This window comes from Macaca nemestrina, chromosome 4 (assembly GCF_043159975.1).
Source record: "Macaca nemestrina isolate mMacNem1 chromosome 4, mMacNem.hap1, whole genome shotgun sequence".
NCBI lineage: Eukaryota > Metazoa > Chordata > Mammalia > Primates > Cercopithecidae > Macaca > Macaca nemestrina.
In genome coordinates, this window is record NC_092128.1 from 20,970,494 (window position 1) to 21,258,851 (window position 288,358).

Consider the following 288,358-nt stretch of genomic DNA (forward strand, 5'->3'; position numbering starts at 1 on the left):
GTAGAGTTGGTCAAACCCAATGGAAAAAGACCAAAACAGTGACAAAAACAGAAACAAACAAAAAACAGTTAGCAACAGAAGCAATTGCATAATTCATACAATAACTGAATGCTCTAATGGTAAGGAAAAATTAAGATCAGCTGGTTGGTAATGTTAACTTTAGTCATTAAGGAGAATTTCCAAGACAAAACCCGAATTCAGCTACTTATCTAGGAATGGGGCCCAGACTGAAGACTGCTCTCTACCATCTTAGAAGCAGGAAAAATCTCAAACATGCCTTCCCTGTAGGAAGTGAGCTGAAACTCCAGGAAGGAACTGCCTGCTGTCCAACGTCATGGAAGCAAAACAGCTGGCCTTCTTGTTGGAAGTGAGTAAAACTCCAGAAAAAGGAGCTTTACATCAAAATAAACCTTAAATCTCAACCAAATTTGGGGAGATCAAGGATCCACTGGAGGGGAGTAGCTCCCAGACCTCAGCAAAATGTCCTATCGGTTTGAGCGTTAAAGATATTCATTCAATCCCAGCACTTTGGGAGGCCGAGACGGGCGGATCACGGGGTCAGGAGATCGAGACCATCCTGGCTAACTCGGTGAAACCCCGTCTCTACTAAAAATACAAAAAAAATTAGCCGGGCGCGGTGGCGGGCGTCTGTAGTCCCAGCTACACCGGAGGCTGAGGCAGGAGAATGGCGTGAACCCGGGAGGCGGAGCTTGCAGTGAGTGGAGATCCAGCCACTGCACTCTAGCCTGGACGACAGAGCGAGACTCTGTCTCAAAAAAAAAAAAAAAGATATTCATTCAAGCTGGTACCTTACCTTTCACAGGAGATTTGTCAAAGGTAAGGGACACCTCCACTCAGAGCCCCTTACCTGGGTTGCCAATTTATAAACCAAAAAGTATCCAAGAGAGGTCTCAATAGATTAGAAGTTTATTTTGCCAAAGTGAAGGATGTGTGCCTGGGAGACAGGCCTATTTCTTTCTCCAAAGATTATTCTGAGGGCTTCAGTACTTAAAGGGGAAAAGTAGGCTGGAGGAGAAAGAGGGAGGATTTGCTCACATTACTGAATCCACATGTTGTAAGAGAAAAAAGTAGGTAGGGGAATAGTCAATTATGTATTCATCCTGTGCTCACTATATCATAAGGCGACCACAGAATAGCTACTTGTGGAGATACTTAACTTACCTGTAGCTTGCTGCTTAGTAACAAAATGGAAAGTAGCTTCTTGCATGACTCAGTTTTCAGGTTGATTTTATTTCTTTTGGCAGAGTGAGTTGGGGTCCCAACTTTTCACTTTCCTTTCACAGATCATATATTTAAATGTGAAAAGTAAAAATATAAAGCTGTTTGGGGCTCAGAAACCAATACCTCCAAGTATGGCATTTTGACTTGCTGAACTGAAAAGACCTACGATCTCTTTAACCTTCCCCTATCCTCCACTGTCTCTCCCAAAGAAGCCGAAGTTCCTTTATCTGCCTAGGATCTGGACCCAGCAAGGAGGACAGTTGTTCTTTCTTCTGCTCCCTGTTATCTCATTATCTATTGCAGAAAAGAAGACCCAGCCGTGACCATACCTGAGAAGACAGTATAATGACTGTCTCCAAGGATCATTTAAATTCCAAAGAAAACGATTTGCAAGTTGATCTCTGCTCCCCAGTCCAGTCATTCTTCCTATCAATTATTTATTGCCCCTCAATGGAATTCCTCTTCTACCTGCTCCCATAATCTATATTACCAGGGTACAAGCCCCCATTTTTTTTTCATAACTTTAAGATAATATAGAAATTTCTATAACTCGAAAAGTTTCTATTACTCACTGGGAAGCTGGGTCTTCATTCTGAAGGCTCCTATGTAGACACATTGAATTAATTTGTATGTCTTTTCTCCTCTTGATCAGTCTGCTTCATGCCAGTGATTTTTCAATGAACCTTTAGTGGGTGAATGGCCATAGCCCCCACAGTATGGCAGTGTGAGCAGGATGGTCAAAGCCATGCTTCTCTCCTGCAAGCTGCACTGAAGACAAAACAGGAACCTGGGTAGAACCTTTTTCAGCAAAGAGGTAAGAATTTCTTACCAGCCAGGGGGCCTCTCTCCCTCTGTGCACTCCAGCTGATGAGATGGTAAAAATCACTGCTTGTCTCCTCTACACGGTTTTGATCAATGGGAAAAAAGAATTTGTGTGACAAGTCTTGGGTTGTAGTGACTCTGGTGTACACTTGGTACTTGTGGTATGAATATTCATACTGTTTGACCCACTTCCCCATTTCCTCTCAGAAATAGCTTTTTCTGTTGCTCTTTTCCTTTGTCTTTTTCTTTCTGTGTTTTTCTGTCATTAAGAGGGGTACCGTAGGGGAGAACATGAGCCTTTAAACCCACTGTTCAAGGCCCTGCAGACTGATCAGTTTTCACAGTTCTATGTTGGCATCTGTAAAGACAAACTTTGCTGTAGGTTTCAGAAATAAAAATCAGATGAGAGTCCCCTCTCATCTTGTTTTATGGCCTTGAGAGCTTTACCTTGTGACTAGATGGGGATACCCTCTCTTTGTCTCTGCCATTTGGAATGCGTGAATTTTTTTTTAATTTTAACTTTTATTTTTGACACAAGATCTCATTCTGTCAACCAGGCTGGAGTGCAGTGGTGTGGTCATGACTCACTGCAGCTTTGACCTCATCGGTTCAAGTGAGCCTTCCACCTCAGCTCCCCAAGTAGTTTCAACTACGGGCACATCCACAATGCCTGGTTAATTTTTTTGATTTTTGGTGGAGATGGTATCTCATTATGTGGCCCAGGCTGGTCTTGAACTCCTGGGCTCAATGTTGGAGGTGGGGCCTCATGGGAGGTGATTGGATCCTGCCTCAGCCTCCCACAGTGCTGGGATTACAGGCATTACACTGTGCCCAGGAGGAGGGCATGAATTTTTGGGTTCATATCAGGGGACTAGTCTGAAAGGATTGGGAGTCCAAGACATGTAATATTTTAAGCAGCATACTCTTCACCTCAAGTGTCTCAAGCTCTTAGGGGAGTTTTGTCTTGAAAGGTTCCGTCTCTATGGGGCTTCTGTTGTATAAAACAAAAAGTATCTGAGATAGGTCTCAATCAATTTAGAAGTTTATTTTGCCAAGGTTAAGGACATCCTTGGAAGAAATAAACATAAAATCACAGAAAGAGTCTGTGATCTGTGCCTTTCTCTAACTGTGAGTTTGAGGGCTTCAGTTTTTAAAAGGGAAAAGTGGGCTGGAGGGGAAAAAGGGAGGGTATGGTAATCCACATGTTGCAAGAGAAAAGGAGCAGGTAGGGGAATTTATGTATTCAATTTATGTATACAATTATGTATTTATCTCATGATCAGTAAATCAGCACTTTACATAAGATAAGGTGAACATAGAGTAGCTGCCTGTGGAGATGATTAACGTTTTATCTGCAGCTATCTGCTTAGGAGCAAAAAAGGCAAGGCAACCTCTTACATGACTCAGCTTTCAGGATAATGTTTTTCTTTTGGCATAATGAATTAGGGCCCCAAGTATTTATTCTCCTTTCACACTGTCTTTTGTTATTTTAAGTCTATTTCTGAGAGTAAGTTTTTGATGATCATGGGGACTGCCTCCTCGAAGCCCTCTCCAGGAATACCTCTTGCTTATGTAGAAAGAAACCTGGAAAATTACTACCTGGGCTTTCAAGAGGCTTTTGCATTGAGTTACTATCGGAACTAAGTACACCATTGAAAATAAAAAACATTTTATACATTTCTTATTCTAAATAATTAATGGGAAAAACAGAAATTTTAAAAGGACATATACTAGTATCATGGCTAGCCTTAGAAATTCTCTTGATAGCTGGGCGCGGTGGCTCAAGCCTGTAATCCCAGCACTTTGGGAGGCCAAGACGGGTGGATCACAAGGTCAGGAGATGGAGACCATCCTGGCTAACCTGGCGAAACCCCGTCTCTACTAAAAAAATACAAAAAACTAGCTGGGCGAGGTGGTGGGCGCCTGTAGTCCCAGCTACTCGGGAGGCTGAGGCAGGAGAATGGCGTGAACCTGGGAGGCGGAGCTTGCAGTGAGCTGAGATCTGGCCGCTGCACTCCAGCCTGGGTGACAAAGCAAGACTCCGTCTAAAAGAAAAAAAAAAAAAAAAAAAAAAAAAAAATTCTCTTGATAAAATTAAAAGACTGAAAAAAAAAGTTTTGACCTAAAAGTTAAAATCATTTGCAAGTTCAAAACTGCCTGCTCTAGATTCCTTCCAGGAAGATCAGTGGAGATCACTTGATATGGTTTGGGTATTTGTCCTCTCAAATCGCATGTTGAATGTGATTCTCAATGTTGGAGGTGGGATCTGGTGGGGGGTGATTGGATTATAGGAGCAGATCCCTCATGAATAGTTTAGCACCATTCCCTTGGTGATAAGTGAGTTCTTAGTTTATGTAAGATCTGGTTGTTTAAGAGTCTAGGACCTCTTTTCTTTCTCTCTCTCTCTCTCTCTCTCACTCTTGGCATGTGACATGGCCAAGAGAAGGCTCCCTATCACTTTTTATCATCATTGTAAGTTTCCTGAGGCCTAACCAGAAGTAGATGCCAGCACGATGCTTCTTTTAAAGCCCGCAGAGCCATGAGCCAATCAAACCTCTTTTCTTTATAAATTACCCAGGCTCAGGTATTTCTTTATAGCAACGCAAATACAGGTTAACACACCACCCCATGCTATAGTACAGTAGCTAAGTTTCTCCCATTTGACTAATGCTGCATGGGTTCAATACCCAGCCAGGGAATTAGTCTTTTCTGGTTTGATATTTCTGTGGCTTTCGCCATTTATTGATCTTTTTTCCTTCCATGGACAGTTTCTGATTTCTTGTCCTGCGTTTTCCTTTCTCTGAGCTATCTTTAGGGTGATTCTGGGTCGTGTAAAAATTGTTTGCCACCTCTTTGGAGATGACTCGTGCACCCATGATTAAGTCATAATTTTGGTTGAGACGCTTAGAAAGATACCTTTGGTAAAGAAACTCAAAAGCCAAAAATATCAGCTGTTGTCCTGGCTAAAATCTGGTAACAGGAGACTTGAAAGAATTGTTTTTTTAAAGAGCTCTGTGGCTAAAAATCAGCTTAATTAAAAGCTGATATTCAAGTGTTCTCTCTCTCTCTCTGTCTCTCTTTCTCTATAAACATATACACATATATATACACGTGTGTGTGTGTATTTAAAAGGCCTTATACTTTTCTTCCCTTTTTTTTAAATTCTATTTTTGGGAATTTTTTTTTTCAGATGACTGGAACCTTTTTAAAGAACCTATGTGTTTGGTTTCTATGTTCACTTCTTTTTTTTAAGAATTGTTCTTCAAGTTAGTTTTATTTCACCCTTTTCTTCATATATTGTAAATTCTAACAGTCCAAGAACCCTTAAGAAAAACATAAAAAGGTGCCACAGACTCCTTTTCGGGAGCAGCTGCTTTTTTTCCTCAGGGAATCCCAAGCTGTAAATGGACATAGTCCTCTCAGATCTAAAACTGTTCTTTCTGGATTGTGTTATGTGGTCTTTTTGGCTTTTGGGGGGTACCAGAAATTACTTTGCATGATGCAAAAATAACCTTGGTGTGTGTAATAGTTAAGTAAGAGATGCACTCTTAGAGATGGCTCGTGGTAGTTACTTATAGTGAATGGTTATTACTCCAAGGTGCTACTTATTTTGTGGCACACTTGGAGGGGAAAAAAGGTGCTTTTGGGTGTTTAAAAGCTATGTAAACACCCTCACTCTCCAATAAGGGATAAGACTCCTGTGGGGGATGGGCTGATCAGAGTGGGCTGATTAGTGTTGAGTTGTCCACCAATCTTGGGAGAATGTCCCTGCAGTGAAGTGTATTATAAAAGCATTGCACGTTCACATTCCACTGTACTCCCCTCTTTTTGGGGACCCGAGATTCAATGTAAAATGGGATCCTTGATTTTGGGGCATCTGTGTTCTGCTTTCCAGCTTTGCCTACTTGTTACGTATTTAAACATTAAAGCTGCATGCTTTCCTGGCCCTTTCCTTACCGAAAACCAGTTATCTACATAGGGAATAAGTTAAGTTAAAAAGCCAAAATAGAGGCAGAGCACAGTGGCTCACATCTGTAATCCCAGCACTTTAGGAGGTCAAGGTGGGAGAATCACATGAAGCCAGATGTTTGAGACCACCCTGGGCAACATAGTGAGACCCCACCTTTAGCAAAAAAAAATTAAAAATAACTGGGCTTGGTGGCATGCCCTGTAGTCTTATAACCAAAATGGAGGCTCAGCTGCTCACTGCCAACATAGTCCATTTAATAAGGGTGAGGTCTGGTATAAAGAAAGCGATATTTTATTCCGAAGCTAGCTTAGGGGAAGAAGTCATAAGACTTCTTGCCTAAGGGTACCACTTTTCTTTTGGATCAGAAAGCAAGCACTTTTAAAGGGGGCTTAGCATTAATGGCACAAGGGGTGGGGGGAAGTGAGCAGGTGAGGGGTTGGCAATGTTAGCTTAGTGCCCTATCTACCAGGTGATCAAGCCAGTGACTGTTGGTGTCTCCATGGGCAGGCATACTTTGGGTTGTAAATTGACTGTTATCTCTCCAAGCAACCTCCTGGTGGGTGAGGTTTCCTTTCCGGAGCTCCTAAGCATATAGTTAGGTGAATTTGCCCTGTAGGGAATGTCTGGTGAAGGAGGGGTAAAAGGCTATTCAAATTTAGAAATTTGCATTTCTAAAGGACTAAGTAAAAAGTGGGGACAAGGAGGAAAAAGAGAAGAAGAGAGGAAAAAATAATTAAACTATTTCTTAGGAAAATGGGAGTACTTGATTACAGTTCCCCACTGCCAAGTTCCCTTCCATCTCTGTGAAATTGGGGTACTGTATTTATTCTGGCTACTTCCTGCTGAAAGACGGTGTAGTTATTGGGTGTTGGTATGGAATTGATCTGTTTGGATTTGGAAATATTTACGAATACCTGGACTTTGCAGATGATATTTGTTGGACCATTATGGTGCAAGGTCTGGAAAGTCTCTGGGGAAAGTCCGTCTTGCATTCCCATACGGAGGGTGCAGCAGCATTGAACTGCACAACAGAGGGACATGCTTATCCTTGAAATCAGGGCCAATGTTACAGCCAGCTTTTGCTACCAGGATGGTACTGATCTGAGTCAGGACAATAATCACTGGTCTAGTGACAATGTGGAGTCAGACATAGCTTTGATTTGTTGGGATGTGTCTTGCAGGGCTATCTGAGACATTTCCCAAATTTACTGGGATGTGTACACAGCAGTTAGTCTTAACTATCATATAGGTTGCCCACTGCCCGTCATAATTGGATATAATGACAGGTTGGCTAAATATGTATTTAACAGGTTCCAGGAAGAGCTATGAATACTCATGAACCTAGTCATAAGCACTGTCTAGTTCTTGAGAATGGATCAGGTTAGTTAAATAGTTGCGTCCCATCCCGGAGGTGGCATTGCAGATGGGCTAGGCCTCTACATGTGATGAAGGCAAACAGATTATTAATAAGAGGCATTTCTATGGAGACAGAAGAAAAACAAAGGTTAACACTGAGCACAATTTATTCAGATGTTAGACTCAAAGCATCTTTAGTTACAGAGGAGGAAGGCTGTGGTAGTCTGACATGTCTTTCTCATCTCTATTACAAGGAATAATGCAGTAGTAATTTCATTGATTCCAAGCCAGAAAAATCTGAAAGCAATAATTTGGGACTTGAAGGCTGGATGGAATTCAGGATTCAGTCCAAATTGCAGAAAATAAAAACTCACAAACAGTGAACACAACTAGACTCTAACAACAGGTGTACTATGGGTTTTTTTCTAAAACATATATTTTTCTCTCTAATTATTCTTACTAAAGACAAGTCATTGTAGAACCAATTTATTTGCATAATAAATTTCAGTCTTATATGTGGCCTGAATATTTGCATAAAGTATAACAAGAATAATTACTTGCCACGTAGACTCTTTCTAAAATTGGCTTCGCTGGTAGTGTTTGATTCCTTTATTCCATAAGGAATCTCAGATTAGATTTTTAAAGCCTTGAGCCCAGTCATGGAGTTATCTGTACCTGCAAATACCTATATGAGTTGGGGGAATTCCTCTCCTTAAGACCTCAAGATAATTTGGGGCTCCTGGACCTGTCAGAAGGTGACATTCTTTACTTACCACAGGTGAGGACTCTATACAAGGACTGTGTAGACAAGGTATGAGGCCAATTTTCCCAAGGGGCTTTTATTGGCTCTGTAAGTCAACTTTGATTCCTTAAAGCAGTTTGTTTATACCTGAAAGTATGCCACTCTAGTCAAAACCTTGGTAAAATAACCAGGGTCTCCAATGGTGTCTTGTTACAACAGAAAAAAGATTCTTATTGAACTTGTGCAAACAACTATACTGCCATAAATTAAGTATACTTACAAATCGTTTTCAAATTCTAAGGAAACCAGGTAGAGAGAAAGAAATATGCTCTAAATTTTGCTCACAAGAGTGTACTTTACCCAATTGTTAAAAGCTGCAAACAGTACAAAAGACAAAAAGTTTTCTGAACTCTGTAAAACAAAAGAAGTAGCATGTTTCAAACAAAAAGTCATAAAAAGACTATTTTGGTCTTCCATGTAATTAACTCCTGTTCTGCTTGACATTTATGAACACATTAACTCTCCATGGGAGTCTTGGAAGTTTTTCCCTCTATTCTAATTTCACAATTTTCAAAGTTATCAGAAACCTAGATTCCAGGGCACTTTTCAGAGTCCTACAGCTGATTATAAAACTGCCTTTGAAAAGAATCAGAGTGAAATAACAATTGGCAACTGCATACAGAGGGGTTTGAGCCTCCCTTTCCTCTGGGGATTGCCAGCTCTCTCCCTGAGCCTAACAAATAACTTGGCTCACTGCCACTCAGGCCTGCAAAGTGAGTGCCAGGCCACCAGGTCCTGAAGAGTACTGGGGCAAGGGGGCTGCTCATGGCAGGGTCAGGGGAGGGGCTGCCCAGGCCAGGTGAGGGGCTAAAGGCTCAGAACAGCTATGGTTAAAGTCTGATCACCTTATGGCACAAAATAATTTAACTTAACAATTATAATTGTTACTGATAATATATAGACATATCAGAATTATAGGACATATCAGAATTATGGGAATCTTATACAATTTTGGAACACAAGCTAATAATATATTTATATGAATATAACCCAAAGAAAGTTTAAACACCATTTTATATTTGGTAATGTTTTTTGTATGGTTTTAATATGCCAAATAAGCCAAATATGTCCCTTTTGGACTTTAGGCTACCTAATATCTAAAAGGGTTAGCCAGATCAAAGAAAAAGCTTAGAATTTGATTTCGGAAAGTTTGTTAAATATCAAAGGTTTAAACACTTGCTATTACAAAATAGAATCCCAGGTCACTATAAGTCATTTAGTTAGCCAAAATGATATCCCTCCTTCTCAGGATGAAGATATATTCCTATCTTATAAAAGCATTCAAGTAACACCCTGGACGTTTTCATGTTACGCTCTTTTTTAGTACCTCATGATTGGCTTTGGTTAGATTTTCTATTTTAACCAATGCTTCTTCCTGTTCTTTCATTTTTAGCTTCTCTTTCAGTTTCTCTGCTTTGAACAGTTAGGTACAGTCATTAAACAGCTTTTGGTTCATCTCCATGAAGAGCTTCAGGATGCTGGATATCAAGCCATGTATTGTCTTGTTCCAATGGGTCTTTGAATTGCAGTACAAGGATGGAAACGTGATGAGCAGAATCTTTGCTGCGTTGTTACTGATCAAGCTCATAAGGTATTCATTATTCCAGTAATAGAGTGCTTGCTCTGCCACCTGCCACCTGGAAGTGTGAGCTGGAGACACATTTGGCTAGCTGCCAGAAGAGAGGCTCCATGATCTTCCAAATTCCAATGGTTCAATTACATCTAAAATTTCTTCTAATTTGTTTAAGAACATTACTTCTTTTGGACTGTAAGGCTTTGGCCCATATTTGAGAAGTGTCTTCACCACTGATTCAGTGAGGGTGCTATCCTTTTCTAAAAACTGTACTACATGATATGCCAGCTGCGGATGGTAGACACTCAGAGGTTTCACTTTGTGCAAAGGTATAGCACCTTGAATAAGAAAATCTGTGCTCTTCTTTTAGTGGTAAAACAAATCCATTAATTATACTTCCCAATATATCTAGTAACTCTGCTATACCATCGTGAAGCTGTTTCATAAATAAACCTATGAAATGTAATATTTATCTGTTTTCTTATGTAAGCTCTCAAGCCTAAGAATTTCCCATAGATTCTGCAAAGGCTTGTTTAAGGAAAAGCTCTTTCCCAGGTCAGGCACATGGCTTACACCTGTAATCGCAGCACTTTGGGAGAGTGAGGTGGGTAGATCACTTGAGGCCAAGTGTTCAAGATCAGCCTGAGCAACATGGTGAAACCCCATCTCTATAAAAAATACAAAGATTAGCCAGGTGTGGTGGCACATGCCTTGTAGTCCCAGCTACTCAGGAGGCTGAGGTGGGAGAATTGCTTGAACCTGGGTAGCAGAGGTTGCAGTCAGTGAACTGTAATTGTGCCACTGCACTCCAGCCTGGGTGAGAGAGCAAAATTCTGTCTCAAAACAAACAAAGAAAAAACTAAACAACAACAAAAAACTCTTCCCTTAGCATCTTCACTGTCAAAGCACTCTAAAAGCTGCAGTGCAAACTTCTGACCAATATATTACTTTGCTGTATTAGGTTGGAAACCTGGAGACTCTAAAAATCTTTTTTTTTTTTTTTGAGACGGAGTCTCGCTCTGTGGCTCAGGCTGGACTGCAGTAGTGTAATCTCGGCTCACTGCAAGCTCCGCCTCCCGGGTTCATGCCATTCTCCTGCCTCAGCCTCCCGAGTAGCTGGGACTACAGGTTCCCACCACCATGCCTGGCTAATTTTTTGTATTTTTAGTAGAGACGAGGTTTCACCGTGTTAGCCAGGATGGTTTCGATCTCCTGACCTCGTGATCCACCTGCCTCAGACTCCCAAAGTGCTGGGATTACAGGCATGAGCCACAGTGCCCGGCCTCTAAAAATCTTAAGAAATATTCATAAACAAACTGTAAATGAGGCCAGGTTGCTTCTGACATTGGTTTGTTTTTCTCTGGGCCAAATTCAGCTTCTGGACACTAGAAGGTGGTAATGTTTGAAACATGTCAACTTCAAACATATGGACTACCTCTGGGTAAACAGGTTCTGTGATCCAATTCCAATGATGGGTGATAAATTCTTCCGTTTCACTTAAAGTAGCTCATTGTACTTCCTTCCACTTTAGGTCATTTTGTGGATCAGAAACAAAGTCAAAGAGGACACAACACTGATGTAACTTCCAAATGAAAAGTGTCTCTGGATCAGCAGGAGGAACATCGTTTAAAGATGGTAGTGTTTGAGTTCTTTATTATTGCTCACGCTAAACCTTGACGAATTTTGCTGTTTGTCTTTCTTCACTATGGGCTGACAGATTGGTACATTTATTTTAGCAGATACTGTAGATGGGACAGCAACAAGGCTATTTTTCCTGAAGGAAATTTGCTCTGATCTTACTGTGTCTTGTCCTTCTTTTAAACTTTTTCCACTTTTCCCTGCTTTTGATGATTCTTTTTATTCACGTGCTGCCCCCAACACCCCGCCCTGGCCCCACCCCAAACACACCACCCCACCATTGCCTACTCTTCGAAGCTGCAGTGCCCCCACCTCGTCATCATGCCTCCCTGGCCACAACCACCACCACTGCCATGGGGGACTGAGTCATTCACTGTTCTCATTCCCCTTTTCTAGGCACCCAAAGGCTGCAGTAGCTGTGGTGGCAGCTCAGACATTTTTTAAAAAGCAAAAATGTTACTTGTTGATTGAGAGTAAACTCAACTTTCCATACAAGACCCAATAAAGACAGCATGAGGCTAACCCGAATCTGACTTTTCTCTCTCTCCCTTCCCTCTTTTTTTTTTTTTTTTTGGTTGTTTATTTAAAAGGAAAAAAAAATCTTTCATTATCTTTTAGTAAATGCATGAAAGTGTTGTTCAAAAGCAAAAGTGAAATTTCATCTTTGCATTAGTGTACTATTCTTAATAAAAGGCCAGGGGTGGTGACTCCTGTTATCCCAGCACTTTGGGAGGCTGAGGTGTGAATTGCTTGAGCCCAGGAGTTCAAGACCAGCCTGGGCAACATGATGAAATACAAAAAATACAACCAAAAAAAAACAACTAGCCAAGCATGGTGGTGCATGCCTGTGGTCCAGCTACTTGGGAGGTTGAGGTGGGAGGATCACCTAAGCCTGGGTAGTTGAAGTTGCAGTGAGCTGTGATTTCACCACTGCACTCAGCCTAGGCAAAAGAGGGAGACCCCGTCTCAAAGGAAAAAAAAAAAGGAGGCCCAGTGTGGTGGCTCATGTCTGTAATCCCAGCACTTTGGGAGATTGAGGTGGGTGGATTTCTTGAGCTCAGCAGTTTGAGACCCATCTGGGCAAACGTGGTGAAGTCCCATCTCCACCAAAAACTACAAAAATTAGGTGGGTGTGGTGGCTTGTGCCTTTAGTCCCAGCTATTCAGGAGGCTGAGGTGGGAGGATTGCTTGAGCTCAGGAGGCGGAGATTGCAGTGATCCAAGCTTGTGTCGCTGCACTCCAGCCTGGGTGACAGGCTGTCCTGCAGAATTGAAGGAAATGATATAGGAGAAGACAGTACAATGGTTTCACTGGTGCCTTTCACTTCAAGGGCATTCTCCAGAGGCCGATGGGCAAACCAAAGTCAATCAGCCCATTTTATAATCGACCCATCCCCCATTCCATGCCTTTTAGGTGCCAATAGAGCATGCTTTTCTTCCTATTTAAATGCAAGAAAGAAGTACCAGCCTGTAGTAATGCCTACACACTGTAAGCAACTGCCATTAACCATCCCTAGAAATATATTTGTTACCTAGCTATTACGCACCAAGGCTAAAAGTTCTACTGTAATGCAAAGTAATTTCTGATGCCCCTAAAAGTCAAAAAGGTCGGGTAACACAATGCAAAACAGAACAGAGCCTTAGATTTTGATAGGGATCTTTCTACTCACAATTCTTGGAGTTCCATGAGGAAAACAGAGGTTTCTCCTGAAATGGTGTCTGCAGTGCCTTCTCTGTTTCTCCCAAGGAGTTCCAGGATATCAGAAATTACCTTAGGCCCTCTCATGTGAGCGTTGAGGGTAGCATGAAGACAGACAGAATTCAGTTGACTGGATATATGTATATATCTATCATATATAAATTATTATATCATATAAACATATATTAAAATTATATATGTTGTATATTATGATTATATATTATATATACTTATATAATATGTATATAATACATATCAGCATTTAGTTGGGCTGACTTTTAATGATAGAGCTTTTTTTTCTAAAAAAAACAAAAAACAAAAATCTTTTAAAATCTCTTATTACCAGATTCTAGCTGGGAAAAACAGCTGACACCTCTGGCCTTTAAGTTTTGTTTTGTTTTGTTTTGTTTTCCCCCAAAAGTATTCTCCCAAGTGAAACCAATAAGCTTTAATGAAGGTTATGACTTAACCATGGATGTATGAGGTATCTCCAAAAAGATAGCAAGCAGTTTTCACAAGATCTAGAATTCCCAGTAGGGTGGCTCAGAGAAAAGAAAATTCAAGAGAGGAAATCAGAAGCTGTCCATGGAGAAGAAAAAGAATCAACAAATTGTAAGTCCCATGACTACCATGGAAGTAACCAGAAAGGACTTACTTCCAAAGCCAGGAGTTGAACCTAGGCTGCCAATGTGAAAGAGCAAAGCCTTAGCCACTGAGTTAGCACAAGGTGGTTGCTGTTGCTTTTTCCAGGAGTCTAGAGCAGTTACTATTGAGCTTGCAAAGGATTTTTAACTATTCAAGAGACTTGAGGCTAGACATGACATTATCATGTGCCCTTTTTAGATGTAAGGAGTCAAAGCCCTATGACTTAACGGCAGAAGTACTTTAAAGGCAATACAGAAAGTTACATGGATGCAATAACCTTTTCAAATCCATAATTTGAATAAACTTTTAGATAACTTTTGAATTAGATGAAAGTATTCTTTTTCTCAATAAGAACACATCTTCTTTGGCACATTTGATATAAACCTGGGAAGTAATAAATCCTGAACTGCCTGTCAGATACTAGCATTTTATAGATGCAATATTAGCATTTTATAGTTCACAATTTTGGAACATATTTCCCATATAATCATTTCTTAATTGGAAATGATCCAAATATTCAATAAGCATCCAAAATAGGCTAGGCACAGTGGCTCACGCCTGTCATCCCAGCACTTTGGGAGGCCAAGGCAGACAGATTGCTTGAGCTCAGGAGTTCAAGACCAGCCTGGGCAACATGGCAAGACCTTGTCTCTTCCAAAAATACAAAGGAAAAAAAAAAAGCAGGATATGGTGATATGCACCTGTGGTTTCAGCTACTTGCGAGGCTGAGGCAGAAGAATCACTTGAGCTCGGGAAACAGATGTTGCAGTGAACAGAAATCACTCCACTGTACCCCAGCCTAGGTGACAGAGCAAGGCTCTGTCTCAAAAAAAAAAAAAAAAAAACAGATTTAAGATTTTAAATTATACAAAAAGTTTATTTTTTCTAAGCATTTGTCTCATTTATTTTCTCATTTTTAACCATTTTCTCATTTTTAACCATTTTCTCATTTTTAAACATTTATTTAGATTACTTCTGAAAACTAGGTTATGACACAAAGGTGGTCATTATTTAAAGTTATTTCTCTATTAACCACTTTTAAAGCTTGTGAACATCAGTTGTTTATTTAAGTAAGAACCTTATAGTCAAATACATGGACATTTTGTTGATAACTTAGAACAGGGGTCCCCAACCCTCAGGCTATGGACTATGGACCAGTCCATAGCCTGTTGGGAGCCATACTGCACACCAGGAGGTAAGCAGGCAAGCAAGTGAAACTTCATTTGTATTTACAGCCACTCCCCATTGCTTGCATTACTGCCTGAGCTCTGCCTCCCGTCAGAGCAGCAGTGGCATTAGAGTCTCATAGGAGTATGCACCCTATTGTGAACTGTGCACGAGAGGGATCGAGGGTGTGTGCTTCTTTTAAGACTCTAATGCCTAATGATCTGTCACTATCTTCCATCATCCCCAGATGGGACAGTCTAGTTACAGGAAAGCAAGCCCAGGGCTCCCACTGATTCTACATTGTGGTGAGTTGTAGAATTATTTCATTATATATACAATGTAATAATAATAGAAATAAAGGGCACAATATATGCAATGTGCTTGAATCATCCCCAAACCATTACCTTCTTCACGGGGTCCATGGAAAAATTGTCTTCCACGAAACCAGCCCCTGGTGCCAAGAAGGTTGAGGAGTGCTGACTTAGAAGATTTAGCTGTTCCTGTTAAACAATATTAAATGTCCTATTTGTCAGGCCTCTGAGCCCAAGCTAAGCCATCATATCCCCAGCGACCTGCACGTATACATCCAGACGGCCTGAAGCAACTGAAGATCCACAGAAGTGAAAATAGCTTAACTGATGACATTCCACCATTGTGATTTGCTTCTGCCCCACCCTCACAGATAGATGTACTTTGTAATTTCCCCCAACCGTAGGAAGTTTCTTTGTAATTCTCCCCACCCTTGAGAATGTACTTGGTGAGCTTCACCCCCTGCCCCCAAAACATTGCTCTTAACTTCACCGCCTATCCCAAAACCTATAAGAACCAATGATAATCCCACCACCCTTTGCTGGCTCCTTTTTCGGACTCAGTCCGCCTGTGCCCAGGTGAAATAAACAGCCGTGTTGCTCACAAAAAGCCTGTTTGGTGATCTCTTCACACAGACACGTGAAATATTTGGTGCCGAAGACCCGGGTCAGCGGGACTCCTTCGGGAGACCAATCTGCTGTCCTCATCCTCACTCCGTGAAGAGACCCACCTACGACCTCGGGTCCTCAGACCAACCAGCCCAAGGAACATCTCACCGATTTTAAATCCGGTAAGCGACCTCTTTTTACTCTCTTCTTCTCCAACCTCAGCTATCCCTCAACCTCTTTCTCCTTTCAATCTTGGCGCCACCCTTCAATCTCTCCCTTCTCTTAATTTCAATTCCTTTCATTTTCTGGTAGAGACAAAGGAGACATGTTTTATCCGTGGACCCAAAATGCTGGTCACGGACTCAGGAAGGCAGCCTTCCCCTGGTGTTTAATCATTGCGGGGACGCCTCTCTGATTATTCACCCACGTTCCATTGGTGTCTGTTCTCTGCGGGGACGTCTGCCTTGATCATTCACCCATGTTCCCTTGGTGGCAAGTCAATTGCGGGGACACCTGCTTTGGCTGCTCACCCATGTTGCAGTCCAGGGCTGCTCCCCACCCCCTTCTCTATGTCTCTACCCTTCTCTTTAAACTTGCCTCCTTCACCGTGGGCAACCTTCCACCCTCCATTCCTCCTTCTTCTCCCTTACCCTGTGTTCTTAAGAACTTAAAACCTCTTCAACTCTTACCTGACCTAAAATCTAAGCATCTTATTTTCTTCTGCAATACCACTTGGCCCCAATACAAACTCGACAGTAGTTCCAAATAGCCAGAAAACGGCACTTTCAATTTTTCCATCCTACAAGATCTAAATAATTCTTGTCATAAAATGGGCAAACGATCTGAGGTGCCTGACGTCCAAGCATTCTTTTACACATTGGTCCCTCCCTAGTCTCTGTTCCCAATGCAACTTGTCCCAAATTCTCCTTCTTTCCCTCCCGCCTGTCCCCTCAGTCCCAACCCCAAGTATCGCTGAGTCTTTCTAATTTTCCTTTTCTACAGACCCATCTGACCTCTCCCCTCCTCGCCAGGCCAAGCTAGGTCCCAATTTTTCCTCAGCCTCCGCTCCCTCACCCTATAATCCTTTTATCTCCCCTCCTTACACCCAGTCTGGCTTACAGTTTCGTTCCTTGACTAGCCCTCCCCCACTTGCCCAGCAATTTCCTCTTTAAAAAGTGGCTAGAGCTAAAGGCACAGTCAAGGTTAATGCTCCTTTTTCTCTATCAGACCTTTCCCAAATCAGCCAGCGTTTAGGCTCTTTCTCAATCAGACCCCACTAAATATATACAGGACTTCCATCCTACAATTTAACCTGGAGTGACTTAAATGTCATCCTAACTTCTACCCTCTCCCCAGATGAACGGGAAAGAGTTTTTTCTCTAGCCCAATCTCACACCAATAACCGCCGGCTTCATGAGCCAGACCTCCAGGAAGGTATTAGAGCAGCTCCCCGAGAGGATCCCCAACGGAACTATCAGGCAGATTCCCCACGTATAGCTAGGCGAGATTACATGGTTTCCTGCCTAGTTGAAGGGCTTAAAAAGTCAGCTTACAAAGCTGTTAATTACAACAAACTTAAAGAAACTACCCCAGGTAAAGACGAAAACCCAGCCCAGTTCATGGCCCACTTAGCAGCAACCCTTAGACGCTTCACCACCCTAGACCCAGAGGAACCAGAAGGCCGCCTTATTCTTAATATGCATTTTATCACCCAGTCAGCTCCCGACATTAGAAAAAGCTCCAAAAATTAGATTCCGGCCCTCAAACCCCACAACAGGACTTAATTAACCTCACCTTCAAGGTGTACAATAATAGAGAAGAGTTGCAATTACTTGCCTCCGCTGTGAGAGAAACCCCAGCCATATCTCCAGCACACAAGAACTTCAAAACGCCTAAGCCACAGGGGTCAAGCGTTCCTTCAGGACTTCCTCCCCCAGGATCTTGCTTCAAGTGCTGGAAATCTGGCCACTGGGCCAAGGCATGCCCGCAGCCCCGGAATCCTCCTAAGCTGTGTCCCATCTGTGCGGGACCCCACTGGAAACTGGACTGTTCCAACTGGCCCAAGGCTCTGACTGACTCCTTCCCAGATCTTCTCGGCTTAGCGGCTGAAGACTGACACTGCCCGATCGCCTAGGAAGCCTACAGGACCATCACAGGCGCTTTTGGTAACTCTTACAGTGGAAGGTAAGTCCGTCCTCTTCTTAATTAATATGGAGGCTACCAACTCCACATTACCTTCTTTCCAAGGGTCTGTTTCCCTTGCCTCCATAACTGTTGCATCAATATTTATACTGACTCTAAATATGCCTTCCATATCCTGCACCACCATGCTGTTTTATGGGCTGAAAGGTTTCCTCACTAAGCAAGGGTCCTCCATCATTAATGCCTCTTTAATACAAAACTCTTCTCCAGGCTGCTTTACTTCCAAAGGAAGCTGGAGTCAGATACTGCAAGGGCCATCAAAAGGCATCAGATCCCATCGCTCAGGGCAATGCTTATGCTGATAAGGTAGCTAAAAAAGCAGCTAGCTTTCCAACTTCTATCCCTCATGGCAGTTTTTCTCATCATCTGGCCACTCCCACCTACTCCCCCGCTGAAACTTCCACCTATCTCTTCCGACACAAGGCAAAGGGTTCTTGGACCAAGGAAAATACCTCCTTCCATTCTGTTCTATCATCATTTCATAACCTCTTCCATGTAGGTTACAAGCCGCTAGCTCATCTCTTAGAACCTCTCATTTCCTTTCCATCGTGGAAATCTGTCCTCAAGGAAATCACTTATCAGTTGTTCCATCTGCTATTCTAGTATTCCTCAGGGATTGTTCAGGCCCCCTCCCTTCCCTACACATCAAGCTCGGGGATTTGCCCCTGCCCGGGACTGGCAAATTGACTTTATTCACATGCCCCGAGTCAGAAAACTAAAATATCTCTTAGTCTGGGTAGACACTTTCACTGGATGGGTAGAGGCCTTTCCCACAGGGCCTGAGAAGGCCACTGCGGTCATTTCTTCCTTTCTGTCAGACATAATTCCTCGGTTTGGCCTTCCAACCTCTATACAGTCTGATAACAGACCAGCCTTTAATAGTGAAATCACCCAAGCAGTTTCTCAGGCTCTTGGTATTCAGTGACACCTTTATATCCTTTACCGTCCTCAATCTTCAGGAAAGGCAGAATGGACTAATGGTCTTTTAAAAACACACCTCACCAAGCTCAGTCACCAACTTAAAAAGGACTAGACAATACCTTTACCACTTGCCCTTCTCACAATTCAGGCCTGTCCTCGGAATGCTACAGGGTACAGCCCATTTGAGCTCCTGTGTGGACACTCCTTTTTATTAAGTCCCAGTCTCATTCCAGACACCAGACCAACTTGGACTGGACCCCAAAAAACTTGTCATCCCTACTGTCTTCTGTCTAGTCATACTCCTATTCACCGTCCGTTCTCAACTACTCATGAATGCCCTGCTCGTGTTTACACTGCCGGTTTACACTGTTTCTCCAAGCCATCACAGCTCATATCTCCTGGTGCTATCCCAAACCGCCACTCTAAATTCCCTCTTAAAGTAAATAAATAATCTTTGCTGGCAAGGCTATGCTGAACCTCCTTGGGCACTCTAATTAGATGTCCTAGGTCCTCCCAATTCTTAGTCCTTCAATACCTGTTTTTTTCTCCTTCTCTTACTCAGACCTTTTATCTTCTGTTTAGTTTTTCAATTCATACAAAACCGCATCCAGGCCATCACCAATCATTCTATACGACAAATGTTTCTTCTAACAAACCGACAATATCACCCCTTACCACAAAATCTTCCTTCAGCTTAATCTCTCCCACTCTAGGTTCCCACACCGCCCCTAATCCCGCTTTAAGCAGCCCTGAGAAACATCCCCCATTATCTCTCCATACCACCCCTCAAAAATTTTCACTGCCCCAACACTATTTTGTTTTATTTTTCTTATTAATATAAGAAGGCAGGAATGTCAGGCCTCTGAGCCCAAGCCAAGCCATTGCATCCCCTGTGACCTTCATGTATTCGCCCAGATGGCCTGAAGTAACTGAAGAATCACAAAATAAGAGAAAATGCCCTGCCCCTGACTTAACTGATGACATTCCACCACAAAAGAAGTGAAAATGCCGGTCCTTGCCTTAAGTGATGACATTACCTTGTGAAATTCCCTTTCCTGGCTCAAAAAGCTCCCCCACTGAGCACCTTGTGACTCTCACTCCTGCCCACCAAGAGAACAACGCCCCTGTGACTGTAATTTTCCTTTACCTACCCAAATCCTATAAAACGGCCCCACCCTTATCTCCCTTGGCTGACTCTCTTTTTCTCCCGCCTGCACCCAGGTGATTACAAAGCTTTATTGCTCACACAAAGCCTGTTTGGTGGTCTCTTCACATGGACGTGCATGACACTATTTATCAAAAATTACACAAACAGGCCGGGCGTGGTGGCTCAAGCCTGTAATCCCAGCACTTTGGGAGGCCGAGGCGGGTGGATCACGAGGTCAGGAGATCGAGACCATCCTGGCTAACATGGTGAAACCCTGTCTCTACTAAAAATACAAAAAACTAGCCGGGCACGGTGGCGGGCGCCTGTAGTCCCAGCTACTCGGAGGCTGAGGCAGGAGAATGGCGTGAACCCGGGAGGCGGAGCTTGCAGTGAGCCGAGATCGCGCCACTGCACTCCAGCCTGGGTGACAGAGTGAGACTCCGTCTCAAAAAAAAAAAAAAAATTACACAAACAAAGATCATTCTTTTTGGGGCTAGGTTTACAGTTTTATAACTTTTATGCCAAATTTTGATGCCTTATAATATCTGGCAGAGATAAATATGAAACCACTTGATCAATAAATCTGAACAAAAATGTATATTGACAATTCATAAGACATTTCTAATATTATTTCACCAATAATTTTAAAGCCAACTTATTTATTGAAGATTTTACTTAAGTCTCATGAGTCCTCCTTAACTTTAAGTGAATTTGGTACCTTGTAGCAGCAACATATAACAAAATACATGTGTGTACACATAAACACACATATACATACTCATATAAACAAAGATCCTATAGCTTTTGTTTTTGAACTCTAGCCAAGAGATATCAATGCAGACTCATCCGTTTATTAAAAAACAGTTGAATCCAAATGGTCGTTTTTATCTTAACACCAGTATAACAGCAGATTTAAAGCAGGCAGAAAAGCAAATAGAGGAATATATAGTCTGGCCAGCCTCTGCATAGGAGCCAGGTTTTACAAGCAGGGCATGAGAGAGAGAGAGGAGAAGGAAATAAAAAGAACAGTAAAGTGATAGAAAGGGAGCTCAAGAGCTTCCAGTCACTTACACGGCACAGGGTTGATACTCCCATCACCCTTGTTTATCTCCCATTCAGGAGAGACTCAGACCCAGGGTCCACATGATATGGGATGGGACCCTCCCACCTTCACAAGTAACTGGTCAAGATGAGCTCTTTCAGTCATAGAGAGATAGGGGAGCCTGCAGTTGAGAGGACTAAGGCTGTAGGTGGCTCTCTGAAGATAGAAGAGTGAGATTGGAAGTAGAGAGGAAAGAAAGAAATCAGGGCCCATTCACAAAGTGCTTGCAAACAAACAGCATACTTCCAAACGAGTCTCCAATCAAGGAGGCTGAGTGAGGTCCTGAATGCCCCTCCCCAGGTCCAAATGGTTCCATAGGCCCAGCAAAGCTCCTATGGTGCTGCACTTACAAATAGAAATACCTAAAAGGCTCAGATGCTGTCACTAGCAGCCAAGTCTGAGGTAGAACAGGGCCCCAGTGACACCCCAAAAGAAGCAGAGGGTGATCGGGTGCACTTCCAGCTAACTCAGCCACTTTCAAAGTTTGCCAGGTTTTACAGAGGTCACTTTCTTTGTACCAGCAGAGAGTTGAAGGCAGGTGTGCCGTGAGGCACAAGGGAGGCTCCCCCAAAACAAAAGCATTTTTGGCAGCTGCTGAGAAGTTCCCAGATGTTCCTGTCATGAGATCTGCTAGCCACGAGCAGCTGGTGCTCACAGGTGACCCCACACCTTGCCTGGTAGCAAAACCTGGCTGTCAGGCACAGACTCACCCAGAGCACGCAGCACTTTCCCTATATGCGCCACCAAAATTGTAACCAAAATGCAGGTTCAGCTATTTGCTGCTTGCAGAGTCCAACTAAGGTCTGGTATAAAGAAAGTGATTTTTTTTTTTTTAAATTCCAAAGCTAGATGAGGGGAACAAGTACAGGCTTCCTGCCTAAAATATAACTTTGCTTTTGGAGCAGAAAGTGCGCACTTTTAAAGGGGGCTTAACATGAATGGCACATGGGGTGGGGGGAAGTAAGCAAGTGGGACTTCTACATGTTAGCTTGGTACCTTATCTACTAGGTGGTCAAGGCGGTGACTGCCTGTTTCTTTGTGGGCACGTGTACTTTGGGCTGTGAATTGACTGTTATCTCTCAAGGCAACCTCCTGGTGGGTGAGATTTCCTTTCTGGAGCTCCTAAGCAGATAGTTAAATGAACTTGCCCTGTGGGGAATGTCTGGTGAAGGGGAGGTAAAAGGCTATACTTGCATTTCTAAAGGACTAACTAGAAAGTGGGAAAAGGAGGAAAGATAAAAGAAGATAGAAAAAATAAATAAATTTTCTCTTACAAAAAATGGGAAAGTTGGTTACAGTCCCAGCTACTTGGGAAGCTGAAGCAGGAGGATTGCTTGAGCCTGGGAGGTCAAGGCTGCAGTGAACCATGATCACACCACTGCATTCCAGCCTGGGTGACAGAGTGAGACCCTCTCTCAAAAATGAAAAGTGATATGGTTTTGCTCTGTGTCCCCACCCAAATCTTATCTCGAATTGTAATTCCCATGCACTGAGGAAGGGACCTGTAGTCCCCACGTGTCGAGAAAGGGAGATAATCGGATCATGGGGGCAGTTTCCTCCATGCTGTTCTCGTGATAGTGAGTGAGTTCTCATGAGATCTGATGGTTTTATAAGTGTTTGGAAGTTCTTCCTTCTCTTTTTTCTGTCCCTCTCACCTCTGCCATGTGAGACATGTCTGCTTCCCCTTCCACCATAATTGTGTTTCCTGAGGCCTGCCAGCCATGCACAACTGTGAGCTGATTAAACCTCTTTCCTTCATAAATTACCCAATCTCAGGTATTTCTTTACAGCAGTGCGAAAACAAACTAATACAAAAAGAAAGAAAGAGAGAGAGAGAGAAGCAGAGAGACAGAAAGAGCAAGTAAGCAAGCAAACTTTTCCTGGCCATCTTAACTGAACTTTTACTTATACCATTTTGTCCTTGGTTTGAGCAAATGATGGTACAATATATAGGACTAATGTCTTAGCTCTGTGCTTTTGAAATAAACGTTTTCTATCTCATTTCACCTAAGAATGGTCCCTTTATAAAGACAAATATAGGGTTACCTAGATAATAATTGCCTAGGGCAATAAAATAGGCAATTGGAAGAGTGTATGGGGAAAAAAAAACCTATTTAAAAACTGGCTAATGAGACTCGTGTAAACCTTTAAGATCTGCTTCTATCTATGTATCTGTGTCATGTGTATGATGTTTCACTACCAAAATATATAATAGAGCTCCAACTGAGAGGAGCTGGGCACATTCCTCAGCCCCGGGCTCAAAACGAACAAGCCCAATACAAACACATCCCATCCTCCCATCCCACCACATATCGCCATATATCTCTCAAACTTCCTGAGCCCAGTACAAACACATCCCATCCTCCCATCCCACCACATATCGCCATATGTCTCTCAAACTTCCTGAGCCCAGTACAAACACCACCTGGAAAAGTCTCCGATAAGGAGGCAGCCGTTCAAAGTTTTACTGAAAGCACGGGAACCAAAAGAATTCCTTTGTTCCCCTGTAACTTTCGGGCTATAAAAAGCAAACACTCGCATTGTTCGGGGCCCTCTTGTATGCTGTGTAATGGAGGGACCAAGTTCGAACTTGTCATAAAGATCCTTGCCGCTTGGCTTTGACTCTGGACTCTGGTGGTCTTCTTTGGGGAATAGAGGGTCTGGGCATAACATCTGGGGGCTCGTCCGGGATTCCCCCAAGCCCACCAGACCCCTGGTCAACGGATATACTAGGATCGATCTACTGATAGGTGAGCCGGCTCGTCTCCGTTTGTCTGTCTGTGTCTGTTCTGAATCTGAATCTGCGACTCGCGAGGTCTGAAACTGGAGCTGGCACAGTCCTGGCGGACGCGCTATAGGACGGCCAGCGGAGACCGGTGGGAGACGTCCCCTGGCGCTTGTCTGATCTAGCTAACGATCTGAACTGCCCCGACCGCCGGTTTGGGGTTTGGGCAGTAGCTGTCTCTGACCTGAACTGCCCCGAGCGCGTCTGCGGTTTGGGCAGTAACTGTCTCTGATCTGCACTGCCCCGACCGCCGGTTTGGGGTTTGGGCAGTAGCTGTCTCTGATCTGAACTGCCCCGACCGCCGGTTTGCCCCGAGCGCCAGTTTGGGGTTTGGGCAGTAGCTGTCTCTGATCTGAACTGCCCCGACCGCCGGTTTGCCCCTAGTGCCGGTTTGGGGTTTGGGCAGTAGCTGTTTCTGATCTGAACTGCCCCGAGCGCCGGTTTGGGGTTTGGGCAGTAGCTGTTTCTGATCTGAACTGCCCCGAGCGCCGGTTTGGGGTTTGGGCAGTAGCTGTTTCTGATCTGAACTGCCCCGAGCGCGTTTGCGGTTTGGGCAGTAACTGTCTGTGATCTGCACTGCCCCGACCGCCGGTTTGGGGTTTGGGCAGTAGCTGTCTCTGACCTGAACTGCCCCGAGCGCCGGTTTGAGGTTTGGGCAGTAACTGTCTCTGATCTGCACTGCCCCGACCGCCGGTTTGGGGTTTGGGCAGTAGCTGTCTCTGACCTGAACTGCCCCGAGCGCCGGTTTGAGGTTTTGGCAGTAGCTGTCTCTGATCTGAACTGCCCCGACCGCCGGTTTGCCCCTAGTGCCGGTTTGGGGTTTGGGCAGTAGCTGTTTCTGATCTGAACTGCCCCGAGCGCCGGTTTGGGGTTTGGGCAGTAGCTGTTTCTGATCTGAACTGCCCCGAGCGCGTTTGCGGTTTGGGCAGTAACTGTCTGTGATCTGCACTGCCCCGACCGCCGGTTTGGGGTTTGGGCAGTAGCTGTCTCTGACCTGAACTGCCCCGAGCGCCGGTTTGAGGTTTGGGCAGTAACTGTCTCTGATCTGCACTGCCCCGACTGCCGGTTTGGGGTTTGGGCAGTAGCTGTCTCTGACCTGAACTGCTCCGAGCGCCGGTTTGAGGTTTGGGCAGTAGCTGTCTCTGAGCGCCGGTTTGAGGTTTGGGCAGTAGCTGTCTCTGATCTGAACTGCCCCGACCGCCAGTTTGCCCTGAGCGCCGGTTTGGGGTTTGGGCAGTAGCTGTCTCTGATCTGAACTGCCCCGACCGCCGGTTTGCCCCGAGCGCCGGTTTGGGGTTTGGGCAGTAGCTGTTTCTGATCTGAACTGCCCCGACCGCCGGTTTGGGGTTTGGGCAGTAGCTGTTTCTGATCTGAACTGCCCCGACCGCCGGTTTGGGGTTTGGGCAGTAGCTGTCTCTGATCTGCACTGCCCCAAGCGCCGGTTTGGGGTTTGGGCAGTAGCTGTCTCTGACCTGAACTGCCCCGAGCGCCGGTCTGCGGTTTGGGCAGTAACTGTCTCTGATCTGGGCTGTCGGAGCACGATCGCGACTAAATATCATTAATAAGTCAGATCAGATTTCCTTTGCAGGGATTCAAACCCACATTCCTTTACAGGAAGGGACTACAAATTATTACAGGATGGGTAATACCCAGAGCACTCCTCTATCTCTCTTTACAAATAATTTCAAAGAAGTAAGAGCAAGGGGCCATGATCTTGGTATGGAAATCAGGAAAGGTAAGCTAATTACTCTGTGTCGCTCCGAATGGCCTGCCTTTGATGTAGGGTGGCCACCCGAAGGGACCTTCCGACTTGCGGTCATCACTAGGGTAAAGTCCAAGATTTTCCTACCTGGGCGTGCGGCCACTTAGATCAAATCCCATATATCCTCATATGGCAGGACCTTGTTGAGAACCCGCCTCCTTGGCTGTCCCCTTTCCAATTAGCCTCTGAACCCTGTAAGACACTGGTTGCTCGACCACTAAAATCCAAGCAACCAACTGCCCCCCCCATCCTGTTCTACCTGATAGCGGGGACCCACTGTTCACAGAACCCCCTCCGTACCTCTCTGGGCCCCAGGCCCCGACCCCCCGGGCTGAGTCGCGGGAGGGAGCAGGCGGAGGGGAGGCGGCCGGCACACATGGGCCCGCTGACAGGGAAGGTAACTTTGAAGGGCCAGCGGGGTGGACGCGAGGGCGCACTTCGCGGGCTAGCCCCCCCCAGCCGCCTGACTCCACGGTGGCTTTACCCCTTCGGGAAATAGGACCCCCAGATGACACAGGAATCCCCAGGCTCCAGTACTGGCCATTCTCCACCAGTGATCTGTATAACTGGAAAACTCAGAGTGCTCGGTTTTCAGACAACCCCAAAGATTTACTGGCTTTACTGGATAGTGGCATGTTCACCCACCAGCCCACTTGGGATGATTGCCAGCAGCTCCTCCGAATCTTGTTTACCACGGAAGAGCGAGAGAGAATACAGGTAGAAGCTAGAAAGCTGGTCCCGGGGGACAACGGTCAACCGACTGCCAACCCCGACCTCATAAACGCGACCTTTCCTCTGACCAGGCCAGCGTGGAACTACAACACGGCAGAAGGTAGGGGACGGCTACACCTTTATCGCCAGACTCTAATGGCAGGTCTCCGGGCAGCTGCTCGCAAGCCCACTAATTTGGCTAAAGTATATTCTATTCTGCAGGGAAAGACAGAGAGCCCAGCCACCTACTTAGAAAGATTAATGGAAGCTTTTAGACAGTACACCCCCATAGATCCAGAGGCTCCAGGAAGTCAGGCAGCTGTTGTAATGTCTTTCGTAAATCAGGCAGCCCCAGATATTAAAAAAAAACTCCAGAAATTAGAAGACTTAGAAGGAAAGCGGATCCAAGACCTCCTTCAGATAGCCCAGCGGGTTTACAATAACAGAGATACTCCAGAGGAAAGGCAATTTAAGGCCACTGAAAAAATGACCAAGGTCCTGGCAGCAGTGGTACAGAAAGAGCATCTACAGCCAGAGTACACCCAACCTAGGCGGCCCCCCAGGCATGATAACCTGAGAAAAGACCAATGTGCCTACTGCAAGGAGGCTGGCCACTGGGTAAGAGACTGCCCCAAAAAGAAACAACGAGGACAGGGACCCCCTAGGTCTACACCCGTACTAGTCACTCAAGATGAAGACTAGGGAAGACGGGGTTCGGATCCCCTCCCCGAACCTAGGGTAACTTTGCAAGTGGAGGGGTCCCCAGTCCAGTTCTTGGTCGATACGGGAGCACAGCACTCAGTCTTAGTTAAAACTAATGGGAAATTGTCCTCCAAGTCCTCGTGGGTACAAGGGGCCACAGGAGTTAAAAAATACCCATGGACAACACAAAGGACAGTAAACCTCGGAGCCAAGAATGTAACCCATTCTTTCCTGGTCATCCCTGAGAGCCCCTGTCCCCTATTAGGGAGAGACCTGCTAACTAAAATGGGAGCACAGATCCATTTCCTCCCTGAAGGGCCGGTCGTGACCAACTCCCACAATCGGCCTGTGTCTGTCCTGACTATAACCCTAGAAGATGAGTACCGGTTCCACCAGGAGCGAGCGGCCCCTGACCAGGACATAGCAACCTGGCTCCAGCAATATCCAGAAGCTTGGGCGGAAACGGGGGGCTTAGGACTAGCAAAACACCGTCCTGCCTTGTTTGTTGAACTTAAGCCTGGGACAGACCCCGTGCGGGTATGCCAATACCCGATGCCCCTAGAGGCCAAGAAAGGAATTGCCCCGCATATCCGCCGGCTCCTTGACCAAGGGGTCCTTCGCCCATGTCACTCGCCCTGGAATACTCCATTGTTGCCAGTACGAAAACCTAATAGTGGAGAATACAGACCTGTACAAGACTTAAGAGAAATCAATAAGAGGGTTGTGGACATACATCCAACTGTGCCTAACCCGTATACCCTCCTGAGTACCTTAAACCCTAAACATCAATGGTACACTGTTTTAGGTTTGAAAGATGCTTTCTTCAGTTTGCCTTTAGCCCCTCAGAGCCAAAAGCTCTTCGCCTTCGAGTGGAATGACCCTGATAGGGGCATAAGTGGCCAATTGACATGGACCAGGCTGCCGCAGGGATTTAAAAACTCTCCTACCCTGTTCGATGAGGCCCTCCATGAAGACCTGGGTGAGTACCGACGCAAACACCCTGAAATAACTTTACTACAGTATGTTGATGACCTCCTAATTGCTGCTGAGACCCAAGAAGCTTGCATCCAAGGGACCAAGGGTCTCTTACAAGCTCTGGGGAATCTGGGCTACCGAGCCTCGGCAAAGAAAGCTCAAATCTGTAAGCCAGAGGTAACATATCTAGGGTACCTGCTTAAAGAAGGGCAGCGCTGGTTAACAGACGCCCGGAAACAAACTGTTCTGCAGATCCCCAGGCCACAATCCACCCGACAAGTGAGGGAATTCCTGGGGTCGGCGGGATTTTGCAGACTATGGATACCTGGGTTCGCAGAACTGGCTAAACCCTTGTATCAGGCAACCCGGGGGCAGCAGCCATTTAATTGGACAGACGAAGCCGAGTCGGCTTTCCAACAGATTAAAACCGCCTTACTCTCTGCGCCTGCACTGGGGCTACCTGATGTTACCAAGCCCTTCCACCTATATGTGGATGAGAATACGGGTGTCGCCAAGGCGGTAATAACTCAGAACTTAGGCCCCTGGCGGAGGCCAGTTGCCTACCTGTCAAAGAAGTTAGACCCAGTGGCTGCCGGGTGGCCTCCTTGTCTCCGAATGATTGCGGCCATGGCTCTGATGGTGCAAGATGCTGATAAACTTGTCATGGGACAAGAATTGCGGGTCGTTACTCCACATGCCATCGAAGGTGTACTCAAACAGCCACCTAATCGATGGATGAGTAACGCCCGGCTCACCCACTACCAAGGACTACTACTAAATCCTCTCAGGATAACTTTCCTGCCCCCAACGACCTTAAACCCTGCCTCGCTGCTGCCCAACCCGGACCTGGACGCCCCACTCCACGATTGCACCGAGATACTAGCTCAGGTGCACGGAGTTCGAGAAGACCTGCAGGACTGCCCACTTCCTGACACCGACCTCGTCTGGTTCACTGATGGGAGCAGCTTCATGCATCAAGGCCAGAGGTACGCTGGAGCGGCAGTGACTTCAGAGACTGAGGTAATCTGGGCGGAACCCCTGCCCCCGGGGACATCGGCCCAGAAGGCCGAACTGATTGTGCTCACCCAAGCTCTTACCTTAGGGGCGGGGAAGAAGCTGACAGTATATACAGACAGCCGATATGCTTTTGCAACGGCGCATATACATGGGGCCATTTACAGGGAGCGAGGGTTACTGACGGCTGAAGGAAAAGAGATAAAAAACAAGCAAGAGATCCTAGCCCTGCTAACAGCCCTATGGAGGCCAGAAAAGTTAGCCATTGTGCATTGCCCAGAGCATCAGAAACCAACTACTCCAACTGCTCAAGGCAACTTTCTGGCAGACCAAACTGCAAGGAATGTGGCAAAGGCTCCCAGCCAACTCCTTACACTCCAGCTCCCTGACCCGGGCCCCCGGGACTTGCCAAATTTCCCTGAATATTCAGAACAAGATCTCCAGTGGATTGACAAACTTCCCCTGAAACAAGTCCAGAATGGGTGGTGGACTGATACTAATGACCAAACCATCCTACCAGAAAAATTAGGACAACAGGTGTTAGAACACATCCACCGAACCACCCACCTGGGGGCCCGGCGGATGATAGACCTGATCAGACGCTCCAAGCTCAAAATCAGATATATAGCTGAGACGGCCAGCAGTATCGTGACAAGTTGCAAAGTCTGCCAGCTTAACAACGCATACCCCCAATCTCAAGCTGCAACAGGAACAAGGCTCAGGGGAACCAGGCCCGGTATCTACTGGGAAGTAGATTTTACTGAAATAAAGCCAGGAAAGTACGGGTACCGGTACTTACTTGTCTTTGTAGATACTTTTTCAGGGTGGACTGAAGCATTCCCAACCAAAAGAGAAACTGCTCAGGTCGTAGCAAAGAAAATTCTGGAAGAGATCCTTCCCAGCCCTGCAGAAAATTCATCAAGAAATCTGGCCCAAGCTGAAGGAACTATATGAGACCGGTCCCCCGCCGACACCCCATCCGTACCAGCCGGGAGACTGGGTCCTGGTCAAGCGACACCGACAAGAGACCCTAGAACCCAGGTGGAAAGGACCACTCCTGGTACTCCTAACCACACCCACCGCCCTAAAGGTAGAAGGCATCGCGTCGTGGATCCACTACACCCACGTCAAGCCGGTGGACCCAACCTCTGACCTCCTGGGACCAATCACGGCGGCGGCTGAAGCACCGGACACGTGGACTGTGGACAGAGCTAAGAACAACCCCTTAAAACTCACCCTGCGCCGAGAGCATAGCTCACTGCAAACATGCAGTTAGGTAGTCTGACTCTAACGTTGGTCGCCCTAGTGGCCGCTGGGGAAAACATAAAGCCAGCTCCTAATCCCTTTGTCTGGAGATTCTGGCTTTATGAAAACCAAACCCACCCTGGGCAACCTCATAAGCCCGGGAAATTAGTGGCCAGTGCAGATTGCCCCTCCTCAGGGTGCAATAGCCCAATTTTACTAAATTTTACCGATTTCCCAATAGCCAAACCAGTGGCACCAATGATATGCTTCGAGTATGATCAGACTCAATACAACTGTAAGCACTATTGGTGGCACCAAAGTGCCGGCTGCCCTTATAACTATTGTATTGTCCATAAATACCAATGGTGGGGTGGAAAAGAACAGATAGATCCCACATGGCCCTTCCATCGTAGACGAGATGGAGACCTTTCATATACATGGATAGTTAGAGGCCCCTGGAACTCCCGCTGGACCACGCCTCAACACGGGGCTGTATACTACTCCTCCGCCTCCACATGGCCTAGCAGTCACCTCTATCTGTGGCGGGGTCTAGTGCAGGTACGGCCCCTGGTCCATGGAAATATCCAGCGACAAGAAAACCGCCTGACACAAGATTTACGTCCTTTTTCCTGGTTAAAATTATTGCAAGAAGGATTAGAACTTGCTAACCTTACAGGACTTCACAGCCTGTCTGGCTGCTGTGTGCCACTCTAGGGCGTCCACCGCTAACCGCTGTCCCCCTGCCGTGGGGATCCTCTACCTCTGCCCAAGCTAACAACCACCGAAACCTCTCATATGCCCCTATCCCTAACGTGCCACTATACCTAAACCCCAGTCAAGAAAAGTTTCCCTACTGTTTCTCAGGAACTAATTCCAGCCTCTGCAGCATCACTGCAACGCCCCCTAATATCACCTTAAGGGCTCTGTCAGGCATATTCTTCTGGTGTAACGGAACATTATCTAAAAACCTATCAAGCCCCTCTGTTACCAACCTACTGTGTCTTCCTGTCACATTAGTTCCCCGGTTGACTCTACTTACTGCCGGAGAGTTCCTAGGGTATACCGGTAACTGGACTAGTGCTGTTATTCACCCAGTCCCTAGACCGAGACCTGCACGAGCCATATTTCTCCCCCTCATTGCAGGAATCTCCCTCACCACATCCTTCATGGCAGCCGGACTGGCGGGGGGAGCCTTAGGTCACACCCTCATAGAAAGTAACAAGCTGTACCAACAATTTGCCATTGCTATGGAGGAGTCAGCTGAGTCCCTTGCCTCCCTCCAGCGGCAGCTCACGTCCCTAGCACAGGTAACCTTGCAGAACCGGAGGGCCTTAGACCTACTCACTGCTGAAAAAGGGGGTACGTGTATGTTCCTAAAGGAAGACTGTTGTTTCTACATAAATGAATCAGGACTTGTGGAGGACCGGGTCCAACAGTTACGCAAGTTAAGCACAGAAGTAAGAACACGGCAGTTTGCTTCAGCTGCAGACCAATGGTGGAACTCATCTATGTTTTCTCTGTTAGCCCCCTTCCTTGGACCCCTGCTGAGTCTACTATTTCTGCTTACCGTAGGACCTTGTGTTGTTAACAGAATTTTGCGGTTCGTTAGAGAAAGATTTGACACTATACAACTCATGGTCCTCAGAGCCCAATACCAACCTGTAGATGCTGAAACAGAATCAGACTTGTAAGACCCAAGATTGGCTCTAGAGATACCTGAAAAGAAGGGGGGGATGAGAGGAGCCGGGCACATTCCTCAGCCCCGGGCTCAAAACAAACAAGCCCAATACAAACACATCCCATCCTCCCATCCCACCACATATCACCATATGTCTCTCAAACTTCCTGAGCCCAGTACAAACACCACCTGGAAAAGTCTCCGATAAGGAGGCAGCCGTTCAAAGTTTTACTGAAAGCACGGGAACCAAAAGAATTCCTTTGTTCCCCTGTAACTTTCGGGCTATAAAAAGCAAACACTCGCATTGTTCGGGGCCCTCTTGTATGCTGTGTAATGGAGGGACCAAGTTCGAACTTGTCATAAAGATCCTTGCCGCTTGGCTTTGACTCTGGACTCTGGTGGTCTTCTTTGGGGAATAGAGGGTCTGGGCATAACACCAACTAATTGGCTTAAAGAAAAAAAGTAAGTGCTTAAATCAAATACTTTATCAGAAAAACAGAAACTTTAACTCAAATATCTTTTCGTTCACATGACCTTAATAATCTTTTGTAAATAAAGATAATTTTATAATTACTGGTGAAATAAAATAGAATCATCTTCAGAATTTAATGTAGACATTTGATCTGAATTAGGTAGGTCAGATGCTATCTTTGCTAGATGTTTTAAGGTTATAAACTGCTTCTGGAATATTTTTGATGCTTGTTTGACTTGCCTGTGTTAGCACCTTTAGATTCTAGGCTCTAAAAGGTGGCATGGTAGGGCCTGGGGACATGTGGAATTCTCTCTGGCCCAACTATGCCTCCACACCGTGGTAGGAAGGGTCATGTATTATCTGCAGCTCTCTCCTTTTGTCCTGGGCTACATATCTGACACATAAATTGCTTACCTCCTAGGTTTTTTGTTTAAAAATTATGAAGAGTTAACATTGTAACTAATATATGTGATTAAAACCACTAGATAGAAGAGAAAAATTCTATATGTAAAGTATATAAGGAAAGTAGCATGTGTTTTTGGTAAAAGGTCAGAGAAATGTAGTTTTTATTTTTGTTTTTGTTTTTAAAGGGAAAGTGATTTTTCCTAGCTTAGAGGGTTTTTAAGTTGTTTTAAATGGAAGGAAAAATTATAGATAAAATGAAATGGATATAGAAAATTGGAAAAGTAAATTTTTGTCCTAAGATAAAATGATAGGATAAAAGTGAAGCTTTAAGTAAGATTTGCGATGAATTGATCTTATGAAAGGAATTTTTTTGTGTGATCAAGTTGGCTACAATTTAAAGGGTATTATTTAGTTTTTCTGTAAATTAAACATTAATATCAAGAGCACACTGATGCAGGGCCAGAGTCAGATACCCTGTGTTGGAATAAAAGGGTTTTCTTAGAGCACTGATCTGTTTTTACTAGAAAATTCTAAAAGATTTACAGATATCTTACCTTATGGTCAAAGTGATTGAGATTAAATGGATTTGTTTATAAGATTTTATTAAAAATTAACTTCAGTGTTAGTAATATACTATGCAAGGGCCAAATTTGGCTTTCTCTTTTAAACAAGATTTTCATGTAATAATTAAGAAACAGTAAAATTTGTTTGCTTACTTTTTGAGTAAACTGCCAAAAAAAAGGAAAAAAGAGGAAAGTAAAGAGACAGATTCAGTTGGCTGCATGCTGTCTTTATTAGGTCTTATTGTTTGGGAAACCGAGTCTCTTCTCTATCAAAGAGCAAAGATTTTTTTTTCTTTTTGGCAATATTTGAGTTATCACTTTTGGCTAAATGAATAACCTGTGATCCTATTTTGTGATCTCAAGTGTTTTCAACTTTTGAAATTTGACAAACTTTCCAAAATCAAAATTTCAGGTTTGAAATTTAGTCTTTTTGACCTCATTAACTTTTTTAAATATTAGGATCCCTGAAGTCCAAAAGAGATTTTGGACTTACTTGCCTTATTTGGTGTGTTAAAATCATAAAGGAAGCATTGTCAAATATCAAATGTTTATTTAACTTTGAGTTAAATGAATATTAGTATGTGTTCCAAAATCGTATGAGATTCCTGTAATCCTGATATGTCTTAGTATATATTATATTATCAGTAGTAATTATGATTCTGATGTAAATTGCATGTCATAGAAATAAGCAAATTTTCTTGCCAATTGTACCTTCAACCATGACTGTCCTAAGACTTTTTTGTTTTTTAGATAGGAGTCTCACTCTGTCACCCAGGCTGAAGGGCAGTGGCATGATCTCGGCTCACTGAGCAACCTCTGCTTCCCAGGCTCAAGTGATCCACCCACCTCAGCACCCCTGTAGTTGGGACTACAGCCTCATGCCACCACACCCAGCTAATTACTTTATTTTTTGTACAGATAGGATCTCCCTGTGTTGTCCAGGCTGATCTTGAGCTCCTGGACTCAAGTGATCCACCTGCTCAGCCTCCTAAAATGCTGCGATGACAGGTATGAGCCACTGCAGCTGGCCTGTCCTAAGACAGGACTGTCATCCATGGACAGTTATTGTTTTACTTTGATTCATCTCAAAAAGTAGTTTATGATCAGCTACAGTTCAAAAGTTACTTCTTCTTTAGGGAAGTTCATGGAAAGGACTCTGACGGGCGCTCTTGAATGCAGGTTGCTAGTAAGTTTGGAGGCTGTGTCATTGGACTAGAGAGAAAATTGCCAGATCTTTCATTGAAGAGCTAATATGTTCATGAGGATTATTGTCCCAATCTTGGACAGAACAAAGATTAATTACATAGAACTAAACTAATATATAACTGAAATAATTTTTTATGCCTTTTTTGTTTGGAACATTGCTGATACTATTTTGTTTTTCAGAGTCAAGAAAACTTTTTTTCTTTTCCTTTTTTGAAGGGTGGGTTCTTGCTCTGTTGCCCAGGCTGCAGTGTAGTGGCATGATCTCAGCTCACAGAAACCTCGACTACCCAGGTTCAAGCAATCCTCCCACCTCAGCCTCTCGAGTAACTGGGACTACAGGTGTGCACCACCACACCGAGATAATTTTTTTGTATTATTATTTGTAGAGATGAGGTCTCACTATGTTTCCCTGGCTGGTCTTGAACAACTAGGCTCAAGCTACTTTCCCACCCTAACCTCCCAAAGTACTGGGATTACAGGCATGAGCCACTGTGCCCAGCTGAAAACTTTTTGAGTTATTTGTAGCTTTTAACAATTGAGTATACTCTTGTGAGTAAAATTTCTCTCTACCTGATTTCTCCAGAATTTGGAAACCATTTGAGTATTCTTAATTTATGGCAGTACAGTTATTTGCATAGGTTCAATAAGAATCTGTTTTTGTTTTTGTTTAGTAACAGGTCACAAGTGGAGACACTGGGTATTTTACCAAGGCTTTAACTGGAATGGCATATTTTCAGATATAAGAAGACTGCTTTGAGTAATTGAGATTGACTTTATAGAGCTCATAGCCTGTCGGAAAAACTGGCATGGTGGTGTGCCTGTAGTCCCACCTACTCAGGAGACTGAAGTGGGAGGATTGCTTGAGCCAGGGAGATCGAGGCTGCAGTGAGCCATGATCCCACCACTGCACTCCAGTCTCGGTGACACAGTGACAGCCTGTCTCAAAAACAACAACAATAAACTCCACAGACCAAAGTACAAATACAGTTGATCTTTATTTACGGATTCTGTGTTTGAGAATTTGCCTACTTGCTAATATTTATTTGTCACCCTAAAATACTCATGGTATTCTTATGGTCCATATTTTGGACCTGCACAGAACAGTGAAAAATTTGAATCTTCTGGTGTGCCCCACTGCACCCCAAATTTGAGTTATCCCAGTGAGGTAAAACAAGACCAAGTTCTGCCTTCTTGTTCTGGCTGTCATACGGTAAAACAAGTGTCATTTTTGTGGTCAATTTAGTGCTAAGCATAGCATTAAATTCATTTGTGTGCTGCTTTGTTGCTGATTTTGCTGTTTAAAATGGCCCCAAGCATAGGGGTAAAGTGCTGTCTAATGTTCCTAAGTGCAAGAAGGCTGTGAGGTGTTTTTTTGGGTAAAAGACACATAGATAAGTTTTGTTCAGTCATGAATTACAGTGCTGTTGGCCATGAGTTCAACGTTAATGAGTCACCAATACATATTTAACAAGGTGTCTTTAAACAGAAATACACATAAAACCAGGTTATTTGCTTTTATTTTGTTTCTGCATATTTATCAGTTGATACACGTTAAACATAGATTGATACATTTGTCTCTTTATATGTACTGATTGCCTGATGAAATTGTCATGAGCAGAGTCTCCTAGGAACCTAAACCCTGTTTTCCCTATGAGCAATGGTTTAGTATTTGTTGATTCAGCGTCTGTGGTGATTTTATAGAACAGAGCTACTGCAAATAACGGGAATAGGCTGTACTTGCAACAGCATGGACCCAGCTCACAGACACGTGAGTCAGACAAGGAGTATGTGCCGCAAAATTCTATTTGCATCATGCTCAAGACCAGGCAAATCTGATCTATGGAAGCCAGAAAGGCAATGACCTCAGGAGGCGCACTGACTAGCAGACAGCGTGAGGGCACTCTTTGGGTTGATGGAAATGTTCTCTATCTTCACCTGAGGGTTGCAAATTAATCTGGACTGTGAGATGTGGTTTTATTTTACCACTGCTGGGGCCGGGAGTGGCCGCTCACACCTATAATCACAGCACTCTGGGAGTCCGAGGCAGGAGGTTCTCTTGAACCCAGGAACTCGAAACCAGCCTGGGCAACATAATGAGATTCTGTCTCTACTGAAAATAAAAAAAATTAGCCAGGTGTGGTGGTTTTACTTACCACAGCCCAGCTCTTACAATCTTTCCCTTTGGGTTTGCTAGTTGCATTGTTCCTGTACAGCCACTTGGTGGCAGTGTTGGAGAAGTGACCAAAACGGCTGCAATTGAAGTTCCGGTCCTTTCTAGTTCAACTAAAGGGCTGTTTCGCTTCTGGCTGTGTCCTCCGTCCTCCTTTAAGGGAACTCTTGCCTCCCCCAACCTCTCTTGTGACACGGTGCCAACAGTGTCCTAAAGGGAACGCCCTGCAGGGGTCGGAGGAAAAATTGTGGTGAAGCAGTGTCAATCTTTGAGCCTCTCTATCCCTGCGGCCTAACCATCCCGCAGGCCCTTCACACCATTTCATGCCTGATCCCTTTCTCTGTTCCTCTCCTGCCCTCCTAGCCCCGCTCCTTGGGCACTGGGTGTGCCCTTAGGCTGTCAAATTCAACACCCTGAGGCCGTGTGCGGTGGCTCACGCCTGTAATCCCAGCACTGTGGGAGGCTGAGGCGGGTGGATCACGAGGTCAGGAGTTCTAGACCAGCCTGACCAACATGGTGAAACCTCATCGCTACTAAAAATACAAAAATTAGCCGGGCCTGGTGGCGTACGCCTGTAATCCCAGCTACTCAGGAGGCTGAGGCAGAATTCCTTGAATCCAGTAGGTGGAGGTTGCAGTGAGCTGAGATGGTGCCACTGCACTCCAGCCTAGATGACAGCCAGACTCTGTCTCCAAAAAAAAAAAAAAAATTCAACACCCTAAGCCTGATCTTCCATCACTGGGAGAAGGTCACATACCGGGAAATTCAGTTGTGCAAAGTGTATGATCCCCATGTCACACAATTGATGTTTCTAGAAGTAAAACCTGTTTATCAACAGGGAATGAAAAATGCTTCATCCTTTTCCAGTCAGCTGCTAACAAGAATGAATTAAATCCACACTGGAGAACTGGGGGTATTTTCAAGATCTCTTATTAAGCCGTAAGAGCAAAATACAGAGAAATGAGCAAAATAAAACAATGACCAAACTTCTCTCTGTCTCCGTGTATTTGTATATGATTATATGAGCATAAAGGAAGTATGGAACGATACGTACCAGGCTGTTACCACTGTGTTCTTGGGATGGGACGGCCATGAGCAGATAAACAATGGGGGAAGAAAAAAAAACCTTCACTGCAAAATGACTCATGCGAACGGCAACATGTATAACATTTTAATCTCTTTTATTTAATTACAAGTTAGATGTATTATCTCTGTATAGCTATGTGTGTGCATACATAGACACACAGACACATATACTTATGTATAAATTAAAGCTGTTTTTTTCCTATTTATTTTCTGCCTTTTACATTATGCCTAGACCTTGGTCACACCAAAATTAAAATTATAAAAGCATTTTATCTCTGGTTTCTCTGGATAGCTTTGTTTTATTTTACACTAATATCCTTAGTCCATCTGAAGCTTTTTTTCATATAAGTTGTAAGGTAGGGGTTTAATATAATAAGGTTTTATTTTCAAATTTTCTACAATCTTTAAAGCTGTAGTGCATTAGCAGGCACCACACAGTGGCAAGTTAGTACGAGTATAGATTCAGCATGTAATTGTGAAGCTGAGGGGGCGTGGCCCTGGGAGGGTGGAGTCCAAGATCTCCTGAGATCAGTAGAGGTAGAGAAGGACCAATGTATGTGACTCTGGCTACTCGTATCTGTAGCTCTTCCTGTTGTCCCGGGGACTTTGGCCATTTCTGAATTTGCCAAGACGGGAAAAGGTCTGTTTCCAAGGGTAGCCTGCTTTGTAGGTTTTCAGAGTGCCCCCACCCCTTTCAGAAACCGAGAGGCAAACAGACGTGTTTCCTTGACTTCAGGCAGGAAGGTTCCATCCAGGACCCCCATCAGGGGCTATTCTCTATCAATAAGCAATATGCAGCCAATTGAAGCCAAGGCACCTGTGTCGCCCCTTTCCAGCTTATTTTCTACCCCAGGTGGACTTCTCAGCGGTGGGGAGCAGCTGTCCTTCTCCCCTCCTTCTGTCTGACTCTTTATCCCAGTACTCCAAGTCCTCATTACCAATTTACTTCACATTCCTGAGGCCTATCTTGATTTCCTGGATTTCCTAGAAAGGTATTAGATTCTTGCAGATATCTTCTCTCCTGTTTGTGCTATATACACTAAAGAGGCCAGGTGCAATGGCTCACACCTGTAATCCCAGCACTTTGGGAAGCTGAGGTGGGAGGATAGCTTGAGCCCAGGAGTTCGAGACCAGCCTGGGCAACAAAGCAGGAAACCCGTCTCTATACAAAATAAAAGATTAGCTGGACATGGTGGCCTACACCCGTAGTACCAGCTGCTCAGGCAGCTGAGGTGGGAGATTCACTTGAGACTGGGAGGTTGAGGCTGCAGTGAACCATGATCATACCACTGCACTCCAGCCTGGGTTATAGAGCAAGACCCTGTCTCCAAATAAATAAATAAATAAGAAATAGAAATTGAAAGAAAATCCTCAAAGCTGGGACATTTCTATTATACTGAACACTGTTAGAACAGGAAGAATTAAACAAACGAAGGCCAGAGGGTGATAAAAGTTTGCTCCCATTCCAAATTGGAATAGAATGATAGAACACGTTAAAATAAAAAGAAAAATCTCAACAGATGGTAGAAAGTCAAAAGTGCAGAGGAGCAAAATTAATACATCTTCAGAATTTATTAAAACAATGTCAGAGATGAAATGGGCAGGATTCCGTGGTTTGTTATACTGTTTAAAAAAAAGAAAACTGCCCATGAGGAATGAGATGATCTTAAAAATGCAGCTCTGATTGAGTAATCCCAAATGGTTTCAGTAAGGATGGCAAGGGGGCTGTACTTGGAGAACTCAGTGTGTTGGTTTGGAAAGGGCTGAGATGAGCTCTTGAATGGACAGGTACAAAGGAAAGAGAGGAGACAGAGAACATTAGAGGGCAACATATACCTTGGAGAGTCACTGCTGTTATTTAGAGCCTCCCAGGCTGTGGTACTTTGTGATGGCAGCCTTGGGAAACCAATAGAGTATGCCTTCCTCTCCCCTTCACATAATCCTCACCATTCGGTGAGGGAGACCTTGATAAGCCAACTGCTGTCTACCCCACACACATTCTTTGGCCGACAATTTCACTTGAGAAGACCGAGTCTTCACAGCTTGTGTCATGTGTGGGTGTCAGGATGTGGCACCAGGGATGCCTTTGCACAGCCTTTTCACACTGGCTTAGGCAGACTTTCCCAGGCTGGAGGGCAGTGGGGTAGTTATAGCTTGCTGCAGCTTTGACCTCCTCGGCTCAACCCATCCTCCCGCCTCAGCCTCCCAAATAACTGGGACTAAAAGCGTGTGCCACCACATCCAGCTAAGTTTTAAAATTTGTTTGTAGAGACAGCTTGCTATATCATCCAGGCTGGTCTCAAACTCCTGGCTTCAAGCAGTCCTCCCACCTCGGCCTCCCAAAGTGCTGGGATTACAGGAATGAGACACCATGCCTGGCCCCATTTCTTTTTTTTAAGGGAGTTTTAAACCTGGAAAAATTTATATGCAATGGTGTCTGGAATTTAGCAGGTAGTTAACAGTTATCCCTGTGAATAAACTGAAAAAGTACCGGACACGAAAAAGGAAAATTCAATAGATTAATTTTTGTTGAGTAGTCAAAGAAAAAGCATGCTGATGAATGGGGCCATGAGAACTTGGCAGGTGGATTCTATTTTCATGATGTGGGGGATCTGTCAAGTGCCCAATTCTAGATACAATTTGTCTTAATAATTGAGATGAAGGTATAGAAAGCACATAGAACAAATTTGTAAATAGATTGACACGTGGAAAGATAGCAAATAATATCAGAAAAAAGAAACAGAAATGTCTTGTTGGCTAATGTATCTGATTTTCATTTTGGGAAAGTATGACTTCCAGTCATGCAAGTGCCATCAATCTATTAATAACAGAGACAGGACAACAAGGATGCCAGAGAAGCTGGAAGGAGAGTCAACTACATTACTAAGTTCTAAGAAGGAGAAGAAAAGGGAAATAATTTAGTTTTGAAAATGCAAAACAGGAAGACAGACTGGTAAGAAGTTGTGTGTACATTTAACAGAGAAGTATACGTGAAACAAAGGAGGCTGGAGAAACTCACCATGAGGGATTGTGATGTTATTAATAGATTACAGGTAAGTTTAACAAAACTATTGAGGGTGCCAATGATCATAATACATATTTTACAAAGGAAAAACCTAGTGGCTTAAAACAACATACATTTATTACCTGACAGGTCAAGAAGTTGAGCGTGGCTTAGCTGGGTCCTCTGGCTTAGGGGCTCTCACAAGGCTGCAGTCAAAGTCTTGGCTGGATCTGTGGACATATGAAGGCTCGCCTGGGGAAGGACCCACTTCTGTGTTCACTTGCATGTTTATTAGCGGAATTCAGTTGCTCATAGGTTGTTGGACTGAGGGCCTCAGATCCTTACTGGCTGTTGGCTGGACACATCCTTGCTACATTGGCCTTTTCATATTACAGTTCATGGCATGGCAGCTGGCTTCTCTTAGAGCAGGCAAGCAAGAGAGGAAGAGGAAAAAAGCAAGTCAGGAGCCATAATCTTTTTGACATCCTCTCATTTTTGGCATATTCTTTCTTTTAGAAGAAAGTCCTCAGGTCTAGCCCAGACTCAAGAGGAGGAATTACACAAGAGTATGAGCACCAGGAAGTGGGATCACTAGATGCCATCTTGGAAACTGGCTACTACATGGGGGCATAAGCAGGATTAGACTTTGTCAAAAGCAGAAATGCTTCACAGATAAATGTTTGTATTCCTACATTAAGGAAGATGTACAGATGGTTCCTGACTTATGACTTATGGTTTTCTGACTTTATGATGGTGTGAAAGAGATATGCATTCAGTAGAAGCTGTACTTTGAGTTTTGAATTTTGATCTTTTCCCAGGCTAGCAATACGCGATATTGTATTCTCTTTTGGTGCAAGAGAGCCATAGCTCCCAGTCAGCCACACAATCATGACAGTAAACTAGTACTGTGTTGCCAGATGATTTGGTCCAACTGTAGGCTCATATAAGTGTTCTGAGCACATGTAGGGTAGACTAGGCTAAGCTATAATGTTTGATAGGTTAGGTATATTAGATGCATTTTTGACTTATGATATTTTCGATTTATGATGGGTTTATGTGGATGTAATCCCATTGTACATTGAGTGCCAGATTAAGAAAATAAAAAAGGCCTCTAAAAATAGAAAGAGCGATCTATGGAAAGAATGTGGTGAAGGGGATACCTGGCTGGAAAAGAAAAACCAAGAACCTAAGAGAAAAATGAGAAAACTATTATATAAGGAAGGTGTGTGCCCATAAACTAGAGCTTCTATTTAAGCATTAAAATAATCTCAAAAGCTGGGTGTGGTGGCTCATGCCTTAAATCTCAGCACTTTGGGAGACTCAGGAAAGAGGACTGCTTGAGCCCAGGAGTTTGAGGCCACCCCGGGCAACAACGTGAGATCTTGTCTCCACAAAAAATTAAAAAATTAGCCAGGTGTGGTGGTGCACATCTGTGGTCCAAGCTACACGGGAGGCTGAGGCAGAACTGCTTGAGCCCAGGAGGTGGAGACTGCAGTGAACTGAGATCGTGCCACTGCACTCTAGCCTGGGTGACTGAGTGAGACTGTCTCAAAAAAAAAAAAAAAAAAAAATCTCGAAAGACCCCAGAAGATAGGACCAGCCAGACAAATGAAATAGTTTATATGATAAACTGCTGCTTTAAAGACAACATAGAGTTCAAAGACTTTTGTCCCCAACAGCCAAAAAATACTTGCCGAGGAGACAACACAATAGCTAATACCTGAATGTGCCATTGTAAGAAACTTCTAGAGCTAACTGGCAAAGACCTACTTTTATATTTAACATAGGTAAACTATATTTTCAAGGGCTTCTTTTTTTTTTTTTTTTTTGAATTAAAAAGGAGGAAGAATCACAGTGTTGGGGGAATTCCTTTAGAACAGGCCATCTCTTCCTTATTCTAGGAGGTGGACCTGGTGCTCTGGCCCTGGCTCACCTTTCCGGCCTTTCCCACCCCTCCCTGCCAAGCACCTCTGCTGCAGCCACACTGGCCTCCCCAGCAGTCATGGGAACACCAGCTTCTCCCGAAATCTCATTTCCTTTAGGAAGAACTTCCCTGATCAGCACGTAAAATAGCATCGATCTTGACACATCCTGTTTTCCTGCTTTTATTTTTCATTATAGCAATTTCCACTTTCTGCATTTAAATGTTTATTTCTTTGTTTATTGCCTGACTCCTCTGAGATAAAAGCTCTATGAATTCAAGGACTGGGCTCACTTCTGTAGGACCTGGAAAAGCATGCCATTGACTCTTACCAAGCAGATGAAAGAAAAAAATACAGTAAGTGAAGTCCATAAAAAATAGAAGAACCCAGCAGAAAATGGGCGAAAAAGGTGAAGAACAATGACAATTTGCTAGAGCTGCACTAACATAAATTTATGTGCATGAGGAATATTTGGATTTTTGTATAATATGTAATCCATTAAAAGAATTCCGAGAGATCCAAATGAACTAAAGTACCTGAAAATGTGTAAGTCCCCCGCGCAGCAACTCTCGCGCCCCCTGTCGGCGCGCTGGCTAATTTCTGAGGATTCTCAGCAAGACTAAGCTCACCCTCCCCGTTTTACAAAATGTATTCTTGTCGCTATTTCATTGGCTGTACCTTTCAGATGCCCTTTTCCCATTAGTCAAGCCTCCAGTCCATCACTTCCGAACCCAAGCCCTCTATTGGTCCGCTGTAGGCGACAGCCGTCAGCGGGCTGCGCTCAGGCAGGAGGAGTTCCTCGGTGACGTCACAGACACTCCCTGGCTACTTTCCAAGGCGTGGGCGGAGACTTCCCGCGGCCTCTGCCTTTGGGGGGCGGGACAAGACCGAGAGTGAGACTTCTGATTGGGTCTGTTGGGCAAGACGGATATCCGATTGGTCAAGCCTGGGAGGGAGGTGCGGCCGCAGCTGGGTCCTGGAGCGGAGCCTAGGAGCCCTGGGGTGTCTCAAAGTTTGTGTCTGGAGCTGTAGCGGCAAGTGGGTTTGCGGCGAAGGGATTTTCCTGGGATGAGAGTGGGTCTCCTGCCTTCATTTTGGATGCACATCCCGCTTTAGCCCCGGCAGCCTTTGGTCCGGCCCGTGTCCCTGGGGATTCTCGGATCTCCGAGGACACTGGACGGGAGCGCTTGGCCATCCTCTCTCCGGCAGAAGAGCAGACGTTTGCCTTCCAAGTGCAAAACTACACACACGCGCGCGCACACACGCACGCACACGCGGAAAGAGAGGAACCTCGCCGGTCCGAGGCAGCTCTGCGCGTCCCCTCTGCGCTTAGCATCCTCGGCCCAGCGCGGCCCGCACCGCCATGGAGGTGCTGGAGAGCGGGGAGCAGGGCGTGCTGCAGTGGGACCGCAAGCTGAGCGAGCTGTCAGAGCCCGGGGACGGCGAGGCCCTCATGTACCACACGGTGAGGACCCGGCGGGCGGGGCAGGAGGGCTTTCAAAGCGGGGAAGTGTTGTCACGCGAGGAGCAGCTGGAGTACTGGGACCGGGAAGGCAGGGTTTGGGGCAGGGCATGGCCAGAGTCAAGAGGTCCTGGGCGAGGTGTACTTTAATGTCTGAGCAGATGAAGGAGGGCAACTGGCCCCTTTGCACTTCTTGTGAGAGTAATGCCACTTTGTATTCCTTTAACAATTCATGCTTTTTTTCCCTGAGGCTTTTTCCATCTGTAACATCATTTGCTGTTGCTAACAGTACTGTAATGCGGGAGGACTGTGTGTTTTGAGAATAACATGCCTCCGCCTATTGATTTTTTTTTTTTTTTTGAGGTTTTCAAAAACTGGACAAGATTAAGTAGCATTTCCTTTTCATCTGTCTCGTATTCTCTCTCCCTCCTTCTTCTTTCATATTTATGTTTTAAAAAGTACACGTGTGTGTGTGTGTGTGTGTGTGTGTGTGTGTGTGTGTGTGTTGAAAGGGCTCCCCTACGTTAAGGAGAAAGGCGGCTTTATTTGCCTTCTTAAACTGTACGACCAAGAAGTCTCCTTCCTCCCTCTTCAGAGGAAAAACCAGCAGAGGAGTATGGAAAATCTGAGACAGTTGCATATTTAAGACAGGCTCTGGGGAAGGTGGGACAGCTCACCACTTGCTTGTTCACTCTTCTACTAATGCCTCAGAGATCTCTTTGGGGGATAAGCTGTCCCAGAGCACGCACATTTCTTTTAGAGTTTTTAATGTTAACTTTTTGGTATTAAGTTTGCAAAATGGTATTTTGTTTCCAATGGCCAGTACTGATCATAGAACTTTATACGAGATCTCTTTGTTTGATTCTTATCCATGCAGACGTTTGTAATGGTGGTGGGGCTGGGGTGAGGGGGAACACTAATGAGAAAACCACTAGAGGCTTGGCTGCTTCCCCTTCACGCTTTTTTAATGGGGTCAGTACCAGGATATTTGAAACTTCTGCAAAATGGCCTGCAGGCTCCACCTCTTTGGCCTTTGCCTCTGGCTGACGTTATTTTGGGACAAGGAATGAGGGCCTCCCTGCTGATTCCCACCAAAGTATTTGTGGCGGCTGAGAGTGGCTCGTTTAAAAAAAAATGCAGAGTGCAGGGCTGAGAGGGAGTGGTAGTTCATGCTGGGGCAAAAGCCAGATGTTCAGTGTGATCTTCTGGGCTTTGCTTGCTGAGCCTGTCCTGGGGACACCATGCGGGCAGCATGGGGGTTGGGGTCCCAGATGTGCTTCCTGTCCTCAGTAAAGGACTTGGAGTATGTTGGTCCTCAAATATGTTTTGATGATTGGGTGCTCCAGGAGTTTCTGCTGACAGGCTACATTTTATCCATATGCAGAGGGGCAGCCCTTCTCTTTTGTTCTTAAAGTATCAATCTTTTGCTGTGACAGTGTCTCATCCAACAGCTGCAATGCTACAGTTAGGGGGTTGTCTTTCAGCTGGTGGGATGAATTACGCACAGGCATCTACCTTGCTGTTGTTTGACCCCGTAGCTTGCATTTGTGAGTTCACAGGGAAGGGTGCGAGATGCTACCTGTGACTGTGGCATTCACTCCAGGAAGAACTGCTTGGACTGGCTCTGACTAACATCTTTATGCACAGTTTCAGGGAGTAGAGACCTTACATTTGCTTTGATATTAACAGCCCAGTTTTTCTGTCATTGTGATAAAGCAGGAATGTGTGATTAGTTTTCTTTTAATTCTATTTTTTAAAAATGCTTATTATGTCCTCCACTTAGGTACATGTCTGTTGTGAACAGCTCATTCCTATAAAATGCTGCTTATCATTGCTGCAAGTCAGTGCAACAAACTGTGCATATGAATTACTGTTGAAAGAGGTATTGGTTTAGCAGTACAGATGATTGGGTTATATTTCTCTCAAACTAAGGGATGTTTGGAAGAGGTGGGGAGATAGATAACTTTCCCATCTGTTTCCTGAACTCTGTTCGATATCCAGGGGCAGAGCTGTTTGTTACTCCAGCTGAATCTTTATGTGGAAAAAGGATGGCCTGATTATGCATTCAGTCAAAGAGATATTTGTTCTTTCGATTAGTATTTGTGGAATATATAAAGCACTTGGGAACATGAGTGAACAGAAGCAGACAGAAATCCCTGACCTCTAGAAGCTCATATTCACGTGTGTGTGTGTGTGTGTGTGTGTGTGTAGGGGAACATAAACAATAAACATAATAAAGAAGTGATTATATTGGATGAAATAAATGCTATGGAAAACGTATAAGCAGAACAAGGTGAGGGGGATAGAGAACACAGGGTGGAAGAAGAGCAAAGTATGGGATTGAACTGAGTGATCAGAGCAAGCTTCCCGTAGAAAATGGACCTGAACAAAGATTGGAAGGAGGTAAGAGTGTTAGCTGAGCAGGATGAAAAACCAGAGCAAAGGCCTAAGGTAGGTGTGCATTTTCATGAGCCTGTGTTAATATCATGTATTTTAGATTACTCATTTTGGTGAGTTACTTGTCTTATAAACTCCAGGTGCTTCTGAGACACCAGTGCCTGTTTTTGGAATGATTTAGTAAAACTTTCCAAGTGGAGGAGAGCCTGAGGGGAGGGTGGGGTGTGAGGGTGGTAAGAGATGATGACAGCTACCATCTATTGAGTGTTTATCATCTGAAAGGCAGGGCTGACCACATGGCCTGCCACCCATGCAGTGCCATGGGGTCCACACTTGGTTTGATGCTCTGCTGTCACCATCTTGAAAATCCGAATTCTTTTTGAACAGGGGAACTTACATTTTCATTTTGCACTGGGTTTCACACATTCCGTAGCTGGTCCTGCTGAAAGACATTGTGTCTAGTGCTTTACAAAGATTATGCCATTTAACCCTTGTAATGACCCAATGAAATGAGCCATTTTTATTACTTTTATTTTACATATGAGAAAAATGAGGCTTAGTGAGTTTAAGCACTTGGTTCAGTTCCCACAGCTATTTAGTGATAGAACCCGGATTCAAACCCATTGTCTGCCTGCCTCCAAGTACTTGCCCATCAGGCTGTCTGAATGAAGAATCCTGACTTAAAGAGAAGGAACTGAGTAAGAGGTTGGAAGAGAATGATTGGAATATAGGAACTGCTGAGCCTGAAAGCAGCTAATGTTTAAACGAGGCTGACAGTGGCAGCCAGCAAGCCTTCCTAGTGAGATCACTTTTGTTGCTCTTACTAGGGATTTAATTACTACATGCATGATTGCTAATGCTCTGTTTTAGCAAACCTGTCACATACTTGATTTAAACAATTTAGAATGTTCAAGTTTGTTGCCCAAGGCTGAGATTATAATGTTTCTCAGGAGCCTTCTGTTAGCCATTAGGAGCAGTGTTTTGTTTTGTTTTGTTTTGTTTTCCATTTGGTTAGTTATGAAGACATCTTGGTCTACAAGGACAAAGGCAGACAGGTTCAAAGTGTACAAAATAATGAAGCATATGGATAGGGCAAAGGTGGATTGATCATTAGATCCTGAATTGCTAAAACTCTGGGCTTCCTCTTGAAGCTTAAAAAATTGTTTCCATACAGATGATGACATGTTATTTTAATTCAGTGAGTACTGATTTTAGGAAAGCTGTTGCTTCAAGATGGAATACAGGCTAAAATTGGTTCAGAAAAGATGGCAGATGTAAAAATCAGGAGAATATCTCTTGGGGTTTGGTACCACCGTCAGAAGAAACCTTGCCTCTTTCCCCAAACCTGCCTGTATGTTGGACATTTCTGCCATTTGTATTGTATTCCTGTAAGATTCTCTGAAAATTACTTTCTGGGAATTATCTGTGTTTTTGTAGTTTATTTTTTACTTTTATTTTATTTTATTTTATTTTCGAGATGGGTCTTTTTCTGTCACCCAGACTAGAGTGCAGTTGCTCAGTCATGGCTCACTGCAGGCTTAACCTTCCAGGCTCTAGTGATCCTCTCACCTCAGCCTCCAGAGTAGCTGGGAGTATCAGTGTGTGCCACCATGCCTAGCTAATTTTTTTTTCTTTTTTGGTAGAAACGGGATCTCAGTTTTTTGCCCAGGTTGGTCTCCAACTCCTGGGTTTAAGGGACCCTCTTGCCTTGGCCTCCCAAAGTGCTGGGATTACAGGTGTGAGCCACTGTGCTCAGCCCCCTTTTGCCATTTAAAGAGCAAAATAATCTATAAATTTTAAAATGTATTTTATATGTGTATGAACTGTATCTGGAAGGATGCTCAAGAAATGGATAATTTTTGGGAAAGCAGCTTGGGGAAGTGGAAGTCAAGAGATGAAGGGAAGCATGTCTACGTACTACACCCGTTGGTACTATTCAAATTTTTATCTCCTGACTATGTCTAGAAAATGGAAGAAGTACAACTTGTGGGCACCATGTAAAACTGAACTAGAGGTAATTTTCAACCAAGTGTTCTTCTGGGGAAAAGGGAGCTTCAGTATGTAGAATATATACTTCAGTATATAGCTTGAGTATATAGAAACTCAGTGCCACTCAAGGTCGGTGGAGGCCTTGGATGAAGAACAGGAGAAGTGGGAAGGCCCTGTGGAAAGAGGCTTTAGGGGGAGAGGTCGGCAGGGGGTTTGCCTATGATAAATGTCAAGATCTTGATAATGTTCTGTCTTTCTTCTATCTCAGTTTAGCCATCTGGAAAATAAAACAATTTTTGCAATTTTTGCCATGATTATATCCTTTTAAAAAAGTGTATAATAAAAACTAAGTTTTTGTGAAAGTAACAACAGAAGTTCTGCTTGTTTAAAATGCAGAATTCCTATAAAGCCAAGTTATTTGTAAAATCATTTGCTGGTTATGCTACTACAGCTTTATATCTGTTTGGTTCTTCAAGTGAAACTACTGGTTCCAGACAGTGGTAGGTAGGGAGTTGGGGGAATATCTGACCTGCCTGGTCCAGATGGAAAGGCCATCTGGCTTCCATGTCTTACTGAGTGCTGAAAAGGACTTGGCTGATCTCACAGACTGTGTGGTTTCCTCTTCCTCCTGCCTGGCCCGGAGAGTGATATGATTTCAATGTGATCTTGAAGCTTTTGGTTTGATGTTCCACTTTGGAGTCACCTCCTAGGCTTGGCCCCACACCAGGTTCTGTAGGGGGACCCGGGTCCTTGTTGGCTGAGAATGGCATTACTTATGATCACATGACCTCCCCAAGCTGAATAAATGTAATGAGTTCTAACGGGAGACAGAATTGGGAAGTAAGTATAATTTTTCCAGACCCTTGGGGTACCTTTCAACATGCTCACCCCTTTTGTGTTCCCCTCCTTTCTCAGACATCAAGTGTTCACTGTAATGTTCTCTTTCCAATTTCCTCTCTTCAAATTTTGCTGTCAGGAAAGATTTGATAAGCTTACACTAGAAATTTAAGTATTAGTAAGATTTAACATGTTACCCCGAAATGGGCATTTATATTTAACAATAATTACTTCAGGTCAAAAGGGTGAATCTCTACTTGGAGAACCTAGGGCGATAGCTAGGTAGTAGTGGGGGACTATTTGGGGAATGGGAGAGGAACCCTCACTGCCCCTCCATTATTTCATAATGTGGCTCTTATTCATAAGGCAGCCTTGTTTATATGTTGCTAATTTGTCTGTGATCTAAAGGATTTCCATTGGCTTAGCAAAAAATCTTTAACCGATGATTTTATTGTCTCTGAAATTGTTCTCATGGTAGTAACATTGGTTGGGAGGCAGTAGACATAGGCACAGTCCTGAAAGATGAGAGGGCAGTACAGAGTTTTATATTTGCCCTCCTTCTCGAAAGATCCCTGAGTTATAGTGTTCAGTGGAAATAGGGATCTGTGATGTGACATTGCTTTTGAAGGAGTTATAAGGTATAGAATCTAGATTAATAATTGAATTCATTACAATGTTTGCAGCTGGAAATAACTGAAAATGGATTCAGATTGGCTCATATAGTAAGTAAATTATCTCATGTTGCAAGAGGTTTTTAAATAGAGCCCCTGGCCGGGCGCGGTGGCTGACACCTGTAATCCCAGAACTTTAAGAGGCTGAGGCAGGTGGATCACAAGGTCAGGAGTTCAAGACCAGCCATGCCAAGATGGTGAAACCCTGTCTCTACTAAAAATACAAAAATTAGCCAGGCGCTGTGGCAGGCACCTGTAATCCCAGCTACTCGGGAGGCTGAGGCAGGAGAATCTCTTGAACTTGGAGGGGAGGTTGCGGTGAGCTAAGATCATGTCACTGCACTCCAGCCTAGGTGACAGAGTGAGACTCTGTCTCAAAAACAAAACAAAACAAAACAAACAAAAAACCAAAAACAAATAGAGCTCCTTGTCTGGCTGATTCAGCAGTTCCTCAGTGTCCCCATGGACCTTGGTTCCACGCATGTGCAGCTTTCATCCTCAGGTTGGATGTGTGATGGACACAGGAGTTATAGGTGTTATGTTCAAAATGACAACCTCCAGAGGAAGAAGAGAAGTTGTCTCTTTTCTTGTGTCCCTTTTTTAGAATGGAAGAAACTTTTCTTAGTAGCCCACTAGCTTCTTTTTCTTAAAGCTTTATTGGTAAGGATTGGGCCACATGACCATTCTTAAGCCAATGGCTGGAAAGGAGAATGGGATTTATGTAATCAGCTTAGATTAATCATATGGGGGTGGAAGAGATATTGGAGACTCAACCAGCATGACCATTGGGATCATTAGTAAAACAGTCTGAGTTAACAGTTCTTTCCTTAGTCAAAAGGTATGTTTCTTTTCTCATGAACCTGGGCTAGCAACTAGAAAATTTAAAATTCACAGTAATTTGCCCTGGGCGTAAAACAGTAAACCCAAGTACTGGGCCATTTGCAAAGTTCTTTTGTTTTTTGTTTTTAAATAGAGACAGGGTCTCCTTCTTTTGCCTAGGCTGGTCTTGAACTCCTGGGCTCAAGGGATCCTCTGCCTCGGCCTCCCAAAGTGCTAGGATTATAGGCATGAGCTATCATGTCCGGCCCAGCAAAGTTCTAAGAATGTTACTTAGCTATGCTACCAGTGCCCAGTGAAGGAAGACTATAAATGTAGAAATAGCCTCTTGAAAGTCCAGGCAAAGGCTATTCAGGGTGGGGTGGGAGCCCAGAGGAGATTATGGCTACGTCTTGACTCACTAACTAGGAGATGCAGAATTAACTGCATTATCTGGACTCTTGGCAGCAGAGTAGAATACCAGGGCTGGAGGTAGCTAGCTGAGCCTGTAATCATGCTTACCATGCAGGACAAGAATGGTTTGTTCTGTTTGGGATCGACAGCAGGTAGAAAGCTAAATGCCATTTTTCAAATAAGCTATTTTTCCAGTTGCATATGGTTGTTCAAATATTGATGAGGCCACATGTGCCTCTCTGCAGCTGAAACTGCTGGCCTCAGCCTGACATGGCTCCAGCCTGTCTGGTGACTCTCTTGGGGCAAAGAGCCTTAAGCCTTAGCTGGGCATTTGGTAGGGTTGAGGCCTATGGTTGCAGGGCATCTGAATTGTTCAAGTGAGTGAGCTCATGAATGAGGGAGTGCTGCCCATGTTTTCTGCCCCTGTGGAATCAGGATGGAAAGGAAATGATGAGACCCATTGTCTCTGGATCAACCTTGAGCCTATTTCTCCTTTTCCCTGCTCAGTAGATGCTCTCTGGCCCTTCCCGATGAAGTGCTAAGGGATCTTGATTTTTCCCTGAATCGAATTGTATAGGTTATTCATGAGGCACATGGGAGAAGACGGGCCATTTTATCTATGGGGAATGTGAGACATAGAGCAGTGGAGAGATTTGCTCAGCACAAGTTCCTTGAGGACAGGAGACATCACTGTCTCTTCTATACCCTCATGGTCCTTAGTCAAGTGCAGGATGCCCAATCGTAAGTGCTTGATGCATAGTCAAGTAGAGTGAGGCAGTCCTGGAAAATGGATAAGCTGGGTGGCTCTGGCCTCTTTTTATATATTTTAAAAACTCTGGGCAGGACGTGGTGACCCATGCTTGTAATCCTAGCACTTTCAGAGGCTGAGGCAGGAGGATCGCTTGAGCCCAGGAGGTTGAGTTTACAGTGAGCTGTGATCACGCCACTACACTCCGGATTGGGCAACAGAGCGAGACCCTGTCTCAAAATAAATAAATAAATGAACAAACAAATAAATTTTGGATTCTTGTAAATGGTTTTGCAAATGTGAAAATTCAGTATAATAGTGACTTGGGTAATTCAGTGTTGATATCTTTTCTTGTTTTGATTAGAGAACAAGATGGGCATGGGGTGATTGAGTGACAGCCCCTGTTTCCAGTGGGAGTCGAGTTGATGGCATAGTGGAAAGGGTGGGCTCTCAAGGCAGACCATTTTGGTGTCGAGGGACATAGGCTCTCTGGTGACCTTGGGTACATTACTTCACCTATGTGGATTTCAGTTTCTTTGCATGTCACTGCCTGACCCGTAATAGAAGTACTTTTCCAACCTATCCCCTAAGTCACATGTCTTCTCTTTGGGAACGAAGTGTCCCAACCTTGGGAGTCTGACATCATTCAGAAAGTGGAGAGAGCCTGTCATTGTTCTCTCTCATGCATCTTTATTTCCCCTCCTCTTCTGCTGTAAACACAGGCCTCTGCCTTGAACACATGTTTGCCAGATGCTCCCTCTTACTCATTTCTTTTCTCTTGTTTACTGCCAGGTTTTCTCAAGTGCGTGGTCACCAGCTATGGCCTCCATTTCCTTAGTCTCTACCCTGTATCCTCTGCCCCCTGGGTCCTACTGCTCAACCTTTCCCTAGCTGCTAAATCCAATAGTCATTTCTCTGTCCTTACCTGCAGGGCCTCATGGGATTATTTGGCAATACTGACCACAGGATTGCCTCATAACTCGTTTTTGCTTTGGCTTCCATGACACTCTGGCAAGCTTAGTTCTTCCTCCTCTGGCTTCCATACCACCTGTTAAATGTGAGTGTTTGGTACTTGGCCTTCTCTTCTCTCTTTATGTTCCCCTGGCCTCCGCTATAAACTTCGGTGCAACTGGTTCTCAGTTTTTTATACTTGCTATTTGTCTTTTGATGAAAAGCAGATCTTTGGAGTCTGACTCAAACCTGCTAGGTCCACATGAACAGCAGCACAGCTCTGGCTGGGTAACCCTTGAATTTTCGTATGTTTCTTGATGTGTTTCAAAGAAGAGCTGGGACGTTGATCCTTCTTATCGCTGCACCCATTTATCTCAGGGAATGTTTAGTGACTCAGCTCTCTTGCAGTGTAAACCCAAGAGGAGCTCATGGGTCATTCCTGGGAATCAGCTGCTTCTACAGTCAGTGTCACTCATTAGAGACAGGCTGTGTTTTGCTTGTACTTTGGCTTGGGAAACCCTCTGTGGCATCCTGTGGGGGTAGGTCTAATCTTTTCGACTGTGTGGAAGGCCAATTCAAAAGTGAGACATAACTTTTTAGATCACGTACCATATTTTCCTCTTGTGTGTACAACAGCTCTGGGGCTCAGCTACAGTTGCCTCATGTTGAATTGCCTGCTTTTGAGTTGCTCTATTCTGGTGTAGGTGTCTGATATTACTTTGGAGATTTTTTTTTTAAAGAATTGAGATGGGTTATTCTGAACCATCCATATTTTAATGCCTGGTTTTTGTTAGAATTATCAATGGTAGTTCTTGGAAGAGAGTTTTTCTTTGGAGGATAAAGCCTTTTTTTTTTTTTTTTTGAGACAAGAGCCTCGCTCTATTGCCCAGGCTAAAGTGCAGTGGCATGATCTTGGCTCACTGCAACCTCCACGTCCCGGGTTCAAGCAATTCTTGTGCCTTAGCCTCCCGAGTAGCTGGGATTACAGGTGCCCACCACCACGCCTGGCTAATTTTTTGTGTTTTTAGTAAAGGCAGAGTTTCGCCATGTTGGCTAGGCTGGTCTGAAACTCCTAGCCTCAAGTGATCCACCCACCTTGGCCTCCCAAAATGCTGGGATTCCAGGCGTGAGCCACTGCGCTTGGCCATGCCTTTTGATGTATGAACTCATCACAGTACAATTTACTTCATATCTTTGATGATCACTTTGTAAATTCTACATTTTTGTTACATGATCTCAAAATCCCACAGATATTACCTGTGTTATGCCCCTACCACTGAAGATTCTTTAAAAAATAAGCTATTTAAGGCCGGGCGTGGTGGCTCACGCCTGTAATCCCAGCACTTCGGGAGGCTGGGGCTGGCGGATCACGAGGTCAGGAGATCGAGACCATCCTGGCTGACATGGTGAAACCCTGTGTCTACTGAAAATACAAAAAAAAAAAAAATTAGCTGAGCGTGGTAGCGGGCGCCTGTAGTTCCAGCTACTCAAGAGGCTGAGGGAAGAGAATGGCATGAACCCGGGAGGCGGAGCTTGCCATGAGCCAAGATCGCGCCACTGCATTCTAGCCTGGGAGACAGCGAGTCTCCGTCTCAAAAAAACAAAACAAAAAAAAGCAAAAACAAAAACAAACAAACAAACAGAAAGCTATTTAAAACAACAACAGCGACGACGACAGCAGCACCAGCAGCATTTGGTGGATTGTGTATTTCATTTGGGCAATTCAACGGGCAGGTGTAGTTTTGCATTTTGTGGTCTCTGTTTTCTGACTTAAAACTTTGTTTAAGTGAAACCCAGACAAAATAAAGAATGGAAAAACAGAGAGACACAGAGGTAGGAAACTTTTTTTTAACATTAGAAAATCTCTTCAGACTCCTTGGCAAATAAAAGGAGTCAGGGGAAAAAAAAATTTGCAAACAGTTTCCTAGTTGTCTGAGTGGAAAATCCTGGTTTTTCACATTTCATATCTTGGAAATGTCTGAACAGTTTTTGTTTAAAGGGAAATTCCTTTTGGCTGAGAAAGAGCTTGCAGGATTCAAACTGATAGGGTGACGTTTTTAGAAAACTTGGAGGAAATAGGATTTGTGATGAAAATGCTTTCTCAGTGGCCAATTGTGTTAAAACGAAATTTAAATCCAAGGTTACCAATCACAGAGTTTTAAAGGTTCAGCCATTAACTCCTTCCTTCCCCTCGCATCCTGTCTGCGTGCATCCTGGGGAAACCTCTCACAGAGCTGGTCCTTCCTCCAATTCGAGGAACTTAATGAGCTGCTTGTCTAAACATGTGCATGTTCTAGGCAGGGGATAAGCATTCTTGACCTGTGGCTTTCCAAGTAGAGTAGGAAGGAAGATGTGTAAACACATCATTGAATTATAAGTCATTAAATGCCTGATATATGTTTTGCATGAGAGCTGTGTTCAAAGTATATCTGTAGCAAAGAGGATAGAATGACAAATCTGAAGGGGGTGAAGAGTTGGGGAGCACTTCATGGAGGAGAAAGTGATATTTACAAAGGGTTCTGAAGTATGCATAGGAGTTCAGCAGGCAGTGGGAACAGCAGGTACAGAATAGGAACGTGTAAAAAGTCATGACTGATCCTGGGAATCTGAAGTCATTTTATGTAGTTTGAGAGTAGGGTGCTCTATGGGGAGTCTTGGGAGATATCACAAGATCATGAGAGGTTTGCGTGCTTGGCAAATGACTTGGACATTCTTTTGTAAGCAGGAAGGTGAGAGGCTTTTAACAAGAGAGACCGGACAGGAGCAGAAATGTATTTTAGAAAGGATGGACTGGACGGCAGAATTGATAGTGGCAAGTTGATGTTCTGGCTGGCTATTTCATCCATGAAGTAGAACAGGATGCCATGAGGGCCTGAACCCAACAGGGAGGAGTAGATGAATTCAAGAGAGGATAGGGGAGGCTAGACTGGAGATGTGATTACAGGGCATGAGGGCTATGGGAGACTTCTTGTTTTCTGGCTTGGCAGGCTGAGTTGACGGTGTTGCCATTGACCTCGAATGGGAATATTTGGAGGGAGGATGAGTTTGGCAGGGAAGATAATGAGTTCACTTTCAGGCACAGTAATTCTGATGTACTTGCAGAACATTCACAGAAGCGACACCTAAAAGGCATTTGGAAACTTGGGTCTGGAGTTCTGGAGAAATGTCTGGACTGGAGATGTAGATTTGGGCGTTAGGATCCTGGTGAGGGATTAGTGAAGCCAATAATCCATATAAGATAGTCCAGAAAGGTTAGAGTGAGAGGGAGGAGTGTTAGAGAAGGGCTGAGTGTGGAACCCTGGGGGCACCGGAAGGATTGGCCAGGGAGAAGACCCTACAGATAGAACCCAGAAAGAATAATAATAATAAAAAGAAGTGGAGAAAAGCCAGGAAAATTCCATCATAGGCTCCAAAATAGGGGAGAGTTGCTACAGAGTGGTCAGTACAAATAAAGGTTGAGTGTGCTATTCAGCTGACCGCTGAGTCCCCCAAGGACTTACTAGCATGTTAGCTCAGGGTGGTGTCTGTGTCTCCGCAGCCACAGGTCTTCTCTGTGGCAGACCTGTGTGCATGGGATGTGGCATTCTGCTGGGAAGGAGAGGCCTGGTTTCCAGGTGACAGCACGAACTGCAGGCCAGGAGGTCAGAGTGAATGGACAAAGTGTAGAACACAGCACTGCCTTTTTTGATTTTTTTGGAACAAGATTAATATCAGTCTTCAAAATTGGCATTGGGGACCATCACTGGTTCATTGGTGCCTGTGTAGTTTTATGAGGGTCCTTTCTTTCTCTCTTTCTTTTTTTCTTTCTTTCTTTCCCCCTTCCCTTCCATTCCCTTCCCTTCTTCCTTCCTTCCTTTTTTTCCTTTCTTCCTTCTTCTCTCTCTGTTTCTCTTGCTTTCTTGCTGTGTTGCCCAGGCTGATCTCGAACTCCTGAGCTCAAGCCTGCTCCTTCCACCTCTCAAAGTGTTGGGATTATGGGCATGAGCCACTGAGCCTGGCCTCTGAGGGTCCTTTCTTCATTCTTCTCTCCAGATAAGTCCATTTATCTCTGGATGTCCTTCCCATCGGCTGGATGGAGTTGGTGCCTGTGTCTGTTTTGTGACTGTGTCATTTGCAGTTCTCAGTTTTGGGGCTTTGCAAAAGGGTAGCCTTCGTTCTCATTACACCTGCTCAAGAGTGTTGGGATTCACCACAGGACTCCAAGGTGTGAGTCTTTTCCTCTCTTTATTCTTCTGCCTCTTCCACCAAGGAAGTATCAGGTGGATCCACTGAATGCCGAAGATGAGTTTGATCACAGAGGCATCAACAATACTCAAGTGGTAGAAACATAGAAACAAGCCCTAATTGGTTCCATTTTTGTATGACATAATAATAAGGACAGGTGAGGACAAATGGCTTTGTAATAAGAATATGAGCCTGTAAAAAGGAACATTAAGTAAATAATTGTAGCTTCAAAGAAAATGAGCAGCTGCTAGCAATGCCCAGGTTTCAGGACCCGCAAAGGTGCTCTGGCTGGACACATCCCTGCTCCCTTCCTGTGTCTCCCATGTGCCATGGCTGGATTCTGGATTCTGCCTTTGCACTCTGCTTCACTGAATCTCTGTTCCTGTCATGGCCCTCGGGCCTCCCAGGGACACGAGGAACAGGGGTGGGAGGAGGAAGCCCTTCAGCTGGGCCTGAGGTCGGGCATGTGAGTACTGAAGACAGAGGTGGGTGGAGAGGAGGGAGAATTCTGCCTTGGACTGCACAGGGAGGAAAGGGCCACCCTTCACAGCCCAGAGCAGAGCAGGCTCTTGGAAGGAGACACAGAGTTTAGGATTCACTCCACAGTTTAGCTCTGTGGTGAATTAAGTGGGTTTCTGAGGCCTGAGTGGGAAACAGATGATTTTTTAAATCAGATTATGTCAATGAGAAAATGTCTTGTGAGTTTGAACCACCTGTGTTAAAAACTTTTAACAAAAGATGGAGAAAGGTATGGTGGCTTACGCCTATAGTCCCAGCTACTTGCAGGAGACTGGGGTGGGAGGATCGCCTGAGCCCAGGAGGTTGAGGCTGCAGTGAGCCATGATTGTGCCACCGTATACCACCCTGGACAACAGAGCCAGATCCTGTCTCTCCAAAAACAGAAAGCATTTTAGAGCAGTTTTATGTTCACAGCAAAATTGAGCAGAAATACAAAAAGTTCCCATATATCTCTTGTGCCCCTCAACACACAAAACCTGTCCCACCATCCACATCCTGCTATTACAGACTTTTGGCATATGAATTCATAAGCTGGGGTCACCTGGGGCAGCTTTTGATTTTAACTTAATTTTTTAAGATTAGTCACCGATAAGCCTCCCTTTGTAGTCTAGCAAGAAGCCAGATTGGCCACAAGAGCCTTGAACACCAAAGGTTGTATCCTGTTTTTTGTTTTTCGCTACTGAAAACTTATTCAAACGACTAGGCACATACCTATAGATTTCAGTACCATTAAAAAGTCAAACTATGGTGCCGCATTTCCCTCCCTCTCTCCATTTACAGATGATTTAGGCAGTAGATGTTGTTCTTTGGAAAGAGATGGGATCTAGTGAGGAAACAGTATATATTTTTTGTAACCAAAGAACCTGACTCCGATCTTCTTCGTAGTTTTGATTTTTAACTTCCTATCCCTGAATGGTATTCGTTTCTGAGGCACTGCCAGGAATTGTTTTTCTGGTTCTGCTCTGGGTTTGCAAGCTTGCACTCCAGGCTCTCCTGCAGCCCATGACCCACGTTGGAGCCGCTGGGAGAGCTGGGGCAGTGGGCTGAGGAGGCCAAGGCCCAAACCAGCTGCAGGCGAACAACTGCTGCACAGCTGTCATGATATCTGCATGGTGCAGTGTGGTCGCCCTTGGGCTCGGGGCATCATGTTCTAACGAAGGCACCCAGTGACCCTGGCAATCTTCACAGACACATTTTCTTGTGTGGTAAGAGAGGGGCAGAAACGGAGCTGCCAAAAAAACCATTTGGTTTCTCAGCTGTGTTTACAAGCTGAGGAACATGAGGCACGTCGAAACCCAGTGTTTCATTTTGACTGAAATACAGACTTCTAGGAAGACACTGAAAGGAGGGTGGGATGGCTGGGTGGATGGAGCATGAGGAAGTTTCAGCTTCTTATTCCTACCCTCCCAGTTTCAGTGGTGGGGTTCTGAATGTCTTTGTGTTTGCAGATTGCTCAACCTCTGGAAAAGTCAGCTGGTAGGAGGAGCAAGGATTTTGCAGTCAGCACAACTGCACAGCCCTTATCACCACTGGCAAATGATTTCTTTAGTGCCCCCGAGCTGTGCTGACATGGCACTCATGGAAAATGATGATATGTGCATGGTGCTGTGTGTCAGAGTAACGGATGAGGCTAATCATCGTGGGTGGAATCCATCTCAGGGGTGCAGTCGCTCCAGCCTCTGCTGCTCTCTTGCCCTCCTTCCCAGTCCCATGGAGTAGGGCACTCCCTGGTATACGCGTTGGGAAGCCCTGATAAGTGTGCTTGTCTGTTTTCTCCTTTAATAAAATGGAAACACCATGAAAGCAGAGACTTTGTTTTATGCACTGCTGTTTATCCCCAGCTAACAGAACAGTGCTGGGCGCATGGTAGGTGTCCAGTAAAATGTTTGGTGAATGAATGGATGAACAAGCGAATGAGTCTAGGCTTACAATCTGGTTCTGGCTCTCCCTACAGTGAGCACCTTTCTGAGACTGTTTCACAAGGCCATGGTGGAGGAAGATAAATGACATGACATAAGTAAAGTGTCACTATGTCTGGTGTGTGGCCACTAGATGGGTGATATTAGGTTCCTTTCCTCCTTTTTTTTTTTTTGCTCCAATAATTTCTGAGAGGCCTAGGAAGAAGAAAATGTTTGCTGCATTCTGAACTCATGGAGAACATGAATAAATAGAATAAGACCTCTGAATTGTGGCCTAATTGTGAAAAGGTATTTAGGGAAAAAGACCTGAAATATTTCTTCAATTCTTACCTGAGTCCTCTTAGGTTCAATGCCTGGTATTTATTTGCATGACTGAATTAACACTTCAAATTTTCAGGCACCTGCTTCTGAGGAACTGAAATTTTTTTGGTCAGTTTTGAGGGGGTGGGTTGGCGGCAGGTGTTAGCACTCTTTGAGTTACAAGAAGGAAGACAAGAAGGGGACAGCTTGTTCCATGCCCCTGCCATTTCCTGAAACACCATCTATCACTGGACATTGAGGTCACTTACATTATTTTTTCCGAATGAAAATAGTTTTTCTGAGGCTGATTGTGACCTGTTTAGGGGTCTGTTAACAGCAGGAAGGTGAGTAAGGGGCAGCAGGATGGCACTGAGCAGCCCTGGCGGGGCTGCTGCCTGTAGCATCAGGGACCAGCTGAAGTGCTCTCCATCCACGAGGCCTGGGGCTTCCTGGCAGAGCACCTTTGGAGTGCTGTTGATACGCTGCAGCAAAGGCATTTAAGCCACATGCTCCCTCCAACCCCTGGCCTGAACTGCATCTAGCCTTGGCTGTTCCCAAGCAGTTGATGTGTATATTGTTGAGTGAGAGAACCTCTCTGAGTCCTGCTTTCTTGGGAATCAGGTTCTAAGTTGCTCTCCCGTGCCTTCCTTTTATCTGGACCAACCAGCATTTTATCAAACAGAGGTTATATGGAGATTCTGACATGTGAATGGGCCCCCTTCCTCCTTTTCATAATGTCTTATTATTACTTTGGCAATTTCGGTAGGTCTTTGAAGAGGGAGCTGACCAAAACCTGTGCCCAAATCTCAATCTCTCTTGGAAGTTAAGTTACACATTTGTATTTTAAGCAAAAGCAAAAGAAAACAAACAAAACCCCCAACTCCCCACAGAACTCATTGCTGATAATGGAGTTCAATGAGAAAGAAAGAAAATCTTAGCTATTGAGGCCAACAAGCTTTAATGAGGTACCTGATGGTTCTTCCCTATTGGGCTATGTTACTATAAAAGAGTTTGCAATTTGGGAGACTTCGAGACCTTTGATCTTTCATGAAACGTAGACTCCTTTCATGGAGAAGTTTGTTCTTTGGTATTTGCCAACTGAAAGAAAAATATCCTGGTAGGTAGATGTTTTCTTCCCCCCATAGCTTTTTTTGAGAACTATTACTTGAGCCAAGTTTGCTTTTAGAAAAACCAAACAAAAAGCTGCAGCAGCAACAAAATGACAAGAATAAAAGTATGAAGATGACAAGCTTATCTGTCCCTTGGCTTTAGCATTTGGTAATTTAAACATGTAAGGGCCTATTTATCTCGTGGACCGAACAGTCCTGAGCTAGGCCCTCCAGGGCTAGTGTAGTGCTTGATCAGGGCCAACGGGGCCCCTCCGTGAGGCTGTTTGTCACCTTTGTCCTCATGACTACAAGATGACTGCTTCACTTCCAGCCTGTCATCAGCCTCACTGGTGGAAGAAAGTGGCGGGGCAAAGCAGAAAGGGTAGTACCTATATTAGCACAAGCCGGGGCTTTCTCTGAGGCCTCCAGCAGAATTCCCTTAGATTTCACTGGCCATCTCTAGCTGCAGAAGAGGCCAGGAAGGTGTGAGTGTGTTAGCTTAATACTTGCCACCCTGAAGAAAATTGGTCTGATAGTAAGGAGGATGGGTAGGATGGATATTGAATGGTCAAGCAGTAGTGTCCACCACATCCCAAAATAACATTTTCCCAAATTTATAGAATGCAGGGTCTGGTCGGGACCTGTGAGATGGCTGAGAATGACGCCTGCATCTCACAGATAAAGGAACTACTTTATTTCCTTCTACTTCTACTCAGCGTGCCAAAAACCTCAGTGGCACTTTTTGGCACTTCTGGGTGTGGCTGCTCTTCCCCTGATCCCTAAACTGTGCCTGGATTGTGAATGGGCCGAGAAGTTCCTTCACTGGAGAGCAGAGTGGCTGGGAGCAGGCAGTGTGCGTGTGGGAATCAAAAGGCCTGATTGTGCTTTCTCAGGAAAAGCAGCCGGCCAACAATAATGACTGGGCCGCCCCTGAGTGCAGAACCTGGAATCCAGCCTTCTGGAATGAAAAAGCCATACAAGACTCAGTCCCTGCCCCTGAGGAGTGAAGGCCTAGCGGGGCGGACAGAACAACCACAGGGGAGAGATGAAGCAGAGAGGTATGCGAACAATGAAGAAAGCCCATAGCAAATGGAGTGACCAGGCCGGGAAGGTGGCTTGGAGGAGCTGGCATTGACTCGGGATTTGTAAAGGTCTATTATTTGGTGGCTCACAATGGTGTATAAAAATACTAATTGAGAGTCAGCAGCTTTGCCTGGTTGGAGCAATTTAACAACACCTGCCTGAAGCCTGCTGTGTTTTCTTTAGAAGAACAGCCTGAGTCAATAGTGCTTACGGACTCCTTGATGGATGTAGAGGGAGTATTAAGTTAGCCAGATTTATTGGAACATGTCTAAAAGACCGCTAGCTCTGTACCAGCGTTTCCTCTGAACTTTCAATCTCCATCCTCTCTTCCCTTCCCCACTGCCTGGTAGCTCTGATGTTGCATTTCTGCCCTTGCTTCTGCTGTTTAAGATTTCTTCTTCGAGGGCCCAGCCAGTCTCCTCTGTCCTGGGGCTGTGTGGTAGATAGTCCTCTGGAAGGCATTCACCGCCTTGTCATGTGGTTGGTGGAGGGGGCAGAAATGGGGGGACTAGTGTTTTAGAGGCTCTTATGGCACACATGGGAACAGGTAGACTGTATTTTGGCATTGAGAGCATCTGGGCATATTAGTCTGCTCAGACTGCTATAACAGAATACTACAGATGGGTGACTTAAACAACAGGCATTTATTTCTTATAGTTCTGGAGACTGGGAAGTCCAGGATCAAGGTGCTGGCTCATTCTGTTCCTGGTTAGGGCTCTCTTCCTGGCTTGCAGATGGCCACCTTCTCACTATGTCCTCATGTGGTAGAGACAGCATCTTCTTTCTTCCTTTTTGCTATGTCCTCTTCCGATGAAGTTGCTAATCCCACCATGAGGGCACCATCCTTTCAGCCCATTTAACCCTCAGGCCCAGTCTCCAGATACTGTCACGTTGGTGGTTAGGGCTTCAGCATATGAATTTGCAGGTATATTAGTCCGTTCTTATGCTGCTAATAAAGACACACCGAGGACTGGGTGATTTATAAAGGAAAGAGGTTTAATTGACTCACAGTTCCATATGACTGGGGAGTCCTCACAGTCTTGGTGGAAGGCAAAAGGCACATCTTACATGGTGGCAGGCAAGAGAAGCTTGTGCAAGGGAACTCCTCTTTATACAACCATCAGATCTCATGAGACTTATTCACTATCATGAGAATGATACAGGAAAGACCCATCCCTGTGATTCAATGACTTCCCACCGGGTCCCTCCCATGACACATGGGAACTGTGGGAGCCACAATTCAAGATGAGATTTGGGTGGGGACACAGCCAAATCACATTAGCAGGGGACACAATTCAACCCATAGCACTGGGGGTTAACTAGAGTTTCATAAGGTTTCCAAGGACTCGTGGTGGTGACCAGAGCAGTGTGTTTCCTACTGAAAGAAACCTGTGAGAGTTGAAACCTACAGACTGAAGGTTCTTAAGCTGAGTTCATGGCCTCAAGAGGGTCTGAGAATTTCCAGAAATGCCCTTCAGGGTATCGTATGTGTAGTGCATATGTGCATCTGTCATCACGTTTTCAAAAGGTTTGCTGATCTGACAGTGGTAAAAGCTACTGTCCCAGAGACTGTACCTCTAAAGTAGAGGCTGCGAGGGAACAGGTCTGTGCAGTGATGTCCACCACCAGCATCACGTGTGCACTGGCCAGGACCCCCACCTCATCGTGCAGTCCCATCCCCCCGGAGCATTCCAGAGAAGCTCTGTTCCCTCTTGCTGCTAGACACTAATTAGACCTTGACTGCTGGCAGGTGAGCTTACTGCCCAAGAACTAAAGAGAGAGAGCTCTTCCTCCAAAAGCTACCCTGTGCCTCTGTACTCGAAACCTAACCCTTTGTTGACTTCTTTTACTCTTTATTTTTGGAGCAAACTCTATTTTTGGAGAATACATGAAACGAGTGGCTGTCTGACATCATAAACCAGAAAAACCACTGTGCTTATTAAAGACATTTCACAGTATTCTCAAGATTCGGATTCAAAGCAGACAACAGTAGAAGCTGGCTTTTCTGCCTCTCAGTGGAGGGCTCTGGCCCCCACATTCATTCATCCCTGCTTGAGCTCAACCACTGCCTGCCTGGCTAACTGATCTCAAGAGCAGGGCTGGGACTCATGGGCATACATTTTTTGTCTGTGACTTTTTTCCTAGTTAATTTCTGTGGGATCTGGACTGTTTTCTAGCCCCATACTTATTTTTTTTCTCATTCTCTACTTCCTGGTTCTCCCACATGACTAATCCTTCTCTACACCCATGTTGAATTTTATTTGACCTCATTTGATATGTTTTCTCTAAGTCACTTCATTCCTTTTTAAAACTTGGTAAACATGAATCCATTTTACAAGCACAGGCCCTCAGAGAATCTGGGTTTATCCTCAGGCTAGGTCACTGCTACCCCTGACCCCAAAGGACGCTGGAGGCCTTTGCCAATGCTCCACCTTCCCATTCTCCACCCAGGCTCCCTTTTCCTCCTCTCCTTTCTCTCCTTCTCTTTCCCTTTTTGTCTCCTTTGCTCTCCTCTTTCTTTTGTTCATGCAGGTCTTCCCCTCCTCCTCTGGGCTTTAACTCTGCCAGTGTTCCTAGAGCTTTGCTCAGTCCTGATAGATGTGAGGACCTGAACTCAGGGCTTGGGATCTTGTGTCAGGTTCTCCTAGACCTTATTGCAAGGACTCGGAGCCTTCAGCAGACCGTGCCATTCTGGATGGTGTCACATTATTTGTGTGCATCATTAAGAGTCTTTGGAGGGGATTTCTATCTGGCATTTGGAAATTGCAGAATTGACTTTGTAAATGTCTGGAGTAGCTGGCGACCAAGGGGGGTCACATTGTGGAGGAACAGGGACCAGTGCATCAATAAAGAGCAGGAGACGCGAAGAGAGGAGCTGGTCACTCTTAGAGATTAATGAGGAATTTTGTTGGTGGCCAGTGGAAAATTGTTTCCTAGTTTGCCCTTCCCACCTCCTCCCTCTCAGTAGAAATCCTGAGGACCTTCAGCCTATAGCTCTAGTAGCTTTGGAGCCTATACCGAGAAATCCCATGTCATGTATTTTAGGAGCCTGGACCACTGGTCGGGGAAGTCTGAAAGCAGGCCTGCTTTTTACCGGTGTCTGCAATGCTTGGGGTAAGCCCTGGGCACCAGCAAGTGCCTCCCCCTTTCTCTGGTTGTGTTTTTCCAGACCTGGGGTTGCTGCCCACCAGTTTGGAACCTTTTTAACTGAGCCTGTGGTCACCTGCGCAACTCAGCCTGGGTGACCACTCCCCTGAGCTGCCCCAGGCCAGGTGAACCCAATGGAACGATGAAGCTCCGGCTCTGCCCATCCCCACGGTCTAAAGCAAAGAGTCTCAGTCTTGGCTGCACATCACACTTACCTGGGAGCCTAAACAATTTTCATGCCTGGCTCCCAACCCAAGAGATTCTGATTTAATTGGTTCTGGGATGTGGCCTGGGCATCAGGCATTTTAAAAGCTTTCCTAGTGCTTCCAAAGTGAAACCAAGGTTGAGAACCACTGGCTTGGAGCGTGACTACTCAAAGCGTGGTCCATGGTCTGGCAGCATTCATCTCCTGGGGGTTTGTCACAAATTCAGAATCTCAGGCCCTCCTCTAGACTTCCTGAATTATAATCTGAAGATCACCACATGATCCATGTGCATGTAAAATTTGAGAACTGCTGGCTAGAATATTCTGCTGCCCCTCCTGTGAGGCTGATTGGACTCACCCATCATCCGCAGGTACAGTACCACCAGGTACTGATGCCAGATCAAGCTAGATGGAGCCCAAGAAACTGACGTGGCCTCCCCAGGATCCCTTCTTGGGGGTCCATTCTATATCTGAGTTAGGCTCCCTGCTCTCTCCATTTCTGACTGATCCCTTTTATACCTGCCCACTCAGAAGTCCCAGCGTGTCTCAAGGCCGGGGATTGAAAGAGCCAGGCAGTGTTCTTTTGTTTGTTTGTTTGTTTGAGATGGAGTCTCACTTTGTCACCCAGGTTGGAGTGCAGTGGCGCCATCTCGGTTCACTGCAGGCTCCGCCTCCCAGGTTCACGCCATTCTCCTGCCTCAGCCTCCCGAGTAGCTGGGACTACAGGCACCCGCCACCACACCTGGCTAATTTTTTTGTATTTTTAGTAGAGACAGGATTTCACCATGTTAGCCAGGATGGTCTCGATCTCCTGACCTCGTGATCCGCCCGTCTCCACCTCCCAAAGTGCTGGGATTGCAGGTGTGAGCCACCACGCCCGGCCGGCAGTGTTCTTATTTTAAAATAAGGACTGGTAGGACCAGTTGCAGCCTGTGCTTTTTGATGTCTTGGCCTCATGACCCATCCTTGCTGTGCTTTACTTAGTCAGCCTGGCAGAGCCTGCCATCCTGACCCTGGAGGGTAGGAACAGGAAAATCAGGCTAAAAGGAAACGTTTCATGAAAGAAAATGGGTACAATACACTAGAGCTGGGATCTATTAGAACAGAGATGACAGGCACAAAGCTCTGGTGTTCTTCCCTCCCCGTGTGTCCTGAACATGCTTATTTTCAACACAGATCTTTCCCCTCCTGAGCTCAGACTTGATGCTAGTTCCTCTGTCAATAGGGCACACCAGGCAGACATATTCAATTACTTACGATGCAACTATTTTGAAATTTCTTTTTCCCAGAGTAGCATCATTTACCGCTCTCGTTGTGAGTCTTGAGTTTTGTCCCACAGCTTCCAAGTTCTCAGATCACATCTTTAAGATGCCGTCAGACCTTCGCCTCATCCCATCATGCATGCGGCCACTCTAGGCCCTCACAGGCAGTTGGTGAAAAGAGTATGTGTTTCTCGTTGAGGTTTTCATCCACGGCTCTCTTCCACAGATGTTTCCTGAGCAGCTCTGTGCCCAGTGCTGCAGTGGGCTATGTGTTGGAAGAACACAGACTTAGTGGAGACCCAGCTGCCTGCCTCAGCTGCGTCACTTACTGCCCGAGTCAGGACAGCCCCAGTCGTCTCATTTCTCATCCCCCAGGGGGAATGACAGCACACTGAGTCACTCAGCTTCTTGACCCCTGTGTCACTGCCTGACCAGTGTCTTACGTTCTTTTCCCACTCACCACTATTTGAAAACAATATGACATGACTTCCTAACCTTTACATCATACCAGGCCTGCCATTGCCACCTTCCAGAACCACCTCAAATCACCGTCTCGGTTGATTTGAGCTCAGGAGTCAGGCACATGAAGGAGTGGAGCTGGTCAGGGACATCATAGGGAGGAGGAGGGACGGAGGGGATAGGAAAGTTCAGGACCTGCTTAAAGGAAGCAGCTGCCACTCAGCTCCAACGGACCCTTACCATTTTTAATTTGGACCCAGTGTTTTCAGATGATCTGACTTCAAAAGATGTTAGAAATACAGATTTTATATGTGTGTAAAATCTCTTGCTTTATATGTAGAAACAGATTATCTCTTGAGAGATATAGAGTTATCTCTGTATATAGAGATATGTATAGAAATAATCTCTCTATATAAATAAAGTATAAACTTGCATGCATTAATCTTGCAGTTTATTTTCTCATTGTGTATGAATATATCGCTTTTCTCTACAGCATAATTCCTCTTTGATAATGCCCTTTAGGGCACAACTAGTTATCGGTAACTGAGTGTATCTTAATCATTATGGCTGCTTCTGTTTTTTCATTGAATAAAGGTTATTCAAATGTTATCATATAGTTTCTTTGCACCCACTATTTATTTCTGAATCATTTGTCACGAGAGAGTGTGCTGATGAAATTCTAAGTGTGTGTATTTAAACATTTTTTTTTTTTTGAGCGAGGGGAGAAAAAGCTATATGCATTTCATTGCCGTCTACAAGTTTCTTTCAGGTTATGTTCATCGGTTTGTGTATATACAATATGAAGAATGATCTGAAGTAATTGTGCTGTATTTGTGCTGTATTTATGTTTATCCACCAATCTTTGATTAAATGTATATATTAATATATATAAACATATATAGTATATATTATGTGTAAATATATATTTTATGTATTTATATAGAGAGAGAGAATAAGAGAGAGAGAGAGAGATTGTTGCCCTGGCTGGTCTTGAACTCCTTGGCTCAAGTGATCCTCCTGCCTTGGCCTCCCAAAGTGCTGGGATTATAGGTATGAACCACCATGCCTGGCCAAATCTCTTGCTTTTAAAAAGTTGCCCACTATATTCTGCCAACAAATGCAGGAAAAAAAAAAAACTACAAAAAACATAAAGTAGGTGTCTTACGGGCCACTCAGAGATAAATTGTGGACTTTCCCAAAATTCAGACAGATTTAACAGATACTCACCTGTGTAAACTGCACTGAGATAATCTAGGTCTAGGCATGCACTGTATTTTACCTGTGTTTCATCAACAGACAGCTATTTCTGCAACCCTCTGAAATGCCTGTGGAATTAGACCTGGGACATTCTGTTTTCTTTTTTTCTGCTTTTCAAGCTCATCTTTTCTATCATAAAGTCTATTTTAAGAGTGATTATTCTATATGGCCTTGACTTCAAGTTTTCTTAAAATGCTTTGAGATTAGAAGAAGTTGTCCAGAAGTCAAGATACTTGCATTTTTGGGTTCCTTGTACTCCATGGTCTCTGATTTGTTTTTATTTATCTTGGTCTCTTCTGCTTCATTTGTAAGGTGAAATGATAATACCTATTGATTTCACAAAGCTGATATGATTACTAAGATTGTGAGGAATCTCTTCAAAAAAGGCTAATTGTAAGGCATCAAGTTTGAACTATAAGGCAGTGTTGGAAACTGCTTCTACATTTCTTTTTTTTTTTTTTTTTGAGACAGTCTTGCTTTCTCACCCAGGCTGAAGGGCAGTGGCATGATCTTGGTTCACTGTAACCTCCACCTCCCAGGTTCAAACAATTCTCATGCCTCAGCCTCCCAAGTAACTGGGACTACAGGTGTGCACCACCACGCCCAGCTAATTTTTCTATTTTTAGTAGAGTCAGGGTTTCCCCATGTTGACCAGGCTGGCCTCAAACTCCTGACCTCAAGTGATCCACCCGCCTCAGCCTCCCAAAGTGCTGGGATTACAGGTGTGAGCCACTGTGCCCAGCCCTACATTTCTTTTTAAACAAAACAAGATTTGTCGTTACATATGGTTATCTGTCTGTCTTTCTTTCTATCTATCTATCTATAATTTATTGCCTTCAAAATGAAATTAATTTTCCAGGTCTTTTGGAAATGGCTACTAATGATGTAGTTAGATGCCCAGTGGGTTATACCAAGATTCTTTCCTGAGTCATTATTTGTCATTCCTTTTTCCAAGCCCCTGTAAGTATTAACTGTCCCCACAGTCTTATTTTGTAATCGTTGTGTTGTTGCATAACCATTTCACTTGTGTGCTCTGGGTCTCTTAGAGGACAGAAGTGGAGATGCTGCTTACCAGTAGCTTCTGCCACCTTGGCACTTTGGTTTTGAACTGTCTGGACTAGAAAATCTAGGCAAGGTTTATTGCTAATCCCACTTGTTTCCTTTTGCTGGATTTTGAGAAGCCCTGCGACCCCATTTCCATGCAGGCTTCCACTGTATTTGGGAGGCAGAATAATGGGGGAGGAACCTGGGAAGGATGGTTGGAGGTGCAGGTGCAGGGGCAGGGGCCGTGTTTCAGTGTGGAAGCTCAGGGGGTGTCTGTCTTTAGACCTGAATTTCCCCTTCTGCAACCTCATTTCTAAAGGAATGAAGGGAATTTTCTCTTTCCACCTCCCACCCCATTCCTTGGCCTTTGCTTCATTTGTCGATGGTTGGTGTCGTGTGTGGGCGCGTAAGTGCAAGAAGATGGCAGGCTGCTGGCTGCGTACCCTGTATAGCTTATGGTGTTCCTCAGGCTCCACCCACTGGCCTCTCCCACCCTCTCTGGGCAGGGCTCATGGGAGGCAGAAGCATTCTCCCCTATTCCTTGGGTTGCACATTTGAATTACTTGGGGAGATTTAAAAAAAAATACTAATGCCTGAGCCCCACTCAAAACTGACTAAATTAAAATTTCTGGAGATGGGGCGTAAAATTTTTAAAAATAATCTCCAGATGGGATTTGTATTTATACTGAGGTCTGCCATTTACTCTGTAATGCATAAGAAATAAAGTGGGGTAATGGATGAATATATCAATGGGTAGGTTTGTGATAAGCAGGAACAATGAAATATTAATGGTGTTATTTAGGAGGTAGGCATATGGTATTCATTATAAAATTCTTTCAACTTTGCTGCAATTTGCATATTTTAAATTAGAATGCTGGGAAAAAACCAAACATAACCACTTCTCCAGATGATTGTAATATGCAGCCAGGTTTGAGGATCACTGGACGAAAGGATAAAATAGCGAGTGGCCACTGCATTGAGGTGCTCAGGGCAGGAAATCTGGGGCTGATGCCACCCAAGGCTTGAGTGTGGAGATCAGTGGAGAGAGACTACATTAGTTCTCTGGGTAAGGGGTGTCGAGTAAGCAGATTTTGGCACATGCCTGGTGGCTGGGTTGCCATATATTTAGGAAAGGGACCCAAGGATGCCCAACCGGGAAAGTAGGTAAGAGCAGACTCCTGGCTGATAAAATATCCATGTTGAACCCAATACTTGGTTAATCAGAGTTCTGAGGGCCATTGGGCCACATTATTAGCAAAGAGAAAGAGTTGTTTTTGGAAGATGCTGATTCCCTAATTGGAGATGATGTGTGCGGAACATCTGGTTCCCACTTATGGGATCAGACTCTTGGAGCAGAGAAACACTGAGGGTCATCTGGCTCAGCCTCCCACTCAGTGTCTTTCCCAGTGGCCTGAGCTGAATTGTATTGGATTTATGCAGCTGGATGGAATGATTCTAAGGTCAACCTTTTAAGGGCAAACCTACTTTGAATTCCAGAGAATGACTATAGTTTAAACCCATTTTCCCAAAAGAAAAATAAAAGTTGTTTTTTGCAAAGCTTGACTGTCTCTCTCTTTCCTGCTGTTTAATTAATTTATTTACTTCTTTTCTTTTTTAATTTTTAAATTTAGTTTTGGGCTCTAACTGAATCTTTCCTGCTGTTTTAAAATTGGATGTTGAGGTGCTGGAAGACGCAGAGAGCGTCTAGAAGTGTGTCGTGTGCTACTTGTGTGTTACTTCCTGTGGAGTCGTGGGTCCTGGTCCTCCCCGAAGTGTGCAGAATGAAGTCTCTTTCTAATGCTTTTAAGAAGTACAGAAGCAAAGGCTCTTCTGTCCTGCCTGTGAGGCTGGGGAACAAAGGACAAAGGCCCTTTAAAAAAGAGAGAAGGGGCAAGAGTCCTGCAGATGTGAGGTTGCAGTGTGTGTCAGCCCGCCTGGGAGCTGCAGCCAACTGATTGCAGAGGCCCAAATATGGGACTCATTTGTGGGTTCTGCAAGAAGAAATAGCCTGCTGGTTATGAGTAACCCTAAGTCCCCTTCTGAGAGCCTCTTGGGCTCACAGCAAATTTAATCTGTTCTCCTGGACTTTTGGAGCTTTGATACGGATTAAACTCCTCATGAGTTCTATACAACTGATGGCCTTGTTGAGCTTGATCTATAGCTTTTAATGTCAGATAAATACTAATTTCCATGCCCTTTCATCTTTTAGAGTAACCAATATTTTTATAATGCTTTACAGTTTATAAAACATATTCATATACCTTATCTTCCTTGATTCATGCAACTTCCTAAAAGGTCTGAGTATTTCAAGGCTTGATGCTGAAATGTCATCTCTTCTCATCCTGTAACTTTTTCTTGGGCAGCACTTCAGTTGGCATCTCTATCATGATGGGCCCATAATTTTTATCGTTAGCCTGCATCTCTCTCCAAGACTGGATTATCCAGTTGCCACCTTGTCTCTCCACTGGACTATCTTAAAGGTTCCTCAACTTTCACAGGCTCTACCCCAAACCTGTTCCCTATCTCCAGCAAATGGTGCAGTCAAACATTCACTGGGGCAGACCTGGCACCTAGGAGCCATCCTTGATGTCATTCTTTCTCTCCTAACTTGTATCCCATCTGTCACTCAGTCCTGTGGCTCTTCCCTCTTGAATAGCTTGACTCCATTCACTTCTTTCCATCTCCTTGGTCACCTCATTAGGACTGAGCTATCCCTGTCTTTTGCCAGGACTATTGCAGTAGCCTATTAACAACTTCCCTCATATCCATTCTCCCTTCTCTCTCTTTCCTGTCATCCCCAAGTTTAGGAGAAATCTTTTCAAAATGCAAATCTGACTATGTCACTGTCATTCCTTAAACCCATCAATGGCTTTATATTGTAGTTATGATAAAAGCACAATTCCTAATAAGGCCTTCACCTCCCTCTATGGTGTGACTCTTATAGCTCGTCCCTGACAATCTGTGTTCCATCCATGAGTCTCCTTCCCGTTTTTTTTTTTTTTGAGACAGAGTCTCGCTCTGTCGCCCAGGCTGGAGTGCAGTGGCGCAATCTCGGCTCACTGCAACTTCCGCCGCCTGGGTTCACGCCATTCTCCTGCCTCAGCCTCCCAAGTAGCTGTGACTACAGGTGCCCGCCATCACGCCCGGCTAATTTTTTATGTTTTTAGTAGGGACGGGGTTTCACCATGTCAGCCAGGATGGTCTCGATCTCCTAACCTCGTGATCCACCTGTCTCGGCCTCCCAAAGTGCTGGGATTACAGGCGTGAGGCACCGCGCCCAGCGTCCTTCCCCTTTTTAAGATCTTTAAATACATTTCTTCCTGCCATGGGGCCTTCGTACCTCCAGTTGGTCCTGACTGGAACACTCTTTTCACCCTTTTCCCTTTGCCTGGTGCTTAGCCTTCAGTTTGTGCTCAAGCCATAAGGAAACTCTTCCTGCTTTTAGAGATCTATGTTCCTTTATTTCAGAGGGTTTATAATGTTTCATATCGTTGATTCATTATTTTGATTGTTTCGCCTCTTCTCTCCCATTACTGTAAGTTCCAGTAGAGCAAGAGTCTATTTGCTATTCATCACCATCGTACCTCAGTACCCAGCTCTCAGGAATATTTGTTCAGTGAATGAAACCAATGGGGTAGGTAGGACAAGTATTTTTATTCATTTTCTTTTTACACACGGAGATTGATTTTTTTTAAAGAGCAGATGCTTGGCATTATTTTATTTCTAATTTTATAGTATGGATATTTCTGCCTCTGATAGGTTCTCTGTGCCACCATTTCTCGGTGTTGGCTCGTTCCAGATTCACTACAGCAGAGACAATGATGAGCAGTGATTGGTTTGGAAATACTCCCCAGAACGTGCAATGCCAGCTCATAAAATGTTTTCAGGTTGTTGGAAACCTTGTGAAAACGTGCATACTTAACTACTGGAGAATTTAACTGTGAAGATGAATGGGGGAGCCATTCATCAGAAGCCCTGTCGGGATAATTGATTAAACAATGCCAGGAGGTTTGTGAGAGGAGGAGGATTTGGAGACTGAGTTGTAAACCTGTGGCTGACTAAGGTCCTTCTGTCCAGTCTGACTTTTTTGCCTTGTGGCATTAGGCATTAGTGTCTCAGATCCATCATATTAAGTCTCTGGGCTTACTCACTGATCTCGTGTTGGATGGGCCCTGGGCTGCTACCTTCTTGACTTTAGGACATCTCTTGTTACCTTTTTGCTGCTTACTCCCACCGAGGAGCACAGTAGACTCCAACTCACTCTAGGTGAGTTTTCCTCTAGCTCCCGAGGGTCATGTGCCTTTCCATTGTGTTCAAGGAGAATAGGCACTGGTGGGCTATTGTCTGGGAAACTGTGTTCCTTGGTGCAGTACTAAACCTATTTAGTTAAAGTTCATCAACTTTAGCACACCCTCATCATGAGTGTATGGATTCCCCTTAGCACCTAAGTCTTCTACACAAGGCAAATAAGTTGGAATAGGGATCTCTGTGATTAAGGTCATCATTAGTTGAAGAATTTCAAACCATTTTAGTTTTTCATGATATGCTATTTCTTCAGTTTTCTCATGTGGATTTGGGGTGTGTGTGTCTGTGTTCTCTCATGTGTAAATATTTTCATAGAGGCCCTGAAGCTTCTTTCCTATATCGGGATTTGGGGACATTCCCCCAAACAAGAGGAGTTTGTTACCAGGGTGTCCATCTGGGGCCTTGCTGGTATGAAAATGCTCCCTGGGTTGATCCACAGTGTATTTATTCATGCATGTTACAGACGCCTTAGAGTTTAGCTCCCTTAGGTGACTGTGGAATTTAAAATAAGAAATCAACCTGTATCCTAGGTTTATTATTTTTCTTTTCTATATATAAGATATATATATATATATATATATATATATATTTTTTTTTTTTTTTTTTAGAGACAGGGATCTCACTGCATTGCTCAGGCTGGTCTCAAACTCCTGGCCTCAAACTATCCTCCTATCTCAGCTTCCCAAATAGCTGGGATTACAGATGTGAGCCACCAGACCTGGCTTCCTTTTACTTATTAAGAAAAAAATACTGTTCTTATCGTTCATTACAAAAAGAGTATTACCTCATTAAGGAAACTAAAGAACAAGCAAAAAAGACAGCGCTCTCTTTTTTTGTTTGAGATAGAGTCTTGCTCTGTTGCCCAGGCTGGAATGCAGTGGCATGATCTTGGCTCACTGCAGTCTCCACCTCCTGGGTTCAAGCAATTCTCCTGCCTCAGCCTCCCAAGTAGCTGGGATTACAGGCGTGCACCCCACTCCCGGCTAAGTTTTGTATTTTCAGTAGAGCCGGGTTTCACCATGTTGGCCAAGCTGGTCTCAAACTCCCGACCTTGTGATCCGCCTACCTCAACTTCCCAAAGTGTTGGGATTACAGGCATGAGCCACTGTGCCCAGCCAAGACATCTGTCAAAAGCTCATTATGCACTCCCCAAACTGCTGTTAATGTCTCTTGTGTTAGAGTTCAGATTTTTGTTTATGAATACTTCTTTTACATAGCTATTAATATAACTTATATTCATATAACTATTGTGACATGCTCCTTTGTATTTAATAATGGACATTTTCCTATTTTAATACTTAACCATTACTTTTTTTTTTAAGAAAGTAAATAAATGAACGAATGGCTACTCCATAGACAGAGCAGCCTATCCATCACTTTTTAATGGCTGTGTATTATTCATTGAGTGTATGTTTTGTAGGTTCTTAAGTGACATTCAGTTGTTAGGATTTTAGGTTATTTCCCATTTTTCCCTCTTTTAAATAGGTTGGCTTAATGTTTAATAGTTTTAGAAAAATGGAAAGAGCAAGAATATACATTAGAAACAGTCCATGGCTTTTTTGTTTTTGGACCATCCAGAGAAGTTAATGATTAAGGTAAGAACATATGATAAAGTTCTTTACAATGGGGAAGGAGATCCAGGGGATTAGGGTTGCAGGGAGTAAGGACCGATGTTTTGTGCGCTCTCGCACATCACAGCATAGCCGCAAAAAGATCGAGTTCTGCGGTGTCTGCAGCATGCCTTAGTGTCCTTCATAACAACTTGTATGTCTCCCTGGATCCTTTTTTTTTTTTTTTTTTTTTTTTTTTTGAGACAGAGTCTCGCTCTGTCGCCCAGGCTGGAGTGCAGTGGTGCGATCTCAGCTCACTGCAAGCTCCGCCTCCCGGGTTCACGCCATTCTCCTGCCTCAGCCTCCCGAGTAGCTGGGACTACAGGCACCCGCCACCACGCCTGGCTAATTTTTTGTATTTTTAGTAGAGACGGGGTTTCACCGTGTTAACCAGGATGGTCTCCATCTCCTGAACTCGTGATCTGCCCATCTCGGCCTCCCAAAGTGCTGGGATTACAGGCGTGAGCCACTGCGCCCGGCCCCAATTTTTTTTTTAAACATAATTCTGACTCTGGAAATAAGTAGGCACCTTTAAGCTCTGTGTAGACATGATTTTGTTTTTTCTTTAAGTTTGTGTGTATCTCTTAATATGTGTGCTAACTTTATTTAGGGACTAGGTTCATCCTGATGTTGGAAGCATGCCATTCTCCAGGCTTTTTAAAAATAGGGATATTCTTAAGTATCTCACACTGAGGCACCCAGCTATAAAGTAACTGTAGTGTGGGTAGGTGCACACTGCATAACACTTCTTCTGTAAGCTGGAGAAGTAGCTGGAGGAGAAATCTGTTCTTCGAACAAGGCACATGCTGTTGGTTCCAGACATTCTTTTTGCTGGAGGATACAAAAGTGTGTTTAACGGTTGCTGGCCCCATGCCCGCTCTCCAGCCCTATGGAATGTGCTCTGTCTGGGCCACACTCCCAGTCATCAAGGCAGTTACTGTGGAAAGGAAGAAGCCAGCTCTTCAGTTCCTTGACCTGAGCTTTTCCTGCCAAAAGAAGGAATCTGTTTTGAAGATTGGGTTTCCCACCTGGACCCTGCCCACCCCACCCACCCCCTTCTGTGAACTCTCTGGCTTATTGAAGAAGATCCATTTCTTCTTACAGTTGCTGTTTCTTCATTGCAAGTGATTCGCCCTGAACGTAAAGTTAAGAAACAGAGTTTATAAGAAACTTTATTTGGTAGAGAAATGCCACCCCATTCTCTCGTTAAAAGATACGATATCTGGATTGATTCCAGTATGTGTGGTTTTTGGCACACACCATCTTTCTGAAATTGCTTCTCTGTGTTTTATGTAAGAGGAAGAAAGAAAAAGAAAGTTCTAAAATGAAATGGTCAGCTTATTCTTTGGAATTCTATTTGGGCAGTTTTAGTGAGGATAGTACTATACATCCTGTCTTTTCTCATATCAATAATAATAATAACTTCTGTGACTTACTACATTTAACTCTCATAATCAACCCTTTGTATTCCATACCATTTTGGGCACCATTTTACAGATGAGGAGACTGAGGCTTGAAGAGGTTAAGAAACTTGCTCTTTATATGGTATCCCAGTGTAGGCAGCCTGACTCCAGAGCTGGATGATCTTCTAACCCCCCATAGCAGTGCTTTCAAGTCAGTTGGAAGAACTTATTATGCAAATTAAAATACCCTGGGCCTCTGGGAAACATTTGCTTCTTAGACTGTGGCTACATTGTAATTTCTTTTCTTTTTTATTTTGAAAAAGTTCAAACCTGAGAAAAGTTGTAAAAATAATATAGTCAAGACATATATCCTTTGACTAAATTCATCAATTGCTGGTATTTTACCATATTAACTTATTTTTCTGTCTTTCTGCATATGTGTATGTTGTGTATGTGTGTGTATATATATGTGTGTGTGTTTGATGACCCTTGAAAGTTAGTCGAGACATTATGGCATTTCATCTCTAAATACTTTAGCTGGTATCTTGGAAGAAAAAAGACATTCTGCTAAACAACCTCAATGAAAATCATAATGCTCAAAAAAATTTTACATTAATACAGTGCTGTTATCTAAGGCATTCATGTTCAAATTGCCCTAGTTGTCCCCAAAATGTCCTTTATAGCCTTGTCTTTTTCTGATCCAATTTATTAAAAAGCAAACTTTGCTTTTATGATTTGTAATCTTGATATCATTACACACATTCTCTTCTCAGACTAGGAACAGTTTTCTTTGGCTTAACTAGGAGACCAGGGATCTTGCTAGAGTTCCAGATTTGAGCTCTCTGCCCCTCCTGACTAAGCAGCCCCACAGTGTCCTTACTTGACACATGCTGTTTTATGGGGTGCCACATCTTCGTTCCTTCTCTCTTCTCTGATCCACTTTTTTCCTTGACCCTCTTCTTCTCCTTCCTTTCTCTTTTTTCTTCCTAATTTTCTTTTTGCCCCTTCTCACCTTTCTTCTTTTCTCCGACCCCCTAGGACACACACAAGACTTGTTCTTATGTGCTATAATTGGAAATTGGAAATCGATGGGGTTGTAGATGGGACCTCCCAAATTGGATTCATTTATGGATTGGGACAGAGACTTGGTGGTGGGCCTGAGCTGGTGCTGTACTAGGGACTGATCCAGCTGTACACCCCATTGGAGGAGGTTCAGCTGGCTTGAAACAGTGTGAGGTTGAGAGGATATAAGAGTGGCCAGCTCCACTATTCACAATAGCAAAGACTTGGAACCAACCCAAATGTCCATCAGTGATAGACTGGATTAAGAAAATGTGGCACATATACACCATGGAATACTATGCAGCCATATAAAAGGATGAGTTCATGTCCTTTGCAGGGACATGCATGAAACTGGAAACCATCATTCTCAATAAAATATCACAAGAACAGAAAACCAAACACCGCATGTTCTCACTCATAAGTGGGAGTTGAACATTGAGAACACATAGACAAAGGGAGAAGAACATCACATACCGGGGCCTGGTGGGGAGTGGAGGGCTGGGGGACGGATAGCGTTAGGAGAAATACCTAAAGTAAATGACAAGTTGATGGGTGCAGCAAACCAACATGGCACCTGTATACCTATGTAACAAAGCTGCATGTTGTGCACATGTACCCGAGAACTTAAAGTATAATAATAATAAGAAAAAAAAAGAGTGGCCAGCTCCAGTCCAGGGCAACATCAGCTGTGGAGGACAAGGAAGGGATGGGGTGTGCCAAAATGGGGTAGAAATGACACTGTGTTGTATTGGAAAGAAAATAGGCTTTAAAGCCAGACAGAAAGGTGAACATAGCAAACTTTTACTGACTGGCTGTGTGATCTTGGGAAAGTTATTTAACTCTCTAAGTCTTGTGTGCTTCAGCTGCAAATGGGACGAGTATTACCTACCTTGCAGCATTGTGTTGAGGATTAGGGATAATGCGTATTAAAGCAGAGATTCTGGCACACGGTGGTGCTCAGTCAACAGTAGCTGTTAGGTATTTACACGGTGTCCCAGCAAGTGGATGGGGCATCACAGCGAGGGGAGGTGATGGTTGGAAGTTCATGCAGGTGGCCAACATGAGGCTGAGCTGCCAGTGGTTAGAAGGATCTTAGGAATGCAGTGCAGGGCAGGCTTCCTGTTCCTGGGAGGGAAACTCATGAGTCAGTTTCCAGTGATCAGGAGCAGAGGCCACAGGAACACTCCAGTTCAAAGGCATGGGACTTGGTGTCTGAGAAAGAGTCGAAGAGCCAGAACCATACTGTCCGATCAAGTTCAAATCAATAGCAAGGGCACTTGTGGCTGAGTCATCTGGAGTATCTCTTGTTTTGGGTTAGCATTAGGGAGAAGCTAGGGTTGGGGGAGTGACTGTGGGAGGAGGGCTGGGACTCAAGCTAAGCCTGGTGTTTGTTCTTTGAGATCCGCTAGTAGTGTGGTGACCGTGATAACATTCCAGAGGCTCTTTTCTTCCTGAGTCCTTGGCCCAAAGTTAGATGAATTGTCTCTAGGTAGATAATGATGTCCTGATTATGAGCTCAGAGTCCAAGCTGCTGGGCTGATCGAGATTCACTCCCCTTTTGCCTTGGTCTGCTCAGGCTGCCTTAACAAAGTACCATAGACTGGGTGGCTTAAACAGCAGACGTTTATTTCTTACAGCTCTGGAGACTGAAAGTCTGAGATCAGTGTGCCAGCATAGTTGAGCTCTGGTGAGCGGCCGCTTCCTGACTTGCAGACAGCTGCCTTCTTTCTGTATCCTCACAGGGCAAAAGAGTGGGGAGGGAGAGGAAGGGAGAACGAGAGAAGACTGAGAGAGAGAGAAGAGGGGGGAGAGAGAGAGCTCTCTGGGCTGTTCTTATAAGGGCACTAATCCCATCATGGGAACCCCACCTCATGACCTCATGTAAACCTCCCGGAGGCCCCATCTCCAAATACTATCACATTGGGGGTTAGGGATTCAATATATGAATTTTGCGGGGACACACTTTCAGTTCATAACACCCTCCTTCCATGCCCTGATTCCCAGACACTTGAGAATCCGTATGTAATGAGAGTGTTACCTTGAGGAGGATGCGGTTCCTGCGTATTATATGGAGGCAGAGACAGGATTCAGAAGCACAGTTTTACAGCTTGTCAGTAAGCCACTGCAGGGGAGCTTTGATGAACTCTCATATGGCATAGGTCCTTCCTTTCTACCTACAATTTTTCTTTTTATAATTTCCTTATTATAAACAGGCATGAAAATGAGGCCAAATATGTTATTTCTTGTTCTCTGTAAAATCTCCAAATTGAGCTGTCTGTAGTCACAAGTGAGGTAGTCTTCTTCTTTTATCCAAAAGAGTAACTTATTCTGAGCTTTCCTTCTATCTGAGTTGTGGCTAGGATCACCATATACTTCTTAAATATTCCAATTCCGTATCAAGGACAGCGCTCCTCCTTCTCCCTGAACCACTGGAGGGAGGGCCAATGCATTAACAGTTTTCTTTGCTGACTGAATTTGCTTTTTTTCACCTGCTTTCTGAAAGTGCATCACATTACAATCCAAATTTAGTGGACATAATTTTTAAAAGTACATAAGCAAGTAACATATAATCTGTTTTACAAATTATGCAGTAAGACATAGTTGGATATAATTTAAGAAGATGCAACTCATCCTTATTTTTCCACTTTCTGGAAGAATTTCATGACTTTTCACATGTTTGCACCTCCTGTCTCTGATCTGTATCTTCTTTGGCTCCTCTGTCTTGATGCCCCTCCCAACTTCTGTTCCCCTAAGTCCTTGACGCCATCAGTGAACATCAGATTCCTTCCTCGGAGACCAGTGGTTCTCAGAGTGAGCTTTATGGACCAGCTGAGCGTACGAGAACTTGTTATAAAGACATATTCTTGGGTCTGCAGACCTACTGAATTAGAAACTCTAGGGTGAGATGCACCCATCTGTGTTTTAATAAACTCTCCAGGTAATTGTGATACACCCTCAGGTTTAAGCATTCCTGCTCTAGATGAGGAGACTGAATTCAGTGGGTGTTTCTCCCAATTGCCCATTTTTGCATAAATAATAGCACTTCGTTTTGCTCCTCCTCAGGCGTACAATCCCATAGTTTTAAGTGGAGTGGGATTTTGAGTGGATATCACCCTGGTCAACTCACTTTACCATAGAAGAGAGAGCTTTGCAGATAGTTGCAGTGTTTGGCTGGAGAACTCAGGGCTTTCTGTCTCCTTGCTTATAACATGGGCTGTGTCACTTCCCTGAGACTTTAATCAGTACTTCCTGAGAACAGGGTGCTTTGTAAAATAACTTAAGGAAATATTCCAGAAGAACCAATAGCATTGGTCTAATCACCTGTGGGTTCTCTTAACATTTTAATATTAACAATATTCTGATATTTCAGATGTAGATTGCAAAGCTTCACAATCAAGGGACTTTTGTCATTGGTTTGATTTGATTATCCTAAGGGAGAAAATGAAATGCTTAAACTAACAAAAGTTCACGTTTCTGTCTTTTTGGCCATGTTTTCCTCGATGAGTGTAAATATATTTGTGCACATGTGTGTTGATACTACATGTTTGAAAGACAGAAGGAGACAGACTAAATTTCTGTTTATAGAAAAATTGTAAGTAATCTGAGGAAGGAGTAATTACTGGAGTTGGCAACAGTTTGAGCACTATCCTGTCCCTTGATATAACTCTGGGTTTAGAGATAGCTGAATTTAGAATGTTACCTTATGGGCAGTTTCTTTATCTTTTGTTTCCCCTATCGAATAATCTCTGTAGTCACTATGTGTATTAGTCTGTTCTCATGCTGCTGATAAAGACTTACCTGAGTCTGGGTAATATATAAAGAAAAAGAGGTTCCATGGACTCACAGTTCCATGTGGTTGGGGAGGCCTCACGATCATGGCGGAAGGCGAAAGGCACATCTTACATGGTGGCAGATGAGAGAATTGAGAGCCAAGCAAAAGAGGTTTCCCCTTATAAAACCATCAGATCTGATGAGATGTATTCACTACCATGAGAACAGTATGGGGGAAAACGCCTCCATGATTCAATGATCTCCTTCCATGTTCCTCTCACAACATGTGGGAATTATGGGAGCTACAGTTCAAGGTGAGATTTGGGTGGAAACACAACCAAACCATATCACTACTGGATTATGACTCTTTATAATTTGAAAAGAATAGTAGAATTTGAAGAATTTGAAAGCAGTCTGTTTGTCCGGATTGTTCAATATCCGATTACCTTGCATATCACACTTGTCCCCTCCCCATCTTTGTGGAAGTGCAGGGGACACAAAGAAAGCCTTTAACTCAATGATCTGGTTTTTCTAGATGACTTAACATTTTTGTATTTGATGGGTCAATAGCCTTGGGTGCTTTAGTCTAGATGCCAGTGCTCAAAAGGCTAAACACGTGAGGAAAACATTCCCCTATTGAAATACATGATTGATTTGGTAGTGACAAGTGTTTTGGGAGCCACAGACATGCTGGTGGGTTAAGCAAGGGTTTTTCTTTGTTTGTTTGTTTTGTTTTGTTTGTTTTGAGACGAAGTCTCGCTCTTGTCCCCCAGGCTGGAGTGCAATGGCATGATCTTGGCTCACTGCAACCTCCGTCTCCTGGGTTCAAGTGATTCTCCTGCCTCAGCCTCCTGAATAGCTGGGATTGTAGGCTCCTGCCACCACGCCCGGCTAATTTTTTAATTTTTAACAGAGACAGGGTTTCACCATGTTGGCCAGGCTGGCCTACGAACTCCTGACCTCAGGTGATCCGCCCACCTTGACCTCCCAAAATGCTGAGATTACAGGTGTGAGCCGCCGCGCCCGGCCACAAGGGTTTCTTTAACATGGCCATCTTAAATGGGATAAAGGATCTTCTAGGAATTTATGTCAGCTGAAAACAGATTGTGATACGTTCTTACTTTGGTGTTGTCATCATTTGTTCATTTCTATTTTTTCTTTCTTTCCTCAACAGATATGTCAAATACTATACTAACATTGAACAAAATAAGTTGTTGTTGTTTTTTTTTTAAAGAAACACCAAAATAAAAAGGGCAATAACTATTTTTAAGCTTATAAAAACAAATCAAGCAATGGCTGGACATAATTATCCCTGCTTTGGCAATTTAGGGAAGAGGATTTCAAGATTTCAAAAGATCCTGGGGGAAAATTAGGTAAGCTGTGTGACCAGAGACTCTAATATAAATATAGTTTGTGAAGGAGGAAGTTAGAAAAACATTTAAATTTAATCCATTAAAAATGAACAATAAAAACAAAGATGGGAGGGGTGGATCATGATACCAGAGTGACTAGAGACTCTTCTGTTAAGCTCAGAATTTAAAATAATATATTCAGAAGATAGAGAGATTGATGTTTACCTTAGGATAAATATAAAATGGCATGAATTAGAAATCAGTTTAAGGACTAACAAAGTCAAGTATGAGGTGCCTGAAAACTAGAAAGAAGTGAATACTGTACTGGTTTTTGAAAAGGGAAAAGCTTGACATTAATACCTGGAAAACTGGTAGAGCTGGTTATTAAACAGATCCTTTGTGAATAGGAAGAAAGCAGTGCTGACTAAGTGGGAACATGGATTTGCCTAAGAGGTCCTGAGAAGCAGGTAAATTCTGGCTTAGAGCCTCTGGAGAGGGGGATCTTTAAACTTGCTCTGTTTGCTCAGCCTTCTTATCAGCATATCTGAGGATGACATAGACCATAACCCTTATCTAGACTTTCAGGGAGTTGCAGGCTTGGGATCCGGAAGGAACGTGAAGGAGGGGGGCTGGTGTGAATGAGATGAAGAGGGAGGGAGACACCTTTATGAAGATCCAAGGGCCCCAAAGCTGAGAGGAACTGCTGGGATGTCAGATGTCAGATCAGTATCCAAAATCACCTTGCTGTTTAGGAAAGCTGGATATGCAGGCCAGTGAATGCAGAGAGAAAGCAAAGAGGTTTGTGTGTGCTGAGGGATGAGTGCGAGGATGGAAGGGAGTGGGAATTAATTTATTGATATATACGTGCAGAGCACTGCACCCACGCTGTGCCAGGTACTGTGTTCTGGGTGCTATTGGAGCAATGAATCAAGTAGAAAAACATTCAGCCCCCATGAAGCTCATGTGTAGTGCAGGAGATCGGAAACAAACATACATGTAATTTCTTAGGGGGTGATTCATGTTATGGAGAACAATAAACCACCATGGGGTAAGAGAATGCTGGTGGGGGGCGGGAGGCTGTGACTGGCTTACACAGGGTTGTGGGGAGTCCTGCCTGATGTTGTGGTATTTAAGCCTGAGGGCAGTGAAGGTGCAGTCAGCCCAGATGGCTGGGAAAAGTGGTTCCCCAGCTTGTGTGCTAGAGCTGGGAGAGGCAAGTGTGCCTGCAGCAGAGAGCCCTCAGGGAAGGGGAAGGAGGATGGTGCCGGAAGAAGCTCCAGGTGAGAGGGCAGAGAAAGGGGGCCTAGAAACCCGCTGTTCATCCTGATGAGATTCAGGATTTGAGTAGAGGAGGGACAAGATCTGGGAGTACACACTTAGGATCCTTCTTGATGACAGCCTTCCAATGCTTAGAGAGAACAGTTCCAAAGTCAGAGCCATGGCCATCTAGTGAAAGCTACCAAGAGACAGCTTTTAGTTCAGTGAATGGCAGCTTTAGAATTCAAGTTGCCCAAGCAATGGTCTGTGCTGCTTCATGAGTTTAGCGTGGGTTTGAGCTTAAAAACCACCGGGTCCGTTTCAATGTGAACATTCACTGAGTCTTCCACCTTGGAGAACAGGTGTTTCCTGACATTGGTCCTGACTTTGGTGGGGTCATAGATGGGGAAGAGCAGAGCAGGCGCGTGGAGGTGCAGGGGATGCTAGGAGGGAAGTGGAGGCTGGGTTCATGGAGACACAGGGGAGCCATGTGAGTTCCTAGAACTTCCTAGAATTTCCCATGGTTCAGAAAAGCGAGGGGCCCTGCCACAGAGAGACTGAGCAGTGGGCATGAAGAGGGCATGGGTCCTGAGATCATGGAGGAGAGGCCTGGGGTAGGCTAGAGGTCTTTCAGGAAGCAGCAGAGGATGAATGGAAGAGTTGCCAGGGACAGAGCTTCGAGCTGAGTGACCAAGGTGATAATCAGAGGCTTGTGAGGTGTGCCCCTGGGTGGGAAAAGGAAAGCTTTTGTTTCGTAGGGATCACAGGTACCTGCGTGAAAGACAGAAGACTGTCTGGCGTAGAAATGGGGAGGGGAGGGCAAGAGATGCCACAGGGGAGGGACCCCCAAGATGACAGGAAGAGTTGAGGCCTAGAGGTTGGATCCACAGAAGATGCATTCTGTCTGTATCCCGTGATGGCAAAGGTGGGATAAAGGGCCTCTGCCTGAGAGGGTGACATAGGAGAAAGCCTGAGATTATTCCAGGTTTGGGTTGCCTGGGTGTGGGGAGCAACAGCTGACCCAAGCAGAGAGAGCCTGATTCAGCCTGTGTTTTGGCTGTGCAGGGGGAGGGCCCCCATGTTCCTTCCCCAATTTCAATTCAGAGACATACGCACTGTCCTCCAAACTGCCACTTAATTATATGCTGGTCTGATTGCAAGGACACTGAGCGAATTCATTTAAATTGAGAAAATTGGGCACAAATGAAAAATTTTAATATTCTCATCTCCTCCACCCCCCACCCCCCAGTTTATAATTTGGAGGAAGGAAGTAAATTTAATGCAGAATGTAAACATTTAACAATTTAAGCTTCTTCCTAAAATAATAGATTGACTTTTTAAGCCTACATTTCTTTCTGAGTAAAAGAAATAATTCTTGGAGGCCGAGGTCTTTGCCTGAGGTTGGGAGTTCGAGACCAGCCTGGCCAACATAGTGAAACCCCGTCTCTACTAACAATACAAAAAAGTAGCTGGGTGTGGTAGCATGCACCTCTAATCCCAGCTACTCGGGAGGCTGAGGTAGGAGAATAGCTTGAAACCGGGAGGTGGAGGTTGCAGTGAGCTGAGATCGTGCCATCGCACTCCAGCCTGGGCTACAAGAGCTAAACTCTATCTCAAAAAAAAAAAAAAAAAAAAAAGGAAATTATTTAGTTTTAAGTTTAAAATAATTGATAAATAAGATTATGTTTATTTGTTAATTTAAATGAAATAAAACACATGCTTCTGTAGTGGTTATATTATGGGAAAACTGTTCACAATATGCACAGTTAATTATTTGAATTTCAGATGGTTCCCCTGTGGATGTCTTTACATGTGTATGCTTTAGAGCCAGAGGTAATTGATCCAATGTTGTCTTTTATTAGATATTTCCAGGCTAATATGCCACTGACCCTAACTGTTATATATTCCTGATTCTCTCTCTAAGCCTTGGAAAGGTTTTGGACAAAATCACTAATATTCTAACTCTTTTGGTGGAATTTCAGTTTTCACAATTACTTTTTTCTGTCTTTTATTTTCTCTCCCCCCTCCGCCGTGTGTGTGTGCATGTGTATGTGTATAAATACACACATATGTATTTATTTTGCATTTACTTATAGTCACTGTATTTTAAGCTTGCATTCTCGTGGAAAGTCTATGTTATGAACTTAGCACTTATTCCTCAGAGGCGGTTTAGATAATGGAAAATTCATGAGCTGTGTAACCAGACAGATGGTGGCTTAAATTCTAGCTCCAGCACATTCAAACCGCATGTTCTTGGCAAGTTACTTCACCTCTCTGAGCCTTGGTTTACTGCCCTATAAAATGGGTCTAATTATTACTTATCTAATGGAATAGTTATGAGAATTCACTATATAATGAGAATTATATATTTTTTACTAGGTGTTAAAAGCACCTAGTAAAATCTCTCCATTAGTGGACAGTACTGCTGCTTCTGTTTTTGCTAGAGGACTACAATGGGGATATGAAGCAATGAGAATTCTAAAAACTAGGGAATGGGAATGTGGAAAGTAGACCTCTGAGAAATAAAGGGAAGAGAGTGAAAGTGAAAAGTTACTGAGGTAAGTAAGTATTTTATCACTCAACTTTCTGTTGTACTGGTGAACCAGTAATTAAATTACCTTACATTTTCTAAATATTGCATGTACTTTCCTCACTGGATGGCAAAAGATGCAGTTTACTTAGGGTAATTTAATTTGGTTATTACACTTTGATTCTCATCATGCTTTCTTTCACCCTGGTTTGTAGAATATTTGAGAAATCATTGATCGGGCTCCCTGTCTTCACGAAGTTGAATGTCATTTCAACATATGGTCATGTCTTGTCTCCCAGAACGTTTTTGGGAATGGTGTTCGAGGTTTTGCTACATAACAAATCACCATACAACTTAGTGGCTTAAAACCACCATCATTTATTTAGCCTGCAATTCTGTGAACCAGCAATTTGGACTGGGCTCAGGTGGACTCTTCTTCTGCTGGTCTCAGCTGGGTTCACCTGTGAGTCTGTGGTCAGGTGCTGGTCAGCCAGCTCTGCTTCTAGGGGATGGGTGGCGATCAGCTGGGGTGATAGAGAAAGGGAATGGTGGGGAATATGGACCTTGGGGTTCACTCATTACCCAGAGACTAGTCCTGTCTTGTTCAGATGGCAGCTCAAGTTGCCAAAGACTCTTGGGGCCCAGTTTCAGAACTTGGACAATTATACTTCCACTTCATTGTGTTGGCCAAAGCAACTCGAAACGCCATTGCAGAATCAAAGAGCAGAGGAACAGACATCACCTTTTCCTGGGAGGGCCTGCCAAGCACTGAGGCCATTTTCACAATCCTCCTTAGGTGGGGTCTCTACAGTCCTCATTAACAAGTCAATTCTGGTCTCTTGGAGTCAATAGGTTCCTTCTCAGATGTGAGACAGACTACACACATACTGTAGTAACTTCTGCTTTAATGTTAGTCTCTTAAAAAATGACTTGGCATTTTGGAGACTGAAAAGAAGTACTTAAGTTTTTACATCCCTTATGTTGCAGACAGATTGCAAGTGTGTGAAGTGTTGGCACCAGAGGATTGACCCTGACCACACTGGGCCTTCCTTGGATTTAATCCTGACCAGATCCACTCACCCGTGTCTAAGCAGTGGTCAGGCAGAATGAGGAAGTGTCAGCTGGTGACCTCACTAGAGGCTCTTCAGGTGGCACTGGATCAAGAGCAGCTTATTCATTGTCTTTGATGCAGAAAGTGAGACATAGGAGAAAGGGCCACCCCTTAACTCACTGGATTTCTTGAAACATTTAAACATTGCATTGTACCAAATGCCAAGCAGATAAGTGAGTTCCTCAAATGCAGCTTTTTAAAACTCTTGTCACCCATCAGATGATCTCAAGCTGTTTGGCTTGTTTGAAGCAGCCAAGGATTTCTTTTCTTTCTTTCTTTCTTCTTTTTTAAACAGGCAGGGTCTCACTCTGTTTCCCAGGCTGGTCTTGAACTCCTGAGCTAAATTGATCCTCCTGCCTTGCTTCCCAGAGTATTGGGATACAGGTGTGAACCACTGTCCCTGTCCAAAGTTTTATTTTCTGATCATTGTGGGGAAAAGTAAATTCCAAGATTTTTCCCAAGACAGTAGACTTAGGATCTTAGTGGTTTGTCTCCAAGTCACAAACTTAAGGGGTTCTTTTTTTACGTGAATTTTACCTGAGTTCTAACTTGTGTTGGGCCATCACATTTGTTATGCAGAGCCTTGGGCTTGTGTGCCTTGGGTAATGTGAACTGTTTGAATTGACTTCTGGCCTGTAAACTCTACTCTCTTCCCACTGAGGACTGACCCCAGGGAATTGCATGAGTCAGGGAGCTGCGTGTTTCTCTTGGTGACCATGGAAATTAGGAACAGTGATGACCTGGGTTTAGGGGAAAACTGGAAAGTGACTGATTCAGTTGAACAGCTCCTGGGACTTCAGTGGGCCAGGCCTGGGACAGAACACGCCAGACACAATGTTCCTGTCTTCTGGGAGGAGGTCCTATATTGTAGCCATTGTTCCCTTGGGATCAAACAGCCTTCCACCCTGTGATACAGCAAAAATTAGTAAGAACGCATCTGAAGTGTTTTTGCTTATTGATGAATTAATACCGTGGCAGAGGAAAGAGATCAATGTCATTGCATTTACCACTCTTCTTATACACCCAGCTTTCTTACAGGTGCGTTCTTTGAAGAAAACTTGTGAAGCCTGTAAATTGAATGGAAGGAGTAGGAATTATTTGGGTTATTAAAATATTCTTCGCTTTCTAAAAATGAAGAAAAATTATCCATCTTCTCAAGTTTAAGAGTTCTATACTAGTTGAGGGGCTGGGCCTAGTTGCTGAGGTTGGAGTTACTGTATTTTTCTCTGATGCGAAGTAGTCTGGGCCCAGTGGAGATTCCAGGGTGAAGGAGGACTTGGGATTGTATAATTAGGCATCCCTGTGGACGGTCAGGATGCTGTACAGATGGTGGGGAAAGCAATGAGGTTGTGACATTAATGGATTTCCCAAGTGTTTATTTGGCTTCTGTTATGTCTAGGCATTGTAGATTCCTGTAGTCACATCCTTGAAGAGAGAGAAATAAGTAAAAAAAAAAAAAAAAAAAATGCAAAAAGTAAGTGGTAAATGTGTTAAGAGAAGGAAATCTTTGGGTGCATTTTGGGTGCCTAGTGACATGACTTCCTGGGTGAGTGGAAGAAGGCTAGTTTGTGGAAGTAGCAGTTTTCCAGGTGGAGAAGGGAGGGAAGTGGTATTCCCAGGCTGTAGGAACCTGTGTTCAAGACGGGGAGGAGTGATGAGCACTGTGTGTTCAGGGAACTCCATGTCATCGTTACATCTGACTAGACCAGAGTGGGAACCGAGTGGAGAGGCAGAAGAAGAAAAGACAAAACATTTTATGAATTTTAATATTCACTGGGGGGTGGGGGGCATTGGATTAAATCCACACACACTGCTTTTTAAAAAGGCCTCTGTTTGACAAAATGAAATGCTGTTCAGCTCTAAAAGTAGCTCTTCACTACTGGGTTAATTGAATTTGGCTACTTTCCTGTAAGTGACAAATCCCTTTTTCTAGAAAAAGGTGAACAGATTCACCTAGCTCAGTGCGGAATGTTGTTTCACCTGTCTGAATGGTCTCTTTTAGGTGGGGCCTTATGCTGTAGGCTAGCAATCTCAAATCTTTGCCCAACTCGAAGAATTCAGAACCTGGATTGTGAAATACAAGTAAAAGTAAAATAACTATCATTGTTATTTTCTACTGTTTCAATATGGCTCATCTGGGCTGTGGCTTCTTGAGAAATATTTGGCACGAAAGGACAAATATTTACAGGACCCGAAAGATGGAAGGTAGAGAGTGCAATGGCAGTTTGAGAGCAGCTCAGGTGGGCTTCGGAGCTTTTGTGAATAAGAGAGAGCTCAGGTTTGATTTAGTGGAAATTGATTTAAAAATTAATTCTATTACTGGAAACTTGCACTGGGGGGGGTGGAAACCTGGGTATTACTGTGCACTGCTAACACTGCGAAACGATTTTCTTCTGGCAGGAGTGGTAGTTGGAATTTAAACCAGACACTGACCTGAGATGCTCTCTAAAGTAAATTGACTAAACACTTATTTGCAAATGCTCTATAATGAAAATGTTCAATTAGACTGAAATTGTATTCTACTCCTTATAGCTTATTCATCTCACTTGGTGAGTGCTTTTTAATTTTATATCCACTTATAAGTGGGAAACAACTGTTTATAAATAATTAGAAGGCCTTTGGGTCTTCTCTGATTCAAAGTCTTACATTCCTGAGGCAAACTGATGGTTCTCTCTTGCCACCAAATACCTGGTGCCTGGTAACACAAGCGGCAGCAAAATCTGAGACCTGAAATCAAGTGCCTTAGCTAGTGTTTTAAACATCAAAGTATGAGTGATTTCAATTGGATTGAAAAGTACCCAGTGAGAGAAATTTTACTTGCAGCAAGGAAGACTAGGATTTGAATGTGTCCAATGACTGTCCCCATATATCCTGGGGGAAGTTATTTAACCCATTAATGCCTTAGGTTGCAATTTTTTGAATTTTTGCATGAATGAAAAATCAGACCTTGGCGATGACCTTGAGTGGTAGGATATAAATAACTCCCACATGCTTAGCGTTCCAATAATGGAACACTAGGCATATTAATCTTTCCAAGCTTCAGTTTCTGCCTTTATAAAAAGGAGATGACAGTGCTCAGATCTGCCTCTTTGAGGTGGGTTTTAATTTTATTGGTAATATTTCAGTTCTTTTTCAAAAATTTGAGGCCAAGATCGCAGATTTACATTTGAAAAGTGTAGGTGGTGGATTTCAGGGGTACCTGTTAAATTATTTTCTGAGTTATGTTTGTTTCAGATTGTTTTCCAATTAGACCAAAAATTTAATCACAAATTAGAAGTGAAAATGCCAAGTGCCCTCACACCTATTTCTAGACTCCATGAGTATTTTTGAACCGGACGCGTATGTTTGGCTTGTGGGGATTAAGGCGAGAGCAGTGAGGTGACAGTGCTGAAGAACTAATCATAAGACTGCCATCTTCACCCTCCCCCATTCTGTGGTGCTTCCCAAACCAGGATGCGACCAGCTGCAATCCACCCGGGCTTTGCTGCTTGCTCCAGAAACTGTCTGTGAACACGTGCTTTTTCTATACCTGTTGAATGGGTTCTTGCTGTACTCATTGAAGATGGAAAAAATGGGCAAGGATTTCTGATAGAGTAGTAGTGTATCTGTAACCACTTACGAAAGGTCAGCCTGGTGAGAATTAGGGGTCAGGAGAGGGATCGGTTTATCATGATCATTCATTGTTTACTTCTAAATGTAGGTTAACGTGGTCGAAGAATGGTGTCTCTACCAGTGGCTCTGTCCGGGGAACTTTAGAGTTTTATGTTAAATAAGAACCCAGACTCTGGCAGTTATAGGGCCTGGTTTCTTGGATCTGGGTTTTCAATCACTGGGAGTCTTGAGTGACTGATTACCCTAGCGCTTAGGCAATATTTGTCGTCTTCTTTCTATTCCTTTATAGGTTGGGCAGTTGTTCCGGCTTCTCTGGGACTGAGAGGTATCCCAAGATGTGGAACTTTACAACCAGAAAAGTCTGAGGCAACTGGGGCAGCTGGTCTTCCTACTTTCTAGCCTCCATGCCTTCCTCTTCTCCTCTTGCCTGCCTCCTCTCTCATGGCCAGACAATTCCATGAGCATTCCAAACTCTTTAGGCTGTTTGTGACAGATAAACTTTACATGTGGTGGACCTGGGGAGTTTGGCAACACAAAGTGATTCATTTTAAAAAATAGGAGTGTTCTTAGGGTAGTTTGGATGCAAGCATGACCTGCCTTTATAGAGGTTACATGTGTGCTGCCTGCAGTGCTCCTGATGATTTCTTTGCAGTTCTTTCCCTTTTGCTGAAAGTGTTCTGAAAATAGAGAGCCGTGGCCATTATAGTTAGAACAGGGAGCAAACAGACACCTCTGAGATGATCCCTAGCCCCCTGCGCCCTGCCTGGGTCCACCCCTACTTCTAGGTAGCTATCTGCTGTCACCACCTGCAAGAGCAGGAGTGTTTGTAAGCTGTGGATTATGTTCCTAGGATTACTAGTTTTTCTTTTTCAGGAAAAATAATACACAATTCAAGCCAAATGTAAACAAGCACTAAGATCCTACACTTTTGTTCCCGGTAATCATTAAATGCTGTGGGTCATTTCACAATTTCAGTTGTCATTTCAGTTATCCCTCATACGTAGACAGGACAGGTCCAACCTGTATCTCAAGGTCAAAGGGCTGGACTCTACTTATGTGTGTGGAACTTCAGAATACCAGGCAGAAACCCATGCAGAGAGGTTGCCTCTCAAGATTTTGATCTTGTCTCCTCCGTGAAGAATGACACGAAGAATTTCTCTTTCCTTATGATTCATCAGGAGAGTGCCGTTTATTCTTCCAGGTTTCCAGCTCACACACCCCTGCTACTTTTTCCTCCTGGAGAGGTTGCAGGACCTTGTGATCTTACTGGGCTGTGTGAAAACCCCATGATGATGCCTTTCTGTTCTGCAGGTCTTTGACCGTCTGTTTTAAGTGCTCTTTTTTCTCTTGGTTATCTAGCTGCCAGCTGTTTACAAACTAGTTTGCATCAAGTGGTTGCCTAGAAACCGTTATGAAAACAGGATTAGGCAAAGCATTTTTTCTATATTACAGCTGCTTTCTGATGAAGGCTTGGCATTAGAAAGAGCTCAGTGTGTACCCCTTCCCAGCCTTAAAACACAATGCAAGTGAAACAAGGACTTTCCAACAGAGATGACATGATTTCTCTATAGTCACATTTCGAGACAGTCATCACCCACCCAACTCTCCCCTCCTCTGCAAACCCACATACCCTTCCCTTTCAGGAGAGCCATGTGTGGGGGATGGTTGACCCTTTTTAAAGAACATTTAACATAAACCAACAGCAGGTCTCAGATACTGTTATTTACCCATCCATTCTTCGGGCCTTAGCTAGACTGGAGTGGTGCAGAGAAGTTAGAAGGCTCTGGCAGTAATTTGGTCATAAAGAAGGAATGTGTTATGTGGAGTAGAAGTTAATCAACTAAGCGGTAAGCAGGTTTTCAGTGAAACACCACCGGGAGCTAATCCCACTTAACATCAACTACAGTGACTTAGAGGGAACAAGCTCTCTAACCCTGAGCTCTCTTCTTTCCCAGGAAATAAATCAGGATGAAGTCAAGAGACATCAAGGAGTTTACATTAAAAGGTCTTAGTAAGTGATTGAAATATTCTTAAACTGGCTGGGCGCAGCGGCTCATACCTGTAATCCCAGTACTTTGGAAGGCTGAGGCAGGCAGATCACTTGAGGTCAGGAGTTCGAGACCAGCCTGGCCAACATGGTGAAACCCTGTCTCTTCTAAAAATACAAAAATTAGCCAGGCGTGGTGGCAGGCATCTGTAATCCCAGCTGAGGCAGGCGGATCGCTGGAACCCTGGAGGCGGAGGTTGTAGTAAGCCAAGATCACACCACTGCACTCCAGCCTGGTTGACAGAGTGAGAGAGTGAGACCCTATCTGAAAAAGAAAGAAAGAAAGAAAGATTCTTAAGCTCCTCCTGGAATAGGATAGATAGGTAAATAAGTGATTATGTCTGGATTTGGGGTCAAAGGAGAAAGAGGAATCAGGAAAAACTTAGTAAGTCAGCAAATACTGAGCACTTGCAGATATGGTAGAGTGGGGTGGGGTAGTAGGGTGTCAGTCAAACACTGAGCAAGACAGACAGTCTCTGTATATTCTAGTGCAAAGGTGGGGAAGCAGGGGCCACATGATAAAAACTGGAACAGATAAATCGGTAAGCTAATTTCAGATACTGGCAAATGCAGTGAAGATGACAAAATGGGACCTGTGGCTCCTGTAGGGGACACGGACACTGCTTTTCTAAGGTGACATTTGAGTTGAAAGACTAAGAGCCTGAGGGCTGGGTGGGGATATCCTCTCAGCCGTGGGGAGGATGGGAAGGAGGCTGAGTATATGGAAGAGATAGTTAATAGAAATCAAACACAACGAGAACCTTCAATGTTAGATGACAAATCAGGTCCATACTAGGAAGATCTTTTCCAGGTTTCCCAGAAAAGTAAATCAAACCTCACCAGGCCTCCAGATGGTTTTAATTACCTTTTCGTAGGGCTGCCGAACAGGGTATTAGTCATAGACTTGACAATAAGGACTTGTGGGTTTTTCTCAGAGATATTAATGGATGGGAGTAATTTTGCATTTGAAACTTTATTTTTAAACTACGAAAATAACATATTACCGAAGTTAGAGAAATCAGAAAAATCTCTTATGTTCCCACTATCCTAACAGCCCTGTTATCTATTTTGTATATTTCTTTTTCTTTCTTTCTTTTTTTTTTTTTGAAGACTAGGTCTCGCTCTGTCACCCAGGTTGTAGTGCAGTGGCGTGATCCTGACTCACTAGAGCCTCCACCTCCTGGGCTTAAGGGATCCTCCCACCTCAGCCTCCTAAGTAGCTGGGACTGCAGCTGTGCACCACCACACTCAGCTAATTAAAACATTTGTTTTTGTTAGAGACAGAGGCTCCCTATGTTGCCTAGACTGGTCTCGAACTCCTGGGTTCAAGCAGTCCTTGGGCCTCACCTCCCAGAGTGCTAGGATTGCAGGCATGAGCCACCACGTCTGGCCTGTTTTGTGTATTTCTTACAGTCTTTTTCATGTATATGATTTTAGATAGTTAATATATTGCCCTTTGAATGCATAACAGGCATTTCCCCAATACTTCCTTAAGCTTATATACCATACTTATACATTTTAGTAAGTACAATCAATTCTTGTTATTTGCAGTGGTTAGGGTCTGTTAAGTCACTGTGAACACTGAACTAGCAAATACTAAACCATTGCTGCTAAGGGAAATAGAGGATTAGGTTCCTGCGGTGTCTGATTACATTTTTATCACTAACCAGTATATAACCTTGTTTTATGTGTGCTTCTGTTTAAGGACACCATACTTAATGTATTAGTATATTGTTGGTTTATTAACATTGAACTACGGCCAAGAGTGCTATCACCCATACCTGAACAAAGCTTATTGAACACGTGGATTTTTTTCTGTGAGGCACATCACAGCCGTCTTGTACTTAGGACACTAGAGAGCACTTAGCACTGTGCTTGGGAGGTGTGTTAGACAGCAGCGTCACCAACAAAAAGCACAAAGATGTGAAAAACAACATGGCACTAAATAGACCATGAAAAGGACCCTGCGTAACAGCCTGAGAGCTAGATCAAGAAGGCAGAGCGTGCCCTGCTTCAACCTTAGCTGGGCATATGCATGTCAGTGACTCAAATTTTTTGCCACACTACGTGGATTCTCAAATGACCATGAAAGTGCCACATGTATTGATTTTTGAGGTTACAAATCAATTTTATCAATTAGCCACAATTCATAAATATGGAATCTGTGAATAATGAGGATCAGTGTATTATTCTTCAGACTGTACCATGGCTGTACCATGAAACTAGGGATCCTGAAACTAGAGAGAACCTCCCCAAGCCTTTGAATTACTAGAGTGGAGAAATAAAAAGGTTCCTTTCTCCCGATAATTTTGTAATTAAATGAGAATATGTGAGTCCTTTATAAAGTGTGTTTTGAGATCTAGGTTACACCTTACAATGACACGGTTTCTGACATGTCCTTTTTGTTTGTTTGTTTGTTTTGCCATGAAACTGAATCATAAATGGCTCACCTTCAGATGTGTACACAGACACACTGCTACTCCGGTGTTTGTGGAGCCTTTGTAATACCTCCTCACTCCCTACCCCAAACAAACCAAATTCCTGAAGAAAGCACTACTACGGAGTAGCTCAGAAGCATGGGGTAGGGGAGAAACAGCCCTCTGTGTCTCAGAAGGGAACGGTGGTGATAATATCACCTTACATTTATGAGGGGCTTTAGCATTTGTGAGCTTCTTTGATGTGGTCTAGTTTCCCCAGAAAAAGACATAAATGTGAACTGATGGTAATCATATCTGACCTTACCGGAAATGACTATCAGACATTTTGCCCCCCGGAGAAATCCAGGGTGTGAGTCTTGATCCTTTCTTTAACCAGCGCCTGTTTGGTGAGAATAGCTATCCCATTGGAAAACACAGTACCCCTCATATGACCCACAATTCCATGACAAAACCACTCACATTTTCACCATCAAAGATCAAGAAGCATGTGGTGTAGTGGAAAGCGTGTGGCTTTTGCAGTCAAGAGGAACTGATTTTGATTTCCTAGTTCTACCCCTTCCTTAGCTGTGCAACTTTGGGCAAGTTGTAAAGCCTCTCAGAGCTTGCATTTTCTCGTTGGGCTAATGGGATAATAATGACCCCACTCGTGTCTGTTGTGAAGATTAAATAAAATAATATACTTAGCCACTTTCCTTATTATACTTCTGATAGTACCTCTCTTGACAAGGAGCTTATCAATAGATCCTTAGAGAAAATCAGTGAGTCATCTTGACGGTGACCTTTGTTTCCCAGCAACTCGACCTGAAGTTGATCATTCTCAATAACACCATTATCAAATAACCAGTGTGGACTGGGTTTTGCATCCATGAGTGTCTAAGCAAATGTCACTATTTAATTTTATTCTTCCAAAACATGTTATTTTTTCCCTGGTGTGAGAAACACAAATGTTCCAAAGTAAACATTCATGAAATATTCCTTAGATTTTTTTTTCTAATCTTGATTGGGGTGTTGACAAGCTTTATGTCTGTGTTAGCTGTTGAATAAAGCCATAGAAGAGACTTGCTGAATATAACAGACCCAGGTCAAAGGGGTGTGGGAAGAGGCTACTGCAACACTGGTGCCTATTTAATCCATGGGAAAAGCGAAATATAAGGAAGTAACTTGCACAGAAGGATCTTGAAACCAGGGAAAGCTTCCCCAAGCCTTTGAATTACTGGAGAAACAAAAAGATTCCCTCTCTCCTGATAATTTTGCAATTAAATGAGAATATGTGAGCCCTTTATAAAGTGTGTTTTGAGATTAGCTTCCACTTTACAATGACATCGTTTCTGACCTGTCCTTTTTTAAACATCTGTGGGAAGTTAGCAAGTGAATCCCAACTGCTGGATTGCCCATCACGGGTCAGTATCAGCCTCACTATGGCAGAGATGATAGGGTCAGCAGTCTGAATGCTGAACTCCAGGTCCAAGTGGCTATTTCCTTTTGCACTTTGATAGCTGGCATTTGCCTAAGAGAAAATGATACTTCTTTGGACTGACTTGGCCTTTGAGATTGCCCTGAGACCAGTGATCTCTGTACCCTGATGTGAGGTATAGACTTATTTCTCAACTAGGAAGAGGTACACCTTCATGTAAACATGTTTGGAACTTTGTTCCATTCTTGTGTGAATGTCCTGTATATTTCTGTTGACTCCTGTGGTGTAAGTTGGTAACAGACAGCCATCCTTAAGCCTGGGATCGTCACAAAACTGATGATCCTGTCATCACTAAAACTCATTTGAATGGCCAGTTGTTCATTATGTTGTGCAGGTCACAGAACAAGGACAACAAAATGCATCTGATATACCTTCTTGGAGTTTGCAGTCTATAACAGATAACTGGATAGGAATGGTCAATTCGTTTTCATGAGGCTATTCTTTAGTTATGTACTAATACTCATGCTGTGGATTCAGTAGGAAAATTGAAACTAGAGAAGTCTTGTGGTGAGCCCAGCACACTTTTGAGTAGCCAGGACGATCCTCTTAAATGTTAATATTTACCTTGGCCCAGGTAAATCAGTGTCCTGTTTCCTTCTGTTAACTTGCAGTGGATATCTGCAAGTAAGTAAACAGTCTAATAGTGAGAAATTTAGTAGGGACATGGAACTGAGACACCAAAATTCCAATATATTTGCTTTATTCCAACTTTGTAGAGTTGGAGAGTTGGAGGAGATAGAGAAGCTACAGGTAAGTTTTGGTCCCTACCGTAATGTTCCCCTGGCTACTAGCAAGATGAAGCTTGGGCACTAGTTGAGAAAAACAGTTTAATCGTGAATTGAGTTTCAGCATGATGTAATACCAGCTTCAATAATGAACTAGTGAGCATGTTTTAGGTAGTCCTAGTAGACTTTGAGCTGCAAGACAGCATGTTTGCATCTCCAGAATTTAGCACAGTTGACTGACACATCATGAATTCTGAATATGTCTTAGCTGAATTGAAGCCAAGGTGGTCAGAGAACAAGGGTAAGACACAAGAGCGAAGAGGCCTGGAGACAGGGAGTCATGGGAAAGCACTGTCTTGTGAGGTCCTCACTATTAGATCCAGGGGAGGAATTGTTGAGGTCAGGTATGGAAGTACCTCGTTTATCCAGGGAGCCAGAAACAGAGCAGGAGGAGTTGGTGGGGTAGCTGCAGAGTGGCAGGGCCTGGGGCTCCAGGCTAGTGAGGGAGCCAACTCAAATGAAGGTCGGGCTGGAGGAGGCCTGGCACAGCTATAAACCTCCTGCAGAGACAGGGCAGGGGAAGGAAGTGAATGTGGAGGTGGATATTCCAGGCGTGACACCAGCCAAGCCAGGCTGTGACTGGTCTTCAGTTAAGAAATGTGTCTTATGTAAATGTGTCTACTTTGAGCATTTCAAAAATTCCTCTTCCTCCCTCCCCTCAGTTTTCCTGTAAAAGTTTCTTTAAAAAACTCAACTTGTTCTTGGCTAGACCATCAGGAAAAAAGAGATTTACCTAAACCTAGGCCAGGGCAGAACAACTGACCTGTGATCTGGGAGCCCACGTATGAAGTCGCGGGTGCCATCTTAGTCTGACTTCCTTCTCTAAAGGAGTGAGCTGAGGGGGGCAAATGGCGGGATCAAGACACAGGTGTGGAGAGGCTCAGGGGAGCCCAGAGGGCACAGACCAGGGCCACACCCCCAGTTTGAGGCTGCCTGAAAGTGTCACAGGTTCTCCAGCTCTCACATTTCTCTTCAGGATTCATTTTTCCTCCTCATGAATGTCTTCAGATAGTAGACACAGAGAAACGAGGGTGTAGGCGAGGGAGTGGACAGAGATGTAGCCAGTCAGTGGGTGTATTAGTTTTCTCTTGCTACAGGTATTGATCGGGTGTGGCTGCCATAACAAAATACCACAACCGGGAGACTTAAACGACAGAAATGTATGTCTCATGATTCTGGAGGCTGGGAAGTCTGAGATCAGGGTGCCAGCATGGTTGGTTTCTGGTGAGGGCTGTCTTCCTGACTTGTAAATAGCCACCTTCTTGCTGTGTCCTTACTGGGTAGAGGGAAGAGAGAGAGAGAGGGAGCTAGGGCTTCAACATTTAGATTTTGGGGGGGACACAGTTCAATCCAGAGCACTACACCTAACAAATTACCACAAACATTGTGGCTTAAAACAACCACATTTATTATCTCATATTTTCCACGGGTCAGGAGTCTGGGCATGGCTTCACTGGGTCCTGTCCTCAGTGGCTCACCAACCTGCAGTTAGGTGTCAACTGGAGCTGCAGTCTCATTTGAGGCTCGAGGTCCTCGTTCAGGATCACATGGTTGGAGACAGAATTCAGGGTTTTTATTTGTTTTTGTTTTTGTTTTTTTAATACATCTTCTAGTGGTTTGCCTCTTCCAGGCCAGCAGGAGGAAAATTTTTCTCATTTCTAGACCTTCTTTTAAAGGGATTGCCTTATTAGGTCAGACGCACTCAGGATAATCTCTATTTTGATGAACTCAGAGTCAACTGAATTGGAACCTTAATGACACCTACAAAATTGCCTTCACCATTGTAACCCGGCACTCACAGGACGGCCATCTGTCATAATCACAGGTTGTACAGGCCACACTCAGGGGAAGGGGGTTATACCAAGCATGTTACAGCAGGGAGCAGGAATCTTGGGGGTCATCTTAGAATTTCAGCCTACTACAGTGGGCAGGAGAGAGTGTGTGGCCAGTACCTGTTTATTCTTTCCATAAAAGCAGAGGGATTTAACAGACTGTAATTTGGGGGAGGGTGCATTTGCACAGCAGGATCAAAAATATTATTTTAAGTATTTGTGGCTGGTAGCTCAAGTCATGAGAGAGAACAGAAGTGGCCACTAAATGCAATCTAAAGATAAAAGCTTAATTGTAGTGGCTCAGGGTGGAAATTTGGATTTATGAAAGGAAAAGTGTTTTGATAGGACAATTTGTTGGGAGTCATTTCGGAACCCACCCTCGTAAGGAGGGGAGTGAATGAAGAGGAGCTCCTTTCTAGCATTTAAGGTTCTAATACAAAACCTGTGCGTTCACCTGTAGGTAGCCATGCTTGTCGGAGACAGGCCCAGTTATTCTTAGTCCAGATTGCTGTCAACATGGAGGGCAAAATTAGAGAGCAGATTTCTGTCTATGTGACATTTAAAGTGTCAGAGGAAAAAGTATCTGTGATTTGGGGTATTATTGTCCTGCAGAAAAGTCTGTCTTTTAGGCCTGTGCCTGCCAATGGGTTTGCTTGTTTATTTTTTAACATGCGTAAAATATAGAGTATCTATCTTTTGGGCAGAAAATGTTGTCTCTAGTCAGTTGTCTTCCCTGGTTTTTGTTCCCTGAGGACTATTTAAACCAGGTCTCACTTAATTCAGTTAAACAGAGTCTGTTTTGAAAAAACAAATGCTTTCTTCCTCCCATTGTAAACTAGAGGTCTTCGTTGTCAGAAATATAGATAAGAATAAAAAGACCCTGTTAGCACTACCCAGAAGTGCGTCAACATTTTGCTAAAAGGCTGTCCATAGATTTTTATATTCTAGCACTTATAATTTATACTTTCAATTAAAAGTTATAAATTCTAAAAGTATAAATTTATGAAATAGATAAAAATACATTAATGTATAAAGTATGTAACAAAAATGTATACATATATAAAGACAATTATAAATTAGGGAATTCAGTTTTCACAATATATTTCATTTAGATATATGGTATGGACATTTCTGTATATTAACAGATAGTTTTCTACAATAGCAATTTGTTTTCAGTAACCACTTAGACATACCTTAATTTATTTAAATACTCTTACATGGGCTATTTTAAGTTTTACAGATCGATGGATCACGATTCAGGGACATCTACCTTTGATCAGTAAGCTGTTCTTTCTGATTGTGATCTTGTTGCCTTCACTCAAATGGTCTAATGTTCATTGATTCAGTGCTTGCTGCTTGCAAAGGCAAAACTTGTGCTTTAGGTTTACTTTTTCCATGGTTGGTTCCCAAGGCTACATGCAGAGTTTTAAAATACCTCTTTTGTGAGCTAGAAGACCTAATAAACAAACCACTTTGTTGAGACTGGGAATATTAGCACTGGCACAATTTCTTAATTTTACTGTGCGTTTGCAGACATCATTAGGCAGAGAGGTGGTCCAGCTGCACCTTCGTTCCACGCACGGACTCTGTGTACAGCTTTGTGAATTGCTATTTTTCTTTCCTTTCTAAATGGGCTGCTGGTGGCAAAAATCTATTTAAATAAAGGTAAGCAAAAGATCAGTTTAAAGCCCAAACTTCAAAAGTTAGAGGTTTAACCTATTAGACACCCAGACTTTGCAAATGTGAAGAGTATTCGGATTAATGGGGAAAGGGGCTCTTGGATATTGGTGGGTCTTTAGACAGTGAAGAGAATACAGTTTCATGCCAGAGACAGTCGTGAAGAGAAGTTTCTGACACAGTGCTGCATTTTGCATGAATGCTGAAAACAGACCCTTGGAAAGAACCTAAATCAACGTTATCAATCCCTCTTAGTTCGGTCTACATTTTGAAAGCTCCTTTTTTGACTTTTGGAAATAATATGGTGGCAGTTTTGGTTGTTATCACAATGGGAAGGGGGATGTTACTAGCACTGTGTGCCCAGGGACCCTGGAATGTGCAGGAAAATCTTGATCAATGAAGAATCATCCTATCGACAATATCAACATGGCCTGGTTGAACATCTCTAACCACTTCAGAAACTGTTAGTTTCTTCTGAGGAATGGGGCAGAAAACATGAAACTATGGCCCTGAATTTTTTTTCTAGGCTTCCCAGAAATTGTCTAGTGCCATTTCCCTCCCCCATTTCTCATGGAGGTTCTGCATAACTGAGGCTAGAAGATATTGGTAGATGGAAAGAGGTTTGGTTCAGGGGAAAGTAGTACTGTAGTTTTAAGTCTGATACTGCTCTCCATCTATGCTTGGTCTCCACAAGTTGAGTCATTTTTTCTGATAAAGCCTGTCTGGTTGTTTGTCTCAGAGACCAGCTGTTGAAAGGGCGGAAATCATCCAGTACTGCCCAGCTGTTAGCTCAACCATCCTCAAGGGAACCCATTCTTTGCCAAAAGGAGTCTCAGAAAAGGCCAGAGAGGGGGAGTTGCAGGGAACATTGACTCAGGCTTAAGATTTATTTTCAGGCTGTTTTACTCCTTTAGGTGTGAGGGGAAGCAGAAGCTACCTACATCATAGATGGTCTCAGAATACCAGAGCTGCAGGGGTCTGGGAGACCGCCTGGTCCCACCTCTTATTTTATTTCCTAAGAAATAAGAGACCCAGAGGGATTCAGTGACTTGTCCGAGGTCACAGAACCAAGTAGTGACAGAGCTAGGTCTAAAACCCAAGCGTTTTGATTCCAAACAAGGCATTCTTTCTGCTATGCCAGCAACTACCCCTTTGACTTCTTACTTCTTAATGAAGCTGTGCTGACTTTCTTTCTAGAATATCTCCCCACTGCCCCCCACCCTGAGGCATTGCATCATTATTACATTCAAACCTTGTGTACTTTCTGATACCATTGGCTTTATAGGTAACAGAAAATGATCTTTTGTGACTAGATGGCAAATGTGTCCTATTCATGATCCAATAAGCAGGTATCCACCATTGTTCAGTCATGAAAAAATATTCAGAAGCATTGCTCTACCTCGTCTTTTGGGAGAAAAATATTCAAACTGTTTGGGAATAACTTTTAACATATGGTGGTTGCATGTGTTTTCCAGCAGGACTGCAGACTATCTCTGTTTGCTTGTTCTCATAATAACCTGCTGAGATCACTAGATTCTATTTATGGTCTTTCTTAGAAAGAGAATATTATGGCGTCGTGGGTTTTTTCCCCCCCTTCTTAGAAATTCTTCGACTCTACCAAGTTGAAGAATTGAAGCTCCATTGTTTTCAATAAAGAACCTGAAGTTAAGGTACACTAAACCACTACCACTACCCCCAAAGAAGCAGAGTTTGATGTTTCCCTATTCATTGAGAATGGTTCCTTTCTATTCCAAAAGGTATGACAGGACTGTGGCTCAGTGACGGGGGAGATCCGCCTGAGGGCAGAAGGATTTAGAGGGACACTTTTAGGAGAACCTGGACCCCACTTCCAGAGAAAGATTTGAGAACCTGAAAATATTCGTCTGATTTTCAGCAGTGCCACCAAAGCAGGAACTTGATAGTGCAGTTCAGCTTTAAACAGTTCCTTCATAAAAGTTTGAATGAGAGGTTTGCCTAAAAATTATAATTGCTGGTTAAGATGAAAGGGCGCTAAAGAAGCATATGGATGTGAGCACAGTGTGGCTGGTGATCTGTGGAGAAATTGCAGGGAATGAGAGAGATGCTTTGAGACTAGAGATATGGGCCTAGTTTTCAAAAAACGAGAAAGGAAGATCGATCAGTTATGAATTGATGAACTGAAAATGAGCCCCCTGGTAAGCAAATGGGCAAACTAGAATCTACTGAGTTCACTAAAGAAAAATGGTGTTTTATGACCCTCATCATTTTTTATGGTGTTAATAGACTGATAAGTCAGAGAAATGCTTAAGAATTTTGTCCCGGTTTTAGCGAGGCATGTAATACAAACAACAACAAAACAGCTAACATTTATTAAGCTCTTATGTGAAAGTAACTCTTCTAAATGAATAGAGAAACATCAAACTCGGCTTCTTTGGGGTAGTGGTTTAGTGTACCTTAACGTCAGGTTCTTCATTTAAAATAATGGAGCTTTCCTTTCTGATCTGTCTTGTTTCTAGAAATGTGGTTGGAATGAATAACCTGGCTGGGGCTAGCAATGTGGGATAACAGAGAGCCAACCGGAGCCCTTTAATTCCCACTGCTCCAAGATAGTCTGTCCTGAGCAGGCCTTAAAGCTCTTGGATTCTGGTAGCACTTAGAGATAGAAGAGGGTTCATTGCCTCAGCTGATTGAGGTTCTTGAGAGGAAGGAACATGCAGAAGCAGACAGCCATTGGCTGCTGCGCTCCCAATAACTGCTGTTGCTAACTGGCTGGCCACGATGGAGATAAGAAATAACTCTGTGGATGTCTGGGAAGTCACTTTCGTGTTCATAGCCTGCACATGGTTTTCTTGGCCAGTTTTCACTTACCATAATATAGCACCATCTTGTATCTGGATTAGACTTGTATCGATGAATTCATTTTTATCTTCACTACAGGTTTGGAAGGCAGATTGGATTTCTCATTTTCTAGTGGTGTAGAGAGCGTGAGTGATTTGACCCAAGGTTCCTGCTAGGATCTACAGAGTTGATGTAGACTATATGCCTTCTGTCTCATGAGTCCAGTGCATAACACAAGGGCTCCAAAGGCTAAGATCCCCTGGTATATTTCAACACGTGTCATTCCAGAGAGGTGGGGCATACATGTGAGGTCTCACAGAGCAGGAGCCAAAGTGGCTAGAAGCCAGAACCTTCCTGGTCTCCCATTTGCTGACCTGCGGGATTCCCTTAGCTCTTATCTTGTGGTAGAGGGGTACGTCCTGGCAGAGTCATGCCTGAGAATTTAAGCAACACAGATAGTACTTTCTACCTCTCAGGCACTTTTCCTTTACCCCAGTGTGGTCCTCTAGGGATGAGATTATCTCAGTAATGCTTATGACATATTTGGCTCATAAATAAAGCATAGGTTTCTAGGAAGTATGCATACCGTTCGTTTTTTCCCACAAACTTCATCACCCCGTTAGTGCTTCATACCTGATGTTTTTGGCATTGGATCTTGACTTGGAATTGGAATTGTTCCATTGCAACATGCACGTTCTGTTCAGAGAATTCGGTGGGGGTTGTCTGTGGAAGCCTTTTCAGTCACCCATTTGGGGATCTTTATGTGTGGTCACCGTTTCTCTTGTTAGAGAGTCTGTAGTGTAGATTTCAATTCTCAACTCTTTGATTTCATGTGCCATTTTGGACCTCAGTTTTCTCAAATTAGAGTGACCAGGTCAGGCCAGATGATATCCAGTGTTGTCTCAAGCTTCATAAGTCTGTGATTCGGAGCCTGCTGTAAACCAAAGTTTTTCTGGAATGAATGGCAAAGTACCAGATTGTATTATTTTAGGGTAGGACGCAAGAGCGTAGGAATAGTAAATACCTTAGCTTGTGCCTTCACTGAAGGATATGAGGGGATGCCCTGGGTGTTCCCTGGCGAGGTAAAGACTGAATTGTTGCAGATGGAAGGTGTATACTGTGGGAGAGGGAATGGGGATGGCTTCTGTTTAAGAGAGTGGAAGATACCAGAGAGGAGAAGCTTATGACTACAGAGAGGGCAAGAACCTCATTAGAACAGTCTGACCAAAAAACCCTCCAAATTTCCTTATATAATGAGCATGTAAAAGGGTTGAAAACTGCAAATTGAAGGATAAGGGACAGAAGGAGGAATATCAACAAGGAATAGAACATCAATTAGGAAGAGTATCTAGAGAATTTAACTGGGTAGTAAGAAATTTAAGTCTACTTTAACTCTCACGCCGGGTGAGGTGGCTCAAGCCTGTAATCCCAGCACTTTGGGAGGCCGAGACGGGCGGATCACGAGGTCAGGAGATCGAGACCATCCTGGCTAACACGGTGAAACCCCGTCTCTACTAAAAAATACCAAAAAAAACTAGCCGGGCGAGGTGGCGGGCGCCTGTAGTCCCGGCTACTCGGGAGGCTGAGGCAGGAGAATGGCGGGAACCCGGGAGGCGGAGCTTGCAGTGAGCTGAGATCCGGCCACAGCACTCCAGCCTGGGTGACAGAGCGAGACTCCGTCTCAAAAAATAAAAAATAAAAAAAAAATAACTCTCACTGTGGGGAATTTGGACATAGATTGAGTTATGTGGGAGGCTCTTAAGTGTGGGAGGGTTAAAAGCAAATATTTTTTGGCCTTGGCATGTGGGATAGACCAGGCAAAAAGCCCTGCTGGGCCTCCAGCACTCCCGTCCAAGAGTGCGGTGTAGAGTCTAGACTCAGGGATAGAAGTGGGGAAAAGGGGGAGGGAAGAATTGGTGGTCCTGATGGCAGCTGCTCTCAGCATCCCAGTTTCCGTGGCTTCCCCACCACAGATGATGAGAACAGAATCACAGGTTCTGTACTGCCTCAGCCTTGAACAGTTGGCTTGATCATGGCTTTGATGGTCTTTCACTTGTTGGTGAGATTCAGCTGTCTGTTGTGGCAGAAGGAAGGGGCAAGAGGACTCAGGGATGGTTTGAGTTTCTTGAAGCAAATCAGAGGACTTCTCCACCTGATACGGGTATTTCTGGAACAGCTCTGCGTGCTCTAAAAGGATCCTGAGGGTTTCCTCCATTAACATGAGGAGACTGCCCTTTTCTCAGGCCCAAGTTACAATTTAAAAAGCATTTTTGGGGAACAATTAGAAATCTGAGCTCCGAGTTCTCTGTGTTAGTGATTGGGAGACAGCAGGGACTATGCTGAACGTGCCTGGGAAGGGGAGAGCAAAAAGGAGTCCTGCCCTACTCCAGGCTGCCCCACTGTCTCCACCCTCGGGATAATTCTCCATCTTGTGAGGATCACATACAGTCACAGTGTGCAAGTGTTTTGTTGTATGTAAATACTATGCATTGAACATGGAAGGTGCCATTATTATTATATTTTCTTCGCAGTATTTTTATTCGTGTTGGTACTTGTTGGATACTCTTGGGCCTTGGAAGGACAGGTCCTACCAGGCTAGAGGCTAGTTTGGGTTCAGAAAGAATGAAGAAGTGCATTTTGGGGGCATTTGCGGCTATATGTGTAAATAAGCCAAGAAGGAAGCAGATTGAATTTTTGTGTGCTAGCTAATTCTGAATCTTGCAGCTCTCCTTGGTTATCAGGAGCCACCTATGGGATATTTCTGCCTTCATCTCATTAACTGATTTATTTGTATTGTGGGCAGATGCTCTTAAAATGAAACAGTGGATTTTTTTTTCCATATCAAATTCTAATAACTGCTATAGGCCATTCAGGATTGGCATGCATTTGGGAAAGTGGATCATTACTTGTTTTAATGATGAACAACTATGTAGTTTAAAAGGAATTAGTGTGGTGCATGACCCTTGAAGCAAATATCATATGTAAAAATTCATTTTTACATAACATATACATCAGGAATGAGTTTTAAAAAATAAACCATTTCTGGCCGGGCACGGTGGCTCATGCCTGTAATCCCAGTACTTTGGGATGCCGAGGCGGGCAGATCACAAGGTCAGGAGTTCGAGACCAGACTGACCAACATGGTGAAACCCTGTCTCTACTAAAAATACCAAAATTAGCTGGGTGTGGTGGCGCACTCCTGTAATCCCAGCTACTCAGAAGGCTGAGGCAAGATAATCGCTTGAACCCGGTAGGCGGAGGTGGCAGTGAGTCGAGATCACACTGCTGCATCCCCCGCCTAGGCAACAGAGTGATCCTCTGTCCCCAAAAAAACAAACTCCCATTTCTGAGAGCAGTTTGAGGTTCAGAGCAAAATCGAGCGGAAGGTACAAAGATTTCCCATATGCCCTCTGCCCCACGCATTCATAGCCTCCCCATTGTCAGCATCTACCATCATATTGGTAGACATGATGGTAGATACATTGACACATTGTTATCACTCAAAGTCCATTGTTCACATTAGGGTTCACTCTCATGTACATTCTGTAGATTTGGACAAATGTACAAAAACGTGTCTCCACCATTATAATGTCCGTGTCAGAGTTTCACTGCCCTAAAAATCATCTGTGGTCCACTTATTTATTCCTTCTTCTCCCAGGATGACTCCTTTTACAAAATATCGAATATACCCTACCAATGGTATACCAATATACCCTACCAATTGATTTATAATAGGTTTCCTTTAAATATCATCTCTCAATGCCTTTATTGCTTAATCTGTTTCACATACTCCATTTATTCCTCTGGATACTACCAAGCAAGGTGTTTATTTATTTATTTACTTATTGTAATAAGGCCCTTTAAATTTAACACAGCTTTTGTTACTGCTAGTGAAATTTTGGTAAAGGAAATATCACTTCAGAACAAAACAACCCTCCCTAAAATAACCCCTGCCACAAACCTCCAAACCTCTGGTGTAATAAAGAGTTCCAAACTCAGCCCCCATTTTTTAAAATTTAAAGAAATAATGTAATATGCCTACATTTTTCTACTAGAAAAGAATTGGGTATCCTTGAAATTTTACTGTCGTGGGGTTTGACTTGTGAGCCATTTTTTTTCTTGGGATTTTGACAAGGTCACCTTTTTACTCCTGGTTGGCATCTGGCCCTTTTCTGTGTGTTGTGTGCAGGGTACTTGTGTGAGAGCCACTCAGGTCTATGGTGCACTGGTTTTGAAGGCAGTTCCCTTCTCTCCCTGCAAGGGGAGGAGGGAGGGTGGCCTAGGGGATGCCAGGAGCCCAGGGCAGCTCCTCCCTGCCTGAGCAATACAGTCAAACTGTGTTTTGCTGCAAGGGGGCCTTGGTTTCTAATGTGAATTTGAGGTGTGTCCTCTGAATCATTTATGGAGAGGGTCAGCTTGCTCCCGCCACACTCACTACTTCTATGGCTCCAGTCTTTGGGAGGCATTCTGTGCTCTAGGCAAGGCTCCTAGCCACGATTTTTAAGTACAAGGCTTCTTCTGCCTGCCTGAGAACTGTCTTTTCAGCCAGAGACTGGCTGCAAAGCATCCCTGTTTCCCAGGGGGCAGGGCTGGGAATTGCATGCTTGGGGAGCTCAGACGGAGCCCAGGCAGGCCTTGGGCCTCTTGCTGCCAGCCCAGCTTCTGCTTTCTGAATCCTATTACCTGCCGTGCCTACCTGCTTCACTGCCCCTGGGCAGGTGTTACAGGGGCAAATCTAAACAAACCCGTGAGGCAGAAAGAGGGTGTTCTCCGTCCTCCTTTTCCCAAGTTGAAAAACCTTTGTAGCTCCATTTTATGTTGCCTGCAACATTTTAGAAAATGATAGGGTAGTAGAGCTGAATAGGTTGTTAGCAATGACCTATAAATATCCCTCTGTTATTACTGCTTTCGCTGCTGGCAGGGTTTAACCCGGGATCCATGGAATCCCCCTGCTGTCTGCAGACAGACTTCAGGGGCGGGTCAACCTCCTGAAATACTGGGCTGTGTTTGTGTGTATGTGACTGTGAGCATTTCTCAGGCAGGACTGTCATTAGATTCCCAAAAGGAACATTAGATTCTCAGGCAGGAGCATTCATTAGATTCCCAAAAGGGTCCAAGAAATTTAAAAAAGGTGAGAAAAGATGACCAACTACTGAGCAGGTTTAAAACCCCAGTACCCATACACTCACACACTCACACACACACACACACACACACACACAGAGGTTTACAGATAAGGAAACTGAATCTAGAAGAGGCAGAGTGACTACCAGGGAAGTGCAAGGCTGGGACTAGAACTCCTGTCCCTAACTGGTCCGGTGCAGCACTGTTCTGTTAGCCTGTGCACAGAAGAGGCCTGTTGGGCTGACTATGGGATGGCAAAACTGCTTTAGAACACGCTCTACAAGTTCTCTGGAACATACATTCTGGATAACTCATTTTGCAGCTTGGGACAATTCTCTCTTTATAAGACCTTTATTCATCTTTCTGCCCATGCTCCCACTGTATTTGTTGAGTGGGTGAACCTCAGTGGAGAGTGCTGTATGGAAGACAGGTTGGTAGCTTTACGTAGCCAGTTATTTGAACTAAAGAATCATGAATCCTTCCTTTTCCTCCCACCTTGTTCCCCTTTCCTCACCCTCGTGACCTCAGATCTTAGGGCAGTTGTTAGCAGCAGGAGGTGACCCAGATCATAAACCACTCCATCCTTGCAAGCTACTTTGGCAGTTCATTAGTGACCCGAAAACTCAAAGCGTAAATGCTTCAGAGCCAAGGTAATTTTTTATAAAATAAGTAATTCTTGTAAGGGTAAAAATTTCTCCTAATTTATCTGATTTTCAAATTTGGATATACATTTTAAATGTTTGAAGACACTTATTTTTAACTGTTGGGAGATCTAGCCCTAATTTGGATTTATCTTCTATTTCGTTAAGATGTTATAGAATGATAGTAGATCCAGATGAGATAGTTGTTGAATGCAGCAACTATCTACGATCTATGATCTCTGATCTGGGCTAGGTCCAGAGAGAGGGGTGGGTAAACGGTTTATATCTGGACCATAGAGTTTGGAAGTCCTACTGATAAGATATTTAAGTAACTTGGCAATGAAAGGAACATCAAAGAAAAGGAAAAAATGTGTCAAATTAAGAGATACTTAAAGGACTTTACTTGTTTAGCGAAATGAAAGATCAATTCAAGGTGTATCTGTCTAGGGATGACTTTCTAAAAGAAGTACATTTGTTCTGTCTTAGGTAGTTTACTGATTGGTAAAGATGAAAATGAAAGCATATTCTAGGAAGAACAATGCAAGAAGCTGGTGTACAAGTAGAAAATGCCAACATTTTATTGTTTTAATTATGCTAGTTTTTCAAAGGAGCTTTTTTAAAGATTGCTATGCAGTGGAGTGTTAGGTGTATTACATGCATTATTTAGTTTAATTCTCATGACACAAGGCCGGAACTATTGTCAACTTCACTTTACCGGCATTATTGTTAACTTCATAAACCAAGGTTTGGAGTATGGAAATATCTTGCTCAGGCTTGCACAGCCAGGGTTCAAATTCAGGGCTGACTGACTCCAAAGCTCTATTGCCACAATGCCATACACTGACCATTAGGAATGGAATGAAGGTGTTGTGTTTATAAGAATAAAGGGAGACAAAACTTTCTGGGATAGTTGGAGGATGTTTAATGCAGACTCTTTAGATAATGGGGAGATAAAACCTGACACAAATGGGGCAGATAAAACTTGACACAATTTTTAAGGGAAGTTGCCATGTATATTCTCTGAACTGGGTGAAGAACATTTATGTTGTGAGGCAGGGGTTCGATCCTTTTAGGAGATTTCTTTCAACTCTGAGATTCTGTGATGTTACCTGAACCCTTTGGCAGAAATATCCTTTAAGTCCGAATAACTATCTCCATCCTTATTGCTGATGTATCACAGCAAGTGATACCAGGAGCCTGTCCTTCTAACAAACTCTTGGCATGTTTCTACAGGTTTAGTGCAGGAGACCGTGTGTTCATAGTGGATGACCGTCTGCGAGCCTATCTTTATCTAGCTTTAGAGGCTGATGCAAATGAGGCAGCATGCTATAGTAGAAAGTGCCTGGGATTTGGAACTGGCTGAACATGGGATGGAATGTCAGTTTCACCTTTCATCAGCTGTGCATCTCAGGGCAAAATAGCTAAGTATCCTGAGCCCCAGTTTTCTCATCTGTAAATGGGCACATGTTTACCTTATATTAGGAAAACACCCAGCTCATTTTCTGAAAATCTAATATGTCAAGTACTTAGTCCATCAGACAAGTCTAGCACCTAATCCTGTCAACATCATCATCCATGATCATCACCATGATGGTTTTACACTTGTTACAACCTCTCCATACAGTTGGATTGTGAGGCTCAAATACCTCTTTCCTAGGATAAACAAGAAGGAAAAAATTCAGTGAATTTGAAATAAGAGTACCCTAGTTCAAGGTCTCTCAGTAGGGGACAGAGATCTTGGACAATGGACTAAAAGCCAATTTACAGGATTGTCATGAGTACTGAGTGAGGAAAAGGCTATGAAATTACTTTGTAAACCCATAAGGTTTGATTCAAATATTAGACAGAATGGTAAAATGTTGTTATGCCATTGCGTTTTGAAGGAATTAAACTAAAATCCCATAACCCTTGGGTTCACATGAGTAGTACTTTGCTAAAGCGTTTGCAGGATCCAGAAAGGCTTCCTCTTTGAGGCTCACTTTGCTCCTCTCTCTGGTTTTTGGCCTTCAGGACCATAAGGCCCCTCTCCAACTGGCTGGCATTAAAGATGGGCCCACTCTGGCCCGATCCTGGCACCAGCAATGGGATGTTGACCTGTCTGTTGAGTCTTGGAGCCCACCACTGCTAAGGAGACCCAGCTGGAGCTAATTTGCTGGGCTGAGTCATAGCATGTGGTTGGAACCGGTTTCTTTTCCATCACAAGGATCTCCCTGAGCCTACTGAGAGCTCACCACTTTGCTAAATTCCTGGGTGTGGGTGGGTGTTTAGGCACAGTTAGGCTTCTGAGGAGGATCCTTTTCCAGAGGGGAGGTTATGATACACTTGATAACAACTGCGAACGCTTCAAAACTGTCTATCATTAGGGCTAAATGGTTTGTAATATGAGAATTACTGCATAATCCAAAGTGGGGGGAGTTCAGGGAAAGTTAGCAGAGTTAGAGAACATTTATTATTGGTTATCCAGGGGATGTTCATGAAAACATTCATTAGTGCTGCTCAGAAGAAAGAAAACAGAGTGTCAGCAGAGCGGGCCAACCTGGGCAACTTCCATGGGAAAGCCTGGCCAATCAAAGAGAGCCTTGCCTCGGGATAGAATGGGATTCCAGAGCTTTAGTGGCCAGCACAGCAGATCGGGACTTGACCTTGTAGTTCAGGGAACAAAACTGTAGCTTGGAAATACAGGGACTGTGGGTTTACCTCTTGCATTTGCATGTTGCATTCGGTTATTTATTTCTCTTTTTGTTAACTTAGTTTTGTCTTGAAAGGATCTCTGTCAAACAGTTGCAGAGTAGTCACCATCAGGCAACCAGGAAATTTGTCCTTGGGGAGCTAGTTAGGCAATCAAATGCTGACTTAGATTGTTGTATAATCAGGAAGTCTGGTTCTAATCTTAGCCTTGCCACTGCTCTGCGCCTTGCTGCCCAGAGTGTGGTCTGTGGAGTCACAGCTTTACCTGGGAGCTGATTAAAAATGCAGAATCTTGGGCCTGCTTAGACCTGTGAATCAGAAGCGATGGCTTAGGAGCCCCAGGTAATTCACCTGCACATAAAACTTTGAGCATTGACCTAAGTGGTAAACTCTGGTAGGGCATGGGCATTTTCTAGTTTCTTATTTATTATTTTGTATCTCCAGTGTCTATCTGAAGTTTAACACACAGTAGCTGCAAAATCCTTGAATCTTCCTCTTACCTTGGGCATATTTGAACTTCTAGGATCTTTGTAAGCTTCTAGGGACTTAACTGTAAAGTGGCGTAGGGAGAGGAGTGTTGAGTGGAAAAGGAGCCAGTGATTGAGAAACTGAGGTGACCATAGAAGGACTGGTGTTGTGAGTTTTGTTGTTGTTGTTATTTTTTGTAGAGATGGGGTCTTGCTATGTTGTCCAGGCTGACCTTGAACTCCTAGGCTCAAGCCATTTGCCTACCTCTACCTCCCAAAGTGTGGGAATTACAGGTGTAAGCCACCGCACCTGGCCTAGGTGGTAGTTTTAATATAGATGTTTTTAACCTACTAAGTCAAAGTCTATGAGGGTGACTCATCAAATTTGTATGTTTTTATTTATTTATGCCTTTAAACCACATTCTGAAAGCAAAACTTTTGTGTTTTTGTTGTTGTTGTTGTTTTTTTTTTTTTTTTTTTTTTTTTGAGACGGAGTCTCGCTGTGTCGCCCAGGCTGGAGTGCAGTGGCCGGATCTCAGCTCACTGCAAGCTCTGCCTCCCAGGTTTTTACGCCATTCTCCTGCCTCAGCCTCCCGAGTAGCCGGGACTACAGGCGCCCGCCACCTCGCCCGGCTAGTTTTTTTTTGTATTTTTTAGTAGAGACGGGGTTTCACCTTGTTAGCCAGGATGGTCTCGAACTCCTGACCTTGTGATCCGCCCGTCTCGGCCTCCCAAAGTGCTGGGATTACAGGCTTGAGCCACCGTGCCCGGAACTTTTGTGTTTTTGAAAGTTCCTTTCATGTTAAGGAATATTTTTTACAATATTACATATAGTAAAGAAAATGTAAGAGTTCCTCAAGAGGAAATGGATAAATACAATGGAGTAGAATTCAGATGTTTAAATCAATGAAACAGGGCTACATGTATAGACATAAATAAGTCTAAAAAATTTTTTTCAATAAAAGAAAATTGCAGAGGATATATGAGATATGGTACCATTTACTTAACGTTTTAAAGAAGCCTATGTTTAACAGATACGTGCATATGTAGTAAAAGGATAAAGACCTGGATGGGAAAGATAAACACTAACTCTGGCTAATGGTTAACTTTGAGACCGATGAAGGGAATAATGGGAGCTTTAACAGTCCTTCATGTTTTATTTTTTGAGAAAAAGAAAAAGCAAAAAAAAAGATTACAGCAGCAAACATGTAAAAATAAGATTTTTAAATTTTGTATTTAAATTTTTAAAAATTGTATTTATTTATTTTTAAGACAGAGTCTCACTCTGTTACCTAGGCTGGAGTGCAGTGGTGTGATCTCGGCTCACTGCAACCTCTGCCTTCTAGGTTCAAGTGATTCTCCTGCCTCAGCCTCCTGAGTAGCTCGGACTATAGGTGTGCACCACCGGCTAATTTTTGTATTTTTAGTAGAGATGGAGTTTCACCATGTTGGCCAGGCCAGCCTCAAACTCCTGACCTCAGGTGATCCGCCTTCCTTGGCCTCCCAAAGTGCTGGGATTACCGGCAGGAGCCACCAAGCAAGCCTGGCCAATTTTTTTTTTTTTTTTTTTTTTTTTTTTTTTTTTTTGAGACGGAGTCTGGCTCTGTCACCCGGGCTGGAGTGCAGTGGCCAGATCTCAGCTCACTGCAAGCTCCGCCCCCCGGGTTCCCGCCATTCTCCTGCCTCAGCCTCCTGAGTATCTGGGGACTACAGGCGCCTGCCACCACACCCAGCTAATTTTTTGTATTTTTAGCAGAGATGGGGTTTCACCATGTTAGCCAGGATGGTCTCAATCTCCTGACCTCGCAATCCGCCCGTCTCGGCCTCCCAATGTACTGGGATTACAGGCGTGAGCCACCATGCCTGGCCTTTTCTTTAAAGACAGGTTCTCACTCCATCGCCTGGGCTGGAGTGCAGTGGTACAATCATGGTTCACTACAGTCTTGACCTACTGGTCTCAAGGAATCTTCCTGCCTCACCCTCTCGAGTAGTGAGGACTACAGGCATGCACCACCATGCCTGGCTAATTTTTGTATTTTTTTGTAAAGACTGTGTCTCATTATGTTGCCCAGGCTGGTTTCAAATTCCTGGGCTCAAGTGATCCTCTTGCCTCAGCCTCCCAAAGTACTGAGATTACAGGCATGAGCCACCTAGCCCTGCCCAGTTTTTTGTTGTTTTTTTTTTTCAAAGGAATGACTACATAATTGTTCATAATATGTATAATCTTTCTGAATGCTTAAAATATTTCATTATGAAATGACTAACCCAAATTTCCCTGGTAATCGTGATACAGGCAGTTGGCAAGTGGCCTCAAATACTCCTAAGGACCTTCCAGTTTGAAATGTATTTGTACTCAGACACCTCTCTCCCTGATCCTCTCTCTTGTTCTCATAGACAATCATGACTATTAGGACATACCCAAGTCCTGTAGCTTCCCTGCATTCTGTCCTGATGAAATGCCATGTCCCGTGTTTGTGATGTCAGTGAATTTCACTGTTCTGACTCTTTAGGGACCTAGCCTGCAGGGGCCTTCTCTCTGCTGTTCACTTTGCTTCTTTATTTTTTTATTTTTATTTTTTTTGAGACTGAGTCTCGCTCTGTCGCCCAGGCTGGAGTGCAGTGGCGCGATCTCGGCTCGCTGCAAGCTCCACCTCCCGGGTTCTCGCCATTCTCCTGCCTCAGCCTCCCTAGTAGCTGGGATTACAGGCAGCTGCCACCACGCCCAGCTATTTCTTTTTTTGTATATTTAGTAGAGACGGGGTTTCACTATGTTGGCCAGGCTGGACTCAAACTCCTGACCTTGTGATCTGCCCACCTTGGCCTCCCAAAGTGCTGGGATTACAGGCATGAGCCACCACACCTGGCCCTATTTTATATTGTTATTATTATTTCTAATATAGTCAATAGCAATGATTCTAAACCAGGGGTGACTTTTTCACCTACAGACATTTGGGCAGTGTCTGGAAATATTTTTGATTTCACAACTGGGGGAGTGCTACTGGCATCTAGTGGGTGGAGACTGAGAATGCTACTAAATATCCTGCAATGCACAAAACAATGCCCACTCCTGCCCTTCACAACGAATAATCCAGTCCAAAATGTTATTAGTGCCAAGGTTGAGAAACCCTGCTCGGAAGATCCTCATACCATGAATATAGACCCATCAAGGAGGGAGAGTGGACGGGACTGCAGCTCCTTTAGAGTGGGACAGTGTCACAGCGGGTATGGGAATCCCAGGGAATTTATATGGGCTAGTTCTATATTATGTCCAAAGCATGATGGGGACTGGAAAGTTCATGGTATTAGAGATGAAGGATGGGAGGATATTAAGGAAAAACCAGAGAGGAACAAAGTCCAGGCCATGGGGAGACTAGAGAGAAGCCACCTCTAATATTTTTGGGCATGGCACCTTAGTGTAAACTGCACTTTCCTGCTATAGAAATAGAGGATTGCTTATTTAAACATATTAATATTATCAGTGCAAAATGTGGTAGGTCATGACAGCAAGGACCCCCAGTGAATCATGCCCCCCGCACCGTCCACACTCATCTGCATTGTGACTCTGCCATTCCTCTCATCAAGCAGTGGAGTCTGTTTTCCTGCCCCATGGGCGTGAGCTGGCCTTGTCCCTTGCCTTGACCAAAAGAATGTGGAGGGTGTAATGGTACGTGATGTCTGGGGCCACTCAGCTTTGGTTTTTCTCCCTCATGGAAGATTTCTGCCATCATGGGAAGAAGTCCAGCCTGATCTTCCCTTTTGAGAAAGAGGCCCAGGTGTCCAGGGGTCCCAGCCCAGCGCATTCGCAGCCAGCCTTCCCACTAATGTGCTGTGTCAGGGAACCCAGATGAAATCAGCTCACCCATCCAGCCTAACCCACTGAGGAGTGAGAAGTAATATATTAATATTATGGTTACCTTCAGCCACTAAACATTGGGGTGGTTTGCTACACAGCATGTGCTAACTGGACATTGTGTGTGTAGAAGGGACTTCATATCGAGCATGGACGAGGTAATTTGCCTTAGAATATGTGTGTAGGGTAACTATCACATCATGGTTAAGAGAAACTGAGTTCTTCCTCCTTTGTTTCTTGTAGCACTTCTCAGAACTTCTGGATGAGTTTTCCCAGAACGTCTTGGGTCAGCTCCTGAATGACCCTTTCCTCTCAGAGAAGAGTGTGTCAATGGAGGTGGAACCTTCCCCGACGTCCCCGGCGCCTCTCATCCAGGCTGAGCACAGCTACTCCCTGTGCGAGGAGCCTCGGGCCCAGTCGCCCTTCACCCACGTTACCACCAGTGACAGCTTCAATGACGGTAAACTCAGAGGAGGAGGAAGACCTGGACCTTAGCCCCTTTGGTTCTGAGCTCTTGAGGGTGCTGAGTGTGTATTATCTTAAAGAGGGTGTCAGCACCCTTGTTAGTGAGATACCTACAGTGTGTAAGGCCTTGTGCTTGGGCTGTGGGGAAAAGCAAAGAGGCACAGGACCCATTTCTCTACACTGCTCAGGTCCCCTGGGGACTTGCCGTAGCTGAAGGATAGTCATTACTCTCTCGTCCTGTGGCTTCAGCAGCAGAACAGCCTTTTGCAAATCAGCCCGGCCTATCTGGCTGGTCATTCCTGCCAGTACAGTAAGTCCATTGTTTCAAGGGGTCATGCCTTTTTTTTTTTTTTTTTTTTTTTTTTTTATGAAAAAGAACCATTCCTCTATAGAAGCTTCTTGGGCATCCTCCTAACCCACTTCCATCATGTTCTATTGACCCCATGTCCCCCACCCCAGATCTTAGTGGACATTCCTAGACTTTCTTGTTGGTTACCCTTTCATGCCCATCATCAATGCCATGAGTGTGGTATTTGTTGAAGGTCTAGTTTTTCTGACCTTGGAGATATTAAGATGTTTTCACCATTACTCTACACCCCATAATTGGTAAAAACTGTATCTTGTTCCAAACTCTCCAAGGCATATATATATCTTTTAAGTGTAATTTTCTTCTCTTCTTTTCTTTCTTCTTCTTTTTCTCTGTCCCTTCCTCCTTGCCTCCCTCTTCCTCCCTCCCTGCCTCCCTTCCCTTCCTCCCTTCCTTCTTTTCTTTTCTTTCTTCTTCTTTTTCTCTCTCCGTTCCTCCTTCCCTCCCCCTCGCTCCCTCCCTGTCTCCCTTCCCCTCCCACCCTTCCTTCCTTCTTCCTTTCCTTTCCTTTCCTTTCCTTTCCTTTCCTTTCCTTTCCTTTCCTTTCCTCTCCTCTCCTCTCCTCTCCTCTCCTCTCCTCTCCTCTCTTCTTCTCTCCTCTCCTTTCCTTTCTTTTCCCTCCCTTCTTTATTTATTTTCTCTCCTTCCTCACTTTCCTTCCTTCCTCTCTTCCTTCTTTCCTTCTTTCTTTTTTACACAGGGTCTTACTCTGTCATCCAGGCTAGAGTGCAGTGGTATGATCTCAGTTCACTGTAGCCTTGACTTCCCGGGCTCTCATGTAGTCATTCGGCCTCAGCCTCCCAAGTAGCTGGGGCTACAGGCATGTGCCACCACACATGGCTAATTTTTTTATTTTTTATTTTTTTGTAGAAATGGGGGTCTCACTATGTTGCCCAGGCTGGTTTCAAACTCCTGGGCTAAAGTGATTTTTCCTCCACAGCCTCCCCAAGTACTGGGATTACAGGCATGAGCCACCATGCCCAGCTTTAAATTTAATTTTCTATGTTTTGTTTTCTTAGAGGGATAACCAGCTATTTTAGTACTGTAAATTTTTAAAACTACATTTCCTACTGCCAGTCCAGCATATGCCTTCTTCTTTACAGGAGGATGACATGGTGAGGAATACTCACTAACTTGACCTTCTTGATGTTAGTGTTGACCTCTTGTTCTTATACCACTGTACATATGGCAGCATCTTTTGAAGATGGCTGCACCTATCAACCCATCCTCTAGGGATCTGTGCTAATGCTGTCCCTCCCCTTGCTCCCCACCCCCCGACAGGGTCTGGTGTGTGATGTTCCCCTCCCTGTGTCCATGTGTTCTCATTGTTCAACTCCCACTTATGAGTGAGAACATCTGGTTCCTGTTCTGTTCCTGTGTTAGTTTGCTGAGGATGATGGTTTTCAACGTCATCCATGTCCCTGCAAAGGACATGAACTCATTCTTTTTTATGGCTGTGTAGTATTCTGTGGTGTATATGTGTTACGTTTTCTTTATCCAATCTAGCATTGATAGGCATTTGGGTTGGTTCCAAGTCTTTGCTATTGTAAATAGTGCTGCAGTAAACATACATGTGCATGTGTCTTTATAGTAGAATGATTTATAATCCTGTGGGTACATACCCACTAATGGGATTGCAGGTCAAATGGTATTTCTGGTTTTAGATCCTTGAGGAATCGCCACACTATCTTCCACAATGGTTGAACTAATTTACACTCCCACCAACAGTGTAAAAGTGTTCCCGTTTCTCTGCATCCTCACCAGCATCTGTTGTTTCCTGACTTTTTAATGATCGCCATTCTAAATGGCATGAGATGGCCTTTTATTGTGAGGCCAAAGCATTCACCATTCAGTTCCCCCAGCTGGGGCTTTGTTTTCTTTATAGCCCTTAGGCTGTGACAGGCCATGCTGGTAATTTGCTGAGAACAGGCACCGTGGGTCAGATGTATTTTACAAAGGGTTTCTGATCCACAGTTCATCTTTTTTGAAGTACCAATGTCTTCCCTGAGTAAAAGTCACTTTCCTAGACCAGCAAAAGCACTTTTCTGAGACAGCAAACACGGGATACACTTTGGGAGGCCAAGATGGGCGGATCATGAGGTCAGGAGATTGAGACCATCCTGGCTAACATGGTGAAACCCTGTCTCTAATAAAAATACAAAAGAAATTAGCTGGGCATGGTGGCAGGTGCCTGTAGTCCTAGCTACTCAGGAGGCTTTTTTTGGTCACCAACTTTTTTGTGAGGATACTAGTCATTTAAGATGTGTGAAATCAGAGTGAAGCAGTGTGGATGAGTGGATGGGGAACTTGCCCAGCAAAGCTTTGTCTGGATCTATTTTTCTGAGTTGTGTGGATGGGCAGATGTTTGGGAACATAATTATTTTATTCATGTGAACCCCAGTTTGCATCCCCCTTAAGGTGGCGATCCGTGGGGTGGGGGAATCAATCCACGAGTATTTCTCCCAAATCCAAGTGCTCTGTTAGAGCAGATAACACCCTGATGGAGAAGGATGGTTTTTTTTAGGCAATACATAAATATGTAGCATGTATAGACAGCTGTATACCTTAAATTTAATATTCTTTGTCTGCTGTATGGGGATAATAGCTTAAGCAAAACTAGGAGTCCTTGTGTTCAGTGATGGATGGGGAATTAATATTTCATTATACCTGGGAAAACCAATGATTCAGCTCTCCCTGTCCAGTTGTACTTAGATTAAATACAGTTCTTCTGCAATTGCTTCTAAGCCTGGAAAAAGAGTGATGACACACAGTTAAGTGGAAACTCCTTCCTAATTTATTAGAGTTTTTCTTCTTTTTTCTCCCTCTGCCTCCTGCTTCCCCTCTCTCCGTCTCCTTCCCACTAGAACTCTTCTCTTTCCCTCTTCCTCCTTTGCCCTTTTTCTCCTAACCTTCCCTTCCTCCCTCCATCCTCCACCTGAACCCCAGGGCAACTAAAAAGGGCACGCGCAGATGTTCTTATCCTATCATTCTATCACGGACCTCAGATGGACTGTGGACCCCTAAAACTGTATATAAAAATTTGGGCTATCTATATTTGTAAATTTTTTGAGAGTTATTGCATCTTTTCTTAGATTCTCTAAAGAGTTTGTGACCAAAAAAGTTAAAAATAACTGTTCCAAGATTCCACAGGAGTCATCTATCTCAGGGGGACTTTGAGTGTGGACTTCTGAAACACTAGAGCTAAGGAACTTCACGTGGCCCAGCAACCACAGGAGCCAACCCTAGAAATGTAGGTGCAGGCTTCAAAACCAGCAGAAAGACATCCTACATCCAACTCAGCCATTTCTCCCTGTGATTAAGGCTGTGAACCAGACGCTAAGCAGGGTTTTCTGTTCTACAAAAAAGGCAACAACAACAACGAAACACCAAAAAAAAAAGGAAGAAAGAAAAAGAAAAAAACGTGTAATGAGGTTAAGGGAAAAAAAGCAGAAGCATCCAAGCAAAATATTTGTGATACTTTTATGCTTTGAGAAACAAAAGCTTACATTTGAATGACCAAGTCTTGTACCTCACCACATGGAGGTTGTCTTTATGAGTTACTGTATTTCAGTCATGTTCCTTTGTGTAATTCAATTGGGATGCTAGGTATGCATTTGCATTGTCCTTTAATATTGGTGTTCTTCCTAAAGAAGAAACTCTGTGGTGCTGGATGAGGGCTGTTCAGAGAGAACCAGACATGGCCCCTATCCTCTAAGATGATACAAGAACAGAGCTAAAGATTATATAGACTATCAACAGACCTTAGCATAAAATATGCTAATACAGAAGTGGTGTAATACTACCTTTGCATCACAAATGTAGTTAAGGGTGGAACGAAGGATCGTTAACTATGGCTGTCCCAGGTCTACAGGGACATGGATAAGAATCATCTTCCTCCTGATGAATTTAGTAGGGCTCTCAGTGGCAAGGGTTGGCTGGATAGGCTGGTTCACTATGATACCTTAAATTTATGGAGCTGTGTTCTCAGGTGAGAATGAACACAGTAGTCTGTGAGGTAAAGGTGAGCGGACATTGCTGGGGCAAAGTCACATGGGGTAAGTGAGACAGCCTGGAGGAGGGCAAGGACTAGGGTTTGATCTCTGCCTGATGGGAAGCAGGGACTGAGAAACATAGGATGACGTTTTCTGGAGCTTAGAAGAAACACAAAAGATCTCATGGCTGCCATGTGAGAACAGGGAAGGTGTGCACAGATACAGTTATCCAGGGAGAAGAGGAAGGGTATATGTAACGTGATGGCAAAGAAAAAATGGGTTTTGAAATGATTTGATGAAACCTGCAGCAGGAAAAGCACAGGATCGAATATGCTGAGGAAGGGGCAGAGGTGAGTCAGAGATGACTTAGGTTTTTGCTTTGCAGTGTTGAAGAGATCTTGATGTTGACATGGTCCATGGAAGCGAGACTTGAAAATCACAAAAATGAGGTGCATAGCGGTGTCTTCATCACATGTAGTGTGAGCTGATGACAAGAACATCAGTCTGAATCATCGTAGAGTAGCCAGACTCAGGGGTAGAAGAGGAAGGTGTGTGTATCTACCGAGAGAGTCACCGGGTCCTCTGTCCTGCACGGCCAAAGAGAGAACCTGACAGTGACTGGGGAGGACAGGCAGAGGACCAGTTGACCTCTTCCGTCTGAAGCTTGGGTTTGTAATACACGCTATTTTGCCGTTCCTCCCCGTTTTTGGTGGTACCTTTTACTTTTTTCCAAACAGATAAAAACAATAATGATGTTTCCCCTTTTTATTTTTTGAAAAATAGTAAAATAATGACTTCTCTACCTAGCCATTGCCATGCTAGATTAGTATAAGAAAGCAATGTTCACATTAATCTAGCCATTACAGTTACTTTGGATATTCATGAATGAGAGTCATAACTTCTTCAATGAAGAAGAAAGGATGTAGTAAATATTTTCTATTTTTACTATTATCACCACCTCTTCATGCCATTCAATAGTGAAAGTTATTTCAGGGTTAAGATACTCAGGAACGGGGCCAGGGGGAGATAGTCCTCTAACTTCCATTGGAGCATGTAGTGGGCTGTAGTCTAATATGATTCTGACACATTTAACTGAATTCTTGCCCCTTTCCCCAGCTTCCAGAGCCCAGCCATTATATTTTTCCTTTAAGAGAATTTTACATTAAAAAATTGGTCAAGATGTGCCAACTCCTTTGAAAATTTTCAAAGGGCAAACAAATGAAATGCTAAAGGATTTAGATGAGGCATATTTATTTAATTTAAACAATTTTCTTTTCACTTTAGATATGTTATGTAAATAGTAAATGGACGTACAGTCAGCCCTCACTGTTCTTGGGTTTTGCATCCTATGAATACTGTATTTTCAATCAATGTGTGTTTAAAAAAAATCTGCTTGTGAGTGGACCCGCACGGTTCAAACCTGTGTTGTTCAAGGACCAACTGCGTATGTGTTTTTCTCATGTAAGTGGTAGTACGTCATCTGATTTCTCTTTTTAAGAATAAATGCCCATTCTCTCTATGTTCACATGTATATAAGTGTGTGTGTGTGTGTGTGTGTGTGTGTATTGTAAACCGAAAAGTATCTGATACAGGTCTCAATCAATTTAGGAGTTTACTTTGCCAAGGTTAAAGACATACCCAGAACAAATAAACACAGAATCACAGAAATAATCTGTGGTCTGTGCCTTTCTGCAAAGATGACTTTGAGGACTTCAGTATTTAAAGGAAAAGTGGCTGAACAGGAAAGAGGGAGAGTGTGGTAATCCACATGTTGCAAGAGAGAAAAGGAGCAGGTGGGGAATAGTCCATTACGCATTCATCTCGTGCTCAGTAAATCAACACTTTTCATTAAGATAAGATGAATGTTAAGCTGGGTGCTCATGACTGTGATCCTAGCACTTTGGGTGGCCGAAGCAGGAGGATTACTGGAGCCCAGGAGTTTGAGACCAGCCTGTGCAGCAACACAGTGAGACCTCTTCTCTACAAAAAATAAATTAAAAAAAAATTAGCTGGACGTGGTGACGTATGCCTGTAGTCCCAGCTACTTGGGAGGCTGAGGTGACAGGATCCCTTGGGCCTGGGTGGTCAAGGCTGCAGTGACAGAGCAAGACTGTCTGAAAAAAAGAAAAAAAAAAGGTCAACATGGAGTGTCTACTTGTGGAGATCTTTAACCTTTTATCTATAATTGTGCTTAGGAATAAAAGGAAAGGTAGTTTCTTGCATGACTCAGCTTTCAGCTTGATTTTTCCCTTTGGCATAGTGGATTGGGGTCCTGAGTTTTTATTTTCCTTTCATTATATATCAAGATAATGCCAACTCCCAATTTAGGGTTTTTGGTTGGTTTGTTTGTTTTTTCCTTTCTTTCCTAGGAACCTGTATCCGTTCGTGCTTATCTACGTGGCACATATGGAAAGGATGGAACACCTGCATTTTGGTGTTGCTGTTACCTTGGCTTTGAGTTCGTGTCTTTTTCAGTCTCTTTGTCCATCTCGATGATTTGATAACTTGGCATCTAGCCCCATTGATCATGGCTGCTCCGTTTTGTCTTTGGATGTAAAGGACTTGCTTCTCACCACGATGGTGGCTTGTTTTTATTTTCTTGGCGACAGCTAAGTGGTGAAGCTGAGGAAATGTGCCAGTTTGACCTTTGACAGGAAGCTGTTTGAATCAGCTGATATGGGGGGGCGGGGGTTGTTCTTATTCTTCACACTGTGGACTGCTAAACTTTACCAGGGATGTTTTTCATCTGAAATGACACTTAAAAGACGTATAAACACAATGCAGAAAGAACATTTTTATTTTTTCCACTCGGTATCTCAGCTTCAAGTTTTAGAAATTAGAGGGTGTACAGTGTCTACTGACTCTTACGTTTGTAGTTTAGCCAATAACTAAGACATCCAAGGATAATTCCAGTTCTAAGCCAGGGTAGCCCTACTGTTCTTTTTGCCAATAAAGTAAAACTACAAAAATAAGGTCACGGAGAAACATTGTGTTACATATTCTGCTCCTTCTCCTAGACTCTGTCCTTCCTTAACCCTTACTTCATAGATTACATTTGTCATTTTGTTTTCTGTGATTTGGTATTTATTTCCATTGAGTAAGAAAGTACAAGCCAACCTCCAGTAGTTCAGAATAAAAGCTCTTTTCTTTCATTTCAGCTACCACTGGAATGCTGTTCTCACCAAACTACTTACTGGCTGACTTTCTTCATATGAAGTCATTTCATATTTTATGATGTAACTAGTAGGTCCGATCAGCCAGTCTACAAATATTTATTGATATGATCCATAGTTGATGGTTCAGAGGAATTATTTTGGAAATGAATGTAGTAATTTTATTGTAATAGATTCTAATGTAATGGGTTTCATTTATTTTTCATACATTCGGCTATATTGTATCGGCCAGCTCTGTTGCGGCATAACAAACCACCCCCAAACGCAGTCACTCAGTCATTTATTATGGTAATCCACGTGTCTGTTTCTGCGTGGGGGTCAGCAGAGTTGTTCTGCGAGTTTCAGCTAGATTCACTGGCATCTCTGAGGTCAGCTGACAGTTGGCTAGTCTTGGCTCAGCTCCTCTGGGGGTGACTGTTCTCTGTGGCTGTCATCTTTCTCCTGAGATAACTAGATTATCCCAGCTCATTCTTCTCATGCTGATGGCAAAACTGCAGCAACCTTAGTTCCATCCTGCAAGCACATTCCAAAACTCTGCTTGTATTAAAAAGCTCACATACTATTGGTACATCAAGCCACAGAACCAAGCTGTAGGTGGGGATCAGCCCACGGTAGGAGGGCACTGCAAAATTCTAAGACAAAAGACCTGGAAGGAGGGAGGAGGAAGACCTGGAGCCAGGAATGCAACGTGTTTACATAATAAGGGACTCATTGACTCTTACTGAGTCAAGGGCTTCTAAATGGCCCCTTGGGCAATTGGAGCCTCTATCCAATAATTACCATCCTAAGCCATGAAGTAGAGCAGGCCATGTCCCTGTGTGTTCATCCAAAGACAATAGTGTCCCAAGATTGGAAATCCAGAAGTACTGTAAAATTTAAAGAAAAAGTCATGCATGTTCTGAGCGATTATCCAGAGATGCTTACTATTTGACATATTTCTTTTGATTCTTCTCTGTCACTTTCTTCTTTAATAGTATATAAATTTATATAGAGAGTTTTTGTCTTAATATTTTATCATGTCTTTCCTTTGTAATTAAAAAGGCTGTATACATGTAATATTAATGTCTGCGTAAATATTCCATTGTATGGATGCACCATAATTGACTTAACCTTTCTCTTGCTTTTTAATGTTTTGGTTATTTTCAGTTTTTGGCATTATACACAATGCCGCAGTGAGCATTATTTATGCATAATCTTTATCCACATAGAAAGTTTTCGGGTTAATGGGAAGATTACTGGCCAGAGTGCAGAGATCTGGGTTCTGCCACTAATTTGCCATGTGACCTAGGCCCAGGTGTCATTTTCCTCATCTAGAAATGATAGGCTGGACGTGGTGGTTCATACCTGTAATCCCAGCACTTTGGGAGGCTGAGGCGGGTGGGTCACCTGAGGTCAGGATTTCGAGACCAGCCTAGCCAACATGGTGAAACCCCATCTCTACTAAAAATACAAAAAATACAAAAATTAGCCAGGCATGGTGGCACACACCTGTAATCTCAGCTACTTGGGAGGCTGAGGCAGGAGAACTGCTTGAACCCAGGAGGCAGAGATTGCAGTGAGCTGAGATCGCGCCACTGCACTGCAGCCTGCGTGACACAGCAAGACTCTATCTAAAAAAAAAAAAAAAAAAAAAAAAAAGATATTTGAGCTCGATGGCCTTAAATCTCTCTATAACTCAGGATCAAGGACTAAATTGCTATACTGGAGTGGAAGCACGAAAGCAGCGCCAGTTGTTTGTCCTCAAACAAGCTCAGGGGAGAAGAGGCCACTGCTTTGGGCTTCTCTCTTGGAAATGTAGTTGTCCTTGAGAGAGAAAGTTTCCTTTTACAGTTCAGGTACCATCGCTTGCCCTGCGGTTTCCATTCCCTGAGGCAACACTGATGATATTTGCACATTTGTAAGGAAGGCTATAGGACACTGGGCATTAAGAATATAAATGGTCTTGACTTGTTTTATGAATGTGCATGCTTTGAGAATGGCTTCGCTAGATTGGAAGAACTGATTCTATCAACCATCTTCATTTTGTCTTATAATTTTTTGTATTCTTTTTTTTTTTTTTTTTTTTTTTAAACTTTTGCCTCTTCTTTTGTTTGCCTTGTGAATTAAGTTTCATCACAGTTGCCTTCACTGCACAGTCAAGGGACCTGGGCTTATCTCACAATTTCCTTGTAATTGTGTGCGACCTTTTCCTCAGGGTTGCTTCCTTACCATCCATTTCAGCCTGTACTGAGGCTATATTTCATCTTACCGTCTTTCTTCCAGCCTCTGCCAGGGATAAATATTGCTCAATGTGGGCAGGCTTTAAGTGTTGACTTCAAAAAGCAAAAGCATGGCTATGCAGGGTGGCTGACACCTGTAATCCCAGCACTTTGGGAGGCCGATCACCTGAGGTCAGGAGTTCAAGACCAGCCTGACCAACATGGCAAAATCCCATCTCTACTAAAAATACAAAAATTAGCTGGGTGTCGTGGTGCACACCTGTAATTCCAGCTATTCAGGAGGCTGAGGCAGGAGAATCTCCTGAATCTGGGAGGCGGAGCTTGCAGCGAGCCAAGATGGCGCCACTGCACTCCAGCCTGGGTGACAGAGCAAGAATGTCTCCAAACAAAACAAAACAAAAAAAGCAAAAGCATCACCATGTCATTGCTGAATGGAAAAAATGAAATCTCTGCTGTCTCTGGCTCCCCAACCCTTCTCTGACTGTCCTAAGTGGGTGTTCTTTGCAGCAGACAGTGTCTTCTAGCTCCTAAACTCCTTTGGGGAGAGTCAACAGAATCTTTTGGCTGGTGGTCCAGTTGCTGCTTCTCTGGGCTGAGCTGGGGCACGGTCTGAGTCCGGTACAGAGTGGTCTCCCTCCTCTGGCCGCCATCAGAAGGCCCTTTGTTCCCCCTCCCTCCCCTTCCACCACGATATGGCCCACACCCCATGAAGGATGGAAATCCCCGTCACACCATAGCACTCAGCAGCGCCACTCTAAAAGCAAAACGTCATCCTCCACCAGAAGGCCTGCCCATCCCGTCTTTATTTCACCTCGGGAAATAAATTGAGGCTGGGATAATTTATCAATTATAAGCTGGATTTAGGGGGGAAATAATTTTCCTCAAATATGAACCTGTTTTTGCACTTGAAGGAAGTTGCTTATGAAACACAAGTTTAATAATCTTAGATTTTAGTTCTTAGTTTCTGCATCTACCCTTCCCTTCCTGCTAGCGGTTCTGAATGATTGTACCATTTCATAAGAAAACTGGAGTCACATTCTTAAATGTAAAATAAATTTATAATGTGAACGACTTGGCTCTCCTAGCAGTCATGGGTCACTAAGTATGTGAAATGTGGTGTATGTGTTTAAGCATTTTGGTAAAGGAGCATGTCTTTGCTTAATTTTAGCCTCATTTTAGTAAAACTGGTATCAGCTAAGGAATGTGGCCTTTAGCTTGCTTTGTCTTGTTCTGTGGCTGTTTCCAACCCTCTCGTCTTTCCCTTTCCTTCCCTCCTCCCTGCTTTTCCAGGCAGTGCTGAGGCGCTAGCCCCAAAGTAATTTGTTAAGAAATACAGGGTACCTCTTAGACTCTGAGAAGAGTGTGCATTAAGTGGCGGAGGCACTCTGTCTGTTCTCTAGTCTTGTCTCTCGGTTGTTAGCTATCTCCAGGCCTGGTGATGATCAGGAAAGACCAGACAAGACCCAGACTCACCAAGATGCAGCTGTTTTCTCTGGAAGAGTATTTAGTCCATTTCAGCAAAGGGTAGATGGTTATTGCAAACCAAAGTCTCCCAAAGGGCTGAGCAAAGTCTCTGGAAGTCTAAGTTAAGGTTTAAGGCCTAGGTGGGATCACAGTGAAAACAGAAGGGAACAAAAACAAACAAAAAAAATGGAGTGAGAAGAAAAAATATGAAAAAAAACAAATATCTTCCCTTTGGGCAGAAGGAGAGAGAGACCTACTCACCATGCTCTCCCATCGTCTCCCCTTGGTTGCCAACCATTTGCTTGCTTCTCTCTCTCTCTCTCTTACTCACTGGCTTGCTCTCACTCTCACCCTCGCTCTTTTTCCCTCCCCCCCTCTCTCTCTCCCTCTCCCTCCCTCTCCCTTCCCTTTTTCTCTCTCTCTTTCTTGACAGGGTCTCACTCTGTTGCCCAGGCTCTGGAGTACACTGACGTGATCATGGCTCACTGAAGCCTGGCCTTCCTGGCTTAAGCAATCCTCCTGCCTCAGCTTCCCAAGTAGCTGGGACCACAGATGCTCACCCCTGCACCTAGCTAATTAAAAAAAATTTTTTTTTTGTAGAGACAGGGTCTTGCATTGTAGCCCAGGCTGGTGTTGAACTCATGGGCTCAAGCAATTCTCTTGCCTTGGCTTCCCAAAGTGCTGGGATTATTTGTGTGAGCCACTGTGCCCAGCTGCTTCTTTCTTTAATGTTTTTAAATTTGCTTATTTATCTGTTTTTGATTAGATAACACATTTACATGATTTGACAACTGAAAAGAGTAGCTCATTACATATTCAAAATCCTCCCTTCTATTCTATTCCCCATCAACCCAGGCTTCTTCCTGAGAAACGCAGTTTCTCTTTTCTATGGATTCCTTCCAGAGTTTCTTTAGGCACACTCACATGCAAGTGAATACAAGTATCGATTCTTACTTTACTGTTTACATCTATCGATCTTTTCTCTCACATACTTCATTTTCTTTTATTCCACTCTCAGTAATCCTTCACTGAGCTTTTTTGGGGAGAAAAACCAGTGGTTGTTTGTTTTGCTTATGCCTGATGCCCTGAACAAGTTCACATGTGTGCTTGTCTTTTTCCTGCAGATGAGGTGGAAAGTGAGAAATGGTACCTGTCTACAGACTTCCCTTCAACAACCATCAAGACAGAGCCAATTACAGACGAACCACCCCCAGGACTCGTTCCGTCTGTCACTCTGACGATCACAGCCATCTCCACCCCGTATGAAAAGGAGGAACCTCCTCTGGAAATGAATACTGGGGTATGCTCAGTTTTCTTCTGTATAAACAGGTTGGATTAAAAGATACAGGTAGATCATTCTCCAATAAGGTGTTTAATCTTTTTGGAGTTAGTGGCTGTGTACATTTAAGGACATGCAACTTTGTATGTGTGTATATACATATGTATACATTTAATAAGGGTATGTTGATTTGGTGCCAGCTTCCTTTAAAGCCATTGTTTGGAAAAAGATAGTAGGTAAGCTGATTTCAGTCTGTCTTTGATTACTGTTACAAAATAAAAAACACAGAAAATATCTATGGTAAAAAAAAATTCTCTATGGCACTGATTTTTAAGCAGTGGAAAGGGAGTGATTGAGGTGATGACACAATCTGTGGCTTACAGTGCGTGGCTCCTGGGAATGTGAGCTCCTGTGTAGTATTTTACTTTCCTAGTGAGATGCTGAGTTGTCCTTACTCAAGTCCGGAACCTCCCACCTATTGATTCATATAATAATATGAATATAATAACAATATTAATAACATTATAATAATATTAATAGTAATAATAACACTTATTATTATGTTACCCGTGGAGAGCATAAGAAATCAGGATTTTTTCCTTACTGGATTCCATGCCTACTGCAAATAGAATTTAATTCTACTCTACCTTCTTTCTGGGTATGTCCAGTGTCCGGCCATGGACCAGCATCATATTTGTACATCTTCTTGCAAGTGTTGGAAGCCTGTCTTAGCTTCCCTTAAGTTCAAAGCCTCGGGTTATAAACAACAACTTCATTAACATTCCTTAAGTCAGATTTCTTTTTTTTTTTTTTTTTGAGACGGAGTCTTGCTCTGTCGCCCAGGCTGGAGTGCAGTGGCCTGATCTCAGCTCACGGCAAGCTCCGCCTCCCGGGATCACACCATTCTCCTGCCTCAGCCTCCCGAGTAGCTGGGACTACAGGCGCCCGCCACCTCGCCTGGCTAGTTTTTTGTATTTTTTAGTAGAGATGGGTTTTCACCGTGTTGGCCAGGATGGTCTCGATCTCCTGACCTCGTGATCCGCCCGTCTCGGCCTCCCAAAGTGCTGGGATTACAGGCTTGAGCCACCGCGCCCGGCCTATTTCTTATGAGCAAGATAGAGTGTCTACCTGCAGCTGGGCATGGTGACTCATGCCTACAATCCCAGCACTTTGGGAGGCGGAAGCTGCAGTGAGCCGAGATTGCACCACTGCACTCCAGCCTGGGCGACAGAGGAAGACTTGTCTCAAAAAAAAAAAAAAAAAGAAAAAAAGATACAATGTCTGCCTCTTCAGAATAAGATAACACTGAATCAGTAGACTCATAAAATGTCACTGCATATTCACTTGTTAGTCCATCTGTGTAAATGATGAAGGGTTATAGACAGAGGCCTCTGCAAGTGTGCTAGGATTCCTTTCTCAGTAACTACCTGAGTCTCTTTATTAGACTAGGCTGTCTGGGTCTCTATTAGTCTCCTTGCTCCACAGGATTTTAGTTATTTTATTTATTACTTTTTTTTTTTTTTTTTTTTTTTTTTGAGACAGAAGTCTCACTCTGTCGCCCAAGCTGGAGTGCAGTGGCACGATCTCAGCTCACTGCAACCTTCGCCTCCCGGGTTCAGCGATTCTTGTGCCTCAGCCTCCCGAGTAGCTGGGATTACAGGCACCTGCCACCACCTCTGGCTAATTTTTGTATTTTTAGTAGAGATGGGGTTTTACCATGTTGGCCAGGTTGGTCTCGAACTCCTGACCTCAAGTGATCTGCCCACTTCGGCCTCCCAAAGTGTTGGGATTACAGGCGTGAGCCACACGCCTGGGCTAGTTGAATTATTGTAAAGCATGTAACTAGCAAAGCTCGGAGGCATGGCCTTGCTCCCGTGTATGGGCCAGGTAACTTTTCTCCTTTCCCTACCAGGCATTTCATGATTAGATATAATCAGTCATTAAGAAGCCTTAATAATAACATTAATTATTAATATTAATTATATATTATAAACATTATTAATAATCAATATTCATAAAGTTATATAAGAGAAAGGATGTAGTTTGGTGCACAGTCCCTACCCCAGGGCAAGCTGGTGGACGCCTGTGACTTTTTAAAATTTAGTTCCCGTTTTCCATGGTGATTGACTCGATTTAAGTGCATTGTAGCTATATGTAATTTACAGGCTGCTTTACATTGCAGGCAGGGAAAACTCCCAGGCTGGTGTGAGGCTGAACTGGGATAACAGACCCCCTGGCCCCTCCTCATTCTGCTAAGGTCACCACCTCTTAGAAGGTCTCTTATTTTCTTTCAGAGATCAAATGCACAGTTAGGCTCTACAGCTAAATTCTGCGGTCTTGGGAATCCTGACCCGTATCAACTATTAGTCGCTTTTTAAAGCCCCAAAGTGGAGTGAGGATAGAGGGAGTGGAAGCAATGTTTGGTTCTTCCTTAACCCAAACTGTGTATAAAGAATAAAGTTAGCAGAATGATGCCACACAAAAAAAGTACCAGAATATTTTGTAATAAAATGCCTTTACAGTACTACAAAAACTTAGAAAAGAATATTGATATAGTCTTGGGCTTGAGCATTTAACTTTCAACTTTAGAGTTCTGAGCGTTCTTTTCTTTTTCTTTTTTTTTTTTTTTTTGAGATAGGATCTCATTCTGTTACCTAGGCTGGAGTGCAATGGTATGATCACAGCTCACTGCAGCCTCAAATTCCCGGGCTCAAGTGATTCTCCTGCCTCAGCCTCCCAAGTAGCTGGAACTACAGGTGCACGCCATCACGACTGGCTAATTTTTATATTTTTGGGGGAGATGGTGTCTCACTATGTTACCCAGGGTGGTCTCAAGTAAGTTCGGAGGGTCCTGTCAGCTGTAATGCCCAGTTTGGCGATGAGAAAAAGGTTAAGAACTAAAATGACTCCCTGTCAGGGAAGCTGCGTACACTCAGCTATTCTCCAGGATAGGCAGGGCTGTCCCGAGAGGAAGACACAGGTGACAAATAGCTCTGCTGCGTGTGTCTTCAAGGCTGTGATTGGTTTTTAAAACTTGTGTTTGAAATTCTTCCTCCAGGTTGATTCCTCGTGCCAGACCATTATTCCTAAAATTAAGCTGGAGCCTCATGAAGTGGATCAGTTTCTAAACTTCTCTCCTAAAGAAGGTCTGTCTGCCCTCCCTATTTCCCTTTGGGTGTGGAGATGGTCTCTGAGTCTACAGAGAGGGAATATGGTGAGAGAGCTGGGATGAGTTTGTACCACAGATGTAGCTGACTTTATGAAATAGCTCTGTTCTTAAAAAATAAAAATTTTGCTTCCAAATAAAAATTTTGCAAGCTAAATATTATTTTCCCATATATGCACTTAATTAAGTTTCGGCTAAGTGTTACCATATTTTACTTCTAGCCAGGGTGATATTTTTCAAAACCTTTATGGACTGCTACTACAAACACTATCAAACAAGAGAACTGCAGCTCTTACTCATCCAGGTGTGAACCCTGTAGAACCCCACAAATCAACAACCATCTACAAAGGCACCTTGCTTATTTTAAACAACTCTAGTTTCAACTCTTTGTGAAGTAAATTCACAATTAATTATGTGGCCAATTCATTGTTTGTAAACATTGACTTTGGATGACAGCCATTGCAAGGAGCCCCCTCTCTATTTGGTCATGTTCATAGTTTACAGTTGTGCATCTTTTTGGGCTTCTTGACATCCATCCATCTAGAATTAACACATCCTTGAGAGGTGGTCATACTTTTTTCTTTTTTTTGAGACAGAGTCTCACTCTGTTACCCAGGCTGGAGTGCAATGGCACCATTTCGGCTCACTGCAACCTCTGCCTCCCAGGTTCAAGCGATTCCTGTGCCTCAGCCTCCTGAGAAGCTGGGATTACAGGTGTGCGCCACCACACCCAGCTAATTTTGGTATTTTTAGTAGAGACGAGGTTTTGCCACGTTGGTCAGGCTAGTCTTGAACTCCCAGCCTTAGGCAATCTGCTTGCCTCGGCCTCCCAAAGTCCTGGTATTACAGGCATAAGCCACCACGTCTGGCCAAGGTTGTTATATGTCTATATTTCTCTTTCTCTATGTCAGTTTCTTTCTGAGTTTCTCTCTCTTTGTTCTCCTGTGAAGCCCATAGCTAGGAACGGATGCAGACCCCTGAGCCTCATAAAGTCTAATGAAACTTTCTCTGCCACCTTGTTTATACAGATTCTCCTGTATAGGTCCTGCTCTTCTCACTTCTGTGCCTTCGGTCATGCCCTCACTTCCCTTTTCATTCCTACTTTTTATTTATTTATTTTTTCTGTGAAACAGGGTCTCATTCTGTTGTCCAGGCTGGAGTGCAGTAGTGCAGTCCTGGCTCGCGGCAACCTCAACCTCATGGGCTCAAGCGATTCTCCCACCTCGGCCTCCCAAGTAGCTGGGACTACAGGCATGCACCACCATGCCAAGCTGAATTTTGTATTTTCTTTAGAGACAGAGTTTCACCGTGTTACCCAGGCTGGTCTGAAACTCCTGAGCTCAAGTGACCCTCCCACCTTGGCCCACCAAAGTGACAGGATTATAGGCATGTGGCACCTCATCTGGTCCCATTCATACTTTCAGTACAAATTTTGAAGTACAGTTCATTACTTTGGTCAACAAATAAGAAATTGGCTTATACAGTTGTCACCAAAAAGGTATATGTGCTACAGTGTATAAACGTGAGGATATTTACATATGAGCACTTCTCATGAAAATATCAGCTATCTTCTTTCCATTAGAAACTAACTCAGGATTTGGTTTGTAACAATGTAGTCAGGGCTGGCCCTTTATTTGCCTTTATTATCAATAAAGACATGATTAAATTTTAAAAGTTAACAATACTGAGTAGAATCCATATCGAGACACTATTTCTTTGCACTGAGTGACAGACAGTAGTGCCTTGCAGCTTCATATACTGCTTCAAAGTAATTGCTTTCATTTGTATAACACTAGTTATTACTATCAAATGCATCTTACTCTTTTAATTTTATGCTTCGATGTGGTTCAGAAGTGTCATCACCATAACAATGAATCCCATAGTGGCTTCTGAATCCAGGGTTATTGGAGGAGAAATGTTTCAAGAATAAAGTAAAGGACAGCCCTTCCTTATTATCCTGGATAAACAGAGATAAGGAAATTCTATATCCTTGACTGCAGCAATTTCTAGGCAAAGTAGCTTGTTGTCCCCAGACCTTGCAGTAACCCAAAAGCGGCATTTCAAATGATATTTAGAAATCTGATCCTGAGGTGCCTCTGGCCAGCCCTGTAGCTCTTTCATAGGTAGGAAAGACAAGATTTAAGTTGCTTCACTTGCTTTTCTCATCATTCTCTTTCTGTCTTTTGTGAAGGGCCCTCTGCTTAGACGGGAGAACAGTATTAGAATAATTTGGCCCCTACCAAGTGAAAGGGACAGGGTGGCTTTAGGTACTTTAGGTACATTCTTGGGAATGTAACAGCACAGAGCCCCTATTAGGTTCGTCTGCTTCCTGTTTTGTTTTGTTTTTAAACTATGAAGTGCCATAATATTCATGGCATTCAAGAAACCTTGATTAACACGCTTAGGACTCCTCCTTCTTAGCCAAGCACCTGCATATTTAAGGCATGTGGTTCCCTTCCTGGGCTGCCTGCACCCGTGGCAGGAGTAGTGGGAATAGTGTGACAAGGATTATTTTAGCATATTCTTTAGCTGTAAGAGTGCCCACAGAGACTAAAAACCCCAGGGACCTCTTTGGCAAGACTGGCAGAGAAAAAGGGAAAGAGGAAACATCTAGAGAAAAGCTATATGTGGCAGAAAGAGAAAGAAAGAGTGGGAGAGAGACAGGGAATGGCAATGAGAGAGAGAGAAGAAAAAATAGCATGCCGGGGCCGGGGGACCAGGCATCGCCTGCTGTGGCCTCGGCTATTCAGGTATTCCTATAGGAGAGAGCTGCTGATTGCTGCTCATCCTCTCTGAGGGCAGTGTATTAGTCCGTTTTCATGCTGCTGATAAAGTACCTGAGACTGGGCAATTTATAAAGAAAAAGAGGTGTAATGGACTCACAGTTCCACATGGATAGGGAGGCCTCACAATCATGGCGGAAAGCGAAAGGCACATTTTACAAGGCGGCAGGCGAGAGAGAAAATGAGAACCAAGTAAAAGGGGTTTCCCCTTATAAAACCATCAGCTCTCATGAGGCTTATTCACTACCACAAGAACAGCATGGGGGAAACTGCCGCCATGATTCAGTGATCTCCCACTGGGTCCCTCCCACCACACAGTGGAGTTGTGGGAGCTACAATTCAAGATGAGATTTGGGTGGGGACACAGCCATACTGTATCAGGCAGCTATGAATGAGGTCATCTTTCTTGGGTCAGTTGTTGTGTCTCAGGAGGGCCCTTCCCGTCCATAGTACGTTGGGTAGTCTCCATTGGAAGAAGGGACGAGGAGGTGATGCGCTGAGGCTTCTCATGGCCTTCAGCAGTTAGTTCCCTGGCCGAGCAGACCCAGCTCTGTGGGCCATGCCCACCGTGGGGCTGCCGTACAGAGGACTCATTGTCCTGGAGGCTCCAGGAATGAAGTGTTTACCTGCAGTTATCTCCCTTGGCTCAGTAGCAGTGGCTGGTACAACAGAAATATGCACTGTTCAGAAAGAACAGTGAGAACCAAGAGTGCTTTCATTTCAAGGAATCCTGGTTGGATTCCTCCTTCAGAAGCCCATCTCTGCTGCCCTGGAGATGCCTGATGGACACTGGCCAAGGCTCCATAGGCCCTGGCAGAGAGGGTGTTGTGCCTCCCTGAGGAAGGGCGGAGACTTTACAGGAGAAAGTCTCCCCACTGAACTCTCACTTACTTTTCCTGTGCCCACTCCCCCATCTGAAGATGGGTTTCATGTTTTCTGAATGAAGAATGCCTGGCGTCTTGCCTGCGGGCATGACCACGCACATTGCTCCAGAAACAAACTGGCTTTTTTCAAAGCAGCCACTGACTTTTTGAGATGGAGTCTCGCTCTGTCACCCAGGCTGGAGTGCAGTGGCGTGATCTTGCCTGGGTTCAAGCAATTCTCCTGCCTCAGCCTCCCAAGTAGCTGGGACTACAGGCTTGTGCCACCACACTCAACTAATTTTTGTACTTTTAGTAGAGATGGAGTTTCACCATGTTGGTCAGGCTGGTCACAAACTCCTGACCTCATTTGATCTGCCCACCCGAGCCTCACAAAGTGCTGGGATTATAGCCATGAGCCACTTCGCCTGGCCCCTGGTTGCACGTTTATTGGTTTCTTGTATACACTTCCAGTGTTTCTTTTTGCCAATACAAGCAAATATGGGGTCCATATCCTCTTTGTCTCTGTTTTCATGCAAAAGGAGGACTCCTGTATCCAGCCTCTGCACTTTGGAGATCTGTCCGTGTCAGCTCATGGAGGCCCCTTGTGCTTTAGTTCACTGTCCCACAGATCAGTTGTATCCTGATTTGTGGCTCTGGGATGGATGAGATGTGCTTCCTTTTTTGCAGCCCCAGTGGACCACCTGCATTTACCGCCCACCCCCCCGAGCAGTCACGGCAGTGACTCAGAGGGCAGCCTGAGTCCCAACCCACGCCTGCACCCCTTCAGTCTGCCTCAGACCCACAGCCCCTCCAGAGCTGCACCCCGGGCCCCCTCCGCCCTCTCCAGCTCCCCTCTTCTCACGGCTCCTCATGTAAGTATGCAGCGGGCGTTCCTGGACCAAAAGGAACCTTCTCCATTCATTCCCATGGGGCTGTATCTAGAGCAGGACCACTCAAGGCTGTTTGTTTTTCACTTTTGTCAAGAAGTTTCTGTTTAATGGCCAAAGCGGAGTGATGTCAACCCTAAAGAACACTTTCCAAGAACTGCCCGCACACCTCACCTTTTACTACCACAATTCTCTTCCTTTTCACATGCACACTTCCGGTTTTTATTCGTATGTTTATTTTACAGAGCTATAGGCATGAGGAATAAAGATTTGGGGTTTTTCTCCTCAAAGTTCTATCATAAATATTTGTGTTAATGATCCTCGTGACCTATGTCATAGGAAATACCTTTTATATTTTAAATAAGCAATTTTTGGTGAACTTAAAAATTACTATGAGATTAATGTCTTTGATGCCTAAAGGTCAAAAACAGTTTAAGCCTTTTCTGTGTGTCATATGACTCTTAACCCAGAAACTCAGATCAGACATCAAGACCCATCGTTCATCCCTCACATACATGAGGACACCATAATGAAGAATAGATCATTAACTTCTTATTGTTCTAGGAGTGAATTGATTTCTATGAAATTGTAAAAATTATAATCAGCTATTTTGAATTTACAGTATCACAACTAGAAAATTTAAATGAAATGAGATGTTTAAAAATTCTGTAAGAACCATCCATCCATTAATTAACATAACTTTGAAAGTTTGTATTGATTCCATCCCTGAAAGTTCTTGATCTGTAACCACATTCTTATATTTCACTGTTACTGAGGACAAGGGAATTCACCTTTCCACTCTTTCTTCACCTTTTCAACTGGAATCTGACTTCACTCCTTGGATTAGTAGAATAGCTTGTATCCTATATACCTGTGTGTACTACTGTGATCTGTCCATTCTACATGTTGATGGAGGAACTCTTCCCCATGTCAGATGCTTGCCCAACAACTATGTTGTGTTTCCCTATCATCTATTGGCACCAAGCCGTGACACCTTTACTCATTATCAGGTGTCCAACCCTCCGCTGCTTCAAGAACTCCTTACCCACACTAGGCAGAGTGGCTTCTTCAGTGACTTTTCAAAATACTGCCTTTTGCTTAGAATGCACTCCTCTCTCTTATGTAAATCATCCCCTTTCTTTCAGAAGGCCCAATTCAAATCTCATCTCCTGCCCTAAACCTTTCCTGATTACACAGCTCATAGCACTGTTCTCTTACTTCAAATTTTTAGTGCACCTTTAGCTAATGTATTATTTCATTTTCATGCTGCTGATAAAGACATACCCGAGACTGGGCAATTTACAAAAGAAAGAGGTTTAATTGGACTTACAGTTCCATGTGGCTAGAGAAGCCTCACCATCATGGTGGAAGGCAAAGAGGAGCAAGTCAGGTCTTACATGGATGGCAGCAGGGAAAGAGAGAGCTTATACAGTGCAATTCCGGTTTTTTAAAACCATCAGATCTTGTGAGAGTCATTCACTCTCACAAGAACAGCACGGGAAAGACTCACCCCATAATTCAGTCATCTCCCACTGGGTCCCTCCCACAACACGTGGGAATTATGGGAGCAATAAAATGAGATTTGGGTGGGGACACAGAGCCAAACCATATCCGCTAAGAGTACAGTTTAGCATTTAATTACTCTTATCCTTTCATGGGTATCAATTCAGTCTCACAGTCTTGATCACAAGCTACTTGAGAGATAGTCCTCCATGGCATTTAGTATGGAGCTAAAATGCAATAGGGACTCTGATTAATTATAAACACGCCATTCTACTGTGGGGTCCATGAGATGGGCTACTGTTCTTGTCTTCATTGCTGATGGACAGTCTGAGACTGCTAAAGCCAGAGGCTTCTATGGAAAGAGTCTGCAGGTGTGTCCCTGGGTGCTCTGCACCCTTAGCTAAAAGTGGAGAAGTGACTCCTGGTGTGTAGAGAGCACCTTATAAAATTGCATTTTCAGAAGGAGAACAACAAAACTGTTGTACAAAGCAGGGCTGCAAATGAATCCTTCATCACTCCAAGGCCAGGAAATCTCTAGGGATGTGGGAAATGATTTCTCTACTTTTTCTTTTCATGTTTTAGCGAGCGGGGTGCTTCCTGGGAAACAATGGGTGGAGGTTTCTTTATTCTTTTCCTTGAATTATAACCCCTAGGTTATAACACTCACATGGGAGTGTCTTCCCCATCTTCCCATGCCCTTCAAAATACCCATCTATCATCCAAAGCAGGTGGGGCATCCTTGTCCCAGAGCCTTCTGTAAGACATTGTAACAGATTCTCATCACCCCATCGGGAGGCTATTCTTCAGTGGTCCCAGTTCTTTTTCTTTGACCCTTTTCTGCTCCTTGGTCTGCACAGAAACTGCAGGGATCAGGCCCTCTGGTCCTGACAGAGGAGGAAAAGAGGACCCTGATCGCTGAGGGCTATCCCATCCCCACCAAATTGCCCCTGTCAAAATCAGAGGAGAAGGCCCTGAAGAAAATTCGGCGGAAGATCAAGAATAAGGTGAGCCTTTCAAATCTAGGCACTTCTAGAGCAGAGACACGAGCAGAATCGAGTCAGCATCCCCTTCCCTGCCTTCCCAATGACCAGCACTACCCCATCCCATGGCAGAGACCAAGGCCAAGCCCCTCCCTTCCCTAGGCCCTGGGAGGAGCATCCTCACCACGTGCCCCTCTCTTCCTCTAGCCCATCCCATCCCTCTTGAGGCCAGCAGACTCCCAAATCAGTGTCTACCTCCTTGGTGCCCACGATGATACATTCAGGGGTGGGAGGAAGCTATTAGAATTTCCATGTAGTTTTTCTTTAAAATCTCAGCCTTTTAAATTTTGGGCTTATGATATATACAATAGTTTCCTCTAGTAGACATATATATGTATTATATATATTATATATGTATTATATATGTTATATATTATATATTATATATGTATTATATATTATATATGTATTATATGTTATATATTATATATGTATTACATATTATATATGTATTATATATGTATTGTATATATACATGTATTATATATTATATATGTATTATATGTATTACATATTATATATGTATTATATATTATATATGTATTATATATATAAAAATACAGCATATATGTATATTGTATATATAATACAGATACATTGAGAGTGCTTGGTTAATTTTTTTTTTCTTGTAGGGTTTAGTGATTACAAAACTTCTGCAGTTTGCTGGTCTGTATTTGGACTCAGTAGTGTCCTACCCCTGGGCCACTCAGTGCTGAGCAGGGCTGATGAAAACCAGGGGGATGGCTGAGGCACAGGCCTACCGGGAGGGTGGGGGCAAAGAGGGAAGGAAGACAAGAGCTTAGTGTCACTCTATCCATGCGCAGAACCAGCAGCAAGTTGATGTATGACCAAGCCCCAGCTGTCTTATTTTATAGATGTAGTTCAGCCAGCAGAGGTCCGGGAGTTAAACTCACTTAAACTCACTTATCTGAGACCACACTGATGGTTTGTGAGCTACATGTTCTGGCCTGGCTCCTTACTCAGTGTCCATTTTTTTCTCTTCTCTTCTTTTCTTTTCTTTCTTTCTTTCTTTTTTTTTTTTTTTTTTGATACAGAGTCTCACTCTGTCACCCAGGCTGGAGTGTAGTGACGTGATCTCAGCTCACTGCAACCTCTGCCTCGCAGGTTCAAGTGATTCTTCTACCTCAGTTTCCCAAGCAGCTGGAACCACAGATGTGCGCCACCATGCCTGGCTAATTTTTTTGTTTTTGTTTTTTGTTTTGAGACGGAGTCTCACTCTGTCACCTAGGCTGGAGTGCAATGGCACAATCTCGGCTCTGTGCAACGTCTGCCTCCCGGGCTCAAGGGATTCTCTTGCCTCAGCCTCCCAAGTAGCTGGGATTACAAGCATGCACCACCGCGCCCAGCTAAATTTTGTATTTTTAGTAGAGATGAGTTTTACCATGTTGCCCAGACTGGTCTTAAACTCCTGACCTCAGGTGATCTACCCGCCTTGGCCTCCCAAAGTGCTGGGATTACAGGCGTGAGCCATTGCGCCCAGCCATTTTTTTGTATTTTTAATGGAGACGGCGTTTCACCATATTGGCCAGGCTGGTCTCGAACTCCTGACCTCAAGTGATGCACCCACCTCAGCCTCCCAAACTGTTGGGATTACAGGCGTGAACCACCGTGCCTGGCCACTCAGTGTCCATTTTACTGGGGGCCTACTTTGTAGGAAAGTAGGTGTGAGTTTGGCAGCTGGAAACCCAGGAGGACAGAATAGGTGACTAGTTGATGAACCAGCAGCTTAAACAAATGGCAAGCAGCTTGCAGAAGTGAGTGGGGCTTTAGTGACTTCTACACTAACCACCTCCTGTCTTAACTGGTTTACTCACAGAGCTGGAAGTTAATCATTCTCCTCCCACCCCTCTCTCTCAGATTTCTGCCCAAGAAAGTAGGAGAAAGAAGAAAGAATACATGGACAGCCTGGAGAAAAAGTAAGCCTGCTGGCAAACTGTTGTGTTCATCGGGCAGTACGGGCAATATGCACTGAGAAATGTGGGTGTGTGGTGAATCGGGGAGAAGCAGTTCAATTCCTCTTTCTGGCCACCTTGGAAACCCGGTGGTTTATCAGCTATATTTTGCCTGCCACCTAGTGGTTATTTGGAGGAGATGTCTATAATAAAGCAAGAAAGAAGTAAAAGCACCTTAGTAGGTGTTTGAATCACACCACAGCCAGCCAGGACCCCGGAGTCCTCAGAGACTTCCTTTCTAACACGTACAAATATTAACATTCCTGCACATTCCTGAAACTCCTAGCAGGAGAAACCCTGTTTTAGCCGAAAGGAGCAGTGCTACTTAATCAGCCCGCATTGGCCAAATTCCCTCACGCTCTAGAGAGGGCACGCAGGGAAAGAAAGATGTCAGGTTGGCGGCCTTTATTTTCCAGCCACTACAATTCATGTTTTTTTGCAAAAACACTTGAAGGCAATCTTTGTTCTTTTAAAAAGTCTATAACATCAGGCGGGCTGTTAGAAAAAGAGGAATTAAATACAGTTTTGTCTTAGCCCTAGAAGTTAGTTCTTCAGCTAACAAACTTAAGACCTTTTTAAGATGGGCATGAGGCCCCAGACCCAGGAATGAACTTCATGTGGATCTGGGGAAGGGAGTGGCTGGTGGTTCCTGGCTGTTTCTCGAAGTTACTATTTAAAGTCTAGTGCTTCTATCACCTGACTTAAGTACTGGTAATGTAGCATTAAGCATAGTCAGCGCTCCATATCTGGGGGTTCCGCGTCCTCAGATTCAACCAACCATGGGTCTAAAATATTCAGAAAAAAACCTCAATAGGCTGGGTGTGATGACTCATTCTTGTAATCCCAGTGCTTTGGGAAGCCAAGGTGAGAGGATTGCTTGAGTTCAGGAGTTCAAGACCAGCCTGGGCAATGTAGCCAGACCCCCTAAAAAATAAAAAAAAAATTAGCCAGGCATGGTGGTGCACATCTGTGGTCCCAGCTACTCAGGAGGCTGAGAGGGGAGAATCACTTGAGCCCAGGAAGTTGAGGCTGCAGTGAGCTGTGATTGTGCCACTGCACTGTAGCCTTGATGATAGAGTGAGACTCTGTCTCAAAAAACCAAAACCAAACAACTCAATAATAATAAAAAAAAAAAACACTTCAACAAAAATTAATACAACTATAAATGCAAGATAACACATATTTACATAGTATTTATATTGTGTTTGGTATTATAAATAACCTAGAGATGATTAACATATACTGGAGGATATGTAAAGGTTATATACAAATACTACACCATTGTATATCAAGGACTTGAGCATTGGAGATTTTGATATCTATGGGGAGTTCTGGAACTAATCCCCCCCGAATACAATGGGATGACTGTAGTTCCATGCTGTCCCCCGTTTTCTATGGGCATCCAGGGTTAAGATGTTTCTATGAAAATCTCTTTACTGTCTCTTTTGGGCATGTGTGCCCCAGCACCGGGATTCCTTGTCCTGGGCTCTTGTCCTCCCTCTTGTCCTGCCCTTTGCTTAAGTCTCTTCACTTCTTATCAGTCCTGGTAAGAGTGTAGCCGGGAGTGTCCAGATCATTGTAGTATAGAGGGAGAAGTATGATGGGCATTGAGAACACTAGGGAGGAGGTGAGAGGAAAGAGGGTTGTAACACCCTAAAAGAGGGTCATATTTTATACCGTCCCTATTCATCTTGCATTATTCAGGCACTTGTCACTCAGCTCCCTCTTTTTTTTTTTTTTTTTGAGACGGAGTCTCACTCTGTGGCCCAGGTTGGAGTACAGTGGCATGATCTTGGCTCACTGCAATCTGCCTCCCAGGTTCAAGTGATTCTTCTGCCTCAGTCTTCCAAGTAGCTGGGATTACAGGCACATACCACCATGCCCAGCTAATTTTTGCATTTTTAGTGAGATGGGATTTCACCATGTTGGCCAGGCTGGTCTTGAGTGATCTGCCTGCCTCAGCTTCCCAAAGTGCTGAGATTACAGGCATGAGCCACTATGCCTGGCCCCAGCTCCTTTTCTTCTTTCTTTTCTTTCTCTCTCTCTCTCTCTCTCTCTCTCCTTCCTTTCCCTCCCTCCCTCCCTCCCTCCCTCCCTCCCTCCCTTCCTTCCTTCCTCTTTCTTTCCTTTCTTTCTTGTCTCTCTCTGTCACCAGGCTGGAGTGCAGTGGCTATCTTGCCTCACTGCAACCTCCGACTCCCAGGTTCAAGCGATTCTCCTGCCTTAGCCTCCCGAGTAGCTGGGCATGCCACCATGCCCAGCTAATTTTTGTATTTTTAGTAGAGACAGGGTTTCACCGTGTTGGCCAGGATGGTCTTGATCTCCTGACCTCATGATCCGCCTGCCTCAGCCTCCCAAAGTGCTGGGATTATAGGCGTGAGCCACCACACCCGGCCAATTTTTTTTTTTCTTAAGTCTCTTCGTCCTTCTTTCCATACTTTCCCACACTTCCATGGAGTAGCAGATCCCCCCAACCCTCATTTTCCTCATCCCCACCTACCCTAGCTCCTGGCTTAGTGTTTGCTCTATGGATAATAATTTTCTTCTTTCTCCCTCTTTTGTAGAGTGGAGTCTTGTTCAACTGAGAACTTGGAGCTTCGGAAGAAGGTAGAGGTTTTAGAGAACACTAACAGGTAAGTGTCACTGGGCTGAGAGCTGATCGTGCTGCCAAATGGAAGGTGGGGAAGAAAGAGGATAGAATCCAGAACCAGGGATGGAAGAAAAGTAAAGGAGGTCACAGTGAAAGTGCAGATGTGCTGAGATGCTCAGCATGGCCAAACTCTACCCACCCGCTCCTGCTACACACACACATATGCACACACGCATGCACACGTGCTACTCTCTCACACACAAACACATATGCACACATGCTGTCATATTCACATCCTCAATACACATGGACATACTCTCATATGCACACACATGCACACACATGTACACATACATGCATATTCTTTTCCTAAATGATATAGCATTGAAGAAGAAGGTGATCATGACAAGGACTATTACTAGGGGGTTAAAAAAGAGGCTTAGAGGAGAATAAGATCAACAAGCCTGATTCTCCTGAAAATGACATCAAAATTTAGAGGTGAACAAGGAGGCACTGGCCACTTCGTTATAATCCAATTTTAGTAGCAAATGATACTTACTAGTTTAAAAAAAGAGAAAATCATTGGTGTTTTTTTTTCTTTGTTTTGAGATGGAGTCTTGCTCTGTCACCCAGGCTAGAGTGCAGTGGCATGATCTCGGCTCACTGCAAGCTCTGCCTCCCGGGTTCAAGTGATTCTCCTGCCTCAGCCTCCCAAGCAGCTGGGACTACAGGCATGTGCTACCACGACCGGCTAATTTTTGTATTTTTTTTAGTAGAGATGGGGTTTCACCATGTTGGCCAGGATGGTCTCAATCTCCTGACCTCATGATCCACCCCCCTTGGCCTCCCAAAATGCTGGAATTACATGTCAGAGCCACTGTGCCCAGCTGAAAATTGTTTTTTAAATTTGTTTTTAAAAATTAACTAGTTTGTTAATTAATTGCATTTCAAACCCATTTTACAAAAATTATAATGGTACCAAGTTGATAAATTCCTCTGGCACTTACTGTGCCAAGTGCTGTTTTAAGCACTTTACAGCTATGAACTCATTTAGCCCTATGAGGTGCCATTATTATCATCCTCACTATATAGAGGAGGTAACTGAAACTCAGAAAGTTTAGGTGATTTGTCCAAGGTCACACAGTAAATGCTAAAGCTGCATTTGAACCCAGGTGGTCTGGCTCTGGAGTCTCAGTATAGGAGGAGTATATGGAGGTTTATGTCTGGGTCATACGCAAGAGGAAGGGGTGAAAGTGCAGGGTTAAGAAACTGGCTTTTGGGGAGTTTCATCCAGAATGTATGTGTTCATGTGCACACGTGATACGTACCTGTGCTGTGACAATTATTTCTTAGTCAGAGACTCCTGTCACCCTGAGTGTTAGAGATCCAACAAATTAAGCAGAGAAAAATGAACTTACTGGGTAAACAAAAATTTAATCAGATTAAGGGTCAGCATTAATGCCCAGTAACAGTTGTGCAAATATTAAGGGATCAGTTTAAATCTCTTTTCATGTTATTTGATAATAACAAATGAATTTAATTCCCATTTCCTGATTCTTTATGGTTTGTTGCTCAAAAAGCTGGCTAATATAGACATAAGCTAAAACTACCATCAGTGGGATCCCCCTGAAATTTTCTCTGCATTTCTGGGAACGTGTGCTCAGAGAGCAGTCAGGGACAGTTCACCGCAAGTGCTCTGTAAGACAGACTGCCCGAAGGGAGGAAGCGCCACCAACTTAGCTTGGCATTACCTTGATCTCAGGAGGCAAGGGAGCTGGTTTCACTGCTTGCCTTTGGCCGTTGGTCTCCTGGAGCTTCCTCTCTTTTTATCTCCACTTCCTCTCCCCTGGGGGGATTGCCTGAGGCGGCTCTGGTTCTCTGGATCCTGCCCAGCCAGCATCTGTATCCAAGTTTTTAGCATTCTGAGCAGATATCCCGGCACCCATCCTGGCACTTGCTCCTGCAGCAGTCCCATGTTCCTAAGTGGGTGGGACAAATCCCGGCCAGGAATTCGTGAAAAGGGAAGAGCAATCTGTCAAAGACCTCCTTGGAGTTCGCGTTCAGGTTTCGTCCTCTACAGCCTCAGTGTCAGCTCTTCCCTCGGCCACATGGGGGCAGCAGAGGCACAGCAGGGATGTGCTGGGGGCAAAGTCGGGCTGTGTGAGGGAGAAGGACCGATCCACCACCTTGCCTGGGCAGTCTCTCCTCTCCTCTGCAGGTGGACTGTGCTGCTTGTTCGTTCGTCCCTCCCTCCCTCCCTCCCTCCCTTCCTTCCCTTCCTTCCCTCCTCTTTTCTTTCTCTTTCTTTTTTCTTTTTCTTTTTTCTTCTTTTTCTTCATTTCTTCCTTCCCTTCCTTCCTTTCTTTTTTCCTTCCTTTCCTTTCCTTTCTCTTTCCTTCCTCCCTTCATCCCCCCTCCCTCCTTTCCTCCCTCCTTGCACATTTTCATTTTTGTTTGCTTGTTTGAGTCAGATATCCAAATAAGGGCCATGTGTTCAAACTGTTTGATCCGTCCATTATATCTTTTTGTCTGTACGTTCTCTTGAATGTCTTTGCTGTTATCTAGTAAAGGCCGAGTCAGTTGTCCTATAGAGTCTTCCGTGGTCTTCGTTTACTTGTAGTATCCTTGCGGTGTCTGTTAGCATAGTCCTACGCCCACTACAGACTCTACTTTGTTTGGTTTCAGTTTTCGGTAAGAATTCGTCATAGGTTCCACTACACGCCTCTATCAGAAGGAACATAAAATTTGCGTATTTGGTTCTCAACAATGTACACTTATTAACTAGAGAGATCAATACATTAGGGGTTTGAAAGTAGCCTTGTAGAATTCTATCGTTTCTCCTCCAGTTATTAGCAGAATATTTTTGTAAAGCGAGACTCTTCATCATTAACGAACATGGGTGCACAGGTAACTCTATAAGATGCTGATTTCATTGTCTTTGGGTATATACCAGCAGAGGGATTGCTGGCTTATATGCGAGTTCTGTTTTTAATATTTTGAGGAACCTCTACACTGTTTTTCATAATGGTTTTACTAATTTACATTACCACCAGCAGTGTGGAAGGGTCCTTTTCTCCACACCCTTTCCAACACTGGTCACGCCTTGTCTTTTTTATAATGATTGTACTAACAGATGTGAAGTGATATCATGTAAGGTTTTGATTTGTGTTTCTCTGACGACTAGTGTCAGTGAGCACCTTTTCATATACCAGTTGACCATTTTTATGTTTTCTTTAGAGACGTGTCTATTCAGGTTCTTTGCCCATTTTTAAAAATTGGGTTTTGTTTTTGTTTTTGCTGTTGAGTTGTATGAATTCCTTATATATTTTTAATATTAACCCCTCATGGTTTATATGGTTTGCAAACATTTTCTCCCAATCTGTGGGGTGCCTTTTCATTTTGTTAATTGTTTTTTGTTGTTGTTGTACAGAAGCTTCTTAGTTTGATATAGTTTTACTTGTTTATCATATGTTTCAGACTTAAGGAAGATGCATACATAATATGTGCTCCTTGTAAAAATAATGTAGAAAAAAATAGAATCCTTTCACTCAGAACTGTCTTTATGTTTTGGAATATTTTATGTGTACGTATTTATATTGTGCATACTTCTTTGTTAAGAACTATTTCCACATAACAAAACACTGGACATATTCTCATACATTTCTACAGGATCTTTGACTCACCATTAAAAATAATCTACCTTGGTCAGGTGCAGTGGCTCACCACTGTAATCCCAGCAGTTTGGGAGGCCAAGGCAGGTGGATCACCTGTTGGTCAGAGATCCAACATGGTGAAACCCCATCTTTACTAAAAATACAAAAATTATCCAGGCATGGTGGCAGATGCCTATAATCCCAGCTACTCGGGAGACCGAGGCAGGAGAATCACTTGAACCTGGGAGGCAGAGGTTGCAGTGAGCCGAGATTGTGCCATTGCACTCCAGTCTGGGTGACAGAGCAAGACTCCATCTCAAATAATAATAATAATAATAACCTGCTTCATGCTATTGGGATCTTTAGCCTTCCCTGATAGGCTGCTGTAACTAAATGTGACCAGGGCTAGTTTAGCCACCTGTTAAAGCAGGGAAAGTTTTTTGTTTGTTTATGTGTTGTCAGTGTTATTAAGGTATAATTGACAAAATTGCATATTTTTACAGTATACAATGTAACGAGTTGATGTATGTGTATATTGTGAAATGATTATCACAATCAGGCTAATTAACACATCCATCACTTCACATAGTTACCTTTCTTTTTTCTTTTTGGTGCAAATGCTTAAGAGCTACTCTCTTAGCACATTTCAAGTATATGATATGGCATTTTTAATTCTAGTCACCATGCTGTACAGTAGATCCTCAGAATGTATTTACCTTATAACTGAAACTTTGTACTCTTTGACCAGTTCTCCCACTCCCAGCCCCTGGTGACCACCTTTCTATTCTCTTGTTTCTGTGAGTTTGACTTATTTTTTTTTTTTTAGGTGTAAGTGATACTATACAGTATTTGTCTTTGTCTGGCTTACTTTACTTACAAAGCAGGACAAGTGTGTTGATGTTCCTCTTCCCCTTGGCCTCCTTCCCTGTACTCTGTGCCTTCCCTTGACTCTAGGAGTGCAGTGGCTCCGTTTGGCTTCTTCTCCCATTTCTACCTCTTCAAGACTCACCTCTCCTCGTGGACAAAACTTTTATGGTAGTAATGGCTGGCAATGGATTCATCTGTGATCTTCCCACAGATAATTGTAGCAGGGACCTCCTAAGGTCATATAAGACCAGTAGCTTTTAAGGCTGGGCGCGGTGGCTCACGCCTGTAATCCCAGCATTTTGGGAGGCTATGGCTGGTGGATCACCTGAGGTTGGGAGTTCAAGACCAGCCTGATCAACATGGAGAAACCCCGTATCTACTAAAGATACAAAATTAGCTGGGCATAGTGGCGTGTGCCTGTAATCCCAGCTACTCAGGAGGCTGAGGCGGGAGAATCACTTGAACCTGGGAGGCGGAGGTTGCGGTGAGCTGAGATTGCGCCATTGCACTCTAGCCTGGGCAACAAGAGCAAAACTCCATCTCAAAACAAACAGACAAACAAAATCAGTAGCTTTTAATGTATTTTGGCTCGAGAGGGAAGTAAATAAAAGCAGGGCTGCCTCACTCAAACAGGGGGAATGGACCTAGACTTCCTCTGACTGCTCTTCCCCCTTTCTCTTTGTTTTCTGCCAAGGGCCTCTGTGGTACTCAGAGAACACCACGCTAACCAGAATGACTGATGTAAGCATTGGCAATGCCCTGCCCTAGAGCCAGCCATGGGGAACTGGTGATTGGGGCGCTGGGCAAGGGAAGACGTCGGGACCCCTTTACTCACATCGCCCCATGCAGGTGACCGGTGTTTGAGCTGTGTGCAGGGCTGGGCTGGGGGATGCACACCTGTGTGTGTGTTCCTGTTGGTGCTTCTCATATTATCATCCTTCAGAGGCAGCTGGATGGAAGTAGAACAACTTTGATAAGTGAACAGGATCCTGGGTCACCAGAAATGGGGAGTGGAGAGGCCTTGGGGGCCATTGTTTCATGTGGCGTGGCATGGCATGGCAGGGAAGGGGAGTGGCTGTTTCATCACTGACCAAATGGAAGAAAATGATACCTCTTTACTTTTTTTCCACTCCTATACAATACCCCACAGGGGACTTTCCCATCTACCCAGATGAAAATTTGTGCTCCAATTATGAGTCAATCCTGAGTTAGTTTTTCTTTCTTTCTTTTTTTTTGTACTGGACTCAGCGGCAGCCACCTAGCCTATTACTGATTTCTAGGTGAAAAGACCTTTTATCTGAGCCATGGGAACTGGAAGAGGACAGGGCTGGGAGAGATGAGGAAGTCCTCTTCATCTTTCTTCGGTGTTTCTCTGGGAGCCTCTCGGAACAGAGCTGAAGTGTGTGAAAGCACCTTCACACTTCCTTTGCTGAGGTGATCCGCTAATTGCATGCTATCAGGAAATGTGTAAGATGGGAGTGAGATGGTTTCCCAGGGGGCCCTCCTTCCTGTGCTCCATCAAGAAATACATTTTCACTTGCCAGTGTCTGGGCAGTGCCCGTGTGTGGCTGCTAGAGAATCCTTCTGGCTTTTCTAAGTGAATGCACCTCTCTAAGCTGCAAGCTCTCTGGATGGCCCCACCCTGGTCTCATCCCTAAGAAATCTTGTCATTTTTTCCCACTGGTATAGTTTTCTTCTGCACAAGTGATGCACATACACTGGCCGGCCCATCACTTGTAGGCGTTTGTGGCTCAGTTTGCTCCATTTATTACTTATTTTGTTATCAGGCTTCTTCAGGGCTGTGAGCCGCAGCCTCTCTCCTTGAGCATGGATTTGTAGAATTGTAGGAGCTTAGACTTGATTTACACCTTAGACATCATTGTATTGAACTGCTAATCACTTTATTTTACAGAAGGAGAAACTGAGGCCTGGTGGGGTTAAAGTCATCTAAACATTTAGAGCTAGAAGGGGGTGAGAACTTGGTCACTTAACTTTTGAACTGGCCCTACTTCGGTTTCTCTTGCTGCTGTGCCTCTTGCTCCTTCAAGGACCTTGCCCCAGCAAGAGCCAACTTTAGACCTAGACACAAGGGCCCTTGATTTGGACTCAGTGTTCTAGAGGGCCCTGTGCTGGCTGTCCTTTAGCCATGTCCCCCTCCATGGGATGCGTAGTTGGCAGGAACAAAGGGATGCGTCCATCTGGAGTTCTCACCCTAGCCCTCTAGAACTTACCCTACTACCTAGGATCTTGGAATTCCCTGTCCAAAGGTCTTAGCTCATTTCCAGGGCCTATGTGGACTTCTACTCCAAATCTGTTCTCTGAAGGGCAAACCTGGGGACCAGCGGGCACCAATGAAGCCAGTGGGGTAGACAGAGACAGCTCTTTGTGAGGGCTGCATATAGAGTTTGAACCAGGGCTCGTGTGTGCATGATATCCTTCACAATATGTCAGCTCTGGGATTCAATTTAGCCTTATTTGTAGAAGACATGCGATTCCTGGGTCAGAGACAAAGGACTGTATTGCTCAGCAGGCAGTATGAGCGTAAGCGTATATGTATCAGTTCTCCTTGCCCCCAGGAGCCAGGACAGATCCGGGTGGATGCTGTGCTCTCAGTGGGGATTGTGTCACAGCTAAGGAAGCCTGAGCTTGGAGAATCCACTGCTTTTATAGCAAGCAATCAATAAGCCTGCTTCTTGCCCAGAGAGAGACATTACCTCATCTGTTCAGGTTACCAGCTTCATAACAACCTTGAGAGGTGGCCCATCATAAAAGAGCAGTGAGAGCCTTTCCATCTTGGCATCCCCAGCAGAATGTATAGGAACACAAGAAGACCCAAGAGACTGTCTCTCTCCAATGGAGTGGAGCAGGCTGAGGCCTGGGGTAGTTCTGCTTATACTACCACATTTTGGCAAGCAGCCCTGGGAAGTCCAAGAATTCTAGTTCAAACCTGGCCATAGAGGGAGCCGGAAGGAGCAGGTGTTGGGTTGTTTGGCTTGGAGTAAGGCAAGGAGAAACCTTAAGATGTGTGGCATGGGGACTTCATTTGTACACTTTCCTCGGACCTCACAAGTAAGGGACATGCTTGCCTGACATTTATCTCTATTGTTATCAGAAATAAGAATTCTTTAATCTTTCTCTTTGATCTTCCTCTTAGCTATAGTCTTTAACTCTACTTTTCTTGTTCTTGAAAATCTCTATATGGTTCCTGTTAAAGGTCTTTCCAGCCAAGTTTACTGGGCTTTGACTGGATTCTGGCTCTCCTGGTCTGTTTGTTTAGCCCACACAGCTGTGTCTGTTTGCACTAATTTTGTGTATTTGTTCCCTACACACTATTACGGTTTTCTGTGTGTGGGTTCATCTCTTCTCTCTTAGACTGACAATAACTGGCTGAACCCACCCCCAGCTGCACACAGAGAAGCTATTTGAGGACTGATAAATGACCCAAGTTCCTCTACTATACACTTTTACCTTGGTTTTAATTCACTTTTCGTTTCTCCATTATCTCTAATTTCTGGTTGTGCGAAGAGTATGAACTTTCTTTTCACGTGGAAATATTTCAAACTTCAAAGGATTATTGGGCACTAAACTATGTTCCCCAGAGAGATGAGAAAGGCGTTTTAGTGTAATTTAGTGTAAAGTTCAAAATTCCACAGCCTCAGGTTTTGTTCCTCGGCCAGTGTTTGTTCCTGGGTCGGGAGGTAATCTAGCATTTCAGAAATGCCCTCTGCTTCCTGCAAAATCAAGGAGCCTCTTGTAATGTAGCAATTAACACAGGAAGAAAAAGGAGAAAATTTATACCCCCTTTTTTTTCTTTTAGGCCAGAGCCCCATGAACAGCCTTCAAAACTTAAGTAAAAGACTGTAAACATAGGTATTTACTCAAGGTTTAGGAGTCTGAGCTGATATGGTTGTCTTTTGTGTATGACACACTTTAGTATTTAAAAGTCTTTGAGATTGTTCATGATTTTCCTTACATATCCTTATGAAATGTGTAGAACTTGTAATTATTAACATTGTATCCGGCCACCTCCCTGCCGTCCATCCCGGGACTTTGAGGTAGAGGTTTCAGCTGTTGGACACGCCCTCCTCACCTCAGAATCTCCCAGGCACTAACTCTACATGTGACTCAAGTGGGGTGGGAAGGGATTCAGGGGGGATTTTGCCTCAGAAGGACATGGATGCTCACCTCTTCCATCATTAGGCCACCTGATCGTCGCTTGAGTTTTGTCTTTTTTTGAGATGGAGTCTCACTCTGTCACTCAGGCTGGAGTGCAGTGGCATCATCTTGGCCCACTGCAACCTCCGCCTTCCGGGTTCAAGCGATTCTTGTTCCTCAGACTCCCAGGTAGCTGGGACTACAGGCACACACCACCACGCCTGGCTAATTTTTGTATTTTAGTAGAGACGGGATTTTGCCATGTTGGCCAGGCTGGTCTCGAATGCCTGACCTCAAGTGATCCGCTCACCTCAGCCTCCCAAAGTGCTGGGATTACAGGCATGAGCCACCATGCCTGGCCAAGTTCTGTGGTTTTTTTTTGTTTGTTTGTTTGTTTTTTTATTGTGTGCTCTAGATAAGTGACACTCAAGCTTTTTGGATTGTACAATTATTTTAGTTTATGCAGTGTCAGTGGCACACCAGACATACCACACGAACATGTGCGTATACACATACACCTCACTAATATGAATGCTGCACAAATCGATAGTTCTTTACGGCATACAGTGCCCTCTGATATTGTGTATTCTGTTTGATTCCATTTCATTAAAAACATATACCAGTCACAACCCAATTGATTTCACAAACTCACGAATGGTTCATGGTTTGGAATTTGGAAGTTATTGCTCTAGGTGCTTCCATAAGGCTGTGAAAAAGTTCCTTCATCTCAGAAGGTGGGTGATATACCCAGGGAATAGTTTACAATATGTGCACCTGCACACACCACTTCCCAGAGAGTTCCATTTCTAAGCTGTGTTACAAGATTTGATGAAAGTATATCTACAGAGAGGGCCTAAGTTGAAGCTCCCAACACAGCAAATAATTGGGAACCACCACTTTTTGTTTTTTTCCCCTGGTCCTGGTTTCTGACTCCAGTGAGAAATTAGGTTCCTGAATGTTCAAAGTCCAACATTCAATACCTGTATGACTGTTCTCATTCTTTCTTTCGCAAATAAGGAAACACATACAAAAAGCAAAATTAAACCAAAGACAAAGAAAACACGAGACTGTTGATGCATTTCCCAGTTATTGTAAGATTGTGTCTCCCACTCTTGGATGCTTCTGAATGTTTTGCCCCATTTCCTTTGATGCCTCCCAAGATATAGGGTGATGGTTTATTTTGGGCAAGGCTGGCAGCTGCTTTCGACTGCTCTTTTGCAAGGAACTGCATGAGGATAGCCACTGAGTTTATTTTTACATCTCACCACAGGACAGAATCCACATTTTCAATCAAGTGTTGGACACTCCAATTTAACAAGTTGTGAAAAATCTGTTGGCCCAGATAAACGTATGCTAAGAGTATTCCTTTCTCTAAATTAAGATTTTGTTCCCGGAAGCCCAAGAATTCATTAAGGCCATAATTAGGCATGATCACTGATGATTTAAAATACAATAATAAAGAGGAAGTTTATGCTGAGCTTCGTAGGCACCATTGGATCTGTCCTGCGGTTGACTTTTTATAGCTGTAGTTTAAAAATAACTTTTCCATTTCATCTGCTGGCTGCCTTTTCTCCACCCAGCCCTTCATGTAAGTAGGGTGGGGGTTGTCATCCAAGCTCCCATTGCCGCAGGCAATGACATCTGTTTCAGTGACATCAGAGAAAGTGCCACATCATCTCAAACCAACATATCAGTTATGAGGTCACAGGCTTTCCCATAAAAAGGGCTGGCCTCATCTGTCATCAGTGAAAAGAGACAGCAAGCACCCTTCAAAGATGTATCTGCTTCAGCAAACCCGGAGTTACCCTGGGAGCATACTCTCATGATTCCATTAGCTGATGTGGTCAAGGGAATTCATCTGAGTAGCTGCCGAAGCTTAGAACTTAACTTGATTAAAGGCACATATCTGTCGTCCTCTGATTGAAACTCAGGTGTCTTTGCTTTAGAGCCAATCCTCCTGTTTTGATCTATATGCATCAGCTTAGCAATTCTAAAGCCATCTCATCAGCTTTTTTGGTGCTTGACAGAGGGACAGATTTTATATTTTCCATTTTTCTAAATAAAGCCCAGGCTTGTCTTCCTGACACCTTAACTAGGCAAGGAGTACCCTTGATTCTTTTATCTATTATCTGCATTTTATCTTTGGTGTACCCAGAGAAAATACCACACAATAGTCATTTGCCTTGATGGGTTCTGTGTCGTTGTTACTGAAATTTTGTTAGTATGCGTCTTCTTGCCATTGGAATGGGTTTTATTGTGGCTCTTCCATCTAAGGCTTAGTCTCTTTTAATAGTAATATTTTCATATTTAATGGTGGACATATCTGCCAGTTGGGCTGGTGTCAATATAATGTCACTGGAGTTAAGAAAAATATACTTAAGATATGCTTTATTATTAATTTGAGTAGGTTATTGATTAGGGTACCATGCTGTGCCACGTTGGAATGTACACAAGCTATGGGGTCAGATAGGTTTTGGTTTACATCTTAGGTCCTCTACTTATTAGTTACGTGACTTTGAGATGATTATTTAATATTTTAGTGTATGTAGTTCCTGGAACTCAAGTAGTAGGCACTCAGTACTCTGTCATTGTTCATTTTCTTTTTTATGATGAAAAGGAGTGTTTCTGTTGTATGGATGTGTATGAATTTCCCAAACTTTATTGGATCATCGAAGTCTGTTTGGATTTTGGTTGAATCCAAAATCCAACACTGCATGAAATGCCTCAGTGTTGCTGATTGACGGGGCCTTGCGCATGTTGTCATTTCCACCATCAGTTCCTTTTACTTTCTCCAGCACCAGTAGGAGAACCAATGGCAAACAGTACATTATTAGTCACTGTCGCGCTTTCCACCAACATTTCGCACTAAAAATGTGTATTTTAAACTACATGTTTGCTCATCTTAAAGAGTTAGATTATAAACTGTTAGAAATCAGGGACTATTAAACAACCATTTTCATTTGCAGTGGATTCAGAATATAATCATCTGGAGTTGGGAAAGGATGTGTCTGCGAATGCCCGTGAATGCCAACCAAAGTGCTGTGCAGTCAGGAAACACCAGCCCTCCCTGCTCTCTCCAGCCCGTCTTAAAGGGTCCTTCTTCCCAACTTGTAGCACTTCACACCTGTAACTGGGAAAAGGGGGATTCCAATTTGAGCCTAAGATATTCTTTCAGGGGGCTTTGGATATATCTGGCCTGCTGCAAGTCTGTTTTCAGGAGGTACTGGGGAGCCTCCTGGGAGACTGTTCTTCTTAGGGGAAGGGGTACCAGGCCCAGAGATCTCAACCAGAAATTGGAAGGCAGGACTGATTCCAAGTATTGTGTGGATTTTTTTTAAAGCTATTCATGCTCTAAGGACCAGGCAAGGGGTAGGGGATGGGTAGGGAGGAAGTATGGGCTGGCCGCAGGTCAATAGGGATTGTTGGTAAAAAATGGAGTGGTCCTTCCCCTTTCAGAACAGCTTAAGACTTTAGAGCAAAAGTAACGTGCTTCGGTACCATCTGGAAAGGTACTGACTGAAGCCTGGATGGAGAAACGTTAACCCACTCATGCCCAGAGCATAGCTAAACTTCAGCACCTTGAGGCCACCAGCTTACGGGCAGCAGGAGTGCCCAGTGGAAAACTGAGGTGCCAGGAAAAGTGGCAGCCATCACTTAAAGAAGGAGCTCTTGAGCAGGCCAGGGGAACAGGAGACCGCTTTTCATAGCTTAGCAGGAAGGAGAGACCCGCTCCTACGATGGAGAGTGGCCAGCAGTAAGAGGACAGGGTTTGTGCCGTGTGGTCTTATCTGTGGGCTTACCTGTAAATTTACCCGAGGACTTGAAGAGATATCAGCAGGGAGCACCCAGCGAGGGCTTTGGGGCTGGCATTACAGGTGGTAGACGGTCAAATATATGCTCCGACCAGTGAAATCTCACTGTGAGAATGAATGCACACTCGGGCAGTGGCTGTGCAGAAGGAAAAGGCAACTGTGCTGTTGGGTAGAAAGGGAATTTTCTGGGGAAGTCCTGGGAGAACAGAGAAAACGCTTCATAAAGAAGGAAAGGTGCTGCATCGTAGAACCATTTAGCTCAAACTTTCTTTAAGTAGAATTTAAAGTAATTATGCTGTTGAGTATTTCTCAGCATTAAGTAAACATACAAAATGCTTTTAAAGAAAATGGTGCTGGGCGCAAGTGGCTCGTGCCTGTAATTCCAGCACTTTGGGAGGCAGAGGTGAGAGGATCTTTTGAGCTCAGAAGTTCCAGACGAGCTGGGCAACAAAGTGAGACCTGTCTCTACAAAAAATAAAAAATACAAAAACTTAGCTGGGCATGATGACTCATGCCTGTATTCCCTCCCGGCTACTCAGGAGTCTGAGGCAGGAGGATTGCTAGAGCCCATGAGGTTGAGGCTGCAGTGAGCTGTGATCACTCCGCTGTACTTCAGCCTGTGTGACAGAGCAAGACTTTATCTCCAGAAAAAAAAAAAAGAAACAAAAATTGTACCTGAATACATTTAAATATAAACCAGTTCTAAACTACATTCAGTCATGCTTCTATATAATCAGAAACAAACAAAAATGTACAATTAAGTACAAAAAAAATCTTCACATTAAATAGAACTTAATTTAGTGATATTAACTCATAGAATGAATGATCTTTTTGTTGCTTAAATTAAAATCACTATACCTGGGAAAAATGTCATGTAGATGGAACCGTATAGGAGTGGTTTTTTTTTTTTTTTTTTTTTTTTGAGATGGAGTCTCGCACTGTTGCCTGGGCTGGAGTGCAATGATGCAATCCCAGCTCACTACAGCCTCTGCCTCCTGAGTTCAAGTGATTCTGCCTCAGCTTTCCGAGTAACTGGGATTATAGATGCCTGCCACCATGCCCAGCTAATTTTTTGTATTTTTAGTAGAGATGGGGTTTCACTATGTTGGCCAGGCTGGTCTTGAACTCCTGACCTCGTGATCTGGCCAACTTCGGCCTCCCAAAGTGCTGGGATTACAAGCGTGAGCCACAGCGCCTGTCCCGCAAAGGCGTTTTGAGTCCAGAAAGCTTCTACTCCGTGTGCTGAGGGTTGCTCCAATTCACCCACTACTACTAGCCATTTGAACTGCTGAAAGCAAAACCATTCTTGTGGCCAACCTGTCCTTAATTTGCTTGAATTGGGAGAACTTGTTTCATTGGTACTAGCTGGGGGCGAAGATGCAAGCCCAGGAAAAATCTGCTTGTCCTTCTAGCACCTGAATGCTATTCGGGGGTAGACTGTGATGAGAAGCAAGTTATCTGTGAAAGCCCACAGTGTTCTGTGAATAAATGATTTGATGATGTTTTCCAATGAACTTATGTGGCTGTCTAACATTGTTACATCACAGCATGCATTTTCTGAAAATCCTTGAGACCCAAGAGAGAGCATCTGCTCATCATATCTTTCCACTTTGCCATATGCACTGGGTTTGGGGGTGGGGGATGAGGGTAAGGAGGAGCTTCAACTCTTTACACCACTCACACGGAACTCATCCCGGGTGCTGTAACTCAGGAGGGTGTGTTGTCAGATCCTTTTCTACGCCTTGCAGTGTTCAGAATTTGCAAAGAATTTTACCATCTGCTCTTTCTGTGTGCTGATGTCACACAGAGCAGAGTATATAAGACTGTTCTTATCCCTCAAACTTTGCCTTTTAAGGAGAGGCACAGTTGTCCAATTTTAGGGATAAAATGTCTCCTTTTTTTTTCCTACTCTTGCTCTCTTGTCTTTTTCCTGGAGAAAGGCTAGAGTCTGTTTCAAAGGATGGTTTTAAAGACCCCTGGCTCTGGGCATGAGGGTCCAGTTGAGCAGGCATCTCTGTTCTTTCATATGTTGGCTTCTTTTCTGACTCTGGAGTTGCTGTGAGCCTTTAAGAACCATAGGCTTGAGCTGCAGGTGGCTGTTTGCCTCTCTGCCCTAAATAGAGCTGTGCTTGTTTTTCCTCTCCTTTCTCTCTCTCTTCCAACCTGCCTCTGAATGCCTCTTACTCTGAATTGGCATTTCCAATTACAGCCCCCCACCCCTGGCCACTCCTTCTGTTATTCTCTGCTGGTCATTTTTTATTTTTCCTTCTCTTTGCCTTTGTCCCTTTTTTATGTTTTTGTCAATGTTTCTCATCTCTTGGTTAAATGAGTTCTTCTTTTAGTCAACATTTTCTTAGTCTGTTCAGGTTGCTATAACAAAATATCATAAACGAGTCACTTATAAACAACAGAAATTGATCTCTTACAGTTCTGGAGGCTGGGAAGTCCAAGATAAAAGTGTTGGGAGATTCAGTGTTGGGCGAGGGCCTGCTTTCTGGTTCACAGGAGGCAGCTTCTTGCTGTGTCCTCGCATAGTGGAAGGGAAGCACTCTAGTCTTTTCAGCTCCTTATAAGGGCACAAATCCCATCAATGAGGCCTCCACTTATAACTTAATCATCTCCCAAAGGTGCTGTGTCCTAATACCATCACATAGGGGACTGGGTTTCAGCATAGGGATTTAGGAGAGACATAACCATTCAGACTTCAGCCACCAGCCAATCAGAGTGTTCCTTTTCCTTTGTTCTCAATCGCTGAGAAACAAGCCACAGCCTGTCAGGGGTAATGTGGAGGCAGCTACTTCTAACTCAGGGCAGTGCAAGGACAGGACCTTCAAGTGTGAAGGCTGATTCTGAGCCCCAGTGAGCTCTGTGACAACAGTGCTAGAAGGCACTGGTGTTCGTGTCTTCTTCCAGAGGAAACTGTCCCTTGGGGCTCTGTTGAAATGCAGGCATGAAGCCACGGCAACCTTTCTGGGTCACATGGGGAGATCAAAAAGCATCTCTTCTCTGTCAGACTCCCCTCACGGCTGTTGTTATCATTGGCAGGACTCTCCTTCAGCAACTCCAGAAGCTTCAGACTTTGGTGGTGGGCAAGGTTTCTCGAACCTGCAAGTTAGCCGGCACGCAGACTGGCACCTGCCTCATGGTGAGCTTCCCAGCAGGGTGGTGCCGTGACCGCCCCTGGCCTGGCCCCTGTCTCCCCTCTCCCTCTGCTTACCAAGGCCAAGTGCTGTGCAGCAGGAGAAACCACACGGAGGAACTCCACTCTGAGGCTGTTCCTCGGTGAGGCCTTCCGGTGATGTCACCCGTGGGTGCAGTCCACCGGCCTGAAGAGGAACGTCTGTGTCCCTGGCTCTCCCAGGGTATAAAGCTGTGCTGTCCAGGGCCTGGAGTCTGCAGCCCCTTGTGTTCTCTCTCTCCCCACAGGTTGTGGTGCTGTGCTTTGCTGTTGCATTCGGCAGCTTCTTTCAAGGCTATGGGCCCTATCCTTCTGCCACCAAGATGGCTCTGCCCAGCCAGCATTCCCTGCAGGAGCCCTACACAGCCTCCGTGGGTAAGACAGCACGTGGCAACTTGGGCAGGGTCTTGTTTTATTTCCCTGGAGCTGGGTTTCTCAGCCTTCCAAAAGGAATCTTCTGTGAAAGTTCAGTGTTTAAAAAGTGGTAAAAGTGGAGCTTCTCCCTTAGAAGAAGCAAGTGGGGGTTCCCCTGGGGCCCCTCATCCGCTGGACTGAGGCATCACTGGGAATTTTCTAGAGCTGGACAGAGCACAGTTTGCAAACTACTGTTCTAGACTGTGCTCCCTGATCCATTCTGACATCTAATTTTTGAGTTCTGATAAGGGAGAGGGAAGTACATGAGGGACAGAGTCTGTTGCTTTCTGTGACGTTTTAAGAGAACTGCTGTGTTTCTGCCTCCACTGAGGGGGATTGTATGAGTAATGTAATGTAATGTATATGGTAAGGGCTTGTAAAGTGAAGTTAAAGAATCAGCAAGGTCAGGGCCAGGCGTGGTGGCTCACGCCTGTAATCCCAGCACTTTGGGAGGCTGAGGCGGGAAGATCATGAGGTCAGGAGACCAAGACCATCCTAGCTAACATGGTGAAACCCTGCCTCTATTAAAAAATACAAAAAATTAGCCGGGCATGGTGGCGGGTGCCTGTAGTCCCAGCTACTGGGGAGGCTGAGGCAGGAGAATGGTGTGAACCTGGGAGGTAGAGCTTGCAGTGAGCCAAGATTGCACCACTGCACTCCAGCCTGGATGACAGAGCAAGACTCCATCTAAAAAAAAAAAAAAAAAAAAAAAAAAAAAAGAATCAGCAAGGTCAGGAGTTCAAGACCAACCTGACCAATATGCTGAAACCCCGTCTCTACTAAAAATACAAAAATTAACTGGGCGTGGTGGCGCACGCACCTATAGTCCCAGCTGCTTGGGAGGCTGAGGCAGGAGAATCACTTGAACCCGAGAGACGGAGGTTGCAGTGAGCAGAGATTGCACCACTACACTCCAGCCTGGGCGACAGAGCAAGACTCCATCTCAAACAAAAATAATCAGCCTGCCTTACAAAACCTTAGGCCCAAGATCTAGAGAATTTGGGGACTCAGGTGTCAGATAAGAAGTGTATGGTGTTCTCATCTGGAAATAAAGGGATGGTGAGTAAGGAATACACACACAAATTCATACATACACCTATAGGAAGAAGCGTGGGGTTAGGTGGTACAGTAGGAGGTTTTGCATTCTAAGGTTTCAGTTATCTGTAGCCAGTGAACATACCTGCAGTTCCCTTAAAATAGCTGAATACACTATAATAAGAAACGCTACCTGCAGCCAATAAAAATACCTGCGGTTCCCTTAAAATAGCTGAATACACTAAATAAGAAACATTACCTGCAGTCAATGAAAATACCTGCAGTTATGTGAAAATAGCTGACTACACCACAATAAGAAATTTTGAGAAAGAGAGGCCACATTCATGTAACTTTTATTGGAAGATATGGTTAGAGTTGTTCTATTTTATTTTTATTGTTGTTAATTGCTTACTGGGCCTAATTTCTAAATCAAACTTTATCATAGGTACATATGTATAGGAAAAGGCATATAAACCCTATATGCTGTATGCCCATATATAAACCCAATATGGCTTTTCCTGTAATATATACCTTATACCATATACATAGGGTTCAGTTCTATCTTCGGTTTCAACCATCCACTGGGGTTCTTGAAACGTATACCCCATGGATAAGGGACTACTGTATTATATTTGGGATAGGGAAAATTTTGCCATTTTGAAACATCTGTGGCCTTCACCAGGCAGATGCATCTCTGCCAGGTATGACAGAAGTGCTGGCATTCCAATTAAATAATTTCAGTGGCCTGTTGGGAATTTTTCCCCCTAAGGAACTCTCTCTCTAAATTTAATTGGAAGCATAGTTTCTATGTCGTGGAAAATTGCTACAGAGCCATCTAGCTGTGTGACTGTCCTACAAAACAAAGGAGATTGTCTGTCCTTTGATGTATGGCTTTGGCTTTGTGTCTCTTCTTCACTTTCTAAATGAAATGCCCTGTACCTCATCCCCCTGCCAGACCTACTCACTGGGGATGCTTCTTCTTTTAGCTGGGTCTGGACATCTGCAAGTATTCCATTCCCATTCTCCACGAATCATGTTCCCTAGATGGTTATGGCTGGCAAGGAGGGGAGTTTTATATTTTCAAAGCAGTGGGGGTGGTAGTTTGCCTTGTGTTTATTTGCTTTTCTATTGTTCTTCCAGTACCGTATAATTGGTATAATTTTTCAACGCACAAACTCCAAAGCTCTAAAGTCTTTAGAGAAAGCCAAATCCTGTTGGCACCCATAGTGCTGAGCAACAAGAACCCACACGTTGTCATCTGCCACCAGCCCTTAGTACCTGGTGTGAGGAGATGTGTTGGACCCCTGTAGTCTTTTGCTAACACCTTGTTATTCTGCTCTGTCCTCAGTGAGATCCAGGAACCTGCTGATCTATGAGGAACATTCTCCCCAAGAAGAGCTGTCCAGCCCAGGCTCAGCTGGGGAGCTGGGGGGCTGGGACAGAGGTTCCTCCCTGCTCAGGGTGTCAACGCTGGAGTCCAGGCCGGATGTGGATCTTCCCCATTTCATTATCTCGAATGAGACCAGCCTGGAGAAGTCAGTGCTCTTGGAGCTGCAGCAGCACCTGTGAGTCATAGAGACACAGAGCCAACTCCTCTAGTGCACTGATGGTGGGTTATGAGTCACCAACCTGGAATGTGAGGTCAAGACTCTCCATAGGCCTGGTTCAGTCCCTCAGCTCTCTCAGGACCTATTTCCAGGACCTGGGACTGCGGAGAGTCTGTTGCTGGCCAACAGCTGCCCTGAGTAGAGATGGGGAAAAAACCCAGCATGAGCTCCCCTATGTCTGCTGCATCAGTGGGTAGCTGGCGTGATGGCATCAAGAAGTGGAGGAAGGGCTTGAATCCCTTCCCCCACTGTCTCCACCCTCCCTTCCAAGCCACACAAGTGAATGCACAGCCCAGGTAACCACAATGTGTTTACTGTGCAAATCCAACTTTAAGACATGTTCTGTGGCTTCAACTAGGGAGTAGATATATATTGGGCTATATGTCAATATATGTTTATGATTTATATGTAAATATACATATAATTTAAAGCTATATGTATATTTGTTATATGTGTTAAAGCTATAGCTATTATAGTTTTATACTTATAAATGTATGTTGAGGTACCATTTAAGAGGCGCTGGACATGCATTTCCACATTGAAAACAACCTCTATTTGGCTCCAATTCTACATGAGTTGTTTCTCTTAGGTAGTTTCTGGGAAAAATCCCTTTGTAAACATAAAGGCTTATGCGACGACAAGGTATTGTTATTGTGGTAGGGGAGGTCCCTGGGCTTGCACGCACGCTCCTGGTTACGTGTGGCATGGTTGGTGATTTAGCTGAACTCTGCTCCTGTGCTTCCCAGAAATGAGGCCATTCCAATGTAAATGTGAAAGATTTTGTTTCAGATTCTTCAGCTTTCATCCCCTAATTCTGCAGGGGATGGTTTATAATTAAGTACTTTTATGTGTGTACATTATACATACATATTTAACATTTACTAGCACTTACTATTTTAAGCACTTTACAGATGTGAGGCAGGTTGAGTATCCCTTCTCTGAAATGCCTGGGACCAGCAGTGTTGTAGATTTCAGATTTTGGAATATTTGCATTATACTTAACAGTTAAGCATCCCTGATCCAAAAATCCAAAATGCTTCAGTGAGCATTTCTTTTGAGCATCATGTCAATGCTCAAAAATGTCTAGATTTTAGAGAATTTTAGATTTTAGATTTTTGGATGAGGGCTAACAGTATCATACAAATCCTTTTAGCTATCCCAGGTGGTAAGGCATCATTATTATTCCCGTCATAGAGAAACTTCCCAATGTAGCCACCGCTGGGCTCTCTAGAAGACCCAATTGCCTTCTTACTTGGCTCTGGACACAGTTTCTCTCCTCTTAGCTAAGCTGTTCAAGGCCCCATTCAAATCCCATTTGTTCTGTGATGTCTCCTAGATAACAGAGCCTCCTTGCCTCCTCTGAATGCCTACAGATTTTCCATGTCGTTACACAGTTTAATAATGTATTGATTTTCTGTTATGGATTTATTATTATTTCAAATAGCTCATTGTTAAAAATCTTTGTCTGGATTATTAACTCTTCTAGGCCAAGGATCGGCTCTTATTTTATTTTCTCCTTCCCTGAGTTTAGCATAGGGCTAAACATCCTAAGTAAATAGAATAATTTAATGCATCTCATAACAGGTGATTATCAAGCCACCATGCTTATCCTTAGTAGGACTGGGATGCCTTGGGTGGGGATAAAGGCAAGAATGTGGACCAGTGGAGAGGCTGGTAGCAGGGGACTTTGGAAATAGAGAATTGCTACTAGGAGAGAAGAGGACAAGAAACATCTCACCAAGTTACAACCCCTGAATGATTGCATCACACTACAAAGCATGAGAATTGTAGCTAACAGCTGGTGACTAATACTTCTTTTTCCTTTTAATGCCTTCACAGGGTCAGCGCCAAACTGGAGGGAAATGAAACACTAAAAGTTGTAGAACTCGACAGAAGAGTGAACACCACTTTCTAAAGAGGCTGCCTGCACCCCGTCCTTTCCCTTAACTCTACTTTTACATCCCCAAACCACCTTTGTCATCAGCTTTTCCTCTTTGCCACCGGATCTTCATGAAGACATGGGCAAGCATTAGTGGCTTCAGATGGGAGGCCAGCCTGGGACTTCCCCTGCAGTGAGAGAGCATCTCCCCCTGGTCCATGCCCCTCCTGTGCAGAAGGAAGCCTGCATCCCTCCCTTCCTTTCTCTTACTGCCATAGGAAATTATTTTAGGGGCTGGAAGTGGGACAAGCAGGCTTGTTTCCACCAACAGTGCCAAAAAGATACTGCCTAATGTGCACCTGTGAGGCGTGATCCGCTCCCACTTTGGAGACGAGATGGCTCTTGTTCAGTCAAGACCCCAGACTCTGGCCACAAAAATGCCATGATGCCTGTTGGTATTTGGCAAAGCACTGACCCCTGTCCTCCCTTGCTCGCACTGGGGTCTCCCGTGTGAACGCACCCGATGGCAGCCCTCCACCCACTCTGCCCTCTGGGAGCCCTCGCTGGATTGTCTCCTGCACCAGCACTGGCAGACGAGGGCTCCCGTTCATATTCTCAGGCCGCAAGTGCAATGCCTGAGGGGATCAGGCTTTTCTACTCCAGGCAAACCTGCCCCATCTTGTCGCTTTTAGGACCTCCCACAACCTGGTTCCCCACACATCCATAGTTCTGCCTCCCCGGCTTCTCCTCCCCACTTGTAAATAGTATTTATTAGCTTGCCGAGGCTTCCTGCTAGCAACCACACTGAAGAGATCAGTGCCTCCTTTCAAGCTAGCCAAGTTTTCTGCTAGCCTTCAGAGCGAGGAGGGCACCTTAGGCTCTGGGATCCCCTGTCTTTTCCAGACAATGTTTTGTTTCCTTTCCTTTTTTTTTTTTTTTTCTTTTAACTGGAATAATAACCAATGAAAAAGAAGTTCCCTTAAGTATGTATATGTCTGCCTCCAGGATGAGCTCAGAGCGAGAGATGGCACCATGCCTCGCTCAGGCCCGGGGCTCCCTGGCCACAAGCTTTTTCTATCCTGTTTTCGTGACAGAGAAGGGAAGCCCTGTTCCTGACAACAGACTTTTCAGACAGCCTTGCTGGCTTGTCTTTCCACACCTGCCTGGCCCCCTCCTCCCTCCACACTTCCACTTTGTCCTCCTCGTCCCCTGCCTGCACAAAGCACGGTGGGGTGGGTGACATTTGTGTATCCACATTCTTACCTTTGATAGTCAGGTTTGGCTACTTTGCAGCTCGCCCAAAGAGATACAACGTAACCCCCAACCTACTTTTAGTTGTTTTTTTTTTTTAATGATTAAAAGTAACTTTTGTAGTTTAAAAAAATCTTTCCTCTTTCATACAAATAAGAAATGGAAATTGCCTTTTTATTGTATAATGTAGAAGACCCTCAAGTGTTTTTTTCCCAGCTTAGGAAAGATTTTGTGTAAGAAATATGCATAGAGTTTGTATTTTATTTTTAGGAGCAGCTGAAATGCCTTTGGTTTTGGCTTCTCTCTCTCTCACTCGCTCGCTCTCTCCCCTTCTCTCTCTCTCTCCCCTCCACCACACACACGTCATCTGCATTGTTATTGGAGCCTGTACTTAGAGGGATTAAGCCCACAACCTGGCTTCCATTCCATATCAGGTACAGGATTTGATGTTATTAACATTTGTCATCGTATCTCATAAGCGGGGCCCTGCCTTGTCTGTCTAGGCCCGTTTGGGGCTCCCTGTGAGTGATTCCCCTCTCTCTGCTATGCTGGAGAGGGTTCCAGCCTGGAACGCGGCCAAGTTCATCTTCTCAATGTGAGTGGAAGCTGGACTGGGCCCCTGTAGTCCTGGCAGCCCTGTTGTCTGGAGGGTTCTTGTTGTCCCTCACATTAGCCGGGGTGGAGACTGTCTGGGCTGTGCAGGAGCAGGGTTGCTAGCAGGCTCTGCTTCTGCTTCTCTCTGCTCCACTGTCTGCAGGCCAGATCCTGTTGGGCCTGGCTGGTGTCTGGTAGCCAGTGGGCCTCCACTGACCCATCCCTCTCTTTTAAACTGTCAGGTCATTATCAGGCATAGGCAGCCATAGGGCCCAAAGAAGGCAAAAAGATAAGATTTACTTACTTAAGTAGATTTGGGCAATGAGGAAGGAAAGGTTTCAAATTTAAGAGCAGAAGTGAGAGAATGAGCCAGCTCATGTACCTGCTGCGACTGAACCAGAGTGGGTTTTCAAGGCTCCCGGGTGTAGAGTAGAAAACGTGCTCTTCTGAATGAGGAGGGAGAAGGTAAAGGAAACTTCTAGCCCCTGTCCTTAGTGCTTTGAGGATTTTATTTTCTCCCTTACCTACCCTTGCTTGACATCACTCTGTCTAGACCTCCAAACAGCGGGACTCTTTCTCTGGGAAACTGTCCTTCCAAAACGGAATCTATGTAGAAACATGGGACATTAGCCAGAGAGCTCAGATGGCCCTTTTAAGGGGGCTCCAAGAACCAACATCACTGCTCTTTTAGATAAACCTCTGCCCTCCACTCCTTGCTTGAGTGAGTTAAAGGAACTAACAATTGTCCCTTTAGGAGGACACAATGGGGTCAAGAGGACGCAGAAGAGTTGTATAGCACCAGATTGGTTCCAAATAATTAATGGATGTGTGCGCATTTTCTGTTCAGGAATTAAGACCAGAATATCAGTGGATTTGTTTTCCCCATCAAGTGGCCTCTTAGACTAGTCATTAACTTATGATTAGCTCTAAAGATTTCAAATAGTGGCAGACATTGTCTCCTGAATGTAAGTTTTGAGAAATACGAGTCTGTCAGAGCGACCATAAGCAATAAAGAGTAAATCTCTTAATTATATTTTTCATCATGTAAACAGGTTTCCCATTTCCCTTTCTTAGATTGCACCAGTGAAAGAGCTATCTTGCAAAGATTCAGAGAACTAATTTTTCACTGGATAAGACCTGCGTAACCCAGACCCCCCCAGTGTGGTTCTTTTCGCAGCTCTCGACTTTGCACTTAAAAAGGGATATTGTAAATGAAAGGCTGCAGTGCCAGTTTTAAGAAAGAATTTCTGTGAAGTGTGAGGACTCTGGAGTCTAGCTCACATAAAGAGAGTGTTATATAAAAATCCGACAGCTGAACTAGGTTGCTCTTTTTTGGCAGGGAGTGGGGATGAGATTTGACACCAATATGGGCAAAATTAGATAACCTTTTGGTTAATATAAATGATTTTGATTTGGAGCCCTGATTTGTAGATTGTGAAAGCAGCTTTTAGTTCAACTTATTCACAAACCCCCTATAATTACCATGTTTTTTTTTTCTTCCTAAATCTCTCGGTTCAGCTTGTGAATCTTACGTGCCCATAAAGTTGGGATGTTGAATTGGCTCTTCTTTATTCTGGCAGGGAGTCAATGTCCAGCATTTTTTCACAAGTGTTTTATTAAAATTGTTTTCCAGCATTTTATGACTCCTCCCTCCCATGTCCTCAGACCCAGCAAAAGCGTAGAGGCAGAATCAGAGGCCTCTCCAGGCCAGCTCCTCTGCACACATGTCATACAAGGTGTGAAACTGAGCACAGTCCAGAAATGGGGACATCCCACCCCCAGTTGAATAATGGCCCATTCATGCCGACCTTGCCAACACAGAGAGGGCAGAGATGCACGAGAAGACCTTCATCCTCCCCTTCATCTGCCCCAAGTCACTATAGTTGGTTCTGTTAAAGCCAGTCTTTAAGAAACCTGGGTTAAATCCACCAGCCCTTCTGCTCGCTGGGCTGGCTGGACCTGTGAAGCCGTGGGCAGGTAGTGCCCTCTTGAGAGTCATTTTGTTTGGCCACCTTCAACTGAGGCTGTCCGTAGACACATGCTAGGATAGGCCCCACTGGGAGAGCGGTTACAGGAGGGAGTAAGTGGTGGTGATGTGGGGGCTTTGAAGGATCCGGAGACAAGTCTTAGATGTTTCATTCATTCATTCATTCATTCATTCATTCATTCAGTTACTCCTAAGCCTTTTCAGTTTCATAAGGAAGAGTGTTGCCTGAGGCCCTGGGGAATATCAGGGAATAGAAGGGATTGAGGAAACATTAATAGTTATTCAAAACACCCAAATGCCTATGCTTCTCTCTCCCTCCTTCTCTCTCTGACACACACACACTCACATTCCTCCCTTGCATGCTCATTTGTGCCTTAAATGTGCCTTATATGTAAATCCAGGATGACTGAGGAATCCCTCGTCGCTGGGAGATTTTGTATATATTCTTCCATTACTAGATTGAGGTGGGTGTGGGGGAAAGAATTTTTTCCAAAGGCTGAAAAGTGGTTTCCTAAAAGTGAGCCACTATCAGATTTGCACATCAGGAGAAAAGAAATAGGGTTACATCCATTAGGAAAATCCCAGTTTGCAGGAGTGCAATCACATCAGAAAAACAACCAGCCAGGATTAAAGGTATTATAAATCCTCACAGTGGAACATTTCTCAGGGCAAAGGAACCCGGCCCATTTGAAGATTAATGTTCCATGCCTTTGTGGTCAAAGGGTCGGTACTTAGCACAGGAAAAAACTCGGTGTTGTTTTGTTTTGTTACTTTGGACAACATAAAATTCAGGAATGTTTTATTTAGTCTTGGTTTCTAGAAGGAAGGGAAATAATATTTCTTGAGCATTTACTAAGGTGTTGGGAGCTGTGCTAAGTAAGTGTTAAGTCTTTCAGTTTTATAGATACAGAAAACAAGGGTGACTCTTTACCACAGGATGAATAAAGAACTAAGTAATGTGGGAAATGCAACAATTTCCGGACTAGCTGAGCCGATTCCTTCCTGTTATCACACTGTAAGCTTTCAAGTTCTCTGGGCAGGAATTATAGCACCTGTCCCCTGCAATGGCCCTGCTGTGCAATGCTCATTGCTTCCCTTCATGCTGGAGCAGCCCCCCAGGTGTCCATCTCCTACCTTTTTGTTCCAATCTTCTGTAAGTTCCAGCTAGCAGGCTTTACATCTGGGGAAAGGAAAACCAGGGGTTTTAGCTCTGTTCTCTGCTCCCATCCTTTGCTCACCAGCTGAGTGAGAACATGAACTTTTTGCACCATGTACCCATGGCTTACACTACTTAGAAAATCACCTTTTCGGATAAAACACTTTCTGAGTTCATGGAGAACACCGGCACTCTTTGACAAAACTGTGAGTGACCCTTTTTAAACAATGCTGAGCAGACCCTGGGCTATAATCAACAGTGAGCTTTAATGTCTATGCTGACAGTTAGGTTTTGCTCTTTTTTGTAACAGGTTACGTAGACCAGCAGTGTTTAAATCTAAATAGGTCGTGAGTCTGTTATCTGTCCTATCGCGTTTTTTAAATGACTTTTTATTCTTTATTATAGCTCAGTAAATACCAAAAAAAAAAAAAAAAAAAAAAAAAAAAAGCTTTGTAGGACACTTGTACTTAGTTTGGGGAAAAAAATAAACTGAAATTGTTATGCTTTTGTATTTCCATTTCTTGCAAATAAATATTTTTTCTTAAATAGTAAGATGTTGCCCAGTCTTTACAATCTTGGTACTATTTTGAAAAGCATTTTTTTTTTATGAGCATGGATTTGTGTATGTGTGCCGAACGAACCATTCTTTCCTGGATATCTACTTGGCCTGAAAGAAGAGCCTCAAACCAGCAATCGGCATGTTATATAGGACTGAATCCAAGCCTTAGTTGGAGGAATATTGCGAATGTAATTGTTTTTTTCAGGCAGCCACGGGAAGAAAAACAGTATCCTCTAGCGACTTCTGCAGCCTGACTGTTATTTTTGTTGTCTCCTCTAACCATTCCCTAACTAGATTTCAACTGTCTGTGGATTTGATTTTGCTTTCCCCATCTCTGGTTGCTTGAGAAAGATCCTTTGGACTTGAGCCAGAAAGGAATGATCCTTCTTCCTACGAACAGTTGCAGAGGATGTCTAACAGATTCATGCTCCAGAAATTCTGATGAAATGGTTGATAAAGGTCAATGCACTCAAGCAGAGTAATTTTCATTCCATTACAATGTCTGGATCCAAATGTAGCTTTCTTCACTCAGAGACTGGGGGCTTCGTTTAGTCTCAGACTGACTTGGGATGTTAGAAACTAAGGCCAGGGACTGTGCTCACTTGGAAAAACAAAACAAAATGTGGGATTTTTTGGTTTGTTTCTTTTGTGTGTTGTTTTTTCCTTAGCAGCATGCCCAACCCTGCCCTGGCCTTGAGGGTACATTGATCTGCTCTATCTTGTCCTCACCAGAGCACCTTGACTTTCTGTTGTCACACAAGGGGGCCTTTCCCTTCAGAGGCTTTGATTATCATGCCCTACTCTTTCTTTTATGGGGAATCTGTTTCTGAAGCCCCCCACCCCCCAATATGCTGATATCTTTTCAGTGGTGTGTGGAGAGGGCAAATACTCACTGATTTGAGAATGTTCTGTGTTAATCATGCCTTTCCATTTTCTGAATTTCTAATGCTTTGACATCTAGGGCCTTGCTGACCCTGGAGGAGCCGCCCCTGCCAGGGCTAGCCCATTCCTAGCTTAGGAGCAGGCCTTTCATATACAAACCGACCTGGAGCCCATAGCCCAGCCACCTCCTCTGTGCCCTCTCATACTCTGGGCCGCTCTCCTCGTGCCCTAAGTAGCCTAGGGCCAGGTACCAGACAACTAGACACAGTCTCTAACCCCGCAGCCTACTGAAATTACTCAAACTAGACAATCCAAAGCCTGTGTACCCTGCCTGGCCTGTTTTTTCCTGTGTAAACCACAATAAAAGCCCTTGCTTGCATTTTCCCTTCGTTCCTCCTGCTTCTTGACCCACCCTGGTGCTTCCCCATGTGGCCTTGCGTGACATCCCCTCTCCTCTTGGGGACTATGAGTAACAAGCTGTCTTTTCAATGGCCTCACCATCCCCAAATAATTGTATCATAAAAATCTGCCGGCCTCGCCATACCCGAATAATCATACCATCAAACCTGCATTTTAAAATGAATATCAAATGAGAGGCTGATCCCAGACTCATGGGCATCTGGGGCTTCACAGATGGGCCTGCTGTGATTTAGCTTGAGGGAATACAGATCTATTACCTCTTTGCACACTGGTTGTCACTTTTGTTCTGGAGAGGAAAAGTGAGATCTCCAGGGAGTCGTGTGGCTTGTTCATGGGAAGAGAAAGCAGTGTCTAAAACGCTAGTCCTGTGCTCAGGTTCCAAGTTAAGTCATACTTGATATCTCTGACAATGAGTGCCATAGAGGCAAGGGAACACCTGGATACAGTGGGGGGAAGAAACAACTGGGACTCAGAAGATAGAGGTGTATGGGTTATTGCACTAGTTATACCATTAACTTGCTGGCCTGGAAAAGGAGACACTTATTGAGTGCCTACCATGTACCAGGAAGTTCTCATGAATTATCTTGAACTCCTGGGTTCAAGTGATCTTCCCACCTCAGCCTGCCGAAGTGTTGGGATTATAGGCTTGAGCCACTGCACCAGGCCAGTTTTCATGAATTATCTATGATCTTATTTAATTCCTCCAAAATCACCCCCTTCGTGGGGATACATATACCACCTTTAACATAAAGTTGAGGAAACCGGAGTTCCAAAAGAGTGAGAAACTTACTCAAGACCATCCAACAAAGCAGCTGCAGATGAGAGGTTGAGTCCTGGGCTGACACCAAGTCCACAGTCTTCGAACTACATTCCACAAGGTTGTAGGGCATTTAAAAATTATAGGTTAACTTTTCAACATTCAAAGGATTTTCATAAAACTCCAGATTTCCATCTTCTCTTGAAAGACTGGGAGACACAGCAACTTCCAGAGCTGAAAGGTATCGGCTCCCAGGACGGCGTTGTCATTTCTGGTGGCCACATTTCCCCACACCCAAGCTGGTTCACTCATTCATGGTACTTACCTGGTCCTTCTGTCATCTGAATTCACCGCCTCTGGTTTAGATGGTGGCTGAATTCTGGGGAGTGGCGACAGGGAATAAAAGGAAAGATCCTGTGTTGGTGATGGAACTAAGAGGTGGGGAGGGCGGCTAGTTTCACCCTCAGAGGCCTGAGCAGGAAGGCAGCTCGGCTGTGAGCTGTGGGGTAATGTGCACATTGGAGACCTCTCTTCTCACTACCTGAAAGAAAAACTGAAGTTTGTGGTCTGGTCTGGTCTGGTCTTCCTATTCTCAATGATGAATCTTCTTTAATCTCAAAAATTATATCAAGTAGATAAACTACATGCGTATGTATAAAACAATTCCCTGACCCATAGATAACTCACATGGATACATTGGTGCGCATTTCCAGACTCCCAATAAAAACATGAATATGAATATAAATGAGTTTTTTCATATTTAGTTTTTGTATAAAAACAAAATCATTTTGGACCTATTGGTTTTATGTCTTATTTTTCTCCACCAAACAGTATATCATAAAATCATTCTATGAGAATCAGTATTAATCTACAGCAACATTTGTATTGTCTGAATACTATATTATTTTATATAAATTATTATAATTTAACTATTAAATAACATTGGGAATTCGGGGTTGCTGTTTCTTTTTTTTATTATAAACATGCTGAAAAGAGAAACACAGTATACTAAAAAATCCTAATGATGTCACATGTCTAGGACCTTGTCCCTTACAGCAAGTCTGTCTACATGTTCTCTGCTGGACTGGCTGATCTTCCATGGGGAGGGTGGAGCAATCACTGTTGTCCCTGTTGCTCAGCTGAGAAATAGAGGCCGTAGAGATGTGGCTGGCTCCACAGTAGGTCACACAGTGAACGAGTGCAGAGCAGATCAGGAATCGGCTGTCCTGACTTCCATCCTTGTGCTGTTTCCATCAGCCGTGCCTCATCTGGGCAGGGAACACTCGCTGTCCAAGTCATCCATGACCTTCCATGGAGTTTCATTTATCCATGAAGTGAACCTGCTTTGCAAGGTGCCAGTGCCATGCTGTTTTTCTTAGCATCCTCAGGATTGAGTTGTGACCCCGGATTTGAGATACACCCGAAGGAGTCTGTCTCTACAGAGAGGGAAGAAGAAGGAAAGTGGTTCAACTCAGTCATTTCCTGCAAACTAGTCCACGTCACCGTCTGAGAGTCTGATTCCACGTGATCCCTCAAGTTGATGTTGTCTTCCAATGGTCACAGCTGTTGCTAGATAGTTTGGCAATTTTAAAGACAAGTTCTGGCCCCATGAGGAGCCCATGTGTTCTCCTCCTCCCTCTATGCTGTTGTTTTTAGATGGAGGGACAAAAATATCCATTGAGGAATACCATAAAAGCTGCCAGAGAGGCTGTTGTACTGTTCTCTGAGAAGTCTGTTTCAAAATGTTTAATGTTTCTCAAGTGAAAGAATTTGGGAATTGAGGCTGCCAGTTCATAACTAATGTCCTCCCCAGTATCACTGCAAAACAGATGGCAAGTTCAGCTTCCTAATGGGTACATGACAGCTTCTCTATGCCTGGGCTAGTTCAAAGACAATATCTCCTTGAAAAGGAAAATTCTAAATGTAAAGCAACCTACATAGTATTTAGAGATCCCTGGGACAGGAAAGGGATCCTCAATCCCCCACAGTGTTTCCTTTCTTGGGTTATTTATTGTTTAAATTAAACTTTCAGTGGTTGATACAGCTTTTTCTCATGGGTTGAGATAGTTTATATTGTAACTGAACACAGAAAATACAGTTTAGATGGTATTTTTGCTATTGCACAAATAATTTCATGCAACTGCACTCCAGGGGCAATACTTGACTGGGGGATGTACGTTGAATTAGGACAGATGCTGTAGAGATAGTCAGCATTAGAGAGTGCCATTTACGGAATAATCGGAAAATACTGAGGTAGAAACAATGCCATTGGGACCAATGACAAAATTTTCCTGTAATACAACTAAATGAAAAACATCATTATGATATTGTACATAGCTTAAAATATTAGAGAATTAAAAAGCTCTTATTGAAAAACAGAGGTACATTGTTTTATCTCTTTTCCATCCAAAGTCCTACTGCTTGGAAGTAACCAATTTCAATTTCTTTTCACATTGATCTCTATGTTTCTAAGTAACATGTTTATGTTGCTAACAGTTGATATATCAATTTTAGACATTTACTATTAGCTTCTTATCATGGTACATAAAAAGTTGACCACACACACACACACACACACACACACACACACACACACACACACATTTCTGTGTCCTATTTTCCCAATAGTGTGTTTGCATTAATATAATGACATAAATGTTGTTCTCTGCTGAGTGATGTATTATTTTATTAGAATTAGGTTGCCTCCCTTGTATACATTTGCATCTTTCCTGGGATTAATAGTTGCCTCATTTTTCCATTTGGTTAGTGTGTATAAGGCTCATATTTAATATATAGAAATGATTATTTTTAAAAACTCATTTATCTTATATAAGTATTTATTATATTATATAAATAATATAGTAAATATATACCAGCTATGTCAAGAGTTTTAGTGCTTATTATTGTATGTTCTTGATAGTTAAATGAATTAGATAATCTATCAACATTCTTTTTTTTCCTTTTTGAGAAACTCCTCCAAGAAGTCTCTACTCACCTGGTTTAATCCATTTGCTCTGTGTCAGATTTTAGTCACCTGGTTTAATCCATTTGCTCTGTGTCAGATTTCACAGCTGTTATTCTAGGATTCCCCTTCACAACGGCAGTGGGAAAACCCTTTCCCATTTGCCCTGTTGGAGTCCCTGTGTCCTGGATCACATGTCTTGTCTTTTCTTGGTTGCTTCCCTTGTTTAGTCGGAGTATGTTCTGTATTAGCTGTCTACAAAAAGCTTCATTGGTGGTAAATTACTTGATTCTTGCAAGGCTCATAATATCTTATTCATTCTTACATAGTTGATAGTTTGGCTGGGTCTAGCATATTTGGCTGAAAAAAATCTTCCTTCAGAATTTTGAAGGAATTGCCCTATAATTTTCTATCTTGCAATGCTCTCATGGAGAAGTCCAATGCTATTTTGATTCTTGTTTCTTATGATTTTTTTTTCTCTATTTCTGTTGTCACAAAATGATGATCTACCTTATGGAGGGTCTTTTTCGTTTGCTGTATTGGATCTCTCATTCTGAAGACTCGTGTCTTCTGGGAACATTTTCGAATAATTTCTTTGATAAATTTCCTTTCCATATTTTTAGAATGACTGAATTGAGCCCTTATATTTCTTATATTTTTCTCCTGATTTTCTATCTATTCTTTTTCTTTTTTAGATTATCATTTCTTCTACTTTAACTACCAGTTTTTTAATTAAAATTTTGTTCTTCATTTGTTTTTAATTTCAAAACTCTTTTTTCTTTCTACAGTTTTTCCTGTTTCTAGCCCTCTGTTCTGAATTTTAGAAGCAATGTCTTTTACCTAAGTGTATTAATTATAATGTATTAAAATTTTTCTGATTCCTGCTTTTTTTGTTGTTGTTTTGTTTTTTTTTGGGTTTTTTTGTTTGTTTGTTTTTGAGACAGAGTCTCGCTCTGTCACCCAGGCTGGAGTGCAGTGGCATGATCTCAGCTCACTGCAAGCTCTGTCTCCCAGGTTCATGCCATCTTCCTGTGTCAGCCTCCCGAGTAGCTGGGACTACAGGCGCCCGCCACCATGTCTGGTTAATTATTTTGTATTTTTCATAGAGATGGGGTTTCACCGTATTAGCCAGCATGGTCTCAATCTCCTGACCTCATGATCTGCCCGCCTCAGCCTCCCAAAGTGCTGGTACTACAAGTGTGAGCCTCCGTGCCTGGCCGATTCCTGCTTTGTTCTAATTTTATTTCCCTGTTTGTTTGTTTGTTTTGGTCTCTTTATTTTGTATTATCAGTCTTCCTCAAATATCTGAATAGATGGATATTGCTGTCCATTCACAGGCATCAAATAACATTAATGATGCACAATGACTAATTGTCTTAAATTTGTGTCAGGGTAAGTGGATTTTTTTATTCTTTTAGTCTAGTGTTTTTCAAATTGAGGGTCAAAAGGTTGAGAAATCAATTTAGTATGTTTTGAATAACAATCTGAAAAGGAGAAACTAAATGAAATGAGATGGAATGGGATGGGATGGGATGGCCTGGAATTACACAGAATAAATAGAAATACCAGAGTACATCTAAAAGAGGTTAATATTGTTTCATGTAACTTTCATTTCAGTCCTGTATGTGTATGTGTAAATGTTGTTCTGGTTCACAATGTAAAATTTATGTCTTTCTGATGGTCACAATAAAAAGGCTCGAAGTTCTCAAAAAAAAAAAAAAGAGTATTAACGAACTGATTGAACTCTCTGTAAAGGGATAGGATGATAAGTTAACTTTTGTTAGGGTTCTCAAATGGTAGTATATGAGTACCTGGGGCCATTTAGTTTTTCAAGAGGAGAATGTTTCATGTCCTAACTGGGGAAGGTGCAGGTATTCTGGGATCACAGTGAGCAATAGAGCCAGGGGGAGTGAGTCTAATCATTCAGTATACAATTTATTTAATCCTATCTTTGTCCCATACTTCACTTTTGCTCTCTTTTGTCTCTGGTGGCCTAAACTCTGTTCATTTTGATTGCCTCCATTAAAGAACCTCCAAGAATTTTCAAGATGATTCAACACTTGCTTTTACCGTTGCCTAGTTGATGTAATCAATGAGGAACACCAAGGACAAGCAGTTATTGAGTCTCCCCTGCTCAAACTCCATCTCCCTTGGACATTACTGAGCCAGCAGTTGTCTTGGATGCTGTTTTCATTGCTCTAGAGGTGCCTGAGTTTTTGCATAAACGAGAGTAAAGTAGCTCTCCATGTCTAAAAGAGCAAATGTTACTAACAAGAGCTAAAATTTTTGTTAAAGTTTTAAAATACAATTTTCAAGCTAGGATCAAAAGTGAATGAGACGCTGAACATATCCTGGGGTAAAAGGGAGAGATGATAACATGGCAAAAAGAGCCCTCCCAGCAGGACTCCCTGGCACACCTCACATTCCCTTATCCTTTCCTGGATGCCTGATTACAGCAGCTATGCAGCCAAACCTGGGGGTAAAGTGGGTGGTAGCAGATAGACTCAGAGTGTGGGGAATCTCTATATTTAGGTCCAAAACCTTACCTTCCCAATAATAGATTAAGGAAGCTCTGGCTTGGCAATGTATCTGGAAGTTTGTGTTGACACGTTGGAATGTGACTGTCCTCAAGTGACCGCAAACTTAGAATCTGTCTCAAGTCATTGGAAGCAAGAATGTGACCCCACCTTGAATTAATCAATTCCCATATGTGGTATTTCATCCTGTTCTGGGTACCACATTTTAAAATGCATATGATGACATTTCTTAGGTACTGACAAACTCTTATCAAAATGGTTGTATCAATTTACACTTCCACCAGCAATATATGTTCCTATTTCCTAAAACGCACACCAATGTTTGTTGCTGGATTTTAATTCTTGCCAGTTTGATGGGCATAAAATGACATCTGGTGGTTGTCATTTTTATTTAAAGTAAAACCCACTCTTTTTATTCTTTGGAAACACATGATTTTTATCATTTTAATGCATATTCTACTTAAACATCTAAAATTGATCAGTACATCTCCTCCCCTGAATAGCTTAAGGGTCTTAGAATGTTTTAATACTGAGCAACTCTCCCAGTTTCATGCAATTTCTGTGCAATATTTTAGTTGTACAGTTGACCCTCATTATTCACAGATACCTTATTTGTGATCTCATGTAGTCATTAAAACTTACTTATAACTTGAATAGCTTAAGGGTCTTAGAATGTTTTAATACTGAGCAACTCTCCCAGTTTCATGCAATTTCTGTGCAATATTTTAGTTGTACAGTTGACCCTCATTATTCACAGATACCTTATTTGTGATCTCATGTAGTCATTAAAACTTACTTATAACCCTAAAATCAATACTGGCAGTGCCGTCATTGAAACTCATGGACATGAACAGAGTGGCAAAAAAATTGAGTTGCCTGACACACATGTTCTCAGCTGAGGTTGAACAAGGTGATGCCTTGGCTTCTTGTTTTAGCTCTTTATAACTGTAAGCAAGTATCCTTTTCATAGTTTATTTAGTTGCCACATTTTTCCCAATTTTGTGCCTTTTGTTGGTGATTTTGTTATTTCGAATGGTTCCCAGGCATAGTGCTGAAGTGTTGTCTAGTGTTTCTAAGTGCAAAATGGCTACAATGTACCTTATGGAGAAAATACGTGTGGTAGAGAAGCTTCCCTCAGGCATGAGTTAGAGTGCTGCTGGCCATGAGTTCAATGCTAATGAATCAAGAGTATGATACATCCAGACAAAGGTATAGGAAATGCCAATCTGTTCCTGAGGCCACTCTGGAAAGTGTTAACACCTATAGTGAGTGATGAAGCTACAGAAAATTTTTAAAAGTGGCTGTATTTGTGGATTCATGAGATGAAGACTGATTTTTTAAAAAATCGTAATGGACATTATTGTTGTGACACTGAAGGCCAAAACAAAATGTACGGTTATATCACCCAGGGTCAGGAAAATGTCAAAGTCTTCTCAGCTGGCTGACTGCCTCACAAATTTCAAAAGTGATAAGGCAGGAAAAAATGTTAAACTTGCAGGCAAATAAGCTACTTATAGATCAGGAGGCAGCAGAAGAATTTTTAAAATACCTGCCAAGTGTTATACAGGAAAAGGGCTAAGTGAGGGTCTTGTTCTAAGCCTTAATTTGTCTATAATTGTCTTTTATTCTTCCCAGTTCTTAAAAGATAGTTTTGCTGGGTATACAACTGTAAGTTGACAGGTATTCTCACTCAATGCTTTGATTGCACTGTCTTCAGGGTTTCAATTTTGCTGTTGAAAAGGCAGTTTTTCTAGTTCTTAATTATCCGAAGTTAATCTGGCATTTTCTCTAGCGTCCTTATAATCTTTTCTTTGTCTAATAATGGACTCAATGATGTGTTCATTAACCTCTAAAACTTGAGATTCATTGCATTTCCTTAATCTGAGGATTGGTATATTTCATCAATTTTGGAAGCCCTCTGCCATTATCTTTTCCATTATGACTCTCTCCCTTTCCTTCTGTTACACTTATGTAACTCTGATTGCTCTTATTACGGACCTCATTCTATCAGTAACATCTCTTAACTTTTATATTTGTTTCCCTGTGGGCTATTGCTTTAAATCTATTGAACTGCGAGGAGTATGGTCAACTGACAGGCTGTCAGTTCCTTCAGGCTCTTCTTTAGAAGACACAAGTTGCCTTTCTCAAGGTCACTGGAAAAGTTAATATCCTGTTTCTGAGCAATGAGAAGATATAAAGACCCTGACTGTTTCTTCCCTGTGCAGGACAATTCTGCTAGGAAATACTCACTTCAGGTGTCTCTACTGGATTGACCAGAGTTTGTTAGGACTCTATTTCAGTCTGACTGTCTGCCAAATCTTGCTTTTTTCTCTATCCTGCCATAGATTTGAATCCTCAATACACTGTATACACCAGGCTCAAATTCAGCATCTTATTCCAGAGAATGCAACCTGTGTCACAGCAGACTAGACACAATCATAAGGAGACCTAGCAAATTGGAAACAATCCTATAAATGCAGAGGCAATGCTGGTTGACTTATGAAGCCCTTTCTAGCCCTAACATTCTAAAATCCTAGATATATAAGGGTCCTTCATTATAAGAAACAGATTTGTCTTCAAAAGCAAGAGTAGAAGTCATAGACAGAGATGGAAAAGAGAAAATCTTTAGATCAGTGTAAGGAATCATAGATGAATGAAGTGGCTCCACAGTGGAATTCTGACCTAGAGACATACTACTATTCTAGAGTTTTTAAGGCACAGATCCTGGAGCCAGACGCCTAAAGTTCAAAACTCTGACTTTGCAATGTACTACCTTTATGATCTTAGAAAAGTCTTATCACTTCTCTGCTTCAGTTCCTTCATGTGTAAAATGGTAATAAAAATGATACCTACTTTACAGGGTTATTGTGAGTTTAGAGTGAGTGAATATAAGTAATATGTTAATAATTGGCACATAGTATTTATGACATAAGTGTTAGTTATAATAATTATTATTGTTTGTGTAAAATTTCTAGATAGAAATCCTCATGGAGTAGAAATATACCTATAATTTAAAACTTTCTATGAATCCCACTAATACCACAAAACTTTTACAAATGACCCAACCCACTGCACAGAAATCTCTCCCCTCTGGAAACTACTTTAACACCCATTATTTATATTGCAAGGGCCTTGGGGAACCATGCTACTTCAATATTTGTTCTATTGTTCTATTTTTTATTTATTTTTATTTTTTTGAGATGGAGTCTCACTCTATCACCCAGGCTAGAGTGCAGTGACATGATCACGGCTCACTGCAACCTCCGCCTCCTGGGTTCAAGTGATTCTCCCATCTCAGTCTCCCCAGTAGCTAGGACTACAGGCACACACCACCATGCTCAACTAATTTTTGGATTTTTTGTAGAGGTGAGGTTTCAACATGTTGGCCAGGCTGATCTCAAACTCCTGACCTCAAGTGATCCACCTGTCTTGGCCTCCCAAAGTGCTGGGATTGCAGGCATGAGCCACCAAGCCAGGCCCAGTGCTATTTTATCAGGTTCCTAACACTTCGTGACGGGTACCCAGAGTGTTGGGGCCAGAAGAAACCAATAAGCTTTCATGTCAAAGGTTTTCAGACCTGGCTATACGTTAGAATTATCCAGAATGTTTTTATCAAAACGTTGATGCCTGGGCCCCACTCCAAGAGATTCTAAATAATTTGTTCTGGGGTAAAGTTCAGACATCAGTATTTATGACATGCTTCTGTTGAGACATTCACTCACATTTTTACTCATGTAAGCATTCCCATCCAGCTTAATGGATATGCATGTACACACACACAAAAAAGGCAGGTAGGAAGGAGGAAATGAATTTGTAGATTTTTTTGACATGTAAAAATGGTTAGTTGAATAGACAGGTAGACAGGTATGTAGCAGAAAACAAGTACCAGGAAATAAAAATGGTTCAATAAAATTGTGGGTGGAATGGAGAATGAGAGAGAAACCAGTGAATTCACTAGAGGTTCCAAGAATTCCTCAAAACCATTTATGATTTTTTTCTGCTGTTAGTTTCAAGTAATGCCCTGAATGATTTGGGGACCTCATAAGTTGAGCACAGATTTTAGGCCCCCCAATTTTTCTACTTTTTGCATAAGCCAGTGGACCACTGAAATAACTGTGGCCAAACTTTGGAACTTGGTGGACAGTTAATATAAGATGATACCCAGACTAGGAACTTGGTGAACAGTCCAGATAGCCACACCAGAAACGATGATCCTAGTACGAAAAGCTGCAAAGGAGGCACGCCTTTTAGTCAAGGCCCTGAGACAAACGCCGCCATCTGCGTGGGTGCCTTGAGCAATCAGCTAGCTGAGCTAGTGGACCTTTTCAGAGCAGGGGCTGAAGAGCTTTGCCAACTGGAAGAGAGGCTGCTTGTCTGTGCTTAATCTGGCAGGAACTCTTAGCAGCAGAGGGATATTTGGAGGTCTCCCCTCCTGACTAGACTTTTTGCTGCAGACCCACTGAAGAGAGGAATGACACCTTCCTTACCTTCACTTCTTGACTATCCACATCTGCCTGGGAAGCCCAACAGTCTGACTGCACTGGTGCTTAGGAAATCACAGGCTGGTTGGCCTATGTAGGCGAAGAAACATCACAAGCTATATTAGGAGGCAAGAGATATTAGAAAAGGGGAGCTCAGGTGAAACAATCAGATTAGGTGCTTCTGTGGAAGCAGAACTAATGGAAGAACTGAACACAATGTTAATAAAAATGTAATTGGGGATCAAGAGAAGATGTTTGCTTGAAGAACAAATTAAGAGTTTCTGGAATCAAAAGAAATTCTGAATTAAAAAATTTATTGGAGGATACAGAAGGTTTATTTTCTTTTGCTTTGTCCCATAACAAATCTACTGACATTCCCATAAGATGGTAATTAAGTCAGCCATTAGCTTTTTCCTTTTCAAACTCAAAAAACATCTCTCATTCCTTTCCTTTTCCCCATTTTAATTTTTTTCAGTAATCTTCATTACTTGTCTCTTAACGCTCTTAAATCTCTCCATATCCTTTTTAAAAAAGTAATAATGATTTGAGCAGCACAGGGAAGCCACTGTGTTCCATGTGATTACATGTTCCTACAAGAGGTCAGAGGCTTCCACATCAGCAAATGTCAGAGTAGCATTCAAAACTCAGTCAGCATTCGCAGATACAAAGCAAAATGCAAAGTCATTTTGGCAGCTCCAGTGCTGTGGGGAACAAACACGTCTCCTTTTATGTGAGTTACAACTTTCTGCATAATGTCTTTCCTCCTCTTCCTTCCTACTTTCTTCCCTCTCAACGAACTGAGACAGAGTGATTTTAATAGTATCTTTTCTGCTATTGTTATTTAATGTTTATTCAGTAATGGAGCAGGAAATACATCAATGAGCTCTTGACTATCAGACCACAGTCATCCATTAGCTTTGATGAAGCGATCATTTGGAAGGAGTTCAATGTTCAGATTGGCAAGCACACCCGTGAATTTACTTTCTGTGATGGAAAAACATCAGAAGGATCCATATCTATTCCTGAGAGCAAGGGAACACAATGGTATCTTTAAGAAGTCCTGCCGTTACTCCCTGTGAAAGTGCTCCTGATACCATTGCTTTTCTTCCTTTATGGTAGTCACAACCTGGAGAGAAAAGGGAGGAATAAGAGAAGGAGGGATAACACAGAGAAAGAGAGAGAGACTTTTGTTTGTTTCTCAGGAGAAAAAAATGGAGCAGATGAGTTGTAAGGGCCTCTTTCAGGATGTTTAGGGCAGCAAAGTACATGATAAGGTAGAGTCGGCCTCAAGTCTCCAGTTCCCGCCTCATTCATATTTATTAGATTCTTGGAGCAAGGATGAATCTTGGAGAACCTCTCTTTCAACTTTCATTTTAAAAATAAAAGAACTAAATATTAGAAAAGTTAGATGACCTGCTTGAAGCCACACAACTTCTTGGTGATAAAGATAGAGCAGCTAGGGCTCCAAATTCTCATCAGCATCCTTTCCACGACCAAGTCCTTCTGAGATAGATCATTGACTACGACACGTTTGGTTTAGGTTTTCCTGTACTTGCTTTGTTTTATTTTAATTTTTAAAATTTAATTTATTTATTTTGAGACGGAGTCTCACTCTGTCTCCCAGGCTGAAGTGCAATGGCGCCATCTCGGCTCACTGCAACCTCTGCCTCCCAGGTTCCAGTGATTCTCATGCCTCAGCTTCCCCAGAAACTGGGATTATAGACGTGCACCACCACACCCGACCAGTCTCCATTCTCTAGCTCAGGGCTCCAGCAGGAGGTGTGAGTGCTCAGGGGTTATGATCTGAATACTGGTGGCAGCAAATGGAGCACTACTTGTGGTGAGCCGACAGAGCCTCCCTTCATGTCTCAAAATGGCCCATATTTGGCCTGAACTCATTTTCTGTAATCTGCAATAATAATATCCTCTCTAAACCAATGAACTGACTGGTGCAGACTCCGAAGTATTAACACTCAGGAAGCCTTAATCAGTCATTCAATTCAGCAACCTCTGAAGCAAGCAATCAATTGATAACTCATAATTTACTATCCTGGGCAGAGCGTTATTGGGTACTGTCGGGGAAGCAATAGAACCGTAAGGCTTCTTGCTCTCAAGGAGCTGACACTCTAACTGGCAGAGACAAATAGAAAGCAAAGAAATGTTGTATTTAAGTATTAAATAGATAGTAAGGGCAGCGTGGTATAGAGTAGTGTTCCTCAACCAATCCCAAGAACCTCTGCTATTTCTCTTCAAAATTAAAAGTTTTGTTTTAATTTATATGGTCGTTTTAAAATTAATAGAGTAGCGATGTATTCTGTATCACTTAGACTATTCCTTCCAAAAAAATTGCTCTGTGATTTCAGGGGCCACATTTGCGCTGATCACCAAACAGCACTGTTTTGTGACTGCGGGCTAATGAGTAAAGGATAGGAATGGAATTATTATGTAAATGTTGCCTTTGTGCTACGAAAGGCCAAATGACATCATGACAGCCTGTGTGAGCAGAGGCTCCACTGTAATGGCTGCATAGAAATATGACAGGACAACTGAGTGTTCTCACAGCACCTATCTAAAAAGAACCTGCTCTGGGGCAAGCAGGTGAAGGTGGTGATACAATTCAAGGTAAAACAACACTATCTATCATACAAAATTAATATCCGGATTTCAAGTGTTTGGGTTATATACTCACGTTGTATTTGAATGTTATTTGGTTTTTATTATTGTATAATTAGGATTGTGACTTTTAGGCTTATTTTTGTAAAACACACTTGATCAAAATTATCATTAAAAGAATTTAAATGAATCTATGAGACTCTGTAAGAATTTCTTTTTCCTTTTAGAGAGTTCGGTGTACGACCGAAGATTGAGAACCAGAGGTATAAAGTATGAATCAAATAAAAGTTCAAATAAATGCAATGAGAGCTGCTTTTGAGTCCTTTGGGCAGCTAAAGCAGTGTTGTAACAGGAAGGTTCAATTACCACAATCCAGTTAAAGACCTGACTCGCTTGAAACAAAGTGGGAAATGTAAATGTTTCCATGTGAGGCTCCCTAATGGTGAGTTGGCCTGGATGAGTATTGCTGATTGCACTGGGTTCACCAGAGCCTCTGAGAATAATAATAATGAAAGCACACCTCTAAGCATTCTGTTTTTGCTACAAGCAAACTCTGGTCCTAAGAGCATGAGCATTTGTCCTCAGAAAACTTTTCTCACTCCAATCAGCATCATCTCAGGGACAGAAAATGGAAAACTCTGGCAAGTAATTCCATCCTGTAATTCTGCATTACCTTTGATTAATGAACAGGGGAGGGCAAGCTCCAATGAAATCTGGTGCAGGGATTGGCATCACAGTGTAGACGACTCCATCAAGAAATTAATTCTTTCCTTGGTTTGCAATTGCTTCTACCTGGCTCTTAGTCAGTTGGGCCCATCTTCTTAGGATAATTTATTTTCCTTGCTCATGGTCTGAGACTTAAAGTCAGAGATGAATTTCAATAATTTGTGGCCTCAGCATAAATTTATTTTCATTATTTCCCATAACATAGTTTTTTACCCTTCTTTCAGAGGTTTTCCACCACTAGTATTCCTTTTTCAAAAATTCTATTGTAGTTAAGAATACATGTAAAATTTACCATCTTAACAATTTCTAATTGTATAATTCAGGAGTAATAAGTATATGCACATTGCTGTACAACCAATCTCCAGAACTTTTTCATTTGCAAAACAGGAACTCTGTACCCATTAAATAACAACTGTTTGTTTCACCTTCCTCTGGTGCCTGGCAACCACCATTCTACTTTCCATTTCCAAGAATTTGACAATTCTAGATATCTCTTATATGTGGAATCATACAGTGTTTGTCTTTTTGTGACTAGCTTATTTCACTTAGCATAATGTTTTCAAAAATCATACAACTTGTAGAATGTGTCAGGGTTTTCTTCCTTTTGAAGGCTAATTAATATTGCATTGTATGAATAGATCGCATTTTGCTTATCTGTTCATCCATTAATGGACACTTGGGTTGGTTTTACCTCTTGGCTATTGTGAATAGTGCTGCTATGAATATGAGTATGTAACTATCTCTTTGAAATCTTGCCTTCAATTCTTTTGCATATATATGCAGCAGTGGAATTGTTGGATCGTATAGAAACTGCCACACTGTTTTCCTAGTGTCTGCACCATTTTACGTTCCCAACAGCGCACTAAAGTTCCAATTTCTCCATATCTTTATTAACTTTTCTTTCTTTTTTTCTTTCCTTCTTTCTTTCTTTTTCTTCATTCTTTCTCTCTCTCCTTCCTTCCTTCCTTCCTTCCTTACTCTCTCTCTCTCTTTCCTTCCTTCCTTCCTTCCTTCCTTCCTTCCTTCCTTCCTTCCTTCCTTCCTTCCTTCCTTTTTCTTCATTCTAATGGGTGTGAGTGATATCTCATTGTTGGTTTTGATTTGCATTTCCCTAATGATTAACAAAGTTGAATATCTTTTCATATGCTTCTTGGCCATTTATATCTTTTTATATATCACTTTGGAGAAACATCTGTTCAGATATTTTTTCCATTTTTAAATCAGGCTATTTATTGTGTTATTGTTGAGTTGTAGGAGTTCTTAATATATTCTGGATGTTAATTCCTTATCAGATGTATTTGCAAATATTCTCTTTAATTCCATAGTTTGCCTTTTTACTCTGTTGCTTGTGTCCTCTGATGCATGGAAGTTTTTAAATTTTGATATATTTCAATTTGTCTACTTTTACTTTTGTTGCCTGTGTTTTTGGTGTCATGTCCAGGAAATCTTTCCCAAATTCAATGTCGTAAAACTTTTCCTCTATATTTTCTGGTAAGCGTTTTATAGTTTCAGGTCTTCGGTTTAGATCTTTGATCCATTTTGACTTGATTTTTTTTTTTATGTGGTATAAGATAGAGGTCCAAATTCATTCTTTTGCATATAGATGTCCAATTTTCCCAGCATCATTTGTTGAGGAGACAGTTTCCCCATTGAACAGTTTTGACACTCTTTCCAAAAATCATTTGACCCTGTGTATGAGAGCTGATTTCTGAGCTCTCTTATTCTATTCCATTGGTCTATATGCATGTCTTTATGCCAGCACCACATAGTTTTGATTAATACAGCATTTTAATAAGTTTTGAAATCAGGAAATGTAAAACCTCCATTTTTTTTTTGAAGATTGTTTTGGCTATTCAGGGTCCCCTGTGATTTCATATGAATCTGAAGATGAATGTTTCTATTTCTGCAAAAAATGCCACTGATATTTTGATAGAAATTGTGTAAATGTGTAGATTGCTTGGGTAGTATTGACATTTTAACAATATTAAGTCTTTTAACTAATAAACAAAAATGTATTTACATTTATTTGTGTCTTCTTTTATTTCCTTAAACACTGTTTTGTAGATTTCAGTATACAATTTTTTGACCACCTTGGTTAAGTTACTCCTAACTATTTTATTCTTTTTGATGCTATTGTAAATGGGATTGGCTGCTTCTTCTTATTTTTTTGGATTGTTCATTGTTAGTGTATAGAAATACACCTGATTTTTTTGTGTTGAGTTTGTATCCTGCAACTTTGCTGAATTTGTTAGTTTGAGTAATTAAAAAAAAAATAATTGGTGAAATCTTTAAAGTGTTCTACACTTAAGATTATGTCTGCAGACACAAATAATTTTACCTCTTTCCTTCAGTGTGTAGCCTTTTACTGATTTTTCTTGCCTAATAGTGCTGGCTTGAGCTTCCAGGACTGTGTTGAATAGAAATGGCAAAAGTGGGCATCATTGTCTTGTTTCTGATTTAGAGGAAGAGCTTTCAGTCTTTCACCATTGAGTATGATGTGAGCTGTGAATTTTTCATATATGGCTTTTATTATGTTAGGGTAGTTTCCATCTATCCTTAGTTTATTGAGTTATTTTATTGTATTATTCAAGGTTGTTGAATTTTGTCAGGTTCTTTGTTATATCAATTGAGATGACCAAGTTTTTTCCCTTCATTTTGTTAATGTGATATACTTACTACATTGATTGATTTGTTAATGTGATATATTACATTGATTGATTTTCATGTGTTGAATCATCCTTGCATTCCAGAAATAAATCTCACACAGTCCTTGTGTAGAATCTTTTTAATATGCTGTTGAATTCTGTTTGGTAGCACTTTGTTGAGGATTCTCTGTCAATATTCATCAGAGATATTAGTCTATAGTTTTTTTGAAGTGTTTTTGTCTGGGTTTGGTATAAGGTTAATGCTGGCCTTGTAGAATGAGTCTGGAACTCTTTAATTTTCTGGAAGATTCTGAGGATAATCAGTATTAATTCTTCTTTAAATGTTTAGCAGAATTCCCCAGTGAAACCCTTTTGGTCCTGGGCTTTCTTTGTTTGACAGTTGATTAATAATTCAATCTCATTACTAGTTATAGATCTGATTCATATTTCTATGTCTTTCTGATTCAGCCTTGGTAAGTATGATATATATTCTTAATTCAAGATCACCCTTGCAAAACTTGTATTTGACTACCAAGAGATTTGATGTGCTAGTTATGGAAGTTTTGAGCACCACTTTACGACATACAGATAGGAACAAATTAAATTCTGTTGGGTTTTTGTGTTATTTAAATTTGCCTAAAATTTCTAGAGCTACTTATGATTAAACTACTTCAGGATGGTTGGATTTAACTCTTATCCCACCATTTCCCTATTTACAACCAATTTGTTAAAATTTTAAAAATTACACCTCAGCAATATCTTTCAAATATTCATTCCCTTTCCTAGCCCACTGTCACTTCCTTATATCAGGTCCTTAGTATATCTTGCACAGACTACCTCCATAGCCTCATAACTTGTCTTCCTGCTTCTTCCTGTCCAGCTTTGTCCTCCACACCTTGATACATTTCTGACACTTATATATGATTATATCATTTTTCATGCCTAGGAATAATCCATGTATTTTATCTTCCTATTCCACAAAATTCAAAATCTTCAGAATAGAAGACTCTCTCCAAGTGTCTGTAACTTGCCCCACTCTAGCCTCATCTACCTCCACTTCTTCCTTGCCACCTACCCCCATTCCAAATTTGTTCCATCTCAATGTATTCCACATTCTATAGAACACCCGAGTTTTTCATTTTTCTGTACTTTTGCAATGTGCTGTTTCTGGGTGGTAAAGTTTCACTCAAACCTTTAGAGATAAGGCAAAAATCATTTCTTTACTGAGACTTCTCAGATGCCAAATGTTATGTCCTTCAAGGTCATGCCCCAAGGCACTTGTAACTTAGTAGAATGCAAGTACTTATGTCAATATGTCTTAAAATTATTATCCTAATGCTCACCCCATAAAACTCTGACCCTTTAAGGGTAGGATATGTCCCCAAATTATCTTTGTATAGAGTGCCAAACACAGTGTCCAGTATATCCACAGTGTCCAAGCACAGAGTACCTAGTAGCTAGCTACTTAATGAATGCTTTTTTTTTTTTTTTTTTTTTTTTAATATACAGAGTCTCACTCTGTTGCTCAGGCTGGAGTGCAGTGGCGCAATCTCGGCTCACTGCAAGCTCTGCCTCCTGGGTTCACGCCATTCTCCTGCCTTGGCCTCCTGAGTAGCTGGGACTACAGGCGCCCGCCACTGCGCACAGCTAATTTTTGTATTTTTAGTACAGATGGGGTTTTACCGTGGTCTCTATCTCCTGACCTCGTGATCCACCTGCCTCAGCCTCCCAAAGTGCTGGATTACAGGCGTGAGCCACCGCGCCCAGCCATGAATGCTTATTTAATGAATGTTTATTCTGGGGGATGAATAACATTGAAAAAGACCTGAACTTTATTGCTCCTTCTCCACTGACTATTTATGTGACCTTGGGTGAGTCATTTATCTTCTCAAGGTCTGTTTCTTCATTTGTGAGTGAAAGATGATGACAGATAATCTCCAACATCCCTTACAGCTCTGACATCTTATTATTGCCATTTGTATTTATGCAAAAGACAACCTTAATTATTAAAATAACTTCATTGTCCATGACACTCAAGGAAAACAAAACCAAAACCAAATGTCTTTACCTTATTTGACTTTACATTTCACGTTCATTCTTCAGTGGAAGCATTCTAATCTCCATGAGCACGCCCAATTTTACATCTGTATAATTAATTAAAACGTTATATGTCATTTGTCTAAATCTATAGCTCTGTTTAAATTTTTCCAGTGTTCCAAACCATAGGTTTATAATACCTCTGTCCCTGGTGGAGGCACAAGAGAAGATATATTTTTAAATAATACAGTATTTAATAAAATAATATTTATCATTTAAAATGTCTTACAAGTATATAATAACACTATAAATAATTTAAAAATTAAGAGTTATCTTTAAAGTCAACTAATTTCCTGTTTTGTGCTCCTTTTCTTTGTTGATTCAGATTTTATGTAGTTTCAAGGATGGTATCACTTAATGTTATATTAAGTGTTTTCTTATATAACTAGTGTTTTCATTTGGCACATCATCAGCAATTTGTACTATTTCTACTTAGACCCATAACTGTTATTTTGGAAGTCTGCATAAGGTTCCTTCACTGGACATTGAAAAATTTACTTAATTATTTTCCTATTGTTGACCAGTTAGGTCACTTTCTTTTATTTAACATTATAAATGATTCTATAACAAATATCTTTCTATACTTGGAATCTTCTTTACTTGAGATTTTTTTCTTAACATGCATTTCTAGAAATGAGATTATTTGATTAAAGAGTAATATTGCTAATTTTATAGTTAAGTTTGGAAATTATCCACACAAGTATAATTTTAGGGGCAATATAGTCCAAATATCTTATTTTATATAGATTATGAATATTTCAATCAATATATTAATTATTTTTCTGAATTTATTGTGTCATGTAATAAGAATGCATTTGGCTGCAAGTAGAGAAAAAAATAAATCCACTCAACAGTGGCTTATACAGATCAGAGTTTAATTTCCTTACATAATAAAAAGTCTAGCAGTAGGTGGACTGTATTGGGCTGGCAACTGCTCAAAGAAGTCATCAAGGACTAAGGCCTGTTACATTTTCTGACTCTTCCATGCTTAGTGAATGGTTTTCATCTTCATGGTTGCAAGATGGTTATTATACTTGTGGGCACTGAGCTCCTCTCTAAGCACGAAGAAGGAAAAGGGCAAAGGACTGAGAGGGCATATTATCTTTCTGTACTAATAAAACACATCCCTAGAAGAAGCTCCATTTGATTACTTAGGCTTTGATCTCCTTGTTCAGAACCAGGTCACATAGTCACACTTCACTTAAGGGCAGTGGAAAAGAAAGCATTTCATCTTGTACATCTCTATATTCTAGGAAGATGAAGAAAGGGAATGTGAATGACTTTTAAGTTAAAAGGTCATGGCGTTTGCCACCTGACTTTCATTACTCTACGTAAAAAGAAGTGTAGAAGAAAGGAAATGGTTTTCATTTATTACAATTAAATGGTAATCTCTTTCAGGGAAGTTATCTAATTGTATCCATCTTTGAATCCTTAGCATTAGCAGAATGTTCATATAGAAAAGGCTCAAAAAGTTTTGTAATGTGTTGAAACAGTAAATATATGTTCCCTGCAAATCTAAATGGATTAATTAAAAAGTCATATTAGATTAGCATCATTTTCCTTGATAGCATTTCTTGTCTGATAACTTAGGGAAATGCAACAAAAAGAATATTAGGCATAGTTTGCCAACAAAACTTTGTACACAAATACAGGAATGCGGATTCAATGAGAGTCCAGTTGAATGTTTTAATATGGATTTTAATAACTATACACAAAAGTTATTAAATAGTGGAACATTAGAATGTTTAGCACCAAAAGAGTAGGGTCTTTAGTTTTTTCTCACTGAATTACTGGTATTTAGAACAGTATATTACAATTACAAGTAGACATTTACTAACTGCCTGTAAAACAAATGACTGTCAGAATGAATTAGGTTTCTAGGAGTGCATTGCACATTCTGATGCCAACTTTATCCTTTTTGGGAGGAAATTTATTGGTGACTTCATTGAGTTTGTTGCAGATCAGGTCTGCTCTTGATAAGTAACCAAGAAAAATAGTGAATGCAATGAATGACAGACTCTGGATCCCAAATACTTTTGCATGAGAGAGTGAGAGTCAGAACACAGCAAGAGGAAATTTAGTGGGAATGCAAGCTAATTCCTCAATTTGCCCCCCACAAACTAGCTGCTCAAGTACAGAATCATTGTAAATTATATATATGGTTTTTGGTACACCAGCAGTTCGAATGAGGAATAATGATAAAAAAATGGAAAGCACTTTATGACAGAAACTGTTGAAAATGACTAGGTTGTCTTAGAAAGTAGTGACTCTTCTGTAACTTCAATTGTTTAAGTCTAAAAAAAAAAAATCACATGAAGAGATGCTGTGGGAGCATCATGCATGAGAGAGGGCTGGACTGGGTAATCTAAAGATCTCTTCCCTCCTAGCAATATAATAGTTCTATTTTTAGTTAAATCTAGCTTAGACACTGCCTGTTGAAATCAATTCCTATCAATAGAACCTAAAATATTTTTCTCCATACTAATTCAGCAAGCTCCCACTGTAGCTTCATATTTTTTATGGCCATGATATAAGTCTGACAATCTTCAACTCTAGGTTTAACACAGGCATAGTTTAACACAGACACAGTTATATGTCAGCTAATGACTGAGAACGGCAGTTTAGGGAGCAAGAGGCTTCTCTGACATGTTGACATGAGAAGTAAGACCTGAATGATAAGAAGAATCAGAGTGTATAAGACACGACTTATGTCCCCAGAATGGCTGGCCTCCATCTATTCTCTCACACCCTTGTGTCTTTGCTTGTTCAATGGCCAGCCCAAGCCACCATTGCCATTGCCATTACCCTGTATCCCATCTGTGCCAGTGACCTCAGCCTCCCCCAGTGACTGGATTCCACTGAGATTGCATTAGAAGGAGACTCACAAGTTTGGTGCTCAGGTGCAATCAGTCTGTATCCTTAGAGGTTCCTCCAATCACTAGGGGATCAAGGTTCCCTAGTAGTTGCCATAAAGAGCCAGTAACACAACCTGGAGGTGAGGGTGAATTAATTAGTTCTCTAAGGGACAAACTTCAACCAGTTTTAACAGGAGACAGGAAGACACTGGCAGAGAATCTCCACTCTCTTCTGTGGACAGAATGTTTCTAGGTATGACGACGTAGGTCCTGTCTGGAACAAGTGCTGGTGACCAAGAAAGCAGGTATGTTGTTTTGTGATGCTGTAGTCATTCATAACTCACCACCTTGAATTTACTTTCCCCTTCTTTTAAGCCTTGATTCTCTTTTTCCTTCATTCTTGAGTCCTGGAATTACAACTTCACATAAAGCCTTGGCTTGTAAGTTTTGCCTCAGGATCTGTTTTCTAGAAAACTCAGGCAAAAACAAACACAATGCAAAAATATGAACCATAGTTCAGGAACTGTGCTCAGGTTCATGGAGGTGCTCAGGTTTCTGCAGTACATTCCCAGGGGCACCGCAGGATATATTAAAATTTTGAAGGAAACTCAGAGATACTTATTTGTTAGACACCATGCATACTACTGGCTCAATGTAGTTGATAGTTTCAACACTAGATTACACTACATTCTTTCAGTGACATCATTATATTTGCAAAGCTGGGTTTTGGTGGTTGCAATTTAATGTGGTATTAAAGAGCAATACCACATGAAAATTAGTGTGGAACAGGAAATGAAGGTGGTGGTGACTAATATAATCCTAAGATGTGAGAGGTTGTGTCACGCCCATTACTATCCCATTGGTGATTGTGGCTGCTTACAAATGAAATACAAACCTTTTTTCTTTCAATTTATGTTTTTTTCAAATAGTTACTAATGTTGTCAAGAAGTAAATGTTTATTGGATTGTTAGCACCTGAATACTTAATAAACATAAGTGTTAGGTTCATCTTCATAAATCTCAGCCTAGAAGTGCCACAAAAAATAATTACTGAGACATTCAGTAAGGGTGGTGTGAACTCAGAAAGTTTGGGAACCTCTGAGGTGGAGCTTTATGGGGAGGTAGGAATAAGCTTAGCATGTGATATGGTTTGGCTCTGTGTCCCCACCCAAATCTCATCTCGAACTGTAATCCCTATATGTCAAGGGAGGGACGTGGTGGGAAGTTATTGGATCATGGAGTTGGTTCCCCATGCTGTTTTCATGATAGTGAGTTAGTTCTCATGAGATCTGATGGTTTTATGAGGGGCTCTTTCCCCTTCATTCTCTGCTCTCTCTCTCCTACGGCCATGAGAAGAAGGTGTTTGCTTTCCCTTCACCTTCCGCCATGATTGTAAGTTTCCTAAAGGTTCCCCAGCCATGCGGAACTGTGAATCAATTAAGTCTCTTTCCTTTATAAATTACCCAGTCTCAGGGAGTTCTTTATAGCAGTGTGAAAATGGAGTAATACAGCATGTATGAGAAAAGGGATGTTAGGAGAGCTGAGTGAGAAGGTGAGCGACTGCAGGGATGGAGGAGGCACAGGAGAGACCAGGTAGGGCCTTGTAGGCTTTGACAAGGAAGCTCAGTTATCATTTCTGTAAAACATGATACATGCAAGCTTAATTCTGGAAACTACTTCTTCTTTTTTTCCTCAGTGACAACATTTTCAAAAGCTCTATTATCTTTCCCTGGTTTTATACATAACTGAGGTCTCCAAAGTGTGCATATGCATATTTAAATGTGTCACTTGCTTTTTAAAAAACATGACTATGTGTTATTTCTGGAAAATTCCTGAAGTTCCTGAAAACTACATAGATTTAAAAATGTTAGATATAATGTTCTCATTATTATTTGGTCTTGCAGTCTTATCTAGACTTAAGTTTTTTTTCTTCTTTCTTTCAAACTTCACATTGAGGCCCTTTCATCAAGTCTAGCATTTAGGAGACTCAAGTTTGGTATTTAAGACTAGGATGATACCTCTTTTAGATTGAACAGTAATTAATAATAGAAAGGTGAGTTAAGCAGCTCACCAAATGGAGCATGGCTTTGGGCCCAATGATGGAAACATTGTCCATCTGAGGTCTGAGATTATACTTTCAGGTCCAGACACTAGATGTTTCAATACACCCAGAGATGCTCATTTTCTTGGTTATATACTTATGTTACTCAAAATCACATGCAATGCAGTTTCAAAGCACAATGTCAATTTATTTTTGTGATTAGAATGCTTTTGACCCATTTTCAAGGATTCCACTTTTTAGTGTCAAGGAAACTAAGAAGCAGGATGAATAATTACAAGGTTACTTGGCATCACTGAAAAATAGAAAGGAAAATAAATTGTCCAAGAGAATGACTAATATTTTAAGTAACTTCTCAGGAGGCCACCCCACAACAGAATTCATTTGTCTTTTGCTGGAATTATTTGTGCTTCCCAAATGTCTCTCCGTCTTAAGTTAGAGTTAATGTTCAATGTCTGTTTTTTTTTAAAACCCAATATTCCTCTGATTAGCAACCCATTAATACACTATTTAAACATACAAATACACACTTGACAGGTCAAGCTGGCTTTTCTGATAGGCTGGGAGACATCCTGTTGGTACGTATTTATTGAATCAGGCAAAACCTCAAGATTCTAGCTAGAGCCATTCAACTGCACTTCACTGTGACCATTTTCTTATGTATCTTTCCAGAAATATTATATTTCTATAGATCTTATTTTCTCCATAAATGATAGCATACTACTAAACACTCTGAGCATGGTTTTTCTTTTTTTGTTAGCATCATATATTCGAGATTGTTTTATCTAATGAATATTAACTTGCCTTATTTATCTTGACAGCTCCAGAGAATTCCATCATTTGGATGAATAACAATTTAGGTGGTTTTCACTCTTAAATTCCTTGTGTATACCTACAAGTATATCAGAGGATGAATTTTCAGAAGCGAAATTGCTTGGTTAATTAGATTATGCATTTCAAAAATGGATAGATACTGTAAAATTTACCATCAGAGAGATTTTACTAGTTAAAGTACATCAACAATTGGAGAAAACATTTGTTTTCATATCCCCCTCATCAATACCATCTATTATCAAACTGTTCTGAAAAATGACATCTTTTCATTATGTTCACAATGATGTATATTTCTTTTCTCAGTCAATAAACACTTCATGATGGTCTATAATATACACACTTATGCTATTATGTTATCTGTTTATTATTATTGAGAATGTAGTGATAAACACATATAGCCTTTATATACATGTGGGAGAAGTGCACACAGGACAGTTGCAGTGGTCCAAGTTTAGTACAATGGTGCAGTGGGAGCTATGGGAGGTACGTCCATCACAATCTAGAAAGGAATCATCAATGGAGGCTTCTAGTGGGGAAAAACATGGGGCGAGACATGTAAACTAAAATCCGATGGAGGTATAGAGTAGTTGGCTTGGCAAATCTTAAGAATAGGAGAAGCAAAGAAGAGGAGACAGCAGACTCACACATGCAAAAATGGGAATGGAGAGAGCAGAGAGCGTGTGGGGTTTGCACAGAGAACAGTTCAGAATCTCACTGTCATGACAGTATGAAGGGAAAGTGGGCAGTACTCCACCACCCACCAATGTAGCCCTCAAAATCAGTTGAGTTGTTTGAACTTTACCCTAATGGCAATATGACATAATCAGAAGATTTTTAAGTGGAGGCGTGAAAAAGCAGAAGTATCTTGGGGCTCACACTTGAGATTGGATTGGGGAAGATACCGCTGAAAGTAAGTGGGAGTAGTGAGGGGGCTGTCCCAGTAACTGCGTTCAGATGACATTTGCTTGATTTTAGGGATGTGCTAGATATTCATGGATCTTGCTGTTGAAGCACCTAATACACCATATTCCTTTCGAAGACGGGTGCACTAAACCGGGGTGAAGCACAAAGACCACTGAGCAGCCTGGCTTGACTACTGGCTTTGCCAGTTTGTCCTCACACGTGTTCAAACCCTTGAGAGGTGCTGTGAAAACGTAGAGGTGGATGAGGGAAGTGCTTATACAGCACTTACCGTATAAAAAGGAGGGCTTCATACCTGTTAGCTGTTTTTAATTTTTATTACTTTTCCTCGTTGCACACGGAAATGTCTTTACCTTTATCTTACTATAAGGTACATACAAGGAGAATTACAGAACATGGGTGTTAGAAGAGGTTTGACGTATCTGTTCATTTTCCTAATTTTAGCGATGACAAAATAAAGGGAAAGAAAGCAATTTAGATTTTTGCCAGTCTTAAACTTCTTGTTCATGGGCACACCACGCCAACCTGAAACTGTTCACTGGTCTGGTTCTCTTATCACCACATACGTGTAGGTTTATAGTTTGGTTACGAACACCACCTTGTCTTAACCGTAGATCGTTCCTGTGTTTGCCGACAGCAGCGATTTCTTGTGTGGAAACCCCTAATTTGGGAAACAATCTGTTTTAAACACTGTGTAGCACATCACTCAAACCGCACAGTTTTCGATAATTTTAGAAACAAAAACTGGGGTTGAGGCGGACAGTTAAATTCTGCAGACACCACAGGCTTGGATTCGTTTCAGCAGTCGGTCCTAAGTGGTTTGAAGCCCCTTCTGGGATGCCTCTTCTCCTTATCGGAACACCGCAGCGGCGCCAGGCGCTCGGTTCCTCAGGACTTCTGCCTCCTGGATTTCCTCCGCCTTTCTGCTTCACCGAGGGCCCTGTGATCCGATCCCATCGAATTAACCGCTGTTTAGCGAGCTTCTGCTGCGCGTAAGGAAGGCGCCGGGCGAGGAGCAAGGCGGACGCGGTTCCGGGACGCAGGGGTCCCGGCCCCAGTCCTGAGACCGGAGGTCGGCGCTTCGACTTGGCACCCGCCGACGAATTCGCTCTAAGGTTCCCACCGGCGGCGCTCCTGCTACCTCCCCCCTCCTCTAAATGCAGCTCCCGCTACCTTCCCGCGCCCGGGGGCTGCTGCCTGGCCCCAGCTCTGCTCACTGGAGGGCGGCGGTGGAGAGGGTGCCGGCCCAGCGCCGGCAGCCGGGCTCAGGACCAAGGTGGGCGCCCGCCGGTCCTGGTCCTAGCCTCGCGGTGCAGGACACAGGGCGCGGTCACTCGAGTTCCCCGGACCCTCTCCTTCCGGATGCTCGCTGTCCTTGCCCTGGCGTCCCCAGCCCGGGGGCTCAGCCTCTCCTCCTCTCTCTCCCCCTCCGCCGCAGCCCGTCGCCTCTGGGTAGAGTTCAGGTTCAGCTCGGGATTTCGCTCGGGATTTAGGAAGGGGCCAGCGGGGCTGGAGGGCGCGGGCCGGCGCGGGAGGGCGCGGGAGGGCGCGGGAGGCGGGGAGCGGCGGCCTCTGATTGGCCGGGGCGGGGGAGTGAGCGGAGTTTCCCACAATGCCCCGGTGCGGTGCAGCCGCGGATGGATGCTGCGGGAAGGGGCTGCCATTTGCTGCCCCTGCCAGCGGCGCGCGGACCTGCCCGCGCTCCTGCAGCCGCCGCCGCCGCCAGCGCCGCCAGCCCGCCCGGCCTCTGCAGCGGGGCCGCCTGCGCTCCCTCCGCGGCCGCCGGAGTGGGCGCCATGAACCCCAGCTCCTCGGCGGGAGAGGAGAAGGGGGCGACGGGCGGCAGCAGCAGCCGCGGAAGCGGCGCCGGGAGCTGCTGCCTGGGCGCCGAGGGCGGCGCGGACCCGCGGGGCGCAGGGGCAGCCGCGGCGGCGGGGGCCGCTGCCCTGGACGAGCCCGCGGCCGCCGGCCAGAAGGAGAAGGACGAGGCGCTGGAGGAGAAGCTGAGGAACTTAACTTTCCGGAAGCAGGTCTCGTACAGGTAGGCGCGGGGAGCCGGCAGCCGAGACAGGTGCGCCGCGGCGGGAGACCCACTCTTCCCCCAGCAAGGGGCGCTTCCGCGGAGTTGGGCACCTCTCTGTTTCCAAGCCTCTCTTTCCCCCTTTTCCCCTCTCCTCCCGGGGATGTCTGTCCTCTCCCCATCCTATCATTCCAGGCTGAAGGGAAGCAACGCCGGCTTTGCCCTGTGGCAGGAGAGAAGCACTGGGTCTCTAAGGTCAGAACAACAGAAATTTGTGTGTGTGTGTGTGTGTGTGTGTGTGTGTGTGTGTGTGTGTGTGTATTTCTCTCTCTCTTCCTTTTCTCTCTGTCTCTCTCTCTGTCTCTCTCTCTCTCTCTCTTTCTCTCTCTCTGTGTGTGTGTGTGTGTGTGAGAGAGAGAGAGATAGAGAGAGATGAGAGAGAGAAAGGGTTGCAGACTCAGTGATGCTTAGTTTCCTTAAGAGAAGTCGTCAAAGTTGCCCCTAAGCAGGTGTCATCTTCAACCACCCTTCCCCCACCTTCCAGATTTCGCTGGATGAACCTTTGGCACTAACTTGATAGCTGAGATCACTCCGACAGGCAGAAAAGAATAGCACTATACTGAAGAGAAATCCTTACGGAAGTTGGACCTGCCTCGAAATCCCTCATGAAGGAAGAGTGGGTTTATGTCTGTAGATGCGCCACTGGTTATGGGGGTTCCATGCCTGCGTGCTCCTTGCTTCTCTCCTGGCTGGAGGAGAGTGTGGGGAGCCCGCTGGCAAGCTAGGGGTGAAGGTGAGAGTAGGGACCATATTTGCACCTAAGGATGAGTGTGGGAGCCCTTTACACAAGGACAGTGTGGGATCAATGGCCTCTAAATTAGGATAAAAGATAACCCCACATTGCATTAGAATCCAACAACGAGGAATTAGGATTTATTAAGGTCTCTCTCCCACCTCCCTCTTGCAGGCAAGAATAAAGATATTGACAGGTCTGGAGAGTTGTCAACACTAACCCTACTGCTTGTTGATGTTAAAGGTCGAGGTGATATGCAAGCACAGGTTTACAAAGATGTACACTTGCTGGAGCTCAGACAGTTTCTGGAAAAGGGGTCAGTGAAAACATTCTTGTAATCCTACTCTCTCTGAGTTTGTGTTCCCTTCCCAAAAACCATATAAAGTATGAAGCCTGTCACACCATGTGTTGTTATGTAAGCAAACGCAGATGACAGAGGTGTGTGGGTTTGGGAGGGTGTGTTTTATTTATGGGGGCAGGTGTGTGAATCATTGGGATCCCCACAGACATTGCCTGGCCTGGAGGCCACAGTCACTAGGGCATGTGCTCTGTGTCTAAGTGTTGACTTCTGATGACTCCTAAAACGCTTTCCTGGTGAGGTTGTTGCTTCTGCGTTGCTCGCATGCATTTTGTTCGCTGTGCGCTGAGGGAGTTCCCCACCTGAGTTGTTCTCTTAGTTACTCACACAGATCAGGTCCAAATTGATCTTTCTTTTTATACTTTGGTTTCTAAAAATAGACAGATGATGGGGAGGGGGTAGCTCTAGGGATGTATGCTAGGACACTGGCAGTTCTACTTCCTAGTTATGATGGTCTGTCTGGCCCTTGGGGGAACAGGGACTACATTCAGCCTAATTTAGGAGCAGGGAGTTGGAAGGGGGTGGTGATTACGTGAAGCACAGTGTGGGCTGCTCCTGGCTCATTGGTATTCATCGGAGTCCTCATTGGGTAGGAATACAAAGCCAGAGTTTGCAAGGGAAATCATTTCAGCTTGCCTCTTGGCAGGGGTCATTCTCTGAGCCTCCTTTTTCAAAATGTATGTTGTGTGGGGTTTCGCTTCCTGAGTTGCATGCTCACACATGCACATGTAAGTGTGTACACACACAAGCATAGACATGGACACAGATGCAGCATGTTTCTATAGAAGAATAATAACATTGCGTCTGCTTTACAATCCATACATAGAGGTGGATTCTACTTCATGAACATCATTTCCTTTTAAATAAAGCTTTACAGTCTCCAATTCCTGCATCAGTGTCACCTCAGGTGGCTGGTTAAAAGTGCTCACCACCCTAGCCTTACAGAATCAAACTGTCTGTGGGTGGGCATTCTTAACAGGCTCCTCAGGCGGTGTTTATGCAGACTAATATCTGGGGATTGCCACCCTATTTTGCCCCCAAGACTAAACAATTGATCTTTGAACTCATAAACCCTCCCCAGCCAAAGCAGGCCAGTCAGTCTCAAAGTCAGAGGAAAAGATGGTGAAAAGGAGATGCTTCCATCTGGAGCATATTTGTCCCTGGGTAACAGGAAAGTGTGTCCATTTTGATTACTGTTACTTATTTGTTTTGGAGTCATGGTGAGTGGCCTGCCCACTCATCATGGCGGCCATTGGTGCTGGACTCCTGCAGCTGGGCTGGCTGTTTTACTGTGGGATGGACAAAGGGTGTGTAAAAAATGAGCAACTTTGTCAGGAACTGAGGGTGGGCTCCTCAGTGAGGACCACACCACCTCCCTTCTGGGGGCACCTGAGGACGGTGTCTGGTGGGAGCTTATGGAGAGAAGGCAGGAAGACACACAGAATGGAGTCTGAGTGAAAGGGCTCAGTTAGGGTATGGAGCATGGCTGCTTGTGTAAGGGGGATCATTTGAGGTGGAGGAGTGGAGATTTGCAGGTAGGCAAAAAATATCTTTTGAAGAACATGGATATTTTTGGAATGAAACTTGACAGGCAAAAAGAAGGGGGCTTTGGGAGAGAGGGTGTGTGTGTGTGTGTGTGTGTGTGTGTGTGTGTGTGTGTAGGGGGGTCTCATCTGCTCCTTCTGTTGCTAAGGAACATATAAGCTAGGGTTTAAAAATAAATGAGGAGTGGGTGGGCATATGCAGTGACTCCTGTCTTTTTAGGAACCAGAGCCCTTTACAAAAAGCCTTTAAATAACCATTTCTGGAGGCAGATTATTCATTTTGCTTGACTTTTACTTTGTTAAGTAAAATAAACTCCTTTCTATACTCCTAGATTTCCCCTCATTATCTTTTCTTTGTTGGCTTTTTTTGAGAACCATTTTTCCCATGAGAATTTTTTCCTTTATTTCAGAATCTGCACCCCTAGAGCAAATAGTCTCTGTCGACTGTAAAGCTGAAGGTTTGAAAAGGCAGTGCAAGTGAGCTGGTACTTTTCTTTTAAAATTACTACTTCGTTTTTCTTTGCAAATTATGGTGCTGCAACAGATACATATGTGTAAATGACTATATAATGTGTAGGAACTGTTTTTTTTTTTTAACTGCTGTAAGAATTCTCATTTAAGTCAGTAAAATAAAAAGCCTTCAGAAACACATAAGGGAGGGGAAGGAGAAGGTAGCTGAAGTTTATTGTCTTTCATGCAACAGGCACTGGGCTAAGCCTTATTGTATATTCTGTCTTAATTAATCTTCGTGACAGTCCTATGATGTGATTATGACTATTTCCATTTTATTGAAAATGAACTTGAGGCATAGAGCTTGAGCAGGAGGCAGAATTTAAACACAGATGACTCCAAAGGACTTTCTCTTTAGACCGCATCACGCTGCTTCCCTAAACATTTATTTTAGGTTTGAACTCTCTCTCCATGTGTGCATATGTGTATGCACGCATGTGTGCATATGTGTATGCACGCATGTGTGCAGTGTGAGTTATCTTCCCCCATCCATAATACATGACAGCTCATTATCTATTATTATTATTATATATTATTGCATACTTTTTTTGGATTGTGGTCTTTTGCCTATATAATTTTAGGGAACTCTTCTACTACCTCACAAATATAAATGAATATAAATTCATGATTGCAAATATATTGGTTTTTCTTCTGAGAACAAAACCACCTCCATGCACCTGCTATGAAGATATCCATGTTAGAGGTTTATATGCCTTTTAAATTTACACAGGGTTGTGTAGGTGAACCTAGGTCCAGTGAAGAGCTGGCCCATCGGTACCTCTTTGGGCAGCCCAGAATGAGGGATGAAGTACAATTTTGCTTGTCAGTAGGTCTGGGCAGACCATGACTTACGAGATGTTGATGCCTGTGATTTAGTTTCTCTACTCATAAGCCATGCTGGTAATACCAAACCTTTCTTAAATGGAGTTTTTGGTATGAGATAGAAATAGGAGCAAGGAATATTAAATGCCTTAGTTTGGGCAACCATGGAAGAAAATGATCTATATTCTTTATAGGTTGATGATTAGAATGTAGTATTTTTGTTTTGTGTTTTGTCCCACAAAGTAAGGTTATGTTATTACAAGAAAGATATCTGAGGAGTTGGAAGCCACGTAGGATAAAATGGATATTGTTCTTCCTTGCATTGTAATCAATAGTGTACGGGGGAACCTTTCTTCTCCTGAATATCAGTATGTAGCATCCTCTTTTGTAAATCCATTTTATTTTGTTTTTATCTGTGCTTTGCACATCTGTTAGATTTTTAAAGACTTTAGGATCAGATTAAAATCTTGGTTCTAATTTAATTCCTTTCTCAGTAATTACTTATGTATTGACTGTTACTTCCTCAGTTAGGATACACACTGGGGAAGATTTCAATTCAACCACTGTCCAGAGTACTTATTCTGTTCTAAGTGATCTTTTAGAGGCTCGGTTTTTACCTGGGAGATTGACACTACTGGGTCCTGTGGAATCTGGGGATAGGGAAGTTGAAGAGAGGTCTTTGCTGGTGTTCAGTTCTGCTGTGGCAACAAACAACAGCATTGCCTCATGGGGCCAAGTTAAATTAGACTAGAGCTAGCTCTTTCCAACACTGCACTTTCTAATCTGAGGAAATGAGGGTTCCCAGTGAGAGCCCAGGGTGTCTACACCCTGTATGTTCATCTGGCCTGGGATCTGAGAACATGTTCCCTCCACAACCCGAAGTTATCCTTGAAGCTGAGTACCTTGAAGTGACACCAGAAGCATCTGGAAGATTGTTGCCTACACGTTGGGCTGTGACATTTGCTTTCTTCCATGGGTATGCGTTGGTAACACTGATCCTGTGGAGACTAATTATTTTTCCTGAGGCCCTATAACTGTAGTTTTGGGACAGTAGTTACTGCAAATAAATGATGGCATGTGAGCTTTTCTTACAGTGGATAACTTTGAAGGAAAGGTCAGAAGTAAAATGAAATCTAAGCCATAAAACTTTTTGTCATTAAAATTTAATTTGCTCAAAATGCCTATAAAAATGGGCTAATTCTAATTGTTGGAACTGATTGAAACCTATTTCAAGGCACAACAAACAATGCAGATAATTGGAGAAATAAAAATACCAAGCTAAGTCTGTTTGCCCATAATGCTTCCACAACTCATTGCTGGCTTGTTCACCAGGAAAGCTCCTCGATTGGTATGAGCTCAAAAGCATCCACTTGGGGTGATAGGTGGCTGGTCTTCCCCTGTCCTCACATGGCACTTTCAAATAGCTTTGTTAGGACTGAAGTGTCATTTTCTGGTCTGGGACTTAGACTAGGGTTTGAACTTGGCATCTTTCTGCTAATCTCAGACAAGCTATGTAACTCCTTTGAGGCTCAGCCAATGTATTTCTAAAATGAGATAATAGTAATACCTAACTTACAGGTTTGTTAGGAAGATTAAATGAGTTACTTTATTTGAAGGACATGGCATAGTGCCCTGCACAGAGTTAACTTGTGTACTTATTACCATTCCCCAAACTAAGTTGTTAGCTCCTTTGAAGGCAGAACTTGCACCTGATCATTTGAATCGATGACTCGGATTTTTCTTGCTCGGTAGGTGTTGGATAAGTATTTATTGAATAAATACATTTCATTGGCATTTTAAAATAAATTATTACCGTTATTCATTCTCGGTTCATCTCAATTGCGAGTTTCTTTTCTACAAAGAAACCTCTGCCTTTTTCTTATTTACACTTTGTCCAGCAGCTCAGGACTGTCTTTCTGTTTACAGCTTCCTGTTTGCATACCTGCATCAGCCATTTAGCCAGCTGTTGGAGGCTGGAGAGGGGTGGCAGAAACTCTTACTTAACCAGCTATTTGCAGCTTGTCAAAGAAAAGGCCTTAATTTGCCTTCTGAGTAGCACTAATTAGCTCTCCGGTTCTCTTTCTGTCTGTCTCATCCCTTTCCAAGGGGCAGCATTGATTTTCTCCTCAAGGAAATTTCTGTTGACTTTTCCTTCAGTGATTAAAACGTAAAAATGCAGAAAAGGGCTACCCAGCATTCCTGGAGTCCTGACCATTGTCCAGCCAGCCGGAGGTCACTCCAGCCACCTCTGTTCTATATTACTTCACTCCCCCTTTCCTTCCAACTCTTCTGATTGACTTTGGTGAAGAAGTTATTTTAGGAAGAGTGCGTTCATCTGCTCAGTGACTCTAAGCTTTTGCTTTGTTTTTAACCCACTTAATAAAATCTTTGGAAAAGCACCAGCTACTTTTTATTCATGTACCATACAGAGCACTTGAAGAATGGCTCACGAATGTCCTGACTCCCATAGTGTTTGGGGAGAGGCAGTATGAGCACTGCTTGGGTTACTTTAGAGAAAATTTAATCATCTTGTGTGTGCCTATTAGCTGAAGGAGGGGGCTGTGATTGGGTAGAGGTGGGAAGAAAGGTCTTTGCATATGAATGTTAATGTTGTTTCCTTCCAGCCCTGAGTTTTGTGAGCCTTTGAAATAAAGCAAACAGCTTTTTTTTCTTTTCTTTTCTTTTTTTTTTTTTTAAGGCAACAGCTTTCTAACAGGGGCTTCTGTCATTCTTGCATCCAACCTGAGTTTTGCTGAAATGGAAATTTGCCTTTAGTTTTCTAGACTCATAAATAATGTTCTGATAAAAGAACCAATTCTGGTTTAAGCTGTAATATTTATAGCCTGGCTTTTGTTAGATGTTGGGAATAGCATTCAAAACAGTAATATTTAAACCACAATTAAATTTCATTTTTCTTACCTTTCAATTACTTGAGAAGTAGAGGATAGTAGTGGTGAAGAGCCCTGCCACCTGGGTCTAAAGCTCCACCTCTGCCTGCTGTGTGCCTGCACAAGTTACTTAACCTCTCTGTGTCTTAATTTCCCCATCTACAAAATAGTGATGATAGTGGTACTCATCCTGTAGAATTATTTGACATTTAAATGAGTCACAAAGTACATGCTATATGTGTGTTTGTTAAGATGGTGTTATCTATACTTAAGTCCGGTTAAGGAGCAGATTTGTGTATTATTATTCAAAATACAGAACATCAGTCAAATGTCAGCAGCTGGTGATAAAATTATTCAGGTAATATGAAAATGAGAGAGACATAGACTTAAGAAATTTAGCTGACAGGTTTTGGCATTCTTTAAGATATAGAATATGTAATTTTTATTTCGTAACTTATTAAAACACAGTTCATTGTTACTAGGGGATGTGAAAAGGAGAAAGCTGCTTCTTAGTGCTTTGGAAATTGGAGCGGACAGAAGGCAGAGGTCGGAGGAGACAGGCACAGTCAGTGTGCAGAGGAGTCAGGTAGCAGCAACCCGAACTGCCAGCTGGTCATCTGAGAGCAGGAAGCCAGACGTGGAGGGTTGGGTGAGAGGGGTCTCCGAGCTTTGCAGTGTCAGGAATGGATAAGCTGATAAAGACCGAGGTACTAGAAACAGAGTTGTCCCCTGTGATTCCAGGACAGAGGTTATTTCTCTTCTGGCCTGTCTTGATGATGTCTGCTTTGTACACGCAGACAATGGCCGGCTGGCATGCCCTGGCAATCACAGAAAGAAGCTTCGCAGATGCTACCTGCCCTGGATTATTTCAGAAATGGAAGGCGCAGCCTTCTGGGATGTTCCATTAGTTATTTCAACCAGGCCAAACGGCAGAATATATTTTAAAAGATGTAGATGGTTATTAAATATTTGTTAGACAAGTAAAACTGCTCAGGACTGTGAAATAAATGTTAAGGAGGTGAATTCATTTTTGTTTTCCTTAAAAAAGGCAAAGATAAGACAGTTGGACTGCTTTTGTGTATCATGTAGTCTTTCAGGAAATAGCTGGAAAATAGTTTCCTTGAAAGGACCAAAGTACATTTTTAAAATGTGTCATTCCTTTGTACATGGGAAAGATGTCAGGCTTGTAGGGAAAAATACATTTTTGCTTTTTTTAAAAAAACTTGAAAGCAATTTGTTGAAAGATAAAAAGAGCTTTACATAAGCTTATATGGAAGCGGTGGGAAAGGGTTCCATGTATCAATTAGAGACAAACTTCTGGAACATTCCTCAGGCTGAAAGGCCTGAGATCTCATCATTGTCCTAATGGATGTGTCAGAGTTTGAGACAATCTCTTTCAGACTGAAAGCATTCTCTTTAAGAGTTTTGAAGGAAGAGCCTGTAATCCCAGCACTTTGGGAGGCTGAGGCGGGCGGATCACAAGGTCAGGAGATCGAGACCATCCTGGCCAACGTGGTGAAACCTTGTCTTTACTAAAATACAAAAAAAATTAGCCGGATATGGTGGCGCATGCTTGTAGTCCCAGCTACTCAGGTGGCTGAGGCAGGGGAATCACTTGAACCTGGGAGGCGGAGGTTGCTGCGAGCTGAGATCAAGCCGCTGCACTCCAGCCTGGCAACAGAGTGAGACCCCGTCTCAAAAAAAAAAAAAAGGAAAAAAGGTTTCTCCCTTTTAAATCGGCCCCCTCTCAATGCAAAGACTAAGGTGTGGCATGTTTCTTTTCCTTTGTAATTGAGGCACCGTCCTCAGCATCTGAAGTTACACAGGAAGCTGCCAAGCATGGGCTTCCCTGACAGCGCACAGCCTCGGGACTGCTTGGCTTTCATGGCTGTCTTCATCAGCTTGGGCTGTTGTAACAAAGTCCCATACGGGCGGCTTCTAAACAACAGACATTTCTTTCTCATCGTTCCGGAGGCTGGAAGTCTGAGATCAGGGCACCAACATGGTCAGGTTCTGGGGAGGGCCCTCTTTGGGGCTGCAGACAGATCTCTTCTCATGGTGTCCTCACAGGGTGGAGGTAGTGAGGCTCCTGGGGGCCTCTTTTTAGAGGGGCACTCATCCCATTCATTAGCACCCCACCCTCGTGACTGAATCACCCCCAGTGGCCCCACCTTCTAGAACCATCACACTGGGGGTGAGAATTGAGAATTTCAACACGTGACTTTTGGGAGGACATAAACACCAGCCCCCCCCGCCTTTTTCTCACAATATCCCAGGAAGCCACAGGCACCACTCCTCTTGTCCTTCCCAGTGGCCTCTGAAGGCCATTCCCAGAGGCAGCGAAGGCCATCCGTGCACTTCCAAGCTTTTTGTAAGTGCAGCTCAGAGAAGGAAGAAGCTTTTCTTGGTTCAAATACTGACTGCAATGATTAACTTACCTCCCTACCTGTGAATATTAATCATTGTAAGTTACTGATTTTGCCAAATGCTTACACTGTATCAAGAGTTGCTAAATATTTTACATTCGGGATTTCATTGAACCCTCAATCAAGTAGGGACTATTATCATTTCCATTTTATAGAGAAGGACATTGAGGCTTAGCGTTTAAGTAACTTGCCTGCAAGTCACAGAGCCAGTTAAGTGGCAGAGTTAAGATCTGTGCCCATATTTGCATATTGCTTATTACTTCCCGATTGCAGCTTTTCTTGTCCTCTTTTCACCCTTTCCCATTACCCTCTCTGTGTGCAAATAGCCATATTTTCACAATCTAGTGGTTTATTAGACCAAACTCTCTTGAGGAGAGAGATCCATGTGTTTCATCTTCATGGACCCAGCCAGACCTCACACAGGACATAGAGAAAGGCCTTGACAAAGGTTGATTGACTGAGTGGATGAACATTCTTTTTACGTCTAAGCATAAAACTTAGCTCTGTGAATAATCATGTGCTACTGTCAGTTGTAGGGAGGCCAAGATTGAGCTTTCCATGGTGTTTTTTGTAAAAACTATATGAATTTTCCATTGCACGAGACGGGGGAATAAATCCAGTTTCCTGGGGCCAAGAAATGATTATGGGGATTATAGACTGGTATTGCTCCTTCTAAATTCTACCTTCAGTACAAGACCTTGTGATTTGTTGTAATCATAGTGGAACTTGAAGGGAGGTGATGGTACCATGCGTTGGGGTCCAGTGAAGAAGCTCGGTTTAACTTATGTGCACTTGACATGTCCGAAATGGTGTAGTCAGCCCCATTTGATTTTTACAAAAGATATTCTTAGAAAAGTCTGGTCTTTTACCTTTAGCTCAAGGACCTGTTTGAGCTGCAAGTCTTTGCAATATGAGTTTTTCCATAACAACATCCTTCAGAATTCATAAGTATGTTCATGAGTGCAGTTAGAGACACCTAGAAAGTTCCAAAGGAACATTTTGAAAACCTGAGTCATTCTTTCTCATTTGAAGAAAACTTTCAGAATTTCTTAGGAAAATAAACCTCTACTTCAAAAATAAATGCCCAAGCTATTTAAAGATTAAAACAGAAGCTTTCTATGAGCCAGCGTGGAATTACTTATAACAAAGTCTTAGGGATTTTTTTAAAGACAAATTTCTGGAGATTTCTTAAACTGTTATACTGACTAAATTTAGGCACTTAATAATAATAAAAATGTGTGCGGTGCTTTCACGGCTTACCATTTATAAACTCCTTTCACATAATGTAACTTTACTCACAAAACAATCTTAGGCAACCCCGTATTGTTTTCATAGGCATTGTACGTTTAAGGAAACAGTCACAGTAGCTAAGCGACTTTCCCAAGGCCACGTGCCATGAGGGACATTGCCAGGTTCAGGCTGGTTTTCGGATCTGAAGTCTCATACTCTTTTCACTGCAGGATGCTGTTTCCACACATGAATCTATGGAAAGACAGCACCATTTCCCTCTCATTAATTTTACTTACTTGAATTAATCTCACTAAATGGACAAAGTTGGCATCAATCACTAGCTGGCATTCTAAATCCATAGCACATCGACAACGAGGATGTCCTCATTGCATTGTCATTACCCTTCCTGTACACATGAAAACATGAAACTGCAAGTGTGATGGTATATGTTTAACACTCCTCTTACTGGAGAAAAAGAAAAAAAACAGGTAGAGGTAGAGTTAGGCTCTTTCTTTGCATTAGTTGCTAAGCAGCAGCCATTTCATTGTAAAGGAGATTCAGTTCAAGTAATGGCACAGGTATTCCAAGAATAGTATTTCATTTTTATAGCAATTGCATTTCAGGCCTCCAGAAAGCATATGCTTCTGTGGCTCAGTGATTTTTAGGGGAAGAAATAGCCACCTTAACATATTTGTTGAACATATGGAGAAAATTCAATATAGCTGATCACCTAATAACCAGACTTCCATGAGGCGCATGCAGTTCACAGGGGCAGCAGGTTCAGGCTACCCGCAGTTTGAAGGATTTGGAAGTCTCCAGAAAATACTGTTGACAAACAAGTACATTTTGAGGTGGTGTTTGACATTCACCAATACTATCTCAATGAAATACGCTGGGTAATTTAGAATTCTAAGGGTATTGAAATAATATGGTATAGAACAAAATTTTGTTGTTGCAGCCAAGGGGTTGGGTGGTGCCAAGATTTCATTGTATTGAGCTTTTGCTGGCAGCTGAAAGCTCTTCAAAATGAAGATAGAAAATACGGTACAAGTCTGTTTTACCAGAGACTAGGATTGCAACCCCTGCCTTTTTTTGTTTTCCATTTGCTTGGTAGATCTTCCTCCATCCCTTTATTTTGAGCCTATGTGTGTCTCTGCATGTGAGATGGATCTCTTGAATACAGCAAACTGATGGGTCTTGACTCTATCCAATTTGCCAGTCTGTGTCTTTTAATTGGAGCATTTAGCCCATTTACATTTAAGGTTAATATTTTTATATGTGAACTTGATCCTGCCATTATGATGTTAGCTGGTTATTTTGCTTGCTAGTTGATGCAGTTTCTTCCTAGCATCGATGGTCTTTACATTTTGGCATGTTTTTGCAGTGGCTGGTACCTGTTGTTCCTTTCCATGTTTAGTGCTTCCTTCAGGGGCTCTTGTAGGGCAGGCCTGGTGGTGACAGAATCTCTCAGCATTTGCTTGTTTGTAAAGGATTTTATTTCTCCTTCAGTTATGAAACTTAGTTTGGCTGGATATGAAAATCTGGGTTGAAAATTCTTTTCTTTAAGAATGTTGAATATTGGCCCCCACTCTCTTCTGGCTTGTACAGTTTCTGCTGAGAGATCTGCTGTTAGTCTGATGGGCTTCCCTTTGTGGGTAATCCGACCTTTCTCTCTGGCTGCCCTTAATATTTTTTCCTTCATTTCAACTTTGGTAAATCTGACAATTATGTGTCTTGGAGTTGCTCTTCTCGAGGAGTATCTTTGTGGCGTTCTCTGTATTTCCTGAATTTGAATGTTGGCTTGCCTTGCTAGGTTGGGGAAGATCTTCTGGATAATATCCTGCAGAGTGTTTTCTGACTTGGTTCCATTCTCCCCGTCACTTTCAGGTACACCAATCAGACGTAAATGTGGTCTTTTCACATAGTCCCATATTTCTTGGAGGCTTTGTTCATTTCTTTTTACTCTTTTTTCTCTGAACTTCTCTTCTCACTTCATTTCATTCATTTGATCTTCAATCACTGATACCCTTTCTTCCAGTTGATCGAGTCAGTTACTGAAGCTTGTGTATTTGTCACGTAGTTCTTGTGTCATGGTTTTCATCTCTATAGGTCGTTTAAGGACTTCTCTGCATTGATTATTCTAGTTAGCCATTCATCAAACCTTTTTTCAAGGTTTTTAGTTTCTCTGTGCATGCACACATATGTTTATTACGACACTATTCACAATAGCAAAGACTTGGAACCTACCCAAATGTCCATCAATGACAGACTGGATTAAGAAAATGTGGCACATATACACCACAGAATACTATGCAGTCATAAAAAAGGATGAGTTCATGTCCTTTGTAGAGACATGGATGCAGCTGGAAACCATCATTCTCAGCAAACTATTGCAAGAACAGAAAACCAAACACCGTATGTTCTCACTCATAGGTGGGAATTGAACAATGAGAACACTTGGACACAAGAAGGGGAACATCACACACTGGGGCCTGTTGTGGGGTGGGGGAAGTGGGGAGGGATAGCATTAGGAGATATACCTAATGTAAATGATAAGTTAATGGGTGCAGCACACCGACATGGCATATGTATACATATGTAACAAACCTGCACATTGTGCACATGTATCCTAGAACTTAAAGTATAATAAAAAAGAAAAAAAATTTCAATAATAAAAAAGGAGTAATAATAATAAAAAAGAAAATATGGTGCAAGACGAGCATAATTCATGGAGCTCAGTTTATCAGAAGGATCTGAGTGCAGAGGAGGATGTATAATACTTAATGTCCCAATGGGTACGTGTGTGAAGGGGTGATGTCAACATACAAAGCTGTCAGGTGCTATATTTTTCTGATTGAAATACTACTATTAATTTTGAAGGCAGATTGATCTGTGTGTGGAAGCCTGGAAGCTTGGAAGCCCTTGGCCCTGCCTTTTAAGGCATTTCTGCCATCTCTGTGGTAATTTGCCAAACTATTGTGAAACTTATGTGTATCTATACAAATGTATTTTCTTCAGATAACTGCTTCATGGGAGTTGTTAAGGGAGCAAACTTTGTTGTTTTCTAAGAGTGTGCTGCATAATACTCCTCCTCACAATTCCCCTCAAGATATTTGAGAGAAAATGCCCTTTTCCGGGAGCAGCTGGGATGCCTGGAAGCTTGTTTTTAATTTCCAGTAAGTTGCCCTCCCATTTAAGGCAAAGTACTTCTTCCAGGAACTAAAAGTCGGACTCAGAAGAAGTAATACATAGATGAATTCACAAATGGTGAATGGTTATTCCCACTGTGGTGATGAGTTCATTAGTATGGTTGGTTTTAGCATCTCTCAAACAATTAATGCCTCTCGTATATGTTTCATCACGCACTTTTACAATGACTCAAAACAGCTTTAGCAAAACAGCACTTGTGTTATATGAACCCATTATATAGATGGTGAAATCAAGACAAGGAAGGCTGGGGAGGAGAGAGCTAAAACGTTGACTTCCCGGCCTGGTATGAAACCCACAGAAGTGCAAGATCCTAAGTGTCTTTCAGAAAAAGCATATCTGGGAGGTGCTCGATAATATACCTTCAACATTAATATGAGGTCTTACTTGCCAGGAACTGTGAAGTGCTTTACATGTATGGTTTCAGTTAATTCTTATCACAACTTTATAAGGTAGATGCTTTTACTATCCATAGCTTTACAGAAAAGGAAACTGAGGCACAGGATAATGAAATAATATGTCAGGGCCTCACTACCAGCCAACGGTGGAGCCAGGGTTTGAATTCCAGAACTCCCTATCTAGTGCACTTAACCATTATTCTGTGCTATATTCCTATATGCATCCAACACCCTGTTTTTCCTTTTAGGAATGACCTCTGTCCTCTTGTGTGTAGCCTTGTGGGGCTGTACATCAAGGTGCCTGGCTCTCCACCATGGTAACCAATAAGGTCTTTGGAAGCTGTTGTAGGGGGCTTCCTCTTACCACCCTGATAATACCTTAGGGCAAGTATATGACTTGAGCTTGGACAACCAGCCTCTCTTAGACTTGGACTCTTAAAGGATTGTCAAAGGGATTGCCAATTTGTTCATATCCACTGGCAGTGCCCTGGTAGGACAATTTCTGCTGCTCTGGTTCCTGTCTTTATTCTAAGCATGTGTCATGATATGGTTTGGCTTTGTGTCCCAACCCAGATCTCATCTTGAATAGTACTCCCGTAATTTCCACATGTTGTGGGAGGGACCCAGTGGGAGGTAATTGAAGTATAAGGATGTGTCTTTCCCCTAAGGATCTTGTGATAGTGAATAAGTCTCATGAGATCTGATGGTTTTATCAGGGGGGTTTCCCTGCACAAGTTGCCTGCTGCCATCCATGTAAGACATGATTTGTTCCTCCTTGCCTTCCGCCATGACTGTGAGGCCTCCCCAGTCATGTGAAACTGTAAGTCTAATAAACCTCTTTCTTTTGTAAATTGCCCAGTCTCGGGTATGTCTTTATCAGCAGTATGAAAACAGGCTAATATAGTAAATTGGTACCAGGAGTGGGGTGCTGCTGAAAAGATACCTGAAAATGTGGAAGCGACTTTGGAACTGGGTAACAGGCAGAGGTTGAAACAGTTTGGGGAGCTCAGAGAAGACAGGAAAATGTGGGAAAGTTTGGAACTTCCTAGAGACTTGTTGAATGGCTTTGACAAAAATGCTGATAGTGACATGAACAATAAGATCCAGGCTGAGGTGGTCTCAGATGGAGATGAGGAACTTGTTGGGAACTGGAGCAAAGGTGACTCTTGCTATGTTTTAGCAATGACTAGTGGCATTTTGCCCCTGCCCTAGAGATTTGTGGAACTTTGAACTTGAGAGAGATGATTTATGGTATCTGGTAAAAGAAATTTCTAAGCAGCAAAGCAATCAAGAGGTAACTTGGATGCTGTTAAAGGCATTCAGTTTTATAAGGCAAGCTGAGCATAAAAGTTCAGAAAATTTTCAGCCTGACAATGCAATGGGAAATAAAATCCCATTATTCAAGCTGGCTGCATAAATTTGCATAAGTAATGAGAAGCTGAATGTTAATCACCAAGACAATGGGGAGAATGTCTTCAGGGCATGTCAGAGGTCTTTGTGGCAGCCCTTCCCATCTCAGGTCCAGAGGCCATGTGAAGATGGTTTCATGGGCTGAGCCCAGGGACCTCTTGCTTTGTGCAGCCTATGGACTTGGTGTCCTGTGTCCCAGCCACTCCAGCCATGGCTACAAGGGGCCAAGGTGTATCTTGAGCCATTGCTTCAGAGGGTTCAAGTCTTAAGCCTTGGAAACTTCCACATGGTGTTGAGCCTGCAGGTGCATGGAAGTCAAGAATTGAAGTTTGGAAACTTCCACCTTGATTTCAGAGGATGTATGGAAACACCTGGATGCCTGGGCAGAAGTTCACTACAGGAGCAGGGCCCTCATGGAGAACCTCTGCTAGGGCAATGCAGAAGGGAAATGTGAGGTTGGAGCCCCCACACAGAGTCCCTCCTGGAGCATCACGTAGTGGAGCTGTGAGAAGAGGGCCACTGTCCTCCAGACCCCAGAATGGTAGTTCCACCAACAGCTTGCACCATGCACCTGGAAAAGCCACAGACACTCAGTGCCAGCCTGTGGAAGCAGCCAGGAGGGGGGCTATACCCTGCGAAGCCACAAGAGTGGAGCTGCCCAAGACCATAGGAACCCATCTCTTGTATCAGCATGACCTGAATGTGAGACAAGAAGTCAAAGGTGATCATTCTGGAGCTTTAAGATTTGACTGCCCTGTTGAATTTCAGGCTTGCATGGGGCCTGTTGCCCCTCTGTTTTGGCCAGTCTCTCCCATTTGGAATGACTGTATTTACCCAAGGTCTGTATCCCCATTGTACCTAGGAAGTAACTAGCTTACTTTTGATTTTACAGGCTCATAGGCAGAAGGGACTTGCTTTGTCTCAGATGAAACTTTGGACTGTGGACTTTTGAGTTAATGCTGAAATGAGTTCAGACTTTGGGGAGACTCTTGGGAAGGCACAATTGGTTTTGAAATGTGAGGATGTGAGATTTGGCAGGGGCCAGCAGTGGAATGATATAGTTTGGCTCTTTGTCCCTACCCAGTCTCATCTTGAATTGTACTCCCATAACTCCCACATGTTGTGGAATGAGCCCAATAGGAAGTAATTGAATTATGAGGCGGGTCTTTCCTGTGCTGTTCTCATAATAGTAAATAAGTCTCACAAGATCTGATGGTTTTATAAGGGGGAGTTTCCCTACACAAGCTCTCTCTTTGCCTGCTGCCATCCATGTAAGATGTGACTAGTTCCTCCTTGCCTTCTGCCGTGATTGTGAGGCCTCCCCAACCACGTGGAACTATAAGTCCGTTAAACTTGTTTTTCTTCCCAGTCCTGGGTATGTCTTTATTAGCAGCATGAAAACAGACTAATACAGATCATCAGTCTTTCTATTCATTGTGAACTATCCAACATCTTCCCGATAAAATTCCTTTTGCTTAAGTTAACTAGGTGGTTTAAAAAAAAGTCTAACTGATAAAATATCATTGGCAAATAGCCCACCAGCCTCTGCTTGTGAATGTCCTCAGTGCCAGAGAGCTCTTGGATACATTAGGGGGATAGTTACACCATTGGTCAGTTCTAATTGTTAGAGAGTTTTTGTTATAGGATAAATGAATATATTATCATTTAGTGAATACTTAGTATGTGTTAGGCGCTTTGTTGCCTCCTTCTTGTCGTTCTCTTGTTTAATTCTCACAACAACTCTGAGTAGTTATCACTATTGTACAGATGAGAAAACTGTGTCTCACAGAGGGGAAATAATTGGTTTTAAGTCAAAGGGCTATTAATTGATGGAGTCAATTAATTTGATTCAGACTCAGTTCTAAGTCACCCAAAGCCCCTATTTTTTCCCATTACCTTCTGCTGTCTTCATGTTGAGTCCGAAACTCACTCCTTAATTTTTTTTTTACAATTTTAATATTACATTGTACTTCTGGAGGACATTCAGGATAACACCCTTTCCGTTTCTGTGTAACAGGTCAAATATTTGAAGTCAAATATTACATGCCTCTTTAGCTCTTGTTTCTCTAGACTGAACCATCTCCACTTCCATTCTATCTCTTATCCAAAAGTGATTTTCAATCAACTTCATTTTTCTGGCTCTTTCTAATTTGACAGCATCCTGGGTTATCCATGGCTTTCTTCATAAAAATGGAGCACTAAACTAGAAATGTGGTTCAACCAAGGTCACCATTAGCACATATGGTGCCTTTGTTCAAATTAGAAACAGGTTACAAATCTGAGATGCATGAATTTACAAAAGTTCTCCTGCACTCCAGAACATAGTCAGATCCAGTTAGGACCTCTCCTGTGGTGGGGGGCACTGAGGCTGGGTTTCTTTCCCCATCTGCTCCTCCTTTGGATTCCCTGGTGCAGGATACACCTATACACCATAGGCATAGCTTTGGGGATGTCATTAGCTTGCTGTGACTGTTGGTTGTGGATATGGATTAGTATGGGTGTGGACCAATTGCTGTGAAATTCATTCCAAAAGTTGAATATCCAGACTTCCAGTTCAACAAGTTGCTGATAATATTTCCAAAGTTTTGCTTAGGTTGCAACCATTTCACTTAAGACTGGCCGTTTTAACTTGGCTAAATGTTTACTTGGCTTGTTTCCTACTTTTTTCAGATGCCAAGCCCTTCTAGAATGTTCCACATCCATCCCTTCCTCTGTCCATCCATCTGTCCTTCCTTCCTTCTCTTTCTCTCATTTTTCCTAAATAAGAAGGGGCAAGCTGTCTCTTAAGTTCTATTTACTATTATCTCTATTTTTCAGACTTATGCCTGCATCGTCCTCCTTTTGACCCTGCTGCTAGTGGAGAAATGCCTGTGACGAACTCTTCCAAAAACTGGCTTAAGCTATTTGAGAGGTTTTGGCGAACTTTCTTTCAGTGAGTTGACACAAAGCCAATAAAGAAATCCCTGTGGACTTTGGCTAAAACTATATTTGGTGGCCAAGAAGATTACTTATTTTATCCAGAGGACAGCATTTTACTATTTCAAGTACAAAGGCTGTGCCATTCAATACAGTAGGCACTAATCCCATGGGCCTACCAAAACTAATTAAGTAAACTAAATTTGAAATCCGGTTCCTCCTTCACACTAATCGCACATTGAGTGCTTAAGGGCCATATGTAGCTAGTAGTTGTGGTGCTGGACAGCACAGATAGAGAACATTTTCATCATTGTGGAAAGTTCTATTAAACAGCACAGCGTTGTGGGCTTAGTGTCAAGATACTAATTTATCAAAATTACAGAAGCCTCAAGCCAGCCATCCTTGAATGATAACCTTGAATGATAAAGTTCTTGAATTATGAAGTCAAGTTCCCCAAGTTAAGAAGTTGTACTTTCTTTTTTATTCTTTTTTGTTGTTGTTGTTGTTGAGATGGAGTCTCACTCTGTCGCCCAGGCTGGAGTGCAGTGGCACGATCTTGGCTCACTGCAAGCTCCGCCTACCAGGTCCACGCCATTCTCCTGCCTCAGCCTCTGGAGGGCTGGGACTACGGGTGCCCATCACCACGCCTGGCTAATTTTTTGTATTTTTTAGTAGAGATGGAGTTTCACTGTGTTAGCCAGGATGGTCTCGATCTCCTGATCTCGTGATCTGCCTGCCTTGGCCTCCCAAAGTGCTGGGATCACAGGCGTGAGCCACCGCGCCCGGCCAGAAATTATACTTTCAGGGGGTAACTAGGAAGGTGAGAGAACTGTAGACAGGAAAGGGAGGGAGAGTCCTCTTTGGTGTTCCCCATCATCCTGCCTGTCCTGTGTTCCCCTCCACACCACAGTGGTGACTGAGGATAAGGGTAAAGACAGAGAGTTTGTCTTCTCTTTCCTTTGCAAACTGCGTCTTTCTCTGCTTTGCCAGACGTATTGAGCATTAGATGTAAGAGAATGTGTTCTGTAGCTTTTGGGTGGCCTAGCTGTTTTGCCATCTAAAATAGTTCATCTTGTGGTGACTGCACTTGGAGGTAGAATAAAGGTTATGGGAAGAGCGTTATGGCTTCTCTAGCAATTAATTCCTAAAATTTGGGTAAGAGGATCATTCAAGATGAAGGATATTAACTTGGAATGTGGACGTGTAGCTTCAAGTTACGTCTGTGTCACAGAAATTGTTTCTTATGCTCTTATATTATTCTTAACATCAGTTCCCATCATGTTCAATAAATATTTATTGTAAATTCACTAGGGAGGCATAGAAGTAAATGCATGGACTTATACTTTTACTGTGGCTCCCCTGGTTCCTAGGGGAGAGACCTTAGGAAGCTGTGAAAAGAGCTTCAAGGACAGAGCAAAAGCCCCAGGAGAATCTGTTTGTGTTTGTGTGGATTCTATCTGGTGCTTTGAACTGCCAATATTGCACACAAGGGTGTTCTAAAAATAACTCAAGTAATGTGCATTCTCTGCTGAAGGGAGTGAGATAATTTGTGAGGATGATGAGAAATGAAAAAAGGAGAGAAGCTTTAGAAGATGAGAAATGAAATACATGCATCTCAATGGTCTCTGAGGCTCTTCCACGCACTGAATGCTTTCGTTGAAGTCTTGGTATTGAAAACTGGGAAAAAGTACTTTAAAAAAAGGCACCACTGGGAGAACATTGGGGTTTTCTCACCTGTTTTATAGCATGAGAATTCCTCTCGATAAAAACTTACCTATGTTGTAAGAATAGATATGGAATACTAATTTGTTATATGTGCAAAACACTACTTCAAGCCCTTGGTGAGGAATACAAAATTGAATAATAAATGATTTTTACCTTAAAGTTGTTTCAAGTTGCTTATTGGAGAAAGAAATAAAAAAATATATAGCCCACTATGTACCAAATACTATGCTAAGTGCTAGAAATAAAAGAGAAATAAGAATCTCTGTTATCAAGAATTTATGGCTTGGTGATAGAGAGAAGCAAGATACTGACCTGTCTACAGGGTGATAAATACAAAGATAGCAGGCGGTCAGCAGGCAGGATGGGGGAGCTCTGAGAGAGGGCACTTATGTCTGAGTGGAGAGTGGAGGATCTGCAGCCAGTGATGGTTAAATGTGCCTCGAAGGAGGAAGAGAAGATAACCAGATGGAGAGAGGAATTAAAGGACTTGTTCATGTCATTGATTCAATGGAGAAAACATACTCTGGGTTCTAAATGGCAAACAAGAAACAGATTTATAGGACACGGTCCATTTGCTTCTAATCTCTCCTGAAAAGCTCTCAGAGTAGATCATTTGAATATTTGAAGGAATGAAGGGTTTTAACAGGTTCCACTAACTTAGAATTCCACACATAAATGACCTTTACTAGAAGTTATATCTGTTCTGTGCTTTGTAGACATCAGCAGCTTGAACAAAGGTAAAGCAGCAGGCATAGCATGATGCACATGATTGTATCTGGATCTGGGTGATAGGAACACAAAAGTGGGAGAGGTTAGCTCTGTTTGGGAGAAGTTTCCTTGGAGCACTGACTTTAAAGGGTTGGTGGGATTTCAATAGGAGGAGATAGGGATACAAGGAGGGAGAGTATGGAAAGTGTTCCAGGCAGCAGGAATTGTATGAGAAAGGACACAGTGGTAGAAATGTATGACATATTTGTGCAGCAGTGTGAATGGTGATGAAGTAGTTTGGGTTGAACATAAGGATAGAGTGGAAGATAAGGCAGGGAAGGTTAGTTAAATGCTCATTATGGAGGACTTTGAATGCCATCAGAATAATTTGGATTTTGTAGTTAATAGGGAGCCATTGGAGGTTTTCGAGCCTATAAGTGATGCTCCGTACTCAACTGTGGGGAGGTCCTTGTTTTCTCTGAAGCCATTGCTGGTTACCCTGCAGCCAGAGTCGCTGTTATAGCTGCAAATCATTCCTGTGCAAGTGACACCTCTACCCTGCCCTGCCTCCAGACACGCCAGTATAGACAAGAACTTTTCTTTCTCCTCTAGCACATGAAGAAGGAAGGGGGACCCCTGTTCTCTCTGCAGGGGCCATGGTGGCTGAGAACCAGGCTTTTCTCATGCTGTAGGAACAACAGGAAGTAGGGTGAGTTTCTAGTCTCAGATGAGACTAGAGTTTGAACGTGAAACTCATTTTTACATAAAGGAATGTAATAAATGGTGTTTAGATTTGATGCCATTCATTAACACTTTAGCAAAATAACATTGTCCTAAGTTCTATACATGTAAATACACAGAAAATTCTGGAACGTGGCTTGCCTCTGAGCTGGGCACTTTCTCTCTAAACTGTTTGCATAGGCCGGGCGCGGTGGCTCAAGCCTGTAATCCCAGCACTTTGGGAGGCCGAGACGGGCGGATCACGAGGTCAGGAGATCGAGACCATCCTGGCTAACACGGTGAAACCCCGTCTCTACTAAAAAATACAAAAAACTAGCCGGGCGAGGTGGTGGGCGCCTGTAGTCCCAGCTACTCGGGAGGCTGAGGCAGGAGAATGGCGTAAACCCGGGAGGTGGGGCTTGCGGTGAGCTGAGATCCGGCCACTGTACTCCAGCCTGGGCGACACAGCGAGACTCCGTCTCAAAAAAAAAAAACAACAAAAAAAAAACTGTTTGCATAAACTCCCTTGCGTCCCCCTCCCCCCACCAAATCACATCATTGGACTTAAAAAAAAAATGAAGTGGATGGTTTTTTCCCCCCAGATTCCAATACCTAGAAATCATTGAACAAATGAATAGGAGAAATGTGTGTTCTGAATTTATTAGAAAATAGTAGTCAGGCAGCTTAAACATTGTTCACTGTCAGAGGGCTGTGTTACTGTCTAACACTGTTACATGAATAGAGATTGGCTGGACCAGTTAATAGAAATACAGATAATTTTGCAGCTAAGAAAGATTTGCTTTTAGCGGCAAACCACACACTCTTTTCAGACATAATCTTCAGTAAATGGAGTGCAACATTGTGGAGGAAAGTCAGTGTGACCAATTCTGACTGCTGGCTTTCAGGCCTGTTCCAGAAGGATTAGGACGATGGCCGGCTTATTCTCTGCATTATGTACATGCATTGCAATGCCTGAGAGCTGGCTCACCCTCTGTATTTTGGAGAAATCATCTTTTTTTCTCATATAAATGGAAAATAGAGAAACATAGAAGAGAGAGCAACTTTGAGATCAAAGTATTATTAATAGGCAGGAAGAACTAGAGTCTCGGTTTAAGGCCACCCAGAGTGGTCTTAGACCCCCAGGCCCACATGACCTGCCTGACTTGGAGATACAACCTACAAACTGATTTCATGATTAAGAAGTTAAAAACTTGATTTTTCAACTAAATCCATGGTTGATAATTTGAAGACTACTAAGCAATGTCATAATTCTAGTCAATAATACTAAATTCAAAGATGTAAAACTTCATATTTTTTTCTTGTTACTTGATAAAGGCAGTTTTATTTTAAATGAAAAAAAAAGTGTGTCCCACAATTTTCTTTCTTGATAGCCTTCATTCAAAAAGGTTTAGTTTTCATTGCCCTAGATTGACAAGGACATAAACAAATTCAGAAAACAAGTCTGTTAATGGGTCACCATCCGTCCATGTTAGAAAATACTACTAACTACCACTGAGTGTGTGTGTGCATGTGTATGTGTGTTGTGGGGGGTGCATGCCTGTGTAAATGGGCATTATTCGTGTCACTTGCTAATCCTCGGATAGGTCTCATTCTCTCTGATCCCCAGTGTCCTCATCTGAAAAATGAGGCTAATGATACCTATTTCCCAGCATGGCTGTTGGTGCTGAATGGAATAATGTGTGCACATTGTAAATTTTATAGCCCTATAGTCATACAAGATATTGCTGTCACCACCACCGTGCTTCATCACATGTATGCCATCTGCCATGGGATAATGTGAAGACCCTATAAACTTCTCAGGGTAATGAAATTTCTTCACACCAGCTCTGGAGCATAGGTTTATAAATGGTACCGATGGTTTTGGAGATGTGCAAGTGCAGTTATGTGAGGGTTGGCCAGCTTTTGGGTTTCATTTTTAAATATAATATTTATTTAGCCAAAGTAATGTATAAGCAAGACTTAAGGCATAGCTCATAGTTAGAACTACAGAGCTTTATTGTGGAAGACAGTGGGGCAATTCCTCAAAGACCTAAAGACAGAAATACCATTCAATCCAGCAATCCCATTACTGGGTATATACTCAGAGGAATATAAATCATTCTGTTATAAAGACACCTGCATGCATATGTTCATTGAAGCACTATTCACAATAGCAAAGACATGGAGTCAACCTAAATGCCCATAAATGATAGACTGGATAAAGAAAATGTGGTGCATATACACCATGGAATACTATGCAGCCATAAAAAAGAATGAGATCATGTCCTTTGCAGGCATGTGGATGAAGCTGGAGGCCATTGTCCTTAGCAAACTAACACAGGAACAGAAAACCAAATACTGCCTGTTCTCACTTATAACTGGGAGCTAAATGATGAAAACACATGGACACGTGGAGGGAAACCACACACACTGGGGCCTTTTGGAGGGTGGTGGTGGGGAGGAGGGAGAGGATCAGGAAAAACAACTAACGGGTACTAGGGTTAATACCTGGGTGAGAAAATAATCTGTACAACAAACCGCCTATGTAACAAACCAGCGCATGTACCCCTGAACTTAAAACAAAAGTAAAAAAGAACATCAGGGCTTTAAATAAAACTCCATAGTTCCATTTTCTCTTTTTAATTTTTATTTATTTATTTTTTTGACAGAGTCTTGCTCTGTCCCCCAGGCTGGAGTGCAGTGGCACCATCTTGGCTCACGCAACCTCTGCCTCCCGGGTTCAAGCGATTCTCCTGCCTCAGTCCCCCAAGTAGCTGGGATTACAGGCATGTGCCACCACGCCCGGTTAATTTTGTATTTTTAGTAGAGACAGGGTTTCTCCGTGTTGGTCAGGCTGGTCTTGAACTCCTGACCTCAGATGATCCACCTGCCTTGGCCTCCCAAAGTGCTGAGATTACAGGTGTGAGCCACTGTACCCGGCCAGTAGTTCCATTTTCGATGTCTCTCCCATACTCTCATTTCTTCAGAGTTGCTATGATATATTAACTGTTTCTTCTGGATTCTGCATTTGTATTTATACATCACATGCTACTAGCCACTAAGTGCTGTTTGGTAATTTTTCTTAACTGTCCCTTCTAAGGTGAGGATTTAGTAGTTCTCTTTTTATGCCACCTTTATGTATCTCTTCTTCTATCCTTCCAATACCTTCATATTACAATTTTATTTAAATCGTTAATAAATGCTTATATTATCGTGACTTTGTAAATCTTATCCATAGCTGAATCACCCAATGTGCTATCAAACTTTTTCTTTCTTGTATTATTGGTCTCATTTTAAAACTTATTTTCATATGGACTTACTCATGATTCTTCCACAAAGTTCTTAACAGAATAATAAATGTTTTATTGCATTTAATTGTATCAAATAATGAGTCAGTTTCATGGTTTTTCTTGTAGACTTAGCGCTTCTGGTTCCTTCCATCATCTTGCCCTGTCTGCACTGGTTTTTTACATAGCTTCCGTTCTTCTCCAATACCTTGACATTCTTCTGGCATTTTCCTCAGGCTGATCCTCTGACTTCCAGATTTTCTAAGCTCACCTCTTTTCTGACTTATGCCTTGTTTGATGGAACAAACCATTTTAAGAAGGAGAAGAACAACACCGGCCTCCTCGATGAGGTTTTTCCCCAGGAACTTTCTTCCTATTTTTAGGTGACCAAGTTGGAAAAGTTTTTCAGGATGTGAAACATCCCGCGGGAGCTTCTTTGCAGAGGGTACATGGGAGTTAGGTATTTAGAGTCCTTTTATGTCTGAGAATATAGATACATTTTACCTTCACACTTGACTGAGAGTTTTTCAGGTTATGGAGTTCTAGATGGGAAATAATTTTACCTCAGAATTGCGAAAGCATTTCTGTGTTGCTGCTGTGCTTACAGAGCCACAGCTGAGAAAAATTGCATCCTAATTCTCAATAACTTTACATCTTTTTCTTTCTCTCTGGTTTATTTTTAACATTTTTCTCCCTTTATATGTATTGTTTAGGAATTTCAAAACTGGTGTACTTTATATACGTACATCTATTCATGGTTTGGGGACCTTTTTAGATCTCTTTGCTTTAAAATTTTTTAATGCCAAGAAATTTTCTGGTATTTTTTTTCGGGGGGGGGTTGGGGGAGAATATTTTCCTCCTCCCCAATTTACCAGTTGCTTTTTCCTGGAATTTATATTAAATAGCTAATATATCTATTGAACTATTCCTCTGAATTTTTTTTTTCTATTAAAGTTCTCCTTTACTTTTTATTCTGCTTTCTGGGGGATTTCCTCATTTGTTTGCCATCCTTTCACTGGATTTTTAATTTTTTTGTGATCATACTTTTTATTTCTACAAGCTCTTTCTTGTTTTCTGAGGTTCCTTTTTGTTTTATTTTATTTTTGTTTCATAGCTTTAATATCTTCTTTTATGCATTGAGGGTATTAATAATAATTTTTGGATGTTGTATTCACCCTACATTAACTCTGTTTTCTTCAAAAATTTTCTTCTCTTCATGCTGATAGCTTCTTTTTACATTGGAGACTATTCAAATGTCTGATGATCCAGTAATATTTAAGAGAGAGGCCCCAAAAGGCTGAATGGAAGCTCGGTGTGCATGTCTGTGACTTACGCTTCACTGTGGGGTCCTGGTTTGTTTTATTGAAAAAACCCTAAACTTTAAGCATTTTCTGTTTAGTTTCCTCAGAGAAGAATCCTCCACTTTCCTTATAAGAGTTCTATGTCTAACTATCTTTTTTCTGAGGCTGAATAAAAATTATTATTATTATTATTATTTTGGAGACAGAGTCTTGCTCTGTCCTCCAGGCTGGAGTGCAGGGGCATGAGCTTGGCTCACTGCAACTTTCACCTCCTGGGTTCAAGTGATTCTCCTGCCTCAGCCTCCCAAGTAGCTGGGATTACAGGCACCCACCACCATGCCTGACCAATTTTTGTATTTTTAGTAGAGACAGGGTTTTGCCATGTTGGCCAGGCTGGTCTCGAGCTCCTGACCTCAGGTGATCCACCTCAGCCTCCCAAAGTGCTGGAATTCCAGGTGTGAGCCACTACTCCACGCCCTGAGGCTGAATTATTATTATTCAGTGGATAGACTTTAATCTGGCTCTCTCTGCTTTTAGTGGAGGGTCTCACACTCAAACCCAGCTGTGGTTGTATTTTCTAGTTCTCTCTGGTGTAGCTTTTTTAGAAATTAAATCTCCAGTCTCATAGCTGTGTGTGTTACATGGGAGTAGCCACAGCTGCTCAGAATGGGGGTTGAATTACTCTCTAGAAAGGATTTTTCCTGTTTTTGGCTCCTCCTCACATTGGCACCTTCAGCAGTACCTGATGCCTCCAGTTCCTGAGCTTTTCTGGATCTCTGTGGGGTGAGCCCACCTCTTTTTGTTTGCTGCTCCCTCCTTAACACATTTGATTTCCGGATTTCTCTATCCTGCCTGTGTTCGGCTCACTTCTCCGCTTCCAAAAAGGTTGTCGTCATCTGTCTCTTTTATTGTCATCTCCTGTTTTCTTTCTTTCTTTTTTTTCTGATGTATGTCTTTTATTTCCTTGACTTTCATCTTAGTGGGAGTTTCTGGAGCGAGCTGGGCTAAAAGTATGTGTCCAACTCACCATAGTGACCTGGAAGTTGCTTATTCTGTTTTGCTTTACAGCAATAGAAAAGTTAACATAGTCGTATATTTCTTCAGAATTTTTAAACAGACAATGTTGTTCTTAGTTCCTCTTACTTCTAAAGGATTTTTAAGAGTTTTTTTAGGTATTTCGTCTTTCCCAATTCTCTGTGACCGGGGCGAATTGGTAATTTTACATCTTTTTTTTCAAGCATTCCAAGTAGAGGAGGCACCCCCTGTGACTTCCAGTGGCATTCTGCAGCAATTAAGTTGCATTCATTCAGCTCATCATTTACCTTGCAGTCATCAACTCCTTTCAAAATATCCCTTTGATTGTCAGTAACTACGAAGGTGGAGCCGTTGGTTTCTTCCAGGAACAATGCTCTTCTCTGTAGTCCGTGTTCTCCCAGTTTTCTGGGAAGCCCTGAGACTTGTCATTCTCCTAGCAGCTCAGATGTCATTCTCCTCAAACACCCAGAATTCATTTAGCACCAACGAGGTGCTCAGTGTGGGGTTTCTGAGGGACTGTCACTGGGGAGAGGCTGTTGCTAATGAGGTGCAAATTGGCAGCAGCTGGGGAGGAGCCGCTCTCTCCCGCTAGGGCTGCGCCCCAGGGGAGGAGGGGAGGGTTGTTCTGACATTTTCAGAGGAGGTTGGTGAGGGGCTGGAACTGGAGACTCCTCACCCTTTAGCAAGGCCTGATGCCTGGCTGGGGGAGGCCCTTGCACCTTGCTGGGAGGCTGGTCTGTTCTCACACAGCCCCACCTCCAGAGCTGCTGCCAGCTGGCTAATTTCTTGGCTGGCTTTTCTGGCTGGCTTTACTTGCAAGCAGGAAAGGCCATGATCAGACACTGGGTTTTCCCAGACATTGGAGAGACAGCCAGGAAGACCCACAGCCCCCAGAGACACTGTCCTTGGGATTGGTATGCTAGAAGGTTATGAGGTTGGGGTTTGGTGGTGGAAGAGAGATCACTGTAGCAACTGTTGAAACAAGAACGCCCATCCGTCTCCCCCAAGCATTTGTCCACCTGTTCTGCCTGGAAGAGCCTCTTATGCATTAAACTGTTCACCTGAGTGCTCCCACAAGCCGTGCTTCTCTGCTTCTGCAAGGTGCAGCGCGCTCACAACCATTTTCATCTGCAAGGGTCTCTGCCAGAGCTGTGGCAGAGTTGTCTGTGGGATGAATCAGAAACTATGTTCTGATGGAGAGAAAATGGAGGGCAGTGGGTGGATGTGGAATGTTCAGTAAGTAGTTAAATGGCTTTACGTCTCCTGGTCTGTCTGACAAAGTGTGCTGACTGGGGCCTCCTGCTGTGAGATTCGTTTGGGTGATCTTGAGCAAATCTCTTAATTTCTCTGACTTTAGCATCCTTCATCTTTTTTCTCTTTATCTCATTTTCTCTAACTTTTTAAGGAGCACACTGAGTGCTAGCTTAGATGCAAGGATGAGCGAAATGAATCAAATGCAGTCCCTTTCCTCACAGAACTCACCTTCTGGTGGAAGAAGGTGGACATATAAATAACATAGACTTACACATGATGAGAAATGCACTATGTGAAAGGCATGCAAGAAGTGTCATGGGATGATGAAGGAAGGGGCAGTGATGCTCTCTGAGAGGGTCAGAGAATGCCCTACAGTGGTAGTGACATTTGAACTAGTCGTTGAAGACTGATTCCATAAGGGGACAAAGAATAGTAATGGAGGTTTGAAGAAAACATGGTGTATTCTGGAAAAGGTGAGTTTGTTTGTTGACACTAGCATGCATGTGCAGGATGAACTGGCAGGCTGTGAGGCTGGCAGTGGACGTAGAGTGCTTGCCATACAATGAGTTTGGATCTCACCTTGTTGGGGGTGGGGAGTTGTGCTGGGCTGTGCAGAGAACCATGATCATTTGCTAAATGAGTAGGCTGGGCTATATGATCTTTTAAGATCCCTTGTAGTCTAAAGTTCTTGGATTTTCTGTGTGGGTACAAAGCTGTGGGTCTGGGAACACAGCTTCGTTGAGGAGTGTTATCTGGTGTAACGTCTGTGAGTAGGTGTTTAAATGTGGGCTGTACTCAATAGCTATATTAAGAGGTAGCATCAAGCAGGGAGTGGAGCACCAGGTTCCCAGTTAAGCTGGAGTTTAAATATGCAAGTCTTGTTTCAGCCTTTGATCATGCTTTTGACCATGGCTAAAGCACTTGATCTGTCAAAGAGCCTTAGGATCATCACCTGTAAAATGGAAATTTCCACTTCTGTGCAGTTGGGAGGGCTTTTTGTAGAAGCTTTATTTGATAATGATTTTTCTGTTGCTTAGGTCATTTGAGGGGAAAAACATTATTTTAAAGTTTAACATTATTTCTAATTGTCTTATAAACTATCAACATACATGGAAATAGAAGTTATCTGTGTATTGATTTGTGTGTAATACACTTATGTTGAGTTTTTCCTGAGTTTTTGATCCATAGATGGAGTAGGAATCCGGTGGGAGTAGGAAATATGGGCAAAAAATGGTGGGAGGGCTGGGCGCAGTGGCTAACGCCTGTGATCCCAGCACTTTGGGAGGCTGAGGCAGGTGGATCTCCTGAGGTCTAGAGTTCGAGACCAGCTGACCAACATGGTGAAACCCCATCTCTACTAAAAATACAAAAAAATTAGCTGGGCATGGTGGTGCACAGCTACTTGGGAGACTGAGGTAGGAGAATTGCTTAAACCTGGGAGGTGGAGATTGCAGTGAGGTGAGATTGCGTCATTGCACTCCAGCCTGGGCAAAAAGAACAAAACTCCATTTCAAAAAACAAAAAAAATTTCTGGGAGATAGGAATATGTGCAAAAAACGGTGTCTCAGGAGCTCACTTCATGAATGTACAGATATACAAAGCTTTACTGAATGGTCCACTTGAGCCATCTGAGGGGTACACTTGTGTGGTTAATGACACATTTCTGGACTCCTAAGTATTAGTTGATGCTTATTGAACTTTTGACCTAGAGGATTATTATGGAATGGAATCATGTGATGAGCAGTTTGGGCCAACTTCAGAGCAATTCTAAATCTCTGAGTTGCCTGTTTGCTTTTGGGTTGGGTATATTTTCTTCAATTTTGTCTTAGAAGGTTTTTAGCTTGGTAGCCTGCCAGCTTCTCAAAATATTCCCAGTTAGCTCATCTTTGTAACCAAATGGAATAAACATTTTCTGTATGATTCTCATGCTGTAAGACAATGTCATTGATAGTGTGTAGCCAAGTAAGGGTGAAGCCAAGAAGAATATTCAAAATATGGAGCAATGGGTAAGGTGTGAGCATGGACACTGGTTGTGGATGACTGATAAATTCATACTAGTACATAGTGTCTGATGTTAGCCCCTGCTGTGGCTAAGAAGGCCTGGGACACACATGCATAGGAGTAAAACAGATGTGACATATTAAAGACAAGGCAAGAAAGGATAAGAAATGCATGGGAAGGTACCTTTTAGCATTGGTCTCACTCAGATACAGTTTGCATTCCCTACATTCATAGGACTCTTATCATTGAAATAATCCACTGGTATCTGCAGATTGGTTTTCCAGTAGGAGCAATGGTCAGTGTGACCCACCAAATATCTTCACATCTGGTCGGCAAGGGTTTTATTGATCACTAGTGAAATTATGACCTTGGTCTATGACTATAGGACTATATTGGAAGGTGAGTCACAATTTGACGACAACAGTCTTTACTTTGTTCTGTACACATAAGAAAAGTACTCATTGAAGAGTACTTTTTCCTGATTCTGAACTCAAACATTTTGTTGTTATTGAACGTATGTCGCTTATCACCTTTAGTATTATTTGAGAGTTATATGTATATATATCTTGTGGCCTCTAAACAATTGTTAAATCCTGAGGGCAAAGTAGTTAATTCATTCAATAAATATTTATTAAGCACCCAGTATGTGTCAGGCACCTACTGTGTGTTATGGGCACTGAATACAAATGAATTAGACAGTGAGGCACTTTGAATTGATGACACTTTGAATTGAATTGATGAAAGGGAACTGTTCAGTTGAAGAGGGATGGGAAGGGTCTTCTACAAAGATCAAGAGGTAAGCATAAGCAAAGGTATGGCCATGGGAAATGGCCTGGCTGTAAGGGAAATGAAAAGCAAGTTGGTAACCCAGAAATATAATATGATCAATTGGGTCAAGAAGTGAGACTAGAATGATAACAGTGTTTATTACTTAAATTGTCATTTAGTGTTACTATTCAGTAAGGGAGATTTTGTCACAACTCCCAGGATGCTACTGGCATCTAGTGGTTAGAGGTCAGGCTGCTGATAAACATCCTACAATGCACAGGATGGCCCCTCACAACAAATAACTCTCTGGTCTAAAATGTCAGTAGTGCCAAGGTTGAGACTTCCTTCTTCAGATCTTTTTACATTTGGATTGCATCGTTCAGGTCTTAACTCAAAAGTTCCTTCTTCAGCAGCTTCCTTACCCCAATTGTCATATAAAAATTTGCCTCTCCTTCTCTGTCACTCTCTATTACAAAACCATGTTTTTTGTCTTTATACCTTTTGATACCATCTAATGTTATATTATACATTTGTTTATTTTTATTATCTGTCTCTCCTCTTTTAAAATATAAGCACCACAAGGTCTTTGATTGGTTCACTGCTGTATCTCTACAACTTAGAATAGTGTGAGGCACATTGGAAAATGCTTGGAAAAGTTCAATACATGGGTGTTCTAAGTGGAAGAATGACATAGATTCTGAGTTGCTGGAATAATAATAGTAGTTAACATTCATTTTTACCACTGATACTAGGCACTGTTCCAAGTATTTTGCATGTATTAACTCAATCCCCAAAACAACCTCCAGGGGTAGGTATATGATTATTTCCGTTCTACATATGAACCAACTGAGAAAGAGGTTATTTTCCCAAGATGTACAGCTAGCAAGGGGCAGTGTTCAAGAGGGAAAATGCCCAAGATGATCTTGTGTATTTATTCACACATGCTTTTTGTGGCTATTAGTCTGAGAATGCTACGGGGAGTTGGGGGTTAAGGGACTTGAGAATTGGATTTGAGGGGTTTCAAACAATGCATCCCAAAACATAGATGGATGGGAAAAGTGATGAACTAAATGTTGGTCATATCGCACTCAAGGGACTTGTGAGCCATCAAGGTGAAGGCTAACATGAAAAGGATTCTCTCATTCAAGAGAATGGTCTCAGATGAAGTGTGGAATTTGTAATGGGAACTGAAATCATGAGAGCAGACTTGATTATTTAGGGACAAGTTGATGATGGCAAGAGAACCAAGGAACACCCCGACATCACATTAATATGTGAGGGTACCCATAATGAAAATAGGAAGAGCAGTAGAGTCACATTTCAAGTTCTGCTTTGGGCACAAGCTTCTGTCTAAAGTCTCTTTTCTCCCTTGTAGAACTAATCTTTTCTCTCTCTGTCCTACCTACAGTATTTTATATTTTCAATGTGTTAAGTGACATAAGGGAGGTATTAGATAATAGCTAGTGCTGTGAGTCACCTAAGCCCGCAAACTTCCACAGGCCTGGATTTTCATCTTCGTTCACATCCGTGTCCCTAGCATGAACATCCATGGCTGACATCTAGTAGGCTTTCAATATTAATAAATAGATGATGTTAAATATGTGAATTAGAAAATGTTTATTGGGAGACTAAATGTATCATTTCATTAGAAAATTTGTTTGTAACCCACATCAAAAGAAGAAGAAGAAATTTGTAGAACAGTGAACTTTTCTGTTGTTTTTTCGATTTCAAAATAAACTCAACCCCCAACTTCTTAGACAAGCCATTTAGCTAATTTCTGAAAGGGAGCAGCTAATCCAGCACCAAACCCTGTGCAGAAGCTGGGCCAGCCACTCAAATTCTCATTCTGAGAATGACCAGATGTGTTGGCTGCACATATGGAAGACAAGGCTCTTGAATTCTCTCTCCTCTCGGGTGGCACATGGTGTCTTCTCTTTCTAGCTGCTCCAGGACGAAGGAGGGGGGATGAGTTTTTAAAAGTTTCAGGGGAAGGAATCCAATTTCTGGAAATATCCAAGAAAAGTAGTAATAAAACCAATAATTCTACTTTTATGAACCAAAGGTCAATATTATTTAGTGCTTTTTTATTTTTTACTGGGAAGCAAAAAGAGAGCCGATCTTTTGGGTAATTATTGGTATTTCCATGTTTGCAGCAGGATTCAAGTTAGCCAAGGAGAAGCATAATCTTTCATTCCCCAAACTGGAGATGTCTTGAGTAATCCAGTGGCAGGAATTGCTGCTGAAGGAGTGTATTTTCTTTTAGTTCATCTGCCTTTTTGACCTAAAACCAGTGTACCTTTTTGTTTTGTTTTGTTTTAAAATATATGTGATATACGTGCATGGTTTGTCTACGTCTGGAATATTTATAGGCTCATATTCCTTTCTATACTCATTCTCTGGCAGGGGTGCTTATAACATTTAATAATACCTACAGAGTCTGGGGTGTTTCTTAGTCTCATTTCAAACCTCAATGTTTGTGCCTGGTTGCTTGGAGCAGCTCAAGTCTCTGAGGTTATTTTCCCAAGATGTACATCTGTCAAGGGGCAGTGTTCAAGAGGTATAATACCCAAGGTGATCTTATGTATTTATTCACACATGCCCTTTTTGGCTATTAGTCTGAGAATACTATGGGGGGTGGGGGGTTAGGGGCTTTGGGAATTGGATTTGAGGGGTTTCAAACAATACACCCCCAAACATAGATGGGTGGGAAAAATAATGAACTAAGTATCAGTAATTTAGTTCATTATTAGCCTCAGAGAAGCCAGAAGCTGTCAGATATTCAAGAGTATGAGAGATTCACCCCTTCGAAGAGAAGGGGAGTGGATGACGGAATTTGAATTCTTTTTTGGCATTTCTCTACTTTATAAGAACACATGACGGTGTTCCATTCCAGTGCAGAGGAGCTGTTCTTAACTCTTAAACAGAAAGCCCTGCTGTTAGAGAACAGGCTTCGTGAAGGCTCCTGTGAGTGGGGTCATCCTGCTCTCTGGGTGGTTTCCTCCCCTCATTCCTCACCTTCACCCATCACTGTACTTGCACATCCATCCCTTCATTCTGCTCTGGAGATCCTTTGGAAAGGGAGAATAGAAAGGGCAAACCATCGATCGATAGAGGCAGTAAAGCTGTCCTTTGGGGTTTCACAGTATGTCCTGTACTATTTTTGTGTTTAGCAAAAATCCATTTTGCCTCATTATGAGCCCGTTTTCCCTTGGGCTTTCACTTCTGAGATTATTTCAAGGGAAATTATGTCTATATATTAGTCTCATTTGCCCACATCTCACTCAATAACTATTAGCATTATTAGATATCCTGAACCAGGAAGTTGCATTTTGCCAGCACTAAATGCAGCTTGAAATTCTAAGATTCAATTTGGAGAAAAATCACTACATTTGAGTGGGTTAGAATCTTGCCAAAAATGCATTTTTCCATCTGTCTCATGGCAAAAGCTCTTTTAGGATTTGAAATTTATAGCTAAGGACTTCCAGTCATCTTTGCAAAGTGGTCTGGAACTAGAGAATATAATCAGACTGGAGGTACTTGGGAGCAATCCTCTGAGGTGGAGGAAGAAGTTGACATCAGTTTCTTTCTGTTTTAAGTTTGTTGAATGGTAGACATCCTCAGTATCGAATGCTGTGAAGTCAGCACCAGCACACTCAACACCCAAGGGGGTGGTTCACAAAGTGCATCCACAGCCCTGCCACGCCCAGTGTGACATGACTCGACGTGATGATTATGGTCACTTTCACTCTTTCCTCCTGACCTGAATCTGCCTGAACATTGGGTTCATCCTTACTGACCTAATTTAATATATAGGAAGAAGGCTGTCAGCTTGCCAAACCCAAACAAGAAATCAGAGGCCAAGTCAGGAGCTGGTTTTCAGCCTCTTCATGGATGTGACCTGGGAGAAGTGATGCTCCGGAGAGTGACTGTCTGCACTTTGTCTTAGCAGTGCCGATACCTGTGAGCTCTAGCGCCATCACCAGTGAGCACCGTACCTGGTCCCCCTAAGTCTGTTCCTGTGTGGGTGGACCCTGTCTCTTAGGGTTGTTCTTGGTCTTTACTTTCTTTAAACAGAGGAGCTCCCTTCCTTCTGATTGCATATCAGCTTGTGTCTCTGGCATATTTTCTCAGGGTATTGTTTGGGGCTGTGCTTTATTGACATCTTCACCATTTCTGCTGTTCTTGCAACTGATGCTTACTGTACTTCGGTGCATTGTGCAGTAATGATTTGAGAGGTGCAGTCTTCTCTTTTACACATGTAAGACATCCTGTATTGTTACTGCCTCAAATATGACTGTATGCCTAATATTACACAAAGGTGCAACATAGCTTAGTGGGTAGATCGCAGGCTTTAAAAAGTCAGCCTTCTTGGGTCTAAATATTTACCACTTTCTAGGTCTGCGGAGTCGGGCAAGTGATTTGAAATCTCTTGGCCTCAACTTCCTTCTTTGTAAAATAGGTATATTCGTATAATCTGTCACTTTGTTTTATTGTGAGCGATGATTAAATGAATTAATATATGGAAAGGGCTTGGAATACTGCCATTTATGCTTAAAATATCAAATTTTAGTTACAGTGATGATGCTGGGGGCTCAGCATAATGACCTCAAAATTGCTCCTGAAAGAGCAGGGTTTCTTCATCAATCATCCTGCCCTGGCACCTTCCTGTCCACTCAGACTTTAGAGAAATATAAAACAAAACTAATTAAGAGGTTGGGTGTAAGCTTTGCTACAGTTAAATCCCTCCCGTCTTTATAGGATATAGAACCCAGATGACAATGATGATAGTCAACATTTATTGAGCAATTGCCATGTACCAGGCCTGTCCTAAGCCAAATATGTAATCATATTTATTCCTCATAAAAACCATACGATGAGAAGCTTATCTCTGTTTTTTAGTTGAGGAAACTGCAACTCAAAGACTTGGAGCTAGATTTACACCCAGGTCTAACTATGAATAATCATTATGAACTTCCTGCTTTACAATAGACTGGTTCCCTTCAAAACAGGGAGCCTGAGGGAATGGAAAGTGAAGGGCATCTCCCTGGGATCTAGTCCTTCTGAGATGTTGGACTTTGAGCAAGCCACGTAACTTCCCCAAAGTTCAGAATTTTAATCTGTAAACTAAGATAACAGTTACTTCACAGGTTGTCGTGAGGGAGACAAAACAAGCTAAAATATATAACAAAGCAGGCAAAGATGTATCCTTCGAGAGTCACTGCCTACCTAGCTTTGTCTGGAGCAATTAGAAATTCTAAATATTCTGTGTTATGTACATAAGTATTTAGCACAGATGATAAAGGTTGGGCAATTCATTCTGAGATTAGGCTGCAGTTCTTCTTCAGTATGGAATCAGAGCTCAATTATCTTTAACCATTGTGATTTGGGGAATAGTTTTGGTCCTAATTGGTTGTACATGATGCCTTTGTCTTCAGAAGTCTGATCAATCAGGGGATGCTGCACCACAACCCTTATACTACGTTTTCGTGTTTCTCAATGTCGAGAGACTTCTGCAACAGATTTCAGTTCTTTCTGATGGCTTTGAAAAATGCTACTAATTCTCTGTCTTTCTAACAGAGTATTTTGTGTTTGTTTTCTCCTGAGGTCAGAAAATTACTTTGGGGAAGTTGACTTTTGTGAGCTGTGAGTATGGTGTGTGTGTGTGTGTGTGTGTGTGTGTGTGTGAGAGAGAGAGAGAGAGAGAGAGAGAGACAGAGAGAGAGAGAATTAAATCTGTATTGTTAGTTCTTGGTCGGAATAAAGCTTAATGGATCTTCCCATTTGTGAAAACCCCATAACTCTTCCAGTGTAATATCATTAAAGAGCCTCCTGACAGCAGTAGGTAAGGAGTAGCTCTGGGGTGTTACTTTTTAATCACTTTAAGCCCATTTTCGTGTGTTATTACAGAACCATCCCTCTTCTTTATCACTGTATCTTCCAATAGCACGCCATTGCTCCAGGACCAGAATTCAGCAACAATTTTAGTTTTTCTGTTGACAATAAATATGTTAGCCTGTCTGATCAAGGCTGATGCATGAGTTTGATATTTGGGATTATTTCCATTCTACATCCGAGTACGTATGTAGAATGTACTACATAAGTTAGAGCCAGCTCTGCCAGCTGTCTGTGGTCATCATAGGTATGCTTCATCAAATATTCTGGCTCATGGTAGGTGTACTTCCTGCCTTTGTATATTTGAGTGGGGCCACCTAACCAGTTCTGGACAAAATGTTGTGATTGGAAGTGATGTGTGTCACTCGTGGGATGGAATGTTTACTTGCCACAAATAAATAACTAAAAAAAAAAAAAAGCTTCTCCAGGGATCTCTTTTCCTTCTGCCACAGTTACAGCTTCTTGATTGTCAGCCTGGGTCCAGAAAACTGCAGCCAATTCTTTATAGACAGGCAGTGCTAGATAGACATAAACTGTTGTTATTTTAACAAGTGAGATATGTCTTATGTTCCTACAGTATAACCTACTTCATCTCGACTAACACAATGATCCATAGTCAGGGACATGTGCTTTTTGGTGAGCAGTCAAGGTGTGACCTTGATGTCTCTTGTTTTCTCTGCTTTGTCCTTACTGTGAAGTCTGTCTAGCAGTCTGAGAAAATTTAAGACCCTAATAATAGATGTCTTGGGGCAATGAAACTTAGTACCTTTCATAGTTTCATTTTCTTTTCCTTAATTTTTTTTTCTGTGTCTCCTTGTACCAGCCATTAATGTTTTGCCTGGCACATAGCAGCCACTCAATAAGCGAGTGATGAATGAATTTGTACAAAAATCCGTTGATTGGTAGGGAACAATTAGCATTAGCATTTTGGAAGTATTTTGATTCTTCCTGAACTTATTGTTGTCAATTACTCTTTTACTGAATTCGACCCTAAGTCGTACTATTTTCTATTTCCAGGGCTGCCGTGATGAGAGGTGGCTTTGGCCTATCAGTAGGTGCATTGGCCTCTGAGAGATAGCAGCACAGGGGACCTTAGCCTTCTACTGCCTACACTCAGCAAATAGGAAATATATGGGGCTCTTGGAGGTGAAAGCAGAAGAACCTGTTACTCCTGCGCCATTTTAGGGCCAAGGCCATAGCAGTCAAACTGCTGCTGACTCTGGAGAATTTTTTCACCTTTTTTTTTTCTTTTTTTATAACTTATGTGGATTTTTTTTTTTTTTTTTTTTTTTTTTTGCAACTGGGTTTTGCTCTGTTGCTCAGGCTAGAGTGCAGTGGTGCGATCATGGCTCATTGCAGCCTCGACCTCCTCAGCTCAAGTTATCCTCTCACCTCAGCCTCCTGAGTAGCTGGAACCACAGGCACATGTCCTCATGCCTGGCTAATTTTTGTATTTTTTATAGAGACAAGGTTTTGCCATGTTGCCCAGGCTGGTCTTGAACTGAGCTTAAGCAATCTGCCTGCCTTGGCCTCTAAGAATGCTAGGATTACAGGCGTGAGCCACAGTGCCTGGCTTGTAGTTTTAACTAAACTAAAACTTCTCTGACCCTGGAGAATTTCCCTGTCTCTAAACTTACACATATCAGGACATGCCAAAGTGTCTATTTTATGATAAAGTGATAAGAAGGAAAGAGACAAGGGTTAGGACAGCCTGAGACTGCAGGCTGATACCCAGTGGCAAAATACTAGTCTCTTAAACACTAGGCATGTATCCTGCCCAATTAGAGATCTCCCTGGAATCAATTCCTTCTCTCCATTCCTCCTGTCATTGCTTCAGATCAGGCTTTCAAATCTGTTGATTACACTATTAAATTAGAACTGTGTCTGAGACATCAATAAGTATGAGCTATTATTATCTTTATTATTGCTATTCTGCAGCCTCTTGCTCCTGTCTCCAGTTTTTCTTCATTCCAATCCATACTGTGTATCTTTTAAAAATAGATCAGTTTCTGTCATTTCCCTGTTTATAAAGCTCTCTTGCCTTCGCTGCCTAGAGGATAAAGCCCCAAAGTCTGAGCTCATTGTACCTCTTCAGCCGTGTTCTCACCCATGTTAGCTGTATCTGAATCATTAAGGAAGCTTGTCAAACTCTTTATGCCCCAATGCTCTTCTCCAAGAGATTCTGGGAAACTTCTGGGTGATGGGGAAGGGAGATATGACACATTCCTGGGTAGGGGTGTGTGGAGTTTGAGAAAGCTCCCCTGATGATTCTGAAACCACTTCTTCCTTACTTAGCCATCCCCACGTCCACAGCTAGAAGCTCTAATGTTGCCATGTGTAATGTTGGTTCCAGCCACGCCAGGCTTCTGGACCTCCTTAGTCTCACCATGATCTTTGACATCTTCATGGTTTGCAAGTGTATTCTCATCACCTTTTATGTTCTTCTTCCTTTTTCTGCTCGGGTCTCCCCTATGGTTTTTAAAGATTTCATTTAAATGTTAGTTCTTCGGCCTTTCCTGACATTCCCAGATGACTGTTTTTCTCCTCTCATGGCATGCTGCGTTGACCTACATCATTATCCTTGTTATATTGCAGCCTCATTATTTGTGCCTGCTACTGCCTGGACAGTGGGGGCTAGGGGAGGCAGGTGCCTGGTTCTGTAATCTTCTGCCAGATTTGGACTGAGTTTGGTGCATATTGGGCACTTAATGAGAAGCACACTTTATGAGGCAGCACTGTGTGATGGTTGAGTCTGGGCTTTGGAGCCTTCCCTCCTGCGTTCCTTGTGACAAGTAAATGAAATACTGTAAACAAGGCACTTAGCCTAGTGTCTGGCTCTTAATAAATGCACAATAAACCGCACCTACCATTTTTATGAAATAAATATTTGATGATTAGTAAGTCTGTATAATTATCTCATTTATATGCTGTATTAATTACACTAATTTCCAGGATGCATAGATTTTTCATCCAGATAGTTTATATACCAGCAAAATGGGGAATAACAACACCTGACTTATTTACTGGAAAAATATTGGTTGCTGTGGAGATGATTTACTACGTTGTCCTTGCTCTCAAGGAGATTACAGTTAAAACACACCAATATCAACATGAACAACTATGAAATAGCAATGAGCCAATCACAGCAGAGATCTTAATTGGCTTCGTAACAAAGTGTGGTCTGCAAGCCAATGGGAATGAAGGGAGAATCATTGACTCCCAAGAGACGAGAGTTGCCTTTTTGCGGGACACAGTCATACACACACATATATTCACTCTGGAGGAAAAATGGTGGCAAGAGGGTGTATGATTTGATGAGTGGGGGAAGACACTGGTCAAGGGGAGAGGCAGGCAGGTGAGAGTCTGGGCTGAGTCTGGGTTGGTCCTAGTGTTAGGGCCATGCCACTCAAAGTGTGTTTATGGACAGCAGCAGCAGCAGCACCACCTGGGAGCCTGCTGGAAATGCAGAATCTCAGGCTGGCCCCATTATTTTTTCCAGTTTCTAGTTTCAGGGCTTGCCTTGATAGCCTTGGCCTATCAATAGCTGCAGTGGCTTCTCTGAAAAAGCAGCACAGGGAACGCTGATGGATTATAATCTGCTTTTTAACAGGGTCCCCAGATGATTTGTGAGCACATGAAAGTTTGAGAAGTGCTGGCCCAGCGATGTGCAGTGACTCGGATGGGGCCCCTATGTAGGGCTCTCCTGTGAGCTGCTGGAACAAAATAGAGGGTCCTTAAAAGCATATGCACTTCCACTGTAGGCTTAAAACTGCAGAAACAAGGTAGCTCATGCATAAATGTAATAATTCTTTGTTCCAAATGTACCTAGATGTCATTATGAAAAAACATAAAATCCATTTGGAACTGTTACTGATTCCTAGTAGCTTTTTGCCATTAGACATTTTCCAGGCATCCAAACCTAAAGTAACATGGATCTTGGATGAGGGTTTTTGAAATGCTTTATATTAAAAAGTGCTTGTATTTGAAAACCAGTAAACAAGTATTTGGGAACCAGTATATGTTCTTTTAGTATTGCATATGCAGAATATTTTAGGTCTTCACAGATAGACTTGTGACTCAAAAGTAAAATAAACTGTCTCATAATCACACAGAACAGATCACTGACATATATGGCAAGCCATTGCAGTGACCCAGGATTGAAAGTTTAGCGTAGTTCTTAAATGTGTGCCTCATACTGCGTCAGCTCCTTATTCCTAGGGCTCATAGTGGATGAAGCAATTACCTGGATGGTCCTATTTCTTGCCCTTTCCCTGGTCTTCTGCCATTTAGGTTGGTGGTGATGGTTGGGAAATGGGGGTGGCAAAAGGGCTATCTATGGATTTTATACAGTTCTTATTCGACTTCTTGGTGGGTCACTGGCCTGGATGCTGTCATGCATGGTGGGGAGGTGGGCAGATGAGAAGCCCAGCTCTATTGCCAATCTCAGTCTTGAGCATAAAAGCAAAGGTTCCGTTTCTGATATTTTTTTTCCAATCATGTAGCATTGACACTGGAATCAGCTAGACCTGCATTCAGATCCTGACTCCATCACTTAAGCTGTTGTGTAACTTTGGGCTGGTTACCTCACTAACCTCTCTCAGACCTCTCTGAGTTTCTTCATTTGCAAAGTGGGGAAGCAACACCTGACTTAGATGCAATGCAAGTTGCAAGTTATTCAGCATTTACTCATGATCAGTGAGAGTCACTGATACCTGGGTTGTTCTCATTTCCCCTGCCTTCTAAAGCCATCAGGTGGGGACCTCCATCTACCAAACAGATGCTAAAGAAGGATAGGCACAGTGAGTGGAAAAAGGAGGTTGAACAGTTGTTTTTGCTCCCAAGTGTTTCATAATAAATGAGGTTGAGAAGAGAAAATAAAATACCCTGTCCTCTTGCTCGTGCTCTTATCCGGATCAAATGCAGCCTGTATTATTTAGCGTCAGAGAAATTATCTTCTCATGCTTTGTTCAGACCACTCCAATGCGTGGCCACAGTTCTGACACTGGTTTAGCCTTGGCTGACCTGTACGAAGTCAAATAAGTTCCTTTGCCTTTCTTAACCTCAGTTTCTTTATCTTGAAAATGAGAGCATGAACCTTTGTGATCTCTAAGGTATTTCCAATTATTCAGTTCTAAGAGATTATGCCCATCTGAGAACAAGTGGAATTAATGTAATGAAGGGAGCCTTCAAAGGAGAAATGCTTGAGATGGGAGTAAGAATAGATGCAAATCATGCCTGTTTTTGAACTCGGGAAAGCTTTCATATGGCAGGGTTTTATATTCATCTGCCTGGTTGCATGCTTATGCACTGCCCTTGTTTGGCCTTGAAGAACATGGTTTTTTCCATTGTTTCTGGTGGAGATAATCACAATGACTATGTCACGTCTGCTTGGGAAACCAACCACGGCTGCTTATCTTTGGATTCTTGTCTGGGAAGCTCTCAAACCAGTAGTAGTTTGCCTCAACCATTCAGGGGTAGCTCCTCTCTGGCCAGGACCTTGTTATGCCCTCCCCACAGACAGTGTAAGGGATGGTAGGCATTCTTTCTCCATTCGCTCCCATGCCAGAATCAGCACTGGTGATTGTCAGGCAGGTAAGGAGAACGCTGTCATGCTCAATAGAGATGTCAGACTAACGTGAGTCAGCTCTAGCTTCCCTCAAGCACAGCTGGAAGACAAAGAAACAGATTTACTGGAGATGTGCACAAACTAGTGCCTATTATGTTAAAAAACATAAATAAAACGATGGAGAAGCATACAGAGAGAAATTATCTTTTAAAAACATCTTGGCAAAATAGCACTCAATACATATCAGTACAATAGTGGAGTCATCCATGTGTGTCAACCTGTAGTTCTTAATGACAGGGATGTGTAAACAAGTAGGTAATAAGCAGCCCAGCTGCTTCTGGGGTTTCTCTTAACTTACTTTCTTTGAAAATGAGTTGGTGGAAATACAGCTGAAAACACAGACTCAGAAAATGAATGAGTCATTTAAGTTGAACATAAAAAAGGAGACCTGGATGAGGTTTTAGAAGATCCATTCAACTCCGTAAACCTACGAAGTAAGATTAGACTAAATAGATTGAAATTTTACTCTACCCTCAAAGGATAAACATCATTTTCCATTTCTTTTTGTAGATAGGCAAAGCTCTGCTGTGAATCATGGTTTTAATGCGGACTTCTTTACAGAAAAAGAAATATATCCATTTCCTTTCCTTTCCTGTGCCCACCCAAGCTTGTTATCGAAATGAGTGCCTCTGTACCCTCTGTCAGCTAGAATCAATGTTTGCACAAACACCAAAAAAGTTTAAATCTTTTTATGTTTCTTCAAAGACTTCAAAACTGCTTTGCCTTTGTTCTTACAGATAATTTATAATAGCTGGTCTAGTTTTATTTATGTTAAATGGAGGCACAGGGTCAAAGACTTATTAAAAGGATAGAATGAGTGAAGGACTTCTCTTCTGAAGAAGAAACAGGGCATCAAGCCAGTAATTAAATCTTATTGAAGCAGAGAAAACTAGCCTATCTGTATATGCCTAGAATGTTCTGAGTGCTTTCTTGTAGGATCTCTTTATAATAACTGTAAAGTGGTAATTTTCTTCATTTTCCTGAAGAGAAAACTGATGCTCAGAGAGGCTAAATAACTGCCCAAGCTGACATATCCAGTAGAGAGTGGGGAAGAGACGGAAGTCCAAAGGCAATGCCACACTGCTTCCTATTTAACAATATCAAACTCAAGCATTAAGCTCCTGCTCTATGCCAGGTGTTTGCTGCGTACTGGAGACGTGAGGATAGAATGGGCCAAGCACTTACTGTTGAGTGCTTCCCATAGCATGCGCTCAGTATTTGCTGGTTGTCACTTATTCTCACAAAGGATGTCCCTCAGTCTAGCCTCGGAGAAGATAATTGTGCAAAGTGGGCATACTTGTTAGCTTATTTTTTCAGACAATGAAAAATGCATGCCGGGACTACCTCACAAAGCTAAGATGATATAGTGAGCGAGTGTTAGGGATGGGACCTGGGTCCTATCCAAATAGGGTGTGCATTTAGCCCTCAAATCCTTGCTGTGTTCTAATGTCCATTTAAAGCTTGTTAAATTCTCCAGGATATTTGATACACACTTACTTAATATGCTACATCTGCAGAAACAGTTGTATTTTAATTGAAGCTCCTGGAGGTGAAACTGCACTTTTGTAAGAAATTCTTAAATAAGTGGAGGAAATCATTGTGCTCAGGAAAAGTTTTCCAGAGACTTCAAAATGACATTATATGTTAAGGCTGTGTCCAGTTAACATGCCTGTCTATAAATGTGAAAGGTGGATTATCTTAGTAGACAACATAAAGAAAAATAACATCAAAAAGAAAGAAAATATACAGGTAACAGGTGATCTGAATAATATACATAACTAAAAATGTGAAATCAGTGGATAGGATTCATATGAGGGTCTTTTTAACATGCTTCCTGATATCAGAATCATAAAATACAGTTCTAGTCTTATTACTTTCTTGTTTGAAAATCTTTTGTGGCTCTTTGTTACTGACTCTGTAATTTGTCTAAACTGTATATTGGAATGTAAGGCCTCTGAAGAGGGATCACAGCCCCCTTTTTCAGACTTACCTCGATCTTCTCTACAACCCAGCAAAACTGGTCTCCTCACTGTGTCCTGAATTTCCTTGTTTTGTCTCACCTGCGTTCTTCTCTCAGCCTGCGCCCCTCCATCCCTTGTCTCCAAATGTAGAAACATTTAATCGCTCACTTATTTCTCTAGGATGCATTTATGGATCTTTCCTTAATGCAAGCGACCTGCCCTGGCCTTTCCTCTCGATTCCCTTTTGTAGTGTTAATATTTGCATAGTGATTCTTACTTTGCTTTGCTTTTTATTCATTATTTTTAGTGCTTGTCTTATTTTACCTCCTAAACTATAATTTTCTTGAGAGTTTTTCTCATCTTTTTTTTTTTTTTTATCTTTGTAGCATTTGGCATAGTGCTTCACGCATTGTATTAATGAACCTCAGTAGATATTAGTTAAATAAAACTCAATTAAATAAAGGTCAGAGTAAGATATGCAGTTGGAACAGCCAGGTGTTAGACTTTCTCAGACTCAGAGGTGAACTGCTTCCCAGCAAGGGAAGAGGTTGGAGGAGAGAGGCCGGTAGGAGAGGAAGGCTATCCTATAATTTGGCACTAATAAAAAATTTATTCTGGAAAATCTCAGTTTTTCACAAACAATCTTTCACTTTTCTCATCGTGGAGAATATCCCTTTATTAGTCAGGACCTTCTGCAAATTAATGGGCAAATCTCATGTCCTCATAAAGCTATAACCCTACTTATGACATCACAATTGGTTACTTAGTGATGATTATAATTGTCCAAATAGAGGATTGTTATGATTTGAGGTGCAAAACAGCTGGAACAAAGAAAGTCAGCAACAAGTGGACATGATGTAGTAAATTTGCAGCTGGAAAAGAATTATTCCCAGAAAGATGTTAAAAATTATTTTAATAGTTTTGGGGGAACAGGTGGTTTTAGGTTACATGGACACATTCTTTAGTGGTGATTTCTGAGATTTTGGTGCACCTGTCACCCAAGCAGTACACTGTACCCAACGTGTAGTCTTTTATCCCTCAATCCCCTCCCACCCTTCCCCCTGTGTCCCCAAAGTTCATTATATTATTCTTATATCTTTGCCTTCTCATAGCTTAGCTTCCACTTAGAGAACATACAATATTTGGTTTTCTATTCCTGAGTTACTTCACTTAGAATAATGGCCTCCAACTCCATCTGGGTTGCTGCAAATGCCATTATTTTATTCCTTTTTGTGGCTGAGTAGTATTCCATGCTGTAGTTATACCACATTTTCTTTATCCATTCATTGGTTGTTGGGCATTTAGGCCCATTTTATATTTTTGCAATTGCGAATTGTGCTGCTATAAACGTGTGTGCTTGTGTCTTCCAAAAATGCATTTTTTTTTTTTTTTGCATAAAGTTTTCCACTAAGTGATGGGGAGCACATCCTAAAGTTGAAGCTTTTGCTACAGAGAGAGAGCTGAGGGCTGCAGTTCTTTTGGAGGATGCTTTTCCCAGTCACAAACCCATACTGATTTCTTTCTTTCTTTTTTTTTTTTTTTTGAGACATCGTCTCGCTCTGTTGCCCAGGCTGGAGTGCAGTGGCCGGATCTCAGCTCACTGCAAGCTCCGCCTCCTGGGTTTACGTCATTCTCCTGCCTCAGCCTCCCGAGTAGCTGGGACTACAGGTGCCTGCCACCTCACCTGGCTAGTTTTTTTGTATTTTTTTTTAGTAGAGACGGAGTTTCACCGTGTTAGCCAGGATGGTCTCCATCTCCTGACCTCGTGATCTGCCCGTCTCAGCCTCCCAAAGTGCTGGGATTACAGGCTTGAGCCACCGCGCCCAGCCACAAACCCATATTGATTTCTTCCAGAACATTTACTAATCCTCTCTCCCCTGCTGTCACCCTCTTGGGTGCAAGCCTGTGCATATAAACACACTCCCTTCTTTCCCATTCAGGATATGGAATCTTATACATCATAAAAGAGACTAATCTCCATCCTGATTCATAGGACTGTCAGCAGATGGCAGAGAGAGTGATAATGCCACTCACTATCAGGTCATTCAGAACTATTATTTATTCTGTGGAGAGTGAGACTGAAGACTGAAACCTAATGTTTAACTTTTCGAAATCACATGGTTAGAAACAAGAGGGTCCCAAGCTTTCTAGTCCTACATCTAATGAACTTTTGTTGTTTTGTTGTTTATTTTTGCACTATACTTTATGGCCATATAATGATGTAAAGGACACAGTTGTTTTATGAAATCCATTCCCCCTTACTCTTTCCTTTCGAAACCTTGATCTTTTTTTTCTCTTTCTAGCAGCTCCTGAGATTCAGGAAAGCTGATGCTATTTCCAACTCCAGGGAGCAAGAAAGTATAATATTTGACCTTCCAGCCTCTTAGCATCAGCTGGTACTTCCTTCTCTTCTCTTCCTGAGCCATGAGTCATGCCTCATCAAAAGTTTCCCAGGCTCCTGAAGTGGAAATGACAACTCAGTGGATAAGAGTGATTGGAAGAGAAGTACAAGATTTTATTAGACAGTATAGAACAAAACACTTTGCAGAATGAAAAATTGCAGAGTGCTGACACTTGTTCTACAGAAAGGGCATCAGCACTTAGATCACTGCTGAACAACATTCATTTTGGGATGAAGCTCTAGGAGAATATTGTTTAAGGTGAGGCCGAAATATTTGCTTCAAATTCTACAAAATTCTTGCTCTACAGAATGATGAATTATTTAACTACCAAACTTTACTGAGTATGTAGTTATTGAGGATCAACTGGGAGATGCACAATTGGGCATTATGAGCATTGGATGGAGCCTCGGGTGGGGGCAGAAAATGTTAAAGTCATACATGAAATATCAAAGTGCACAACCCAGGAATAGACTTCAATATCAACAAGATTTGGCTCAGCTGAATCTCTGTTTTGCCAGTCTTTTCTGGTCTAGTTTTATACCTGTTAAACATGAACATTCAAACATTTCACTCTCTGTTAGTTCTTGCATTGCTATAAAGAAAACCTGAGACTAGGTAATTTGTAAGAGAAGAGGTTTAATGGGCTCATGGTTCTGAAGCCTGTACAGAAAGCATAGCACTGGCATCTGCTTCCGGTGAGGCCTGAGGAAGCTTCCAGTCATGGCGGAAATCGAAGAGGGAGCAGGTGTCTCACATGGCAGGAGAAGGAGTAAAACTGAGAGTTGGGGGGAGGTAGCACACACTTTTAAACAACCAGATCTCGAGAACTCACTCACTCTTCTGAGGACAGCATCGAGCCATGAGGAATCTGTCCCCGTGACCCAAACACCTCCCACCAGGCCCCACCTCCAACACTGGGGATTACATTTCAACAGGATATTTGGGTGGGGACAAATATTGCAACCATATTACACTCCTTGCCTGTAACCAGTGAGAACCCACTTGGCTGGTATATCACTCCAGTTTGTTCTAAGGATGTAGTAGGAATTTGCCAATTCTGTTGAGCAACAGTCTCACCTCCAACCTTGCCATATTCTATAGGGGGGAAACTAGAATCCCCAAATCTCTTGGGTACCTGAGATTTCTTCTCCTTAAAAGGTCCTGGTTGGCCTAAAGCAACCATGCCTCCTACCCCTGCGACCTCTGGTATTTTCTTCCTGTTTTATTTCTAACAGTTGTCTAGAGAGAACTGTACTGAAAAACAGAATCAGGTGATTTCTAATGCCGTTAAATACTTAAAATTAGCATTGAGCTAATCATTATAGAGGAAAATTTCAAAAACTTCAATATGTGGTTCGTAATCTCATTGAATTAAAAAGCTGGCTAAAGATTCAAAATGGATGCACCTAATGGGACAGCAAACAATATCTAAGTTGTATGGGAGATGTTATAACTAATCTCTCATTTGATCATTCTTTCATTCAAGCATTTCTTTGATTGGCTGGCTTATGTCAGAAACAGATTTTGATCAGTTTTCCTTAGGAAAGCATGTGATTGACTTTTTAACCAATCCAGCCCAAAATGGACGAACTGTAATATCAAAATAATAACTTTTAAAGGAGTAAATTCTAGGTAGAATAACTGTACTCAGTATGTTCTTATGAGGAGTTGGACTGATTTTGTTAATAATGTCATTATGAGATACAATTTATATACCGTAAAATTCATCCTTGTAAAGTGTACACTTTTGTATATTTTAATGTGTTCACAGAGTTGGACTATCATCACTACTTTCTTGGCAATCTTTTAATCATCCTTAGAAGAAATTCTGTACCCCTTAAGAGTCACTTCCCCATTCCCCACAGTCCCTGGCAAACACTAATCTACTTTGTATCTATATATTTGCCTATTCTGGGCATTTCAAATAAGTGGAATTATGCAAATGTGAGTTTTTGTGACTGTCTTCTTTCATTTAACATAATAATTTCAAGGTTCATCTATGTTATCGGATGTATCAGGCCTTCCTTCCTTGTAATTGCTGGATATTATTCAATTGTATGAATATACTAATATTGTGTTGAATAGAAGTGATGAAAGAAGACACCTTCTTTTCCTTATCTAAGAGAGAAAACGTTAAGTCTTTTACTATTAAGTGTGATGTTGGCAGTGAGTTTTTTTTTAAAAATAGATGTTCTTTATTAGGTTGAGGAAGTTCCCTTATATTCCTAGTTTTGTTGAGTGTTTTTTAATCATTGACAGATGTTGGGTTTTTAGAAAAATGCTATTTTTATGTCTATTGAGATGATCATGTGGGTTTTGTCACTAAGTCTATTAATATGGTATATTATATCGATTGATTTTACTGGGCTAAACTAACCTTGCACTCCTAGGGTAAAATCTCCTTGATCATAGGTATAATCCTTTTTATATGTTGCTGGGTTGGGTTTGATAATATTTTGTTGAGGATTTTTGCATTGATATAGAGTCTGAACACAGTGGCTCATGCCTATAATCACGGCACTTTGGGAGGCTGAAGTGAGTGGATTGCTTGAGCTTGGGAGTTCGAGACTAGCCTGAGCAACATGATAAAACACCCTCTCTACAAAAAATACAAACATTAGCTAGGCATGATGGTGCATACCTGTGGCCAGCTACTCAGGAGGCTGAGGTGGGAGGATCACAGGAGCCCAGGAAGTTGAGGCTGTAGTGAGCCATGATTGCGCCAGTGCACTCCAGCCTGGGTGATGGACTGAGATTCTATTGCAAAAAAGAAAAAAAAGCGGATATCAGCCTGCTCTTTTCTTTTTTGTGATGCTTTAGTTTGGTTGTCAGATCATGATAACACTGGTCACATGGAGTAGGTTGAAAGGTTTTCCTTCCTCTTTCAGTTCTTACAAGACTTTGTGAATGAGTGGTGTGAATGCTTTAGATGGCTGGTAGAATTCCCCGGTGGAGCCATCTGGGTCTGGGCTTTCCATTGTGAGAACTTTTAAAATTACTAATTCAATCTCTTTGCTTATTATAGGTCTCTTCAAATTTTCTATTTTTTTCTTTAGTCAGTCTCAGTCGTTTATGTCTTTATAGGAATTTTTAAATTTAATCTAGGTTACCTAATTAGTTGGCATATAGTTGTTTATAGTATTCCCTCATATTTCAGTAAGATCAGTACTGATGTTCCCCCATTTAGTGATTTGAGTCTTCCTTCTTTTTTTCTTGGTCAGCCTAGCTGAGAGTTTTTCAATTTTATTTATTATACTTTTCAAATAATCAACTTTTGATTTTGCTGATTTTCTCTGTTATTTGACTCCTATTTCATTTATTTAGGCTGTAAGTTTTATTATTTTCTTCCTTCTGTTTGCTTTGGGTTTAGTTTTTCTTCTTCTAGTTTCTTAAGGTGCGAGGATATATTATTTGCTTGAAATCTTTCTTTATATTTTTTCTCCATTCTTTCATTACTGTCTCCTTTGTGTTAAACATGTGTTTCCTAATGTATCATTTTAATTATCTCTTCCATTTATTTTTGAGTTACTTTATTAGTGCTTTTTTCTGCTGATTACATTTGAAATCCTAAAACAATCTAGTTCAGGTTAATATCAACTTAATTTTAATAGTATTCAAAAACTGCTCATATATAGCTCTGTTTCCTTCCTTCTCTTTTGTGTAATTATTGTCATACTAATGACCTCTTTACACATTATAGCTATATCAACTTTATCTTATAATTATTGGTTTATGCTGTTTTTATTTAAATCTGATAGAAGAGTTACAAACAAAACTTATTAATACTGTCCTTCATATTTACCTATGTGGTTACCTTTATTGGTAGTCTTTATTTCTCCATGGATATTCAAGTTACTGTAAAGTGTTCCTTCATTTTAGCAGAAGGGCTCTTTTTAGTATTTCTTGTAGGATGGATCTTCTTATGATGGGTTCTCTCAGTGTTTGATTATCTGGGAATATCTTAATTTCTCATAAAATTTGAAGAATAGTTTTGCTAGATTTGGTCTTCTTGCTGACAGACTCTTTCTACCAGCCTTTTAAATATGTCATTCCTACTGACTCTGGCTTCCATGTTTTAGGATAAGTCAGCTGTTAGTGTTATTGAAGATTGCTTGCATGTCATTTTTCTCTTGCTGATCTCAAGATTCTGTCTGGTTTGGTTTTTGACAGTTAAATGTATAGGTATGAATTTCTGAGTTTATCCTATTTGGAATTCATTGAGCTTCTTAGATGTATAGACTGATACTTTTTATTATTTAGGAAATTTTCAGACTTTATTTTGTCAAATACACTCTGTCCCTTTCTTTCTTTTCTCTCCTTCTGGAACTCTCCTTGCATGTATGTTGGTATGCTGGCTTATGTCCCACAAGTCTCTGAGGCTTTGTTTATTTTTCTTCATTCTTTTATGTTTCTCAAACTGGATGATCTCAATTGCCCTATCTCCAAGTCTGTTAATTCTTTCTTCTGTCTGCACAGTTGTGCTGTTGACCTCCTTCAGTGAATTTTTCATTTATGTTATTTCACTTTTGAACTCTAGAATTTCTATTTGGCTCTTTTTTAAATGATTTCTATTTCTGTTGAAATTGTCTATTTGGTGAGACATCATTCTCATATTTTCCTTTAACTGTCTAGGCAAGATGTACTTTAGTTCTTTGAACATACGTAAAGCTTTTCTTTTGAATTGGATTTTTGCTCTGTCGCCCAGGCTAGAGTGCAGTGGCGCAATCTTGACTCACTACAATCTCCACCTTGCGGGTTCAAGTGATTCTCCTGCCTCAGCCTCCTGAGTAGTGAGGATTACAGGCATCCACCACCACACCCAGCTAATTTTTTGTATCTTTTAGTAGAGATGGGGTTTTGCCATGTTGGCAAGGCTGGTCTTGAACTCCTGACCTCAAGTGACCCACCTGCCTTGGCCTCCCAAAGTGTTGCGATTAAAGGCGTGAGCCACCACACCTGGCCTTAAAGCTTTTTATTTAAAACTTTGTGCCAGGCGCGGTGGCTCAAGCCTGTAATCCCAGCACTTTGGGAGGCCGAGACGGGCGGATCACAAGGTCAGGAGATTGAGACCATCCTGGCTAACATGGTGAAACCCCGTCTCTACTAAAAAATACAAAAAACTAGCCGGGCGAGGTGGTGGGCGCCTGTAGTCCCAGCTACTCGGGATTCTGAAGCAGGAGAATGGCGTAAACCCGGGAGGCGGAGCTTGCAGTGAGCTGGGATCTGGCCACTGCACTCCAGCCCGGGCAACAGAGCGAGACTCCGTCTCAAAAAAAAAAAATAAAAGTAAAACTTTGTGTAACCCCAATATCTAGGCTTTCTCAGGGGCAGTTTCTATTGGCTGTTTTTCCTCCATGTGTATGGACCATGCTTTCCTATTTTATTATGTATCTTATTTTTTGTTGTTGTTGAAAACTGGACTTTTAAAGTAATATAATAGAGCATCCTTGGAAATCATATCCTTACCTTTTGTTTTCGTTGCTACTCCTTGTAGTAGTAGTTGTTGTTGATTTTGTGTGTTTGTATGTTTTTTAGTGACTTTTAAAATTCTGTAAAGTCTGTGTTCTTTGTTGTGTGCAGCATCTAAAATCTCTACTTGGTTAGCTTCGTGGTCAGCTAAGACTTGGACAGACAGTTCCTTAAATTTATTCAACCAATAAGTTTCCCACTACTTTTTTGTGGAACTATATGTGTGAGTTAGAGGATGCAATACTTTGGTAAGTTGATAACTCTACCTTAGCCTTTACTTCCTGCTTTGTCAGCCAAAAGTGAGAGATTGGGGTCTTCTCAGGTCCTTCCTGGGAATACGCACAGCTTGCACATATGCATGACTTTCCAGATTCCCAAGAATATGTCAGAACTTTCCAAAGCTCCTGTGGACCTCTCATTTCCCATAGTTTGATTTTTAAGTTTTTCAATCAGCTTCTTATTTGCCCCAACAGATAGAGTCACCTCAGGCAGCTGTGATGTTAAACAATTCCTGATTCTTTTGGAAAAATCCCCTGGGTACAGGGATTTCCTCACTGAGTAATAGCTGACTTAGGTCGAATAAAGATAATCCCATGTGAATGAGGCTTTCCCAGGGAGCTTCCAGATAATTACAATAGTGATAATTCTCTGAGGATGGGCCTTTTGTGGGAGATCCAAACCTATTCTCCTCTCTCCAATAGCTACTAGACCACTGTTTTCACAGCTACCATGTTTCTAAAGCTGCTGGTTTTCAAGGGTACTGCAGAGATAGGGAAAGGGAGATGGGAATAGGAATAGGGTAGGTTTAAGTATCACAGAGCTCACTGTTCTGCAGAATAAGCCTTTTTTATTTCAACCTTTTGATTAATTTTTAGAATTCTGAAAATGTTGATTTTGACAGTTTTTGCAACTGCTGTCATACTTTTAGGGAGCACCATTCTGTCTAGAGTGCTTCTTTTTCCTAGGTAGTTTCATATCAGGACTGACTTCCTTTGAGACATAAATATCAGACTAAAAAGTTGTTTCGTGAGTACAGAATCAGAAAAATGGAAATGGATGTGTTAAAAAGGATGTAGCTGGATGATGAAGTCTGGTGCTTGTCTCCTCTTTAGGAAGATTGATATCTGTGTCTCCAGGGGGAATGGTATATCTAATATTTCTGTGAACAATAACCACCACTAAATATTTATCTTAAGCCTTGAGATCATGAAATGAGGATGCTGGTGGTATTTGCTGCTGATAAAAGTGGAGATATCTGTCTCAACTTAGAAACCTGATAAAGCCAGCAGAACACAACTGAGGCAATAGAGCTTTGGGATTGACTGGGGACTCTTGAGATACACTTGCTATCCACTTGCTACTTGAAGTATGGCTCAAAAAATACAGCATCAGCATCACCTGAGAACTTGTTAGAAATGTACAATCTCAGGTCCCACTCCAGACTTTAGTTCTTCATTTCAACAAGGTGATTTATGGGCACATTAAAGTTTGATAAATACATGCCTGTAGTATATTTACATCTTTATGTGGTTGTCCTGGGAGGATTCCTGCAATTTCCTAGCTTCATCTATTTAATGTTCATTTGTATCAACTTAAATTTCAGAAGGATATGCTCCTAAAGTCTTGGAGAATATCAATCTTTGTAGTCTTGTCCTTCTTGTAGCTCTTTATGGTAAAAATAAATAGTTGAGCTTCAATAATATCAGAGAGGGAGAAAATCTGTGCAGGCTGGAATGATTCAAAGGGCATTATTTGAATTGGGCTTTGAGGAAAGGATGGGGAGAAAGTGAATGCATGTCATGCAGATGAAAGAATATGGGCCAGCCTACAGAGGTGGGAATTATTTATCATGTGCGGTAGAGGTCTAAACTGTAATGTTTTTGAGAACATGCATTATGTCTTGCTTATATATATACATATCCTCAGTGACTGGCATTTCATAGATGCTCTATAAATTGTTTTCAAACTGAATAGTAGGAAGATTAGTTTGACTCAAGGTGAGGGTTTATATAAGAGTTATGGGAATTGATACAAATTTATTAGCATATGGCTAGATGATGGTGACCTTGAAAACTTGGTAGGAGTTTGTAAATTTAAATTTGTTGAGTAATCTTCAGTAAGGTATGTGGGAATGGGAGAGGACTAATTTGTGATTATTAGAAAATTATTAACAGATTACATAACTTTGTTCAAACTCCAGAAAATAAAGCCCTTCAAAATCTTCTTGGCTCTTCCAGATATGTGGATCTTTGAATGAGAACATATAGTAAGAATCACATTAAGGAGAAAAAAAGTTGAAGAAATATGGTAAACATTAGTAGCCCATTTTAATGTTTTAGATAAGTTCTTAAGCAGGGGAATGACATGTGAAAATGGTGTTTGTAAGTGATTAAAATGCAGGCTGGGTGCGGTGGCTCACGCCTGTAATCCCAGCACTTTGGGAGGTCAAGGCGGGTGTTCAAGGTCAAGTCAGGAGTTCAGTACCAGCCTGGTCAACATGGTGAAACCCTGTCTCTACTAAAAATACAAAAATTAGCTAGGCATGGTGGCGTGTGCCTGTGATCCCAGCTGCTCAGGAGGCTGAGGCAGGAGGCTCTCTTGAACGCAGGAGGTGGAGGTTACGTGAGCCGAGATCACACCACTGCACCCCAGCCTGGGTGACAGAGTGAGACTCGGTCTCAAAAAAAAAAAAAAAAAGGCAGCAAAATGCTAGATGGATTGGAAGAGGAAGAGAATGAGTCAAGTAGACCAACTAGGGCTTTTTTTCATTATCTGGGGATGAAGGCAGATGGACAGAGACCAAGGTAATGTCAGGACAGAGGAACATTGCTCCTTGATGTCCCTGGTATTATAAAGGAGAGATGTGTAATTAAGCAGTTTAGCTCTTACCCTAAAAAGAAAAAAGAAAAGAGGAAAGAGAGAAACTATCTGATGTGATAGCACTAATAGCAACTATTCTTTACCATCCTCATAAGACAATGGTGAGAATTAAATGAGTAAATACTTTAAGTTGCTATATTAGTCTATTTTGCATTGCTATAAAAATACCTGAGACTGGGTAATTTATAATGAAAAGAGGTTTATTTGGTTCATGGTTCTGCAGGCCATATAAGTATGGCACCAGCCTCTGCTAGGCTTCTGGTGAGGCCCTCAGGGGACTTTTACTCATGGCAGAAGCAAAGGGAGATCACACATGTCACATGGTGAAAGAGGGAGATGCCAAGTTCCTTTAAACAACCAGCTCCCAGGTAAACTAATAGAGTGACAAGTAACTCATCACCAAGGGGATGGCACCAAGCCATTCATGAAGGATCCAGCCCCATGACCCAAACACCTCCTGCCAGGCCCCACCTCCAACAATGAGGATCACATTTCAACATGAGATTTGGAAGGAACAAATATCCAAACCATATTAGTTGCCTAGAAAAATGCCTGGCACATGGCAAGCACTCATAAATGTTAGTGATAAGCTATTGTTACCTGGAAGAAAGAACCTCCTGGTGCTATTGAGCAGCACTTCTGTTTCTCAAAATCAGCACCCAACACAGTGCTTATTTGTAATAGATGCTTAATAAATGTTTAATGAATGGATGAAGGGGAAATAAAATATCCCTCGATGTAGGAATGAAATATGTTGATTATAGGGTCACATTTTGTTGTTGATTTCTATTATACATATAATCCCCCAATGGAGGATTGGGGGAAAGTAGTTATTGATTTCTCATATTCTGTTCTCCAAACTAACTTTATCTCTATTTCATTCTCTTTCTCTCTTTGTCTACGCCCATCCTAAGGGATTTCCATCTCTATGCTCATGATTCCTGGAAGCTAGCTCCCTCATCTGTGTTTCACAGCAGGTGATCAGTCAATATTTGTGTTAATTGTTAAACCAATATATTCTAGACCTATGGCTTATGCCTCAGAGCAGTGCTCTCAGGGAAAAAGACACTCTCTTTTCTCTGCTGTATTTAATTCAGTCGTTTTCAATAGTTCATCCTTTCTGAATGGCCACTGAGATGTTTGTTACAGCCAACTTAATGAGTTGTGGCTAAACTGCTTTATTTCATGTGGCTGAAATGTATTCAACTGCACATGTGTACAGAAGACTTAATCTCTAGACATTTCATGATAATTTGACAGCATAATTGAAGTGAGGGGGAAAGGATTGAGTGGTTTGTTTTGCTTACATTTCTTCACCCACCACTAAAATAAAATATTCTCTGAAGCAAATGTCAGGAACTTCTTCCACCACTGTCACCATGTGACAGTGAGTTAGGGAATGGAATTAAATTCATTATCTAGCATCTGTTTCCAAAGAGCTAAAAGGTTTTTTTGTTCATTACCAGAGCATCTCTGCAACAGAATAGAGACCTTCTCATATACAGCTGCAGCTGAATTTCATACTAAAGAAATCTTGTAGGATCTGACAAATTTTAAGGGACATAGCTCTGCTTGAAAAAGTCTGTAGAAACCTGAAGTCCTGTTCTTCTAATTGCCTTGGGTCCTTTTATTTAAAGTTGGCTTGCCTTTTGTAATGAAACAAGTCTTTTCTTTAGTGTTTAATAGCAATGAATCTCAGGGGTGGAGAATCATCCTATGTCAGGACCACTGACCCACCAAAATAATTAATCAGGCACATTTAAGAAAGGACAACCTAATTTGGGTCACTTGCAAGAGAATGCAAAACCATTAAATAAGTATTCTTCTAGTTCATATGATGGCCAATTGAGGAAGATGAGAGAAGATATAGAGGGGGAGAAATAGAGTAGATAAGAAGGAAAGAGAGAAAAACAGGAGAGGTAGACATACACACATAGAAATCAAGAGGGATAGAGAGGAGGAGATTTGTGAGTACCGAGGTGAGAGTTACTGAGGTGTGGTGCTTGTCACATGCCATTGCTCACTTGGGCTGGTTTCCTTGCTAATGAGTTGCTTAAGCCTTGCTCACAGCTCCTTCTACAGCAGTTTTTCAGGCGAAAAAAATTATCCTTTGGACTGTAGCAACACTGACCCCAGGGGTGCCTCTCTGAGAGAACAGAGAAAATTAAGCCAAATGCTGAAGGTTGCCTAATCCTTTGAGGGGAATGCAACTCATATTAATGGAATTATTATTCTGTGGGAAGTGCTTTTATAGGTTATCTAATTTAATCTTCAACAAATCTAACGACAGGCACTGTTATACCCATTTTCCAGGTGATAATACAGTCATTAAGTGCTTTGTCAGGTAACACCACTAGTTACAGGGAGAGAACGGGATTCAGGCGCCAGCCATCTTCTGAGTCCTGCTCTTTCTGTTTCACCAGCTGCATCCACGTCTCTTTCTAGAACTTAAAGAAATTTCAGAAAAATCACCCAAGTTTGCAAATTGGTAGAAATTGCTCCACACCTCAGACTGATAATAATTTGCTTTATTGATTAGTGCGTCATTGGGCCCCATGCCAGACATCTGAGCTGTTTATCTATTTAAAGTAGAGCTAGCAGCCAGTTGGTTGGAAGTATTGTACCTACCCTTCTTTGACAGATGGCTTTCTATTTGGCTTTTGAAATTCTATAAGAAAGAATTTCACAGTTTCTCAGAGTAGCTTATTGCAGTCATATCCAGAGTCAGTCTTCAGATCGTGAATACATTGATCCCTTTTCTCCGGCTTTGAATGCAGCATACTGTCATACGCCTGGGCGAAAGAGTGGTTCCAGTGTGTGTGTGTGTGTGTGTGTGTGTGTCGGTAATACACAGTCTGTGACATAGTCAAAGAAGACTCTCAATAAAGAGTTGGAAAACTATGGCCCATGGACCAGATCTCGCTGGCTGTTTTTGTAAATAAAGTTTTATTGGAACACAGCCATGCTTATTCATTTATGTATTATCTGTGGCTACTTTTGTGCTACAGTGACAGAGTGGAGTAGTTGTGACTGAGACTGTGTGGTCTTCAAAGGCTAAAATATTTATTTTCTTGTTCTTTACTGAGTAAGTTTGCAATCTGTGCTATAGATTAACATATCAACTAGAGAATTCTTGAAAAGAACACAGCATGAATATAGCAAAACTATGGTGTTACCTAGGTAATAGTACTATGAGGAGCTACTACAGATAATATTTTCCAAGTGCCCCTTGTTGTGTTTGGGGGAATACAAAGAGGAGGTTTCTCTTACTTATATGTTGAAAGAACTCCTTAGAATAAGGTTGGAGAGTTTCTGATAGGAATGTTGCTTGTGTATTAAAATATAGAATTGTGCTTCTCCATTCTGACTCTGGTTCTTGTCCAGGCAAGTTTGGAAATTGTGACTCCTTGAAACCATGCAGGCAGCCAAGTGTTCCAGCTGATGTTTTGTGTTTTTTTTTTTTTTTCCTCCTTCATTTAAAAATACACTTTGTGGAATGTTTTCTTTTTTTCACTGCTCTCTAAATATTCTGTTTTGAAACATTTAATTACCCTGGTTATTTATATGGAAAGGTTTGATAATGTTTCTATGGGAGTCTGTTATTTATTTCTTTTGCTAAATTTTTTAGGGGAAGGGCTGAGGTTGGTTACTATGGCAACATTCTCAAAACTGCAACAATCCCATTACGGATGCTAAAACTATAGTCATTCCAGTGGGAGGGTGGCATGGGGGAGTGGGTGGTAGTCTTTTTATTTTTATTTTTTATTTAAAAAAAAAGCCTCTCCCACTTCCAAATCTTTTGCATTCATTTATTTTAAGCTTTGCAGCTTAGGGTACTAAAATGAGAAACAAAAAGTAAAAAAGAGTGTCATGTCTCTCTCCGTTAAATTTCTGTAGTTCTTTATTAGCTCCTTTTGTGGGGATACCCAGTTTTCTGCCTACTCTTTTATTTATTTATGCGTTCATTTAATCCCCAAACTTTCAATGAGACCTGTGTTACGGATGAATACGAGAATCCTTGTTCTTGTTTCTCCTTTTAAATTATAAATTCTTTGAAGCCATTAATTCACTTCACTGTAATTCATTTAAACAAATACTTATTGAGCAATTTACTTTGTATCAAGAATCATACTGGCATAAGAAGATAAAAAAGAAAAAGGGGATTTTGTTGAAGATTAACGTTTTGTTTTGTTGGGCAGCACAGGGAAGGGCACATAGTGAAGCACAGAGATGATTGATATAAAATTTGATACATGCTTACACAGAGGCACTTAATCCACTTAACTCCCCAGCCTAGAAAGCATAGAAAAGACTGCAGGGAGGTGATATTTGGGTTACCAGATAGGCATTTTCTGGTTAGGGCCTAGATGTGTGTGTATGTGGCAGGGGGATGGAGGTATATATATATGTGTGTGTGTGTGTGTGTGTGTGTATTTGTGGGTGTGGGTAGGTAGGGCATTCCATCCAATCTAGACCAACAAGAACAGAGATATAGAGGTGAGGAGTCCTTGGCCATGAGCAGGAGAACTTAGAAAACACATGGATGATTGGTAGAAGAACAGTCTGGAGACATAGCCGTCAAGAGAAGTCATATCTGGGAGATTGGATTTGGACATTGGGAACCATTGAAAAGTTCAGAAGCAGGAGCAATTGAGTGTTCCAGTTTAGAAGTAGAAGATAGTGGCCGGGCGCGGTGGCTCAAGCCTGTAATCCCAGCACTTTGGGAGGCCGAGACGGGCGGATCATGAGGTCAGGAGATCGAGACCATCCTGGCTAACATGGTGAAACCCCGTCTCTACTAAAAAATACAAAAAACTAGCCGGGCGAGGTGGCGGGCACCTGTAGTCCCAGCTACTCGGGAGGCTGAGGCAGGAGAATGGTGTAAACCCGGGAGGCAGAGCTTGCAGTGAGCTGAGATCGTGCCACTGCACTCCAGCCTGGGCGACAGAGCGAGACTCTGTCTCAAAGAAAAAAAAAAAAAAAAAAGAAGTAGAAGATAGTGAAGGGAAGGGAAGGGGGAAGATGGGATTGGGAAGAGATATGGAGACTTGTAAAAATGTCAAGATTCACCTTGGGACATGATGAGTTTTAGATGAACCCCATCAAGTTGGACTGTCCAATAGGCAACTGGAAATAGGGCTCCAGAACTGACAAGAAGGGTGGATGGGACCCAGAGATCTGGACATGATCAGAGAAGGCTTTGAAGGAGGAGCAGGAACCTGAAGAGAAATTACACATTATCATATCCCTGACATGCTGTCTCACTTTTAGTAAAATATTAATTATTTCTAAAAAGTAGATTCTGAAGTATTGATGTGACCAAAATATTTTTTTAATTTTTAATTTTTTTTATTTCAATAGGTGTTTAGGGAACAGGTGGTGTTTGGTTACATGAATAAGTTCTTTAGGGGTGATTTCTGGGATTTTGATGCACCATCACTTGAGTAGTGCACGCTATACCCAGTGTGTAGTCTTTTATCCCTTGCTACCCCGACAGTTTCCCCCGAGTTCCCAAAGTCCAATGTGTTATTCTTATGCGTTTGTGTCCTCATAGCATAATAGTGTCTAGTTTCATCCAGATTGCTGCAAATGCCATTATTTCATTCCTTTTCATGGCCGAGTAGTGTTCCATCTGTATACATGCCAAACTTTCTTTATCTACATTGATTGATGGGCATTTGGGCTGGTTCCATATTTTTGCTATTGCAAATTGTGCTGCTTAAACATGTGTGTGCAAGTATTTTTTTCATATAATGACTTCCTCTGAGTAGATACCTAGTAGTGGGATCACTGGATCAGATGGTAGATCTACTTTTAGTTCTTTAAGGAATCTCCACACTGTTTTCCATAGTGGAACTATGTACTAGTTTACCTTCCCACCAACAGTGTAAAAGTGTTTTCACTGCATCCATGCCAACATCTATTACTTTTTGGTTTTTTGATTATTCGCATTCTTGCAGGAGTAAGGTGGTATCAAAATGCAATTTTGATTTGCATTTCCCTGATCATTAGTGATGTTGAGCATTTTTCCACATGCTTGTTGGTCATTTGTATATCTTTTTTTGAGAATTGTCTATTCATGTCCTTAGCCCACTTTTTGATGGGATTGTTTTTTCTTGCTGATTTGTTTGAGTTCTTTGTAGATTCTGGATATTAGTCATTTGTCAGATATATAGATTGTGAAGATTTTTTCCCACTCTCTGGGTTGTCTGTTAACTCTGCTAATTATTTCTTTTGCTGTGCAGAAGCTTTTTAGTTTAAGTGCCATCTATTTATCTTTGTTTTAGTTGCATTTGCATTTGAGTTCTTGGTCATGAAGTGTTTGCCTAAGCCAATGTCTAGAAGGTTTTCCAATGTTGTCTTCTATAATCTTTGTGGTTTCAGGTCTTAGATTTAAGTATTTGACCTATCTTGAGTTGATTTTTGTATAAGGTGAGAGATGAGGATCAAGTTTCATTCTTCTACATGTGGCTTGACAATTATCCCAGCACCATTTGTTGAATAGGGTGTCCTCTCCCCTCTTTATGTTTTTGTTTGCTTTGTTGAAGATCAGTTGGCTGTAAGTATTTGGCTTTATTTCTGGGTTCTCTATTCTGCTCCACTGGTCTATGTGCTGATTTTTATACCAGTACCATGCTGTTTTCGTAACTGTGGCCTTATAGTATAGTTCGGAATTGGGTAATGCGGTGCCTCCAGACTTTTTTGTTTGTTTGTTTTTGCTTAGTCTTGCTTTGGCTGTGCAGGCTCTTTTTTTGGTTCCGTATGAATTTTAGGATTGTTTTTTCTAATTCTGTGAAGAATGATGGTGGTATTTTGATGGGAATTGCATTGAATTTGTAGATTGCTTTTGGCAGTGTGGTCATTTTCCCAATATTGATTCTACCCACTCATGAGCATGGGATGTGTTTCCATTTGTTGTGGCACCTATGATTTCTTTCAGCAGTGTTTTGTAGTTTTCTTTGTAGAGGTCTTTCACCTCCTTAGTTAGGTATATTACTAAGCATTTCATTGTTTTGCAGCTATTACAAAAGGGATTGAGTTCTTGATTTGATTCTCAACTTCGTCACTGTTGATGTATAGCAGAGCTACTGATTTGTGTACATTAATTTTGTGTCCTGAAACATTGCTGAATTCATTTACCAGTTCTAGGAGCTTTCTGGATGAGTCTTTAGGATTTTCTAGGTATACAATGATATTATCAGCACACAGCAACAGTTTGACTTCCTCTTTACCAATTTGGATGCCCTTTATTTCTTTCTCTTGTCTGATTGCTCTAGCTAGGACTTCTAGTACTGCGTTTAATACAAATGGTGAAAGTGGACATTCTTGTTTTGTTCCAGTTCTCAGGGGCAATGCTGTCAACTTTTCCCCATTCAGCATAATGTAGGTGGTGGATTTGTCTTGGATGGCTTTTATTCCCTTAAGTTATGTCCCTTCTCTGCCGATTTTGCTGAGGGTTTTAATCATAAAGCGATGCTGGATTTTGTCAAATGCTTTTTCTGCATCTATTGAGATGATCATGTGATTTTTGTTTTCAATTCTGTTAGTGGTGTATCACACTTGTTGACTCATATATGTTAAACCATCCCTACATCTCTGGTATGAAACACACTTGATCATGTGGATTATCTTTTTGATACACTGTTGGATTCAGTTCACTAGTATTTTGTTGGAGGTTTTTGCATCTATGTTGATCAAGGGTATTGGTCTGTGGTTTTTTGTTTTTTTGAATGTCCTTCCCTGGTTTTGGTATTAGGGTGATACTGACTTCATAAAATGATTTAGGGAGGATTCCTTCTTCCTGTATCTTGTGGAATAGTGTCAGTAGGATTGGTACTAATTTTCTTTGAATGTCTGATATAATTCAGCTATGAATTTGTCTGGTCCTGGACCTTTTTTTGTTGGCAATTTTTAAATTACTATTTCAATCATGCTGCTTGTTATTGGTCTGTTCAGAGATTCTCTATCTTCCTGGTTTAATCTAGGAGGGTTGTATATTTTCAGGAATTTATCCTGAAATTTATCTCCTCTAGGTTTTCTAGTTTATGCATGTGAAGGTGTTCATAGTAACCTTGTATTCCTGTGGTATTAGTTGTAATATCTCCAATTTTGTTTCTAATTGAGCTTATTTGGATCTTCTCTCTTCTTGGTTAATCTCACTAATGGTCTATCAATTTTATTTTTATTTTCAAAGAACCAGCTTTTTGTTTCATTTATGTTTTGTTTTTTCTGTTGTTGTTGTTGTTTCAATTTCATTTAGTTCTGCTCTGATCTTTGCTATTTCTTTTTTCCTGCTGGGTTTGAGTTTGGATTGTTCTTGTTTCTCTAGTTCCACGAGGTGTGTGACCTTAGATCGTCCATTTGTGCTCCTTCAGCCCTATATCAATGCTATGAATTTTCCTCTCAGCACTGCTTTTGCTGTATCCCAGAGGTTTTGATAGGTTGTATCACTGTTATCAATCAGTTCAAATAAGTTTTTTTAATTTCCATCTTGATTTGTTTACCCAATGATCATTCAGGAACAAGTTATTTAATTTCCATGTGCTTATATGGTTTTGAGAGGTTCTTCTGGAGTTGATTTTCAGTTTTATTCCACTGTGGTCTGGGAGGGTACTTGATATAATTGCTATTTTCTTAAATTTACTGAGTGAGACTTGTTTTGTACCCTATCATATGGTCTATCTTGGAGAGTGTACCATGTGCTGATGAATAGGATGTATATTCTACAGTTGTTGGGTAGAATGTTCTGTAAATATCTGTTAATTTCATTTGTTATAGGGTATCGTTTAAGTGCATTGTTTCTTTGTTCACTTTCTGTCTTGATGACCTGTCTAGTGCTGTCAGTGGAGTATTAAAGTCCCCCATTATTATTGTGTTGCCATCTATCTCATTTCTTAGGTCTAGTAGTAATTGTTTTATAAATGTGGGAGCTCCAGTGTTAGGTGCATATGTATTTAAAATTGTGATATTTTCCTGTTGGACTTGTCTTTTCCTCATTGTATAACGTCCCTCTTTGTCTTTTTTAACTGCTGTTGCTTTGAAGTTTGTTTTGCCTGATATAAGAATTGCTACCACTGCTGGATTTTAGTGTTCAGTTGCATGGAATATCTTTTTCCACCCCTTTACCTTAAATTTGTGTGAGTCCTTATGTGTCAGGTGAGTCTCCTGACGACAGCAGAAACTTGGTTGGTGAATTCTTTATCCATTCTGCCATTCTGTGTCTTTTAAGTGGAGCATTTAGGCCATTTACATTCAATGTTAATATTGAGATATGAAATGCTATTCTATTCTTCATGCTATTTGTTGCCTGAATACCTTGTGTTTTTTTCACTGTGTTATTGTTATATAGGTCCTGTGAGATTTATGATTTAAGAAGGTTCTATTTTGATGTATTTTGAGGATTTGTGTCAAGATTTAGAGCTCCTTTTAGCAGTTCTTGTAGTGCTGACTTGGGAGTGGCAAATTCTCTCAGCATTTGTTTGTCTGGAAAAGACTGTATCTTTCCCTCATTTATGAAGCTTAGTTTCACTGGATACAAAATTCTTGACTGGTAACTGTTTTGCTTAAGGAGGCTAAAAATAGGACCCCAATCCCTTCTAACTTGTAGGGTTTCTGCTGAGAAATCTGCTGTTAATCTGATAGGTTTTTCTTTATAGGTTACCTGCTGCTTTTGCCTCACAGCTCTTAAGACTCTTTCCTTTGTCTGGACTTTGGATAACCTGATGACTATGTGCCTAGGCAATAATCTTTTCACAATGAATTTCACAGGTGTTCTTTGAGCTTCTTGTATTTTAATGTCTAGATCTCTAGCAAGGCCGGGAAGTTTTCCCCCATTATTCCCTCAAATGTATTTTCCAAACTTTTTGATTTCTATTCTTCTTCTGGAACACCAATTATTCTTAGGTTTGGACATTTAACATAGTCTCAAACTTCTTGGAGGCTTTGTTCATTTTTTAAAATTCTTTTTTCTTTGTCTTTGACAGATTGGGTTAATTCGAAAGCCCTGTCTTTGAGCTTTGAAGTTCTTTCTTCTGCTTGTTTGATTCTATTGCTGAGACTGTCTAGTGCATTTTGCATTTCTTTGTGTGTCCTTGATTTCCAGAAGTTGTGATTGTTTCTTATTTGTGCAATCGATTTCACTGAAGAACTTTCCTTTCGTATCCTGTATCACGTTTTTGATTCCTTTAAGTTGGACTGCACCTTTCTCTGGTGCCTCTTTGATTAGCCTACTAATTGGCCTTCTGAATTCTTTTTTTGGCAATTCAGAGATGTCATTTTGGTTTGGATCCATTGCTAGTGAGCTGGCATGATTTTTGGGGGTGTTAAATAATCTTGTTTTGTCATATTACCAGAATTGTTTTTCTGGTTTCTTCTCATTTGGGTAGACTATGTCAGAGGGAAGATCTGGGCTTCAAGGCTGCTGTTTAGATTCATTTGTCCCACGGGATGCTCCCTTGATGTGGTATTCTCCCCTTTCCCCTAGGAATGGGGCTTCCTGAGAGGTGAGCTATAGTGATTGTTTTGCTAGCCACCCAGTGGAGCTGCAGAGCTGTGAGCTGGTACTGCAGAGTGTCTGCAACGAGTCCTGTGATGTGATCCATCTTCAGGTTTTTCGGCTGTGGATACCAGCACCTGCTCCGGTGGAAGTGACAGGGGAGTGAAGTGGACTCTGTGAGGGTCCTTGGTTGTGTTTTTGTTTAGTGTGCTGGTTTTGTGTTGGTTGGCCTCCAGCCAGGAGGTGGCGCTTTCAAGAGTGCATCAGTTATGGTCCTATAGGGAGGATGCAAACTTGCCCCAGGGATACTTGGTTAGTATTCAGGTGTCTCAGGTGGTGGACAGGGCCATAGAGCTCCCAAGAGATTATGACCTTTGTCTTTGGCCACCAGACTAGGTAGAGAAAGACAACTAGGTGGGGTCAGGGTGGGGCGTGTCTTAGCTCAGCCTCTCCTTAGGCGGGGCTCACTGTGGCTGCTGTAGGGGATGGGGGTGTGGTTCCCAGGCCATTGGAGTTATGTTCCCATGGGGATTATGGCTGCCTCTGCTGAGCCATACAGGTTGTCAGGGATGTGAGGGAAAGCCGTCAGTCACAGGCCTCACCCAGCATCCACACAACCTGCAGCCCTGATGGCTGGTCTCATTCCCATCATGCCCCCATGACAACACCGAGTCTGTTTCCAGGCAGCTAGTGACCAGGGCTGAGAACTTGTACAAGAGCATGAGCCTCCCCATTGAGAAAGCAAGCAGACTCACAGTTTTTTGGTGTCTCAGGGAGCCTGCAGAGGTGATCTAGTTCGTTCCTTCAAAGGGTCTGTGGATTCTCTCAGCTTTCCTGGTATGTTCCTACAGTAGTTCTTGGAGCAAAAGTTCATGATGTGATTCTCCACACGCTGTTCTGTCTGTCTGAGCAGGAGCTGCAGGCTAGTCCTGCCTCCTATCCACCATCTTAATTGACAGTGGTAACCAAAATATTTAGAGCCATTTTGACAGATTGAGAAATCACTGCTATGATTAAAATATAGCACTTGGGATGACCATGCTCAACTCATAGGATGCCATCATCAAACAGCCTTGCTTTCTCCCTCCATTTATTCTTTAAACCTGCACAGTGGGGCATGTCCTTCCCTGGCAATTCTGCTTACTCTTAGGCAATTAAAAAAAAAACCAACAAAACATTCATATTCAAAACACCAGATAATTCAGTACCTGAAACGTCCAGCATTATGTAATAGCACAAACACTGGTGTTGATTTAGAATTGAGCTTTCTTCCCTCCTCCAACATGGGCCTGCCCCAGCCCTGCAGTCATGGAAGGAGAGTGGTCAGCTTTCCTCTTTCTCCTCAGTATTCCTTCACCCCTTTTCTTCTCTTGGCTAGCCTCAGTCTCAGACCCCATTAAATTGGGTTGAGAGAGAGGAGTGGGGAGGAAATATAAGGGAAACAGTAAAGTGCTTACTTGACTGTGATGAATTGTTAGTCTAGTTTCAGTGCTTTCTGAATCTAGCAGATATGTAAGTTGACTTCTCTGTGGAGTTCTTTTGTGTATTATTTGCACAAAAAGAGCATACCCTCCCCCCATTGCTGAGGGTCTCATATCTGTAGTTCTCTGAGACAAAAACAATGTATTGCTACTGGGCTACACCTTTCCCAACCCTTAGGCTTCTGGCCACACCTCCAGCTAATTTCTGCTATGCCTTTGGGTAGTACCTGAACAATCCTCATATGGCTGTCTTTGGTGCACAGTCCACACCTTGTTCATGGGAGACACTCAAGCATCCTTTGCTCCTGCAAACTCTGGGAGTGCAACCACCTCTCCTAGATCCACCCACAAAACAGCCAGCAAGCCTGGATGCTATCACATGTAGATGTCAGATGTGGTTCAGACACAAATCTACTTGCACCCCGAAGTGCACAAACTACTGAGGACAGATGTGAAGCCCTCTGCCTGCCTCTTTAAAGTCCCTCTTTCTTGACTTGAAGTAAAGCAGCAAGCACCACTAACCACTGGCCCTCCTTGGTTGAAGGATTTTTGGCCTCTCAACACATCAATAGCTTCCTTGAACACTCCCTCCTAAAATGTCCAATTCTTGATCCTTTTAAAGAGTTCTGAGTTTTATAAACAGTTTATAGCACCTTTTTTGGTAAATTTTGCAAAAGGTCTAGCTCTTTTTAAAAAATTGTTTCTTGATGCTTCAAAGAAAATATTCACTGAAACATCATGTTACATGAACATCATTTTTCTACCCTCATTTAAAAAGACTTTTCCAACTAGTTACAGAAAGAACTTTGTGACATGGATATAGAATTGCCTGCATCTAGGGATTGATTGAATGGATGACAAAGTGAAACCACGCTTTCTTTATGAAGGTTGTATTTTCAACTTCCTTGTAGGCACCATTCCTTTTCCAGAGTGCCCTTAGATGAGCAGCTATGCATCTAACAGGAATTGCTTACAATGATCGATTTCCCCTACGCTCATGACTCCCAAATCTGTCTTTGTAGCCCAGACCTCTTTCTGAGATGCAGATCCATATATCTGATAGCTTACTTTACTTCTCTGATCAAAGTATTACAAGTTTAGCTCACATCATCATTACTCTAAATACCATTCCTCATTCTGAATATCTATTCGCCTCCATGTAATTTATCTTTAGTCTTAAGAAATGGTACTTAGAAACCCTTAGTTGTTTAAATCAGAAACTTGGGAGTCATCTACAGATTCTTGTCAACCATGCGACTTTAGCAATCTGGTGATGTTTATGACCACCTTTCAAAATAGTGTTTGTAAGAATACAGGACTACTATGGAAACCGATGATATGGAAACACAGTTCAGTTGTGAATGACTTGGAATTCACGAATTGTTTTCTTTCTCATCTCTCACATTGATTCAGTATATCATTCACAGATCATCTCCTGAATAACAGTCAAACTCATTTTATTTTCTCTATCTTCACTGATACTTTCTTACTTCAGTCCTTCATCATCTCTTCTGAATGACTGCAGTTTCATTTAAAAAATAGCTTATACTGATAAATTTCAAATATATACAAAGGACACAAAATAATATAATGTACCGCATATTGCCATTACCTAGTTTTGCTTTCCCACTCCCCACACTATGATAATGATGAATTTATAGACTTTAAGTAAAACTTATGAACTGTCTTAGTCTGTTTTTATGGCTATAACAGAATACCACAGACTGGGTAATTCTTTTGTCAAATGTCTGTTCAAGTTTTTATTTTTGACTATTTTTAATTGTTTAAAAATGTTTATTAGTAGTTGCAGGAGTTAAAAAAAGTCTGGATACAAATCGTTTATCAGATTCATCGATGGTAAATTGTTTTTGCAATCTGAAGCATACCTATTAATTTTCTTAATGTAATTTTTATAAGCAAAACTTTAAAAAATGATATTATTTTCTGTGTCCTTCTGAGAAATCTTTACTTATCTGCAAGTCACGAAGATCTTCTTCTGTTTTCTTCTAAAAATTTTGTGTCTTAGCTTTCACACTTAGGTCTATGATTCATCTTGAATTAATTTTTATGCTTTCTATAAGATAAGAGGTTGAGGTTCATTCTTTTTTTTCCATATGGACATCTAGCTGTTCCAGCATAATTTGTTGAAATGACTCTCCTTGCTTTATTGAATTTCTTTGGTGACTTTTTCAAAAATCAATTGACTATAGACTTGTACTATTTCTGGACTCTCTATTCTGTTCTGTTAATCTATTTTTCTGTCTTTATGCCAATACTACCCTGTAGGTTTAAAGTAAATTTCAAGTCATGTGGTATAAATTCTCCATCTTTTTTCTGTTTTCAAGATTAACGTATTCTGGATCCTTTACATTTCGAAATAAATTTTAGAATTAACATGTCAATTTTTATTTTCAAAAGCCCTGCTGGGGTTATAATTGGGATTTCATTGACTTAGAAGATTAACTTGTATGTATAGTTAATTTTTTAGTCAGTGATTTGGGAGAGAGATTTATTTGCAGATTTTAGGGCTCACTGCCTTTGTGACTTCTCCCTATTCAACATATTCCCCCTAACTTTCTGTAGTTTTGCCTTCCCCTAAGTTATCTGATACCTTGATCAAGTAAGGAAACTGAGGCTTTCTGTAACCCCAGCTATGTGCAAATTGGGAGTGCTCACAGGCAAATATTTGCAAACTTGCAAATTTCATTCATTGCAGTTTGTCTTTTAATGGTGGTCTCTGCTCCAGATTTTGCCTAACCATGTTCAATTTGTAGTGCCTTTGAGTAGTTTTTTAAAAATTGTCCAGATCTAAAAATTGTTATCTGTGGAACAATTGTTCTGACCTAGCTGCTTTGCTCTTAACAGAAGACAGAGAACCTCCTTCTTGCCGCCTCTTTCATCTCCCTCTGACACACCTGCCCATTGTCCCCTAAGTAATCTTTCAAAAAAGCAAACCCAAGCAAACCATTTTCTGGTAGAAAGCCCATCAATGACTCTTGGCGTTGCTTTCTCTTTACTTTCTTATCTTCCTTTTTTAGATTCCTCCTCACTTATCCCATGCACTCTCTGGCTTTATTGAACCATTTGGCATTCCCTAGACATACCCTTCCCTTAAAAGTCTCCCCTTCTTGGGCTTATATCATGATCCTGACTAAAATGCCTGTACGTTCTTTGTAGCCTGGCTAACTCCTGCTTCTTCAAAAGTCAGCTCAAAGCACCAACCCATTGGAGAAAACTTCTGGGCTTTATTGAAGTGGGCTACTCATACTTTCATATTTTCCTATTGTTTTTGTTATGTTTTCTTATGTTTTTGTTATGTCTTGTTATGTTTTAGTTCCTATTGTTTTCGTTATGTTTAGAACTCATCAACTTGTATTTAGTTGTTTAATCACTTATTACACTGTGAGCTGTGTATGCCTTGATAGGATCCATGTCTTACCTGTGATTGCCAATTGCCTAGTATTCTTGTTGAGGAAATAAGGGAGGGTGAACGGACTGAATAGTCACAGGATGGTTGCATTTTAGGTGTATTTATGACTAAATTTTAGGTATCTGGTCATTCCTAAATATTTTCCCTTTGTCTTCTCACTCATGGCACTGGATATTTAAATACCAATATGCGATTAACAAGATAAAGTTAGAACCACAGAAATGCCTCAGTTATCCAGAGGAAAGCTTTCCAGGAGCCTCACAAAATGAACCAGGTGAAGATTTAAAAACATATTTATATAAATAGAAGAATTCTTTAAAGAGAATAAAAGACATTGATGAGTCAAAAGCAGTGACATAGTAAATAACTAAAGAGTCAGTGATGCAGATATTTCACCTGCTGAGATATGACTTAAAGTTTTATGAACACAAAGGAAAGGGCTGATTCTGATTTCAAAAATGAAGCAGCTCTTGAAGCTTTAATTTGTGTGGCCACAGTATGACACAGAGGAACACTGAGGGAGCTAAACCATAGCCGTCGCTGCTATGAGACACAGGGAGTCAGAATCCTTTCACATTTTCCTGGACATGTCAGCCTTTCTTTGTTTCTTTTTGACTGCTACATAATGATATAGGCATTGTATACTTTTTATGGAGATTCTTTCTTGGTGGAAACCCAATTTTAATTACTGTTTTCATGTAAGTTATTGTTGCTGAGCAGACAATGCCTTTTCCACTTTTTAAAATAATGCCATAGAATTCCCTATTACTACGATGCATATACACTAAAGTTTCTCCCGCCTCACTCTTTTTTGAAGAGATGGGGGTCTCACTCTGCTGCCTGGGCTGAAGCGCAGTGGCATGATCATAATTTACTGTAGCCTCAAACTCTTCGGCTTAAGCAATCATCTGCTCTTGCCTACTGATTAGCTGGGACTATAGGTACGTGCCACCATGCCCAGCTAATTACAAAAAAAGGTGTTTTTTTTTTTTTTTTTTTTTTTTTTTTTTTTTAGAAATAGGGTCTTTCTATGTTGCCTAGGCTGGTTTTGAACTCCTGGCCTCAAGCATTTCTCTTGCCTCAGCCTCCCAAACTGCTGGGTTATAGGCATCAGCCATCATGCCTAGCTTTTTTAAAAGGCCTTTTCTTACAATTATTACCTCATTACTCCTCCTTTTCTCTTGTGTTTTTCTTCTTCTTCAGTCCATTTTTGCTTTGAGCCTCTCCCACATACACCTGCTGCCTCGAATATCTGTCATTTATCACAAGGGCTTTCTCCTACTGTCATGCTTTAAGACACTGATAATCCACTTCTTCCATTAAGTTACCCTATACAAATCATAGATGGCCGATTGCCTGGTTGTATGAAATAGATAATATAAAATGAAAAACAGAAGTTTCTTCTTTAAGTACACCTTCCTCAGATATACCTCTTCCCCTACCCTCAGAGGTAACCACACTTAACCATTTTCTGTGTTGTGTAATCCTTCTATAGTTTTTCTAAGCATCTATGAATAAACACACACACGTGAAGTAAGATGATGGTCAAAATGTTTAACCACTGCATGGTAATGTAAAACTTAGCACTTAAAAATATGTTCTATTCTTTAGGCAGACCAAACTATATATAATTGCCTACCAGGTGATCTATGTTAGAGGTTAAATCATTCATCAAACTATTCCAATAATTTTCAAAGCATTTATTGATTTTTAATGGGTATGATCTTTTGTTTGATGCAGCTGTCGGTAGCTAAGTGATGGCCTTGTATCAACCATGATTTGAAACAGGGAAACACATCAATCTATTCCAATGATTTACTCATTGCATTGTACTGCCACTTGCTTCTTTCATTTAAGAATATACTTTTGGGTGGGTGTGGTGGCTCACGCCTGTAATCCTAGCACTTTGAGAGGCTGAGGTGGGTGGATCACCTAAGGTCAAGAGGTTGCGACCAGCCTGACCGACATGGAGAAACCCCATCCCTACTAAAAATACAAAATTAGCTGAGCGTGGTGGCACATGCCTATAATCCCAGCTACTTGGGAGGCTGAAGCAGGAAAATCACTTGAACCCAGGAGGCGGAGGTTGCAGCGAGCCGAGATCATGCCATTGCACTCCAGCCTGGGCAACAAGAGTGAAACGCCGCCAAAAAAAGAGAAAAAGGAAAAGAATATACTTTTGATATCTTTCCCTGTGAGAATATAATAAGTCTACTTTATTGTATCTAATGATAGGATAGTATCCCATAATATGGATATAAGTTTATCTACCAAGTTCCCTACTGTTTAAATGTTTCCAGTGTTTTGCTATTACACGTAATGTTGCTGAAACATTCTCTTACATCATTGTCTGCTTCGGTGAATACTTTTGTAAGATAGACTTATAGACGAAGAATTGTCGGTTCAAAGTAGGTGTGCCAATCAAGAACTTGCCCACTTATAAGTAACTACACACATCCCGTGTGCACATGCACTGACATACATATTATCACCTGAAAATATAAACCCAGATGCAAACACAGGTGAGCACTAAATTAATTCTAAAATTCATTTGAGGATTTGGCACCATGAAGTTTTATAGCCACATAACCTCAGGTAGACAAGACAGGGGAATGGCAGAGGTACCTTGGTAGAAAGTGAAGGAGAAGAAGAAAGGTTGGTGGTCCAGAGAAGTCAGTATTTCCTTGTCTGGAATGAGTGCCTGCCTATCAAATTTTGATAAAACTTCTTGATTGTCATCCTTGTTTCATTATGGTCCTCCCAGGAATGTTTTGCATTTTTCTAAGAGTTAAAGATTATAGCTTCATGACTTAATCTTTGGACGGGTTTTTCCCACTTATATGAGAAGAACTAATAATGCCACATGGAGCACACCTTTTCAGGACTCCAGGAGTCTAAAAAAAAAGAAAAGAAAAATGAGTCAGAACTTCTGCCTGTGAGTCTGAGTCAGCTTAGTGTGCTAAAAAAAAAATAATAAAAAAAAAAAGAAAAAGAAAAAGAAAAAAAAAACATGTGAGGAGACCTGCCTGGAAAAACTGCTGAATGGAAAGACTTCAGAACGGCTTATAGATATTGATGGCAGATGAAGAATTTTCATGTCTTTTCAGAAATGGTTAGCAGCCACTCATAACAGTCCTGTGATGTCACAGAAATCTTGACTCCTGCTTCTCCTTCTCGTTCTCCTTTAAGCCCTTCCCTCCTCCTTTTCATATAGGACCTTAACACAAGAGGGTCAGGAAGAGAAGAGAAGGGTTGCTCACAGGAGGAAAGAAGGCAAAGGGTAGCTGTTACTTTACCTGGCGGGCCATGTTTCGCTACGAATCAGGTGGTGTGTTTGGAGGAGATGCCACTCGGTAAGGGAGGCTTCTTGAGCACTCGACGACTCCTGGCAACTTAGAATGTGGGACCGCTGGAAGGAAAAGCACCCCTGGATGGGGCGAAGGTTGAGTTCAATTTTATTTTTTACTGTGTGTGTGTGTTGGGGGAGGGTAATGGGAAACGTGTGTTTTGCAGACACATTAACATAAGGAGAATAGTGGGTGCAACTTTATTATCCTCATTCACATAAAGATGGACATTTTAATTTTTTTTTAACAGTAGGAAAAAAGAACCTTCTGAGTTGATTTGGTATAGTGGAAATTGCATGGAAATGTTTAGCTTCCTCTGTTTTCACAAACATGTAACCTTCTAAGAAAATCTCTCTTTGACCTATTTCAAAGTTTGATTTTTTTTTTTTTAAACAGTTTGGAAAATAGGAAATAACATGAATTTCCCCTTTTCCAACAGTGAAAATGTTTTTAATATACCTTTTCATGTTGCTCTGATTATGATTGTAACTTTTTTATTCAATCCTGAATCTGTTAGATTTTAACATTATATAAAATTATAAAACACTGGCCAAAATTAGTCACCCAGGAAATAGTATAAGGGACCCCGTTAAGAAAGTAAGTTTAAGTGACTGAAAAAGTTTGGTGACATCTCACTGAGGCGGACTTGCTTATTTGTTTGTTAACCTCAGAAGTATTACCATACATAATGTCTATGGGTTTAGATATATGATTTTTCTCGCCTTCTAGACATCCACCTTGTTGTGATAGAAGGAACATGGATTTAGAGTCAGGCAGCCTTGGATCTCAATCACTTTACTCCTTCTGTGGCCCTTAGCAGGCTATATAGCCTCTGTGTGCCTCAGTCTCCTCATCCATAAAATGAAAATAATGTCTACAGGTTAGTATTGTAACAAGGGATCATTCAGATTAACTTTGGAAAAGCTTTCTCCTATGAAGCATTTGGAAAACATTAGTTTCTTTCTTTTCTTTTCTTCTTTTTTTTTTTTTTTGTAGTTTGGTTTTTATTATTGGCTTGGTTTTCTTTCTAGACCTTGGGTTCTCCTTCACTTTATGTAGAATATGATCTTCTTGCAGTAGATAGATTTGAATCCTGCCAACAGAATTTTTCTGAATTGGCTTGTTGTCTTTCTTTATTTACCAATAGCTGCCTATTTGGTTCAGCTCCCTGATCCACATCCTGTCTCTCAATTCCTGTGTGCCCTCACAGATCTATTAAAGCATCCTGAGAGGAGGGTCCCTCAGGGTCACCGGGTTTCAGGGCTCCAGCTTTTCCTGGGGATCAGAATACCCCTTCAGGGGCCGACACTCTAAGGCAGTGATATGTTTCTCTGGCCAAGCGCCTGATGGTATCTTCTTGACAAGTTCATTATTTATTCCCCCTTACTGGTGTGAGGGTTTTCCCAAAGTGTTCTGTCTTTGCAGAGTTTTTCCTACCCTTCTGTGCTATAAATGTGGTACTATTTTATGCATTTGTTTTTGCTAATATGAAATAAATCCCATTATAAATAATTCCAAGGATTTTGCAGATGATTTCACGGTTCAGAATAAGAGGACTGTTCCGTGAATCATGGAGCCGCTTTGGTACACAGTTTGTAGAAGTGAAATGTGGTATAATGTAATTGACCCATGGGTCCCTTCTCGTACAGTGTCACTTGCTGAGAAGTAAGCAGAAAAGGCAGTGGATTCCTGCATCTGGCAATTCACCCCCATCCTGCACCAGTAACTCATAGAGCAGCTTATTCCATTGTGACACTGACTCACCCTTCCTCCCTCCACCCCCATTGTCTAGTTCTGATGTGTTTTGTCCCCACTCATTCTAGGGTCACACTGACTTATACCTTCTTCATCCTAAGTGGGGAAGAAAGCTTGTCTGTGTTGATGAAAGTACGAAAATAGAAATGCCATAACTTTTAATGCAAACAATATATGTTTGTTGAATGTATGAATACAACAATTTGGAATAACTGCTGACAGTGTTTCCAAATATTTTGGGTCTATTTAAGTAAAGAGACATGAATAATTTGAAACTGGCATTCTTTTTCTTCTTCTTTTTTTTATGAATTAGCAATACATGTGATGAAACCTTCAAAACAAATTCTCATAGTTAAGAGTGGTTGCCTTTAGTGAGCAGGATGGGGAACAGATCTGGGGGCTTAGGCCATTCACTGTAAACCATTCTGCAGGCTTTCTTTTTTCTAACCAGATGTATGTATTACTTTAATATTTTTTGATACCTCCCTTAAGTAGGCCCAGTCCAGTTTAAGTGCGATCTCTTGAGTGCCTTGTGTCGGACACTGTGCCGGTCACCCAGGGCTCTGGGGTGAATCAGGAGTAGCTCTTGCATGTGAATTCACAGTCTAGTTGGGGAGACAGGACAGACCAAAAGCAGATGATATTTAAATAATATGATGCTGCCTAAGAGAGAGGTAGCCATGGAGTTAAGTATCTTCCTCTCCATTTTATTCGGCCTTTTGTTTTAAAATTCTACCTTTATGATGTGTGTATTTCAACGGAGTTATGTGTCATAATTTTGGATTTAGTGGAAAAAGAACAGATGAGATTTTCTTGTTACCTTAATTTTCCCAACATGGAAGATTCGGGAATGAAGAAGGAGACTGCAAAGAGTGAGGCCTAAAAACCAGTCATGATTTTTATTTTGCTACTTTCTTTACGGACACGAATGCACACAGTGTAGAGCAGCCTTAACTCTGAATTGGAACAAGGTCGTGTAAGTGCCAGGACGTTATTTCCAGAAGCCCACAGCTGCCAATTCCCACACCCAGTGATTTCCACTGCCTTTTAATGATTCTGGAATTCCCAAGAACAGTGTCATCTTATTAGAAGGTATTTCCCAGTTCGAATTGGAGACAAACCAACCATCCCTCACAGGCTGAGTCCTTCTGGTTTTACTGCCAAAGCTTCCAGACTCACCCAGGGTCTGTTAGACATATTTGAATGAATCTGTCACATTGTTCAGTAGTTAATGAGGCCGTCCATGAAGACCCTAGTGGCATCACTTTGTTTACCAACAATTGTATCAAGTCATGATGATTTTTTAAAATGTCATTGAAACATATCATTAAAATATTGTGGAGATAAAGATGCATGTTTATTGGTATCTGTCTATTCCTTTCTCTTGTTTAAGAGAGAATTTACTTAAATGTGTACAAAACTGCTTTCTGGCATACTTAATTTTATGGGTTTGTGATTTCCACATCATTAAAAGTATCTGGAATACCTATGATGCAATGTGACTCTTGTTTCCACTAACTAGTAGGTAAATGCTGTGTTAGAGATTTTAAGAAAGTTGGCCAGGCACAGTGGCTCATACCCGTAGTCCCAGCACTTTGGGAGGCTGAAGCGGGTGGATCACCTGAGGTCAGGAGTTTGAGACCAGCCTGGCCAACATCTGTCTCTATTAAAAATACAAAAATCAGCTGGGCATGGTGGCACACACCTGTGATCCTAGCTACTCAGGAGGCTGAGGCAGGAGAATCACTTGAACCCAGGAGGCGGAGGTTGCAGTGAACTGAGATCGCACCACTGCACTTCAGCTTAGGTGACAGAGGCGAGACTCCATCTCAAAATAAATAAATAAATAAAAATAAATAAATAAAGTATGAATATAATTGCAAAGATAAAACATAAACCCAGATTGGGAATAAGAAGCAGAATTATACCAAAATGGAAGCTGACGATCACGCAGATTCACTCTTTATTTACTCATTCAAGGCTTGCCTCACATACCATAGATAAAGCAGGTAACTCTTTCTGATTTTTTGGTTCACTTCAAGACTATATGATATTGAGATTTTAAATAAATAAGCTAAAAAGGTCCTAAAATGTTTTATTAAAACCCACAGAGTATAATTTATTGATTTTTATAAAACTAATTCTTTTTTTTTTTTTTTCTATTTTACTTGTAAGTTCTGGGATACATGTGTAGAATGTACAGGTTTGTTACATAGGTATACGTGTGCCATGGTGGTTTGCTGCACCTATCAACCCGTCATTTAGGTTTTAAGCCCCGTATGCATTGTCCTAATACCCTCCCTCCCCTGCCTCCAACTCCCAGACAGGCCCTGGTGTGTGATATTCCCCTCCTTGTGTCCATGTGTTCTCCTTGTTTCACTCCCACTTATGAGTGAGAACATGCAGTGTTTGGTTTTCTGTTCCTGTGTCAGTTTGCTGAGAATGATGGCTTCCAGCTTCCTCCATGTCCCTGCAAAGCACATCTCATTCTTTTTTATGGCTGCATAGTATTCCATGGTATATATGTGCCACATTCTCTTTATCCAGTCTATCACTGATGGGCATTTTGGTTGGTTCTAAGTCTTTGCTATTGTAAATAGTGCTATGGTAAACATATATGTGCATGTGTCTTTATAGAACAATGATTTATAATCCTTTGGGTATATACCCAGTAATGGGATTGCTGGGTCCAATGGTATTTCTGGTTCTAGATCCTTGAGGAATCGCCACACCGTCTTCTACAATGGTTGAACTGATTTACACTCCCACCAGCATTGTAAAAGTGTTCCCATTTCTCCACAGCCTTGCCAGCATCTATTGTTTCCTGACTTTTTAACAATTGCTATTCTGACTGGCATGTGATAGTATCTCATTGTGGTTTTGATTTGCATTTCTCTAATGACCGGTGATGATGAGCTTTTTTTCATGTTTGTTGGCTGCATAAATGTCTTCTTTTGAGAAGTGTCTGTTCATATCCTTTGCCTACTTTTTGATGGGGTTGTTTGTTTTTTTCTTGTAAATTTGTTTAAGTTCCTTGTAGATTCTGGATACTAGACCTTTGTCAAATGAGTAGATTGCAAAAATTTTCTCCCATTCTGTGGGTCGCCTGTACACTCTGATGGTAGTTTCTTTTGCTGTGCAGAAGCTCTTTAGTTTAATTAGATCCCATTTGTCAATTTTGGCTTTTGTTGCAATTGCTTTTAGTGACAAAACTAATTCTTAATTGTTATCACTCAGTGAATGGTACTAGTTTGATCTTCCCTTGCTGATTAATCCAGTTCTTTCCCATTCCATTGAAACCCATTTCTTTGACTCAGATAGCTTTCCCTTTAGTTCCAAATTTTCAGGGACATTTAGCACCAAACTCTTCTTACAGAACTTTACCCTCAACCGCCATTGCTGGATCTGCTACAGTCAGAGTTGATCTATCGAGTCTAACATGTCCTGGCTTCTTTTGCATTTTCTCCCATGTCTCTTTTGGGTGTCGCAAAAGCGGCAAGGGATTATTATCATGTAGTAGGGCTCCGTAATCAGAATGCGAAATCCCTATGCATAAATACTGTCTTTTCTCAGAATTTCCTGACCCACTTTCTATTTTTTGAGAAGACAAAATTGACTTTTTTTTCTGACTTCTTCAGAAATCTCTTATAGTGACTGGTATTTTCATCTGCTGGCACCTCTGACAATGACTATTACAACGTGCCTCAGAATACAGAGTGCTAACACCTCAGCTTCTAAAAGAAATGCTTCCTCTGCAAGAATCTGTTTCTCTGATGAAGCCGCCATATAGACCATTGAATAGGAACTGCGGAAGACTCCAGAACACAATTTGATAGCCATTCAACCAGGCGGCTGCAAGTTTTTTTCTTCCCGAGTGTGAAGGAGGCAGCCCAAAGAAGGTTGGCTTTGCAGGAGGAAGGCAAGGATACAGGGAAAAAGGGGCCAGAGAAAGGCAGGATGGGGCAAAGATTCAGGGCACCTTATGTAATGAGGCACAGTGTGATTCTGCCCGGGGTCTGTGCGTGCATGCAGTCGGGTTGCCTCCCTTTCCCCTGGAAATGCGCCCTCTGCTTACTTTTTGTTTGGTTTTAAAGCAGCTGGAAAGGATATTTTTTGCTCAGAATTGGTGCTTAGCTTTTGCAGAAGCTGCTTCTTGAGAGTCGTCTCTTGTCATCCCTCTGGGTTTTAGCTCAGTGTGACGAAGCTATTTAAAATATGTGTGTTTTTAAATGATTCTAAAAATAAAGTATTCACATTGTTATGCCTCACTCCGTCCCTACTATTGAGTCCTGCTCCCCTGACAGCAACTTTCCATTTCTCTATCTTATCCTTCTGGTATTTATTTACATCCGTGTTTCTAAATACTATGTTTATGCTATGATAATTTGGTTTGCCGATTGCAGACATTATCTATTAGGTTGGTGCAAAAGTAATTTCGGTTTTGCCAAGTTGATAGTATTAGGTCGGTACCTAATACTATCATCTTTCTATGAGATGGTACCATTTTAGATGAACATCTTGTGTCCACTTAACATACTCCCTCTTTCTGTAGCTTCCTTATATATGTACATCAAAGTTCTTGGTTAGATTAATGATCAGATTATTTGTTTTTTTTGTTTGTTTGTGTTTGTTTTGTAGGGAAAGGATCTTGCTATGTTGCCCAGTCTGGTCTTGGAGTCCCGGCTTCAGTGATTCTTCTGCCTCCCATACTGGAATATTATGTAATATTTTAAACAATAGCTCACCTTTATTATGTATTTTCTGGGTGAAAGAAAGAAGAGCTTTAGACATGTGTTAACTAATCTTCATAGCAACCATATAAAGCAGATACTGTCATTCTTTCTGTTTTGCAGATATGGACATTGAGACCTGGGTTAACTAACTTTCCAAAGTCATATAGGTAGTAGTTGGTGGAGCCAGATTTCAAACCAAAGTAAATCAGGCTCCAGAGTCTACTTTTAACCACTACACTTTTTAAATGATTAAGGTTTTATAAATACTATTCAGAGTGGAGCCACATGTATACTATTATCTCTTCTCCCTCTTCTCTTCTCTTCTCTTCTCTTCTCTTCTCTTCTCTTCTCTTCTCTTCTCTTCTCTTCTCTTCTCTTCTCTTCTCTACTCTTCTCTTCTGGAACTCTTACTAGATGGAAGTTGTATTTCCTGAATTTATCCTCTAATTTTCTTTTTTCTTTTTTTTTTTTTTTTTGAGACGGAGTCTCGCTCTGTCACCCAGGCTGGAGTGCAGTGGCCGGATCTCAGCTTACTGCAAGCTCCGCCTCCCGGGTTTAAGCCATTCTCCTGCCTCAGCCTCCCGAGTAGCTGGGACTACAGGTGCCCGCCACAACGCCCAGCTAATTTTTTATATTTTTAGTAGAGACAGGGTTTCACCGTGTTAGCCAGGATGGTCTCGATCTCCTGACCTCGTGATCCGCCCGTCTCGGCCTCCCAAAGTGCTGGGATTACAGGCCTGAGCCACCGCGCCCGGCCATATCCTCTAATTTTCTTACCTTTATCTCTTCATTACCTTTGACCTACATTCTGGGAGATTGCTTTATCTTTTAACTCTTACCAAAGAGTTGTTTTTCCCCTGTGACACTTTAAAATCTCAGTAGCTGTTTCTTATTTTTGTCATGTTCTTTTATTTTTCAGTTCTTTCTTCCTATTGAGTACTTTGGCCCTGTCTTTCATATTGGTAGCTTTCCTGCAATGGCAGGAGATCTGCAGCCATCAGGTCACATACATGAACAAGGCTCTGAAGAGCTGACAGGATACCTTCTGTGGGTGGCCCAGGCTCTTCTGGTAGTGGCCCCCCATCAGGTCACATACATGAACAAGGCTCTGAAGAGCTGACAGGACACCTTCTGTGGGTGGCCCAGGCTCTTCTGATAGTGGCCCCCCGCTGCAGAGTGGTCTAGGATCACAGATCTGTACAGTTGGAGGATCCTCAGATGTTAACATCTGGAAGCTTTTCCCATGGGCTGGCCAGAATCTCCAGAATAGAACCACCCAGACTTGTTCCTGGGGCTACACACCTGCTGCAGGTGTTATGGGAGCCAAGTTTGGAGCAGGAAACAGAAAGATCTCATTGTGGGTGTTGACTTCCACTCCATTCTCCATTTTCAGACTCACATTTACCCATGCACCACCCTCACCACTCTGCAAGCCCTCCCTATTTGAGTCTCTAGTTCTTGATGATCCCTCTTTCAATTTCTCCTCTCCTGCCTTAGGTGTGCTGAGTGGGAAGGAGGAGATAAGGAAGAAGATTCTCTCTGCCCTGGAGGAAGTCCATGACACTTCCAATTCCTCCTCCAATTCCTCAGCTTTTCTGAGGGGCTCCATGCAAATTGGCTTGTCTTTTCTTGGTTTTGCTCTTTGAGAGTTGTAGCTTTCTTTGTGCTAATAGGTTAGTAATAACTTGTCAATTCACTTTCCATCTTCTAGAAGACTGTTAACATTTATTTCTACCTCTCCATTTCTCTGTGTCCCCGTGGAACTTTACTTTTTTAAAAAACTTAATTACTTTCATTATGTTGGAGGTTGGGAAGAGAGTAGAGATGAACATCATGTTGACACAACCATCTTTAATGGAAGTCTGATTATATCACTATTGGAAATGTTTGTTTCTTAGAGTTTGCTTCATTTTCCCGTTAGACTGTAGAATCCCATAATATTTGTCTCAGAATAACCTGAGGGTTCACTTTTCGTTCTATTTGAGCTTTGCTGGTGTATACCTTTCTTCATTTCCTTACAAGTCCTGAATAATCTTGTTCTAGCTCTTTTCTCCTCTTATCTTCATCTGTAAATGAAAGGGGCTGAGAGTTGGTTTCAAGCAGGAACTAGATCTGACATTTAGGAAATCTCCTGTTCAAGTAGCTTCTCTTGGCCTTTTCCTTTCAGTGGTATTTCCTGAAAACCTGACTTGCCATACTGATTTAAATGCCTGATACCAGTGTAAGGTATAGATGTGACTTCTCCTAGGAAAATAGATAAAGCTTTGGGGGTGAAATTGACAACAGTGTGTATCTCCTTTCTCTCTTTAGCCAGTGGGAAGGTTGGGTGACTTGGGGCTGCGGTCTTCCGGGAGGCCTCCATATGGTGTGCTGCCTGTCCTTAGAGTCCGTCCAGACCTGAGGGCTACTTAGCTGAATTTTTTAGTAAATGATGTGGGATTCAGTTGCATCATCTCTATGAAGACTCTCATGTTGATTTATCATTACATAGGGCTGATGGTGGCAGTGGTTCTACACCTTGACAAGTGAACGCTTTCTGCAGGAAGGCTCTTTGGAAGACTGTCACATCACAGACAAGACAAGGAATATCATTAGTGAGGTCATTTTAAAATTCTCAGATCTTGGACTTGCTCTGGGCAGTGACTTTGCCAGCAAGTTGGAAGAGGGCACCAAAAGTATGCTCATCAAATTTGTGGCAGACACAAAACTGGAAAGGATGGCCAATGTAATCGATGACAAAAATATGTCTCAAAATGATGTGGATATGCTGGAATGCTAGGTTAAAAATAACACAATGACATTTCAAAGGGATAAATGTAAAATCTTATTTTGGAATAAAAAAATCAATGATACATAATGGTGGGAGAAAAAACTCTACTGGCAGTAGTTCTGGTAGAAAAAGACACTGAAGTTTTATTTGACTAAAAGCTCAATATAAGCCACTAAATCTGACTGAGGCAACTAAAAAGCTGCATTAATGGAATGTTAATGTATTGAACTCAGGAAGTAACACCCGTCTTCAATGGTTGGACCGCACCTGGTGCCTCATGTTTGCCCAGAGAAGGGCAATTAGCAGGTGCCTGATGGTCTGGAAGCATGTCTCAGGAGAAACCATGGAAGAAACTGAGTATATTTAGATGGAAAAGAAAACTGTCTTCTCCTTATTAACTGTGAAACTTAGGCAAGTTACCCAGAAGCCCCTGTAGCCTCTTGGATAAAATGTGGAAGGGGACCATTTCTCTGTGGTATAGGTAGGGGTAGAAAGCAGGAAGTACTGGATAAAGAGATTGGAGAGGTAGGAGGTGGGGATGGGACTGAGAACATATTCATAGCTCAGGATAAGGCATTCACGGTTTATCCTGAGCTGCAGGAAAATAATATGGGCACTGTATGATCTTTCAAATCAGGACATTCAGAGTGAAAGCCAGGTTTATTCAATACAACAGGACAAAAGATACAAACCAGGGCTGTTTCAAGTACCCTAGACAAACCAGGAGGAAAGGCCATACTGCCGAAGAGCACTGTCAGTAGAGGACATCTGCCTTTTGGGGTGGTGAGTGGCCTGCCTTTGGAGGCATCTAAGCAGGACTTGAATGAACTTCTTTTTTTTTTTTTTTTTTTTTTTTTTTTGAGACGGAGTCTCGCTCTGTCGCCCGGGCTGGAGTGCAGTGGCTGGATCTCAGATCACTGCAAGCTCCGCCTCCCGGGTTTACGCCATTCTCCCGCCTCAGCCTCCTGAGTAGCTGGGACTACAGGACTACAGGCGCCCGCCACCTCTCCCGGCTAGTTTTTTGGTTTTTTTTAGTAGAGACGGGGTTTCACCGTGTTAGCCAGGATGGTCTCAATCTCCTGACCTCATGATCCGCCCGTCTCGGCCTCCCAAAGTGCTGGGATTTTGAATGAACTTCTCTTGTGGACTAGCACAAGAGAAGTTGGGTGGAAATGAACGAAATGAACTTTCAGATCCTTATTAAGTACTGCTACAAAGGATGCTATGTTATGGGGATATATGAAACAAGTTAAACAGGAGCCATCCTGGCTCTCTGCAAATTCTTTTAGATGTGTATATTTGGCAAAAAGAGGGCAGAAAAAGGAACTCTGACCCTTTCTCAATGTAGAAATTCCTTCTGAAGGGTGAAATTAACTTAAAGGTTCAGAATCTGTTCACCTGGAGCAATAATTCTGGTGTGCTCTGGAAGCTTTTTAAAAACATGGCTTCCCAGGGGGCCACCCTGGACTTAAAGAGTCAGAGGAGGGGAGGGGCACTTTAAGGAATATGGTCTGTCCTAGGGCAACACCGTTCACATCTAGGGTGAGCATCCACCTACTGCATATTTATTAAATATTTGCGGGCTCTGTGCCTGGATCTGTGATAGCATCTGATCAAAGTCAGTGTAGGAGCCATCACTTGACACTTTTAATGGCTTAAAATAAACGTCGTGACAATAGCAAACACTGAGCAAATGCCAAAGCAGGTAGACAATCTGTCCCTTATTTAGTGGTCTGTTTTTCAGGCCTAGACTACCTTATCCTTACTGGTTAGAAGTATTATAGCCTGCTTTGCTAGTTATTACGAGAGACTGAAAATTGCTCTATGTGGAGGGTGAGGTCTTATTGGAGACTTGGAGCAGACAGGCATGGCCTGAAATTCTCTCTGGATGAGGAAGGTGTAAGGAAACACTGGCCTGAGCTACATGAGTCGTCTTTTTAGGCCAGATGAATTACATTCTAGGTACAGAGAGAAGCTATTAAATTACTGTTTAGAATCTTTGGAGAATCATGGATAATAAATCGGACAGGAGCTGGAAAGCTGAGATAGGCAAACATTTTCTAGGTTTTCAAAAATGAGAATACTGTGGATTTCACACACTGTAGATGAGAGAATCTGACATCATTTCCATAAAACATTCTTGAACAGGTTATGAAACAGGCAGTTTGGGAGTCGTTGGACAGGAGATGAGTGATCCCTAAATGCAAACACTGGCCCACTGAGAATGTTAAGCCAAAGCAGCATGATTTCTTTTTGGGAAAATTTAAGTTGCAAAGCCCTAAATAGAGCAAATACAGCGGAGGTGGCATATCTAGGATCCTGCAAGACTTTTGATGTGCACGTCAGTTCACACCCGTAGCTTCCTGGACAAGACTGGTGCATATAAACTGTATAATAGGACCTTCAGATAGTCAGATAGCATCATTCTTGTTTGAATGGCCTCTCCAGTGTTTCACAGGCAGGCAGACATTTGACGGTAGTCATTCTGTTGCCTATAAAAGTTTCCAGCCCTTTCCAGTCCTTACCATACCACTTGAGTGAATGAGTACCTAACCAGAGAGAATTCTCATGTGGGCTCTGTACCTTGGCCCCTGATTTGACACTTTTCATCAGCAGTTTAGATGAGAATAAAGAGAACATGGAAATCAAAATGCTAAGTGATATGAAATTGGGAGGGAAAATGAATACTTTGGATGAGGCCATAAAGTTTTGAACAGATATGAATAGCTGGGCAATGGAGCTAAAGCCTACTGGAATCATTCTTTGTCACTCACTCCACAATATGAAATTCCCTATTTGTCTGGAACAGACTAGGTTCTGAGATCAGGAGATGCACTTGCCATAGCAGGGAGAGCAAGAGGCAGATGTATCCTGTAATACTTTGGTGGAGGTCAGCCCAGGATGCTACAGGAGCACACATGAAATGGATTTCATGAAAGCTTGAGGTGGTTGAGGGCTTGGGGAGAGCTATTGAACCAAGCAAGGAGATCAGATATCTGGGGAAGGTGATATTTGAATGGTTTTGAAAAAAATGAGTTAGCTGTGATCCATGCTGGGGTGAGGGTGTTCCACATTCAGGCAGCAACTATAATGGTGTCATAACCAGGACCTGGGTGTGAGACAACATGGAAAACCAATTTGCAATGCTCATCAATGGCAGAGAACTGGAAGAGAGAGAGGTGTTACATATTTTTCTCACTTTAGTGTTCCCTGCTGCTGGAGTATAGAATGTGAGAAAGACTGTAGGGATACTCTAAAAAGGAGCAGTCGTAACATAAAGGGCATGCTCTTTTATCTCAGAGGCCAGCATTTTCCAAACTTACCTCATCATTAGAATCACTTGGCCCTTGTTACAAATGTTCTCAGGCCACTTTCTTGGAAAATCTGATTTCAGGTGTGTCAGAGTGTGTCCCAGGAATCCATTAAGAAGATTGCTAGTTAAGTTTGGGATATACTCTTATAGACCATGGGGAACTATTGGAGATTTAATATCGGGAATGAATATGGTCATATTGGCATTAAAGTGGGCTGTTCTGGCTACCGTATATGGAATGATTTGAGAGGGGTAAATACTTTTGATAATCTAGGCCAGAAATCATGAGTGCCTTAAAAACATCAGTAATAGTAGATAGCTATTGGCTTGAGAGAGACTGAAGTGGAACCAAGTGGGTTTAATTACTACCTGGACGTAGAAAATGAGGGATGAGGACGAGATGATTGATGGCACCAGTTTTCAGGCTTGGGCTTCTCGGTGGTGCCATTTATTGGGATAGAATCTTGCTTTGGTCAAGTTGAGTTTAGGCTGCTGGTGAGACATTGAGGCGGAGATATTCAGTAGGCAGATATATGGGTCTGGAGTCTAGGAGAGAAGTTTGCAGGAACATACAGATTTGCGGGCCCACCATCTACTATAGTAGTTAAAGTCTTGGGTAGAACTCAGATTGCTCGGGGAGAATGTTTAGATTGAGAGGAACAGATGGCCCACAACAGGAATCTGTGGACTACTCTATGAAAGAAAACTAATGAGGCTTTCAAATGGGAGCCCAAGGGGGAAAATACAGTGAAAGAAGAAGAAAGAGGAGAACATGGTGAAGGGTGTCAAGAGGAAGAGATCGCTGAGTGCTGCTGAGGGGTTCAGGTAAGAAAATAGTCATTAACGATTTCTGTGTACTTTCTATGAGTGAGCACGGCTGTGATTGTTTTACAAGTGTTGCCTCATTTAATCATCACAATAACCAGGTGAGGTAGCCCTTGTTATTTACGTCAAGGAAATATGGCGAAACTGAAGCAGCAGAAGGGGTAAATAACTTGACTAAAGGCACACGGTTGATAAATGCCAGGGCCAAGATTTGAACATAAATGAAAGGATGCCAAAATCCTGTGTGTTGACCACCACAATCACTTGTTAGGAAATGCAGTGGTAAAAAGGCTACAAAGGGCCCGCAGAATTTAACGGGGTAGTCCTTCCTAACCTTGGCTCTGGCATGGTACTGAAGCAAACCACTGCACGGTGGGTTGAAGGCAAAACG

At 42.5% G+C, this 288,358-nt stretch overlaps 2 protein-coding genes, 2 long non-coding RNA genes and 1 pseudogene across 26 annotated transcripts in view; 3 read left to right on the top strand and 2 right to left on the bottom strand.

Moving 5' to 3' along the window:
- Window positions 1-7,477: 7,477 nt before the first annotated feature.
- On the bottom strand, window positions 7,478-43,853 carry LOC105471319 (uncharacterized). Of its 5 annotated transcripts, XR_011621930.1 has the most exons (5): window positions 43,581-43,853; window positions 41,124-41,399; window positions 14,448-14,565; window positions 13,073-13,181; window positions 8,362-8,543 (listed from the first exon to the last, which is right to left on the bottom strand). It is a non-coding gene; the product is annotated as an uncharacterized lncRNA (long non-coding RNA). The 5 variants fall into 5 exon arrangements; XR_011621932.1 differs by lacking the exons at window positions 8,362-8,543; window positions 13,073-13,181; window positions 14,448-14,565 and adding an exon at window positions 7,478-7,687; XR_981075.2 differs by lacking the exons at window positions 8,362-8,543; window positions 13,073-13,181; window positions 14,448-14,565 and adding an exon at window positions 35,754-37,114 and having other exon boundaries at window positions 43,581-43,758.
- Window positions 9,496-11,191, bottom strand: LOC105471441 (serine/threonine-protein phosphatase 2A 56 kDa regulatory subunit gamma isoform-like; annotated as a pseudogene).
- LOC139362721 (uncharacterized) lies at window positions 9,670-19,215 on the top strand. Of its 2 annotated transcripts, XR_011621934.1 has the most exons (4): window positions 9,670-9,783; window positions 11,297-11,400; window positions 15,858-16,012; window positions 17,768-19,215. It is a non-coding gene; the product is annotated as an uncharacterized lncRNA (long non-coding RNA). The 2 variants fall into 2 exon arrangements; XR_011621933.1 differs by having other exon boundaries at window positions 15,858-19,215.
- Window positions 43,854-43,864: 11 nt separating the features above from the next.
- Window positions 43,865-172,745, top strand: LOC105471318 (cAMP responsive element binding protein 3 like 2). 3 transcript variants are annotated; one of them, XM_071094414.1, is made up of 12 exons: window positions 43,865-43,940; window positions 117,812-118,028; window positions 130,373-130,548; window positions 133,586-133,673; window positions 138,027-138,211; window positions 140,587-140,733; window positions 142,648-142,706; window positions 145,307-145,375; window positions 160,865-160,964; window positions 161,246-161,372; window positions 163,795-164,011; window positions 165,893-172,745. In XM_071094414.1, the coding sequence occupies exons 2-12, from the start codon at window positions 117,899-117,901 to the stop codon at window positions 165,966-165,968; spliced, it is 1,374 nt and encodes a 457-aa protein (XP_070950515.1). In that variant the 5' UTR covers window positions 43,865-43,940; window positions 117,812-117,898; the 3' UTR covers window positions 165,969-172,745. The 3 variants fall into 3 exon arrangements, with proteins under 3 accessions (XP_070950515.1, XP_011722044.1, XP_011722049.1); XM_011723742.2 differs by having other exon boundaries at window positions 43,890-44,367; XM_011723747.2 differs by lacking the exon at window positions 43,865-43,940 and adding an exon at window positions 116,922-116,940.
- Window positions 172,746-199,792: 27,047 nt separating this feature from the next.
- Window positions 199,793-288,358, top strand: part of LOC105471320 (diacylglycerol kinase iota) — a 453,152-nt gene continuing 364,586 nt past the window's right edge. For 3 of the 16 annotated variants that reach the window (XM_071094421.1, XM_071094418.1, XM_071094419.1), the window contains exons 1-2: window positions 200,163-200,308; window positions 200,483-200,542. Coding sequence is in view for 6 of the 16 variants with exons in the window: in XM_024789548.2 (XP_024645316.2) it covers window positions 199,905-200,308 (404 nt within the window). In the remaining 10 variants the exon portion in view is untranslated. Of the gene's footprint in view, window positions 200,309-200,482; window positions 200,543-200,671; window positions 203,468-213,407; window positions 221,932-272,244; window positions 274,667-288,358 lie in introns of those variants that run through there. The other 13 variants (XM_071094424.1, XM_024789558.2, XM_024789548.2 and 10 more) reach the window with 10 other exon arrangements.

Coding starts and splice junctions, on each gene's coding strand:
- LOC105471318 (XM_011723742.2), top strand. CDS start 44,266: ATGGAGGTGCTGGAGAGCGGGGAGCAGGGCGTGCTGCAGTGGGACCGC. Junction 140,734..142,647: donor GGCGGAAGATCAAGAATAAG/GTGAGCCTTTCA, acceptor CCTCTCTCTCAG/ATTTCTGCCCAAGAAAGTAG. Junction 160,965..161,245: donor AGACTGGCACCTGCCTCATG/GTGAGCTTCCCA, acceptor CTCTCCCCACAG/GTTGTGGTGCTGTGCTTTGC.